The sequence below is a fragment of the Odontesthes bonariensis genome, chromosome 21, assembly GCF_027942865.1.
Source record: "Odontesthes bonariensis isolate fOdoBon6 chromosome 21, fOdoBon6.hap1, whole genome shotgun sequence".
Taxonomy (NCBI): domain Eukaryota; kingdom Metazoa; phylum Chordata; class Actinopteri; order Atheriniformes; family Atherinopsidae; genus Odontesthes; species Odontesthes bonariensis.
In genome coordinates this window covers 8,235,048-8,523,405 of record NC_134526.1, presented here as the reverse complement: position 1 = coordinate 8,523,405, position 288,358 = coordinate 8,235,048, and the positions used below count along the sequence as shown (strand labels likewise).

At 40.9% G+C, this 288,358-nt stretch overlaps 10 protein-coding genes, 1 long non-coding RNA gene and 3 other non-coding genes across 26 annotated transcripts; 5 read left to right on the top strand and 9 right to left on the bottom strand.

Moving 5' to 3' along the window:
* Window positions 1-4,973: 4,973 nt before the first annotated feature.
* Window positions 4,974-45,702, bottom strand: lrrc4ba (leucine rich repeat containing 4Ba). 2 transcript variants are annotated; one of them, XM_075454061.1, is made up of 5 exons: window positions 45,599-45,702; window positions 43,763-43,972; window positions 38,498-38,589; window positions 17,100-17,637; window positions 4,974-10,995 (listed from the first exon to the last, which is right to left on the bottom strand). In XM_075454061.1, the coding sequence occupies exons 4-5, from the start codon at window positions 17,343-17,345 to the stop codon at window positions 9,040-9,042; spliced, it is 2,202 nt and encodes a 733-aa protein (XP_075310176.1). In that variant the 5' UTR covers window positions 17,346-17,637; window positions 38,498-38,589; window positions 43,763-43,972; window positions 45,599-45,702; the 3' UTR covers window positions 4,974-9,039. The 2 variants fall into 2 exon arrangements, with proteins under 2 accessions (XP_075310176.1, XP_075310177.1); XM_075454062.1 differs by lacking the exon at window positions 38,498-38,589.
* A 5,329-nt stretch (window positions 45,703-51,031) lies between these two features.
* med25 (mediator complex subunit 25) lies at window positions 51,032-69,161 on the bottom strand. Of its 4 annotated transcripts, none has more exons than XM_075453685.1 (20): window positions 69,028-69,161; window positions 67,785-67,919; window positions 67,646-67,691; window positions 66,959-67,083; window positions 66,747-66,845; window positions 66,290-66,410; window positions 65,990-66,146; window positions 63,275-63,399; window positions 63,052-63,127; window positions 62,504-62,748; window positions 60,669-60,770; window positions 58,215-58,300; window positions 58,064-58,121; window positions 57,839-57,946; window positions 57,113-57,289; window positions 54,221-54,331; window positions 53,947-54,018; window positions 53,045-53,215; window positions 52,782-52,902; window positions 51,032-51,563 (listed from the first exon to the last, which is right to left on the bottom strand). In XM_075453685.1, exons 2-20 carry the CDS (start codon window positions 67,907-67,909, stop codon window positions 51,460-51,462), a joined length of 2,229 nt encoding a protein of 742 aa, XP_075309800.1. In that variant the 5' UTR covers window positions 67,910-67,919; window positions 69,028-69,161; the 3' UTR covers window positions 51,032-51,459. The 4 variants fall into 4 exon arrangements, with proteins under 4 accessions (XP_075309800.1, XP_075309801.1, XP_075309802.1 ...); XM_075453686.1 differs by having other exon boundaries at window positions 58,215-58,297; XM_075453687.1 differs by lacking the exon at window positions 53,947-54,018.
* A 5,085-nt stretch (window positions 69,162-74,246) lies between these two features.
* Window positions 74,247-106,586, bottom strand: syt3 (synaptotagmin III). The gene is made up of 13 exons (XM_075454357.1): window positions 106,164-106,586; window positions 101,057-101,426; window positions 97,425-97,846; window positions 93,022-93,414; window positions 91,894-92,002; window positions 91,170-91,346; window positions 86,426-86,552; window positions 83,597-83,815; window positions 81,362-81,482; window positions 79,741-79,912; window positions 78,958-79,087; window positions 76,978-77,071; window positions 74,247-76,519 (listed from the first exon to the last, which is right to left on the bottom strand). The coding sequence occupies exons 3-12, from the start codon at window positions 97,573-97,575 to the stop codon at window positions 76,982-76,984; spliced, it is 1,689 nt and encodes a 562-aa protein (XP_075310472.1). The 5' UTR covers window positions 97,576-97,846; window positions 101,057-101,426; window positions 106,164-106,586; the 3' UTR covers window positions 74,247-76,519; window positions 76,978-76,981.
* Window positions 106,587-122,101: 15,515 nt separating this feature from the next.
* LOC142371472 (protein kinase C and casein kinase substrate in neurons protein 3) lies at window positions 122,102-138,481 on the bottom strand. Of its 2 annotated transcripts, none has more exons than XM_075454147.1 (10): window positions 138,244-138,481; window positions 135,560-135,627; window positions 129,111-129,267; window positions 128,742-128,977; window positions 127,496-127,651; window positions 126,042-126,217; window positions 125,238-125,358; window positions 125,079-125,149; window positions 124,259-124,338; window positions 122,102-124,148 (listed from the first exon to the last, which is right to left on the bottom strand). In XM_075454147.1, the coding sequence occupies exons 2-10, from the start codon at window positions 135,617-135,619 to the stop codon at window positions 124,039-124,041; spliced, it is 1,167 nt and encodes a 388-aa protein (XP_075310262.1). In that variant the 5' UTR covers window positions 135,620-135,627; window positions 138,244-138,481; the 3' UTR covers window positions 122,102-124,038. The 2 variants fall into 2 exon arrangements, with proteins under 2 accessions (XP_075310262.1, XP_075310261.1); XM_075454146.1 differs by lacking the exon at window positions 138,244-138,481 and adding an exon at window positions 137,883-138,123.
* A 3,688-nt stretch (window positions 138,482-142,169) lies between these two features.
* LOC142371351 (uncharacterized) lies at window positions 142,170-143,847 on the top strand. Its single transcript, XR_012768016.1, has 4 exons — window positions 142,170-142,247; window positions 142,984-143,020; window positions 143,475-143,515; window positions 143,730-143,847. It is a non-coding gene; the product is annotated as an uncharacterized LOC142371351 (long non-coding RNA).
* LOC142372212 (small nucleolar RNA SNORD88) lies at window positions 142,823-142,914 on the top strand. Its single transcript, XR_012768205.1, has one exon. It is a non-coding gene; the product is annotated as a small nucleolar RNA SNORD88 (small nucleolar RNA).
* On the top strand, window positions 143,311-143,402 carry LOC142372210 (small nucleolar RNA SNORD88). Its single transcript, XR_012768203.1, has one exon. It is a non-coding gene; the product is annotated as a small nucleolar RNA SNORD88 (small nucleolar RNA).
* On the top strand, window positions 143,555-143,644 carry LOC142372213 (small nucleolar RNA SNORD88). Its single transcript, XR_012768206.1, has one exon. It is a non-coding gene; the product is annotated as a small nucleolar RNA SNORD88 (small nucleolar RNA).
* A 1,258-nt stretch (window positions 143,848-145,105) lies between the features above and the next one.
* shank1 (SH3 and multiple ankyrin repeat domains 1) lies at window positions 145,106-226,063 on the bottom strand. Of its 7 annotated transcripts, none has more exons than XM_075453317.1 (27): window positions 225,732-226,063; window positions 200,840-201,388; window positions 188,396-188,599; window positions 187,469-187,540; window positions 187,048-187,156; window positions 183,868-184,022; window positions 183,060-183,227; window positions 181,784-181,900; window positions 180,764-180,841; window positions 179,393-179,459; window positions 179,085-179,254; window positions 177,790-177,911; window positions 177,140-177,288; window positions 175,626-175,739; window positions 174,131-174,206; window positions 160,741-160,823; window positions 160,502-160,626; window positions 159,995-160,130; window positions 159,821-159,901; window positions 156,988-157,014; window positions 156,826-156,882; window positions 156,525-156,640; window positions 156,121-156,244; window positions 152,029-155,563; window positions 151,753-151,764; window positions 150,581-151,471; window positions 145,106-148,628 (listed from the first exon to the last, which is right to left on the bottom strand). In XM_075453317.1, exons 2-27 carry the CDS (start codon window positions 201,335-201,337, stop codon window positions 148,541-148,543), a joined length of 7,374 nt encoding a protein of 2,457 aa, XP_075309432.1. In that variant the 5' UTR covers window positions 201,338-201,388; window positions 225,732-226,063; the 3' UTR covers window positions 145,106-148,540. The 7 variants fall into 7 exon arrangements, with proteins under 7 accessions (XP_075309432.1, XP_075309435.1, XP_075309433.1 ...); XM_075453320.1 differs by having other exon boundaries at window positions 156,145-156,244; XM_075453318.1 differs by having other exon boundaries at window positions 156,121-156,241.
* Window positions 226,064-230,214: 4,151 nt separating this feature from the next.
* On the bottom strand, window positions 230,215-243,191 carry kmt5c (lysine methyltransferase 5C). 2 transcript variants are annotated; one of them, XM_075453391.1, is made up of 9 exons: window positions 242,814-243,191; window positions 242,230-242,362; window positions 240,555-240,720; window positions 240,356-240,465; window positions 240,077-240,240; window positions 238,989-239,008; window positions 238,618-238,754; window positions 238,311-238,483; window positions 230,215-237,102 (listed from the first exon to the last, which is right to left on the bottom strand). In XM_075453391.1, the coding sequence occupies exons 2-9, from the start codon at window positions 242,340-242,342 to the stop codon at window positions 231,794-231,796; spliced, it is 6,192 nt and encodes a 2,063-aa protein (XP_075309506.1). In that variant the 5' UTR covers window positions 242,343-242,362; window positions 242,814-243,191; the 3' UTR covers window positions 230,215-231,793. The 2 variants fall into 2 exon arrangements, with proteins under 2 accessions (XP_075309506.1, XP_075309505.1); XM_075453390.1 differs by having other exon boundaries at window positions 242,818-243,191.
* Window positions 243,192-248,324: 5,133 nt separating this feature from the next.
* Window positions 248,325-257,720, bottom strand: ppp1caa (protein phosphatase 1, catalytic subunit, alpha isozyme a). Its single transcript, XM_075454181.1, has 8 exons — window positions 257,555-257,720; window positions 257,160-257,270; window positions 252,534-252,665; window positions 252,042-252,272; window positions 251,854-251,958; window positions 251,545-251,768; window positions 249,841-249,975; window positions 248,325-249,264 (listed from the first exon to the last, which is right to left on the bottom strand). Exons 2-8 carry the CDS (start codon window positions 257,212-257,214, stop codon window positions 249,148-249,150), a joined length of 999 nt encoding a protein of 332 aa, XP_075310296.1. The 5' UTR covers window positions 257,215-257,270; window positions 257,555-257,720; the 3' UTR covers window positions 248,325-249,147.
* Window positions 257,721-260,157: 2,437 nt separating this feature from the next.
* Window positions 260,158-263,237, top strand: cldni (claudin i). Its single transcript, XM_075454182.1, has 3 exons — window positions 260,158-260,303; window positions 261,613-261,745; window positions 262,138-263,237. Exons 2-3 carry the CDS (start codon window positions 261,614-261,616, stop codon window positions 262,639-262,641), a joined length of 636 nt encoding a protein of 211 aa, XP_075310297.1. The 5' UTR covers window positions 260,158-260,303; window position 261,613; the 3' UTR covers window positions 262,642-263,237.
* Window positions 263,238-263,282: 45 nt separating this feature from the next.
* Window positions 263,283-271,847, bottom strand: coro1a (coronin, actin binding protein, 1A). The gene is made up of 11 exons (XM_075454180.1): window positions 271,745-271,847; window positions 270,395-270,598; window positions 268,962-269,084; window positions 268,755-268,884; window positions 267,889-268,070; window positions 267,289-267,408; window positions 265,475-265,579; window positions 265,246-265,391; window positions 264,405-264,462; window positions 264,113-264,325; window positions 263,283-263,616 (listed from the first exon to the last, which is right to left on the bottom strand). Exons 2-11 carry the CDS (start codon window positions 270,590-270,592, stop codon window positions 263,524-263,526), a joined length of 1,368 nt encoding a protein of 455 aa, XP_075310295.1. The 5' UTR covers window positions 270,593-270,598; window positions 271,745-271,847; the 3' UTR covers window positions 263,283-263,523.
* A 5,008-nt stretch (window positions 271,848-276,855) lies between these two features.
* Window positions 276,856-287,703, bottom strand: paqr4a (progestin and adipoQ receptor family member IVa). Its single transcript, XM_075454322.1, has 3 exons — window positions 286,649-287,703; window positions 283,746-283,964; window positions 276,856-281,991 (listed from the first exon to the last, which is right to left on the bottom strand). The coding sequence occupies exons 1-3, from the start codon at window positions 286,920-286,922 to the stop codon at window positions 281,558-281,560; spliced, it is 927 nt and encodes a 308-aa protein (XP_075310437.1). The 5' UTR covers window positions 286,923-287,703; the 3' UTR covers window positions 276,856-281,557.
* Between the last annotated feature and the right edge of the window lie 655 nt (window positions 287,704-288,358).

Sequence of the window (288,358 nt, the reverse complement as noted above, 5' to 3'; positions counted from 1 at the left end):
AGTCCATTCTCACAGCATTTCAGGCCTAACAGGTCAAAAATCTATTAGCCATCTCTGACAGTTAATCATTGATTGGATTGATTTCAGATTACATTAATAAACATGGGTTCCGCCTGGATGTTTGCAGTACTGCAGTCTGGCCCAGTAAGGACACTGAGCTCTTTTTGTGAGGGTGTACACCCAAATAGTGTGCATTTTCTATCACAGTTGCGCTCAGCCATCAGCATGTTTGCAGCTATGTTTAGATATATGTTTGGAAAAGGCACTTCACTGAAAGAACATCTATCACCTTCAGAGCTTAGTGCCTTGTTGTCAATCAACAGGCACATAATCACCAGAGCTATGATATCAATATAGTTTCATGTAATAACATAATCCTCCAATTTTAGATGAGAACCAGTGTTAAGAGAGAGATGATCTGTATTAACACATCCCTACAACCATCCCTGCACCTCTGCATATAAACACACTCACATACACACACACACACACACACACACACACACACACACACACACACACACACACACACACACACATATATATATATATATATATATATATATATATATATATATATATTAAAACCATTCAGAAGCTGACCTCTTGGCAAACCCCCAGCCAGCACGAGCTAAGTTTTCACTGCAGGCTAAACAACATCCCACAGAACAACACAGACATTCACCCACTTAAATAAAAAAAATACACATGGGCATACATAGGGCGCAGGCGTAGGTCAGCGGCTTGGGTCATTATACACATCCTGCAGCCAGCCGGTCCACATCCTCAGTGGTAACGCACACAATCCCTTCAAAATACAAACAGAAACACGCATCCTGCAACAGTCTTGCAGCCCAACGAAAAAGGTGACTGAGGAAAGAGGACAGACACACAAATAAACATGGAAGAACACGTCAAGAATACATTTCGATTCACTACACACATAGACGGTAACCTGCAGCTGTTTGCAGTTTGTAATTTGCAATCAAAAATAAGCAACACAATCTCACTTTAACATTTGTGAAAAAACGTTATTTTTATTTCATAAATTTCTCAGTATGGCACATGAACAGAGATTGAATGTTCTGAAAAAGATTTGGCACAGAACCTCGAAGCAGAACAAATCCTCCCTCCTTCAGACATACAAACAGAAACACACCCCTTTGACATGTTCCTCCAGTGTTGTTTTGCACATTTGTGGTTTATAACAGGCTAAAACACAGTCTTAAAAAACAATCACAAAAACAACCATAGTCAATTTTGCTGGAAAAAAAGCTGAAGCATAACAAAGAAGCAGATGGAGGCCATGTTTAATTGAACAGAGGGAAGGAAATATCTGAGGCCTTGGTTTGTTGTGGGTTTGTTTTCAGTTTTCCTGAGAGGATCACAGTGGTGCAGGGGGCTAACAGGAACATGGGGGGGGGGGGTGTCTATGTGTGTGTTTATGGGGATGAGAACCATAACGTGACATCTAGCTGCAGGGGGTAAAAGATGGCAGAAGGAGGACGTGGGAGGGGTTAAACAGGAAGCATGAGGTAGATAGAGAAGAGTGGAGGACGAGAGCAGAAGGGGATGCAAGGTGCGGGATGAGGAAAGAGGGATAATACAAGACATACTCCTGGGAGCAAGAGAGCATTAGAGTATGCACGTGTGTGACTAAGACAGAAAGGGAGAGGCCGTGACTGATGATCTCGCTACATTTTTGAGAGCGAGGGTGAGAAAAAGGCAGAGAAGCAGGAGTAGTCAGCTGTGCCCCATCTCTGCCTCCCGTGGGTCGGGGACAGAGAGGAGTCATTTCCCCTCTGGCGCTGGGTGACATATAAGCACTATGGCGGCCATTCCTCCTTCATGTCTTTATCTCTGCTGCACTCAGTTACACAAACATACCATGCACGCAAGTCGGACACATGTAAATATGCATACTTATGGCACTCATGCAGATACTACACAAACACCAAAAGGACTCGCACATCCTGGACCTTTGTTTGTGTTTCACCCAAGTACACAAACTCATATGTAAAGAAAAATCTCTAAAGATACCACATGGTGTCTTTCAGTTCCGTCTTTTCTTTCTCCTGTCATCCTTGTCTCTTTTCAGTCTCTCTTCTTTCTCTTTCTCAATTTCTGTCTGCCCTGTCCTCCCTTGTCACTCTATTTCCTCTGGGCTCAGAGGGTGGGGAAGCCTGAGGCGACAGAAGCTGTTGCATGGTAAGCAGGCTCTAGCGCCTGGTAAATGTGGCACAGCCATGTTGGGCCACAGTAAAACACTGCAGCTTGGGCACGACGGAGAGCCTGTGCCTGAGCCTGTGCCTGCCGACTGACGCTTGTGGCAGTTCATAAGCATTTAGGGTAAGACTATATCTTGTGAGGCTGGTGTCACATAGATTCCGAGCAGAACTGAGAGCAGACACGAAATGAGGGTACCAAGGGCCAGACCGGATAAATAAATCAGAACCAAAGAGAAAAGGAGCATGCCTCAATAACTGACACGCGGGGGTGGAGACAAAAAAGAGTCAAGAAAAATCTATATCGCCAGTAAAATTTTATTTCATATTGATGACTGTTTACAACTCTTTTCTGCTTTTTAAAAACTTGCTTGAGTGAGACGAGGCTGCAGCTCTGATTCAGAGCTCTGCTGGGGAGGCTTATCTGGGTCAGGGCTGATTTCTGCTCCAGTTTCACCTTTCTGAGACTAGACGGTTTCTGACCCATGTAGTTGGTGGTTAGCAGGGGTTTGAACACATGTCCTTTGAGGGGTCCGCTACCTTAACAGGCAGATTAGTTAGACAGCTCCATTACCAAACCACTAGTTTCTATACATTATACATAGTTGTCTCTACCTCCTCACTCTCCTTCATTCTGCTCTCATGAATTTACACTTCAAAGCACTGAAAGGTGCAGCCCCTGCCCAGCTTCAAACAAACATTAGACATTGCAAAGAATGATTACGATGCAGAGCCAAAAAACAATAAACAGTATGAATGAATAGCAGGGAATGTGGAAACTTAACAGTGAGCCTGTCCTCTGAGAGAAGCAAAGCTGCTGGGTCAGCACATCCTTTAATAGTTAAGGCTGGTTCAGTACATTCCAGTACAAGTCCCAGAGTCCATACATTTTACAAAACTGAAGGGGAAGCTTTCTGCAGCTCCTGGGCATGAAGTCACTGCAAAAGTATGTTTGCAAATCCCAACATGAGTTGCAACATAAGCTGCAACATCCCAGATTGTTTCTGAAACCCAAATCTCTTTATGAAAGTTCAATATGGTTGCTGTCAGGTGTAAACCATGTACAGCCCCAAATGTCTGCATTTCAGAATCTAAGGAAAAACAGGCTTTTTTAAAAACTTTTTTTTCTTTTTTACCCCGTGGAGTACAAGATTTTTCACATGGCTACTATGATATTCCCCTTCATAAAGCATTCATGAGAAGCTCTATGATAAGCAGCGCTCTGGCTTCACGACCCCCATTAAGCAGTATTTTACAATTACATGGGCTGTAAGCGTGTCCCATTTTACTATTTCAGTGACTGTGGATTTTTCCTCTTTTCTTCTGAGCTGCTGCTCAGAGGCCTTCTGACCCACAGCTGAGTGACACAGAACAGATACTCATCGAGGATGAAGCACCACTCATCACTCTCACGTCACAGCCCACACATAATGAACAGCCCTTCCTGTCTCCACATCTCTACGTCAGTCAAAGCTCATCAGGTGACCAAAATTGACATCTTGTGGCCAGAGACATGGTTTCCAAGGCAACAAGGAAATAAGCCATGTGCTAATGTCCCGGCCATTCTCAAATTAAGGACACCTTCACAGGATATAAAGCACGCGCGCATGGACTGAAGCACAATGGCAGCGGCTGAGAGTTTGCATTAACCTCCACTGCACCCAGCTGCAAACTGTTGAAAACAAGCTCCTCCTCAATCAATAAATCACTCAGTCATTCAGCGGCAGCGTAAGTGTGTGTGTGTACAGCTCTTACATGTACACATACGATAGTTTGTGGTCAGGTTTGATCTGTGGCTTCAGGAAAGGGTTTTTACTTTCACAGCGATGACACAGAAAATGTCTGTGCGCATCTGACAAACAGGAGTTCTTCATTTCCACATAATATGACTGAACAGGATGACTGGGGCATAAAAAAAACAACTGGTGTCATCAATTCCACCTTAGACTAGCATGAGGTTGATAAAAGCAGCCCCTGAATGCCAAACATCCCAGAGCTGAGGCATAATGAAGCACCGTAAGGGAGAACTGCTGTTGCTGGTGCTGCTGTGTGGGGAGGAGGGGGGGCTTGGTGACACAGTGGCACACAAAACACCGCTGCACTTAACAGAATCCCAACAGCCGTCATGTGAGAACACAAGCTGCAACATTTGGCTCTCATGGGCAGTCCCATGTGAAAAATAATAGCGATAACGATGCACATGAATTACAACCAGTTTGAAGTTCTTGGCCTCTGCAATGTGAAGAAAATTAGCACTGGTGCTTTGGCACATGCATCATTGACACCATATGTATCAATAATGCATTAAGCCCTGCTATTGCTTCAATGCTATTTTTAAAAAGGAGGTGACAGTAAAAAAAATTAAGCAGTGTAGAGCTCACACAGGGCTCGTGGTGCTGAGGTTAACATCTGTGCACTTCTGCCTTCAGGGACTGGTGTGAATGTGGCCGTGGTTTTTAACACCACAGGCCACAATGAGCAGCAGATTGAGCCGGGAACATTCTCATATCTGAGGCTGCACAAGCCTCTCTCACCATAAGTAAGAAGCCCTAAATCGTTTCATGTGCATCGTTATAACTAAAAGTCACATCACCGTCAAGGCGATTAACCACAAATACGGCCATTGAAAAAGCGCATTAAAAATCACTTAAGCTTCACCAAAAGGTGCTGCTCTCTTATACAGATGAGTGTGTGTGTGTGTGTGTGGGGGGGAGGGGGGGAGGGGGGGGGGGGGGGGGGGGGGGGTGGGCAATGAGAATGCTAACCTTGAATAACCTGCAGAAGGTGAGAGGTAAAGAAATGCAACCACTAGACTTGACCCTCGACCCTGAGTTTGATGTGGCAGAGGGCTAAAAGGGGTTCAAATTGTTTTGTGAAAAGCTGAGATTTGTCTGACTGAACAGACCTTCCTTCAGTTGGGTTTATCCCAATATGCAGAGAAGGAGAGCGAAAGGGGGAGCTGCTTAAGCGGAAAAAAAATAAAAATGTTTTTACTTAAAGTCTCAGTGAGAGGATCATAAAAGTAGCCCGTAGCTGAGGAAGACAGACAGAGCTGGTTTAAACAGGGGATTTAAAATGGAGGTCTGACCACCCCTCCTCCGTCTCACCCACCTTACACAACCAGGCTTGCAGAAGCCCACCTGAACACAGACATGAATTGTATCAACAACAAGGGAACATTTTTTTGCCATAAACAGTTTCATAAGTTCTGATTTCTTTGCCTTATACAACAGTACAACGGGCCTTTAAAAAAAAAAATAATCCAAAGCTGTATATGCAATAAAAGATCCAAACAGACACTCACTCTCACACACACACACCCATATTCTGGTGATTTTTCACCTACTCCCTGAATGGGTGAATGAGTGGGTCCCTTCCTGCACAGTAAACACAGCATTTCCATTAGATTGTTGGGAGCGTGTTCACTACTCTGTGACTCAGAGACTGCAGCACTGTGACTGTGTGTCTCCAGCTCAACCGCTGCTCTCACTTACACCAAGCCTCAATAACATGGCCTCTGGTTTGTGCCACTTCTCAGGTGCCATAGGGGCTACGCATTCCGAAGTGATGAGCTACTACAGGCAGCGGGCAGGGTGTGCAGTGTCTGAGGAGTTAGGGGTAAATAGCTTTTGTAACAGTCCTTGCTTTCAGCCAGTGATGTACACAAAACTGACACACAGCCACATACACACACATTGCACTCTTACCCACAAGCATGCCCACATGACAATTTCTGTTATTTGCACACACAGAGGCAGATGAATATGTAAATAACTTGTGAGGGGAATATGGATCCCTTGTGCTGGGAGAGAAATATGTTAATGAGTGACGCAGGGTATGAGTGTTAATCACAAGCGTAAGGTACATAAATATGTTAAGTGATGGTGTGGGGTCTATGCAAATGAGGTAAATTGGGGATAGTGGCATGTAAATGGCGTGATTCACTGACAGAAAGTCAGTCAAGTGAGAAATATAGCCGCTGATATAAAAAAAAAAAAAAAAAAAAAAAAAAAAACGGGACCATTAGGGGGGAAAATTACCTGACAAAATGGGAAAAATCATAGATGAAGTTGCATATGTTCTGCTCTTGTCTGTTTAGCATTCAAAACCCAAATCAAGACGCTGTGATAAGGGCTGTCGCAGCAGCAACAGTTGCCAAGGAAACCTGATGGCAGGATGCTGTGGGTTGGGGAGGTGGAGGAGGGTGGAGTTTTATGTGAGGACATGGTTACAATGCTTAGGTTGATTTGCTACCACTGAAGGAACATCGGCCCACTCCTTGAGATACGGCACCTCAGAGGAACACGACTGACAGGGGGCAGAGGGGTGCCAGAGTCCATACAGAGAGGCGCTGATGGTGACGCCGCTTGGTGCATTAGTCTGAGTGTGTAGTCATGGCAACGAGGCGTTGACATAGCGCAATCGCACTCTGAGCACTGTGATGGTGATGACATTCACAAAAGTACACCGCAAGTGTGAGTGAGCTAGTAAACAAGAGCAGGGCCCTTCCTGTCCCCCTGTGCAGAAAAAAAGACCCGATGCAGACCATTTCACATTCGCTACGTCTCGTCTCAAGAGGAGCCAAAGGGATACAAACAGTGATACTACAATTAAAATTGATCATAACATAATGGGGGGAAAAAAAAAATAACCACCAAATTTCACAGACTTCAACTGCCATTATATGTGCCAGGTTTTTTTTTAAATTTTCAAAATGACCTCTGCTAACAGAACATCTCTCATAATTATAACCAGTGTAATTAGCTAATTATAATAACAATAACAATATTACAATAAAGATAACACGTGATTTAAAAAAAATTAAAAATCAAACTAGATAAAAACCAAAAATGAAAAACACTTATCATAATAGTTTGTTTTTTTTAAAAGAGATCTAGGTTCTATATTTTTTCATTTAAATGTCTTTTTTCTTTAAAAAACAAAAGTCACCCACCAGTGTCTGCTGTACTATATGCCACCTTCTTCCTCACCGAACAAGCATTGCTTACCTTTAAAAATGCTCGGCAATGCCGGTCGTCCCTTTAGCTCCCTGCTGCCATGAAATCCACTCATACACGATAACACCGAGATACAGTTGTGAAATAATCCTCTGCAAAGGTGCAGTCTTCATCAAAGGTTCATGTCCTGTCTTTAATGCCTGATAACACAAGGGTCCCTGACTGCTTGAGACATCAGAGGAGTCAGTGAGGGCTGGACTTGAGGAAGCCATTTTGAGGGCCAGGTTATTTCCTGCTGATGCACGTGGAGTTCGTTTAGTAGAACCTTGAGTCTGTCCCACTGTTGTTTGTTAGTCTGATAGGATCAGTCTTAACTTTAGTGTCATATACAAATGAAAAAAAAAAAATCACTTTTCAGTTTTCTGTAGGCACTAGTAGTAACAATAATTGTCACATGAATGATAATAATGATAACACAATAACAATAATATGTCATATTATTATCAGTGAGATCTTAAATCATGAGTTGAGTCTGAATATTTCAGAAATGACTGATTTTAGAGACATGCTAAATTGGCATGTGCAACATTTTAATAAATTCAAATTCTTCTAACATACTGTTAATAATTCAATGACAGCCATGACAAATAAAGCTAAGCTTGTTATCATTATTACTATTATGAGAATAATTATTTATACTACAGTGCCACTGTTCCGAAAGACGAAAAGCTGTAGTCATAAGTCATATTTTCGCAGCAGAGCATGAAGATTGTCCCCCTCAAATGACCCTTTTTGAGTGAATGAGAGGGGAAAAAACTTTTTGTGGCTACAAAAAAGCTGAGACCAAAATAAATTTACCAAAACACGGGTCTGTGTTGTAGCTTCATGGGTGCCACTCTCCCGCATGTGTCCAGTCAGGGTGGCTATTATGTTCCGAGATGGGAAACGTTGTCGTGGAAAGGGCCACCAAAACAGCTGCGCATGTGTGTTGTGTGTGTGTGTGTGTTTTTTTCAATATATTCTTCAGACTTTGTAGTTTTTAGTCAGAAGCTTGATAAAGATTTTTTATAATTTATTTCTTTGAATGAAAATATATTTACGATATATATAATATGCATGTTCAGTCCTTTTTTAATCTCTCTTTGTCCTTTATGCCTCAGGATTTTGCTTCTCCCCATGATAACCCACTCTGTTGCTTTCGTCCATTGAAGAAGACACTAGCTCGTGTGAGAGGGAAAAAAGTGAGAAAGTGTATCACAAAACAATTTTTGTGGTTGTGATATTCTGAACAGCTTTGCTGCACTGCTCTTATTTCCCTTTTGCTATGTTTGAGTGCTTCCTGGAAATCATCAGTTGTTAGTCCCTTCCATTGCCGAGTACTAATCTGACGAGTTTGCGGCCAATATTATGTCTCCCTCTAAATATATACACCGAATGCATCTGAGAATATATGAAGCAATCTGCATACAACCTAGAGGGACTCACTGCACATGTGTTTTGTTCACTTTTGTCCACTGAGTGAAAACAGTTAGCTTGATGTTGAGCTTCAGCAAAGACCATCGCAGGTTGCAAACAATGGATGACTTTGATGTTTCTGGTTTAAAGTCGACTTTGTGCAGATGTTATTGGTGAGACTAGTGTACTGTCTCCTACAGTATTCCAATATGCTCTTCTCTGTCAACAGGTTGACATCACAAAACATTGGCTATGTGAAATTTAGTCTTCTCTGAAATCTGTCCACAAGGACAGTTGGCCACAGTCAGTCTCATATGCTCAGCTTCACAGGAACTTTCTGTACCACTGTCTCTATGTACTATCCCCTTCTTCTTACCTTATACTTAGATCTTTAGCTTTACTCAGATTTGAGTCTCTTGCACATTTTCCTTTGAACCACTCTTAAAAAGGAGTGGCTCATTCTGGCCTTTTCCCTTTAGGCCTTTCAGAGAACTGTGGAGGCCCAGCTGGGGCAGGGGTACAGGGGAGGGCAGGGTGCCACCTGTGGACATTCCCCCACAGGAAGTAGTTGAAACTTGGGAGCAGGATATGGTCTGTGATTGAGAGCATGGGGAGGGGTTGTTGTTGTTGTTGAGGCCCATACCTGAACCTGTGCCCATGCCCAGGGTCATCATGTTGTTGCTGAAGTGATGAGTTTTGTAGTAGTGGTTGAGGTGTTCTGATCGAGCCAGGTTTGGTAAGTTGACTATCTCTGGGTGGTGCAGCCTTAGGCTCTGGCCCCCTCCTATTCCACTGCTTCCGCTCTGTGTCACCGTTGAACCTCCAGAGATGCCACTACCCCGACCACCCGCCCCAGGGCCCAGCTCATCCTCCACATTTATGATCTCGATGGCACGAGCAGGACCGTGATGTTTATGCAGCTGGTGCTGCTTCCTCAGCTTGTAAAACACCACCAGCATCACTGCTGCCATGAAAGTGATGGCTACAAAGCAGCCAATGATGATCTTGGTGGTCTTCATCACATCGTCCAGACCTGAGAAGCCTGGCTCAGTTATTGGCACAGTGAACGTGGGTCGAGTGGCTCGGGGAGAGGAGGAGGACCATCCAGCAGGTAGAGAGGAGTCTGTGGTAGGAACCCCATCTGGCCACAGGTCAGAGGGAGTAGGGCCAGGATGAACCCGAATGAAGGTCTCATTTATGGCAACTAATGCATACTCGTTACCTACTCCAGCTTCGACTGTTTCCACAGTAACTGTTGTAAAATAGGTGTAGTTGACACTGGCATCAGCAGCAGTAACATTGAGAACAGCAGTAGCAGTGGTATTGCCAGCAGCATTTGTGACCATGCATGTGTACTGGCCAGTGTCTCGTAGGGTGACATTTGTGAAATTGAGTGTGCCATCATGCAGGACGGAGATACGCACCCGGTAAGATCCATGGGTCATTAGCGTGCCGTTGGGGGTGATCCAGTTGACAGACGTTGTGGACGTGCTTGTGCGACACTTCAACTCAGCAGCCATACCTTCAGTGACATTAAGATCAGTGGGTGGCTCCACAATGACAGGCGCAAAGCAGGTGAAGTGCCTCTGGTCAAGCTCTCCGATGTACTTGCCTTTTAGGACTGGGGGAGCATGGCAGCGGGCACAACAGGTGGTGTTGCTGGGCACTGTCTCTTTCAACCACCAACTAAGCCAAAGTACATCACAGTTGCAGACCCAAGGGTTGTGGTTGAGGTGCACCCTCTCCAGCTGGTGAAGGGGTGTGAAGAGATCATGGGGCAAAGAGTGCAGGGAATTGTGGGAGAGGTTGAGCTCTTCCAGGTTTTTCAGGTCATCAAAGGCATTGCGCTCAATGACAGACACCTGTGAGTGCATTAGCCACAACTTGCGAAGAGAGGCCAGTCCCTGAAAGGAACCGGGACGAATGATCTCCAGACGATTTCCTGAAAGCTCCAGTTCTTCCAAACGTACAAGGGCTGTAAGCTTAGGAATGTCTTTCAGCCCACACATGCCCAGGTTCAGGTACCGTAGATTGATGAGGCCCACAAAGGCTGCATCAGAGATGAAATCCAACTTCTTGAGCTCACCCAGGTCCAGTCGACGTAACGAGGGCACACGGTGGAAGGCATAGCCTGGCAAAGTCTCAATGGGGTTGTTGCGCAGCCACAGCTCCCGCAGCTTGCTGAGGTACTCAAAGGCATGTGATGGCACCAGTGTGAGGCCATTGTCGAAGAGTTCCAGTGTGTTGAGGTTGGGGAGGCCATTGAATGCTCCAACTTCAATCTGATTTATCTTATTCTTGGAGAGCTGGAGGATTTCAAGGTGCCTCAAGTGCTTGAAAGTGTCTGACTTGATCACCTGCAGGAACAGAAAATGACAAAATTACTGCACAATAAGTAGAAACATAAATTTAGTTTTTAGACAGAGTTTTGTGGTTATTTACACTGTAAGGGCTTTTTGCATGTTTCTACGAATCACAGACACATTGCATTATGCGTGTGCATTTGAGCCACAGACGTTCACAAACACTTCCTACGTTCCCTACGGCAGATTGTTGGTTTGTTGTATAAGAGCTCTTAAACAACATCTGTCTTTCTTGTTTTTTCGGTGTGAAACACACCACCGACTTTGTTAGACTCTGTCGAAACAATTCGTTACCTTAAATTGCAGCTAGGTCAGGCAGTGATAGCGATCACTCGGATCATCTGTTCAGTCATGAAAGAACTCAGAAGTACGTTTTTCTGATGCATGATGAATTTCTGATCCATTAAGCTTAAATGATTGATAAAAGCACAAGTACAAAACAATCCTTTTTGATTTATTAGTGTAAACTGAAGCAGGTTTTTTGAGTCGAAATACGCTGAAAAAAACTATAACTTAGCAATAATGACCTGACTTTATATAACATTGTTTCGTTTACATTTTTAACTTACTAAATAATTTAAAGAGTCCTGCTGTATTCGGTTCTATCTTGCACAGACATACATTGTATGCTGGAGTTAGCAGTTGAAGGTTGTCTCTGCGGTGTGTTCAAGTAGTTTTTTCCCCAACGCTACTAATGTGAGAAGACACAACAGGGGGTTCTGCTCTGCCATCGTCGCTCATCTTGATGTCGGTTCGGTGTATAAGAGCCCTACAACACTGACTTCTCATAAGCACTTCACAAAACACCACTTAAAAAAATAAAGCATATTTCAGGTATGGGTGTGATGGGCCAAGTCCCACACTGGGAAAACCATCTCAACACACTCATCTCACCTTTGTTTTTTCAGTTACAGCAGTTGTCTTACTTTCTGTTGGAGTATAAGCTGGAGTCGAGCATTTGAGGACCGTTAAATCCAGGAGCTGGTGCATCAGCTTATATCATATGCAACTTTGGTGTGGGGGGGTTTAGGTTTGGTTAGTTTGTGTGTTATTCATGACTGATTTATTTGTTTCCCCTTTTTGTGTTGTTTGGTTTGGCCAAAGCACAAAATAGTTAGGTTGAGTTTCTTCAGTCAACTATTTTTCCACATAAAGTTATGTTTAGTTGACCAAAAGTTTAGTAAGAATTTCCTGTGTCCTCTCTGCCAAACTACATAGTACCTAACAGTCAGTGGTGTTGCAGTGTCTCGAAAAGTGAATATACTATACACTTTCTTTTTTTCAAAGCATGTAGCATGAATCATCTGCTGTTTCACATCAGGGAGTAAGGATCAGTATCGGTAGTCATTGCCTCAACTTATCAACATATTCAATAAAGGTAGCTCCTAATAGCCAGAAAGAACCAGGGCAAGGCAGGTTGCCTTCCTATAAAAAGTAAAAAGTGACTTGCATCCCACTACTAACTGTGATGCACATCAGATGGAATTTGGAAGTTGATATACTCCACTATACTACACGAAAAATGTGGGCACACTGTATGCTTGCGAATACCAGCACTCACCACTGATAACAATAGAATACGTAAAATGGCTTCAATATCAATCTGTTAAAGCAACAACAACCTGTTGTATTTATCTGAAAAGCCAAATTTACACCTGTGCGTGTCTGTCTGTTAATGTGAATTCACGAAATATGAATGTGCTGTGTTGAAAGTAATGAATATTACTATAAAAACTGATTCCCATTCAGACATGAAATGAACTTGTTCAGCTTCTGTCTGAATAATGAAGAGGGATACATGTCTGAAAGAGCATTTAGTTCCAACACTTTTGTAAGTACCACATGAAAATGGATGGATGTTGTTGTCTTTCTCCCCTCGTATTTGTTGTGGTTCTCGACACTAAAATCACTGCTCGGCTTCAGATGGACTGTGGTGTGGTTTGAAATACAGCTTTTCACAACAATGCACTTTGACATGTTGACAAAGTGTCAGTATCTGATGAGTTAGGAATAAGACCATACTCTTTTGGTTCAGAGACTTTGAGAATATTAGTATTCTTGGTTTGCTGAAACGTAAAATGTTTACATGTTATGCTGGTAATTGGGCTGATTTCAATACATAAACTACACATATTCTGAAGTTGCCTGTGGTCTAGTTTCTGTTACAATAATAATCAAAATACATTTTGAAATTTTAATTTGCCTTTCATACATTAATACTTAATAGGGATTAGGATCACACACAGCTTTCCTAACGGTTTTGATTACTCTGATTTTTCATTTATTATAGCATACTGGATGGCATATAACCATGAAAGACATGCACTTGTAGTGCTAACATGCCTTTTTTTATTTAGAGATGGAATAATTAGCAAAACATTGTGAATCCATGTGAGGAAGATACAAAACTTTGAATAAATGATTCATAGGAACCAATATAATTGAGTCCATGTTCAATAATAATAATAATAATAACAGCTGACCCTTCCACCTCACTGACCATCACGCATCAGCTTTTGAAATGTACGAACCCTGAACAGCAACATGAACCATGAAACTGTGGCCTCCATGTTGAACTTTAATCCACTCATGAAGATATAGTGATTGAATTGATCCAGGATTGAAGTCAGTGAGCTACATTTAATTTCTTTAATTACGTATTTCAATGGCTTTCTGGTAGTTTAACAACATTTACCTTTGTATCGGAATTCAGAACCTATTTTACTTTTTTTTGTGTGACTATTGAAGCAACAAACAGCTTTGTGCCCTCTAAGGAGGGGAATTAGCTTTCCTCCTATGTTATCATTGCCTCTCTACTGTAATTGAACCCCCGTTGACCGTTTTCATCCTGAATGCTGTGAAGGCATGCCCAGGCAATGCGTTCATCAGGCAGTCGTACCACACACTAACTTGACCTTTGTGTTGTGCATGTGCAAAAGGGCAGGCTTTGCTCAGTGCTCACACAGCAACAACGTCATCATGGATAAACCTCAGCTTCAGCCCGATGAGAGTCACCATGGCCATACTTAAGCAGATATTGAACACTGACTTACTTACTGATGAAACCTGTCACTTTAATTGTGATTTATTCAAGAAGAGAGTAGGTGACTCTGCTCAACAATTTCTAAGACATTATATATGCACATTCACATGAATAATGGAGTAATTATATTTAACATGTGAATAACTCAATAAACTTAAGAAGCATTTGGTACTTTGTCAGTGTTGAAGTCATTTTTCAAAGTAGTTTTAGATAAGATTTCTTTCTCAGGTTGCTTTGTTGTACTTCAACTTTTTCCCGTGTGAAGGTATTTGTACTACAGGTAAGCTTTTTTTTCTTTTTTTCTTAAGTAGCTTCCCCAGCATTGATAAATAGAGGTGGTGCAGTAAAGCACAAATCAATAACCTTCTCCTGCTCAAGAGCACAGTTCCCTTGTTTTAAAGCTTACAATCAGATTGTTTCATCACAAGCATTTTTGACACAGAATGTACTAGAACACCACAAAGAGGATGCCATTGTGTACTTTGAAATAACATGCCTATGTCAGGGAGGTGATGACAGACGCATCAACTCTCCCTTAAAGAGAAACTTGTCTGCATGACAGCAGTAACCACTTGCTAAAGATCAATCAAAGAGGCAGCGATTAATTATGGAAAAAAAATCTTATCTTGCGTGACCCCCTGCGGCTAACCAGTCGCATAGTGTGAACCCACAAAGACTTAAAATTTCCTTATCATAAGAAAAACATGTAGTGTGGTGTGTACAATACAACCATCTGACAACACTGAAGATAGTGTAGTCTGAAATTGGCTTTACACACACGTTGATTTAGCTTTGTGACAACGATAAAAGCCAAAAGTTTGGACACGTCGGATCAGTCTAAATGAATGGGTTGGTGTGTCTAAACTTTTTCCTCCACTGTTGGCTCAGAAGCAGATTCATTTTGAACCCTGCATTCAGCTTCCATACGTTGCAAACAGGATGAGTTGCACTAAAGAGTCAACAGTTCCACCTTGAGCATACAGTATGGAAGGGCAAATAACACAAAGGGACAAAACTACTCAGTGGCAAAAATAAAGTTTCGAGGACTTAAAAGTTATCACATCTAGTTTGTGTTTTAATGCTCACAATTTATTCAACAAACAGTCACATGATAAAAATCAGGCCTATTAGGACCACTTTTAAAAGATCTTGAATCCACTGAGACCAATTTCTGACTTTATCGCATCGCTCAGAACACTGAAGTTCTTTTTATCTCGGTATTTCTGTGAAACTCAGGGGTTTAATACCAGCTCATTCTAATCTCTTGCTAATAAGCCGATAATCAGTATTGAGCTATTTACATAAAGTGTTGCCACAAATCATTTCAGAAGACAAATCTATGAAACAAAATCAATTCACTGTTTAAAGGGTGTCAGCACAGAGTGGAGCACAAATTAACAACCGGAAGACATGCTTTTCTGCAGGAAGACATGATTCTGAAAATCATGGGTGCCACGGCCCTGGACAGCACTCACCGGTATTTGGTGTGATCCAACTAGAGCTCATTTGGCGGGAAGTCAAAGGCGCACAGCAAGTGAGCGCAACTAAAGGCCTCTTAAAACTCTGAATGTTTGAGATATGTGTGGCCAAAGCACTCTGTGAGATGCACAGAGACTCCTGGAGTCAGGCCATTGCTTCCTCTGTATGTAGAGCAAGAGTGGGGGGAGAGGAAGGATGGGTGATAGGCACAGAGGGGGGCAGAGAGAGAGAAGAGGAAGGGATGAGGATGTTAAGAGGGGGTGGGAGCTGTCAAGGCTTTACTCTCAGGGTACTCAGTGGAGGAAAAAATAAGCCAGAGAATCTAGGATGCCTTCAGGTGTTAAAACATTTTTAGATTTTTAATCATTTCAAGTGGAGCTGCAGGATACAACAAACCAAATCAAAATCTGTGGGCTGAGAACGAAACGCAACAAATACTGTTATTACATCTTTAATTTTTCTTTCATGTTAACGGCCTCTCTAAAAACCCCACATACTAAATCAAGATGCATGATGTCCCATTTATGCTCCATGAACATCACATAATGTTTAATAAGATGTTTTCTCCAAAGAATAGGCTGCTGTGTCCAACATGCAGAGCACATTATAAAAGATGTACTGAAAAATTTTAACAGTGTTTAGGATGCCCCGTGCTATTCATTACAAAAGATGAAATGTGGTGGAAATTAATTTAAAGCCACAGAAGAACAGAGCACTGTCAGCAACATGAGGATGGATCCAATTACATCAAATGCTGCGGCAAAGAGTAAAATCAACCCAATCCGTTTACAAATTTAGACATTCTTGGGCTTTGTATCGATGGTTTGTGGTTAAACGATCTTCCCCTGCAGCTGAGAAGCCACAAATGCCGTCTAGGGACTCTCGATAAATTGGTAATGCATACAAAAGCCAGCATGGTGTCTTGGAAATATGTCTTTCTTTCAATTCATGAAATATTCCCTCAGTTCGGCAGAGGCTTAAGTGCCTTTTTCTATCATTCTAAATGCTTACTCTCTTGTCTTTCCTTAGAAATAAAGTTTCAAAGAAAAACCTGCCTCAACAAATTAATCATAAAATCCACAACTGCCTCTGATAATGCATGCATATCAACATCTGTATGAAGTGATTTACATGTATGTGTGCGTTCTGAAAGGAAAATCTTCCATCTGGTGTGTCAGTGTGCTTTCAAAGTTAACACTGAAAACTGTCATGTTAAGAATTACACACTTGCCACTTGCTCAGGGATTTCTGCTGTGGTGTGATTGTGAATAAAATTACTGCAAACCACACAGCAACCATCATTATACAAGAAACAACCAGCAGTCGAAGGAAATCAATAATATTTTCTGAACACTTAAACTTAATTGCAACTAACAAAATAAGTTAGCGTGAATGTATTTCTTTATAGCAATAAAGGGAGGGATTTTATTGTCATCGAGACAGTCTCAAATCATCCTTATGTGTGTGTTTATGAGTCATATTTGAATAAGTTTTAATAAACACAAATGCACACTTTAAATTACACTGGCATGTAATCATTTGGCCTGACTTGCAGCTTTCTCTAGCCATTATTCACCTGTATGGAGTTCTCCTGCAGGTTGAGGTATCTTGTGTTGACTGATATGCTTTCGGGCACTTCCTCCAGATTTTGCCTGGTGCAGATGACTCGGCTGGCCTGGTTGGAACAGGTGCAGGGGGAAGGGCAGGAGGAGGCGGCTCCCACTAACTCCGGCCCAGGGAGGAGGAGCCGCAGTAGCAGCTGGGCCAATAGAAAGAGGAGGGGGGAAGGGCCGGGAAGGCAGGTCAGCGTGGCGATGCGCATGGCACCTGGGACATGACCCTGCTCTTTAATCCGAAGGTACAGGTGAGGTGGCTCCACGCCTGTGGACTTGTGAGAAATGGTTTACTTTCCTTTTGGTCCTCCAGTGGCAATTTGTTCTTTCTAATTCCACATCCTCTGAGATGTTTTTGTCCTCCGTCGATCTCTGTGCTTTCCTCCCTTGTTTTTTGAACATAGAAATATGCAGATGAACAGCTGTTATTCCTTTTTTTTCCTTGCGTTGCTGGGGGATTTGAGTGAGTCTTTTTGAGAAGCGAGAAGAACCCAGGAGTTACTGTGAAGAATAAAGACAAGAAAGACAGAGAGAGAAAGAGAGCGGTTATTATAGACAGAGCACAAACGGTATTTTTGAGTCTTCACCAACACACACTGAATAGAACAAACTATAGATGACTGTATAGTTTAGCATGGGAGGGATTGTCTGAGGAAAAAAAATAACAGAAGCATCAGAACTTCTGTGTCACTGCACAAATCAAATCCACACATGCAGGGTTGGTGGAAGATGGTTTCTGTGATTAATCGTTCGAAGCCGAGGGGCTAAAACATGAAAGGTGTGATTTTGACTTTACATAACTGCACTCAACATAGAAAAATTACTTTTGGACAACTGGTTATATAATTTGCATCCCACTGAAACAGTTAAAACAGAGTTTAATATTCATTCTGTGATAATGTTTTGGTGACAGATGTTGCTTCACTGAAACATTACTATTCAATACAAATCGGGCATGGAGATGATTTTGTGGCTATGATGCAATTAAATTTCGGTTCAAACTTTTTTGAGAGTGCAGGTTGTGCATGTTGTTCACAGAAATAAATACAACTGCACATGAAAATGCAACTTTAGGCCCTTTGGCAGCTCTAATTCCTTTTCTGGAAAGCCAAGTTTGAATTTTCAAGTTAAACAATAATTTTGGAGAAAAAAACAGACCAAAAAAAGAAGATGGCTGCTCTGCATTTAAAAATAAGTGGTGAAAGCTGTAGTAAGACATTGTTAAATGCCACTTATCCTCATTTGTGTCTCAATGAATTAATTGTACACACAAATCTGCCCAACCTCTATCTTTGAACGTATCATTACAGATCATTACAGTGTATGTGCAGAATACTGAATAATGTGTTTTTAGCAACTGCTTTAGCTGGGTCCTCTATTCATTTCAACTAAAAAATTAGAAAATAATATAATACCAAGAGGCATTATAATTTTATCCTCTAGTAAGGATGCCATCATGACATAACAAATAGTCTCTTGCTGCTATTAAAAAATTTAAAACATAGTATGTTTAACCTTTAAGGACACAATGCCAGGGAGGTCAATTCATAAGTGAACTTAAGAAAATAAGAGAATGTAGGAAGAAATTCAATGAATGTCAACAAGTAAAACCAAATGACCATAAAAATCAATAATTAGATAATGCTTTTTTGATACATATGAAAATATTCTCATATTTTCATATAAAATCATTACCATATAAGAAAGGAAGACATGTGAGATTGTCCTCCCAAAAAAGACGTATGCAATGCTGCATGAAAGTTTCCTATTCCAACCCAAACTCTGATTGTTTTTGTGCCTAAACAGAGGCCCAAGTGGGAGGATTTTGAGTAAAAGGGGTATGAAAATGTACTCTAAATGCCATGCTTTTGATATTAACAGTGATTAAATAAAGTAAAGATTTTAAATATTAACCAACCGTACTTCATTTTAAGTATCAATCAAGTCAAATTTCATTGTGCAAAACAAAACTAGATTTTAGAGAAAATCTGTTGTTTCAGAGCAAAAGAAACAAAAACAATTATTATGCCACCATCAACATCTTTGAATCAAAAAAGCTAGATCTACTCTATGGCAGGAAGCAACAGGGTTTCTGGGACATTTGGTCTTAATTCTGATAGTCATTAATAACACCACCCGTGTGAGGTAGAGGCTTCCAGATATCTCTGCCAGGGTCTCATTTGTTAACACTAATTATACCAAGGTATAACAATTAACATGACAATGATTTATTGATGTTTGAACATGCTACGCTCAACACCTGTAATTAAACTCACACTTATTAAAGGTCCAAACCCTGAAAACAATGAGCAGCTGAAACCAGTAAGCAGGGGCATTTTTTTTTGCGGCAGCATGGGCACAGAGGTGGGACTGAAATGCTAATTCCATTCTTGTGCGAGTATAGTGCTGTAAGCTCCAGGGGCTGTAGAATGGTGGCGAATGGTGCAGTCGACATTAGCACTAATAGATGGCCGGTCAAATCAGACTTCACCAGCATGCAGAGGCAGAGAGCCTCTGTTACCCTCTGCAGGTTATTTAGACATGAATAACCTTAAATAAGGGCATCCGGCAATCTAGATACGGTTATTAATGATGATAGTTGTAATGATGGGACTTTGACACGCAAACTCATTTGACACGCTGAGCATCCTCACTTGGCACACAGTTTTTTTTGGAGGGGAGGGATAGGGGGTTGTAGTGAATGAGAAGGAGAGAAGGATTATTAATCTGATAGATGACTGTATGGCTGCAGGCAGTGAAGGGAATTATCAACACTACAGTAATAGATGAATACTGAACAGCTGCGGAGAGAGGGCCGGAGAAAGAGAGGCAGGCAGGAAGAAAGAGATAGAGATGGAGACAGATGGAGGGAAATCTGAGTGAAAGGGATAAAGACCTAGAGAGGTATAAATAGTGGGAAGAGCAGAAAAGAGATCAGTTGAAGAAAAAAGATGAGATAAAGAAGTGAAAGAGGGAAATAGGGAGGGAGAAAAGAAGAGACATTAATATTAATAATCTCTCACTCCATAAGAGAGAAAGAGGAGAGGAGAACAGCCTCAATAGAGAGATGAATATAAAGCAGACAGAGATGGAGGGAGGGGGATGACAACACAGAGGTGCATATAAAATGGAGAGATGGAGGTAAAAGACAATACAGAGGGATGAGTATGAAACAGACAGAGAAAAAGAGAGGAATAGAGGGAGGTTTCCATGTGTGGGAGGAGAGGTGGGTTTGGATTGGTCGGGCAAGATTGATCAATAATGCGTACGCTGAAGTTCAATGACATTAAAACACACAAGGACACCGCGATAAATCATGCTGGCGGTATACCCTGGACAGGAAGAAGAGGACGGCAGCAACGCCGGCTCCTGCAGCCCCTCAGCTGCTCATCATCTGTATCCTGACATGCAGCCTTGCCAGCAATGATGGAGGAAGAGCTACTACGTGTTATTTTTGGTGCTGCTGTCACCTTTTTAGGTATTTTAATTTCCAGCCACCTTTAGGCTCTTACCAGTGAGGTGTACGTGCCAGAGCTATTTCAGGTAGAGACATCCGAGTGGAGTTGAAAGGTGTAAAAAAAAGAAAGAAAAAAGACAGCTGGTGGAAGCTAAGGTTAAGATGGTAGCTCTGATGTTGGGTGAGAAGTTACGAGACTAAGTAGATGAGACTGAGACTAGTTGGAGCTGACAGCTAGTTAGAGGCCGGTTGATTGTGTTCTGCCTCACCGCTGCCACATGTTACAACGCCTGAAACTTTTCCTCCGTGTCCTCTCTTTTCTGCCTTTATCTCCCTGACATCTTCCACTTCCCATCTCCTTCTATAAAAGTGAGGACACATAGTCTTCCCTTCTGTGAACTCTTTTGCAAACTCAACCCCACACCTTTCCAGCTGCCTCGCATATTTTTTCCTCGATACTACAGTGTATATCCTGAGAATGGAGCTCCCCCGGTTTGGATTGCTACAGTGTCCAGTGTTGGGGGGGGGGGGTAAACGCTGACATTGTAGTTTGATGAAAGATTAACCTGCTACAGAGGTCCATATTAACCCTTAACCCTGACTTTTCCTCTGTCCACGGAACACAAAACACTGCAAATACATCCCTCCGTCCTCCACAGACTCCCCCACTTTTGCTCTCTCATTCCTGCCTCTGCATTCAAATCTTAGCCAACAGAGTTACCATGGTTACCTATTCACCACAGTCCCCCACTCTGTCCAGCTGTATCCCACCAATTCCACATCCACCCCTGTCCTTCCCCCCGTCCTCATTCATTAGCACCCTATACACACACTCGTATACAAGTGGCCTAACCTAAAGTGTGAATGACATCAACACTTCAAAAGCCACGAGGCAGCGCAAACCAAGATCAAGATTTTCTAGTGATGATGTTCATGCTAGGATGATGACAGTACAGTTTTATTCATCCAGAAAAGTGACAAGCAGCTACAAATCACAGGTGCAGAACTCAGGGTAATTTTTCCAGAGTGTTCCAAAGTACATGGAATGACAAAACACTTGATTATCATGAAAAATATAATATAGTCGTCAGTGTGTCTTCAACTATTCAAGGCACGGATAGCCTATAATCTTAACCAGCATCCTTCTCATTTTGCTTAAAACATGTTTCTCTCTGACAGTCAACATAAAGATTTTTGGGTAGTTTGACTTTTTGACTTTAATTGAAAAAAGAAGCTTTTAATCACAATTTTAACTTTGCTCTTGTTGCTTTTGGTCAAAAATACTTAAAGCCCTTGAAAAACAACAAACAGATTCCCATCCAATTTAATGTTGTCAAGCTGCCAGCTTAGCTGCATTTCTACCGTAGGGCAGCAGTGTACCAATGTTAGTCTGAAAAACACGGACTCAGACAGGCGGGGTCTCACATGTAAGAAGCATTTGCACACTTGCAAGGTGCGACTTGTCAGGAACAAGGTTTATTTGACATAATCAACACATTATCAGCTGTTTGTTAAACCAGAGAGGTGAGAGTGTTTAGGCAGTCAGTGGTGAGCAGCTGCTGCACCGTGAGAGTTAGACATAAAGGAGGATGGATTTTGCTTATTCACAGACATATATATTAAATTAGGCAAAAATTAGGAATTACATCTGAGCAGTTTGAAGGAATGAGGTTTTATCTTTATTCTAAAAAATGCTAAGTGCCAGATATCAATAAATAGAAATCTTCATGACAATCATAATTATTGTGGTTCTTTCAGCTCATTGTTTCAGCTTTGCTGATTTTTTAATTCTTTGCTGGTTCTGTTTTATGGCTTCCCCCCTACGGATATAAGACAGCCAGTGTTTTCTAATTACAGGACAGAAGCATAGTTCTATTTTACTCAATATACGTGATGCATTTTTTTAGATTTACATCATTAGGGAGACATATGTTATTAATTTTCCACGTGAAATTTTTTAAGCCTTCTTTTGGAGAGAATTAGGCAGCTCAGATGCTACATACATTATCACAAACTATTATCAGCAGTAGTGGGTTGTGCTACTGAAAAGCATAAAGTTAGTACAGACCAGGAAAATAATTTAAATAACTTTTATCTAAACTGTATACCACTATAAGTCATAGTTGAATTAAATATTTTATCGTCTATTGTGTCTTTATTTGGAATATTAAAATCCTAAAACTTATTAAAAGCTGCATCAAATGAAAAAACATAGGTGTCTCGTGCATTATTTTACACATTTCTCTCCTAGTAATTACATATTTGATTTATTTAGAATCTTGACCAGAATATAAAATCAAGTCTTGTGCGTCAAAGCAATGCTTGGCTGCCCACAATACATTTTTAATGCTTGACTTGCCAAAGGCTTCTTAAGATTAGACTCCTTGCAATAATGTATGCTGTAAATCTTATTCCATAAAGATAAGCTTTCAATTTTAGGTCACTAAGTTTGTGTAATTTACCCCTTTTTTTCAATCGCCTTTGTAGAAGCAGAATAAGGAGTGTATGGTTTGGCTTTTTTCACAGTTAAAAGCAACTAGTCATCAGTTGGGTTTTCTGTGCATGAAAGGATTGTGCAGCAGATGGCTGGATGGAAATTATTACAACTTACACAAGAAGCGAGAAGCAAGATAAGACACAACTAGAGTAGGCAGTCAAACAAGCAGTGAGTGGAACAGACAGGAGCACACTCTTTCTCTCCAGTATCCCGTCTGCACATCAGCATGGAGGCCCATCAATAATGACTCGGCAAACACCAAGATGGCAGCTCATGCAGCCTCAAGAAAAAAAAAAAGAGAGAAAAAAGGAAAGCTCATCATGTCGGTTGTGTGCGGTGAGAATGGAGCCGTGACCTTTCTTGATCGTAGTGACATCTACAACATTCAGGGTCGTGCCTGTGAGGCTTCCAGACAGCAGAAAATCTGCTCTCACACACCTCAATTTCTGTGACAAGGAAGTAATTTAAAATAATGTCCTAAAACTGATTTTACATGGAGCAGCAGAATGCACCTATATTTACTGTTCCACAGCTGCTAATAGTGATGCTGCACCAGGGACAGTTTCAATAAATTGACTGAATCAGCAGCTGTCGTTGCACAATCTCCCTAATCAGTTTACATTGAATTATAATTCAGTTAGCTGTGCTCCATCTATAGAGAAATATCATAAGGTTTTACTGATCAAAATCAGTATTGATCAATAACACCGTCTGAAACTCTTAATCTTAATTGTATTTAATGATCATATTCACTGGAAAGCAGTTTCATGTTATCCCATGTTTTAGAGTGGATTTTTAGAGCCCAGTGCTGTAGTATAACAGCTGCTTCAGAGCCTTAAAAACCCTGAAAAAATTCTAAAGTAAAATTGGCTCCTTCTTTCAAAGCAACATCAATATTGGCCGTAACAGTTCACATAACACATAGCAATAAAAAACGATTCAGAAACAATCTTGCAGAATTTGCAGCTCACAGGTTGTCTGTAAACAGAAATAATGCTTGTGGTCTAATTGCCTACAACAGGCAGTGAGTTAGTGTAGTGGGGTGATGAAGAGGGCAAGAGCGAGAACTCGGAGCCAACTCCTGTCTTGTTTCCTCCAACCTTTCTATCTCCAGCTTCAGTATAAATGCCAACAGCACAAAGTGGATGTATCCTCAATAACTGACATAGTCTTTGCACCTTGAGAAATAGCCAGTGGGTGAAGTCTCAGGGGAAAAATCCTGGTGTCGAACAGTGGGTCACCCCATTTCCCCTTTTTTATAGCACATATGCTTGGTGCTTACACCACTGGTCAATTCATGGGCTCTCTTCCTGTGTTTGCTCCTAATATTTTTTTTCAGATCACATTTATTATTACGAATGTAGGGGTTCAACAGGAAATATCTTATTATGAACCAGCATAAAGAATACTTTGCTCACATATAACATGAGCTGCATAGTGGATTTTACACTACAAGTGCATCCACGCTGACCATTTTCTTTACCAAGATTTGGATTAAATAAAAGCCAATAGTATGAACCTGTTCATACTCAAGCAGAATATCAATTGGGGTTTTCGTCAACTCAATTTTGCAAAGAAATCCTGGTGTGAATTATGACCAGACATCCAGACTTTTAGTTGTTCAGGCTTTGCTTCTAGAATTTTCCCAGCCTACAAAAGAGGACCTATAAATATCAGAAATACTCATTTTAGCCAAGATTTTAACGTCTGTTAGTCCACAAACGCTTTGTTGGTCACAAAGATCCTTGTTAAGACCAATAACCTTGAATTTAAAATGATATTCACTCCTGTTCCAATAACTGATGGTGGGAATCACGTATGTTTTTGCAACTTAGGGAGGTGTTTGTTGTCTAGATGAAGCAGTGACAAAGATACATGCTTTCTATAGAGGCCACATGGAGCAAGATGCATGCCTGCTATTTTTCTCTTTCGTATGCACATTTTTTAACTACTTAGATTTTTCAATCAATTAAATGAAAAATTGTGGATCATCATGCTGTTTTTAACATTTTGTTGTACTGGAGTGACTTAACATCTGTTGCCGTTTGGTTTAACAATTCAGAACCACTTTGAATTAGTCCTGAATGCCTCTACATTTGGTATACATGCACATAAATCCCAATGAAAGCCAGGCTTAGTGCAGAAGGGTTTTAGCCAATCACATTCTTAATGTGTTTTATATCATTTCATATTCAATATAGTTCAAAAAGTGTTAAGTGTAATATGACAGCTTGGCAAGCGAGTTGGTTCTTAGCCTGTTCGCTTAAACTTTAATCCAATTTTTTGGCATGTACCGTAGTCTCTGTCCAAAAAAACACTCCAAAAGTGAAAGAAATATATCAAAAATCTAACTGAGATGAAAAATATGGAAGGCAAAGTTTTGCAAACCTAATCTGAATTAATGGATTTTTGGTTGTCAAACACACACAGCAGCAAATAATCAGACATCTTTATGTGCTCAATTTCAAATGGAAAAAGATTGTGTCTTATTTCATTGTCCTATGTCTTATGTTAGATAGAAGTGGGGCTGCTGGCAAACCTTTGGCTGATCCACTTAAGCTTCTGTCTCTTTAAAATGGGATGTTTCTTAAATCAGTTTGCTCAAAATGTTTTCTGAAATCAATTTTAATGTTTCATAAACAGCGATGAAGGGATTACTGTCTAGGATTCAGCAATTTCAGTAATGCTCTGTTACGCTGACATATTTTCATGCCAGTTAATGCAAAATGACAGGCTGGCTGCCCAGTTTGAATTGGATAAAAAGGGTATGATAGCTGCGCAATGATGGTCAGTAAACTCCTCTAAAACACGAATGGGAACTTTAGTTGAGGAAAATTGAGGAACAGAGGTGTAAAAACAGGTTAACTCAATCAAAAGATCAAATTTCAGCCTAAAAGCTGCACTTTCTAACCTATTAAAATGATGTTTTTATGTCAATAGTGACGGGGAAATGCTCGTTTTCAGGAAGATGTGTTTGGTCCTGAAGTTGATATAAAAATGTTGATTATTTCCATCTGAAGCATCCAAAGTACTATTAAAGTACTTAAGATGCAGACTCCTAACTTTTCTGAAGTGTTTGCAAGCAATAACCCTCTATCCACTTAGAAGACATGGCAGCTTCCTCATCATTCACAAATAAACTGATCAGCAGACAAATATCCTGTGAATATCAGCACAAACCTAATTGTGTAAAGTGATTCAGATTTACACGGGTATATGCCCTTCCAGTGATCTGCATTTGAACAAAAATTGCCAAACCATATCAATCTCATCTAACTGCTTCTTCTTAGAAATAAATATGACAGACCAAAGTACAATCAAGTAGTGCTGGGCGGTATACCGGTTCACACCGAATAGCAGTTTATAATTTCATTATGATATGAATTTTTAATATACCGCCATACCGGTGTATTTGATTACACAACGGGGGAACGCTGCGTCGCGCGACATAATTTGAGACGGGACCCTTTTCAGTGTTGCGCTTCTAAACACGCATGTTTACTGTCTATTCTTAACGCTGTTTAAAAAATACTCGTATTCGTTAAGCTGCATTTCCTTTCCCTGCTCTCCCTCCGTCTCTGTCAGTCATGCGTCTCTCTCACATAGCCTACTCACACACACACAGCCCCTTCCCTCCGTGCACACCGCGCGTGTCTCCATCAGCGAGATCATCCCTGGAAGCGTGGAAGCTTGCTAGCTTCAGTGTCGCGTTAGATTAGCTCAACCGAAAGAAGACGGCTGGCTAAATTCACAAAAGGTTGGTATCACGTGCAACTTTATAAAATCACACATTAAAAAGTCCTATAAAAATATTTTATATTTTTAATACAATGTTGTCCCGTCCCGTCCCGACCCATAGCAAACAAGCGATTACGCCTTCTTTATAAAGTTAACTAGTCGCAAGTTTGCCGTAAAAAAAAAAAAATGTAGTTGGGTTGTCGAGGTCAAAACACTAGCAGCTGTGAATCAAATGAAGTAGGTTTTTTAAACTCTTACACTGAATATTTGCTGCTTCAATCCAGATGAGTATTGAAAAATATTTTCCGCGATTGAAAAAGAGACGTGCGTGTTGAGGATGAGGACCAGCCTGACGCTAGGCGTCCATTGTTTCGTCAACGCAAGCCGTATCCAACGCATTCAGTTCATTTTCAATGAAATCCGGCCGATCGTTGTCGCTGTGCTCGCAAAGCATGCTGGGATTCTGGCACAGCGAGCAGGGGACCTCCGGCACGTCAAAAAGTTGGGCTCGCTCGAAGTTTATGCAAATTTGCCACAGCAGACGGAGTGTGTTACCCAATGACAGTAGATCATGTAGGCGTGTCATGATAGGTTTGTCGTGAAGAAAGCATCGCGGAGAAAAAAAAAAAAAGATGGAGGAGTGTTTCATTACTGCGGTTAGCGGATTCCCCGTTTTATTTGACCTATCCCTGCCGTCATACAGGGATACCAACATTAAAGACGAGGCGTGGAGGAAGGTGGCGGAGATTGTGGGTGTCCCTGGTGGGTTGACATCTGTGTGAACTGTACAAAATTACATGAACACCTTGCAAACATCATGGCCAGTAATGTATGCTAATGTAAATGGCTAGGTCATTCCCCTGGTTGTCTTCGTGGTGATGAGCTAGATATGTTATATTATGTATAGTAAAATAATGAATTAAATAAATGAAGGGCATCACTCAGTTTTTTTCCCTTTGTTTATTCACCCCTGAACGTTTCGGGTATTGCTCATGTCATTGCTATTGCTGGCAAAATGAACAACAACAGTGGCCAGAATGGCTGTGCTAAAACGATTGTAGGCGAATAAACACCCCTAAAACATCAGGCAATTGTGTGAGCATCTCCACTTTTGCAGTAAAGTAATGACCGTCAAGGAATAGAGATTCAATCCAGTGCATTAAATTCTTTTTTAGAGGGAGAAACTTCGGTTGGTTAAAATCACAAGTTACTTTCCCCCGGAGCCATTCTACCGTATGTTCTATCCACAACTTCGTATACACGCCCCTCTGTAGTAGCAACACGGCGACACTAGGCATCCAATCCGGCGAGATAAGTTGACGTGACGGAACAATGGACGCCTAGCGTGAACCGTAGGTCAGTCTGAAACAGAGCTGAACAGTCCGACCAGTGTAATTAATGTTATTAATTTGTTTACAATGAAGATGTGAATATTAATACAATAAAGTTCTGTGTGACCAATTATTAACAAAGGAATTGTTTTTGAAGAATTTTTATTTTTATTTTTAATTCTGTTCTCAATCTGTAGAAAATGCTGTGAACACCTAAATATGCATGAAAAAAAAATACCGTGATGTACCGTGAAACCGTGTACCGTGAAAAAATACCGTGATATGTATTTTTGGTCATACCGCCCAGCACTACAATCAAGTAAGGGGCTGCAGTGAGGTTTTTCACTTTCCTGGACATTCATTTCTCCCGGCCTTCTCAGCCCAAAGCAGAGCTGGTGTGGTATCCTTACCAGGCCTAACAAACATCCTGCCACCTAAGCTGAAAAAGGTTACCAAACTTACAAAAGAAATATAAGGAAATACATCTAATTTGTCTCAGTATTCTTTAATAGTCATGTCAAATTATAATCCTGCCATAGAGACAGTTTAATCCATAATCAGCCCTTTATCCCATCCAGGCCTTCCACAGTGTGCTATAACAGCTTTCATTTTTAGCCCAGTCTGTTCATCTAGCCTCATTTTATCCCTCACTCTCAGCCCCATTCTGGTCCCAGGATAGTCTATCCCACTTAAAGCTTACACTCTTCACAGGCACTTATACACATTTAAAGCATTTGACTAACTGCCAGGCAAAATTGACTTTCGGATGAAAAACCAGGGGACTTTTAAAAAAATTAAAAGGAAATTTCAGCATCAGGACATAGAAGCCCTGATCGAATCAAATCAAATAATAAAAAAAAGTAAATATACATACAGACATATATGTTCTGCACCAAGGGTTTTCTGTTTTTAATGGCCGTGGAAGGGAGTTGGACATGGGAATATGGATTTGTGACAGTGGGCGCTTGTTAGTGGTTGTTGGTGGGCACCAGTTTTAGGGAGGTGCTGCTGTGTGGTTTTGTGCTGGATAAGAGAGAGGGAGCCCCGCACTCCACAACTTCCTTCCCTGTGTTAATCCTCATCACCACCAGCACTGAGAGAAAGCTGGACGAGCACTGGCCTTGCTTATGAATGGAGGCCTGACGTCACTTGCCCACACATATACATACACAAACACTCACTGTGAGCAGTGTGACTAATGTCAGACAAACACCTTTTTTTTGTTGCTTCAGTTATACCTGATTCATGTCTGGCTCCCAGGGGAAGGAGTCCCCCAGGTGATTGAAATATTCAGACATGTAAGATGTTAGTGCAGCTGAATCAATGATACCAGTCAATAACTCCCCCCTCAGGAAGGATTTAAGGACAGGGGTGTGTTACAGCAGCACACAACCACATTCAGATGAAGACCCCCTATTGTACTCACTATTGATTTTTCTTCTCCCTAATATTGCATGCAGTAATGTCATCAACAAGTAAAAGGTTCAGGTAGAGAAATATTTGAGTTTGCCTAACTGTTGACTCAATCTGTGTCTGATAGCTGATATCATTAAGTGGCTTGCACGCTGTATTGCAAGAGAAAGGGGAGGGGATGAAGAATTTCAAGTGCGTGTCCTTCTTATTGCAGATGAAATATGCCTGGAGCATGATGAAGGAGAAATATGTATCTTCGCAGATAATCATGGCACTGCTTTCATTTGCATCTTGAGATACTGTATGTTTCACTCTAACGCTGATCACAGATATGCAGTCTCATCGATCCATATGAGGTAAAAATAATTCATCTCGAATGAATTCTCTGAAGTCAGAAGCAAATAATTTCCCTCACCGTTCTAACTTTTCTTGATAGCCACAATGTATTTTGATTTAACTATAACCTGACAATAGGTGGGCAGTATTCAGGAGCCCCCTTTCTTTCATATTTGGGATGTCTTGGTATACAACAACACAACTCAACAATTTTTTTGATTTTGAAACAAATATTTGGGGAGAGAAATTAAGAAGATGGGAAACCCTCCCAGAAATGTGTCTGTCCATTTCTTTTAGTTTCAACTTGACTAACTGTCAACTAGTGATAATAAACTCTTAAAGGGCAGGTGATTTTTGGACTACGTACAAGACAGGAACATGATTAATTAAAGCCTTAATAAAAGCCTGCTGATGGTTTACAAATCCCAGAACGGTTTAGGCCCAAAATACATCTGTGATATGTTCAGAGAATATAAACCCAGCAGAGCTCTTAGATCCAAGGACTCAGGTCAGCTGGTCCAGTCCAGAGTCCAGACTAAACATGGAGAAGCAGCATTTAGCTGTTATGCTGCAAACAAGTGGAACAAACTGCCAGTGGAGATTAAACTTTCACCAAATGTAGACATTTTTAATTCCAGGTTAAATACATTTCTTTTCTCATGTGTCTATGCATGAAATATCTTTTAACTTATCTAGACTGTTGCCTGTTTTTAAATTCATTTAAATGATTTTATTTGTTTCTCTTTATGTTCTTTTATGTATTTTTAATGCTTCTTGCACTCCCTGCTGCAATGCTTTTATTTTATGTAAAGCACTTTGAACTGTTTGTACATGAATTGTGCTATACAAATAAATTTGATTTGATTTGATTTGAATAATAGAAGTTATTTAATTAATTTGAAATATCTTCATTTACCTTTTTATTTGTTCAGTTTTTTTTTTGCTACCAAAATAAAATGTTACTTTTAAGAGCTAATGGCTCATGAACTGCTCCTAACTTATTGAAATCTGTTTTTATGAGTCTGATTTGTATGCTCAATCTGTGTCCTTAATTCTAAATTTGTTTGTAATTTGCCTAATATTGGAACTCTGTCTCACCAGTAGACATACTGGGTGCATTTATCCACATCTCCAAAACATAGAAGTATCACAATCCACAGTTAGAAATGTTTTAGAGGGCACCTAATGATTGATTTTAACCCATTTTGTATTTCTAACTCAAAACCCCTCATTTACGGGTGAGAGAGAAGCTGAGAAATGAAAAGGACAACAGAAAATACTGTGTGGGATCTCCAGTACTGGAGTCAGCAGAAAGAAAGCCTCAGATCATTCGTCTTCATAAGTGTTTGTAGCCAAGTTAGTAGTGTTTAACATTTACATCACCATGCAGCAAGATGTCAAATGTCAATGTCTTCATGGAGAAACTGTGACACTGAATAAGAGCATCATTATGTAGCAAGACATTGAACGCTCACATCATCCAGAAAAGAGAAGTAAGCTATATGTCTGTAGGGAGATAAACATAAAAAGCATAATCATTGTAACATTTCTGAGCCCTTACTTTAAAACTGCAACATTATTTTTGATAATGGCCCATGGCGTCAGTTTTAAGTGCATGAGAAAGACCTTTAGCATCACCTTCCGACACACAGGGATCTGCTCTACAGCTACATACTGTTATCCTGTGGAGCGGTTTGTTATGGGGGAATAAAGCTGCCAAAACTCTCTAAATACAAAAATATAGAAATGCCTCCATAAAAGCAATGTAAATACATTACACATTATTATCATTTTACAATGCGTTTTTAAAGTAAATGGTTGTTTTGATTTACAGCTTGCATTTACATCTCTATTATTTCCTCTTCACATTTACCACCCTATCTTTTTCCCCTAGTGCAATTATTTCCATGTCTCAATTTTACATTTCTTTCTCTTCGTTCTTACATTCCTGCATGAATTTCTGGTGCATTATGCAAATGAGTTGGGATATTTTTTAGTGGCTGTTTTCAGGAGATGTTCAGGACAATGTGTGGACAGTTTGGTCCGGACATTTCCCCCGGTTGCTGTTCAAATGAGCACGTCATAGCAGGAAACTTTCTGCTGAAGATGTGCTCTCCCAGCTCGAGATGCGAGTAAGGAGGTGCGGGGGCACAGCTGTCTAAAGCATGCAGCAGGCAGCATGAGATGCAGAAATTACACCGTGGAAATTGCTTTGTTTTCTTTAAAACATGTCGAGAACAGCAGATAAGCTCCTTATTATGTTGATATGAGTGCTGCGTGTATCTGTATCTCACCACAATAACAGGGAGCAAACAAAAAGCAGCATACAGTTCAGCAGAGAGGACAAACTCTCACCAGCACTCACACACTCACTCATTGTTTCACCCGTTGAGAATACAGAAATTTTACTTGGGTGGAAAATCTCTGCAAGAAGTCTGAAGCAAATATTGCAAAATTGTGTTCTGACAAACCACAGCTCTGGAACATTACCAAACTCTGTTGCATTTGTCAAAATGGCTGGAGTGTTTAAGGGACTCTGTTTCTCGCCCATTGGTTGATCATCGAGATGCAAAAAATCCTATTTTACAAAATGGCACAAAAAACAGAAGGAACATAAATGGTAGATCCTGTCAGGCACAATATAGTTCAAAGGACTGTGACAGGGTATGTTCACAGTCACTCATTGATCGGCCTGAATCACGGCACTATCACTGCTCATTATCATGTTGGAACACACAGCTACAGTGTACAGTTTTCACCGCTTTCAGGCCATTGCTGTGACTGCATGTTAAGCGAGCTGCTAGGTTTGTTGGCTCTCTCCACTTCTGGCCTCTCTGGCTATGCTGTGAAACAAGCCACCCATGACACACTCATCTAGAAAATCAACAGTGGAACTCAAGGCGGTGTTTAACCAGCACTTGGTTGAGGCTTCCCAAGTGTGGTTCTGCTGGAGGTTTCTTTCTGTTAGAAGGAGTTTTCTTCTCCACTGCCACCTTGTGTATGCTCAGTACAGGGGATTGAGCTGAAGATTCGATGGATCTGTTGGTTTCCTTTGCTAGCACGAATTGGCATTATATGACTTGGTCTAATTTGTATTGTATCATGAATTGGATTGAGTTTATCTGCCTTGAGATCATTTGTTTTGAATTATTTTGAATACATAGATAAAAATTAGTCAAAGTAAGAGCATTTCCACATGAACAATTTAAGGAGAACTCAAAAAATTGGGATTAAAAAGCTGTGTAGCCTTTAAAAAAATGCTTATCTGTGAGGCTGATAAAAAAAAAGGCTTTAAACTTGAGCTAATTAAAAAAAAAGGCCATGTGGTCTGATAAGTCCACATTTCCTCTGTTTCACAGTGATGGGTGCTTCAGGATAAGAGGAGCAGCGGATGAAGTGCTCCACTCATGGGGGCAGTGTTCTGATCTGGGGTTGCTTCAGTTGATCAGGCCCATTTCAGCAAGTTATGTGCCCAAAAAGTTGGGTTAGCCGACTGCCTGAATAGATTGAATGACAAGGTTTTTAAATCTCTTTTCTGACATATGGGGCGTATTCCAAGATTGGCTCAAATTGTGAAAGACTGGGTCAGGGTGCATGCAGCATTATTTCTCTTAAATTGCTTTTTTTTGGCCAGGCAGTATAGTTTATTTAAGGTTAGGTATGAAAACGCTTGGAAAACATCATGCTGAGGCAATAAAACACATTTTATTGCAGGAAGTTTCACCAACATTTTCCTCATTGCATTGGTGACATGTCCCCTGAACTGTTACATTACCAGCTCGGGAAACTTTGTATGTCCAAATGTAATGCTTTTTACTCTGTGAGATTAAAACCGACAAAGCGTGGTCCTGACCAAGAATCAGTATGTGACGAGTTGGAAGTGAGAATAGGTTGAATCGCGACAGATTATGTCTTAACCTGATGATTTGCCTGGATACTTCAGAACTTCCTTCAAATCCTGTTTGACAGCCACATTTGATCAAAATATCCCAGTTTCAGTATATGCATGAAATCTGCACGCTATCTTTTAACTTATCTAGACTGTTGCTTGTTTTTAAATTCATTTAAATTATTTTATTTGTTTCTCTTTATATTCTTTTATGTATTTTAATGCTTCTTCCACTCCCTGCTGCAATGCTTTTATTTTATGTAAAGCACTTTGAATTATTTGTACATGAAATGTGCTATACAAATAAATTTGATTTGATTTGATTTGATTTATATTTGAAATGTGTTAAATCACACATATAAATTGATGCCACTGCCCAAAACTCAAAATCATTACACTAAAATCTAAGTATACTCATTAATATGTCCTTTTTTTCAAATTAATTTGACTGTATTCAAAACAATGCCACTGGAAAGTTTCATTTTATGATGTTTTTGGAGGCTTGGGAGATATTAATTAGAACGAAACTCCTCCTCATTTACTCCGAACTTAGTTGTTAAGCCTCTTAATGTGATCTCATGGCAGGTCACACAGTCTGTGATCATCTTACACTCCTACATTTCTGTATGTTTTGCCACAACAAATGGTTTAATTTGGTTATTGCACCAGTATTACAATACGCACTTATTTTAGGAAAACAGCAGAACAGCCTGATTAGGGTTTTTTTTAAACTGGATAATTCGGGGTTCCACATTTTAATCAAAGCTCATCCTTGTCAAATAGGATATACTGCATACCCCTTTCCATGGTCTCTTACTTTGCCTGCCCACTCAAACTGTCCAAAGACACACGGCGTTGCTCTCATTAGGATGCAAGATGCAGAGAGAAGCCCTGATCTATTCAGAATTGCTCCTACAAGAGCCAGGACCTCCTCCCTTTCAGAGGAGGCTGAGAGCTGCAGATTAAAAGTCACTGTGTTCATCAACCTGCTAAAGCACTCACATTAACAGACATTACATTACCTCTAGTCCACATGGTCAAATCCCTAACTGGGGGCTCCATAGCACTTGTCATTACGTGCTGGGATGAAAGTCTTTTTAATGTTAACATCTTAACATTCACAAAGCTAGCTCTCCACTTCAAATGAAATCCAGTTCTTAATGTCCGTTCGGTGGCGCTGCTGGTCATGATGCCGATTTTGTGAACAATTAATCCGTATGAAAAGTTGTGCAATGTTTTGATACACTCAATTTCTGCTTGCGGAGGGGGAAGCCGAAGCCAGCAGCTAATCAAAATGTCTCTCAGCCATTTACAGAGCAGCGTAAATTGCACAATTTTTAGGTTCCTGTAAAACCTTTTAGTGTTTCTGAGCTGAATGTTTGTTGCTCCCAGCAGTTTTGAAGGAGAAGGCTTGGTTCAGCATTTTACGGGTTTCATGCTGCCCTCAGGGTTCTTTTTTACTCATGAGAAAGTACCAGTGTGTGTGTGATTTCTCTCAGGAGGTCAAACTGTGGCATGTCAGCTCTGTGACTGGGATTTTTTGTGTATGTGACATTTCTGTGACGAGGTCCATCTATGCTGAATTCAGTGTATTTTTTTCTCTTTTTACTGAACCCAATGAATGAGTGAGAGAGGTTCAACTTCTTTTACATTTCAAATTGGTAGGACAATACAGTACAAAACATGAGTCCTTCAGGTTTGCATTAATGTTCAAAACTAAAGACAAATGAATGAAATGTGCAAAATATACCTGTTTTTTTAATCTGTTTGTCATGATTTAAATTATCATATGTAATTCTCAATCCATGTTAGTTGTGATTTTCTGAGGGGAAAAAAAATCCTTCATCCAAATATTTGCTTCTGTGGTTAATGCTGCATTTGTTATTACAAAAAACTATGTTTATATGGTTAAAACTGGAGATGAGTGTTTGTTTTTTCTCATTGGCGCTTCTTGGGATATTGATGCATTAAATAGATTGTTCTGCAATCACTGATGATAACAGTGAATTACAGCAGGAGCTGGCTGTCAGACTCACACTTGGCTCTTATCTGAATGTTTATGTGCATCATCTTGACAAAATACCGTTGCTTCTGAATGTATCATTCCCTGGTAAACTACATTTGACATTTCCGACTATTTCATCAGACAATGAAGGCATCATCATGTCCACCTATGTTTCAAAAGTGACTACGTTGGCAGCCACATCATAATAGAACAACAAGGTTATTTTCAGAAACATGAAAATGTTAAATTTACCGTAATGGATTAGCTTTAACACATTATGGGAATCTGTGCAAGCGTTTTTTTTTTTTTTATATAATCCTGAAATTCACGTAGAATGTTTTACAGTATGACAGAGCATCCGAGGCTTGTCAATTAGGGCAATTATAAATACTCCCACACAAATGTTGAAAAAACTAACATCCGGCACATTGTCAGTACTCCTGAAATTCCTGTGAGGCACAGCTTCAGACTGAATTTAAAATTCTGACACCTTCTGGAGGAAATCCAGATAGAATATCACCCTGTGCATTTGTATTCATCTCTATTTGTTTGACCCATACTGTAAAATTCACTACCTTTTAAATAAAAAATGTAAAAAAAGACAAAACAGTGTGCAGCTCATGCAATTCAACAAGCATGTCCTCTGATGGAAGTAGGAATATAATATTACTAATATAACTATTTTAGTAAGTAAGGGACTGTTTCTGATTTAATTTTGATCACTTGAAAGATCTAAAACTCATTCAAACCTGCTGCTTTTTTGCTTTCAAGTAAATGGCTGATTCAGAATGTTCTGATGGCATTCAAAATACAATGTTTTTTCCCTCAGTCCTTATTGTGGCTGATGAGTGTGACAGATTTATTGTGATTTATTATTTCCTCTGTTGGGGAGATTTAAGATTTGCACCATTTAGGTGATGCAAAGCCCTAGAATGTTATTGTTAAGTTTAGATCTAAGTTGGAGGCTGGCTTGATGCATATCCTCATACCAGGATGCAGCTTGCTGATTCTGTAATTTGAGTAGAGAAGTAACTGTGTTTCAACAAAGCTGAGCAGCAGCAGCACTTAGTAGTTGGTTGTCCTGTGATTGAGTGTGTGACACAAGGTTTTTTCTAGTTAGAATTATTATCATGATTTTTTTTTTCCTGCTCAAGGTCAAGGTCATCAGTAGATCATCTCACACATACGTAGTTGTCAACACTCAAGCTGCGGACAAATAAATGACAATGAAGGGTAATGGCAGGAAATGTTGAGGGCAGCAACAGTTAAGAATGATAATTAAATCAAGAAATAATCAGGGAAATGCTATACTAGAACATTATGATATACAACTATTTTTATTTGAATGACAATGTTGCATGAATGTTGCAACAGACAAGAACACTGTATTCTCAGTAGGGGAAATAATAATAAAGACATAGGGGGAGCAAAAGGAATATTTGCAGTGGAATTTTCTAACATCTCTGCTCATCCAGGGGCCTTCTGTCAATTTTATTTGGGACATTTTGGTTTATTTGTAGCTAAAGTTGAATTTTTTTTTCATTTTGGAAAAGAAAATGTAAACTCTTGGGGGTTGGGGGGGAGTTACTGTTTGTGCCTCTATCAGTTCCATTTAGTTTCACTTAGACTACTTGTCAGTTTTTGATAATAAGCTTCAGATAAAAGACCAGGCTGGGAATGGTAATTAAAACAGTTAAAAAAAAAAGAAATATTTTATTTGGGGTTTGTGATTTTTGGGCTGATCAGGAGACAAATGAATTGTTACCAATAAAAGTTATTTCAACACCAGAACCAAAGAATACAGCAAAAAAAAACTAACAGGAAATGTGGCACATGTGCGCAACATGTGGAGCAGAGGTGGAAACGCCTCTATTATATGTCCGTCAGTATCTCCAGTTCCACAACTGTACATAAGACCTTTGAGTTTTATGTATAAGAGCCTCTCTTTTTGCAAACAAACAGCTACGTGTGCATGCATGTGTGATAAGCAACACTCTTGGCCCCCATCCATTCAGGCCTCGCCCCGGCCCTCTCTATGAGTGACACACTGACTAACACACAGACAGATAAACACTCACAGTGACAAACACGATAAGGCTTTGCCCACAAAACACCGACATGGACTGACTGATGGACGTCTCCATGGAGACTAGTCACCAAGACTGACACAATGTCTCTCGCAGCAGAGCGCCGTGCCAACTAACTCAGAGAGGTAAGGGAGAGGAAAGAAAAGAAACTGCAAAAGAAGGAGAGATAAAGAGACGCAACACACTGCACAGCTCCAGACTGATTACAAAACAGTGTTGAAATATTCCACTGTGTGTGTGCATGGATGCAGTGCTGATCTGGTCTGATATGATCGTCTTCCCTGCCCTCTGATCTGCTCCTATCACACCTCAGTCTCACCCTCACCTCTCCATCAGTTTTCCTCCTTTACACCCCTTTTCTCTCAAAACATCGAATCCTCCTCTCTCCCCTGCATCTGCTCCTCACCTCACCACCTTTGCTCCCCTACACCTTAGGCGTGTTTTATTTCCATACCTCACCTCCTCTACTGATTTCTCCACCCTTCTTCCTCTGCGGGTTCTTCTCTCCACCCCTCTCTATCTCTCCCTCTTTCCCCCACGCTGTGCGAAATGGAAGCTCTCACAGAGACCTGAGGTTGCCATAGTAACCTGCCATAGTAACTACTCACCATCTTGCGTGTCTCCGTCACGTCAGCGGGGGCTCAGGGCATCCGTGGCCCTGATCTGCAGCTCCCAAAGAGGGGTGTCAGCTCACTAAACCCTGCAGTGTGACGGAAAAGTCCCTGGATTCAATCTGCTTTTGGCCTCACAAAACTTTCAAATTACTACATTTTAAAGTGAAAATTGAGTGATAACCGACAAAACAGTTGTTATATTATTAGACACAGGTCACCACAGGCACACAGGTAAGAGCAAAATTGGCTCTCGTTACTCCTGAGGTGCTCTTAAGGTTTGGAACGCTTTACATTTCAATAAAAGGATCAAATTAGGACTCACTTGGGGGTTAGATAGCACAAATACCTTTGCATGCCAATGATCAGCCACCGCTTTCAGTGCACATTTGGAAATGTGTATCTCAGTGCCCCACCACTGAAACACCCCACCCAAAAGCAGCCACAAGACAAATGTGCAGTTGAGGCAAAATGTATAAATAAACTGGTACTACTGAGTCAACACTCGACATGTAACGTGGAGAATCTGGGGACTTGAAAAACAAACAGTAGAGGCATATATAGGCTCATGTGATGGCACTGAGAGTAATCGTCCGAACCATACAGCCAAATCTATGATTTATCACACCGATGGCATGCAGCTTCTCTGACTGCCTCCTCTGAGGCCCTTTGAGGCCTCCTGGAACCACCACTGGCATGTCCCATCACCCTCCTCTGGAGCCACCGTCTCATCGTGACATCAGCGCCGCCCACCCACTGCTGCCCCTGAAAATACAACAACCTCCAACGAGATGCAAAAAGGACATTTGATTACGTGTCATCTTGTGCGACAGTGTGCTCACGCTTCTCTCCAGGCATCTCATTGTGATCTCCCAGAGTGCCGTGGAAACTAAACCTGTCTGTGTCAGGCTGAATCACACGAACTGAAAAAAAACAACAGCAGGAGGCAGGAAAAATAAATAAAACTGTTAAGCATCACACTTTGGTCATCAGGGTTATAATTTTATGTTTGCAGCTCTCCTTCTCTGTCTGTTTCTTGCCATGTACATCATCAATATTTATACTGTCATCATCATCAGCATCAATATGCCACTACTGCCTCCAGCCAGCACACTCAGTCAGAAAGGCAGACGAGGAAAGGCCCCAGCCTGACTCTGCAATGCTGTATTGAGCTCTTATGCCATCACTGACCCGAAACAAACTCCCTGAAGACTGTGCATAGATGCAGCCAAGACAGCTGCAGCCAGACCCCATGCAGTAGCTGCGGAGCAAGGTGGTCACTGAGGCTTGACCGCCTTCATTACCCATTCGCAGTTACTAATACTTAATGTAACCAGAGGAAGATAATATCTCTTCTCTTTGCCAAACTCAATATCAGTCAGCAGGGATAACTGCCCTCTCTGGCCAACTCATTTAAAATAACATAAACTAAAGCGTATCCTGAAAGTTTAAGATTCTTGAGTTAATAAAAACGAGGCAGTTCTGCCAGTCTATACTAAAGCTCGATGGTATATTTGGTTAAGTACTGCTGGACAGCTCTCGCTGTGCATCCACAAACTCATGTGAAGGAAGGAGTCGCGTCAGTTCATTCTTCTGACATCCGTCTCTACTTTAGGTCATGATGAGAATATATTCTCAGGGGAAATCTAACTGTTTCTAATTATGTCAATTCAATGGATTATAGCATTCATTTTTATGTCATTAACCATTGCCATTCTTCAAACTATTATTCAATAATTAATGCCCGGACAGTCATCATGATTCCCAGAGGGCTAACACCCAGGCTCAGACGGGAGACTCAGTCAAACCAATCATGCTTAATTATGCCCACCCCGCCACCATGAGCAGCTTAGCATCTCTGCTGCGATGGGGTCAGTGCTCAGGCAGTTCCCTGCCCCCTGGTTACTTCCATTCAAATTGCACCACGTCATGCACAAAAAGAGAATCTCAGATATCCACACATTTAGGTTTGGGCACAACCTGAACACATGGCGACTGGCGGCGCTACGTGTGAAATGAGGTCTCAGATAAGGGGCTCATCACGCTGCATTATTAAAGGACAGCCGGAGGTTGTTCCCACAATTTCTAGCCTCTCGTGGCCAATCAGTGACTTTCTCCTCACCCTTCAACCTGTGTACATCAGCATGTTGTGCAGCCATCAATCACTGACACCATCACTCTATGAAGAGATCAGCGACCAGCTTGCCCTGATTAGAGCAGTTTAAGTGCCATCTATAATATCCGTCTCTCTATTGCTCTCTGCTTCATACACATGAATTAGTGTATGTGCTGAAACAACATGCATACACAGACTCACAGAAATTTAGGGCAACAGTTACTCTCACTGCATTCTAATGCAGCAGCATGAATGTCCCACAGAATTAATGTAGTCCTTTGTTCTTTTACAGTAAAGGGACAAGGAAAAGCAAACTACGTTTGAACCAAATTGAAATCGTTGAGTCTTCGTTTTACAGATGCACAAATTGTTGACATTGGGCAGTCTCGTATGGGGTTATCATTTATATGCTGGACTCCTCTCACAACCTTTCTCACCTCATGTGTTTGTTTTGGGAGGATTTGCAGTGACTTTTTCCACACCTCCTCTGGAAATAATCTGTAATGGCTCCACAATTCCTACAGTGTTGGAGCAGTAGGAGGCTGAGCATTATCTCAAAGTCACACCCTCCCTCTATGCCAGGTGTGCAGGTGTAATTTACCATGTCCCAGTTAACCTGCTTGCTTGTTTTCATCAAGCTCATCGGCCATGCATAAGTGGTGTGCCTCAGAAATTAAAGAGCAGCCTGGCCTGATTCCTCAAATGACTCAAATCACTCGGCCAGTGCATAATTTGCTGCACAGAAAGGATTCAATGGGCATGTGTGACTGGAATCAATGGATGCCAGTTAAAAGGAGTAAGGTAACTACATACTATCTTTGCTTTTTTTTTTTTTTTGGAGTAGCCAGTTGGGTAGTCAAAAAAAAAAAAATCAGCCTAGCCTTCTTTTGTTTTTTTTTCTTTCAGCTTCTGAAGAATCTGTTTTAGAGAAATGGATCAGCTGTATTAAATCCTAAAGATGTTGAATTGTTCGAGCTCTCATGAAAAACAAACATATTAGGATGTGTAGACTGTTACTTGGTTTTTACTTTGGTTCCCACAAAAAGGAGTTTGAAGTGTCCAACTATGAAGTCTGTTACAGGGAATGTTCTTGAAGGAAGAATAAACTGATTCAAATATTCCACCTGTATCCCTTCAGCTAATCTATCGTCACCATTCTTTGTGAACCACGACGCTGTTCAGTTTTAATTACTTACATAATAAGTCAAGAATTATCACGCTTTTGCACCTTCACAGCATAAAAGGAGATTTGATGTAAGTAGTGCAATATTCGCTCTACCTTTAGGTCTTTACTAATTCAATCCAGGATGTTCCAGAATTTCTCTGTCACCAACTTCCCAAGAATGAGAGTTGTTCAAATCCACAGCCATCCTTCCATTAAACCATATCACAGACACTAAATTGAAAGCTTTTTTGTTTTCAGAAGAGTTTCTGAACTCTCATAAATGGCTGCCTTTTAGTAACCTGGCCCACTTTTAGTTAATTTCATCTTAGGTAACTCTTTGATTTGGGGAGTGGAGGACGAGGGCAGCTGCAAAGTTCAAGATGAACAAATTCCAGTGACATTTTAGTCTCGCTTTGCAGCAGAGAGATGTCTTGATATTTTAAAGCACTGCCCCTGAGCAAGAGAACCTTGCCTTTAAAAATGATATTATGTGACAAGCTTCTAATGAAACTGCAGCTTTGTAGTGACTGGTGCTGTTTTACTGTTCATTATCGTCACACAAAGAAGTCGACTCCCTCACAATTGAGCATAAAGCGCCACAAAAACATGCATGCTTTTACAGGCAGCACAAAAACTTACCATCCTCTTAAAGTTTTACATCTTTGGTGCTCATAGCAAGGATAGTGAAGTCAGGGATCATAAATGGTATTTTTCATGGTCATTCACTTAATGGTAGAGTCACAATGGTGTTTAAGTTTACAGGTATAGCAAGTTGTACATTTAGTATGGGTGCATGAATAAAAAAATGTTGGATGTAAAAAAATGCAGGCTTCTAATCATTGGTGTTTAATCTGTCTGGGAATGGCAAATATCAAATATAGCACCAGCTATCTTCCAATAATGTGTCAAACCAAAATCCCTTACTGCACATCTTCAGAATTGACTTTAATCTACCTCTTTCATGACGTTAATCTGCTAAAACTTCAAATGTTGAGGGGCTTCACCTCCCCATCCCTGTTCATTAAAGCTCCACATCCCCTTTCCAAAACCTTTGTCTTGTCTAATCCTGCCCCAGTGCCCCGTTTCACCTTCCAACAACACATTAATAACTCATCCTCTCAATCATAGAACTCAGGAGATCATCCAGCTGGACATGGGCATGGGCACGCGCACGGCCACCAGTCTCCCCACCAGTCCCAGTCCGCTCGGATTTCTCTGAAACACTCCCCATTAGCATTTAAATCCCCTCATAACCGTATCATTGTTTTGCAGATAGAGGCAGCATATTCATTCATCGGGCCTCATCTATCTGTTCCTTGTTCTCAGCCGGAGGGGCCCCGGGCTCTGACTCAAAGCTTAACCCACTGCGCGTAAGCCGCAAGGTGCCTGCGCATTTCCCCCCAAAATCTGGGGTCATCAGTGGGGGCCAGTGAGGGCAAGTGAGCCCAGATTGGATTGGCAGAACCCAAACACATATCGTAGCAATAGCCTGGTCCGATTAGGGAGGTTTACTTGAGTATATTTCGGCGAAATCTGCGCGTTAACCGGATCAAATATTAAGCCCTGTCAACAGCTTGCGCGACAGCGGATGCTCTTCTTATCGCCAAGGTTAGATGAACTTGTTCTGACAAACATGCACAGCAAAAGCTATAAGTGGAAGAAAAGTTTTAATCGTGTATAGTAAATCTTATCAAATAATTCAATTAATTTGAGCATTTTTCTCTCTCTTGCGGCTGTTTCATCTCACATCTAATTCCTAGATATCAGCCTCCTTTAAGACCGACACCAGATTGCACGAGGACAGTTCGCACATTGTCCCAGCATATGGATGCGGATATCAATTCCAAGCAGTTTGTTGCGCGTGGAGGAAACGCACTTAACTATCCGCAAGAAGCGCGCGCACAAACACACACATACACCCAGCCAGAATCATAAGCACATCAATGTGCGTGTCAACTCTGTGAAAGTCATCGAGTCTTACCTTTAATTTGCAGATGCCACGATCAAGTCCTGAAACGCATCTTGCTCAACACGGTCAGTACTCCGAAAGCTGCCACCTTCCCTCAGATACCAGCGTATTCCACTGCAGAGCCGCCGCCGACGCTGTCTTCTCTTCCTCCTCTGTCTCCCTCACCGTTTCTCCTCTCTCTCTTAGATTGATCCAGCCTTTCCGAGTGCTGCGCTGCCACCGCTGGTATAATGAGAATTGTCTCAGAAATCTTCAGGTGGATGGAACCACTGGCCGACGGGGAGGGGATTCTGGACTATACTGCCGCGCTGAATACAGAACTTTACTCATTCATTTAGCTAAATTTCATTTTTATATTTCCCGCAAAAAAATTAAATATATATGTATATAATATATACATATTTATTATAACCGATGCATACAATCGGCAGATACGTCGCCCTGCGCTCTACACACGACTCCAAACACCTTTTGGCAAAGGCTCAAATATCAATAATCCAAAATAAAATAGGGGAACATTATAAGCAGATGCATACATCGATATTGGTTCATAATTGCTGGTCATTTTAACTAATTCTGAACTCACATTTCTATAGACCCACACAATGTCATATTTCACTCTTCATCTGCACATTTAGTACATTAGTCATGCCATGGTACATGGTCATCCAGTATTATATCTAAAATATGATGATGGTTGGTTGTGTTTACTGCTTGTTACGAGGAACAAATGGTGTTTGGCCGGTTCCCTTGGCAACACTTGCACACACAGTACTTCATTGCTTCATTGGATTTGAGTCCTGCTGCCACTGCAGATCCCATCAAATACATGGTATATACAGTTCTTATGCAGGTGTATTGATTGACATGCTGCGATGGTGGAAAAGAGGGGGGGGGGGGGGGGGGGGGAGCCTTTGTGAGTTTATTTTCAGAAACTACATTTTCCCTTTAAAGAATATAAACAGTTATGTGACTGATCTCATGTGATAACGGTTTATCAAAGACTCCCCGGGGATAACGCAGAGGGGAACACAAGGTCAGGTTAAGGGTAGAGGTCTGCTCTGGATTGAGTTGTCAATCACCTCAGCAAGATATTAACAGGAGGAGGTATGCCAGAGAGTGGGTGGGTGGTGGAGTGTGTCCATCAGATATAGCAGAGAGGAAGAGAGAGGGAGGTGGGAAGATGGGTGAGTGTTTGAGGGGGCTGGGGGGGTGTTCAGACGGGTGATTAGTGCTGGACTGATAACGTTCTATATTGAGAGTCGGAGGATCGCTCTTTCACAGTTCTCCATCACAGACACGTGCCCTCACATAAACACCCCGCACACACACGTGTTTTCCTTCTCGTGCCGTCCGTCTTACATGCACACAGCAGGTAGGATTTAGATTGGAATCAGGGTAATGTGTGACCCCTATATATCTGGACTGGATGGAGCAACAGGGTGGCCAACCTGTTTCTCTCTTAGTGGGCCTCTTCATGGCCTCCTCTGCCTTTTTTCCACTTTATGCACAATATGTTCTTGCTTACATGACTCCTTCTCACATCCCCGGCCCCACACTCTGCAGTGAGGATGGAGCAGCATCCACAGCCTGTCCCACTCCCCTGTAATTCCAACAACAGCTCTCGCTCAGTGCTTTTGCATTGCGTCTCTCCTTCCTCCCTTTCTCCTCTCCCCTCCCATGCTGCCTTCCTGCCTCCCTCCCTTGCTCGCTCTATTAAATTTCCAGTCACACAACAGTGCAGTGGATATCCCTCCCTCTTGCTAACTCTCACACACTCTCCTCCGCCAACTCTCTCCTCACCTCCCCTCCTGTCCTTCTCCCCCTTCCTCGCTCACACATACATACCTCAGTAGTCTGTAGAGATGTTGTCGTTGTCCTGGATCTCTTGATATTGACTGTTCTCTCCCTTCTTTTACTTTGAACCTCTCTATCTCACTGCTCTCTTTTCACCTCCAGTTGTCTCACCTCCCCCTCTCACCCTTTCTCCTCCCTCCTTGGCTCATTATTTAAAAGAGCCCCCCTCACATTTCCTCCTCTTCCTCCCCAACCCACTCTGTTTGTCTCTCTACTGCAGTGTCTGCTCAGGCTATATGGAGTGGAGTGTAACCTCCCCGCCTCTCTCCTCCCTCACTGTGGTAGGTTTGCAGCGTTCGCTCCATCAGGCCAGCCTTTAACTGACTGATTGAGTGGACACCACAGGCCAATAAATGAATAAAGATGGGAGCCACTGTGAGGATTAATGTGCCTCATCTGAAGACAAAAAGCTTGCCATGAAGTATTTCTGCTTCTGCTCTCTGGAAGAGAGAACTCTCTCCTCCCGCGTTCTGTGTTGTGTTTTTATGTGTTATGCTGTGCTGGCATATTGGTTGAGCGAAGTGAAGGGGTTCTCTTGGCCCTGGGTTATGCTCGGGTCCTGAGGCCTCGGCAGCAGTTGCTACTCTGGTGTGAAACCTCTGCCTTTGCCATACTGTGTTGGAATGTCGTGGTGAGAGGAAGTGGGGCAGATAGGCCGGTGGTGTTGAGAACAGGCCGCCTGCCTTTCTCCTCCTGCTGCTTTGGCTTCTCCGCCTCTTTCCTCACATGCTGTCTCAAGACTGAACTCTTCATAGCCTCCGAGGCCTTAACTGAGCCCTGATCCGTATCTGATGGTGAAACAGCACGCCACCGGCTGCAGGGATTCCAACCTGTGTGATACCAAATTGAACATTCAGGCTGTCGTGACTAGCACGCAAGGGTTGAACGCTCTGACGCCTATGCTTGTGTACACTCTGAAACGCAGTGTTTTCACCTACAGAGAAAGAAAAAGCTCTTTTAAACAGAGTTAACCAACCTTGCATCTCCACCAATATAGCCAATACCCCTCCCCTCCCCAAAACAGTCCTATCTGGTAAACGCATCCATTAGAGCTCAAGCAATCCACCCACATGAGACCAAGTCAACCTCAACCGACAGGCCCCTGAAGACATAAAGACAGTCCAGTGTTAGGTCTTATATTATGCTGCTGTGACCCTCCTCTTGCTCTTTCTCATTTCTGTATGTGCAGACTCACCCACTGCCAGGACCATCCCAACACATTTGACCTGCGCTTGTGAGGCTTAAAAGTAAGACAGTCTGTCCTGCTCCTCCATCGCTTGCTCCTGTCAACACCTCCTCCGGCAGGGCATAAAACAAACTCTGGCCCCAGGCCTATAAACCCCATTATGCTGAGCAGCACTTCTGCCACCAGGCTGTATAATCTTCATCACTAGCGCTTAGCCTCCCAAAACTGGCCCTTAAATCGGTCCATTGCTTCGCTAATGGCAAAAACCGACAAAGACAACAAGCAGAATGCCCCCAAAAATTTGCATATTAATTTCAGGCCACTGTTATGTTTGACCCAGACAGCTTCATAATAAAAATCTGTCAAACTGCACAAACCTAAGTTGTTTAAAAGGTTCAAGGGTAAGTGTGTTTAATGTGGTTAATAAGATATTTAATGCAAATGCCACGAATGTATAGGAGGCATATTCAAGAAAATATTCTTATTCAAATGCTTTATAATAGGAAAGTTAGATTATCGAAGGACTTATTTAATGATTAACATAATATTCTTCTGTTTTGTTAGTTTAGGAAACTCAGATTTAGATATTTTGTCATGTGGCCATCCTTGAAAGTAGACATTATGAGAGGCAAGGCAAGCAACGGTTTTTCTTACCTTGCGAAAAAAATTTGAATACCTAAACCAAAAGTGATTTATGTGCCTAAACCTAACCAGTAAAGTAATGAAAATTCAAGATAATATGAGTGAAAGTTTAAAGCAAAAATAAAGTTTGAAATGTATCCGTCCTGATGGGAGATTAACTCAAGTCTCGTAGATACCAGCCCTTGGAGTCAGATCTCCACCAGTCTTCAAATGTAGACGCATGCATTTATATCTTAGTGTCCACATTAAATAAATAAATGAAAGAAGTCATATCTAAGAAAACAAGTCGATGGATTTTGTTTCATGTCAGTAACACAAACTGCTTTGAGCGACAGTTTTGATTCATGTGTAGGTGTGTTTAATGGGGGTTGACAACTCATACAATAGTCTGGGAATCTAGATCTAATGTACTAGGAGGAGCTGGAGGACATGGTTGAGTGGGTGGTACATGGGCTGCCTTGTCCATAATTAAGAAACACATTTTTCTTCATTATGCTACGATTAGAAAATTTTAAGTCAATGCGATGAGGCAACAGCCGCTGTGCAATGAGAATATTACACTTTGGAAAGAAATTTACAAATTTGCACCGTGCATAATCAAAAAAAAAAAATAGTCATGTTCTGTTTGGCTAGTATTAACTGATGGAAATTTATATGAGCCGATATGTTTTTATTTTGTGCAGACTACATTTGGCCATTGTTTCTTTTTCAGTGCATATTACCGTAAGTTAGAGTTATTATCGTGAGAAGTTATTCCTCTTGTTCATTCAGTTGCATGTATTTATTTTTAAAAGACCTACACCACCATGCCAGTGGTTGGGTTTCTTGAAATTCAGCTAATGCACATCCCATTAGACTAGATAATCCTTAAGATGTTTCTACCATTTGATACGTTTAGGTAAACTCATTTGATTGGATAAGTTTCAACTGCAAAGAACTAAAATATGACATGATGAGAATAAAGGCCAACTCTAGAAGTTGGAGGAACAGCCTGTAAAGGCAGAAGTGTGTTGAGGGGGTAATTGATCTAGGGACATGACACATAAAAGCTTGCTTGACATTTGTAAACAAAAGAAAAAGATAGAAAGCTTTGATCTAAATTTAGGGTTGCGTACCTTAGAAAACCCAGTAACACCCATCACCAGCCCAGTACCATCCTAATGTTTAGGCATGGCAGTGGGATCATCATGTTGTGGGTTTCCTTCCAACTGCAGCTGGTGAAAGATTAAACTTGCACCAGAATGCTGATGATCACAGACTGTGCCGGTTATTCGCCACCTTCTGACAGGGTATTAACTGGGTTTCCTTGACATGCATTCGTAAAGGTTAATGAAAACGAGAAATATGTAAAAACTATGAAAAGCTGAGGTGGTTTTTGCTTTTTCTAAAAGGTAGAAACACCTTTTAAGAATGGATCACGACACAGAAAACAATTCACATGATTGGCTTTTTCCAAGAAGAATTGTGTCCAATGGCAAATATTCACTCAATTATTTGTGTATACAGCTAAAGCGACTGAGTTCGATTGTCATCCTAAACGTTTTGGGGCTTTATGTCTGTTTATTGCAGAAATAAGTGACCTAGCCTAAGCTGCCACCTTCTGATGCCACTCAGTCTGCTGGCAAATCGTAAAAAAGTTTAAAAAAAAAAAAAAAATATTAGCATATTTCAAGTTTTGTGACACTTTTGGTCTCAGTGGGAGGTTTCTTTTAACACTTGCATGAAAAGACTGAAAACAGTGGAGTGGAGACACAATGAAGTGTAAAAAGTACGATATCCAACAAAAAAAAAACTCAGTTGTGCCCCATTGGAGTGGGTTGGCACCACATCCTGAGTGTGAGAATGCATTCCCATGTCATACCTACTTATCGATGTACCAGGAAATCGATCAACAGATTGTTTTGTATCTGACAATGCTATGCAACCCTGTTTAAGTCAGCTTCCTGACCTGAACCTCTCCTGAGAAACCTGAAAATAGCTATCCACAGCTGGTCACCATCCAACCTAACTGAGCTTGAAAGGATCTGCAGAGAAAAATGGCAGAAAATCCCCAGATCCATGTACGTGTCATACCCAAGAAGACACGAGGCTGTAATCACTGCCACAGGTGCCTCAACTAAGCCCTGAGTAAAGGCTCTGAATGCTCATGTCAATGTGATGTTTCAGCTTTTTGTTTAGAATAAATTCCTCACATTTCAGAAGTGTACTTTTGCTTGTCATTAAGGAATACAAAGAGGAGATTTATCAGGGGGGAAATGTACTCAAACAACACTAGCATGTGGCCGCAATGTAAAAGAGTTGAAGGCGTCTGAATATTTCCTGATATAGTGCAGAACTTTGTATTTTATTACATTAAGGATTTTTACCAGTTTAAGGAAAATCTCATTACTTCTTTAATGTGAATTTATGCAGCAAGGCACTTAAAGCCTTATTGCATCATGTTTATTTAATAGAACCAGTTTATTTATTCTGGGGTGCATTTACCAAAACTTACTCTGCACAAAAATGTCAAACTATTCCCATCTACCTTTCCACCATGATGACATAATGACCATGTCAGTAACCGTGCGCGAGCATAATGAAACCAACCAGAGCCAGATGTAATGAGGCTTTAAAGTATGAAGATAAAACAAGGGAATGTATTTTCTTTGACTTGATTCCTTTGAATTAGTCAATTTGATGTGCACCAAATGACGGTCATGATTGGAGGTCAACTTAGTCCCCATTTTATTTACCTCCGTTGTTCATTATATGGACATTTTTGCCTTTAATAAAAGAGATACTGAAAAACTTATGAGCTCAGGCAGGCGCTAATAGCTCGCAAGTGAGATAGAGGCTGATAGATGGAGATGGGGAGAGTGAGAGAGGGAGAGGAAGCTAAAGAGAGGCTAAGCTGGGCTCCGAGGGCCGGCCAGTGATTAAGGAATGGGAGGGATGAACACCAGCCACTGAGGGACTAGTGTCTATCTGTGTGAGTCCATGCGAAAGCAGGGCTGAGCAAAAAGCTCAGAAACAAGAACCCACTGTCACGGTATCTTAGCAACCATCTCCGTCTCCCAGGTGACAGGGTCTGACATCACTTCCTGTTGGTGAGTGTGCATGTGTACACAGTGTGTCCAAGTCCGAGAAATGCGAACACGTCGTGAGCGCTTGGTGAAAGTTCACGTGCTTTTCCCTCCGCCTGCTCTGCAGCTCCAGCAGCCGGGTCTCCATCAGGTACATGCCGGTGTGAGAGATTGAAACCGAATGCATCATGCTTACATGTGAGGGCGAGTTGTCAAAGCAGTCTGAGAGCACATATATGGAGTCGGTGCCATGCGCACATGCAGCCAGCCTGATTGTAGTTTATGCCAATGGAAACATGGCCAACTGATACCATCTGGTAGGACTACTTGGCACAGGGAGGCCCTCTATGGTTCCATGACATATTGGAGTAGTTAAAATTAACACTGTGACACTATTTGGCAGGAAAAGACACTGAACTATCTATTACTGTGTCTATTTCAGTGTCTCTCTCGCTGCAGTAACAAAGGCTGTGAAAACTTTGGCTGATCAATATCAGCACAACATCCCTGTGCGATAAACCACTTCTTCAATCATCTGCACTCCTTGAGTTTATTTTATTCTCATAAAATTTGATGAATAACTAAAAAAAAATAAACGATAGGAAAAGGTAAATCTATATTTAAAAAAAAAAAAAAAAAAGCACTTTCAGTCAGTGATAAAATGTGAAACTTATAGAGGAGGAGTAGAACTGACTCTTACCACAGGCTCAATCCAGTGTGGAGCATGAGGGATGAGCAAGCCCACGGTTTGACCATTTACATGAAAAACTAATGCTTGCATTGTCTGCCCCTAATTAACTTCAGCTGCTCAGTCCCGTTTAAAAGAAAAGAAAAAAAAAAAAAGAAAAAGAAACTACTCATGATTAGTTTCTTAATTATGTTGAACATTTGTAGCAAAAGAGAAACAGCAGATGTGTATGTCCGAGCTGGAAGAAGGTTCCTGAGTCCATAACGCTGGATCAGATAAGATCCATGATGATTTCATCCTCCATCACACTGGAGACTTGAGGCATGCCAGGCTGGGGCACAGCTCCTCTCTGACCTCCAGGCATCAGCATCTGACCTGCACAGAGAAGGACGAAAGGTTCTTCAAACTTTCTCAGAAGTTAAAAATCGGGATTTGTTTCTCCTCATAAAGAGGGCAACGTGCAGCACTTCACCTCCAGATATGGAGATTTTAAATAATTACACGGCGCACTAAAACAAATTCAGAATTTTTAAGTCTCCTATTGAACTGTATGGATTTCTGCTCTTCCCCCCCCCCCAAGTAAAATCCAACCTGACTGAAAATGAGCAATTTTGCAGCTACAGCAGCCTCTCTACTGGGGATAGGTGTTAGGCCCTATTCACATGTTCTGCTTAAAATAGCACATCTAATTACATTACATGAGGCAGGATAGACCCACACACACTCACACAGCAAACTTACACAAGAAAACAGTTACTTCTAGCACTTTGAGTGTAGACACAGTTGCACTGATCCTCAGGTGATCATAGATTCTGAAAACAACTAAAAGACCTGCATCCGATGACTTGAGAGCCCTGATTGCGGTTTACTCAAGTCAAGCAGGTCAGAGATGTACAGGGGGACCAAATCATTAAGTGACTCACAGGATTTTAAAGGTGGTTCTGTGTTGAACAGGTAGTCAGTGGAGGAACTTTAGAACTGCTTCACATCAGAACTCTGGCTGCTGTGTGAGTTGAAGCAGTCCAACTCAATGCTTGGATAAAAGCCACTGATCAGATTTTAGACTGGGGAAACTTTGGAGGATGCCAAATAAATCCCATTTTCAAACCATAAAGAGCAACCAACCCAGCTACTGAAAAGATCTCAATCTGGGATTTTTAAATCAATATGTAAACAAACCAGAACATCTGCAGACTTTTTTAGTCAACATGCACAGAAAACGGGACATTTGGACAATGTGCAAAGTAGATTCCAACTCAAACAAATATCTAAAAATATATTTATATTGGATACAGATGGCTGCATTCGATGGCTTTAAACTCTAACAGAAGAGTCTGCTGTGCTGTGAAATCTCACACGCAGAGAGAGGAACTTGAACAAAACATCTAAAACAAAGGATCTCTCCGTCTTTCAACATGCTTCCGATGTTTAGCGGAACAAAAACAAACAAAAAAAAAGGGTCCAGTTTGAGAAATGTGACCTTTTGATTTCTTATTCTAGATGTACAGCAACAGACAGATAAAATACATTTTGATGTCCAGCTGAATCAAATACTTCCGACTCTCTCCGACTCCGTATAGGATGTTTTCTGACCTGGCAAGGGTTGCCTCCACTGGCCTTGCATTTGAGCCCCCCCTCCTGGTGTCGGGTGGACCAACTGCTGTCCTAAACCTTGGTGAGACATCATTCCTGGCATGTGAGACACCCCGCTCTGCTGCAAGGACACCGAGACAGAACAGGGACATGAATTTCTGCAAAGTCTCAGGCTTCTGGAGGAGTTGTTACGTTTACCTGACAGACTGTCAGACATTTACGATGAGCCAGTTGATTCAAAGAGCCATTTGTTGAACTCTTACTGGCTGCTGTTGGCTGAGAAGAAGACTGCGAAGCTGTGGATTGGCTCCTGGGTTTGAGAGGCGCAGTATGGGACCCTGAGGCTGGGCTTGCCCGCTCTGTGCAACCTGGTTGGGTGGAGCTCCACTGACTGCTGGTTGTTGATTGGTTGGTCCAGTCGCTCTCATTGCCATCTGAGGGAATGCCACGCAGTTTATAGTCACATCTTTGATATCACAGCAGTCACAGTGAGTAAACTTTAAGTCTACAAAGAGAAAAGTTTCCTTAGATCAGCTGAGCACACCCACCTGGTCTAAGCTGAAATAAAGAGAACCTTTAAACCACCAACAAACAAGAACGGAAAGAAATGGTAGGAAATGTACTTTAAAAATCTATCTTTAAGTAAAAAAGATTTTGGTGGAAAGTTATCAGCTTTTCCACATTGGAGGTGACCTCAACATTAACAAATTAATTGAACTACAAATAAAATTGGCGCTTACCATTTTGAAGCAATTCATGACAATAATAAGCGACATCACACCTTCTGACAAGCTTCATCATATACTCAAGTTCCCATCCCATAAAATATATAAACTTGCACATGCATGTAATTAATTGAATATGTAGTTTGTTAAAAGGAAGTGCTGCATCAGGCACATTCGAGAGACATGCGTTGAGGAAACCGACGCCCTGCGGCCTGACGCTCAGCCATGAGATGTGAGGTACTGCAAGTCTGACTTTTTATGTTCACCTTAACACAGCATTCACTGTGAGAAATAAAAGGATGCCTGCTTAATCTGAGAACAATGAGAATGGTTTTAGCATAATCCAAAATAATAACAGTAAAATAAGTAAATAAGCACAAGTCTTCATGGAATCCTTGAACACATGTTGCTTGTATATTAAGAGCTTATTTGATTCTCACCATGTTGTTCTGCCTCTGCTGCTCCTCCATAATGGAGACCTGACTAACAGGGGGCATACCCACCACCACAGACTGGATGCAGAACAGATAAGAGAGAAGAGGGTGGGGGGGGGGGGGGGGGGGGGCAAACAAAGAGATGACAGTGGAGGAAAGAGTTACCGTGAGGCATGCGGAAGTCAGCAGGCACATAGGCCGCCCAAGGTGCCAACAACAGGCAGAGCGAGATGTGGAAAGACACGCAAACGACATGCAAACGCGGAGCGGGTTTATTTACCTGCTGTTGGACGTTACCATGGGAAACAGGAATAGGACCGGGAGGCCTGTTGAGAAAGTTCTGATTGGGGGGAACTTGACCAGGCTGCATTGGAGCTCCCGCTCCACCCAACTGTTGCACAAGCAAAAGGAAGAAGAAATCAGTAATTATAGGTATATTTTTCTTTCTAACACAGTATCCCATCTATGAGTTCATATGCTCTGCTTTATCTGAATTACAGCAATAAAAGGTGGAAAAAGATGCTGTGTACATTCAAAAAATGTTTTTAAAAAAAGTCAGATCCTAAACGCACGCTAGTTTAAAGCTGCAGTCTGCAGGATTTGTTGTTGTCTTACGTAAAGTCCTAATTTTTGGCATTTTAAGAGTTTACATGATCTATCAGAACGCTTGAAGTTGAAAACGGTGACCTCCGTAGTCGCAAAATGCAAGAAATGCTTATTTTTTAACCGAAAAATAAAAAGTTATTCAACTTCCTGTCCCGCCCCATCAAAACACATGAGAACTCGTGCACGTAGACGTGCACGCCAGATGCGCCTACACGACTCCTCATTCATCAACTCACCTGTCATTTGCGATCATGGAAGACACAGTAAGTAGACTAGCCCGTAATGAAGTTCAATAGTCCAGATAAATAAGCGTGGGGACGAGCCTACCTTGTATCGCGCGTGCACAATCGGTGATTGACAGGCAGCAGAGCCCAGCTCGTAAACCTGATTGGTTACCTTTTACCGGTCCGGTCTGCAATTTTGTGAACAAACCTGCTGGCTTTGGAGGGACCTAGCGGGACATATAGGGGACCTAGAGAACTCATTTTTTTTTGTATTGGGGTATTTAATGTACTACTTTCAGAATCCCCGGACAGTTCCAGGCATTATGCTTGAAAAAGAGTTGCAGACTGCAGCTTTAAGGTTTAAAATGTTGGTGACAGTCAAATTAAATAAAATGAAACATACATATTATTTCTGTCTATGCTAAATGTAAGAATACACATTTAAGGCTGACAGTTGGCCATTTTGATAGAGTGTCTGCATCTATAATCTATATTCACAGTACACATATTTGCTATATGAAAATTAAGTTTACTGTGTGAACAATGCTGAAAGTGTGAGCCTGCATTTCCACTTTGTTGGTGAGAGAGCAGCTTGAAAGTGAAAACAATCTCAGAGCACGAGTGAGATTCAACTTCAGACACCACCTGGCGAGGAGTTTGCCTTTTCAGATTTCATGGTTTAAAACAAACCAAAGCTTGATTGCTAAACCCGTCGGCATAATCTGGAAAGGGAAAAGTCCCATACATCATCCACACGCAGCTGAACAAGAAACAGTTTCAGCAACAAGAAAGAAGGCAAGCTGCTGTTGTTGTTGTTTTACCAGGCAACAGAAAGACCGTATTATTCACAAATACAGCACTTCAATCTGCGATGATACACCAACTACTTTGCATTTCATCTGCACGGTGTTGTACTTTTAAATAAATCAGTCGAGACGGGAACTGCTCCCAAGTTTTACTGCAGTGTACGTTTCCACACTGGGGGAAAGATCAGAAGAAATGAGGCGTTTCCTCTCCAAAACAGATTCAGTTCGTCTCACTGAATCTGAACAAATAAGCGTAGGACTGACCCAACACATGCCATCTTCTCTGAGCACCAACAGCAGTGGCTACATAACACATGGCTTCAGGTCTGTGTCTGTGCTGAATCTCCTGTCTTCGTCACAGTTACCTGTACCACCTTGGATCACTTTGAAGGGAACAATGTTCATTTCTGACTTGTTGTAAAAGGGACGAGTTGAGATCGTGTTCCTGCAGAATGCCACTTTGCAGAGCGAAGTCTTAACTAATGGTCCAAATTGCAATTTTAATTATGTTAAGATTGCTGTAGCACTTCTTTATTTGCAATGCAGCGCTGAATATGTGATAATACACAAGAGGCAGAAAAGAAATTAGAATTTCATGTCTTCTTCCTTCTCTAAATGCCCTCATGCGCAGTCAAACATGGCTTATGAGTCGCATATAGGGCTGATGTGCTCTCACGAAGACACGAAATTAGCAGGATGAGTAAACAAGCGCTAACGTTGCTGATGAGCGCAGAGTATGAAGAGAAGCGTAATCAAACTCATGTAAACTTGACAACAAGCTTTCTTTTTCAGGAGAAACATGCTGCTTCTCCGGCTGGATGCTGCACGGTTTAACGGTCGTACAGCACCTGTCCTCCCTGAGGGAAATAAGTGGGAGTTCATTTGTGTGGTGGAAAAGACACAGAATTCATTTAAAAAAAAAAAACCTGTCTGTGGGGTTGAAGATGAGCAGAGATAGAAAGTTACGTTTTCATGTTATGTGATCAAGGCAGCAGAGCTTTTAACCTGTAACAAGAACAGGTCTACCTTTACTAAAATGAGGGGCTTGATCCTGTCCTTTAAAACTGTGAAACACCACTACTTCACATAAAATTAACATCTTGACATCCTGCGAAATTAATGTTTATCCGACACTCAAAGCTGAATTTCACAACTTTACACTTCTCAAAATAAGCGTCTGCGAAGACGGCGGAGCAACAAGTGTGAACGTCTAAAGTTATCTGCATTATGCAGTGAAAGAAGACAAGTTGCTTTCATGCTAATCGTTTGATAATCGTTTTAAACTGATAAACAGAAATAAAATGATCTAAGGAAGGTTTGCATCACATCAGCAGGCTTCTGGCTCCCAGCTAATGTAGCCCGATTAGCCTTAAACAAATTGGCTGCAATATAGATGTTGGCTTGAAAAATGGTCAATAACAAAGCAACTTAACGCCTGAAGCAAAGCTGCTCAATGTGCTGACGCACTTCTGTAATGCCCACACCGAAGCCTTCCTCTCCTCCCATCGGCTCCCATCGGCTCCCGTCACCACTCACCGCTCTGTGCTGCTGGACCTGCTTGTGGTTGGTGATGACTTGCCGGATGCCATTGACGAATCCACTCTGATCGTTGGGGATGAGGCCCATGAATATTTTCTTCTTGGAAGAATAGAGCAACATCAGCACCCGCACTTCACACGGTGAAGTGGTGTGGGGGAAGTGGACGCAGCCCGCCTGCAGAGAGGGTCACAGGGCAGATTAGGACCCTGACATGGGGCCTGGCTGTAATTAAGTGATGGCCTCAGGCTTGGGGACAGAACCTACTTCTGAGCTCCTCTGCCCAATCAAACATATTGGTTTTATAAATTGAATGCAAATGGCATTAACTTAATTCATACTGTGCTCGCGTTGGGCCATAAATCGAATTCACCAAAGAGGCAGAGCTCAATTTGACTGAATTCTATTAATGCATGCCCCATTTCTCAATGTATTTCCTGATTAATATTGACCACATTGACACAATTTTTACAATGATGGTATCCTTCTGCAAATCCAAGCTTTTTATCCAAGATGGCAATCATATTCAAAATATATTAGAGGTTAAAAATAATAAATTGCATGGCCAAGAACCCCCTCTAGAGTCTTTACCACAAAACTACAACATGGTTTCATGTTCAGTTCATCTAGTGAACAGAGGTGAGACGTGCACTCAGTTTCCACTTATAGAAAACAAAGAATTATACTAAATGATGGACAAGATTGAGAGGAAGCCCGTAAACTCACAAAACCATTGGCCATAATGCGGTACAAGCCTCTCAATGCCTCCAGGTCTTTGTTGGTGAAGAGAAACTGGACCATTCGAGAGTTTCTGAAGAGGGGCCCTAAGGTCGTCTACAGAAAGAGCAGGCAAGAGATGACTTAGTGACGCAGCATTCAGAAAAACGTGGCTGACGTGAACAAGAATGAGTCAGCTTAACAAGTTAGTGAGCTGAAACAAAAGAACCTCACCAGTAACTGTTGTGGAATCAGCTGCATTATGAGCTTCTGTGGCCACTGGTCTGTGTTGCTGTTAAAAAGAGACAAAATGAAAAAGCGTGTGCGTGTTGAACAGTTCACGGCTCATACAGATAAGATCGACAATGCTTCCTTTCCAACTCACAGATTCTCTCCTTGGTTGACATGGACTTGGCATGGCAGAGAACGCGTGAGTTTGGTGGCTGAATCCATCGACGAGGCTTTCGGCTTCTGGAGGGATGGAGAGTGAAAAGAACACCCAGAAGAAACAAATTTCAAACATTACTTTTACGTTTTTCTACCAAAGTGCTTCCAGTGCTGGTTTAGAGTCAGAGCCCAACTTGGAATAACTTGCATTTCAAATTCCAAAGCACTGATTTCAGCCCCAAACGCTTGCTTTTAGGCCAGAGAGAGAAGCACTGATGTCGGGGGCAGGGTTACAAACAGCAGTTAAAGTTTTATTACAGTCATGATTAAAAAAATCCATTGTGGTCTGAAGAGGATCTGGGACTTCAACTTAAGCCTTGGACAAGCAGTTTGTCCTGCTCATTCCTTTTGATTGACCCCAATCAGTACAAGCAATTTAAAGAAATAAATAAAGAAATCCATCGGGAGAATTGCCAGCACTCATCTTCAGAACATCAATACTGGATAAATGATTAATCAATCACACATTAGTCAGGTCTACTGTACTCAATTACAGATTTATTGCATTGCTGACAAACAGGTTATTTATTTCTAGTGCTTGCTAAAGCTGGAAAGGAACGGAGCCAAAGACAGATAGTAACAAAACAATCCAATCTGCCTTAAATCAAAGGTGGATGTAAAAGTGCGTTTGTTGAACTGACAGTGGAGCTGCCCCCTCCTTTTAGACCAGAAAAGACTTCAGGAAATGTGCTGCCATTACAGAACATACCATAACGATAATACGATGCTCAGTGTAAACTCCAGCCAATTGCATTGGCATCCCTTTGTATTATCAACAACCATTTTCTCCAAATGAGCTTTAGATTCTGTAGCGTAATTCTTCCCAACATTACAAACTGCTTCAGCGGATAATCAATTCCAGCACTGAAAGCTGGATGCTGGAGATTAAGAGCAATGTCTCATTTTGTTCTCCAATTTGTTCAGTCAGGTTCTTTGTGACTGCACGTTCTCGTAGATCCACAGTTTCTTACTCTTTATTCTATCCACTTAACAGATGAGGGAGGACGACACTATAATTGATAGAGGGAATTGATCCAAACTTGGCGACCAAACACAAACACATGAAGACCTCATGAGTGTCACATAAATATCATCAACATCCATTTTCTTGGCTCAGCAATGCAACTGTACACTTGATTGATTTGACCTTGTGCCAAGCCAATAAAAGGAGGAGAGTGAAAAGATGTGTAATTAATCATAATGTACAGTAAGCAATAACAGGTGGCGATAAAGCCGTACCACCGTTATGTTTCAGTAGGGATGAGCTCAACTAAAGCCATCTTCATTCTTATCTAAAGCTGGAGTCAGTATGAGGTGGAAGCCGAATAATTCAGACCATTTCAGAGCGTGTTCAGTATGAGAGAGATTATTTTGTTGGTCATCGTCAACTTTCTCAATCATCTGTAAATAAAAGTATTACTTTAAAACAAATACAGAAGTAGCTGTAAAACAGTATTGGCGGGTGCCGAGCATAGTGGAGGGCCTCTTTAACGACGCCTTGAAAATAAAAGTAATATTTAGAGAGTTTGTCTCGGAGGCCTCCACGGAGCTCAGCAAGCGAAGCACGGTCCCCCCCGTGGGGTCGTTTACGCTCAACCTACATAGCGGATTACTTCTTTCTTTTAAGATTCAGCACCTTTTTTGTGATGAGATCTCTAAATAAAGACCATTTCTTTTTTCTCTTCTTCATTGACGAGTGTCAAACTGTCTTTAATGTGGCTTTTATGATCACTATCAACATCCCATCGTGGCTAAAAATGGGAGAGGAGATCAGGCCTGTGCACGTGCCTACAGTATCATGTTGATTGATGCATATGCATGATTAGAAATCTGGCAAAAACAATGCATTTGCATATATTTGCAGCTTTAGTGATGAACCTAAATGCAGTTTTAAGCATCTGGCCCCCTTTTAAACTGATAATACACCTCCACATAGATTTAAATCAACTTAACATGTCAACAACCTTCACCATGATGCAGATTCTGTTACCTTTTAAGGAGAGCCAGTTCGGCAGTTTTCCTAGGTTTTTAGATATCTTTGCAAAGCTACGCTAATTAGCTGCAGATTGTAGCTTTGTATAACTGCACAAACGAACAAGCATTGTCTATATTCTTGACAAAAAGGCGTTTGCAGTTAGTTTCAGGTGCAGGAACGTGCATAGCAAAGGTTGGTGTAGTCCAAAACGAGTCAGAAGCACATCATCTCGAGGTTCACAAAGTTTTCTTTGACTGACTTTACTCTCAGAGTTTGGGGGACTTGCAAAACTTTCTATTATCGTTTCCTTCATAGCTTTAGTTTCAAAGCACACAACTGTAAAAACAGGATGTCTTTTTTTTTCCCTTCTTTTTGTCATCCAATCAGAAACTGAAGAATAACATTTCTTTGCATTACCTCTTGCCATTCCAGAACGCCAGTCCATGCCAATATCTTATTTGCTACACTTTGAGGTTGTCCAATTGGATTTGCATTGCCTTGACCTCCAGGGACTACAGCCTATAAAGAGAGAAAGAAGCCCGTCAGTGCATTTTGAAACCAGAGCAGCTCCTCTGACTGCAACAAAATCCACCTTTTAATTCAAAAGAAAAAACACAAACAAATATAAGACTGAAACGGTGAATAAAGTGGAACATTATCAACAGTTTCTATTTCAATGAATATTTTCTTTCCAAAATCTGAGACAGAAACCGTGCTGTAGCCATGTTCAACCCGTGTCTGTCCAAAAGAGTCGGAGCTGTATTTACACGCATCCAACCCAGATACACCAGCATTAAATCTTAAAATACTTATCTAACATCCGTTATTCTCAGCACAAGGAGAAGACAAAACCTGCAGAGTAGTTTTCACAACATGTGGTGGAAATACACACTAGTTTATTTACACAAAACAGGCAAAGAAACTATTTTGCCCCTTTGTGGTCTACAGGAAAACTGTAGCTACAACAGGGACAGGTTATCGTTATAATAATTTATTCATTTATTATCAAAACAGAGTGCAAGTCTGTGTGGAAAGGCTGGTCCAAAAATAGCAAGCACTTAAAAGATTTATCAGACTGATAGAAAATTCTAAAGGAGGCTCTGATTCTTCCATGTAGGAAACTGACAGCTAATAAAAAGTCCACACAAGGAAGTGTTTACTTCATCTAAAAGTGTCCCTTTCATACTAATTAACCTGAGTTCTTATGATGGAAGAATGCAACATCAGCAAATCTTGGAAGTGACTCACTTTCTTTATTTCCTTTTTTTCTTTCTTTTCTTTTGCACATAAAAAAAAACAACAGAAAGTGTGAATGTGTTCTGGCCTTGTTTCAGTTTGGTTATAACATCTGAATTAAGCCATTAACACCCTCAAACTGCCACAAATCCTTCATCCAACTGCTCAACAAGGAGAGTATCACTGTCCTCAAAAACTCTCATTATTGAGGCTAAAATGCATGGTGGGATGCTTAGTGCAAATCAGCATCATTACTGAGTGAATTCATCTCATGTGTTCATCGGATCAGAGCTCATTGTCACGGCACATGTCCACATCTATAAAATTAGTTTTCTTAAGTTCTTAAGAGGACGATCAAAGATGTTGGAGGGGTTGCAGGACTGATATGAGCAACACCTCTCAGCATAATCAATGTGTCTGTAGTTGTTCATGGAGAAACAACATCGAGCACGAGTGTTTGTGTGCATCTCAGCGTTACCAGGATCCTCGGCTCAACATACACCGCGCGGCCAAAACCAAATCACCTGGATGCAAATAATCAAATGATATGGGGTTGCTTGAGTTGGTCAGGTGTAGCAATGTCAGGAGCCCAAAAAGGTGGGTCAGCTCACTACAACACGATACTTGATAACCAGTTTCTTTCACCAGCAGATGAACAGGTATGTTTCAACATAACAATGCAGGGCTACATTGGGCTGAAATTATAAGAGGTTCAGGGAGCACATGGACAGAATCTTTGGGATGTGCTGGGAAAGATTATGCAGCGGTCCAACCCTCTCATCATCAGCACAAGTGAGAAACTAATGCAACTCTGGACAGGAATATATGTCGGAAAAAGCTTATCAAACATGACGCCATGGCGAATGTGAATCATAGAGCTAAAAGTGGTCCAACAAAATATTACGCCATGTGGGTCAGCAGAGACCCCCCTCCCTGTAGTAAAAACAAGAGCTGAAACTTATTTGAAGCGTATTGGTGAGATATTTGTTCATTTTGATCATCACAGCATAGCTTACCATGTTGGGCTGGACTGAGGGCACCGTGGGCTGCTGCTGAGGCTGAGCCTGGGGTTGCTGATTGGGTGCTGGCTGTCCTGTGGGTGGGACTGGCTGCTGCGGATTGGTAGGAACTTGTTGCTGTATCATTGGCTGGTTTGCTGTGGTTACTGTTGACATGTTGGGCTGACTGGGCTTCATTCCGGGGACTGATGGGATGGCTGGCTGAGGGGTGAACTGAGGACCTTGGCTGACCATCCCTGGGACTAGGAGAAGGACAGAGAAACAAACCAATTTGTTGTGAGGAGTGTGACAAAACTATAACAGGCACAAAGCAAACAACAATTGTTTTTATCTTTATTAACACAAAGACCAATTTACACCTAATTTTGGCTGCATTCAAGGCTCTGCTAGTGTAGAAAGCTCAGTAAGGGCTGTAAAATTGTATTAGTTTTATTATTAAACACCAAGAAATTATCACACAGATTCTGAAAACACAAGCAGAATTGTAGTTAAAACTTGGCAAAAATAAGTTTTCCTCAAAGGCCAACAGCCTACTGTTAACTTACAGCGATTCTTCTGGTTCTTGGCTTCGTCCATGACCATCTGTGCCGCCAGATGAGCAGGAGTCATGGGGGCCGGATTCTGACAGTAAGCAGATTAAAGGAAGACAATGCTGGGTTAAACGTTTTACAGAAGGAACATGAACACAACGTGTTGAAACGGAGCCAAAAGCCGGTGGCGGGAATTAGCCTCCAGGGAGTCTTATGTTGGTGGCTGCTTGCCCATTACCTGATAAGGGTGGTTTGGGTTAATGGGTGGAAGGGCCTGCGAAGTGCCAACAACAGGATGGCTGCCAGGCAGCGGCTGAGGAGGGAGTACAGGTTTGAGTGGCCCGGGTCCTCCGCCTGAGGAAACTAAAGACAGACAGAAGAAAAAGCTTTTCTGTAAAAACTGAAGGATGCTTGCATATCTGTCACATCTATGTGGGAGTGACCTTTAATAACAGCTCTCTCTTTATCTTAGTGTGCTAAAACATCTGAAAATTAAAGGATAACAGAACTGTTTATGAACATATGAAAGTCAACAATAACCATATAAGTCAAGACATCTCCAACTGAAAGTGTCCAAAATGAAGATTAAAAAAAAGAAAAGAAATCAATAAAACAGCTGGAGCACAATGTAAATCTCAAGCAATAAAACTCACAGTCAAGAAATAAACTACATTAGTGCAAGTCTTAGTGTCGTCATTAGCAGTACCAAGAAACCCAAAACTGTGTAACATCCCATGCAAAGTGTGTCTGGAGATAAGAAGCTTAAAAGAAGCTGCCATGACTGATAATCCACAAAACTACACTATTCAGCACGTCTCTACAGATAATGCATAGAAATACCACTGTGTGATTATTCCAAAAGCCTCTACCGGTCTCACAGAGCCTCCACCTGTCTAACAGAGCCTCCGCCCGTCTCATAGAGCCTCCGCCTGTCTCACAGAGCCTCCGCCTGTCTCACAGAGCCTCTACCTGTCTCATAGAGCCTCCGCCCGTCTCACAGAACCTCTATCTGTCTCATAGAGCCTCCGCCTGTCTCACAGAGCCTCCGCCCGTCTCACAGAGCCTCTACCTGTCTCATAGAGCCTCTACCTGTCTCATAGAGCCTCCGCCCGTCTCATAGAACCTCTATCTGTCTCAGAGAGCCTCTACCTGTCTCACAGAGCCTCTACCTGTCTCACAGAGCCTCCGCCTGTCTCACAGAGCCTCCGCCTGTCTCACAGAGCCTCTACCTGTCTCATAGAGCCTCCGCCCGTCTCACAGAACCTCTATCTGTCTCATAGAGCCTCCGCCTGTCTCACAGAGCCTCCGCCCGTCTCACAGAGCCTCTACCTGTCTCATAGAGCCTCCGCCCGTCTCACAGAGCCTCTACCTGTCTCATAGAGCCTCCGCCCGTCTCATAGAACCTCTATCTGTCTCAGAGAGCCTCTACCTGTCTCACAGAGCCTCTATCTGTCTCACAGAGCCTCCGCCTGTCTCACAGAGCCTCCGCCTGTCTCACAGAACCTCTATTTGTCTCAGAGAGCCTCTACCTGTCTCACAGAGCCTTCGCCTGTCTCACAGAGCCTCTACCTGTCTCATAGAGCCTCCGCCCGTCTCACAGAGCCTCCGCCCGTCTCACAGAGCCTCTATCTGTCTCACAGAGCCTCCGCCTGTCTCACAGAACCTCTATTTGTCTCAGAGAGCCTCTACCTGTCTCACAGAGCCTCTACCTGTCTCACAGAGCCTCTACCTGTCTCATAGAGCCTCCGCCCGTCTCACAGAGCCTCCGCCCGTCTCACAGAGCCTCTGGACGTCTTACAGAGCGTATGCCTGTCTTACAGAGCCTCCGCCCGTTTCACAGAGCCTCCGCCCGCCTCACAGAGCCTCTGGACATCTTACAGAGCGTATGCCTGTCTTACAGAGCCTCCGCCCGTTTCACAGAGCCTCCGCCCGCCTCACAGAGCCTCTGGACATCTTACAGAGCGTATGCCTGTCTTACAGAGCCTCCGCCCGTTTCACAGAGCCTCCGCCCGCCTCACAGAGCCTCTGGACATCTTACAGAGCGTATGCCTGTCTTACAGAGCCTCCGCCCATCTCACAGAGCCTCTGCACGTCTCACAGAGCCTCTGCACGTCTTACAGAGCGTATGCCTGCCTGTCTTCACACAGGAAGTAAATAAAAATGTCTTCAAATAGCACTTTACAAAATACAAATTGCCTTGTGCTTCATGACTTTTTTTTCTGTTCCATAACCACGTAATCCTAACCAAAATAAGATAAGTACTGTAGCTGTAAGAGATAGCATAATAGATATCACATTGTTTATAAAGATTATAATCAAAAATAGCTTCTGCACTATGGTTGACAGCTGTGGTGTATACAGAGACAGCAGCATCTCTTTAAAGCCATTTTCACACACAAACAGAGATTTAAAAGGAGAAAGTGTGGACAGTCTGATATGTACTCTTTGCTTTACACAGCAGGCGGCTTTGCACTCTCACAACTGGAAATGCGATGGAGGGGGCGTGGGGGAACATTTGTCTATAAGCTGTGGACAAGCTGTGGAAACCGCTGTGCGTTCCACACAGCACGTTAAGAATGGCAGGTGAGGCGCCTTGGAGTGTTGATAGAAATGAAAATGGAGCAACTCTTACCAGCAGGCACACATGATAAGTCATCAGCTTAAAAAAAACAATAAGTCACACACAGCTGTTCAGTTGTGCTCATCAACTAGTCACAAAATTTGTCCCATTTGTTTAATAGCTTTAAAATTTACATTTGCTCAATGTGTCAAGGGCTTATTGACTGAGAGAAGGCCTCATCATAGTGAAACTCCTTCATAAAGAATATATTAAACACAGACAATAATCATACGAGAGCCTTGTGTGCCATTTGAGTGTTGAAATTAATTGAATAGACAAGTCAGACTGACCCGCCTCTTACACACAAAATACATCTTAAAGGGTTTCTCTCACCAGGTAGCGAGATGCCTCTGACAAGAACCATGTGGAAGGGATCCTGACTGTAGTCAGGAACGGGTTCGACTGCCCCTCCGACCGGAGACGCCCGCTCAAACAAAGCCCTTAGAGCCGGCAACTTCCGAGGAGCCACCACAGAGAAGTGAATTCCTCTCTACAGAAATACATTCAATTAAGACATCATCAGCTTCCTCTTTAAAATTTAAAATGCAACTTTGTACATAAACTACACACTTAAATGAAAAATACATATCTGTGATTCAAGAACCCAACAGAGACAAAGTCATTTGTACTCACATCTCTGATGATTTTGACTAAGTTGTCTGCTGTGCAGCCGGTGTAACTGACGCTCTCCACAGCAGGGAGCAGGTACGGAGGGGAGTTACAAAGCAGCACACACACCTTGTGGGTTTGACCTCTGCAACGGCACATGGACAGAAAGACAGGAACTGACATTTTCATCACCACCGAGTATACTCCAACAAAACACTGTATTAACAATTTTCAAGCTAAACTTTACCCTAGGCTGCTTCTAGTGGGTCGTAGAGGAGCTGATGGTTGTCATCACTTATTTGTAGTATTTACAACTCACTAAAGCCAAAGTTTTTATTTCTGTCAAAAAGTGGAACATCTCACGGTCTGTCAGATGTTTAATATCGACTTCTAGTTTGGCTGAACTAAGAAAAAACAATCCAAGAACTTTGTATATCAGAAAAATTTGGTAATCGATATGAAAACAAAGACAATGATTTACATTTGCTCTCTCATCTTTTTAAAGTCATCAAAAAGCTGCAAGGCCACAGAAAGTCCCTCTGCGATCAGACTGCAGCTCTCTGCTCCGCCTCCCATAAATCTGTGCAAAAACACATGCAAAACGCATCATTATCAAACTATTTCTGCTAAATAAAGGAAAATATTAGACAAGATGAGCATAAACTTTGTAATAACAACTCAACAACAACTTACTGGATACTGTCGATCCACGAGACAAACTCAAAGGCAGAGCTCGTCGGTGCGTGACACTGCACATATGACTCAGGAGCACAGTCCACTGTGTTGAACACCACAAGACCATACTGCGTTCCTCCATACTACAAAAAACAAAGAGCACGGGGATAGTTTTGTCAGCAAAATTCCTTTGGAATATTAAAAATCGTACATATGGAATAATAAAAATGCTGACAATGTTAAAGCAATACTATGTAACATTTCTACCTTAAAATAACAGCTTGAAAAAATTTGTGTGGCTAGAATGAGTTTTAATATTACGATTGGCCTGTCTCCTATGCCCTTCGGGGGTCTGAGTTGGAAAAACTGCGCTATGTAACTTTGCTGGAGCGGCCCGGTAGCGGCCAGGGAGCTGAGCGGAAGTACTTCGACTTGCTTTCTGGCACACCTACCGCAAAAACAAATAGACCCCTCTCACGCTCCCAGGTACATTTGATTACTCTTACCTTCTTGGTCGACATTGCTTGCACCTTCTAACTCCTCGCCGGTTCGTCAACAAAAGTGAAAGTGAAAGGGTGTTGTATTTACGACAGTGTAACCGTACATTACCTCCAAGCCTGTAGGGGGAGCTCCAGAGTGGGCTTTTTGAGAAGTTACATTGTATCGCTTTAACTGGAATATGTAAAACAAGTATAAGACACTAACATCACCACCAAAATCTGTTTCTGCTGGGGGCCCTCCGTTGAAATATCTATGGTAGGTATGACAAAATGAAAGTATTAACTCATGACAACAGAAAGGAATAAAATAGTAAACAGAGAGTATTTACTCACTGAGTACTTACTCTATAGCTGGAAGTATATAGTTTTTCCTTAGAGATTCAAAGTATGGTCCAAGGTTTGCCGTTCCTTCGATGACAAATACCACATCAGCCACCTGGTTGGAGCCAGGTTTACTGGAGGGCTCCATGTGCGACAATCTGGATTTGAGGAAGGAGGAGAACTTCCATTTACATGCAAGTTTTGCAGAAATGCTGTAAACATTCCTTTAGATCCTGTCTCAGGTCCTTACTAGATGTATTCCTATTTGTTTAGCTCGTCTCTTTCAGATACTGTTAATCTGCTGTAGGATGTTGCTTATTTTGCCCTCCACATATCCAGTTTCCAATTCAATTCCATCTAAGAACACTCTAAACACTACTCTACAATGCCAAGATGTACTAATCACCATGTTGGTGCAAAAGTACTAATTTTTTGTCTGTCAAACTGTTATCTTCTGCATTCCTTGTAGATGCCACTAAAGAAATGGGATCAAATTAATAAAAATTGCAACAAATACCTAAAGATTGAATTTAAAATTGGTTCTTTGTACAGTGTCTTGATAGATAAACAAACAAGCAGTTAGGTATAAGTTTTGGACTAAATATATGAATGAGAAATCATCCAAAAAAGACCTCTAACCCTGGAGAACTAATGAGGTACTAATGAGAAGAGGGAATCAGAAACTTCCCATGTCCTTTGGTTAAAGACACCAAAGCTAGGTTCCTTAATTAGACATAAACTGGCACACAAACAAGCCAGACTTCCTGCATCATTTAAACTTTAAACAACCCAAAACCGAATAATGATTTCATGACCATCTTACAGCAAAACTCGGAAGTAACGATACTCAGAAAGCAGAAAGCAGATGTGAGCCGACAAGCTTTATACTTGAAGTAAAGTTCAACCTGTTCAGTTTTGTCACCGCTTATTTCCATGGTCTTAATCTAATCCAGCGGCAGATTGGCTAACGGTTTATTGAAGGCGTGCATTGATCAAACTGCTGTTTGTTAGGTTGGGTCCCTGGAAAGTTACCCAGACAGAGTTACTTTGCACTGCTTAACCCATGATGAATATTACTATTTTATTTCAGTTACGCGCTTAAGTAAAATGCAAATGAAAGACAGCAAAAGTCAAAACAACAACAGCCAAACTGAACAGAGCTTTATAGTTAGCATTAGCTTCTGTGAAATATATCAGAGTGATTTAAGCTAACACCGTTCAAACAGCTTTGCTCTACCACCATGCTGGAAATAGCTGTGGACTGACCTGATAGCGTACGTCAGCCAGCTAGCGTTGTATCTTTTAAACCTAAATGTAACGTAAAATCAATTCCAATGAAAACTGAAAAGGCTGCATAGCATAATATGCATTTGTTCTATGTTTAAGGGAAATGACGTAACGACCCGCCCACTAATGTGAAATTCTTCTTCTTCTTCTTCGCTTTTAATGTGCAGACATGACGACTCAGGGCGCAGTGCTGCCACCAGACAGTCCATGCCTGCCACAAAGATTTAATCAAACATTACAAAAGTCGAAGCTGATAAACACACACGATGAAGATAAAAGAAAGCTGAATTATAAAAGAAACATGTTTTAGGAAGTAATTTATTTTTTTCAACTGTTTGATTGTTTCTGTCTCTCCAGCCTTACCATTCACACTTGGTGCTCATGAAGTAAAACACTTTTTCTATTCTGAAATTAACCATTCTTTCATTTATACATTCATCAATTATATATTTCCCCAACTGCCGTAGCTGCAACCCCCTCCTAATCAACTAACTTAGATGTAACCCCCCTCTAACCCTCTCCACGAGACCTTTTTGAGACTTTTATAGCCATTATCGATTGTCCAACCCCCTACCTCATCATATGAATAGGACAGTGGCTACTCACAGAACATCCTCATTAGAGGGGCGGCTACCCTCGTGTCATTTATTTTTTCTATTCTGAAAATACCCAACTAACTTAGACACAACCTCCCCTAACCCCTCCCCTCTACACTACTTAACATACTAGGTCAACTAGAAGTCACCTGTCAAAAATTTGATTCATTGCATTGCAAGCAATCAATCAAATTTTGACATAAGGGTGTACCTTATAAAATATTACCATGTCTGAAGGCACAACACGTGGATCTTTGAAGAAGATGGGCTACAGCAGCAGAGGACCACACCGGGTGCCGCTCTGTCTCCTGCTGGAGACAAAAGCATGCGCACATTTTCAAACAAAAGTCAAGCCAGGAATCTGAGAGAGAAATTCAAAGGCAAAATTTCCCCTACATTATACTGTAGTGCATCGTATTCTATGTTGTGGAGGACAAATTAGTCCCACAACTCATGGAGAACCAAAGTGATGCTTGTTTAGATTAAACAGTCCCAAAACATCAGAAATATAGTCTGAATGCCTTCTTCTATTGTAGCAGAGCTCTTAGAATGAAAGCTGATCATTTCTGGGTGCTGTCGATCCAGATCTCCAGAAGATGTCAGCAAATATCTACAGCAAGTACAAGTGCTTCATCCCTAACAGAGAGAAAAGCCAACTTACTGTACTTAAAAAGCCGAATTCTACACTTAGTGTAAAATGATTTTTTATTCAGAAAGAAAAATTACCCTCTGATATTGGTGATATTGAAATAATCGTAATATGTGAAATTAGATTTTTAATACTTGTCAGAGTGCACCTATATATCAAAGTTTATTAGATTTTAGGCTTTCGTTATTTAGATTTTCCATTAATAGATTGCTTCATCCCTCTTCAAACATAACTGCTTTAAAGCAGAGCAAAATTACTTCAGATAGATTTCATTTTGGCATTTTTCAAGTAAACGTCCACGGTCTGCTTGGCCTCATACAAACACGCAGGTTACAGACTTTTAACACAAAACATCATGGAAAACATCCATCTACGATGCCTACACATTTATGCATACGTACATTAATTGATAGTAAAGATCAGAGCCTACACCACCGGCAAAATCTGTGTTTTTAACACATTGGCACACTTTTCTATGTTGGTCCAATGGTGTCTACTCCCCTGTGGCAATGCCAGCCAGCCAGACAGCTTAGTGCAGCGTGCAGCAGAGGTTTCAGGGCTCATCAAACTCAAAACCTCCCACAGAAACAATTCTGTGGATTAATTTAACCCAAATTCCACAGAAAAAAAATATCTGTGGGCTCACGCAGCTTGTGGGTGCCTGTGTGGGTTTCGGGCAGCAAGGCAGCTTTTGGCTGCTTAAGAAAAGTTCTGATAGAGGCTCTGTGCCCAGGGCTTCCCTCTGTATGTAAACATTAAAGCCCCCATTACTGACTGAGGAAAATGGCCAAAATAAACTGCCAGGATGGATCCCGAACGCTTGCATGCGTGTGTGAATGTGCTGGTATGCGTAGGCCCTTTACTGTTGCTGTTCAGATGCTTTCTGCTGCTTGGAGATATGCTGTGTGTTTCGCTGCTTTGAACTTCAACACACACAATGCAAGCAGTTGCCAAGCAATTACAGAGAGTCTGCTCCCTGGGTGTGCCTTTGGAAAGCCAGACGATGTTCTCATTTTTCCAGTTGTTGTTTTTTTTTGTTTTTTTTTTTGTTCGGTCAGAGAATGACATAATAAAATATGAATGAGAAGCATGGTGCCTCAAGGTGTCTGCAAGGTCCAGGTGGTATGGTGAAAAACAATCCATCCCTTGACCATTTTACCCAGCTGGGATACCAAGGGCCAGATGGTCTTCCCACAACAGGTTATCACAGCCAGCATACTGATACACTTAGGTCCACATAAATGGGTTACCAAAACTGCGCTGTGTTTGAAATAGTGTGATGGCAGCCTCCCCTGCCACTTTCTGGGGGCTGTTATATCAAGTCTGGCACTGGTGCTAAACAGTAGAAAAAGAAATTTATGAGAAAGGTTTCCTAGAATGTGGAAATTGTTTTTTTATCCATCATTTTGTTAAAAATGTCACTCCTAAATAGTAGCGGTGTGATGTCAAAGGAAGTTTTTCTGAACCTTTTGTTTCTTCTTGATCCTCCTTGACACCAGTTTATAGAGAAGTTCAGATCCCAGCTCAGCTCTTGAATTAATGCACAGTTCTGCTGCAAAGGCGAGCTACTTTAATACCTTAACTGGTTGAAATTTCTGCTCACATGCTTTCATTGAATTCATTACTTTGGAAGGTTTTAGATATTATTTATAATGATGGCAAAGCAAGTTGTTTCATAAAACTGTTGGTAGTCATTTACAGAAGTTAGAGGTCCAGTCCCTGAAGGTTTCCAGCATTTCGAGGGTTCAAATTTAATGTCAAGACATAAAGCATATTTCAACATGTTATATAAAGACATAGATCTGGCTACATGTAGATGCTGTAACACCAGAGCATCACCCAAAGCTATTGCATTCATCTTTAATGATGCAAGGGAAGTCATTATGTATAATAATCTTATATATTAGCAATAAAAGTTAATGTATCGCTGTCAGCGTTTGGATACCTTTAGATAAATGCCTCCGGTGTGGTACAAACAGCTCTATAGTGCACACACCACCCCCAGTGTCTAGGTTTCTCCCCCCTCCCTTTCACTCTGCCTCTTTCAGCTCACTGAACTGAGTGAAATGTCTTTCCGACTAAATGATTTTTTTTCTTTCTTTTTTTTTGCACGGTGGGAAAGTTGCCATGGAGACAGCAGTTCCCCCCCCCACACCCCTCCTCTCATTTTTCTTGCTCAGTCTACAGCATTAAAGCCGTGTTAACTGGCACGTTGTCACGTGTGTTTGTGTGTGTGTGTGTGTGTGTGTGTGTGTGTCAGATTATGATGTGTGTATGTTTCACTTCTCTTGAATTGTTAACACTGTTGGTATGCTGCAGGTGCCCCATGATGACAGAGTCTATATACAGAGCCATCCTCCTCCACCTCCTGTCTCCACTTCTACACACATTCACACACATCCAGCATGCAGCTATCTCCTCTCTGCTCCAGGTTTTCCCATTTGTGCTCTCCTCCTCCTCCGCGCTGGCATTCTCCCGCTCTTCATCCTCTTTCATTTGTTTAATCCTCTCCTACTCCTCCTTCTCTGTCATTCCCCTGCACATCTGAGCTCGGTCCTCCTCCTCAGTCTGTTTTCTGCTGAAACACTGGAGTTACAAAATTGCTACTGGTGGGTTTTATCGTTCGAACAGGGCATAATATCCACATGACAAATTACGCGAGTAATTTAAGAATAAAGGGACAGAAAGCAGCACGAAGGCAGATGTAGGAGAGCAAAGAAGGTAAGCAGTCGTGCTCAGATTCGCATTTAGACAAAATGCGGCCACAATAAAGAATTCATGACAAAGTGGCTGAATAATTACACACGACTTAATGCACAGCAGAAACTCAGAGAGGCTGGTGCTCAAAAGATGAAAAAGAAAAGTTGGGTTCAGGCAGCCTCTGTCCAGGCAGAGCCTGTTCCCTTCCATGCCTGAGTCAAATTTAGACTGTGTACATCTGAAATGTCCAGGGCTTTACATTTTATATAAAGCACACTGCCTGGTCTGTGTGACAGTATAGCTCCATCACCTTTTCTGCCTCCCAACCCAATTAAAAGAAGTCAGAAAGACGAAGCTGGATGATACATATCCTTTATTTCCTTTATTGTTGCTTCAGCCACACTGTTACTACACATTCGCCGACATTCTGTGACCTGGTACAGCTGTTCTGACTGAAACAATCGCCCTGACTGAACCCCTCACTCAAATTCTCATTTTTAACAAATAAAAAAGTAAACCTCTTGAATAAATTATATATAAAAAAACAATTGAAAATCAAGAAGAATACCAATTTGAGAAAGATAAATACAGCATAAACAATGTTATTTCATCATCGTTGTTTTTGACCACAGAGATAAAGAATTGCTTACTCTCATTTAGTCGTCATTAGTAGTATTAGTATCAAGTTCATTGTCAGATTTTGCGTAAAGCATCACTTATATAATTTTCATTGCATCAAGTTGACATCATTCATGTTAATATAAGCATGCAAACATGTTTTCCCCATGACCATTCAGGACTGCACAAACAAAAGAAGACAGTGAAAGAGAAAAGAGACTGGAGGCGGGAAAGGGGGTTTGTCGTTCAAAGAAAGAAAGAAAGAAAGGAAGGAAAATATGAAGGGAAAGGAGCTGGGAGGATGGGGTGAGGGGCAGAAAAAAAACAGTGGGAAAAAGGTAAGGGAGAGGCAAAGAACTGGGGCGAGAGGAAAGGTAAGGATTGCTGGAGGAGAGAACGAGAGAATGAGTAATCAGGCAGTAATCAGAAAGACGGGAGGAGAAAGAGGCTAAGGGTGGGCTAGCTGACAGAAGAGGGAGGACGAGAATAAGGGAATGTGCTGGTTCAACGATGAGCTTTTTAATCTATCACAAGGCAGTAACACAAGGGCTAAATAGGGTAGACACAAGCAGGGAGAGAAAGGCTGGGAGAGAGGGAGAATTATGGGGCCTTTGGACCAATGGATCAATACTATATCTACTTATCTAAGCTGATCAATAATCCCCCATCTGGCTTAAACACTGGGAACACAGAGGATGTGACCTCACTTATACCTGCTTTCTATGATCCAGACGTAAAGAGAAAAAAATACTATACCCCCCCTCCCCCCCAAAAAAAGTAACACTCCCCCGTAAAAGTATGTTAGTGTGTGAGAGGATTCAGGGAAAATGGCAACAATACAAGTAGCTGTAGTGAGGTGTTGTACTGTTTTGCTGAGGTTACAGTAGTAGTAGCAGTGACAGACATGGCTTTATAAGTCTGTATCGGTTTATGCAGGAAGTGCAGAAATTTCAGGCGCTCGTTTTCTCTTTCAGGGGATCCAAATTTGGCGTTGGCCATAACGGACGAGCCTCAGATGTTTTTCTTTTTTTCTTTTTTACTTAATATATATATATATTTTTTTGCGTTCCTTTGAATAAATATCAAAACACAAAATTTTTATTTTCAATCCCTATGCCAACTGATTTTTCCCTCGGACATACAGTACACAAATTACAGAAAGAAGTACACAATCAACACAGTTACTTACATCAGGCAAAAGGTTCGGGAGGAGAGGAGGGCTGAGTGACTGGCAGCTGATTTCAGAGACAACATAGACAATACAAACTAATGTCTATGAAAGACAGTGTTTCCCCACCTAGTGCAATGAGGCACGAGTAGTACACCCACGCATTCTCACACACATGCACACACGCACACACCCACTACATGGCTCCTTTTAAAGACACAAGACAGAAGACACATTTGGCTCCAAGACAAGCTTTTCAAGTCTGTGGATGCCAGGGTTTGGGGGGTGAAGACGAAAAAATGACAAGGGAGGTGGTGAGCACAGATACGTGTCACACACACAAGGTCACAGTGACACACAGGCACCCCCCTCCAAACACAGACACACACACGCACACACATACGCACACACACATACAAATACAAAACAAACACACCCACAAACACAGAAACACTCACTAATAAAAGCAACACGGACGTGTGTGTCCTTCTTAAGTCTTCTCAGGGACATGATGTGGACTTGTAGACAAAAAAATTATCAGTCGAAGCGTGATGAGGATTTTTTTTAAGAGGACAAAACATTAAGTCCTGGAATGATAAAAAAATAACAGAGTGGTGATATCCTTCCCTGTGGGATACATCCTCTGGCGAGCGCACTCCAAATAGATGCTGGTCCAATCCCAAACATAGCTTTTTGTTGAACCTGTTCGTTCCTACTTCAGGAAAAGTCTGCCGGTTCGGCCTGAAAGCCAAGAATGATCTCACAGTCCGTGTCTCTCAGAAGCTCACTCCATCTCGTCCTTGGTGGACTGTAAAAATGGCATGAATAAACTCCATTCCTGATGGATGAATCAGTATTATTTCACACATAAAAAAAGAAAAAAAAAATTTATTTTAATGAGTACCATGGGGACTGAGACAAAGAGCATGAGGAAGAGGGACACATTTCAAGATTGTGTAACATGCTTAGGCCAATGAGTGTGTCCTCATTTTTCACTTCTCTGACATCAATAATGACCACTGGACGCTTCATAGTTTTTCCTCTGGGGAAAATAAGCGAGTTAACTCTGAAACCAGAGGGTAAAAACCCTGGAGAAGGCACCCAAAATGGCCTGGAGAATCCACCATGGATGTTTTGTCCTGCTAGGTACTACGCGAGATGTTTTTCCTATACATTATGGCATATACTATACACCAATGATGCAAAGAAAAACTCTTAACATAGAATTTGTTCTTTTAGAGTCTGTACAAGGGTGTGAACCTTTGGTCCTGGTTGAAATGACCATTCTATGATGGCTTTCTTTTTTTTCAAGAGAGAAAAGTTTTTCACATCACACTCCTTCTAGATGAAAAACTACACTAACCTGAAGAGCACATGAACTACGCACATACTACAAACTCTGTGTATTTGTGTGTGTGTGAGAAGAGTGTGTGCATCTCCTTGCTAAACCCTAACGTTACACCTGCTATCAGTCCTACAGTATTGTTTAATGTTCACATGTGTTGGTAATATGTAGTCTGATGCTCAAAGTGTAGCTTGTGATGGATTGTTTTTTTTTTCTGCCCCCTCTGGCTCAGTAAGGGCAGCACAGGAGTTGGAGTATTCATTAGCAGGAGCAAAACAGCACGAGCAGTTGGACACGAGCAGTGTCTCTGCGTCTCTCTCTTTCTTTGATGGAGAGAATTATTCACAGATGAGAGGGGGAAAAAGAAAGTCTGGAGCTGTAGAGATGATGATGACCTGAGGAAAGAGGGAATAAGGCAGAAGAGGCAGATTAAGCAAGCATGAGACAGTGGGGGGGCAAGAGAATATATAAACAGCATGCAGTACTGTAAGTCTGTAGGGAAGAGGGGGAGATGCATTACATAACCCATAACATCAAGATTATACAGATGCTACTGCCTTAGAGCTCCTACATCTGACAACTTTACAGCCTCCACTTTATCACACGCTCACAGTTTGGTCATGCTTTTTAAGACTTGACTAGATTTCCTGTGTTATCTTATTGGAGAGCATCTGCCACACAGTACGTGGATGTGTGCTGTGCTCAAAGAGTCCACAAGAGCGCATCCATTTTACAAGCCAAAACACAAGGAGGTTTAACTGCTTGTGGAATGGTGGCACATATTGCAATGAACTAATGACTTGAGTGATGCTTAAGAAAAGGTGCTGGAAGAACAAAGTCCGAGGACACTTACAGTTTTAATCAGAGTGGGGACTGTCCACCACGATGTGCGGCTTTGGGGAGGGTGTTGTGGCACTCTTTGACACAAAAGTCCCAATTGCTTTTTCCTGCAAGGAAGAAGACGTTAATTCAGTTTTTAATATCATACAATATACTTTAACCAATGCTATTGCAAATATCTAAGCTAGATTATCACCAGTATTACTACTACTGTTACTTCCATACCAACTGAAAGGTGGATGATCTCATCTTGATCTCATCTTAAATAAAGGGATACTTCATATTCAGATTCTAAATGGGGCGTAAATGAATAAACGGATTCTAATCAAGTGGCTTAACATTGAGACTGATTACGGGGAAGAGTTTAGTTAAGGCAAGGCAAGGCAAGTTTATTTGTATAGCACAATTCAACAACAAGGTGATTCAAAGTGCTTTACAGATACATTAAAACAGTAGAAATAAAAAGCACGATTTAAATTTTAAACAAAAAATAAATAAATAAGAACAATAGATAAAATCAGATAGAATCAGTAGTTAAAATATGATTAAGTTTTTAAACTCAAGCTTCAGATTTGGAGCTTTATTCAAATGCAGCTGAAAATAGGAGCGTTAAACTAGTAGTAGAAAGAATACAAAATCAATTGCTTGACTTTATAAGCTTATCTATCTGTTTATACTTACACATTTAAATATTAATCTCATGCAAGAAAGCGTGAAGAAGATAAGCTATTGTTTTATATTTAGCTATGCTGACAAGTTGCCAAAGCTTTATGTTAAAGACAAAAGAATAGATATGAATCTCTTCATCTCTCTTAAAAAAGCAAAACTAACAAATCTTTAATATTTTACATTACGACTGTGGACTGTTGTATTTTGCCTGCTATAGTAACGCAGTCTCACACATAAATTTGGAATAGTCTTAAATGATCAATTTCACATGACTGTGATAGGAGGAGGCACTGCTTGGAACGAGGAGTGTGTGACCAATGGGGGAGAATTTCAAAATTGATGCTCATTTATTTGGAATTGCAGAGAAAGACAATTTTTTTTAAAATATATTGATTGTCAAGACACGCTGTAGGTAATTTTCCTGGAGGAAATGATAACCCGGAACCCTCAACTTTAATAATCCTAACCTGACTACGGTAGTACTGCTAATGAAAACAGCAACAACAACTGCGACAGTAATAATAGTGATAACAATAATGATAAGCGTTTAGATAAGTTCAATGTATTTTCTCTATCCTTTCAACACATGGGGCTTAAAAAGATTCAATAATCCCCTCACTCCTGTCTGCTGTCTGTAAAACTGTAAAAAAAACAAAGAGATTTGAAGGCAGTTTAGCTTAAGATTGAAGTCTGACAACACATTTGTGAACAGAAGGAGTTTATCTAATGAACTAGGCCAAATAAACTGGCCAGTAAGCCACTTAACCAGTTAACAAACTGGTTAATAAGGGTAATCAGTAAATTACTCATGCTGATTATCAACAAGTGCGCTTTTTGTGACCCCTAATGACCCCCTAATTTGCACCGATTGTGGTAGATTGCAGTGGACTTTGATCAAATGTTTGCAGATGCCTTGCAAAACTAAACTCTCATCTGCAATTTTCCTTCATTATAACCTCATGTTAATTTGTCCTGCTTCAAAAAACTGTCCTACTGCAGCTACATGGGACTTTTTCCCAGAATATTTAAGTTTCTTCATCACTGCTTTAACGTAAGGAAACCATCCCTGCCATCTTTTCTTTTGTTACTGTACTATTGCTTTTAAATACCTACCACTCTAAGTACTGCTCAGGTATTACTGCTGCTGCTACTTAAGCCACTGCATCGAATGATTAATGATCATCATTTGACAAAAAACTATTTTTTCTCATCTTCAGCTCCAATGGAAAATTGGAGCAGCATAATGTGGTCATATTCAGGACGCATGAGTACACACACATATTCATACTAACCATCATCCACACAAACGAGATCATGTGCTTACCTCAACAAGCTGATGCCAGTGCTCTATTGGTTTACGTGGATTGGCCAGCATGGCTGCCCAGTGCTCCCTCCCAGGTCCTTCAGCAGCGCTGCCCACACGACACATTCCTATAACCTCGTTATGACCGATGCTGACACGCAGCGAGGGATGCAGGCAAGGCAGCAAAGATAAAAGGGACGGAGATCCAAAAAAGAAAGGGGGTGGAAAGAGGGATATGAGAAAGCGGACACAGAGAAGGAGACAGGGCTGGTAAGAAACAGAGACTCATTTATCAACCTCGAGCTCTGGGAAAAGAGTACAGCAGTGGAGGAAGAATACTGAAAAGCAGCTCACAAATACACATGGCTCTGGATAAAAACTTGATGTCAGTGGGGACGCAGGCTGACATACAAAAGTACACACCTTTAGAGATGCCAAATGGTCGGTAAACTACATAATAGCGAGGCGGTGCATTTATATACAAACACATAAACCAGCCAAGTGATGCTGCAAGCGGCAGTGAGATAAATATTGGCAGGGTTGACACATCTTCCTTCACCATTAGCATAAATCATGCTTATTCATGAGGTGCCCATTGATGTAAAACAGAGATCATCCACCAGGAGGCTGACTCTTAAGGGGGCCCTCATCATGCTTAACACAGCCACAACAGCCCAAAATCAACATCATACTGTATGTGCAAAACAAGCATTAGAAACAAAACATCTATTTCACAGTAATGATCCGTTTGTTCTTAAAGTGCCAGGAGCGTGCTAAAATATAATAACTTCTCAGCTTGCTCACCAGTCATAATCCATCACTGCAATGATGATAGATACACTTTCGATATTTTCATTGGGAATGTCAAACACCAGCGCCTCATTGTATGTAGGATTCAGTGTGTTCTTCTTAATGGAGGTCTTCCTCTTTTTTAGCCTTCGCCCGTCGCATATCAGAGAGGCTTTCACATATGGGTCTGGAGCAGAGACAGCGAGACGGGAAGACAAAGAGAACGAGGGACAAAATATATGGGAGATGGAGGGGAAAGCATGATGGTGAAAAATTGAGGGAAGCAGAGTAAGAGGCAGTGAAGAGGAGCGAGGAAGAAAAGGAAGGCAGAGAGAATATGAGTACGACAGAATAAGATAAGTGGGGAGTCCTGCAAAGGCTGTGGTATTATGTTCACAGGTATGCGCATCTGTAACACATAAAAAGCACGGATATCAAGTCACCTTAGCAAAGCTGGATTAAGAACACAAAGGCAGACTGAATCTCTTCAGTTGTGCATGCAACCTGTGCAGCTCAGTGTCAGCAGCCGAGAGAAATCACACACACCCACCACTCAAGTTTTCTGCTGCGTGGAAGCATCTCATAGGGCCTCAATCATGTTCATATCAGCGCAGCAATAATAGCAGCGTGTGGATATTAGCAGTTGATCTGATTATAAAAATGACTAAAGAGTAAAACATCTGTATTGTTTGTCTATCATGTATTTGTGTACCATTGCTAAAGCTCTGCTGCTTTTTCTTTCTTTCTGTAGATATCACTGGAACTACACCTGCAGCTGAGTTTGCTCGCATGAAAACACACTACAACTAAATTGTTGGGGTCTCTCAGCTTGTAACAAATTTGATACAGTTAGTTATAACATTCATAATTGATAACACCTCGTTCTGCTCCTTGAAGAACATTTTTCACACTTAGAAACAATCAGTCTGACAATGCTCAATATACCTCAAGAGTCACTCAGCATCTATTGAGAAGATCTTCCTTTAAAATGCATCATCAACCTTGAGAACACACTTTTCTTCTTACTGAGTAGAAGCAGTTTGCATACACTTAAATCCCAATAAACACATTTGGGGCAACAATTTGGTTTACTGTCTTTAACATGCTTTAACATGTGGACTGGAGAAGTTTGGGATGGAACCACTGACCTTCTGTTTAATGAACCGTAAACCAACCGATCTTCGATTTCAGTTCTCAAAATATAAAGTTTTGAGAAATTCCTTTCTGATGACATTTAGCATGTAAACCTGTTGGATTGATCTGTAAGCAGACTTAACAGCAGCTACTGTTGTTATTCAGCATACTGCATTGCTTTGCATTTCTGGTTCAGTGAGCCCAGTGAGCCTCTGCTTCTGAAAAAGGCTTAATGGCATTAGAATAATTATTTATTTAGCTGTACTTCTACCAGACTTTTAATTCTGTTTATGTATCGGAACAGTATTTCTACATGTTTCTTTTGCCATTGTACGCTTGAAATGTTACAGATCAAAATAACATATGAACCCTAAAAGGGAACGACGTACATAACTAACAGCTGCTTTTGGACAGCTGTGTCCTGTTATAATTTTCTGTAAATGACTTTCCAGTCAGCCTGCTAGCTGGAGGTCTTGCAGCAGCATATGTGTGAATCCTTTACCTGAGAAACCAGTCAAGTCCATGGCTTTGAGGTTGGTGGCCTTGATGATTGTTGCAGTGAGCCTGCCTGCAGTGGGCAGGTAACACAGCGAGAAATTAAGCTCCCCGAGATCAGCCTTCTCCTGCAGATCACCACATACACACAAACAGGGATCAGAAATGGAGCGGCAATGCTGACATCACACACATGACATCATAAACACACATGGCTTGCAAAAGCACTAAAAGACAGATATCCTCTGATATGATTGTCCACGGCCTGAAAAGAGCCAATCATGACTGATGGGGGATGACAGCAGGAATCTTAATGTGGAGAATCAGAGTGTTTAGGCAGAGGGCAAGTGCCGTCACTGCAAATGAATCATATGCCAATCTGTCGAAGTCCCCAAGTGGAGGAAAGTGTTAAGTATAGGCGACGGTTCCCCAGGCTTTTTATATCTCTCTCTGCATTCCCATCTACTGATCCTCTCGCTGCCTGTGGTCTCAGTGGCACCGGAGTAATGACACTGCTGGTATTCAGGTCACACTGTGGTGTGATGACTCCTTAGTGGCTTTGCGCTTCTAATCAATACTTCTTAAAGTGAAACGCTGAGATTCAACGAGATGCTGATGCATTAGACTTATTTGATAAATTAGACCCTCACGCCAAAAATTTTAAGGCTTTGCTCCATCTAATTTGCTAATAGCCCTCTCTGAATATTTCATATAAATCTACTTGGACATAGCCTAATATAATGTTTGAATGTGGCCAGCAGTGCCTTTCCAGTAATTTATCTGGACGCTGCTTAGCTGTTTTTTCACAATACCAGACTCAATCTACTTGCAAAACTCCAAAGCCTCTTCTCGATACAGGATGTTCCTTTGACGAGAGGTATGATCGTAATCATTTTAATGTTAGAGGAAAATAAAAATAGAAAAGAGCCATTAGAAGCATGGTTGAATATTTTCTGCTGTCTGAATGTTTGTGAAATAATCTCTTTTTACTGTCTGAATCTCCATACTTTGACAGAACTTGATTTTCTGGGTCCAGAAATACTCAGTTGAACTCCACATTAAAAATGTTTGAGTTTTCAATACATGAATTTGAATTTGAAGATTGAAATCTAGATCAAATCTGGTACTCAAATGAAAATAAAAAATGTGCTGAAAGTTTATAACATTTTGGAATTAGCTGTTTATAAGCATCAAATAAGGCTTCTCTGTGCGTCAGTCCTGTAACAAGGTTATGTGAGCAGGCTGTAAAACGTCTCACAGCAAAAACCTGGACTATGTAAAATCTTTTAAGAATTCATTTGAGCTTTTATGAACTAAATATAAATTATTTTATTAACAGAGTTCTGGATTTTGAGACATTCAAGGAGTGTGAGAATACATAAAATGATGCAATCTTTTTGGCTATTTCAGGAGATCCTTGTTCGTTAGATATTATCACAAGGAATGCCTGTAGTTGGCCACAAATTAATTCTACAGCTTGACAATGAACTGAAACAGCAGGCAGAATGATAAAGAACCGCCGTCAGCCTCCAGAGGAACAGGGAGTCCTGCAACAGATGGTCTAACCTCTGCGGAGCCATAATGCTTAACTCAAGGAGTCAGTCTGTGATTAGAGGAGGAGAAAGAAGCACCCGAGACACCTGAAACCACAGAGACACTGTGGCAAGCTCTTCAAGATGCAAGCAACAAGTCTGCAAACTCTAAGTGTAGCCATGAAAGATGCAGCAGTTTTACAGGTGGTCACACCAAATGTCATTTTTTTCCCCTGTTGTCTCCAACATTCACTTACAAATTTGAACTTTCATTGCATTATTTTTTAATGCATCTAACATCATTTTTAGTCCCTAAAACATATTCAGAACCCATAATTATTCAAATACATTTAGCATATTCTTACAGCACATGCTGTAAGAATATGCAATCTTTTAGATTTTCGTAACTTGTGAGTTTGATTACTTTCTTTCATTCTCTCATAAGATTTTTTGTGGACTTTCCTTTTCTTCCAGGCTGGAATTAGAATTCATTTTGGCATGCATCTCTTCTTGAAATCTCAAACTGAAACTTTGACTTCTGACATGTTTTTAACCACTACTGGTTCAGTTCTTTTCATCTCAGCTTTGGTAATTTGCAGGTACAAGTGCCCATCACAAAATCCTCACAGATATAATTTAAATTTCATATGATGATATCTACAATGAGCTTCTCCTCCAAACAAATGCAACAAAGTTGGGCTGTGGCTTACTGCTGTGCCCTCCACGATGTCTCTCCAGATAGGTTTTTCCCCGCTGCCCTCGCTGAAGTCCAGCAGGTTGTCTACCACGACCTGGCCTATCAAATCGTGTCTGGAGAAGCGGTCGAAGTCATACACAGAAAAATGCAGCTTCCTGGAATGTAGCTCGTTCAGAGGCACGCCAAACTGGAACGTCTCGTTGAACACTGGATTTAAGGTCTTTCTGTGGACCTGAGACAAAAAAGAGACAGAAAGAATGGTAACACTTTGGATTTTAGCTTGCAAATTACAATGTTACTGTTTTGTATACAGATTGTACCAATTAGATTCTTGATAGGTGGGATTTCTTTACAGAATTAAGGGGGGACTACATTTCACAGCTGTCCCTACCATCCTGTAATAAGGGCACAAACTATTTTGATTCAACTTAAAACAACTCGTCACAGTATTTCTTACACTTAATATTGTCCAATATACATGAAAACAGATTTATGAGTGAAAACATGAGTGTTTTGGGCTGCATAGATGTTTAGGACCTGGTGATTTGACAACACATTAAGGCCTAAATATTTCCGTAAAATTAGTTTTGATCATCTGACAGCCTTTATACTGATTAATGTGTCATCATTATATAAGTACATGCACGCAACATCTTAATTGCTATAGATGAAGAGGTATTCCTTTCCCCTGACATTCAGCAAATGATTTGCCCTTGGGACAAAAAAAACCCAAAAGATATCAAGGTTCTAAAATGTCTCTTTTTCTTTTATTTACTTTTTACTGAGATCATCAAATATGCACTTGATAGAGTAAAAGAGAGGTATTTAAACCCTGCATGCCTTGTAGTTTCATATTGTACTTTGTCACTGGCAATTTGCCCAATAAGTACATTCTATTTTCTTCTATTTCTTCTATTTTATCTGTGATATGTACCTAAGAATCAATTGTCCCATATTATGTAAAAAACACACTTACTTTTGGGGTGCTAATTAGAGCAATGTCTGGTTGAAAGATGTTTCTTTGAAAGCAGCAAGTGTTTTAAGCAGCTTTTTTGGCACGGAGCCCTTATTGCTGTGGTGTTTCTTGTTCTGAATCCTTTTAGTTGGATTTTAGATTTGGCAGGTGGTGTATTTTCTCTTTCTCCTTTATTTCTTTTCCTCTTTGCCTGTGGCAACCCCCCCACCCTGCCCGTTTTATCCAAAACAAACTGAAAACATGAAAGGTATTAGTTCCTGTGAACCAAAGAGCTACCAGAGACTTCTTAAAAATTTGAAAGCTTTGACTAACAGCTTGCAGGGTGAATCACACAGAGCTTGAACGGCAAAGCAGACATTATTACAGGGAAAGAGTTCTCTTTTAAATTGATCTATAAAAAAAACAAACAAGAGGTATCAGAAACCAGAGTAATATCGAAGGGGAGTTTTATTATTAGATTGGCATAAGTGCTGAAATGTCCTTGGGCAACATAATTAACCTTTAAAGCAAGGGCTAACCCTGTCCTTCTGCCAGAGGGAGAAAAGCAGATTTCACATTTTCTTCGGGGATGAAAGATCGAATAGAACTTGCGGAAATCAAATCAAGTAAAACTGAATTTAAAAAATCGTCCCCCAAAACACACAAGGTGAGGGTTGTTTATGTTTAAAGGTGGGATTTATTGCATTTATCCACAGCTCTCTCTCCTGTTGTGTGTCAAACCTGATGCACAATTTTAAACTGAAGAATACAGTCTGATGAAAAGGGAGCGGCTACAACTTCCTGCTTGTCACATTCAAGCACATTGTGGATGTCATATGTAAATGTGTCTTGAATCTCATCTCCAACCCAGAATTATAAGAAAAAAAATTAATTCAATGGTTGGATTAGTTTTCTATGAAAGCCTTTTCTATGAATGCTGTCAAACAATAAAGCATGCCATAATTGGCTCGTGACACACTCCAGATTTTCTGACAACTTTTGTCACTGCTTGAGTGCGTCTGTCAATCCAGTTTATTAGCACTTAATGATTACGTGTTAGCATGGATGAAATATGCATCTGAAAGAGACACTGCAGGTTTTGAAATCCAAAACGTCTTAACATCTGCTTGTGGGTGATGTCTGTTTTTCTTTGAAAATTAACTCAAGGGATAAAAGTGGTGCAAAATATAAAAGGTGTAAAAGTTCAATGTTAATGAGGATGTGATTGAAATGAAACAATCACCTACACTCCAAACAAAAGGGGGAGCCACATTATGCAAATGACTGAAGCATTCGTGCTTTTCAAAGGCTGAAGGGGCTTTTGTTACATGCAAGAGACAGTCACACAAAAGAGAGAAAACCAGAAGGCAGAATTTTTGCTATAGTGCTACAACTTCACTACTTTTCACTGTGCTCAGTTTAAATGCTTTTAAGTTGCAGAATTTCACTGTTTCAACCCAGTACTGTTCAAAACTACAAGTCATCTTTGTGAGGGCATTGAATACATAAGTCTCGAGGTTCTCCACAGAGAATAAATTAGATGAGAGGAGGATTTTTTTAGAACTTAAAGTATATTTCCTGGTACGGGATGTCCTGAAATGTTATTCTCAAATATTGATCCAGCTGTCCTCAAACACTAGAATAACACACAGGAATTTAGTAGCAGTGCCAGTATAGTCTGAAGAACATTATCTTGAATAAATAATGTCCCAGATTAGATTAGATTACATGAGTGATCCTGTAATGATTCTCCATGAGGAGGCTGGATCATCAGAGAAGGAAGGAAAGAATAACATGCTGATTCTATAAATTTTCTTTGTTTCGACATTATTACAAAGTCAACGTGCAACTCAGGATAGAGGTGAGTGTGAAATGAGTGGGAGGCACCTTTGTCTGGAATTTCTTCTTCCTGTCTGGCAGTAGGTAAATCTTCACATATGGGTCAGAGAAGCCGTTGGCGTCCTTCGCTGGCAGGTCCAAAGCTTTCAGTATTTTCACAACCAACTGCTCCGTGCTGAAACGGGCACAGGAACATTAAAAAAAAATCTGTTTTGGTTCATTCAACATTGTTACACAAAGAGCTTTAAAGCGAGGGGTCGCATGACTTTACACAAACACTCCATAAGAGGATTAGCCCACACACTCACAAACACCTGTGCAGAACTGTACGGATATTGGCGTAGGAAGTTCTGTGTCACTGGGGCAAAGAGTACCAAGAATGGCGTGTGTGTGTGTGTGTGTGTGTGTGTGTGTGTGTGTGTGTGTGTGTGCGCGTGTGTGTGTCATCTCTGCAACTGTATCACGGTTGCACTGTCAGCAATGTTAAATTTAAGCTCTGTGAGCACAGATGACTGAGACAGATTCTGTCGAGATCTGAGCTCATTAATTATCTTTAACAGAGCATGCTTTAGTCTGTAGTCATATGGGTCATATTATGTACAGTGCTGTTGGTACTGTAAACAAGAACAAAACATGTTATTTGTAGATCAAAAGATTACAGCAATTGGAACATTCTTGTGTCACAAAATAGCATTTTGCATGTCTTTGTTTTTGGACTTTTGGTTTAAAAAACACACACTTTGAGGGTTTGCAAAACTGGGCTCTTTTCATGACTTGTTTGACTTATACGATCTTATACGATAGACAGTTTATTAAGACAGTAATTGAAGGGAAGAATATTAAAAAGTGAAGGCAGCAGCTTAACAATAAATACACACAAAAAAAGCTTAAATGTCAACAATAAAAAGATCTTTTTTGTCCACATTTTCCTGAAACATTTAATTAATACTACACCAGTGGTTATCACACTGGGGGTAAGATTTATTTCCACCAACAAAGAACTGGTCCTGTTCTGGAACCATAGCACCAATCGGTCTGTACAAAACCGATAAGCACCGGCTCCTCGCTTCAGTCTGGCGGGCAGCAGTGATACACCTGCCAGGCAGCGCAGTTTTTCTCCACATTGTTTTTTGTTGTCACAGCCAAACAAGGTAGCACCATCATTTCTGCTCACATCCAACATGCACTTTTTTAAGAAAAAGAAGGAGAAGAAATGGTAAAAATAACAATAAAAGATATTACTGAAACAGTTCAAATTTGGGCTATCCATCTAAATTTGATGAAAATTAAGAAAATATGTATTTAACTATCAAGGACTAAGATTATGGGAGGAAGATAATCAGCAACCCGTTTTGATAGATCAAGTAGATTTGGCTATTTGTTGCAGAGTTTTGAGGGTTTGAGATCCACTGATCTTACTAAATGCCCTTGTTACAACATTTTAAACCTACTTCAGGTACAGCACAAACAATAAATGCTTAATTTCTTTATCATCCTCACTAATTTCTTGTCCAGGTTTGCACATGCTCACTCCCTACAAAACTGCTTGTCACTCTCAGACCAATAGCCTCGTATTTTAATACAACAAAATCCAAGAATTGATGCCACTGAAAATCTGTGTAAATAAGTTTTGCTAATAAACAGTATTCATTCATTCATTCATGGTAAAAATTTTCTTCACAAACTGATTGTAGATACTTTTCATGATATTTTTGACGTGTAAATGAAGCAAATAGTTTCACTCACGTCTTGTTTGTTCCACAAACTACATCAAATATATATATATATATATATATATATATATATTTTTTTTTTTTACCTTATCAATTAATCTATAATGTTCTATGATATATTAGAATAATTTATTCAATGTATTTCTAAAACTCATAGCGTTATTTCACCCGAAAGAGAAAAAAATGCTAAGAATATTACATGGCACCTGAATAGGTTGTTCAACAGGTTTAAAGGCTGCAACATGAGTGGAAAATTAAACTAGTAGCAGCTTTAGTTTAAAAATAGCACGAGTGGCCTTTTCTGTATATAACAAACGAAGCAGATATAAACCCACAAATGCGTGTATAAGTTATGTAGCAGGGCTGTAATAATTTCTTTATGACGCAAACAAACATGCAAGCATGCAACACACATGAACAGACGGATGCTCATGCGTCTGAATGCTCCATGGCACAGTCATGGCTGCGTCTCTCGTGCGATTTATTATGTATTTAATTACCAGATGAAGATGAAGACGGCTCGGAGGCCTTTAATCAGACCTCGTTAGACTGTGTCTCCCTGTGTTAACCAGTGTGTCAGCACTTCATTAGCAGCTTTAGGAGAACAGACTGAACTTTGTGGCTCAGGATGGATCAGCAGGGTAAACGCCAACAGTGACCCCAGCAGCTATAACGTACACTGTCCATGTGTGCCAATCACAAATAGGATACGCATGTTGACATTACAACCATGGCAAATCTGGACACGTGTTTACCTCTGACTCACATCTAATTAATACAATCAGATAAACAAGCCTACTCTGCAATCACATTAAATCAGGTCAGTATAGGGGAAATCGCTGCAGGACATTGTGCTTTCGGTCAGATGAATATCTTAACAAGAAAACTCTGACCAATTTAAATAGGTTTCCAATAATCTTTTAATCCAGTGTGGTTTTGTCACATACTGGTGGTCTGTGGTCACTGTGCAGTTCAGTGAGGTTCACAGCAATGCTCAGATGTGCAATCATTGAAAATGAGCTTGTACAAAAAACAAACAAAAACAGAAATACCTCTCCCTGATCCTTGTGCATTTTCCTGTAATTGTTATTTGATAGCATAAAATGGTGGCAGCTTTTCCTGCACTCACTTCTCCTTTTACAGAACACAACACGAGCCTGAACCAAACCGTTTTTGTACTATTCAAGAGGCATGCCGCAGAGAATACACCTATTACTTCCTGAACAGAGACTGAATTTCACAACCTTATTCCTGGCAGACAATGCTGAAAGCTAACTGTTATTCCCCCAGTGAACATGTGTCAACATTTAATGGGATTGTCAATAGAAATGCCTTCCCCAGCAGACCCAAGCAAGATTGACATTGTTGTTGTGACTGTTATAGTCCAGACAGCAGGGTCTCACACATTAACATGTGAGTCTTATCACCTCTACACCAGTGTATTTAGAGACATGCTCACAGTGATTTTGCTACATCGCCCACCTTTCTTTTTTACCCCTGAGTGCCTTCCTCTTATTCATCTTGCTGAAACAATTTTCCCTCAGTGTAATAACAGGCAACTACAGAACAACATAAATGATCTTGTGACTTTATAAATGAGAAAAAGGGACACATGAATAGCTTCCATCACTATTCTCCCTCTCCATCAACCTCCCCTGCTAATTCTCTGTACGTTGACAATAACACCGTCTGGTGTTATTATGTGTTGACAGGGGTGGCTGTTAAAAATGGCTCACTATATATAATTCATGACTGAACGGCCTTCTTGCTCCTTTCTTTTCTGACCATCAGCACTTTCAGCCGTTGCAATGTTTCCATACATCAGTGCAGGCAGAAATGAGGACCGGGACACAGCGAGTCACGCAGAACTCCCCACATCCCACCAGCATCCTGACACTGAGACACTGAGATTCACACACACACACACACACACACTCTCATCACCTGATGGACACAACATGGCAGCAGGTATGCATTTAAACTGAAATTTAACAGCAGGAGACTTAAAATTAAGCTGATTAAGCCCGGAAATCTGTGCCACACAGACTATAAAAGATGCAGATGTTGTTGTGTTATGTATAATGGCACCACTTCCGTTTTAACATAGGTTAACACTGTTTAGTTATTATGAGGATATAAGATGCCCCTCTCACTGCCCTGTGCCTTAAAGAAATTCAGCAAATCAGAGTCTGCCTGCTTTAGAAGAACCTCATTGCCATTTTTAAAGCGTTCTGAAGACCCATCAACATCCACCATAGATGTGCTTTTAACTTCAGTCCGGTTGTTCCAACAAACATTACATTCTGCAAATAAAGTTGAGGTCTTGTTTTAAGTGTTGGTTAAACAAAGGAGGTACTTTGCACGTCTATTTATGGAAACAGATGTCTAAGAGAAGGATGAACAAATCCAAGACTGCGGAACGAACTCCTGCACCCTGCCCAACATGTGTTTGCAACATTTTTGTATGAGACCTTTATCAGGCAAACCATTTTCCATCAATCAGAAGCCATATTAAATAGGAAGTGGCCGTGAATGTCCAAACAACCGTATTCTCCAAATGTCACAGAGATATGTCTACAGTGCATCTAACAATAGGATAAAAAGAAATATGCCAGTTTTGAGAAATTGAAATCACTTTAGAGAAAACGATCAAGAATGTGGCGATATTAACAAGCATAAGACTTTGAGAATAACTACACAAGGAAATTAAAGAAAATGAAAAACACTAAGAACAAATCCCCACATAATAAAATGAGAACAGGTTAAATACCAATCTACAAACTTCAGTTGCATTAAAATCTTTTTAAGTAACACTATCTATAATCCACCAGTGTTTTAGATTTTAAAAAATCTCTGGAGGACACCTAACACCTAGCAAATCAATAAGGACTGTACATAGATAGATGCAGCACATTTAGGCTAACTTGGTGATATAATGGCCTCATTCTTTATAGTTAAACTTAATCATTTAAATGATTTATTCATGTAAAATTTTCCAATTTCACCTGAGGATATTGACAGAATGAGTAGGCTGTTTTGGTTTACATTTGCTGACTTACTTGAAGGCGTAGCGCAGGAGGAAGCTGATCTTGCCACAGTTGTCTCCCTGTTTTCCCTCTCCCATGTCGCCTTTGGGTCTGTAGAGCTCTGGCTTGATCTGCCCAATGCAGGTTACCTGCTCCTTCTCCTCACCATGAAAATCAGGGCTGGAGAGCTGGTGAGTCATGGGCTTGGGGCTAAACAGACACATAAGAGCTTAGAGGGTGAATATTAAGCGCATCACACACAACACGCAAATGCACATATGAAATAAATAAATAGAAGAATAAAAACAACGTTACGATTCAGAAGCTTAATCAAACGAAAGATGCAGCGGTAAGTAAGCTATTGAAATGGAGTTTACTCATCGTATTTATATGACTCCGTTTCCACACCCATTTTCATACATGCATGCATCGTAATTACTTTTAAGATTGAGGCTTGTGTAACGATGACTGGTTTTCCCCAACTCTTTTTTTTTGTGTTTGAGCTTCACAAATACATTATCAGACATTTTGTGCCATTTTCAACACGATAAAAAGTCATGTCTTTCAAAATGTATCTTCATCTTCAACTGTTACAGATCTCAATGTGTTGATTTGAGGAAAGAAAGCTTAAAGACAATACACGCTTACTAATACAAAGCAACATTTACAAAGCTGACTCCTACCATCATTAATGTTTCTACTTTAATGATCACAGGCTCTGGATTTAGCAGAATGAACACATAAATTCTGCACTGACCGTGGCGTGACCTGCTGCTGGGAATGAGCGTTGGGTAGATCTTTATGTGGTTGAGCACCACCCTCTGCGTTGGGCACATCTGGAGACGTCTGACTCAGCTTCAGAGTTCCTTCCAAAGTGCAAAAATAGACAAAACAATCACGCTCCTCCTTGTTTTTACTGTAATGATGTCAGTGGTAACAGTAGCACTGAAGACCAGCCTGTTTGTCAGCATCATTGATTGCATTGATTTCATTACTTTGATTTAACAGGCTGTGATTTATCAGCAAAGGGAAGGGGATGAATGAGCAGACATATTTACAATAGCACAACATGAGCAAGCATAAAAGGTATACAGAGATGTGAAAAGAGTACTTGCAATTGAAATAAAGGGTGGCAGAAATATTTCACTGTGAATAATGACAAACATTCTACACCCGTGCTGATAGCCAGTGGAAACCAAACTCCACACTGAAAAATCATGGCTGTTAAGCAAACTTGTGTCATAAAATCGGGTGTAAAATATATTCCTGATATCAATTTTGATCTCAGCTTCTTATTCTAATGCTGATTATTTAGATTTAAGATCAATGCCGATTCATGAAATAGCCAATTCCAAACACTTTTTGCAAACAAACTATGATGAAAGTTTAGCAGCCAAACTTTTTTCAAAGTTTCCAGAGACCAATATAAGACTAATGGAAAATTCAGTATTCAACAAGTGGTTTGAATCAGGGCAATGTTGTCTTCAGGTTGTGAACATTTATCTCTGCACGTTATCGCCAAGAAAGAAATAATGGAAAAATGTAGCCTATGTTAATTAGGATTTAACCTTGAGGTAAAGACACCATGTGCCATGTCCTGAAACTCTATCTGTATTGTTTAACATCTGTAATAAGAACAGGGCTAGAATGATTAAAAAGCAATATTCATTGAACATAGCAAAGATACCCCATTTATATTTAAGATAATGGTCAGCGTTTGTCATGCTGGTGCAGCCCAGACATATTATCTTTATAGACTGTAGGTTAATGTATTAAATTCTGTTAATATATTGAAAGGAGAAGTTATTGACTGGGATATTGCATTACTCTTAAAGTCATGTCAGGATTAAGAATGTCTAACGTCAGAGAGCTTGCTTTCCCTCACCAGCGTTGTTGGGGTAGGAGTCCATGTCCAGGTAGGAGTGCTCCTGGGTCTCATGTGGTCCCCCAACCACCGCCCCGACTTCCCCCCTCTCCAGCCCTACCAATTCAGAGAAATGGGGGTGGTGTTGGCCCTGCTGGCCCAGGGAGGGGTAGAGTGAGGAAGAGGACTGGCCCTCTTTCCTCTGCAGCGAGGGTAAGATTGACGACCCCGCAGCACCTCCGAGGTTTCCGACACCGGCGCTTCCGGGCAGCAACGCCGATGTCAGACTCAGACCTCCACCCTCCTTGTCCCGCCATGGCAGCCAACAGAGCTTCCAGGAGACGAAGAGGGAGACGGAGAGAAGGACGATGCCACAGAATGTCACAATGACCGACAGCAGGCTGACGGAGATCTCTACAGGGGAACAGAGGAAGAAACTGAGTTGTGAAAGAGAGTGAAAACAGAATATTCAACAGGATACTCAATATTCAGATGGAAGTCATGAAAGGATTTTTGAAAAGAATGTAGCTTTTAAAAAGAAAAGAAACTGGAGACAATGCTAATTATTATGGCAAGTACTGCTAAGGTTTAGTTTTTTCATAAACTAAAAAGCTAAAAATAAAATTAAAACTCTTAAACCAAAAGACATGTCAAGGAGTCACAATGGTCACAACTCACCCTGAAAGCCAATGTAAAAAAAAAATATATATAAACTGGATTCAAGATTCACATATTTGAATCACATTTCAGCCAAGCAGCTGCTCTGTCTGACAGATCTACAATGCCATCATAGTTGGGTTTTTTTTGCCACCAGCATGAATAAAATCAACAACCTCATTTGTATGACTGGTAATTACTCATTAACACATTATACATATGCCTAACAACTCAACAGTAAACCACTGCACGATCAACAATCCCTACACCCCCTTCACACACAGGCAACATCACCACAGTATCTACAAATCACACATCATGGAGCAGGAGAGACAACCTGCTGTAAGCATAAATTGCAATTTGCAGCCATTCCCTGAAGTCTTAACCGCACATTTCAAACCTGATTTTAAAATAGGGGTAAACATTGGCAGAGTGGATGTTCCTTAAGAAGAAGAGAAGACAAGGTGGAAGGAGGCAGCGAGGCAAGCAATTAATAAAATTATAGTAAAAAAAATAACACAGCCGCAGTGATGTCTCTATGTCAACCTACATTTCCTCGAGGCTTTTTAATCTTTGTCAGTTTAAGGATTGTGTCTGAGAAGGGAGAGTGTTTGGCGGGGTAGTGGGTATGTGGGGGTGAGGATGTGGATGTTGGGGAGTGTGGAGAATGACTCATCCAAATGAGAAAGTGTACAGACTAAAAGAAAAGCGCAGTTTCAGCACCAGACTGCCGGACAGCTCCAGCAACAGCCTCCTGTTAAAGAGAGCATAAATGAAAGTGAGCCAGCATGAGCAGGTGGATCTTTGGAACTTTTGTAGATGTTGGAACATCTGCACGTGTCGGAGCCTACATACGTATTGTATGAATATTTATAGATAAATAAGCTAAATATACGATGAATATTTATTATTATCCTGGGCCATTTGAAGTATCTTTATAAATAGGATATTTTGGTCTGATGACTGTCTTGCCAAAAAGGACCAATCAGAACCCACATTGAATTAAGTCCCAGAGCCCTGAACATGAATATTCATGGTTTGTAAGTAGATCGAGAAGACTCATTATGATACTGTGTGCAGATTTTGCCGACTGTACTCTTTTCCACCTCCAGGCTTCTAAGTGAAAATTGTGTCTTTTGCCCTCTTGGGCCCCTTCCAGGCCACACGGCCACCAATTAAGAATGCTTTCTTTTTGCAGACAGGGCAGTCATCACCTTTACATGGAATTGCATTGTGTTACTGTTACATAAAAAAAAAAATGTTTTCCAAAACCCTCATACAAAGGTATCCCTTTCTTTAACCTCATTTTCCCTTAACTGATTTCAATTTAAATATCCTAAAGAGGATGACAAAGACAATAAGTGCTGCCAAATCACTTAATCTGTAGGATGTCTCCAAGACAAAAGTAGCCAGTCCCCTACATCTCCCGAAATTTGGTTAGCCTTTTGTTTCCCTTCCCATCTCCTCAAACACCCGTCATTCATCCCGAGCTGTCATTTTTTCTCCCATGCTGGTCCCCCCTGTACATGCTTCTCAGCATCTGTCTCTGTGTTCGTCACCCCTACCTTTTCTCCGTCTACCCCCTGCTCTGCCTCTGCTTCCTCGTTCTCTCTCTTTGGTGAATTATTCATCAGTCTGTGTATGTCATTAATCAGCACTTGTTCAAGAGATATGATTGGGGGACCATGAAGGTGGGGGATGGGCGAGGGTACATCGATCTGTCTTGGCAGAGAACAAGATGTGGCATGAAGTGAGAAACAAGAGATGAAAATAGAAAGAAAAGGCAAGGCGAGGGAGAACATGAGGATGGAGATCAGGAGACAGGAAGGGAAAAGTGATGCAGGGGAGGGAAAGGGAAAGATGGAAAGAGAAAAAGGCAGTGGTGATGGAGTAGAACGAAGAGAAAAAAAATTCAAACAGAATGGACTGCAGGGCTGTGAAAGACAGAGTCAGATGGTTGAAAACAGATTGGTGCACAAGTTGACAGACATATAAGCTGACTGGGTGCATTTCATTGAAAGAGCAGAGCAGGAAGGGAAGAGGGCTCATGAAGTCAATACAACTCCCATGCCATGTGAGAAAGAGTAGAAACCAAAGAGGCAATGATAAAGAGAGAAAGAAGGAAGACCAGCTGACAATGATTTAGAGCAAAACATAAAGAGGGGAGGAGCTTCACGATGTGAGAGGTTAATGCACTGATCTGTAGGGGAAAAACAAAGCAAGGAGGCTGAGGAGTAGGTTGTGTCTGGTTGGCAGATCAGGAAGCGCTGATAAAACACTGTTGTGATCAAACGTGTACAGCAACTGTCGGGGGCCAAACCACTTTCCTCCATTTGTCTGTCTTTAGGGCAGTCGGTGTATCTTTGCAAGCACTGATCCTGCCAAAGATCCATCATTAATCCACAAAGCATAAAAAGCAAGTCAGCAGGCGGGTAGGTGGGAGGGTAGCAGGCCTCTGAAGTGCGCCATGAAGAGGGACTGAGACTCCCTGTCAATCAGAGCCTGATGCAACCCCGCTGGGAGTCGCACATTGCGCCACATCAAACACATCTCCGCTGCTTACACAAGCCATTCGCTGACAGCTTTCGGCAATCGCCGTCCTCTGAGGGATCAGAGTTTTCCACCAGCAAACACAGAAAAATCACAGCTGGTAAAGTGAGGGGACCAACGCCTAAAACCGTGGCATGACATTTCTTCACAGAGCCATCCAAGTCTCTGGAGGTAATACGCAGCCAATCCAGGCTAATCTACACTGGGCCACAGATCCATACTAATCTGCATAGCATTTCCAAGCCTCATGAGAACTTACACGCCACAGTTTATTTACATACATCTCTGTATTTTTCTGTGTATACATACATATATATATATATATACATGTATTTGTAATTCAACTTTGAAATTACAGTTGCAGAATCCTTCTGAGACTCTTTGGGTATCTTAAACTCTTAAAAGAATTAAAAGACTTGTACCAAAGCCATTTCCATTTAGCTTGTGAATATTTCATTGTTTGTTGTTCTGAGTGCACAGTGCCTCAAACAATCCTTAAACATGAGAGCTCCTCTTAACCTCAGTCATGTCGTGTTGCGTTGTGATGTGTTGATAATGAAAATGCTCTTTCGAAGCTAACACTTTTTTGACAAACCTTAAAATGGAGGAAGAAATCACAAGATTTACAAGAAAGCTGGTGATCAGTTCCTTACATTCTCTCCCAGTTGGCTTGAAAGTTGTCCGTTAAGCTAATATTATCATACGTAACGGAGCAATTCAGCTGTGGCCCTACTGAAGACATTTAACTGAAAATCAAATCTAGTTTCAGTTGTTTTCATAAAGAGGAAAATGTGTGTGTTTACAAAGCTGATATTTAAAGTTTTTGTGGTTTTTTTTGTATATCATGCAGATTTAGGGACACTCTTTGTCTGGAACATACTGATCATATGCATGGAAAGTAGAGGAGTTATTTAATCTTCACAAGAAATGGTTAAGAAGTTTTAACACATTCTTCAAGGGAAAGCTTGTTATTTCTGTAATACACTTGAACAGAACATGACCAAGCTGACCACAGCTCTTGTAATGTGGCCAGAGGGTGAATACCAACTTTGAGAAGCCACCTTCAAATGCAAGAGAGAGTCTTTAATTGTGCAATTGCAAAGTCTTATGTTTCATAGTGGTTTTTTATTCAGAGATGAATTTACAATAAATATTCAATCTCAACACATCACTATATTGCAAAATGATTTATTAGAACCACCAGGTGTCGAACTTACCTGCGTCCAGCTGTCTGTTTTGACCCCTCAGCAGGTAACTGAACTCCTGGCAGCGTTCACTTTGGCTGTAAGTCCTTGGAGAATTGAAACACAGCTCCTCCACCAACATCAGCGCCTTCTTACACAGGTCTTCATCCCAGTCCCCCGACATGCTCCAATCCGCATTGCACTCTCACCAGCAGTCAGCCAATGACCGTGCAGCCCTCGCCGCCCTCACCTATTGGACGGCGCCTGGGGAAGTATAGTGTTGCGTCCACCTTTTACGAGGTGTGAACTGAGAAAAGCAAGGCAGGGGAAGCTGAGGGAGCAGCGGAAATGCAGGAAGAACAGGCGTTGCTCTGCTAGGTGTCTTGGTCTGGATCACAGAGACCAGACTGGCATGCCTGGGTATGACTGAGTGACACCCTCCCCTCTTACTTTCCCTGAAAGAGATAAAGAGAGATACAGTAAAGTGAATCTAAGGACATAAAAGTGTACAAATCAGGTTTCTGGCAGACTGGTCACCTTAGTCATTAAGTGAGAACATGGATGCCAGAACCATCAGTGAGTATCCTATTGATCACTGGCTCCAGTACCTTAGCATACACTCTACAGGAAACTGGCCTTATACAAAAAGTTATTTTTTTTAATCTTATAGCCAGCAGAATTAATGCCAAAAATCCTGATATGTGATGAAAAAGCATTCTCCCATTTATCTAGATTTAAGTCATGCATGAAGATGAGCTTTCTGTCACCACAGGGCACATTGTAATTTTCACAATTTCGCATTTGGTATCAAACATTTGCCTACAAAAACTGATAACATCTATGTCTGTGAATTATCTTGGAAGTTCTTTAAGCAGGGCACACTGCTTTTGAGACAATTTGTCCAATTACCTCTATAAGTGAGGCTGCAGGATGCTTTAGGGCAAATAAAGGTGCCATGCAGCTTATGTATGGCCTGAAGAATTAAAACGATGAGTAATGAGCATTAAGTAACTGGTGAGGATAAAAACAAAGTATTCTGATGTGGTATCAATCAATTATCAGCTGCAGAGGATGATACAATGTGTTCAGCGCAAAAAAAATACTATTTCACATTACATTTAACAGAATTCTGCTTTACAAGGTACATTTTGATTTAAAGGAAGTAAATAATTGAAAACATCATTCAAATATTAAGGAGCATAAATTGTGTATCTTGTAGCGTACTAATGACAAAGATCATACCGAGGCAAGATGTCAAATCCACAGCTAATTGATGTATATACAGTACTATATATATATGTGTGTGTGTGTGTGTGTGTGTGTGTGTGTATGTATGGGTATACTATATATCAAAAACATGAACCTTCTTGTTCTAAACAAAGCCAGATTATTAACCCAACAATGTGCACACTTGTACAGAACCATCAGTAAGTATCTCCCGTAGATAAAATAATTGTTTTGGTGTCTAAAACTGATCAGCACCTCCATCATTTTTAAACTTTATGTAATATTTCAGACGAACACACATTTTTAATTGTGATTACAGAGTAATTAAGATAATAATGAGTTATACTGCTTTGAGTCTCTAAAACACGGAATAAAACCAAAAACATTTTAAGAATTCATAATTGTAATTTTTCTCTGTGAATCTCTTGACATGTCATGTGTCATGTGAAAAAGAGAGTTCACCTTGTTTCAGTTCCAAGGTTTCATTCATCAGGAAATGAAACAAAGTGATCTGGTCCTCACCAGGTCTTAACATTTGGTAAATACAACCACAGATGAACAACAACACGTGAGATATTACACCACATCATTATTCATTTGACAAAACAAATCCAAAATCCAGATGTATTGTGTAAAAAGAAACAGCTTATGGAACCACCTTTATCAGCAATAAATGGAGCAACCTGCGATAGTTCTGGCAGACCACGTAGTCAACGCGCCCTTTGCCTATTGGCTGACGCCGACCCAACCCTTATGGCTGTCCACAAACCAACTGCGCTCATGGTTAATCAGCTGCTGCTCGCAATTGGATGCTGGCATTTGGGGCGCTTCATTTAAACTACCAAATTGGTTTTACTGTCACTGCTCTTTTTGCTTTCTGCTTGCACCCACCACCTCCCCTGCTCCACCGACTTCTCATTGCCAAACAATGTCATACTGTTGTCATTGTTGCTTGCTCTGTTCTAGGGGGTATGTTTCCTTTACAGCAAATGGAAGGCACTCCACCTGAGGATGCTGCTGTTCCCTGTCTTGGCTTCCATGGAGCTCATGGAAAAGTCCGGAACTTCCTCCAAACAGAGCCTACCACCAAACACAAATTGTATGCATTCAGAATAAAGCTTCTGAATTTATTTCTGTTTCTCGTCTCGTTTTTGACTAGAGTGGTTCTGACAGAACTTAATGTAATCGTTTTCTGTGTGACTTTGTGAGTCTCTCACACTGTTGTGGAGGTATTTTGGCTTACTATTTGATATAAAATTGGTTCAGATCATTGAATTTGTGGACATTTGTTTATGCACAGCTCTTTTAAGGTCCCACCACAGCATTTCAGTCAGGTTGAGGTCTGGACTTTCACTGGACCATTGCAACACCTTGCTTCTTTCCTTTTTCAGACATTCTGCTGTAGATCTGCTGCTGTGTTTGGGATCATTGTCCTGTTGATGAGCCAGTTTCAGCCAAGCTTTAGCTGTCAGACAGATGGCCTCATATCTGACTCTAGAGCACTTTGGTATCCAGAGGAGGTCATGGTGGACTCAATGACTGCAAGGTGCCCAGGTCCTGTGGCTGTAGAACAAGCCCAGATCATCAGCCCTCCACCACCGTGCTTGACAGATGGTGTGAGGTGTTTCTGCTGATATGCTGTGTTTGGTTTCCTCCAAACATGCTGCTGTGCATTATGAGCAAACATCTCCACTTTGGGCTCAACTGTCCAAAGGACATTGTTCCAGAAGTCTTGTAGTTTGCTTAGATGCAATTGTGCAAAACTAAGCTGTGCTACAAAGTATTTTTACAGAGAAGAGACTTCTTCTTTGCTCGTGCAATCCTTCCAAACAAATCGTACTTCTTTCATTTTTTTCTAATTGTGCTGACTGTCTGAGATGTAGCTCTTGGACTTTTTTGCAGTTTCTCTGAGAATTGCACAGTCTGTTCTTGGGGTGAACTTGCTGGAACGTCCTCAGAAGATTGACAGCTATCATGAATGATTTCCACTTGAGAATAATCTTTCTCTCTCTAGAATGATGGAATCCAAATAGTTTGGAAATGGCCTTATAACCCTTCCCAGACTGGGCAGGAATAGTTGCTTCTTTTTGATCATTGCTGATGTCTTTCCTCCTTGGCATTGTGCTAACACAAACCTGAATGCTCCAGACCGGCAAACTGACAAAACTTCCTGTTTTGAATGTTGTTCAGCTGAGGTTGCATTGATCTAATTCCTAGACGTGTAAAAGACCAGATTATTTCTATTATGTCATGAGGTTGTATGTACGTAAATTAGAGACATGGTGAAGACTATGGGATTTTTCAATATGTCCTCACATATCAATCCTTTTTCATATGACTGAACCTTGGATTTTTATCCATAGCACGAGCAGAAAAACATCAATTAAAGCATATTGCTATCTTAGATCAAGTAGTAAAGATATGGATTACGTGTTTACCTTTACTAAACTCAACTCTGGACGTTTGATGGCATGTTGAATTTGCAATCCAGCGCAGACACTCTTCATGTAAGATGTTCCTTGCAAATGGATTTGACTAAGGAACACAGCGTTATCCCAGCAGTGCATACATAACCTTTAGCCTGTTATTTTCCTTATGGTTCTAGGATCAGAAATGGAAGCCTGCAGATGGGTGTTTTTTTCCTTTCTTTCTTCACTGCAAGCTGGAAGCAGAGTTGAATTCTTAGTCATATAGCTCCAACAGGAACTGGTGGAATGCATCAGTGTGGCTGGTGTCTCCTACGCATCACCATGGACCGGAAGCAACTGTCAGACTTGTGGAGATTCTGTAAAAGCTCTCTAAACACACCTGAAAAACAATGCAAATCAATAAATTGATAAAAGGCAAACAACAAATACAGCAAGCACAAGCAGTTGCAAGGATGTCTACACCACTGTGCAGAAGACTACTGACACATATAGGAGTGAGATAGAGTTAAAGATGTTAAGTCTGACTCCCATATGTGAGTTTTTCTTGTTCTTTCATCCAGAAGAAACTAACTTTCTTCAGTTCACTGTCTTTATTTGTGATCCCATTCTGTCAAAATAAAAAGAGGTCATTGCCCAAACTCTAGTTTCTCACAGTCTGTCAGTCTCCAGGGGCTCTGACAGAAGAAAATGTACACATAGTTATGTCTAATAATACAGATCTGCAGCAAAACCTCAAGTATTGAATGTGTCTTGCCAAAAACCTTGAACAAGTGGTGTGGTTGGAAAATAAATCATTGGCAATGCACAATGTTCTCGGTGAGAGGTCAGCTCACTTTTCCACTCAGCTGTTATGACCTTGTAAAGCTACGAGCCTATTTCTCAAGCAAGATGCCACGTCAAACAGGGCAAGGACTATTGATCATCTGATGTATGTTGTGAGAAATGTCAGCGTCAGTCTTCGTGCACTGAGTGGCACCTTCCTTACAAAGTGCTCTTTATATGTCCATCTGTCTCCCAGCCATCCGTCAATCACCGCATTAGGCAAAGACATACTTCACTCCCAACATGATCCGAAACAAGAAGTGCTTCGACTCAATTTCTAGTTTTTCTCTCCTACGTGTTTCCTCTCTTGTTTGGACTCTTATTGTCACATCTGGAAAATCTGTCTGTCAAATACAGAGTCCATTTATCTGTCCATCTCAGTCCATTGCAGAAATGATTAAAAAGAGTGAAAACTTAGAGAATCAAAATGTCATCCAAACCCAACATGCTGGACCAACCCTCCCCCCTTTCACTTTGACTCTCTCCTTTTATGATCGCAAATCTGTTTGAGTGACTCAAATCCTACGATATCTCAATCTGAGGAATGGCCATTTGGCACAAAACTGGCTACCACGAATGCCAGCGACAGCATCAAGAGGGAGAGGCAAAAAATTAATTGATGAAAGACAGACAGATAGAGCGATTGTATGGCAAGAGATGGAGGAAGGGAGACTGAGAGCAAGGCATAAGAGAGACATTAAATTGAAGGCGAGACAGATAAAGCGGGAGGGGAAAAACTGGAGCAGAGAAGGGCAGAGAAAAAAAATTATAGGAAGCTGGCGACGAGGGTGACACAGCAACAATGGTAATCAAGATTTTGGAGATGCAATTTACTGCATGCTAAATATTTATAGATAATGTTTATTGACAGATGAACATGCTTTCAGAAAAATGTTGACAAATCATTCCACTTATGTAGCACCATTCCCAGTAACATATGTTCCTACTGTAGATTACAGTGCGACACTAAAACTCCATTGACTGCTGCTCTGCCAGGGATCAATACTCTCAGGGTACAATAATGCCACAACACAGACCAGTCAAGCAGAAGGGTCACTGTCCGGCTGAGCAGAGGAGACAGGACGGCGTGCAAGGTCACAGTCTAACCACACTACGGACGAAGTGGAATCGCTCCTGTCCAATCACATAACAGAAAGAAGATGAGAACTGGATGAGATCAGTCTGCAATCCCGAAAGAAGCAAGCCAATCAGATCATGAGCTAAATCTGGCCAGAAGAAAAGGCCGGTTGCACCAGACAAAAGGAGCAGACAGCCATTAGTAGATATAATCCAAGTACATATCAGTGAGAAAAAGGCTGCAAGTTCAAACCTATACATGTGTCCTTGAGAAAGATACTGAACCCCTTGTTGGCCATTCCTGTTAATCTCTTAAAATAAGAGTATTAGCTCAATGACTCATTTTTAAATCTCAGCCCAGCCGTTATTTCCACGGCCTAGCTTACAGGTGATAAAGCAGCTGAAACATTTGTGGTTGTATCCCCTTTTTAATGACCGGATCATTCCAGTATTTGCAAAGAGGGGACGGGTTTGCAGCAGCGCTCAGGTGTGCAGAGAGCTGAGATATAAAATGTCCAAACCCTCAGACTATCATACTCCTGTTTCTTATTGCTGAGGCATACACTGATATACCAATATTTAATGTACTCCCTCATTTGTTTTTATGAACTGAATTTCTTGTTTTTCCCTCACACTGGAATCCTTGTAATTTTCCTCCTGACTCACCTGCAAATGTTTTATCTGATAAAAAAAAAATAAGCACAGGGGACAGGTTTTTCAGTGAGATGCATCATGTCAGATAACGTGACAGAAATCTCTAATCTGGATGTGGAATCTGTCTCTGAGGGAAGAATCACACACCTCGGGTGAGTTTGGGAATGACAGTGATAAGACATTTGAAACGCTGCTGTCAGCTGCACGTGAACGAGAATTCATCCAGTTGCTAACCACACATCTGTGATTCAGCCGCTCCACATCATCAGTTGGCTTTTCATTTTCTGGTCAAATTACAGTACATGTTTGTCTTTAAGCTACAGTGAGTAAAACAAATCCCACAGTGTGTAACCCTTTTAGTTTCTTCATCCATTCAGTCTTACTTTGAGGTCTTCCTGAATTGAATCTTAGAGTTCACCGCACAATCAGGGATGTTTAAGATCATATCCTATTTTGCTGTTCATAAAAAAAAATTCAGCCGCCTCTTGTTAACCTCCTCTTTCTTTAGTGGGCTTTGACTAATGGGAATTAACATTTATTGCTATAATGTCTAACTATTTTAGGGGAGAAACTGGGCACCTTTGTAATTAGAAAACTGAGAACAGTCAGACGCCTTTTTTCTGTGAACATAATGCATGTGTAGACAAAGGAGACTAATCCATTGGTTATACTTAATAGGATGTTTCAGGCAGATCTCATTGAACCTGCTTTCAAGTCTTCCTATCTGTTGCCATGCTTTTTCTTTTGTTTTCATCTGTACCTGGAAGTCATATTTAACTGAACCTCTTATTGTTGCCCTGGATGTTTTAAGCTGTTTTTTGTTGCATTTTTCTCTCTATTTATTGTGGTCTGCAAATCAGCTTACTTGTTTAAGCGCATTTCACACTTCCCATTTTTTCACCTGCATGGCAGTTTTACCATTAACAGCATTCCCTGTAAACAGGTGTCATTTCCAGTGTGCGGAACTGTGGATTGGTAACCTGGCCCTGTGACCTCTTTCTCTCTGCTCTTGAGGTTGATGTTGTCTGCTTTGCTGTAACCTGCTGGGCAGTATCATGTTGTGTGCCACCTCAAATCGATGTACTCATGTACCCTAGATCATCTGCTATTCGTCAGGACTATCACCATTTCAAAGGGGTCATGACCTGTCTTCGCCAGTGCTGGCATATTCTCATTTCTTGTCTTGCATCACTTCCTTTCGAGGCCACAGCGTTGTCTGCCTGAGACAATGCTATCATCGTTCCTTGCTGCTCATTCGGCTGTGACAGACTGATGCACAGCGGTAAACAGAAAGGGCTACTCCAACACATCATTTTGGTTACTCCACTGGAGCAGCACTGTCTTTTGGAGGGGCAAAGACGACACTGTTTGAGGCCAAGATTGAGCATGGGGATATTAATGTCTATTGACCAGAGGTAATAGCTTTGGTGAGGCTCAGTCTTGAGGTTGTTCCAATTCAGTCTCTCCTATAATAGGTCTTGGATACCATCTCAGTGAATAAATGACATGAGGTGGGTGAGAGTGAGCGTTAATATCTGCTTAAGGCCATATATCTTTTTATAAACATGCAATCAAAAACCCCATTGCATTCAAAAAGACACTGTTGCCTTTTATCTCTACCTATTTCTATCCCACGTTCACAGATATCAAAGGTTGCTGTTGGAGCTTTCACAGCTTACCACTCAGTGCCGGTTGGAGCTGAAAGTGTCTAAATTATCTATAACATGGGACAGGAAATAGAAAGCAAGTGGCCAGCCAGGAACCCCCATCGATGCTGGTGCTGCTCTTCCTGTGTCTTGCACAGCAAGTGAAGCTGCTGAGTGGGACCTATTTACAGACAGGGAGTGTAATGTCACATACACAGAGACGACGGGCCGCCCTCACTTCATTTTTCACCTGCAGCTATGCCAGAGTCGGCGAGTCGGTGTGTCTTAGTTTTGTTTTTGCTTTATTTTTTCTGACTGTCTCATAAACAAGGTTCTCTCCAGTGGGACGCCAGAGCAACTGTGGTTTTGATGATGGGGTGGAGGCCGAGGGGGTGTGGATGGAGGGGGAATTACGCACGTCTTACGCACGTCAACCTGTCTTCTGTGTGTTTCCTGCGTGCTCGTGCGCGCACCCCACTGTCTGTTCGTCTTATAGGCTATCATTCGCTTGAAAAAAAAAGTAAAATCATTGCCACCAGTGTGGATAGCTGTCATTTTAACACCTGTAATACAAATACGAGTCTCTTATCTGTTGTGAAGGCTAGTATAACCTACATTACCTTATAGACTGCCTGCCTCCACACATCATGCATACCACTATATGCTTGGGAAATACAGGCTACCAAGCAATGGCAGAATGCAATATAGAAGATCCAGGGTGGTGCACATATAATAGGCTTTACATTAAATATTTATAGAAAACAGCCACATGGTGCTAGATTTAGGGCATATTCAGCATAGCCCAGTGCGGGATGCAGGATCAAAGAAGATATGATGCGAATAATACACACATCGCTGATATCACAAACCCGAAAGTACGCTGTTTAACGGGAGCAACAAAGCGAAAATCTGCCTACCTTGGCGTTGCAGAAACCACTGTTTCCCTCTGTGACCAGTTTTCAATTTACGAGCTTCCTCGCTGTTTTAGTCAGATGCGACGCTTGTAAAGGGCCATTCCGCCCTCTTTCACTCTGTCCACCGCCTCCTCTCTATCCTCTCTCCAAGACGCACCGAGCATTAAACCTCGCGACCGGGATGGCAGGCTGACAGGGAGAAAAGAACAATATGATATGTCTCTCCTCCCCTCTTCTACCTCCTGTTCTCTGTGTTCTTCTCTTATATTATCCTCCCTCCTTGTGTTTTTTCCTCCTCTCTCTTTCACTATCCCCTCCCTCTTACTCTCCCTCGTTTGCTCGTTCGCTACCTCTCCTTCTTTTTCTCCCTGTGCTCTGAATACTAATACTATGTCTCTCCTCTCTCTGCCTGCACAGACCGGCCAGTGCTGAAGACATACTGATGTATGTGGGGCGTGTATAGGAAGGGAGCGGGAGGTGGTTTGTGTGAGCTTGTGTGTCTTTTAGTGGGAAGCAGGGATTGGTTGGTGGGGAGGGGGTTCCAGGTGATGATAATGGTCTCTCTGAGCCTGCAGGATACATGGGTAGGTCAGAAGGGCTGGTTCTTGGTTGGTCTTATTAGAGAAGTGATTAGATAATAATAGTCTTGCAGAAGCTCCCGGAGGGGTTATAGTGGTGTTGGTAGTGGGTAGGTTGGGGGAGCACGTAAAAATGTTACGTTTTTTATGGCAGCATCAGTGGGATGAGAGGAGGAGGAGGGGGCAGAACAGTGTGAGGAGGAGGTGATGCTCGGTTGTCAGGTGGTTGAGAGCAGTGATGAGATGGAGGGTCAGTGCTGTTCGGCTTTGAGCCAAAAGAGAAACATGGCTCTCAGCTTGTTTGTACGTGTGTTGGTGGGAGCTTGTTTTAAGGTGTGCATGCACCATGGAAACCTCAACGAGATGTGCAGCTGAAGTACACTGAGGCCATGATCTTGTTAGAATAAGACACAGTTTTATTGGAGTCATGATTAGATTATGATATTCCTCCAGGTCTTGTGTAAACAGAGAGGGGACATATAAAAAAATGCTCTTCTGTTTTATGGTAACATCTCCAGCAGCAAAACGATAAACCACGACTGTTGATTGAGAAAAGGTTTAAGGTTTTGCATCCCTGCTGTAGTTTTTTAAAGTGGAGTCCCTCAGGGAATACAAAAGAAATTGGGGGAACTAAATTTGCAAATCAAACAATACGAGAATGTAAGAGAAATCTAGTTTTGATATCTGCATCAAACCAGATCCCTCAACAAAAATCTAAATATATCAGAAAAGAATACTAGAGGGAGGTCTCTGGCTTCATGAAAATACATTAATTTGGCTTCAGTTCAAATATGTGAACCCCTAGATTACGGATTCAACTATTTACAGCTGTGACAGTACCAACTTCAACAATTATATAAGGGAAGTAAGCCCCTTTGTCCCTAAAGACAACCACTGCAATCACCTGCTGCTCCATTAAGTAAACATGGTGAGCAATGTGTACTCTTTAGCCTTGTTCTTTATAAGATATGAGTTTTTCAAAAATGTCAATCACTGCTAGCTCTACAGTGTGCATTTGTTTGTTACATTTTCTATACTTAATGTGACTGTTATCCCTGAAATTCCTGTGTGTAGATTGATTTCTCTATAAAGCAAAATTAACTCTTAGTCATGTTTTTAGGGAACAATCACGTTCTGAATAAATTCTTTTTTCAAAAAAGAAAGTTCTTCTTCTGAGTTCTGTTGTCAAAACTAAAGAAAGCACCTTCATTTTTAAATACAACAATGTGTCCGAACAACATCTAATGGGCTGCACAGCACTGGGAACATCAAGGCCTTGTTAGAAAGTTTGGTATGGAAATTCTAGGGTTATTTGGCTTCAAAATCTATTCTAAATGAATGTTTTTTGTTAATGTAACACAGATCAAACTGTTATTTATTCATAAAAATGCAAATCATGGTCTTTGGATGGGCTTGGTAGGAGGAGGGGTCATTTAAATTACCCTAGCTTAAGTCTAGTTTAAGTGAGTCAAAATTTGATCTTGTGCTTTTTATTATGATAATGGGTAGCAAAGTGCTCGACAAATATTCAGAAAAACATTCAAAAGGTTTTGCATTCATGGTGCATTCAAAATGACTGCTCCTGCTGAACATTTAGCGACCTCCATCCCAGACTGTAAAACAACATCAAGACAATAAGATCTTGTTACTCCTCATCTTTCAATTTTCCAAATGGACAAAACAATCTCCCATGACTCCTTTTGGGAAATTATTTCTTAGACTGAGCAACAATGACACACAGTATTCCCTGCCACATCACCAATGACCCGACACTGACAAAAATAATATCTTGTCAGCCACCATGTACTCTGAGATAAATCAAGAAGGACTGGACTTGACATTGTGCAGGAAATAATAATAAATGGGAAATTTGTACTTTGAACTTTAATTAATTAACATCTCATAGTTATATATCTTCATGATTATGCTGGAAACACTGAAGGTAAAAGAGAGATGAATGATGGAAAAATAGCTGTGTTTGGAACCCTGCAGCAGGCAATGATTGACTGATAAATGAGAGTAAACAGTGACCTCTGTTAGCTGTCACATCAGAGCACAGAGCGAGGCTGAGATATACAACAGAGGAGGACACGAATGTGTAGAGGAAACCAGGATAGAGTCGGAGGAGAGGAGAGCACAGGAGGGGGGAGGAAGAGTTGAACGAATGGGACTGAGAAAGGAAAAACCAAAAGGCTCTGGCAGTAGTCACTACCAGACCAGAAACATTAAGAGGGTATGGGAATATACCTCACATCTGGGACAAATTTCCTCTCTTGTGCACGCAAAACACACTTATGCCTTTATTTCACACATGTACATGCACACATTTTAAGGCACTCAGTGTACATGCATGTAATCACACATGCATACATAGAAAGTAGACCACAAGACGCCGGAGGGTAAAAGAGCCCACAAAGAGAGATTAACGGTGGGAAAAAAAATTACTGGTATCAACCCAGTATAAGGCAAAATAGGTCCAAATTCAAATATGTTTACACAATGTGCCTGACCTAAAAAAAAGAATAATGAAAAAGAAAGCACTTAATCACAAAGCTGAGTGTTTTTGTTGCATTGAATTGGAACTCATAATGGACTGAAGATATGAAGAAGTGATGTAATTTGTTAACTGTGATGAAACGAGGATCAGATTTTTATGTTAAATGATGATCCTCAGCTGAAAGCTGGTGGTTGATGGTAGCTACAGCTGTTGGAAAAGCAGAAGAGGCCACATAGCTGTCTACATCAATGCTTCAATGTTTATCTTTCTTTAAATTACATATATGAAATAAGACAAACTGTGCCTCTCTGTTTTAAAATATACAGATTCAACCTTTTAACAGTCCCAGAGATGAATGGTATGATCAATTATTTTCTTTTCTTTACAGAAGCTAAAAACGCTATTGCATGTTGATGGGCTAAAAGTATAGGCACTCCTAAACATTACACCAAACTGGGTTTCATATGTTATATCCATGCTAAAGACAATTCAAGGGCTTTTCCACCAAATTCGTTGAACTTTTTACTATGCTGTTGGTATGACAGAACAGATCATTTGCAGGTTCAATAAGTTGTCTGTAAAGAAAATTAACTGGGCTTGTCCTTTAGCTACAGTTTGATAAAGTCTGTGGAAAACATCTTATCAATAAAAAAATGTTTCTCATCATTTATCCATCCATCGATTTTCTATACGGTCACGGGGGGGCTGGAGCCTATCCCAGCCGTCATTGGGTGAGAGGCAGGGTACACCCTAGACAGGTCCCATCATTTATCATATATTTATTCATTTACACACATTCATACATACATATGTATTTATTCAATAGATTTAATTTGTGAATGATGCAAAGTTGCAATGTTGTCTCTATGTTCCTCCTCAACTCTATCTAATGGCAAAACATAATAGCTACAATGGTCAACACAGTGCTGGTAAGCAGTAGTAAACTACCAATATTGTACAATAAGGATTAAAAAATAATGCTGCATGATGTCATTTAACTGCAATGTCTCGCTACATGTTAACAAAAAGCTGCACATTGTTGATCTTAAGAATGGGACCCATATGAGACATTTCAAACAGTCCTTTGAATTTTCTACTTTGCTCTTATGGTTAGCGTTAGGAGTTAAAAGCACATGGCTGGGGTTAGAATTCATTTTAAAAGTTTGTCCTACAGAAAGGTGGCAGCTGTAGCTCGAGAATTAGCCGACATATTGAAGTTCCCTTGGAGAAGACGCTGAGCCCTGCGATGGCCCAAGTATCTTCCTAACTTGTAAGTCGCTTTGGATAAATACCTCTGACAAACCTAATGTAAGGCTTAAATGTCTTTATATTTATGCATTGGGCTTACAACAATGTCACTTGGACTCTACAGTCTCCACATATGTTCCCAATTTCATGATTTTCAACCCGACATTGTGACTCTAGTTCATTTTGGACATGTTTTCTTTTGAGACTGGGCTGGCCTCCTTATCTCTGCAGAGTTGGCAGCAAGTTATCAGCTCCGAGCTACAGTTAAGACTTCCTACAGTTCGGGGGCAGCATTTCTGGAAAAATGACAATACTTAGCATCGTCAAGTTTTTGCAACACAACTGTTGATTTTTCCTGGAGTTTGAATTGTTGTCTTTTTTTAACCGTCATGTCACAAAGCATCTTGCTCAAAAAGAGGCAGCTACCATTGGCACTTTCAGCCAGTGACTTGCCTAGCAGCTGCTGCCCTCTGTGGCAGCCGCATTTTCTCTGGTGAAAGCTAAATTCACTGATTCAAAGAGTATCGAACAAAAGAAACAAAAAACTCTGATTGCTATAATTCCACAATAAAAGGGAATTTCATTTGTAAACCCATTAAGACAGACTGTTAAGTGAGGACAACCCAGGGCTGCCTGTAATTCGTTGCCCCCATCACCTGATCTAAACAGGCACAGTGAAAACTGTCTCTGTTCTTCCAGAATTTCTTGTGTGCTTTAGATTCTTTCTTTTTTTTGCCATCTTTAATCTCTGTAACTCTTAATTTTACTTTTAAATTGTAATTAAACAGCAAACATGAGTTACTGACATATGAGTCAGATTGTAGATTCTTCACTTAAATCCATGAGGATCTAATAGGGACAACGTCAGGTAAGATAAATCAGGCTTTAAAAACTTGATTTTTTAAAAGACATTTTTGTAATATGAACCCTGGCCAGTAAATTTCCCTCTTGGCCAACTTTCCAAGGTGCACATATTTGGAGTTATGGTCTATCCTTTTATCCCTTTGCAGGTACAGTGAGATTTCTTTTCTGTTGAGATATTTTGGAAAACATGCGCTATGCTTCAGCCTTTTCGAATCGAACCAGCACATCCTCTATCCAACTTTAATCCCCTGGAAGTTTATCAGACATTGTTATCTCCAGGAGCTGCTGATGTGCAGCACCATTGTTGCTGGAGAATAAATAACTTGTTGAGGGGTTGACTCTTTCCGAGACACTAATACTGTGCATCTAATTACTCCGACTACATTTCTCCAGTATTAGTTCCAACCTTTAAATCAGCCATATTTCAAGCATCAAGAACACAATGATTCATATCAGAAGAAGAGGAAGATTGTTATTCTTAGCGAGGTGGAGGAAAAAAGGCCGGATCTGACTGCTCTGCTCATGCTGTTGATAAAGAGGGGAAACAGCACGTTGCCCACAGCTTACTTACAAAAACACATATTTGTGCATGAATATATGAGTGGATCATTTTATATATTTGTAAATTGTCTTCTGCAGGTTGTAATTTATTTATTAATATATCTATTTTTTTATTTTTACAGATCAGCTGTAGTACCAACTGGGCAAACATCAGCAACAAAAAGGAGGGAAGTCACTAATGTAACCTAAACTACCTATTTACAGGAAGTGATGAACAAATGTGCAAAACTGTAAAAGTTGATATAACTAAAATCATATCAACATAATTTCTAAGAGACAAAGATGATGTTGGATGGGAATTTTTGCCAAATATTGCACGCTAAATCCCTCAGAGATTAGATTCAGTTAAGTTTCACGAAAAAAACGGTAAGTCACAACATAAAGTAATATTTTCTATAGTTAGGTCGAGATGTTACCTGTGGTGTTAAGAGCCAAATACAATATAAATTCAACTTGTCTGAAATTAGATAGTGAAGCAACACAGATAATCACCTCAACTATGGCTATTAAAGCTAAATTGCTCCTTGATTCAGCACCAATTTTTGAGTCTTAAGCAAGATGTTTTAGGGTAATGCATATTTCTGTTCTGTTTGCAAGATGCAAAGTCATTGTGAATGAGAGGAGCTGCAACACTGTTCACGACCTGTGACTCCACAGAAGACGTAATATTTTTGAGAAGAAAATTATAGCTGATTGCAAATGCAGTCATAGCATTCAGCAATAAAAGCTAGCACAGACAGCCCATTTGATTTATCAACCTGCCTTTAATTATTTAATATAAGAATGTTTCTCCTGAGGGTGGACTTGCTTCCCATTCCAGTGTAAATTAAATGGTTGTTTGTTTGATCGAATGTTTAAAATTTTGAATTTGTTTTCACTCCACATTGAACTTTATGACACGACAATTTCACACCGAATGTAATTACATGTATTCTGTATTTATTTGCACTTTCCTTCCAAAAGTCTTCTTTGATCATTCTCAACCTCATCATGATCACTTGTTACCATGACAACTCTCTCAAAAGACCAATCGCCCACCTTTTCCCTGTCTTCTCCGTCTTTCTCTCTTTTACTAGGTGTCTCTCTCTTTCTTCCACTGCTTTTCATTTTCTTTGTCGTGACACCCGCATTGCCATTACCCACTTTTAATTTCTCAACAGAGGAATCTAACTACTCCCTTTAACTAATTAAAAAAAAAACATGTTTAATTTATTTCTAAAATGCCATCTCATAAGTATCACACTCATGGCATCTGGCACAGAACCCCTCCAGCAAAGTCATCAAGGTCAGTCCAGTCTCTCGTCAGGCTCTGTAGAGGTTTTTCCAACCTCCCTGCCCTTAGCCTGGAGCAGTTTGGACATGCACAGTATGCAGTGTGTTCTAAGGTCAAGAACTTCAAAGTCCTCTGGTGAACCTCAGCGACATGAACTGGTGGTCAAGGCTTCAGCAAGAGTCTTACACAAGCGAAGGTTACAGGGACTGCTGTGTGCAGGAAAGTAAGACAGCTGGTGTCCAGCTGCTTTGTGGCTAGCACTTGGGTGATTTACCCGGAGCTAATAAAATCTGATGCCCCTGTGTGTTTTTCAAGTTGTCCTTGAGTCTTTTGGCTTTTCAGTGAGTATTGTACTGTAGGGACACTAAAACTGTTGAATTTAGTGTCAATCCCTTGCTTTTTCATATGGAATATTCTCTGTAGAAGCATTGAGTTCCTGTATTCCTTAAAATGTTGGAGACAAGGCAGAGTAAACACTGACAGGTTGCCAGTCCATCACATTAACACAACTGGACAGACAGTAGGTTGGAACCCAGAATCTTGCTGTGAAATGACAGCGCTAATCAGTGCACCACCATAAACTATTTTAACATTGAAAAGATGATTATTTTAGAACATCAACAGTATGTGACTATGCGTGAAAGCAGTCGCTTCTCGTTAGGTCTTCTACAGATTTGGCTAGTTCCTTCTTACCCGGCTCCAAAAAGAAAACGCAGTCAGTGACAGATGTGCGAGCCATTTTACTTTTCTGGAAACCAAGAATACACACGTTTATCAATAATGCATATGTAGATATTTCACCTATTCTATATGCTTCAAAGCTACTTGTTAAATAATATTTTTTTTTTAAACCTGGTCAAGTTTATGGCTAAAACAACTCCATATTGTGAAATTTCATCTATGAGCTTACTAGAAGCCATACTGCAAACGACATCAGGCAAACCTGGCAAGAACCTTATGTTGTGAATATGCCCACTGCTTTACTGCTAACATGAAAGCTTCAACCTCTTTCTATTTCCACCATGCTGACTCTGTCTTGGTGCAGTCATGGTATGAGATGCAGGACTCATAATGCAGACGGGGCTTCTGCTGCCACAACTCAACCAGATTTGCTCCTTTGTTTGAATTCCACAATTTGATCTGGCTTTGCCCTGAGATGGACTGGCGACCCATCCAGGGTGTACCCTGCCTCTCGCTCAATGACTGCTGGGATGGTCTCCAGACCCCCCACAATACTAAATTGGATTAATGGGGTATAGAAAATGGATGGATGGATGGATGGATGGATGGATGGATGGATGGATGGATGGATGGATGGATGGATGGATGGATGGATGGATGGATGGATGGATGGATGGATGCATGGATGCATCTTGCTTTGGTTTTTACACAACACTGCCACTGTTTATTTGATCAACACAACTCTCACAATGTGATGTAGGACTACCATCATTTAGCCACAGTCACAAATGTCACCATGACTCATTCACTTTGGTCATCTTTCATTTGGAACAGTCAAACATTGCACAGTGCATATTTAGGGGGCTTAAGGGAAGATACTTGGCTCGGTAATAAATACCAGATAACTAGCCAAGAAATGAGGCCCACAGACACTGTGTGCATGCCTTTAGAAATCTTAAAACACCTATTTCCAGAAACATGAAATAACACGTGTTTTCTTAGTGACTGGGCTAAAGGGTGAACTTGTGGAGGAGTTGAAAGTGAGAAAACAGAGTTAAAAGAGAATGAACATTGGACTTTTTGGCAAGATATATAGCCAAATGAATGCTAAAATTGTTCCTTAACCCCTTAACACCTGAATTTATATAGCTGTGTATAAAAAAAATGTTTTGTGTGTATTTTTGCCTTTAAGTAGATGGTAAATAATGCTGAGATTATTAATTTCACTTTTGCACAAAAAATTATTAGAATTTTTGGTATGTTGCAAATTTGCGACAACAGGCATCCTGGTCAATTTGGAGTCAACGGTTACTCCGGCTACGGTTTGTAGCATTTATGCGACAATAGGCGTTATGGGGATATATGTGCAACAATTTGCTAACAAGTTTTTCTTGCTGTCATTAGCGCCTCCTGCTCTGACTTCTGACCTCATTTAGTTGCATTAAATTTGGTAGACCTGCAGATGACCATACTAAGGCTACGGCTACACGAAAACGAAACGAGGGTTTTTTTGAAAACAGGTACGAAAATTATTGCGACCACACGGGGACGCTTCTGTGTCCTAATGGAAACGATCAAAACGATGCAGTACACACGAAACACCTCTAGGTGCGCTGTAAGCCACGCCCACCGGTTACACCAGAACAATAGAAGAAGCAATGCGCAAGCGTGTACGCCCCTACATCTACCAGCGCGAAGCTCACGTTGTTCCTTCAACAATGCCGCTGTAGTTAGCAGTGTCTGCAGCAGTGCTGTTATCAATGTTGTGGGGTCCATGATGATCGCTGTCTGTCCTTGTTGTGTTGTTTTCTTCTTCCGGATTTTGAATGGAAGCCGCTATTTGTTCTGGTCACTGGCGTATGTGTATACGTCACTGCGTTAGCCATGTGGCTATGACGCAGAAACTAATCCGTTTTCGCTGTAACAATGGAAACGAAACGACCCCGTTCTCAAAACTTCCCACTCTGGAACCTTATTTATTTAAAACATTACAACAATACATGCCCAGTAATATTGTTGTAATGTTTTAAATACTTGAACGCAGTTTTTCTAGAGAAAATAATTGCTTTGTATATGGGATTATCGTCCATTGACTCTTTTGGGCTTTCACATGCACGAGCATACTGACAACCGGTAAGTGACATGCTGTTTATAAAGTTGTTTTGTAACGTCCCCATGCCAGTAATGTGAGAACCATGCATATGGTTTTGATGGTAAGGCTTGTGACTTTATTGTCGGATGGTTTATAAAGTGGTGTGACGTTTCTGCAGTGTGCAAGTTGTTGTTTTACGTGGAAGGTTTAGCACTTGCCCCTTAGCCACCACGTATTTGGCTAGCATGACAGGCTGCGCAAACAGCGCAATCGCCGCACAGGGAGCGCTGATTTGCACCAGTCTGTGTCCTACTGTCAGTATTTGACAACCTCTAGCAATGGGATTGCACTTCAAATGCCCCGGAGTTCCCCTTTAAGTTTTCAAAATATGGCATCGAGTTTAAGTGGTAAAACTTATAAGACATCGGGGGGGTTTGTGGTCAATTGGAGGCAGCAGAAAAAGTTTTTCTCAAATTATTGTCATATGGCAAACAAAACATGTAACGTCAGACAGAAAGCATCTTTGCCTGGTGAAAATAAGCTTGATATTAATCATATTTGAACTTTTTTCACGACCTTTTCAGTCTTAATTAACTCCAACTGGAAAATCGTGGCTCTATTGATGCTAGTAAACACCGAGATGAAACTCGCTGTAATGTCCTATAGAGCTGAAGGGAGCTGCTGAGTCAGGGGATAATTCTCTTTAGGTTCATGACTCAGAGATCTCTTAACATTGTGTCATTGTATTCACCTTGTCCCTTGATGTATTGTTATTGTTGAAAATATTGACTATAGCTGCTTTAAATGGCATGAGTTTGCTGCCCTGGTTTGAATTTACTTTGTCTGTCAAGCTTTCATCCGCTTGTAAATCACCTCAACTGTACCACACTTAGCAAAAGGTCTTCCACTGCTTAATTTAACTGATGATTAGATTGGCAGACCTTGTGGTACATATAGAGCTCTGCATGAATCTCCTCCTCTGGCTGGACAACGTTCATTTCTGTCTCTCATAAATATTTGGTGGCTGCAAATGTCAGTTCTCTTGGAGTGAGAAAAGGGTCTGACTCACTCTAGGTTATGCTAAAGGTTGGTGCAGTTGTTGGCAATATTCTGAGAAAAACACATTTTTTTTCCCCCTCCTGTGCTTTCTCTGTTTTCTCTGGTATTTGTATCCCTGATGTCAGTAATGAATCATCTCATCCTCTCCCTACAGGAGCCAGAAGGCCAGGTGACTGATCTAATGATTTAGGGCTCGCTCTTTTTAGTGTGAGATAATTTCTAGGCATTTTACAATGTATTTGTGTGGATTAACTAGGCTGCAGTGTCTGTCTGTATATGAGCATTCCACCTGACTCTTTCCAATGTTTTGTCCACAACCCCAGAGGACAGCAGCAATCCTAGATCTTTTTTTTGTTCTTGTTCAACAGCGGCACACTTTGGTGCATATTTCATGTCACTTTGACTAAACTGCTCCGCTGTTGAGATGTCCACATTAAAGCTTGATGCACTCCTTGTGTATGGATTTGGCTGCCATGCCAGCAGAGCACTTTGCCTTGAGAGAGAAATTAAACCCCTGAGGTTATTCTAAGATAGATTAAATAGGGAGGGGAGCTGAGAAAGCTGGGCTCTTGGGAGGGGCGCTACCCAAATATAGAGATCCTGCCAAATCCCAGCAGGGTGTGGGCGAAGAGGCTGGCCTTTCTGATGTGTCTGTCTGTTAATGTGGGTGGGTGTTTGCATGCGTTATGAGGATTTCTAGGATGTGTGTAAGATTATACACATGAGTTTGTCTTCACTTGTTGTATGTGTACAGAAAGCAGAGAAAGAGCAAGAAAATTGCACAGCAACACCGAGCAGCAACGAAGGCCCCATGAAGAAAACTGGCATGGAAAGAATTTTACCTTGTAAATTTCTATCATCATTTGAAAATGATGTGTTTGTTTTGTGTGGCACTGAACTCATTACTCATTAGTCTGTCATACATTTTTGAGTTCAGAGTAAGAAAAGCAACAAATAGCAAAGGCAGGTGATACACAGAATGCCTTCTGAAAAGGGATGAAGAGGACTCGGAAGGGGAATTACAAAAACACAGAGCGGAGCAGAGCGAGGGAAATGGTTGTTTGCTACGTTTCACATGTTTGGTTACTCTAGCTAATGAGCAGCAATTAGACAGCAGCCAATTAACTCTGGCCATCAGACTGAAACCGAGGGAAATAAGAAGAGGAGGAGCGAGGAAGGGAGAGAAGGGAAAAGAGTTTGGGGCTGTGGGGAATGGGGGGATGGTTAAATGACCTGGGAATTACAGGCAGTGTTATCTTCAAGGGATGTTCAAGTGTGTGTTCGCATGCAAATTAGGTATATGTGTGCGTGTGTGTGTATGTGTTCCAGTAGAGGGAGCTGTGTAGGCCCATGTCACTGTAAGTGCTCTACATGACCATCTGGCTCTCACTGTCAGACTGGATGCTGAACCTACAGTTAACCCACTCACTGCCAGCATCTCCTCCACATACATATGATAAAAATAAACCCATGAACAGGTGACATTTTGACTGGCTCAGGACTGACAAGGATAAGGGCATTTTTGTCTAATATTATCATCCAAAGTGAATAACTAAACATTTTTTTCTTCAGAATTACAGATATGAAGGATTAATGATACATTGATGGAGACGCTGTGCGACTCTGAATCTCTGGCAGCCGGTTCGCTGACCAGATTGTGTATATGCTTCAGGCTGTGGAGGGGAAGAAAGCAAATGGTTAATTCCTCATTCTGAGTGCTGATGCAGTGTTCCAGCTGAAGCCCTTCGAGAGTCTCTTGCTCTCTCCCTAACTCATATATTCACACACACACCTACAAATACACACTGTACTGTAGAGCCTGTCATTCTTCTGAGTAGCCCGCTGCCCTCTCTTTAATTAGGCTAATTGAAATTTGAGAATAACCATTTTCTTGATTGCTCATTATTTTGGGGTAGTTTTAAATGAAAAGCATGCTGATCCATGCAGGAGCCAGGAGAGGTGGTTCTGCATCTCTCCTTGTTTGACCCTGTTGCTTGATGCGGATGTGTTCGACCGCTGCCGGCAGGATCTTGCTGGTTATCCCTGGACTCTAATGATACCCTGAAACTTTAAGTGGCAGAAAGTCTTCTGCTTACTGTGTCCTGCTCTGAACAGAGTGACTCTTTGCACCTTTGGCATTCTATCTGCAACCTTCCCTCTGCATTTCCAAGGGGAACGTCCACCGCCTGTAGCCTTCGTGTTGTTAAGCAAGAGAGTCAAGTGGGATTTTCCAGACATCCTTGAGACAAATTGTAAGAGACTCTTTGCGCTCAAGTGCTTTTGGCAGGTCTACAGGTGGTTTTGCGGCTTTTCCTGTGTTGTGGGCCTTTCTGGAAACCCCTGAGCAGGCCCATAGTCGGACTTTAACTGTGACAGGAGCCTCCCCAGGGCAGCCTGAGCTTATAGAGAGCAATGGGAAAGAAACAGGGAGAAAGAGAGTGGGTCTGAGGGAGAAGAACAAGAGATGCCAGTACACATGGGATCAAAAAAACGTGTGCTTGATCGACATCTTGAGAAAATGTTCAAATGTGTAGTGTGTCTCATGCAATGAGATAAGTCATTCCTTCATCAGAAACATTGTAATAAACATATCTATGGTCTCATATAGGCTAAATGCACAGATTCAGTTCTTGACAAGACTCCATATTGGCATATGCTCATCATTAGCTTTACAACAGCTGCAGCAGCATACAGCGCTCTTAACCTCACGATGTGATTTCAAGCAATTGTCATACGTACATATTATACGCATATGGAGTCATTTGCCTTTGAGGATCTATGTGATTTCCTCATTAACTTCTCAAAGCTTAGTGAGTCATTAAACCAAGTAGTGTGGTTCTGTTAATTAAAGCCCATTTCACTTGTGCTCTCCATGGCAACCTAAAGTTCTGCCTGTCACCACATGAGAGATGAAGGAATAAAGACATTTTCCCATTATGCTGCCAACCGAGTGAGCATTTTTCTCCCCAAGACATGCCCGCTCAAGTTTGTGCTGCTGATCTTTTAGCTCCCTCTGCTGAGAAAAACAAGAATATCAAATGAGTATCCCTCACCGAAATGCAGAAAACGTGCCTTATTTCAAGCGTTATCCGTTCGTAATAGATTCACCGATGATTGAGCAACATGAACAGTAATGTATCTGAGTTAATAAACAACCTGAATTATAAATGAGGTCAGGGCTCAGGGGTCAGCCATCCAGCACTGAGAGTGGGTGTTCAAATGTTGAACTCAGTGAAATCAATAGCTGACACCGTGGAGCATTTTGTATTTTGAGAGCTCATCAACATCTCATTGAATATCATGAGGCTATTAGCATGAAAATGAGGTGTTTCCACTTGTTTCCACCGTTTCATTTCTTCTGATAAAGAAGTGAATGTTAAAGGCTGTGTGTTTGCGTTGCACCTCCAGTATGAAAGGATCGAGAGCTAATGAATTGGAATGGGCAGAGTTCAACAGGAGATCTGGTTGGAGGTGAGCAGTTTGTTCTGAAAAGTGTGACAGATGAAGTGGATTGTTTAGAGAGAATTTTAGACTAAAAGAAGTTGGATACATGATATAAACTGCAGAAGTGTGTTCCTTTCAGCAATCTGTTACCATTCTTACTGTTCCCATGTTAAACAGCTGAAGCATAGAAACAACATGCCACCCTTCAGCTCTCTCTGATGTGATGGAAAAAGAGACTGAACCCTGGGTTCAGATCAAGTTTCAGCATCACCAATTAAGAGCTTCTGTGTTGTGTTCAAAGGGGCCCACCCATGAAGATCTGGTGGGAGCCCATGACGCACATATTATTTGTCTCCTCTCATTATGGATGTCATGATACTTTTACGTTAATCAAATGAACAAACATGAACACAGGTCAGTTCCATCATAAGAGGCTCAACTAAAAACTAGCAAAGCAATACTTCTTTGAAGATGAGTGTGATCACTGAACAAGGTAGTTTGAATTTATTGCAAATAAAAATTACATTTAGAAAACACTTCTGTGGACCAGAGCCAAGACTTCTTTGTAACAGAGCTGGCGAACACTTTGCTGTGCAAAACAAGCACTCAGGTCATGGACTGGGGTGTCATTTCCCATAAATGTTTTCTTTTGCTTGTTTTAAACAAGATAAAGGATGACTCACCACAAAGTGACTTTAACACACTTGCTAGTCGGCCAGTGCCTGTGGCCCTTGTGTCGTGTCTCTCACTTCAGTGCGTTCCTGTATTTAATTAATTGATGAACTTCTTCTTGACATATTGTTTTGAGAGAAACCACCTATTAGTCTCATTTCAGCCATGATTCAATTTCTGAAAGACTGACTGTAGTTATTGAGTTAAAGTGAAATATCCCCCACTTTAGAATTTTAGTTTGGTGATGTTTGCACCACACACAGTAGTCCAGCATCAAGCCTCAGGCATGACAAGGATTTCTATGATAAGATACAATAATACAATATTGTACTAAATGCCAGTCTAACCAAAATATTGTGTACTTTTCCAGAAAAAGAAATAGACATAAGCTCTTTTCAGGATAGGCTACTTGATCGTTTTCATGAAATGCTACAAGCAGCTGAGGGAAGAGGGTCAGAGCTCAACAGAAACTGTCTGCTACAAGCAACAAAACCATCATCAGGTGTGGAAATTCCTTCCAGGGTGAAATCATCATCTCCATTGCCTCTATGCAAACAGACATCCCTGCATTCCCTTCTGCTTGAATTCATGACAACACAGTGCTTTTTGTGTGTGTGTGTGTGTGTGCAATGTTTATCTCTACTTTACTTCTCTCTATCAGCATCCTTAAATACTGTATAAACATTGCTGTGAGCAGGTTGCTGGGATGATCGCCATGTGCTGATGTCAGTGCACATCTGACTCTGTGGTGGAGTCATCAAGATAAAGAAAAACATTTGCCCTGAGCACAAACCTCTAGACACAAACATGTGGCTTTTAAGTGACTGTTGTATGAGTGCTGGCCAACAGCTCTGCTCTCTGGGAATCCAGAGTACGATGACATGGTGATTCACAAACTAGATTACACACACTCACACAATGACAATGTCTCTTTCTGCATACACACTCCCATGATTCACATGTTAAATTCAGTTATTTTTCTCTGATTTGTGAGCTTCAATTTTTATTTCAAAAAGACAGAGTTTGCAAATTCATAGTTTTTTTTACATTGCAAATAAAATCATAAAGCAGACAGAATATTGAAGCTATGAACAAGACAAACAGCCTTTCCTAGAAGGTGTTCTCTCACTTTGGTAAAGATGCTTTTGTATCACACATACGGTCTATCATCACATGGTTAGATAATAGAGGAAGACAAACCATTTGCTCCCTCGGTCTTATCTTGACGGAACAGGATGACAAGTTGAGCAACATGACAAAGGATCTGATGCAGACTAGTCTTATCCATTTAATCTCAAACAGTGAGTACAGAGATAGCATTTCATCTCTGACTTGTTTCCCCCTGCTCGTATGATTCAAACTGTAAAATAAATATCATCTTCAGCCACTCTGCATCAGACTATTGTGAGAACAGAAAGCAGGAAAAAAACTCGCCAATCCATCAAAATGTAAAAATTAGAAACACTTTTTTGGCACTTTCACAGACAAAGAGCTTTAAAATTGGCCAATTACTTAATCATTTGGACTTGATGGTTGTACAGCAATAGCCTGGCCATCAGGAGCAATTTTGATGTTCATTGTGAGCCACTAAGTAAATCACCAACTGTGCGATTAAAGGATATTCTGCTTCTTCTCTTGAGCCTCAATTAGCCTCAGAGTATATATTCTAAAAACTGCAAATCTGTCCTGTTTGTGTGTTACTTAAGTGGCAGTATACTCATTTAAACCCTGTAAAAAATACCATGCTTCATTAAGTCCCATTATTGTGTAATTAAGCACATGAATGATAATATGATGGCCCTACAAAGACAGCAGGAGAAAATGGTTCCGTCTTCATCCAAGATTGCAATCAAGCACAATTAAATGATTTTATAATTACCAGCAGATCAATATACATGTTAAGTGCATTTCATTTGGGGTACCTCATATATAAACATTATTTAGAAGACACCTGACAGTCAGTCGGTGTCTTCTGTGGCTACGTGGCATATCTTTTCAGGAGAAAACTTATGTACAGGGGTGTCCTGAATTTGGTTTTCACAGTATGCTTGAAGATGTTTTTAAGCTATGCTGGAAAAGAAGAGCTGCAATGAAGCTCAATAAAGAAACTTCAGAGTTGAGAGTTGATTCTCTCTGGTTTTACCACGACACAAGTAGACAAGTGGAAAATTTAAAATTGGAAGTATTGGTGAAAATCATTTTAAATAATAACAAGATTGAGACTAAAAGTGTGCTAGAGTTCCACGGACATGTGTTGATGCTGCTATGTTAGCAGTTTCCCCTATTTTATCGGTCTGTTCCTCAATCTGAAGGCTTTACCATGAACTGAAACCTTCCTCGTGACTTTAGCCTATTCCTTTTAGCCTCATAAACAGAAGGCAAGTGCGGATGATGCAACTCTCCATATCTACATCGCAGATTTTTTTTGTACGGCTGCTTCAAATTAATTCTAATCACCATCACCTCTTTCACACACTGCGAGGCTTTGTAAGCATTTAACAGCAATGTGTTGTGGTGACAAAAAAACAAAAGAAAGCTCAAAGAAAATAGCAATCCTCTACTGTACTTTTCAGCACCAAATGCATAAATGTACCTTTAGATTCCAGCATATTTTTTCTTACATTAAAGCACTGTATACATGTGGCTTTGATACAAGTGGTATGCATATTGTATATATTAAAACATTTGAATAAATCCTTCCAAAGATTACAAACCCGGGTAGTTTTTTAACATCCTGGCAAGCAAAAGTATCACCAAAGTGTGATCATACTCTTATCTTTGGCTAACAGCTACTTGGTGTTGATTCTTACAGCACTGCTTTATGTTTCTGACATTTAGACATTCAATCAGGCTGCAAAATGAAGAACATGATGTATCAATATTTTTCATATTCAGTCTTCATACAGTAACTATACCACCTCAACATAGTTGGCAGGGTAAAGCCCCTCCCTCCCACCATCCTTCATCCCGCGACACCAGCCTTGGTCATCCTCATCCTCGATCTTCAAAAACTCCTCACCTGCAGGGAGGAAGAGACATTTCACCTTTGAAAGGGACATTTTATGCAATGATACGCATAATGCTTAATGCTACAAACAGCTATGTGATGTAGTTTTACTGTGTGTTTACCTGCTTTAAAGGACAACTCGTCTGTCTCCTGGCCTACATAATCATACAAAGCTCTTACTCTCACTCCTCCAATCATCACACTGGAGGCCAAAACAAAAAGATGGAAAGAAGAGATGGATAGTTTAACATCAGACTTACAGTTACACAGCCTCTAATCTCTTGACATCTTTTGAATTTAACCATTTCAATCAACCTTTTCTCAAGCAAAACTTCAAATTGAGCATAAAAATATTTCCATGGAAACATGACCACTGGCTGTAAGTGCCTACATTCATTTCTTTGCTTGCACGGACACACATCCACATGTCCTCTCCTTACATCCTAAGTTTAGCTTGTTTACAGTAGCCTGTAGGTACCTATCTGTGTCAATCCTGCCCTCCGCAGAGAGAAAGATTTTGGGGATCAGCTAGATGAACAGTTGCATAGCATGAACTTAGATCATCAAGAACAGTGTTCAGGTCTTTCGTCCCTTCCACTCTTGGTTTGAGTGGAGAAACTTTGGGAAAGATATGAGGACGGAGGAGCTGAGGTAACGGGCACTTATCTCACAAAATGAGACATCCATACTTTGAAATTCTGATTTTTACATTTTTAGCACTTGTGATTCCTCTATAATTCCTCTGGCATGCCACCTCATTCCTCTCCTCCAAAACAGGACCTTAAATATTCCTAAGGATGTTTTGTTAAGATCCATTTCAAGCTTACAGGAGGTGGATGAGGAGAGGAGCTTTAAGTCAAAAGGTTCCCAGGTTGCACAGCATTGCACCGGTGAAAAAGTTTAGTCCACATTAGCGGTTTCCTTTATGAAACATGCATTCACCTTTTCTCTATTGCTCCTTTCTTTTCCACTTCTTTCTTCCCTTTCTTAGTTTTCTTTTCAGGTGTCCATTCCTGACAACCACAGGAGTACAATCATGTTTAAATGCTCAAAATCAAATCCAAATTTAAACATTAATATAGAAATGAAAAAAAACAATACCTGGAAGTGAGGCCAGTCAGTTGGCATGCCGGGCCCGTGAGTGTTTTTCCACCAGCGAAGGTCCTCTTGCTCATCGATGGCCATCAGTGTGTTGTGGAGCTCACTGTACACAGCCATCACACTAAAGGAGAAGTGAGGAATAAAAATCAGATCTCAATTTGCTTTCCGTTCTCTCCTTCTCAAGAAATGTATATATATATAATACATCACAATGACAATAATATGATGAACAAAATGAGCAGAAATAGATGTTTAATTTTTGTTTCTTTGTGAGTTTTATGTTATTTCATGTTGTGCGTGTTTTTTTTCCCTTATAAATAAAGCTTGAATTGAACATGTGACAACTGGATGATCCTAGCGCAATAAAAGTTCATTTATATTTCTAATAGACAAAAAATCCACTTGGACAGCCATCCAGGAAATTTTGAGTCAAGTGTTACTCCAAAATTAAGCAGTTTAATAGTGCATATAATTCCTCTCATATAGCCTTTTCCCCGCTGTAGCTTCTATGAAGTAATTAAGCCACCGCCTTATCTATTATTTCCCTTATTAGAGAAGTTGTGACTCACTGAGAAACACTCATGTGCTAATATGTAGCGAATGACTTTTAATTAGGATTGAATTAAGTGAGATTATTGATTTCAGCTCACTTAAATAAACTACACAGCCAGGCACAGGCTCAGGAGATCCCAAATAAAAGAGATCGTTTCTACCCGTTTAACCATAAATTGATCTTCTAATCAGCAGAGACAGCAACACCTGTTTTTATTGGTCACCACATACATGCTGTGTGCTGCAGTTCACCTCTCATTGTTGGTAACATCTAGGTGTTTGTGGATGGAGAGGAAGGCCTGTTTCAGGAATACGATCCTCTTGCGCTCCTCATCCTGTGACTGGTCGAAGATTGACTCCATCTCCTCCATATAGCGAGGAGCATAGCGGTTCACCTCCTCCAGGACCTTCTCATAGCGGACACGAACCTGTAAACATTTCAAACCAGAATAACAGACATGCATAGAGAATTAATCTGAGTTTTAAAAATCAAACAAAGTGTTTTATTTTCTTCTTTAAGTGAGAAGATTACTATTCCTGACACTTGCTTTAAATCTCAAATAAATTCATTCGAATTCATTCGAAGTCCTTCTTTACAAAAGAAGCTCAGAATATCTAAAACCCAAAATTAAGATCATCTTTACCAGTTTTGGATTATAGGCTAAAGCTTAAAGGAACCATGGGTAAAAATTCTAGTGGTTAAGATGGAGATAGCAACCATCTGAAATGTCATCCACTCACTATTTTTGTAGTCAAAATGCATCTATTTTTCAGCTGAGAAAAGCTACACTAATATTTATCCATGTTTACTGTCTTTGCTGATCCTTCACAAGCTTCACATCTTAAAGCTTTTACCTCTTTAACACGGTTGATTCATGCCTGTTTGTTTATTACATGAAAAGTAACGAAACCTCAAACTTCTCACAAAATAGTATCGATATCAACTATTTTTCCATGTTTTACTTATGAGCAATACTCTTCTTCTATTGCCCTTTTCTGGCAATAATGTGGCCATTCCCGTTTAGAAAGACCAACTGAGCAAATTAATAAAAATGGTGCATTCTAACATACTTAAATCATATTTGATTAAGCAAAGCAATTAGATACTAATAGAAAAATCATTTTCAGAAATATAATATTTTTTTCTCATAAATCTTTGTTATTGTTACACATTAAGTTTAAAAGACTGAAAGCAGGGGCAAATAAATAATCTAATCACGTCCCATCAAAGTGGAAAAATGAGAAATGGACTTCACTTTTAGAAGTGAAAGAGCTTTACAATTTGCCTCTTACTCAGCCATTTATGCTTGATGGTGATGGAGCACTGGCCTGGCCATCAGGAACAATTTGGATGTCCTACTGTGAGCCACTGATTGAACCACCAGTTGTGCAATTAATGGCTCACTTGATGTATCTATTGAGCGTTATTCACCCCCAAAGTATATTTTCCAAGAACCACAAAGCTGTTTTGTTCATATACTATTTAAGTGATGATATACTTAGTTTATACAATATTCATGAAAATATTGTGTTTGAAGTAGGATTTCTATTGTATCCCGCTGTTTGTGTAAGCTTCACAGAATATCTTTAACCCCAAATAAAACTTAATCAACATATAAACCGATGAAACAGATTGAGATCAATATCACTTTAACAGCCAGGAAAAACCAATGAAAGAAAGAGAAACGGTGACATGCTAAACTCACCTTCTCAGCCTCCTGTTCAGCCACCTCTCTCTCCTCCTGGATCTTCTTCTGTTTGTCGATGGCCACGTCGGGGTTTCCCTGAGCGTGTGTCTCTCGCTCCCTGGCTACCTGCTCCTTGCGGCTCACTTTATGGTATGCCCTTCTGGCTTTGTCCAGCTGTGAACAAAGCAGAAAATATGTTGACAATCTAATAATTGTACTCAAAGTCGAATATGCTGTAACAGGAAAAGTATCAATCTACTCAAAAGAGCTTCAAAATAATCTAAATAAAGTTGGAAATACATTAGGTTCCCATTTTTAGCATATATGACATACTGATTATCCGAAGGGCTTGTAAATAATTGGAATATGTAGTTATGTCTCAGGTGGATATCCACAGTTGTTCTCAGTCCAGTGGTTGGAGTAACTCTCTTGACTCCAGTGACTCATCATTTTAAATGCTAATGAGAAATTCTGGAGAACTGAGTGGCTTAGAGGTCTCTGTTCAGGTCTCTAAAGCTTTACACAAGATGAGAAAATGTTTGCTGGGAATGTGGCAGAGAAATGCTCCCAAAAGCAAACAATAAATGTCATGTCTACAAAACTAGTAGTACTTGGTGGCTGTGTGGGAGAATGTTAATGTGAATCACTAATAATGAGACCACTCTAACAAGGACCACTCAAATATGTGTCCGACGGGAGTTACCCCATTTTGGATGACATCTGAGGGCAAAAAGCCAATAATTTAGTACAAAAAACTGATAAATAAAGGATGATACAGATTAAGAGAAACCTTGCATTTTTACTCATAGGACCAGTTCTGACGTGTTAGTACTGAGTTACAAAGACCAAGCTCGTAACTACAATCTAAAGGCCTCAAGATTGATAGCCGTAATTTTCATTGTGCACATAAAAGGTTGTGCTCAGTTAAGTTGATGTTAATTAAGAAGTTAATAAGAAAAGTTAGGAACAGCTTAATTCAGGCAATTAATACATTTCCAACTTGTCTGTTTCTTGAACAATATTCCAGCGGAGTGGTTATGAAAAATAAAAATAAAAAAGGATCACAATAGAGAAACTTTACCTTGCGTATAGATGGAGAAAAGAGCATAATAAAAATGCATACTTTAAGACATGAAAGCAGCAGAGTATAAAATGACAGAACGCATTATGAGTGCAATATTTGATGCAAACAGTCTGCACTGAACTAAGTCTAACAGTATGCTTTGTATCGGTAAATGTAGCCTTTCCATCTGAAAACTCTAACCTTTTTAAGTCGTTTGGCCCATGGCTTTTGAGCACGTGCAAACCCTGTCTCGATGTCCTGTGACTCCTTGAAACCTCCAAATAATTTCTTATGGAAGGTGTCCTTCTGCCAGGTCCTGACCCGGTCTCCGTCTTCCGATACCAGGGAGCGACAGATGGAGGCGTGTAAGGAGGCCAGACGGTCAGCGGAGGACAGAAAACACTGCCAAGCCTTCAGAAGAGATCCATATAAAGGACCTGAGGGAGGAAGAGGCACAGGAGGCATATTTTAAAATCTATTTTGTATTTTGGAAAGAAGTTTGCATTTGGAAACATTTTTTGTCACCATCATTTTCATGTTTATCAATGGTGTTACAGTTATCGCACTTACTAGAGTCCACAACTGGTTTCCACTTGTTGCTCCACTCGCTGAGCTGCTGAGCGTACTGCCTCTCCACACGAGCTCTCTCTTGGAAACATGCCACTATGTCATTACAGGCCTGGAAAGCATCCTCGGTGCGCTTCACAGTGCCCTGATAGTTCCCAGGCTGCCAGGACAACAAAGAGAGAGGAGGAGGGATGAGAATAAACTCACGGGTGACGAGGGAGGTCAAATGAACTCAAATTCTCTTTTAACTTTCAGCTTGTGCAAGTCAAAAAATGCCAACAGTGTTTTCTAGTATCCAGCTCGGTGTTTTGTTTTCTATTTAGTGTCATCATTACAGTGCCAGACAATACAAAAGAGTACGTGTTTACACTTCATTTCTTGTAAACTGAATTAGACAAGCTAATTAAAATGAACAAAAAAGTGTTTATTCCTCTGTTATGACCGAATCTTTTAGAACTTAAGATTTTCACAGTAATGCTAGCATGAGAAGTTCTACTAATAGAATTACTATTGACATTAACTACTACTACTAAGCTTCCACTGCTGCTGCGCACTGCAGTTTCCTCTTAGTTTTAAAACAAGACAAACCCCTTTTACCAGGACAATAACTGTAATATGAATTGTTCTATAGACACACCTATTTTCAGCTGCATTTGAATAAAGCTCCAAATCTGAAGCTTGAGTTTAAAAAATTAATCACATTTTAATTACTGATTTTATCTGATTTTATCTATTGTTCTTATTTCTTTCTTTTTTGTTTAAAATTTAAATCATGCTTTTTATTTCTACTGTTTTAATGTATCTGTAAAGCCCTTTGCCCTGTAGTTGAATTGTGCTATACAAATAAACTTGCCTTGCCTTGCCTATGGTTGCTTTAGTGAGTTTACAATATGGAGCACGACAAAAGAGAAAAGATATTGACTCATTGAATATAGACAAAATTGAAAATGAAACCTTGATATTTTGCACCAGCAAGAAAGTATGCACAAATTAGCAAGTTATTTAAATAAAATTTGGCTTGATTCACAAACCATATTCCAATAAGCAATACCAACTTTTTAAAACTATTACAACAGCTGGAACCCAGTGTACTCTTAACAATACCCACAATAAACTCTGTTTGAGCATGCAGATGGACACAAATAGTAGATTTATTGTGTAAACAGTAAGTATAACTTTCAAATCATTGATATTGGAAGTTTGATTGTGCCCGCGCCACAACTTTACTTGCTTTTCTATTTTGAAAGAGGCAGAAGTTTTCACATATAAAGAATAAGCTTTCTTATGCATTGCAGACCTGGTGACAGAGCACCTGGTGTTGTTTAGGCCTGTCAGGCATCTCCCACAGTAAAGTCGCTACGATGTGATTAACCACCATAACCATTCACACAGATGCTTGAGGTAGTAGGTGTCGCTACTGACTGAACTTAAGCTGTGTGAGAAGTACAATATGAAACCCAAATGCAGCTACAGATTCACTACACCTTTTAGATGTTTTACTAACATTATAATAATAATGGTTGTAGTTTCTTAGGTTTTGATTGGTTATTCAGATGCCTGTAGACACTGACATGTTCACACTCTCTTCTCTGCAGCTCTTCCTGTGTTTCAAACACACCTCTCATGAAGTGCATACCAGGTTGCAAAAAGCAGGAGGTGTCTGATTAGGAGTAGGAGGCAAGGTTCACATGAATGCAATGTGTCAACACTCAATGGTGGGCCTGGGGAATGGAATTGTAGCAACAATTAACCATTAGATCAGACAAATGACTTGCAAGGTGGCTTAATTAGCAGATGCCTCCACTGCTGCTTGAGAAAGTTAAACTTTTCTCAACTTTCCACCACAAGCTACTTCAGCAAAAAGCAACAATTCAATTCAGTAAATCAAGACGTGACCCCATTCAAAGTGAATAAGAAGCACAACCTCTTGACACCTGAAACACATACTATGAATCCAACCTGAAAGGAACATAACCTTGTTGCATGTTGCACTATGGAGAGCAGCAAGGAGAAGTGTGCATGCACGTTTGTCTCTAAATGCATCAGAATGACCCATCAAAACCCAAAAAGGCACAAATATTCTAAATGTTTTAAAAACTGTTTCAAAGTGAAACAGAAAAGTTTAGATTATATAGTTACCTTTGTGTACACATATTGTACTTCCTGTATGAATTCTTGCTATTCCTGCGGTGTAGAGTACTACTGTTTAGGAAGAAGACCTAAGAGAGCCCAATGTGCCTGAATCCTTGGGGAACTCATTAGAAAATGTCATCGGGATAAGGAAAGTTCATAGGAGAGGTTGATGAGTACTCAGGAAAGGAGAACCGCACTCCAATGAGAATCCAATCAGAGAAACTTACAAGAAGCTGTGTGGGGTTCTGCTGCACTGAAACTACAAATACTCAATAAAAAATGTTTTGGATACTTAGTTTTTTGCAATATTATCACATTTCGTCAAAGAAAATCTTAAAGGGAACATAACATTGGAGGTTAGAAAAGTTCCTAAGTAAAACAGGCTGTTCATCCAGACCCCGAGTGAACTGTATGTGCTGTGTTTACAGAATAATTTGCTTATGGAATGATCAATGCAGTTGGCATACTCACAGCCTAACCAACCACACAGCAAGTGACAACCAAATAAAACAACGAATAAAAGTAAAAGTGAAGTGTTAAACTAAGGTCCCAAATATGGCACAAAGCCCATTACCCTGGGTAAAAGACCATCCAAATATCTGATGTGAGCCATTGCTCTTCTTTAGGAACACTTTTATTTATGCATCTATGCATACACATGAAAACAGGAAAACTTAAGAATATAGTACAAACATCTATGAGACTCATTTCATGCTTTGAAATTTGCGGTTCAGTCAACATTAGGGCTCACTGTCCTGACACTTCAACACCTGAGCAGCAAAAGTTAGTTAGCCAACCACAAGCCTTAAATGAACGGGCTGCTCAGTCTACTGCTGAACCACAGCCACACTACTCCGAATTCTACCACCACTCAGTTATTGCAGTTATTCACAATATTTGCAACTCAAAACTGATATTTAACAAATATATCGTAGCAAATAAGTGAGAAAGAGATTCATTCATTCAAGAGATCATTATCATGACTGTTAAACAATACTTTGTTGTCAGCATCTGGGAACATTTGACCGAGGACTGTTCATAGGTAACTTAACCTAACTTAACCTATCTGCCAGCACTGTTAAGGTACACTGGTTAACACATCTCATTTGTTTAATCCATACAAAGATCAAAGTGTAAAATGCTTATTTGTTCTTATGGATATAGGACAGAACTTTTCTTGGCCAGGAACCAGAACTTTAGAGGTCGCATGACTGCTCCCAGTTTCAGTCATTGCACTATGTCAAGCTAAGCTAACCAGCAGCTGGCGCCAGCCACTTTTGTCTCAGATAGTGATCAATTTCCATCTAATTCGGCAAGAAAGAGATTTCGTAATTCCTAAAATTTCAAACTATTCCATTACTGACTGCTGTGCAGCTATTGAATTCACAGTTAACCTTGCCAGAGAGCAACACACAGTACTTAGAGCTGGAACTTACTGAGCTAAATGGAACGCAGTCATTATTTTGTTTGTCATTTTGAGGTGTCCACTATGTGAATTGTTATTTGTCCTGCTACTTATCCTAATACCCCCTACCCACTACGCTTCTGCCCCTTCATCTTTTCACAGTTAGTATCAGCCCCTCCTCTTCACACAGCTGTGATAGTGCTGCCGCAGTCTCAGCTCAACGCTCGTGTCCCACAAGCATTAAGTTTCCTTTGGTAAACTCATTGACCAGCAGCAGCACGGTGGGGTGTGGTCAGCTGACATGACCAACAACTATGAATGCCAGACAGAGAGTGAAGACAAGAGGGCAGCAGAGGCAAGGCCCTGAGTGTAATAACATATTCCAAGCAAGTGTGTTGTTTGTGGATGTGGAATTTGGAAATCTCTGCAATTTTCCTGGCAGCTGCCATCAGCTCCTGCTCCGCACTAACTCCGACCCTCTTCACTTTCTGTCAGATCCGTTAGTCACTGACATGTGTAGACAGCTGGTCAAAAGACACCACACACTGTGTCTTGTCATGCTTTGTTAAATCACTTGAAGCAGTGTACTTCATGTAAAGCCCACTGAGCAGTGAGTGAGGAACTCCTCAAAGCTGACCTTTTTAAATTTTTAATCTGTGAGACAGACTCAGTAACATCAAAGATGGAGCTCAAGTTAACTGAGCAACACATGCTGATATATGGACTAGATTAAAGCTCTCAATAGAAATCATATGAGACAGCACTTTTATCTATGTCATGTTAATGATAATGATACTGTCTGCATATTTGTTACATGAGAGCCAGAACACAGCTTTTCTGATTTGTTTTACCCCTCTTGACAATGTAAACCACAAAACTCAAATTTTTTCTTTTGCTGTTTTTTTTTTTGGTGTTTTTGTGAGACTGTCTGTGAGATGATATGTTATTTTTCTGAGTAACAAGTGCTTATTCTTAATTGTAAGCAGACATTTGTTCCTCTTTTAATCTTGGATCCTAATGGGACTCATGATTAGTGGTTCATTAAACACATGCACAGCAGATTATAACAGAAAAACCTACTTTCTGCAACATGTTTTAGACAAATCAATATCTTGGGCATCTTTAATAGAACATTTCTAATATTTCTCAGATCAATCATTGTATTCTTACATGTTTTCATTGTCATCGAGTGTAAATTATTTTTTCTAACTTGTCACACTTATTTTAAAGACACTGTAGACTGAAGTTAAGCTACAACGTGTATAAAATGTGCACCAAGACTGTAAAAGTAATTTATTGTCAAACTATTACAGCCTTTGTAAAGCAATCTCAGCAACCATGAATGTATTTGATGTAACACTAACTTTCTAAAGCTTTAATCAGAATCAGTTGGGTTGCTTCACACCAGTGCCCTACTTGTTTCCCCCTCTCTTTCCTCCTTTCTTTCTCTCTGCCTCTGTTGTGGTTTGCACTGACTCTCTTTTCTCGTCTGCGAATTAAGCAGAAACAGCTGAGGAATCCAGTTTGAGGCCAGCGGCAACGCTGCAAAGACCCAGTTGGCCAATCTCTGAGGCAGATGAAAACCCGATACTAGACAATCTGTACAGCAGCAACTAGTAGTATCAAAAACCTGGAAAACCTCATTACACATGTTGTATAGATTTCATATAGTGTATACAATTCAAAATTAAAACCACATGTGTAGGATGTCAGCAGAGTGAAAGAGCGCTGGGAATCACAAGTAAACAGTCTCCTCTTTGTCACATTGCTCAGGATGAGTCAGCTGATGATCAGTTTTCCTAATAATACTGGTGAGGGAATCCTGTTCTAACAAAAATACAAGTTTCTGTGTATTTGGAGGTGGGGCTGCTGCAAAACCCCCTGTAGTACAAGGTCAAAGCATGTCTGTTTCATGAAGAATAGTACAGCAAAAAATGAATAACTGAGTGAGAACATGAAATATTTATTTTATTCTGATATGTTAGGATCACCGTCATGAAAACACAGTGATTCATTTTTAAACCATTGAAAGGATCTCTATTAGTTCTCATATGGTGAGTAAACTCTAAAACAATGCAATAATAGTAAGTATTGGCTGTGAAAAGTGGAGATGAAACCTTGAAAAAGGAATGTGTCTAAAGTGTGATAGCAGCATGAACAAAAAGCCCATGTATGAACACTGCAGACAGCTCCCAACCTTTTTAACATGTGATGACTGTGCAAATAAAAAACAGAAGAGCCTAAGTTTGCAGTTTAATGACAGACAGCCCTTGAGCATGACAGCAGGATGACACAGACAGGAACTGGCCTGGAAACACATCAACACTACAGGAGGCTTCCGAAATTACAGGAGGGGAGAGATGAAAGTGGGGCAGCTCATCGAGGCCAACAAGAGACAAAGCCGCTGTTAAAGCGATAGCACACTTAAATTAGACTGCAGAGTACTCTGGGTTTGCATAATGGAAGTTTTTTTTTGTCACGTTACGACAGAAACAGGTTTAAAAGAGAAGAAAACAGCCACCAATGAGGTGATAATGTAGCCCTGCTGCAGCTTAACAAGTTTAAGGATGTTTTGGAGAAAAGTAGAAATGGAACTAAATTTTATCCCAAGAGAACAGACTCCAGCTAGTTTGTCAAACGAATATAGTTAAATCAAACACCCAGTGAGCCAAACACTATTACAACAATCCATGTGGAAGGCAGTCATGTCCAAGCAAAGCAGTTCAGAGAGGACAATAGTTACTGCTCATGCTTGAAAATGAAAGCACGGTCTTGTTTAAAAAAGACCCGTAGCCTGAAAGACAAAACTATTTGGTCTGTTTTGACTGGAAGGCCACTCAGACTTGAGATACTCAGTCTTGACATACCTCCCCGTCCCATCAGAATGACACACACACACATATAGTGCACATACCATCCAGAAGCTGCGGTTGTTGACATCCTCGGGGCTGTTTTCAGATGACAGCGTCGACATTTCGTCCTCTGAGAAAATAGAGCATTCATGATTAGTTCTGACCAAGGTATTGCTCTGCCTGGTAATCTGCATACTAACCTTTGCGTTCACTTTATCTCCATACATATTCAGTACTAAATCAATGTAGCTATGTGGGGTTATGTTAGAAATTTGAACTGTTAATGTTCAAATAAGTTTGCATTTTTGCTCTTATAAAAACAGATGTTGCACAAATGAGCCATTTCTCTATTGCCAACTCTGCGTCTATCACTCTTGGACATATAACTTTTTAATGCCTTTTTCAGTTGCTACTCCACTGTAACTCCACTTCCTGTGGGGCATGGGACTCATTAATGTGCTTCTGTCTCAGGCTCTATGATATGAGAGCCAGTCTCAGATAACTGCAGCTCACTCTTGTCAGGACTTATGTCGAAAAACACGGCAGCTGTGACACATGTCCGTGGATGAACTGTATAATGAGGCTCTGTGTACCCATGAAAGAGCTGGACTTCTTTTGGAATTTGACTTGGAGAGTAAATTTGAAGCAGCAGACGTACTGTACATTAAACGGAGGTTGCTAATCATGAACTCTGACAACACCAGAAGGCATGAGCTGTACTCTCCCAGCATTCCCAGCTTTGCAACATGAGCTTTCTTAAAATAAACAGGGGCAATGGGTCAACACATCCTCTCATCCAAATTCACTTATTTCCCATGCTGGTGGCTTTCTGAGCTTTGAAAAAAAAAAAGAGAAAAAAGGCATACTTTTTATTCTTACTTCACTTCTACTTTACTCTTATTTACTTGGACTAGATGGTCTTGGAGCACATAATGGAAAAGATGGTGAGTTTAGTTAACTCTAAACACAGTCAATGTCTGTTGTTCTTAAGCTTTGCCTCCAAAGCCCCCTCCTGCAGAGGAGGCTGTTATTAACACACAGGCGAGTATCAAATGCAACTGTGGGAGTTCCAGAGACCTCCTGAATGCTTGTTGTTTACTGTGGATTCTTCATAATCCATTTCTTTAAGGAAAAATGGGTCTGGGTTCTTATGGGCCAATTTCAATCAAATGGACTAGAAAGAACCAGAGGAACCTGACTGTCTCTCTCATGTTGTCAGCATGGCAACAGATTCAGCATATATGACAACAGAGTTATTTCTGCTTTCATTCCAACAACAGACATGTACACATGACGACAGGTTACAAGGACACCTGAAGGCTTTAATCTGCTCAAAGGGAAGTGATCCACTCACAGTGTTGTGATTTCTGAGTGTTACCTAATGCTCATGTGGCTCCAGTTTAGGGAAAAAAAGAAACTTTTCCAGTTAAATATTTAAGCACACAGCAGTTTTGCCCTCTGGTGTTTCACACAATTGATGCACTTGCAGTTGAACTTCACCCCGACAGAGTCTTCATTTCTTGTCTGTTTTCTTCCTTACAACCAAGTCTCACAAATGCCCCCTGAAGGCACACAATTAGATTCAATGATTTTCCTCCACATCCTGCTGTTCACGGGGTGTCACATGCTCTGCCAAGAGAATAATGTCAAGGCTCTCCAGGCCTGAGTCTTCCTCGGCCTCGCAGCGTTCATGCCTCTGCCACTGAGGTCTTGTAGTAGATTATGCAACCAAGACATCTGCACTGGGTCGCAAATATAATGAATCTCCTCCCTTTTAACCCTTGACCTTTACTTCCCAAATCCTGTCCCCCTGCTGGCTGGCTTTCCTCAGGGTATGACTGAGTTTTTAGAGGAATGTTGGGGAGGGGGAGCTCTGCTGTCTGCAACTGATATTAAATAATGTGGCGTTCCCTTTGCAATACATACTGTAACCTTTAATTAGGGTTACAACCAAATGATTTGTGTTAAATCAGTGCTACCGTATGCACAGTTAATCTCATACTAGTTGACAGCAAAGTAAAAACTTTGGCCCTCCACTACCTCTCACATATGGTTTTTTGGACTTTACAAGAATTATGCTTCAGTCGTTGAGAAATGCATCATCTGGAATCAATTTCTTAGCCACACAGACCTTTCAAAAAGGCTTTCGTAGCTTTTATAATCAAGTTAAACATCCTCTAAGAGGGTGGGATTGACCCAGATTCCACTCCCTACACTCATGTTAATGTTATTTTAGAAAGTCAAATGAAGTGAAAATAGAAAAACCTGCGTGTGCTTTTTGGTTATCATATATTTTGCCTACTAACCCCACATTTCTTCACTTATTATAAATTAGCCACAGAAACTGAAACTTGTCCTTTAAGTACAACAGAAAGTAAGACTTACCGTCTACAAAAACAGATCAATATCCACCATGCGTCATCCAGACTTTCTGCTATATATCTACATATCAAATGAGAAATTTCTCATTTCTCAGTCCACTATCTATCGAAAAGTTTACACTTGAAAAACAACCAACTAAAGCTGGTGCTCATTGAAGTTTCAATAATCCATCTGGAGTTCCAGCAAACCAAACTCTTTCACCCTTGAATCCTGTACACACTCCCTCCTCCCTCTGCCCCCATTTCATCTGTCACACATAACTCAGCACACAGAGGAAATATATAGCAACATACGGACAGAGAAGCAGAAATAGATCTCTTTGAAATGCAACCATTCAGCCAATGCAAGTAAACAAGTTTCTTACCTCTGAGTGTTGGAGCCCCTCCTGATCCACTTTTTATTTCTTTTGTCTGGCTATTTAAAACTTTCTTCCTCCTCTCCCGTCTCTCAGCCTCGTCTCCTCTCTGCCGTGTCTTCTTTCCACTCCTCCTCGCCCTCTGCAACTTTGATTTTCCACTCGTTCGGGACAGTGCAGCTCCTGCTCTTCCCCTTTCTTTGGCCCACTGTTTGTGTCAGATGAGTTGGCTCCTTTTTTTTTTCCTCCCCAGTTTTCTCCCTCCCTTCAAAATCTATCTCCTCCTCTCTCACCAACACAGCTGCAGGAAAGTTATTCTCTTGTTCTTTGTACGTCACCACTTGTTGAAGATTGTCTCTTCTTTCTTTTATTTACTTCATCTCCCCCAGAGTGGTGTAAATGATGTGTTTAATATAGTGGATGTTTGAATGTTTGAGTGTGTGTGCGTTTCTTTGTGAGTCAAATGATAGCTGAGTCACCGAACTAGAGTCCGTTTAAGTATAGCATGTGTCTGCATGAATGACTGCTAAGCAACTTTTGTTGCTTAGCAGTCAAAAGTTTAGAAGAAGAACAAGGAAAATTCCCAGATAAGAGAAGGTCCATACCTCTGTGCTTGTCTTTAACCCCCTTTTCTACTCCCCTCAACATTCAACCAAGATATTTTGTGAGGCCTGCCTCCACTGCTGGAGGATACATCCGGTGTGTGTGTGTTAAACCCAGAGCTGCTTTAAAATCAAAGGCCCCCGAAGAATGGTTCACACTAACCTCGTGCAACACTCAACTTGTGAAACTTATCCTTGTCAGAACATGCCATGTAAATAACGAGACAGTTGTGCATTGCAGTGCTTCCACACAGCTGCTACCTGAGTTAATAATCCTATAATCAAATCTGGAAGAATGGTAGACAGATATCGAGACAACAGTGTGAGATCCTGTAATTAGAATGATAACAGAGACAGAGAATGTCAACACGTGAAATATGAGGTCTGAGTAAAGTCGTAGCTATAAATAACTTTACTATGAATTAGTACACTTCAGACTTCCTATGGGAGATTTACAGCAATAACGTAACATTAAGCCTTTTCACAACACATCACTGAATACCTTGATGGTTTTAGAGTGCATTGGGTAGAAGATTGGTGTTGTTAAAACAACCAAACTCCTGTTTCCCCTCCAATTTTGTTCTTTGTACAACCTTGTCTACAAAATAGTCATGAGACCATTAAAAATAAAAACCAAAATAGAATAGATCCATTTTCTACACCCGCTTAATCCAATTCAGGGGCGCCGGGGGTTAGAGCCTATCCCAGCTGCCATTGGACAGGTTGCAAGGGGCATCTGGGACGGGGCATCAGTCCATCATCGGGCCAACACAGAGACAAACATCCATGCACACTCACACTAAGTCAGAGGGTCAATTTAGAGTCACAAATCAACCAAGCATGCATGTCTTTGGATGTGGGAGGAAGCCAGAGTACCCAGCACCTAAGATACATTGGGGAGCACATGCAAACTCCACAGAGAAAGACTCCAGCGGGGATTTGAACCAGGAACTCTTTTGCTGTGAGACAACAGTGCAAACCACCACACCCGTGCGCAGCAGAAAAATCAAGATACAACGATTTTTAAATGATTTAAAACTATGTTGAAAGGAAAATAGTACAAGAACGTTAGAATTAGACAAGGATAAAAAAAAATAAAAATAAAGAAGATGGAAAAGTTGTGTGATGCTGAAAAAACATCTCACGACTAATGACGGCTGGCCGGTTTTCTCTCAGTGGTAAAGATGGGGGAGGGTTCCCCTCTCTGTGAAGAACTGTGTTGGCAGATAGTTCCAACAGACCTCTCTCAGGGAAGACATTCCTTATTTCAGCAGGACAAACCATATTCTGTACCTGTTATAGCAGCATGGCTCCAGTAAAAAAAAACTCCAGATAGTAAACCGACCTGTCTGCAGTCCAGACCAGTCACCACTAAAAACATTTCGTGCATAACTCAGTGAAAAATACTACAAACTAGTTCAGGAGTTTTGGAACAACATTACACTTTAGTTTGTTTTCTAATGCTTACAGAGTGTTAACAGCAATAATACAATAAATAACTCAAATATATAGCCCCAAGACAAGCTCATTTATTCTACTCTTCAGGTCAAGTTTTGATGATAATAAAGCACATATTGAGTTAGACTTTGAAACTAAATTCAAAATCTTAAAAACATTAAAACTACATAAAGCAGTTATCAAATTCAAATGAATTAATGTTTTGAGACATTTGGAACAAGAGATCAATTAAAAACTCAGGAAAAAAAATGCATTTAGATGACCCACAGTTTAAACCCAACAATTTACTTCAAATAGTCTATTCTCTGTTTTTTGTAACGTTTCTCTTGGCTGCGCTGCCTCCCGTACATGTCTGTGGATTATCATAAAGAGAGGAGGATGGATTTTGTCTATAAATAAATAATCAGGAACTATTGTGAGTATTATATATTTTATTTACATGTAAATATTAAATTCTAAATATAAATGATGAGTCGCTCTTAATACGCAAAATGCCTCTCATAATTCATTATTAGTAGGCTAATTGATGAACATCCTGCCACTGAATATGTGTTAAAAAAAATAAGTCAGAAGGAAACCTGCAGAAGAAAGTCTTCTAACGTCTGTCTCTCTGTGTTTATTTGCATTTAGTAGTAACATTGATACATTAAGTACCAATTGTTGTTCAGATGTTGTACATTTTGCTACTGCATTTGCCTTTTATTTTGATCTACAAATATTCGACCTTGTACTGCATAGATAATTTCCCTGCATTTGTCTATCTGTCTGAGAGGCTGGTAATCGTCATAGTTAAGTGTTATTCATAGTTAATTCCTGGTTTTAGGTAGACTGTACACTGATCTCTGGTGGTAACTCGTGGTAACTACAACTCCATCCATCCATCTAATGATTGGACTACAGGTGTAAGAGTCAACAAAGCAACTGATGATGATCAAATGACTACTTTTCAAACTTTTTTATACAGCTGTGACAGTCATCCTGCTTTACAGTTATGAGAGTAACTGACCTCTAGTGGTTACAGTCGGCAACTACACCTTAACTCCGCAAGCATTGAGGTAGAAGATCCAATGAGGTGGTGTCAGTCATGCGCTTTGAGCACCAAGGGGCACTCACAGTAAATACTCTCAGGTCATCAGGTCTATATAGACTCGTGACTATTTCTGTCCTAATCTTGCTTTTTGCTCTGTAAAACTTTTGCTGGAAGAAGGGGATTCATTTCTAATTTAACAAAATTGTAGTTTAAGTCAATGTAATGCAGTGAGTAAAGGTAGTTTGTGTCTTTTCCTCTCTCTAGTGGTAACAATGAGGCATAGCATCTCACAGTGAATTAGATTTTTACAGTCAAACATGATATGATGGTAAAACTTCTGGTTTATGCTTTCAAAAATAAATTATGTGATCTGATGATATAGGTGCGCCATTTGGCCATCAGAGGGTAGAAATTATCACGATTAAGAGCTGTGTTGTGCACATATACAAGAGCTGTTTCTTTCTTACTAAAAAGAGGAAATGTTGTAAAAATAGTCCAATTGTCTGAGTGTTCATCTTTTATCTAAAGCAATGTCACTGCAAACACTTGTTAGTTGTATTTCTTTACCTGCCTTCGTCAGTATCAGACTCAGAGTCATTTGCATGTAAAATGGATGTTTTGCTTCGATTACCATACGACGTATGTTGAGTTTGAAGCAATACACCGCCCACCTCTTACTATACTGAATATGTTTTATTCTGAAATTACCAGACACGTTCAACTTTACTTTACGCCTTTTAAAGTATGGATCTGCAGTAAGCCCTGATGTATGGCATAAATGCCATGCGCGACTCCCCTCCTATCCACTAGGTGGCGGTAATGAGCCCACACCATAGCTGCCAGCCGTTAAAATAGACCAGGCGGTCGAAGCTGCATGCCACACATGTGCTGGTAGCAAAGCCGACGAACTCGTGGTGTGACTGGTAAGAGAAAACGACCAATTTCACAAATGCACAGCTTCTTCTTAGATGAGAATTATTTTTGAGCACTTACGCGTTAAGTACCACAATGAGACAAGGCTGTAAATAAGTTAGTGGTCGCGTGCTTCTTACTCCGATCCACGTTAAATAATGGTTACTTAAACTACTGTCGGTGAAAGCTTGTTTAATTTTATTGTGAGATGCTTTTAGTTGCCGAAAAGCATGCAGAACTAAACACGTTAAGATGTGGCTACAACTCTTAGCATGTGCTAGCTCACAGGAACTCTTGTTATGTGGAGTTGAATAAATCCAAATTGATTTGAATACTTTTTTAAACGTAGATTCTGTTGTCACCAAAATTGTTATGCTGAATATTGGTTCCTCTGTACGATTATTCTTAAATCACAGTGGGCCTACCTCCACGTGGTAAATGGTTACTGCTAGCATGATGGCTAACAGTCAACTGCAATCACATATCATTAATTGGCTTTTTTTTCCATATAGCCTTGAGAGCTTAAACGTAACTTTTACGTGGTCGTGTCATAAATAATTTAATCTCTGAAGTGGTTTAAGTTGTCCTTCTCCCCTGATGACTTGCACTGGGCTCTGAGTCCGCGTGAAGAGGAACGTGCATCTTTGGCCCTGACAAGCTGAAGTCCCTGAGGAGAAAATGAACCAGATGTAGGTTAAACCTGATGAAATATCATCGTTTTAACTCATTTCTTTCTTGTCCTTGCAGGTTGCTGAACAAACTGTTTGAGCTGGGCTCCAAAGAGGTGAGTTAGAAAATGTTAGCTTCACATTTGAGCCAGTTTATCAGCTGGAAAAACATTCAGTCTTTGAATAATTAGATTAGATGCAGGTGAAGCCTACCTGACCATGTGGAGAGTGGACAAACTAAGTCAGTTTTAAAAGAATGATATATATATATACGAATACCTTAATGAATCACAAATGGTGATCACAGTTGTTGAAGCAGTAAAGTATCTCCCACTTGCTCACGGCAGTTACTGTGACTCGTTGCCTTTTTTAGTATGTTTGATTAGTGCAGCTGTAGGTTGGTGTCCTTCTCCCCTGATGACTTGCACTGGGCTCTGAGTCTTTATGAAGAGAAACGTGCATCTTTGGCCCTGACAAGCCAAAGTTTCTGAGGAGAAAATAAACTCATGGTGATTGAATAATGGTTACGAAAATTAACTAACCCTCTTTTCTTTTTCTTTTTTTAATAAGCTGGCGTAATCGAGTCAGAATGCAGACTGGACCCAAATCAGGTTTGTGTCACACAACACTTGAACAATGCTGTGAATGTTCATCTCTTGTGATGTGTTGCACTGGGCTCAGAAAATCAGTGGTGAGAGAAGTGCGGCTCTGCCCCTGACAAGGCAGAGTCTGAGGAGATAGTGGTCAGAAATATTTTTACTGTTTAGGACCATGATGAAGCTCTTTAATTGCCTAACAGATTTTTATTTTTTGTTTAATTTCCAGGTATTGATCTTCCTGCAGAGAGTCTTCCTCATATCAAAGTTGCAGCATAGTTTTCCTCTTTATTTTTTTCCAGTTATTGATCTACAATTTTCTACTTTAAATTGCTTTGATTACTCAAATAAAAGTTATAAAAAAAAAACGATGTTGCATTTTCAGTTTGTTTTAATTTTATCCCCACATATACATGGACTTGGTAACCTTTCAGACACTCCTTGGGTCTTCACTATGACTCGGGTGCAGTAGTTATATATGTGCTACAGTTGCTTTGCTTTAGACCAGGGATGTCGACAAACCTGATTCAGATTAAATGGATCTCTTCAAAAGATTGTTAAATCCTGCACAAACCAGCGAATGAGGCATCGATCTGATTCAGGTGTGTTGAAGCCGGAAACATCTAAAAGATAGTGGCCCTCGATGACTGGAGTTAGTCTCCGATTTAGACTCGTTAAGAACCTGATTCTTGAACATTGGAAATGATAAACGGAAGGTGTAAAAAGCTTTTATTTTGTGTGTGTGTGTTTCACAAAATAAATGCTGATCGTGTCAGAATAAGTAAGAAACTGGTCTAATTTATATGTACTGTATAAAAGTAAGCTATATTCAGTTGGTGCATTTTGAAACTAAAGTCTTAACTTTGGATGCTACTCTTTTAAAGTCTTACTGGTTGCCAGAAAACACCTGTAGTCAAGACTTGCAACAAGGTTTTCTACAGTAGCGTGTGATCTCGGATAAAACGTGAAAAATGACTGCCTTTTTAACCTGACAGCATTCAGATTGAGTTGATGTGAAAAAAAAAAAGACTCAATTCTCAGCCACAATGTAGAGATACTGTGGTTATAAGTGAGTTATCTTAGATGTGGTCTACTTACATGACAGGTGATTAAATAATTAGTTGGACTTAAGTATGTTTTGAGAATTTATACCCTCTGTTAAATCTATAAAAAGACAAAAGTAACCGAAGAGCTTTTGAAGGTCACGAAATAAAAAATACTTTGCAAGAGTCGACCTGCAGAAGCTGCATTTCTAATGCTGGAGACCACACTCGGATGACTGAGGATAGCTGCAGTGAAAGTCTGGCAGAGGAAAAAGACGAGCTCTGGTCTTAAACCAAATGAACATTTAAAAAAGTCTAATTTAGATATGATTACTCTAAAACCCAACAATCTCCATATAAAGCTCATTTAATTACTGTTTTGGGTTCTTTTTTTGGTTATCAACTCAGTTTAAGTCAAACATTTCTGGACTCACCTGCATTTACAAAAGTGTGATCTGTAAAGTAAAAGCATCGATTTGCTTCACTGGACATAACCAGTGTTCAGATAGAAAAGAACATTCAAGACTTCACAAACCATGAGTTGGAACTTAGTTTCTGTATCTTTATTATAATTCTAACAATTTATTATCTCTTAAAACATTTGAAATTCATATACATTTATATGAATGTGTATATGCATATCACATATACATATATATTCTGTAAGTTATCTTTCATCAGTTCATATTCTCTTTTTTTTTTTAAAGATCTCTTAAAAGGAAAATAAATGCTTTCTATAGAGTCAGACCAATTCCCTCTGATAGTAACATTTTCTTATGACAGCATCTGTGAGTGCTAATACAGTTACAACTACTGAATGCAAAGAAAAGGAAAAGACTCAAAACTGTATCTCACCAGTCACTTCATGAGAGGATCATTGTATCAGCAAGAGATGTGTTCAAAATTATGTATACATCATTTCTATTTGGCCCTATTTACACTAGCAAACTTTTTACAGACCTGATAGAAACATACAGAATATGCTGTTAGAATAAGTTTGGATCAGTAGCCACAGTCTGCTTGTTTTTTTTTCTTTTGGATGCAAATTACTTCAACACCTCTGAAGGGAAATGTAAAAAGTCACAGTTGGTAATGACAATAGGGTCATTGCATAATATGCTGGTTACAAACGATGAGCTGTGAGCACACTGGCACATGTTAGCGATCGCAGGAGGTGCTTTGTACAAAAGAGTGAACCGAGTGAAGCTCAGATCAGCGACTGGAAGGGGCAGATGCAGAGAACAGGTCAAACTGTATAGAAAGCAGAACAGTTAAATAAATACATTTTACCTTTTTTATGTTAAACATTATTTGGAAGACAGAGATTCTTTAGAACTTTTGAGACTTTTTTTTTTTTTACACCTTAAACCATAGTTAGATGACCATTATTTTCATCGTCCTTATTGCTATTTCCCTTCCAGTCAATTTGAATCTATTCTTGACCATCAGTACATAGCAAATATGAAAACAAACCCATTTAATGACCTTTGTGATTCACATTAATAACCAGTGTGTATGTGCACTTTGAGAAAAAAGATGGCATGAAAACTCTTCATCTTTCGACTGAGGATATCAGAGCCGAGAGGAGAAAAACCCCCACATGGATGCCCTGATGTAAAATGCACATTTGACACATGATGTGTTGTTCGTGGACTCAAAAAGCAGCAGGAGAGGTGAAGCGTTGTTCAAGGTAGAGAAGTCATGAAAGAGCCCTTATTTTTGATATCAGCAAAGGTAAGACAACAAGGAGTCGGGTAATAATGAGACAGAAACGTTTCACTAAAATCCAAAGATTTCAGAGCACTATGACATGCGCACAGACACCCAAACACAGAGGAATTAAATTGGTGTATGGGCTGGCTGTTGTGTAGGATTATGAGATATTCTAACTTATAGAAAGTGTTGAAATGGAAAAAAGAAACTGTCATGACTGTGTCATGTGCAGCTGCTACATGTTTACAGCATCTGCACAACACTGAGTGGTAACTAATGTTTATAAGAGTGAGAAAATGAGATTTTGAGGCCTTCAAACCTAACATGTATTTTTAAAGCTTCACAGTCTGAAAACAGAAACAAAATACTTTGAAATGTGCTTCACATTTAGTTGCAATACTTCTTGTCACATAGAAGCAATGTTCAGGGAACAATGCACCAAATAATACAGTCTGTCAATTCAAAAATACCTTCATATACATTTATTTATATTTATATATATATAATACCATGGTGATTATCTTCAGTATGCAGTCAGAACATAAGCTGACTGAACTAAAGAGCCATCTGAGTTCTCAATGGCAGAAACCAGGACTTTTCTGAGGCTATAATAACAATAAGGACGATGATAGTAATGACGAATAGTAACAATAAATCTCTTCATATCAATATCAGTATTCCAGTGTTCCCATTTAAAGTTTAAAAACTGTAAGAACAATCATAGTAATAAAACTCGATATAAGCATTTCTCTTGGATCCCTCAGCCGTGCGGCTGCTTGTTTCCTCCAGGATTTTGTCAAAGGAGAAAGGCCACTCCTGGAAGGAGCAGGGGGGATTGGGTGGGAAAGAACAAGAGAATGGCAGTTTTTACTCTTCCCCTCCCCTCTCCTTTCCAGTCTCCCTCGTATAGAAGGTCTGAAAGAGTGTACAGCATCTGCCCTGACGCTGAAGGAGTCTTTCTCTGTAAATATAATCCTTTGGGAGATTTCTCTTCACATTGTCATAAATCCCATCTAACAGTTGAAAGCACAGTCTGTCTCCTTTATGTATAAGTACATCTTGGATCCAAACATGAAGTGTGTGTCTCTCTTTCTATATATATATATATATTTATATATATATATAAGATGTCCCATAAATTCCTACACAAACACTGGTAAGTGCTTGTGATTATGTGTGTATACATGTTGGTGTATGCATGCAGGCATGGATAGTAGTAACTTGGGTGCCTGTGTGTGCATATAAGTGTTTTTTGTATATTTATATCTTTTATGTTGTTGGTCTGGGCACTTATTTTTGCTACAAATTTGTGATACAGTGACCAGTCTGTATATATGTCGTTACAAGACTTAAGATGATAAAGAGCTATAGAGAAACATACGTGATCCTGATCACAGGACCCGCGACGAGGACAGAGCCCTACCAGCGATGAGGTAAAAACAAGACGCGACCAATCAAAGCCAAACACACAGCAAGCCTCCTTGGCCGGAACCAAGGACACAAGTCGTCCATCTGCTCTCTCATCACCTCTAAAAGACGTGGAAGCTGTCAAGATATGTGGCTTCGTCCTGTGTTCACCATACACACAAACAAAGTCTTAGTCTTTCACACATTCATCACAACTCACCCTCAGATACTCCTCCTCCCTGATACTCAGGCATGTTTTAAAATGAACATCTTTTCACATGATGGGACTGTTAATGATTGCAGTCTGAATATTTTCTCATTCTTTGCCCTGAAGAAATAGAAGAAACCCGCCAGCTGAAGTGTAAAGGGACCATTCAACAAGATGACCTACCAACATCCTTACATTCTCGTGATCGCCAACAATACACCTGCTTCTCAATTTCTTTCAAATCTAATTGGCTTGTGATAGTTTTTCTCAAGTATTTGCTTTCAGTTTCCTCACTTCATCTCTTCTAATCTCTGCTGCAGCCATGGAGTCTTCATATGCTTTTGGACGAGAGGGTGTTTGCGTTACTTGTGTTGATTGATGTGGCCATGCATGCATGTAGGAAATGTACTTGTGTAACTAAGCCTGCCACAAGAGGAGAGCGCCAGCCGATGTTTTTATGGATCGTCAGCCCTTCCTCCATCCTTGTGTTTCCATCTCTCTCTTTGGGACTTGACTCTTTCTTTGTGTTGCTCTCTGTGTGAAATCTGTTCGAAGCCTCATTTGTTGTGTGAATCCACCATGGACAGCAGCAGTTGTGGCTTCCTCCCTCATTGACTTCAACCCCTCCTTCTTCTCTGTGCCTCTCTTTCTGTGTCTCCATTTGCAACCTCAGCTTCGACTGCCATCGTCCCTCCTTCTCTCAGTCTGTCCATCCCGAGGTGAGAGGACAGAAATGGGAAACGGGCTGCTGGACAGCCTGAAAACAAAATAACAAACACAGGACAAAAGATATGTTGGATGCTTTTTGTGAAGTGTGTTTGTGGCCTTGCCTACTTTAAAATGGAGAGGATAATTTGGTCATTACGAATTTAAAGCGGCTCATGTACTGGTGACGCACAACATGACTAATGAAGCAGAAACACACGATACCTGACCATTGTGATGAAGTATTTTTCAGCCCACAAATTAATCATAACAATGATCACCATAAACTAAGGAGTCTGTCATTAAAGAATTTGCTTTTCCTCTAACTGAGTGTGGTGAAAACTGGAAGGCTTTACACCATTAAACAGGAAGAGGGTGCTGTTTGTTTGTGAAAATTAAACGGATGTTTTTTAAGGAGTTACCCATTCATTTTTATGTTTAAACAGTAAAAAAAACAAAAAAAACAAACAAACCATTACTATGAGGAATTAATTTACGGTTAATTCCTTTTGATCCTAATATTTTCATTAATATTGGTTACATTCTTTACGGGAACTATTGTCATGTGATCTGAATCTATGAAAAAAGGAAAACAGGTGTTAATGCAGATTTTAATGATAGATGAATGCAATCTACAACCCCATACCTGAAAAAGTTGGATGTGAGTGATGCATATCTTAATAAAGATTTACAATTCATTTGAATCCTGTGTTTATCTAAAATATGTCACAAAGACAACATTTGACAATTTCATACAACAACTGATTTCATACACTGAAGAATCATTTTGAAGCTGATACTGGCAACAGAGGCAAGAAAAACTTCAATTGTTGTGCAGTGCTTGATTGAATCACTTTGAACACCTCACAACAGTGAACCCTATGTCCAGAAAAGTTGGAAAGTTTTCTTGAATGCAACAAAAACTTGAATTATTTTCAGCGTCTTCACCAGTCTCACCACCAACTTGACCAGCGTAGTGCATTGTATTTAGAAAATATAAACAAATTAGGAACTCGATGCCAGCAACACACTTAAAAGATTGGGAAAGAAGCTATGAGACATTCTTGAGGAATCTCCAATCAGCAGATTAAGTGGTGCCCAGTGAGGGTGTCAGGGTTGGGTATAAAAGAAGCAGCCATCAGAGGACGAGTCTTTCTAAGCAAGGGTGAATCTTGGCTCACTACTTTGTGTCAAACGCATCAGAAAATCATTGATCGGTTCAAAAATATTCTTTTCTAATGTAAAATTGCAAAGACATTTGGTCTTTAAAGGAGACATGCCCTTATCCAAGTATAAATGGTAAAAAAAAATATAAATAAAAAAAGATCTTCAGTATCATAGTGTGAGCAGATTCAATGTACAGAAAGCACTAATTAACCCCAGGGGTAAATACTTTAAGTGAAGGTGTGAATGAGGCTTAAAGGTAGGGTAGGAGATCCTGGATTTTGAGTCCAGCGAAGCTGCATTTTAAAAATACACAGGTAAAAAGTCCCAACCCTTTTCTTCACTTTTCCCCCGAAGGCACGCCTCTAGAGTACATGAACGAGCACGAAGGTGCACGAGCGCTGTTCTGACAGCAAGCATCGATCGTTGCCGTATTTAGTATTTAGTTTATGCTAACTATACGTTTAATAATGCTAGGTGCTAGCCAAGCTGGCTCTAGTTTAGCTTCCTGCCAAGCTTCTGGACGTTCACGGAGCAGGGTACGCGCACAGGGAGAAGGAGGGGGAGGGAGGAGCAGATTGCAGTTTGATAGAAGGCATCAGTATCCAATCATTGTGAACGGTCCGTTCACAATGATTGGATACTGTTTTTTCTATTTGTGTCAAAACTTTTAATTAAATGGTTGCAATGGGGGTGTGAAGAGTATTTCAAGCAATATGTAAATAAATGTTCCAGAAAAAGATCCCCTACCCCGCCTTTAATGGATCAACAAGAATGACCCCTGTTGTGACTTCTCTAATCTAATTAATAAGCAGCTAACATGTCTATCTGCAGCCTTACCTGTCAACTACAGTCCTCAGGGCTCGTTCTATATTCATGCGGTGGCCTACTCGTGTCACACCCAAATCCAGGTAGTCTTCCTTAGTCAAAGAGGGTAAATGCGTGCCATCAATCTCATTGTCCAGGAAGCGCTCTCTGTGCTCTCCCAGGTTCAGGTATCCCAGCCAGTCTGCAACATCAAACTTGGTCCAATAGGGCAATGGCTTGGAGGCAAAAGGTTTTGTAGGGGGTGGGGGTGGTAAATGAGGGTAACTCAGGCAAGTAGGTGGAGGGAGAGGGTGCAAGGGTGGAGAAGATGTCCCTGACAAGAAATGAGTCGGAGAAAGGGATCGAGAGACGACTAGGGTGGAATTTGGAGGCGGAGGTGCACCAGATGGGGCAAAAAGAGGAGGGGATGGTGAGAAGTAAGGATCTCCAAGTGGGTTTCCAGGTGATGGTGGGGTGACTGAACCACGAAGGTCATAGATAGCACTGTATAGAGGTGTGGTTGGGAGAAGTGGAAGTGATGAAGGACGTGGTGGACCAACCTTGGGCCTCTCTGATGGGGAAATAAGTGGGCTCGGAGCTCGTCTGCGCTGCAGTATATGTGATTCTGCTTTACGGGACTCACGACTGGGGATAAACTGGAATTCCAGGGCTTTGGTCCTATAGACGGGTCTGTGCTTCGGGGACGTGGGGTAAGGGGAATAAGATGTTGGGGACAGTGGGGAATGTGAACGTGGAGGCTGAGAGGCTGCTGGAGGCTGAGGTGATGGGGATCGTCCCCAGTTTGGGTACTGGGAAACAGGTGTGGGGGATGGGGATAACGATGGCTGTGATAATGAGATTGGTGATGGTGACTGGGATCGAGCTGAAGGGGGGCTCAAAGCTGAGGCAGAGTCTTCTGAAAATCTGCGAATAGAAAGAAAGAGAAATTAATGGAAAACCATGACAATTATTAAAGAACGGCGAGGTGAAAGACATGCACACACGCAAAGGAGAACTTTGTCAAGCCACTGTTTTTTATTGCCAATATTTTGATTGTGTAGAATGAGCAGTTTTTAGTTTGCTGTGGTTTCCTCTTCTACTTCACTGTGTCATAACAGACTGTAAATTCAAGCAGGTCAGAGTCAAGCTAAAAGTTTATGTTCTTCCAGACAGAAAGAAAAATACTGTGGAGGCGACTCTGTTACCTGTTTCTGCTTCTGTGAGAAACACATGGAAAAAGCCAGAGAAATAAAAGAGAGGTTTACACATTGAACTCACAAGACTTACAAGACAAACTTACAAAGACAGACAATACAAAATTCATTATAGAAGGCTTGAACATCAATTGGGGGGTAAAGAGCTCACCAGTGTTTTCACAAAGGTGAAACATTGATACAAAGATCATGTCAACAAAAACAAAAAATGTTGTTCATGCGGTGACATGGGCAACTTGATAGAATCAAGTATTTGCAAATGTGTACCTGTGTCTGCCCAGTGGCCTCTGGCTGCTCCAGCTGTCCTTGCTTCTTTGCTGCAGTTTGCTGCTCAGCTCATTAATGATGCTAGGCTTCATACTGGATGCAGGAGGGTAAATCTTCCTTCCTTCTAAAAGTGCCCCTGACTGGCTGCCTCCTTCACCGCTCATCTGGCCATCTCCCCACAGAGGCTTCATCTCAGGAGTGCGTGGTCGATCAAAATATGGTGAAGTGGGGCGACCCAAATTCTGCATATCCCTAACACCATATCCATCCTGGCCACTTTCATCCTCTCCCACTCCCTCCTCGATATCGTCCTCTTCTTGCTCATCTCTTCGTCTGTGGGAGTGAAACGATGCAGGAGCAGTGCTGGTCTGTCTTTGTAGATCCCCGGCACGACCTCCCTCTCTGAACCTGCTGGATTTTGGGTAGGTGGAGGCTGCTGCTGTTGCATTCTGCATCTCAAAAGTTTGTCCATCAAGGTAGCTCATGTAAGACTCAAGAAAATCCCCAGCTCTTTCTGTTTCCCCTCTTCCCTCCATTCGTCCTCCAGCTCCTACTCCCACTCTTTCACCTCGGTCTACTCTGTCTCCCCGGACACCAGCTCCACTTAGAGCCAGGATGCTGTCCAGATGATGGTCACTGCTGCTGCGGCTATCCAGTTCTTCAATCCCAGAGTCCACCACTGTCTCCTGGGACTCTCCTTTTTTGGTAGCAGCAGCAGAACGATGGTGCTCCCCTGCCCTGCGACTGCCTGTGATAATGGTGGAGGATGTTGCATGTGTAGCGTGTGAACGCTGTGTATACTGCATGGAGGTGCTTGTTGTGGTGGCAGCAGTGGTGGTTGTAGAAGCACAGCTAGCGGTCATGGCATGGGACATAGTGCCCCTGTGTTGGACAGTGGTGGCAGTGGCGGAGGAAGAAGCTGGAGGACCACGGTAGGCTGGGGGAGGCGCAACTGTGTGTGGGGGAGGCGTGGGTGAAGACCGTCCGGAAGTGTGAGTGCTGTTGTAAAGGTGATGAGACATAGAGAACGGTCTGTGGTAGGATCCAGGAGGAGGTGGAGGTGAGACGGGTGGGGGAGGTGGGGGGCCCATGGTTGACTGCAGGGTCGAGGGTGAGGGAGGGGGTTGGGGATTGGGCGACGTCTGGCAAGGTGAAGGAGCAGACTGAGTCAGGTTTGCCACTTCACTGTCATAAGATGTGAGGCTGGAGGCAGTGGAGTCCCCTGCCTGAGGCGAGGGCAGGGGTGTGTGAGCAGGAAATCCACTTACAAATTGTTCTTTTTGGGAGGGTGGAGGAGGTGGGGGTGGTGGTGGGGGTGGAGGAGGCGGAGCAGGTGGGACCTGCTGTTGGCGATGGGCCAGGTTATTGGAGAGCATCCCATGTTTTGAGTATCCCGATATTCCCCTGTCAAAACTGTTAGCAAACTCTAAAGGTGGTGGGAGGGGGTCTGCGTAGACAAACTCATCGTCTGCATCAACTGAAGGGGCAGGGGGAGGAAGAACCATCAGGCCTTTCCCAGTGCTCCCAGTAGGGTTTACTCCCTGCTGAGTATTTGTTTGTGAAGGAGCGGGAGGTGTGAGGGACAATATATAGGCATCAGCTTGACTTTCCATCCTGAGAAAAGAAGGCCTCCGAGGCTGCTGAGACTGAGATGCATGCTGAGCAGCGCTATCAGCAGCCGCTGCATTAGCAGCAGCCTGCTCTGCCCTCCTAATGTAACCTTCTCTCTCTTTGTCCCTTTCCCTTTCTCTTGACAACTCTCTCTCCCGTTCCCTTGACCTCTCCCGCTCTCTTTCTTTGTAAGATGGCTGATATGCCTGAGACTGATAGTGGTGTGTGTGGACAGTTTTGTCCTCAGAGAAACGAACTCTAAGCCCCTCACGAGCCCCTCCTCCTTCCCGCTCCCTCTCCCCTCCACCACCCTCCTCACCCCACACACTCCCAACTCCTCTGAGGATTCTTGGTGAGGGTGGGCGACCAACTGTGGGCGTGGTTGCCGCCAAAGAGGAAGAAGTGACCAGATAAGAGCTTGAGGACTGTGCAGAGGATGACACTGGCTGAGAGGTGACAGTGGATGAAGGAAACGCTGCACTCGACATCTGACGGGTAAAGTGGTGCTCTGTTCCCCTCCTTAACCTACTGTCATCTCTAAGAGCCCGTTCTCTGGCTGCCAAGGCGAGGCCTAGTGGTGATGTGGGATCAAGCGCCTTCCCTGTTAGAGGGTGAATGAAGGTGGTGTTGATAGAGGATGCTGGTTGTCTGCCTGCTGCTGTGTACAAATCCGTAGGCACAGACTTGGGTTGATAGTCCAGGGCAGATGAGGAGTACTCAGGTAGGCCAAAGGCTGGAGGCATACTCCGTGTGTGATGGATAAAGGTATCCCCCGAGAACATCCCCTCATCGATGGACTTGGAGGGACGTAGTCGTGTTGATGAACTTTCAGCCTGTGTATTAAGCTGTTGCTGTGACACCTGAGTCCTTGTTACCCCTCCAATCCCGTCACTCACTCCCCCAAGGCTCACATCCTCCTCTGCAGACATGAACAAGGAGGCACTCTTTCGGCGGGCTTCATGAAATCGCTCCCTGTCTCTGCGAGCTGCACCAACAATGGCAGCCCCAAACTGGCTGGTAAAATCCAGATTTTCCTGGGCTCGAATAGAAGGCAAGGATGGAGGCGGGGGTGCTGGGATGGATGGTGGAGCAGGGGGCTGAGGAGCAGGAGTGGAGGGAGGAGGACCATGGGGTGTTTTTGTTTCACCTGCCTCCCCTGATGCAGGAACATCAGCCTCCACACTGCTGCCCTGGCTGCTTCGTCCACTGCTGCTGGTTGAAGGGGCCTTGACAATAATGGTGGGGATAGGAATGGAGCTTTTCTCCACTGGGTCTTTGCCCCCCAGTGTACCCTGGCCTATGCGTAGGTCCTCTACTTTAGACTGCTTTACTAGGGGGCCCTTACCTCTCCTAGCCCCACCTTTAGGACCACCTGCTGCAGCTGCACTGCGTTCCGCACGCTGGGGTTGACTCTGGGTAGTCTGTTGTTGCTGAGGTATTACAGTGGCAATGCTGGATGGGGGGACGGCTGAGCTATAGCCTCTTCTAAGACCTGCTGACTTAGCCCCCGGACCAACCCCTATCCCAGTTCCAACAGGCTCCCCAGTATAGGCAACCTTCCGTGAAGCAGTCCTGCTTTGAGCAGTATGAGCAGCTGCATGAACATATGAAGTTGTGTTGTCTGAGATTCCACCACTAGGGGCTGCGCTGGTACCACCTGCCCTCTCCCTGCCACCATGGGTGAAGTGCACTGACTGGGAGTAGGGCTGGTAGTGCGCAGAGGTGGATGTGGACTGGGATACGGAGACAGAGGGCTGCTGGGATGACTTGGCTCTCCAACCAAGGGGCGGAGCAGAGGAGAATGGAGGATCTGGTGGAGCTGTAGTGGGAGGAGGGGGGATGTCGTCTGGGCCAGGCACTGACAGACTCCGGGCAAACTTCATGGCTGGAGGGTGAAGGTACTGCTTCTCCTCCTCAGTCACACCTGCAGTACAGCATTTGCAAACAGAGAAAAACAAGGACATTGGAATTTATTATCAACAAGCGTGAACAAGAAAACAGAAACATTTGGGGGCAAAGAAAGTAATTTATGAGAGTGTCTGTCTAAATCTGCCTGCCCAAGAACCTGTAAGCAAGTCTGTCCTCGTTTCTGTTAATGTGTAAATCAGTTAGTGTTTCATATTTCATATACAAGTTACAATTGGACAGCATTACACAGCAGCATTTGTTTTGTTGCTCACCAGAGAACCCATAATCATTTATAGGGGGAAGTTTGCAAAACCTTAATAAGCAACAAACCAGACAAAAGTATGTGACAAATAGAAGTGGGGTAAATATAAGACAAACAAATCTTGTAGTGACTTGATGGGAGTTTCTACAGTGTACAGCCAGATACAGATAAAGACCACACATTTGCCAACAGACAAGAAATTATTGGCTTTAGACAAACAGATCAGTACAGTGTAGACCTATGCTGGCCCAGAGGACAGACAGAAATGCGAACGGAGGGGAGGGCAGACGGAAAAGAACAGACAGCCTCACCGATGGATTTCTGCCGCAGCATACCGTGCGGTGGGGCATGACCTGAGGTGAATTGTCCACGGTCGTAGCCCAGGCCCACCCCTGAAGTCATCATCCCCATCCCAGATTGATCCCCGTAGCTCTGCTGAAATTACATGTGAAATGTGTTTAACTCAAGAGGCCAGATGGTACTGACAGAAGTCAGCTGACACAAATATGCATACACAAATCTTCGGGTTTAAACTTTCAAGCTTTTGCTGTCGAAAAAACTGGATGCATCTGGTTTTACTTTCATAGTCTTTAAATTGATGTTCACTTCTGCAACTCTTGTTATTTTAGAGAAGCACAACCTGACAATAAAACTACTCCTCATAAGAGCACATAAATATTACAGGATTCACATAAATCTATCTTATGATACACACCTCATTGCCATAGAAACTTCTTCCCCTGTCTCGCTTTGGCCCCTGTCCCCGTGTCCCTGGTGCCTCATTGGTACTGATCGTCTGCTGAGCTGCTGCAAGAATTTCATCTAGTTTATCTGAGAGAAAAAAGGAATAAAGAGACAGACAGGAAGAAAGAGAGAGAGGGAGACATATGACAATGACACAGAAAAATGGACAGCAACAGAACAAGGAAAACTGTGTGGAAAGGGACACGCTTCATGGCGGTGAATGGGAAAAAGAGATGTAGAAAACATCCACTGACAGACATGAGGTTGCTTACTCAAAGCCATCTGATAGACTGTCCTCTTCTTCTCTGCAACTTGTGAGGATTCGAATTCTTAAAGAGAGGAAATAAGGCCAGTAAGAGACTGAGCGGTGAATGCCAAGTCATTTTGGACAGACATAAATACAATGCCTTTAACAGGAGTGCACTAGAGCATACCTGATTTTTTTTTCCAAGGGGTAGCAGCTGGAAGGAGGACAAAAGGAGACTTAAGTTTTGGCAGGAGTGAAAGTGTGATAGCGTTGTTACAGTGAATACTAATCATCTCCCCCAGAGCCCAACAAACTGAGTCACCCTGTCAGGCTTTTCGATCTTTTATATAAAAGAACACACATTCACACCAAAGTGTCACACAGCTGAGGTCTGCAAACTCATGTCACCGTAAATATGCTACACACACATATGCTGCTTACTGTTACTCTCTTTAAAAAACACACACATATGGGGAATTAGTCTGAAGCTCACTCCCACCTCTCTCCACTGATAAACGGTTGATATCCCGTCAGCGGTGTTGTTAGGACAAAAAAGACAAAGGAAAGGCAGCATTAGTGGATAGCCCAGTGAGCAGAGAAGTCCAGAAAGGAGTGAAGAGGAGCAGTTAAAGGTGACCCTTTGCATCCACTGGTGTGAATGAGTTTGCATGTAGAGAGCAGGGATGGGCTTATCTGCAATACTCAAGCCATTGTTTTTATATGTGCTTTATCGAGCTTTATGAATACATTTTAATGCACGGTAGTAGCTAAATAAACTATAAAGTGTTTCAGAATTTATGCCTATTTCATGTTTTACTGTTTATAGAAGCATGTGGCTAAAGATATCCAAACAACACTTTCAAACAAAACCACCTTAGTGTCCTTGTTTCTTGCAGCATGACTTCTTGGTGAACTGGGACATTGCACCAATCACAGGGGTGAGATAGTTTAACAGGCATCACAGCTAAATAAATTATAATGCATTAGAATAAACATATGGCTGTGGCTGGCATGGCTTCATCACGCATTGTGCTTCTTTCACCTCGATTCAGGGGGAGATAAGCAACAAAAAGCTCTGGTAAAAGTTGTATCACTGCAAATCAGGCAACAAGATGTGAGAAAAAATTATAAAAAGAATATAATATTTATTGCTACATGTACATTACCCCATATTACACTGTAATTATACAGTTTTTGTACAACCCAAATTTCTTTTTGCAACTAGTTTGGCATATAGAAGCAGAAATGCCTTCTGACTTACTGGCCAACATACACGCATACAAATAAATCTGCAGCAAGCTAAGACAAGATTTAGCACTAGTAGTGTGGCACTTTCAGGCCTACACAGTATATCATTGCTCAATTAATTTAGATTCTTTGACATAAAGATGATGAAGTAATTAGTCTTCACAATTTCAAATCAGCAACATGGTTACTGCTGTTTCCTTCTCAAATTAATGACCACTTTTTCTCCAAAAGTCAATGCTGTTGCAGAAAGGGTGTATGTAAAATTAATGTGATTATTGATTAATGTATGCCCCCTGTAGAACTTTTGTTGGTTAGACTGAAGCTGTACACATCAGATAATACATGCAGTATCACTCCATACATACACTGCAGCTGGTAAGATAGTGGAAAGTATAGTGAGTAATAGCGAGAACTGTGGCAGTGGAGAGGTGGGTTCGGGGGTTCAGGACACTGGAACCTGTGTGTCAGACTGGGTGCTCATGCTTTGTGCTGCTCAGGTGAGGTCACACCACAGAGAAGGCAGGTAAGGGGAGGAGAGAAGGGAAAGAGGAAGCAAAAGGTTGATATCAACACCTAGAATAAATGTTAATAATATCCTGACTTCTGGAAGCAGGACATGACTCACTGTAATTGTTTTTTTTACAGGGATGGGCAACTGTTTGCAAGAAAAAGTAACCAGAACTGAGACCAACTCACAAAAGTCTACTGATTCTCCTCCAGCAGCTCATCAGTTGCTCACTGAGCATGCTCAGAACCAGACAGCAGTAGCGACAAGCACCAGAAGTGTTAAAAGGATATAAGCCAATCACCAATAAAATACTGGCCAACGTTCTGATCTGCAAATGGGGGCGTTGACCCTCACCATGCACTCTCCTCCCACCATTTTGCCTCAAATAGCGATGGCATACACATGGCCACACATATTACTGTTACCATAGCAACAGACCTGGAACAAAGTTGTTTTTTTTCCTCAAAGATTACTCATCTCAATAAATTTATCCTTGGTATGATCTTCCAAAGAAATCAAAACATTTTCAATATGAGATGATGAAAAAAAAAGCTAATATTTTGCAACTTCCTTTCAAAAAAGTAGAAAAAGTAGTCCAGACACTTTGTTGTGATGTTTCTGGTACCCCAAAGTTCTTCCCAGGTGACACCCAATCCCCTAAAGTGTTTCCTTAAATAAACAAATACAAGTGTCAGTGTGTGTGTGTGTGTGTGTGTGTGTGTGTGTGTGTGTGCGTGTGTGTGTGATAGACTGCTCTGTGGGCACTGGAGTTACAGCTGCTGGTGGGCCAGGGAGGAGAAGGGGGTGCAGGGGAGTTAAAGGTAAAATAAGCGAGCAGTGAGACAGGGATCACAGGGAGGATAGCGACACTTTTGTCTGGGTGGGGTTACCTGTAGTGGGGGTGCTGGAAGTGACAGTGTGGAACCTCTGAAAGAACAGTGAAATGCATTGAGACCGTCATCCATGGCGGCAGCCAATCTTCTCTTTGTCTTGTATCTGTTTCTGAATAACTACACTATATTTTCTGTGCTTTCTTGCTGTCTAAATTTAGACCAAGCTCAAGTTCCCTTCACACTTTCAGAATCTTTAACAACCTCCAACACTGGTTTCACACTGCCTCTATCATTCCTCATCACATCTGACAGTTTCCAACTTGTAAAGCCCCTTCATTCTTTGTCTGCATCTCTCTAAAATTATGTCCCTTCACTCTTTGTAATCCCTCTAGTTTTATCCTCCAAAAAGTTAATTTAAGCACGTTTCTTACCCATCTCCTCCAGCTCTGAAGTCATTGATTTGGACCGTAGGGCAATAGCAGGAGTGCTCAGCCTCTTGCTCTGCTGTGGGACTGGAGTAGAGGGAGAAGAAAAAGGCAGCTGTCGTCAGTCAAGCTGTTCAAAAACAAGTTTCACTTACCAAAAGCAAGCAGAAAGGCTCTTACTTTTCTTCCTTGCGCCCTCCTCCATGTCAGGGTTGCGAGTTACCATTACAACCTTGACCATGAGGCTGTTGCCGCCCTGCCGGATCATGTTGACGACCTGCCGGTGACCAACCTTCACCACGTTCTGACCATTGACCTGGGACACAGACACAGTTTTAACAGAATATAAGAACAAACCATTTCATCCCAATGACAGTTTCATTCTGTGCCATCAGTTACTGTACGTCAGTAAAGCAGATGGTTTTGTAAACTACAAATGATTGCTTGTAGTTTATGGTTTCCAGACAATAATACTTTGATAGAACAAAGTGTTAGAAATAAGAGCAAACCTTATTGTTCTTGACCATTCTTCCATAGGTGACTGAAACAACTGTTGGTTAGTTTTAGTCTTGTCTGAAAACCTAACTTGCTAACAGACTATAATAAAGTTGAAACTTTTTTTTTTCCAAGACACTTTTGTTTTTTTCTTTGGGGAAAAACAAATTCCACACGAAAACGGGACAATACCTCTATGAGGAAATCCCCCATCCTGAGACCAGCTCTCCAAGCCACACCACCCTCGTCCACTGACTCCAAATACTGCAGGGCTGGGAAGGCCGGGGTGGGAGTAAACTCTTCGATGGGGGTCTGAGCTGGAGACACCGTGGAAATATGAGATGATATTAACACTGCATGTGACACAGGATGTGATGAAATCTAATTGCACTACAAGTGAGAAATAAAAGTGTACATTTCATGTTTCTTACCTTTGGCCCCTCTTAGCACAAATCCAAATCCCTCACTGTCTTTTTTCTGCAGAAGCACAGTCTTCTCCTTGATTATGTAGTCACTATCAGGGAGGAGACAGAGGTGTGGCAGAGAGTTAGACATAACTTAATAAAGTAGAGCGAGTAAGGAAGCTGTCAGTTCTCCACGCAGTGCGCCCGGCTTTGTGTCCCGACCTCTGGCCCTCTACTGTATGTCATCCTCCTCTCCAGCTTCTCGTGCCCCCCTTTGATTACATCAGTACATCAGTAAGGCTGTATGGTCCAACAGTAAAAAAAAAAAAAGCACCTCCTATGTCTTTTCTTAATTTAAAAAGGTTACAATTCATTTTGCACTATATTCACCATAAAAAAGCACTGATAATAACAAGCTCAAAAGACTTGTGGTTCAAAACTACCTCTAACGGATAGAATTACTTTTCGGGATGCACCATTAAACTGCAACATACCTTATCATTTCTACAGCACAATACTGAATCAAAACGTGGTTCTACTGCGCCTCACTTTCGTGTATGGTTTTGACAGTGCGCCCAGAGCCAGTTTCTAGCAGAACCCTCAGCATGAGATGCTATATACAGTATGATGGTGCTGCTTGTTGCCTCAGCAACAGCTAGAACTGGACACAAGGAAACTTGGGCAGGTCCACAGCAGAGCCAAGCAATGTAATGGTAAACTATTAGTCACTGACAGCAGAGAACAGGCGCTGCATGCTCACAGGTGGAACTCACAGTACACTTTCTCTTTCTGTGTTATGCCACAAACTGTTCGGGTTTGTAGATTTTTGTGGACTTTGGTTTGGTTTTGTCTTGGTTTTTCTGGGTTTTGTTTCTTTCCTGTTTGCTGTCTGGTCATGGGTTTTTATTACGTTTGATTCATGTCTATTCTTTTTTTGTGATTTTGTTCATCAGGTCGTTAGTCTAGTTTTCCTTTTATTCGTGTAGGTTCGTGTTCACTATCTGTTTATTAGTTCCACTCATTTCGCCTTGTTTCAATCATTTTCAGATCCTCCCTGTTGTCACATCATGTTTTTCTGTTCAGTCCTATTTCGTGGACTTTATCACAGTTATCACAGGTTTTTGTTATTTCTTTGGTTTTGTTTTTCACAAGTTTAGTTCTATGGTATTCTGGCTTGGCCACATTTTTTGTTAGGCTTTCTTTGATAAAACAAGTTAAGTTTTCCTTTTCCTCCAACCTGAACCATGTCTGCATTAGGGTCCTTCTCCTCTCCCCACCCTCTGCCCTGACACATTTAATAAATGCACATTTATTCATGTAGTGGTAAAGTCATTATTAGGTGCTTTACCCAAGTCATTCTATTTTCAGAGAAGACTTCCTGAAAATAGACAAAGCTCTGTCTGGCTTGGTTTTTGTTTAGTTTCAGAAGAGCATCATTTTGAGCATCTCAAATGAATGTGTAAGTAACTGTTTAAAGCTATTTAACAGTTAAGTCGAAGTTAAGCAAACATTAGAGTAGATTAAACTGGCACCAGGCCAGATCCTATGTCTGGGAACAATTTAATATAAACTGTATAAAAACGTGCTCCATCTTGTAGGTCTACCATGGTTATTTGACATTTGAGTGCATCTTTATTAGCAATACATCAGTCATTTGAGGAATCTAAACTTCTTCTAGACATCTTTTGAACTATTTTGCATCTTATATTTTAAATACTTGACTTCTTTGTAATTGACCATTTTTACATTGTTGCACAAATATTCAATTAAATGACACAATCTGAATGATCCCTTTGTCACTGTATAATACACTATTAATATAAAAATCCATCTGCGAGTCCATCAAGCAGGCTTGAGAAGGAATTTATTCAAAGATACATATTTGTGTTGCTTTCGACTCATATTAAGATGCTTTTTTTAAAGCTCAGACACATCACACTCATTACCTGGTGCTGAAACTTGGGTTTAAGGAATGGTTCCATCGCTATCACATATCAGGGATGCTTGTCTTGTTATGAATGGAAAAGCTATACAAACAGTCATTCAGTCGAGCGGTGAGTCAGATATATATATGTGTGTGTGTGTGTATATATATATATATATATATATATACATATGGTATCAGCTGTAACATACTGTAACCACATGCTGATAATCCCATTGCGCACCAAAATAGTCCCATCCCACTCCATCTGTTCATCCCTCTCTTTCTCTCTTTAATGGCTTTTCTTTTTTAAATGTTCCCCTCTTGATGGCTTCTCCACACCGCTCTCTTCACTGGCTTCTTCCGTCCCTGTGTGTCTTTCTGATCATACAGTAAGTTTCGTTTTTCTAATCACAGTTCCCCCTTGTGATCCTTTTCATTCACTCTATTAAGTGTGTGATTCTCTCCATAAGCTGTGAGAGCCTCTCTGTCTCAGTCACTTTGTTATTCTTGTACTCTTTTGTTCATTTCTGCTACGCAGCTCAGATCCTAAATGCTCTGAAGGACCAAGCGAACAAATGAACACACAGCACACTGTATGTACTCAGTAACTTACTCCACTGTTTTCCAAAAAAAGAGAATTGGCTGAATTTTTAGAGCCAATACTGGTAAGTGCAGATCCATATCACATTCCCTCTGTAGGTGTTCGCCTGCTGAGTTATAAGAATTACTTGATTTAATGAGCTGAACAACCATGAACCATGTTTGCACCAAACAAGCAAGGAAACTTAACCACTAACATCAAAAGGTTGCACTTTACCCTACTGATAGTGTTAGTTAGTTATAGGTGTTGAAAATAAAACCAGGGAAGTGTCTTTCAATTGAAAATGTATTATATCCATCAGTGGTGTAACTAATAGTCTCAGAAGTAATGACCTTGACTTTTTGGTATTTAAACAAAACGGTGCCCCAGCTCTGTTAATCCATAAGCATCATGTAACATTATGCATAATGATAGTAAAACAGTGAAAATGCAGCTTTTGCCTCACCTAACCTTTGAGCGTCACTGTTTACTCAATAGCCATCAATCAAAACCAACAGGGACTCTCACCAAGCAAAGTGCTCCATGGCTGGAACGAATCATTTAGGAAACAACTGTGAAATTTGTTCTGTGATGAGTTTGGAAGATATTGGATGTAGGAAGACCATGTTGCACTCATCCACTCACCCAAGTGTGCGTTTGTCTTAGCTGTAGTTGTCATATTATGGGGTTGTATTAGCAGTGTTTGTCTTCAGAGAGTAGGAATATACTATGTCAGAGTTAAGGGAATCTTTTTACAGTGTGTAAATTAGTAAGCCATCCATAAACAATTATTGTTAGCTGCCTGGTCATGTTGTTTTTTATACAGCTAAACAGAGCTGTCATTGTTTGTATAATGGGCTGGTTAAATGTGAGATACTACTTTATTTATTCATAAAACACATTACAGTTAATTCTCTTTAACACTTCCGTGTATGTCTGGAAACTGTTCTCACTTCAAGTCGACAGCCGTATTCCACAGTAGTTTTCACTCTCCGAGTGACTCTCATTTAGAGAGATCAAAAAGATTCAGGTCATCGAGTAAACTTTTGCGGACAACAATTTCAGATAATCCTGCCACTAACCTTGTACCGCCACTAAGCAGTGATACCGAAAAGCAACTGAAGTGTACAATGCAGGGCAGTGTACAGCGTGTCCCATACTGCATAAGTTGAAAGGCGAGGCGTTAAACAGGTCTAGCCAAGCAGTCTATAGGGGTGTCAAAAAGAAGCTGGAACTTGTCATGCATGTTGCATTGTTAAAACTCCCTCAGCATGCGCCGTTTCCTTTCTGTCGGCAGTACCCTTCTCTCTATCACTCACACGTACACACACGCTAGTAAACACACACACACATGCCACACATAAACTGGAAAATAAAACACATATCAACCAGCCATACCTTTTTGTTTTTGATGGACAGCAGCAAACACGCCATCTATCCATACACACACACACACAAACACACACTTTGGCATACATGCAGACAAACAAACACGCAATCAACCTGCACATCAGTGAGAGCAGCAAGCATCTCTTCTGCCAGCGCAGCATTGCTAGAGGACATTTGTTCAGAGTGCAAATCAAAGCAGGGGGAAAGAAAACGACACACTTTCACATGTTCATAGAGCGAAACACAGAACGACTGCACTGCTCATACACCGGGCTGTGCAGCAGCAGCTCTCGTCATCTTCACACGCATACATCATGCACGCACGCTGAATCAAACACATCTGTCGGCAAGCATGCTTTGCAACATCTGTCAAATCTATCTAATCGATCCCGCTCTGCCACCCATGATGTACACATGCATGCATCTGTCCCTCCACCACCTATTTCCCCCATCAACAGGAGGATGAGAGGGAGGAAGAGGAGGGAAGGGGGGTATAAAAAGCCATGGCAGGTACCTGTAAATGAACCAGACGCTCCTATTCACAGGGCCCAGCGATGGCCAGGAAGAAGAGAGGGAGAGGGAGAGGGAGAGATCCTCCTCGCTGCATGCCCCCATCGCCATTTCCTCCCCTCCCTCTCCTCCTCCTCCTTCTCCTGCTCCTTCTCCTTCTCGTCTTCCAGTGAGACAGCAGCGAGCGTGAGCCGCGAGAGAGGAGGAGAGGAGGAAGAGGAGGAGAGAGAGATGGAAGAAGGGAAAGGGAGAGGGCCGAGCTCTTCCAGCCCCTTCATACTTAAGACAGAGAGAAGGAGGAATGGGAGAGCGAGTGAGGGATTGAGATGGTTAGCTGTGACTGCGACACAGAGAGGAGAAGAGAGAGAGAAAATAGGAGGAGGAAGAGGGGGAGAAGAAGGGGAAGATGGTGGCTTAAAGAAGGAGGGAGAGAGTGAGAGGTGATTGAGTTTGTTCACATGGGGCTTCATGCACAAACGTACTATACAGTTCAGGCAAGCCAGCCGTCATGCAATCAATGCACACACATCTTCATCTTTCTCCCCCTGCCTGTATTCTGTCACTCTACTTTCTACAGCTTATATTTACACCAATCAGCCACAACACTGAAACCGTAAAACTGACAGGTAAGTGAGTAACAGTGCTCACTGTCTTACACTGCAGAGTACAGCCTGGAAAACCTGCATCCTGGCATTCACATGAATGTTGACACTTGTAACCTACATTTCTGCAGCAGTTAGCAGTTACTCCACCACAGTAGTAGCCTCCCTCAGCAGGACAGCAGCGGACCCATGAAAACTGCTTGGTTATGCGCTCAAAGAACATGACAAAGAGTCTGAGGCGCTCACTCCACTTCCACACTCTCCAAACTCTAATCTGATGGAGTCTGATGGAATCTATGGGGAGCAAGCCCGGTCCACAAAGACCCCTCCTCACAGTGCTCAAAGGATTTATTTCTAAGATAATGGAACCAGACAGTCACGGACATTCTTGGATGTTCTTCATTCACCCCCTGACTGGTTAGAACTCATTTGGCAGCATGTTGAAGATACACTCAATATCAGGCGGGTGGTCATAATGTTATGGCCAGTTGGTGTATGGATTAACTCCACTTTTTCAGTGCTATCGTGATTTCCCATTATTGACGATAGATGTCTGCTGTACAGTAATTCATATGGCGACACCGGGGGTTTTCAAGACACTGAAAAGACATATGATTTAAGCCCTTTTACTACTGAACAATAGCGTGGGAATTCCCATGCTGCTTTCCGCGCAATTTCATTCACACTGCAAAGGCAGCCTGGAAACCACCAGTTAGGTAACCAATCACAGAACGGGGGGGGGGGCAGCAAGACGATGACGACGTCTATGCGCGACACCGAAGCTTGTAGAGTGTTAATCCAACATGGCAGCGGACACAACATTACCGTTCGATGCAGCCTTAGAAAGTGTTTTAAGTAGCTTAGAACGCAAGTTTACTTTTAAAAAAGAGCCATCGTCTTCTCATACACAGTAAAGTGTCTTCTTCTTCCTCGTCAAATTTCTGTCGCTCTACATACGTCATCTGGTATAAGTGATACAATTGGCTATGAATCGCGCGCAAAGCAGCATGGGAAGAACCTGACGTCATTTGATAGACATTCGTAGCGCCCAATAAACAGCTCTAGGCATTCGTAAACCACGCCTCAAATACGAGAAAATGCACACCTAGTTCCCAGACCACCATCTCATTGAGATGTGGACGCGTCAGCCAGGCTAACTGAATAAAGCAACTGCTCAAACTTCTGAGTTGGATGGATGGCTGGATGGATGGATGGATGGATGGATGGATGGATGGATGGATGGATGGATGGATGGATGGATGGATGGAACAATGGATGATGGATGGATGGATGGATGGATGGATGGATTGAAGGAACGATGGATGGATGGATGGATGGATGGATGGATGGATGGATGGATGGATGGATGGATGGATGGATGGAGGGATTGAAGGATGGAAGGATGGATTGTAAATAAAATATATTATTATTATTATTATTATAAGGAACGATGGATGGATGGATGGATGGATGGAAGGAAGGATGGATGGAAGGAAGGATGGATGGAAGGAAGGACGATAGGTTCAAATGAGCTTTTCAGCTTGAGTCTGCAGTAGTTAAAGTGTACTTTGGCAGTTATACATCATCCAATAACTCTTGTATCAATCAAAGTTAGAAAATGTATATGAGTGAAAAATTAAAACAAAAATTGAAAAATCTAATAGTCAGGAATCAATTTGTCGTAAAAAGGGTATCAAAGAGGAAATATGCTTTTTGGGTGCATGTACTGTAAAAGGTCTGCAAAGCAGTCAACCCAAAGTCCACCTCAGAGGGAGCTATTCCCTCTAAAAGAATAAACCACGCCACACCAGCAGTCTAACCTTTTTAGCCCTTATTTCATGACTTCATGTAACATATCTGTAAATCGCTTGCCCAGAGCCTATTTGGCATGCTTCAAACACGAAATTTGCAGCTGCCTCTCACCCTGCCATTTTTCACCAATCAGTGAGTGCAGACAGGGCATTAAAGACAACCCATATCCCCTGCAACCTACGACTGGGGGAAGACAGGGTAAGAGAGGAAGGAAGAGGAGGGCAGCAGGGCTGTAAAAAGCCATGTCAGGCATCACAGAAAAAGACAATAAAAAAATGCCAACCTGTTCTAGTAGACCCCGAAAAATAAAATCAAAGAGCGTATCAGCATATGGGCTCTTAAATGTCAATGATAAATCCTGCCAAATGAAAATAATTATCATTTGTCAGAACTACTTGGTGTCAGGCAGACTACAAGTATTGTCTTTCAGTGTGAAGCCATGAAGCCTTGAAGCGTTGAAAACATCTACTTTAAGCCAAAACAAGATAAAAAGTTGAATGACTTATTGCACAATCACCTCCCCCACCTCATAGTGGAGACTGTGTTGCTTGATAATTGCACAGTATTTGCTTATGGTGTCAAATAATGCAGTCAGTTGTGACACAGCAACACGTTTCTCAGAGACACTGCCAGCTTCAACAAAACAGCAACACTCGACACCCTGAAAATAAGAACAGGTGAAGATCTAAGCGGAGGATCTTTGAGCTATTATTGACCCCATGCGCCTTTAAATCATGCCTAACATTATCTAAGCCATTTTTTTCCTCTCATCTTTCCAGCCTCTAACATGTGACACACAGACACATTGACGCATGCTCCATCCTCTCGTTTGCTGTAAACAAAGCATGAATGAGAGGGTAGAGCAATGGAGAGGGGGGGTGCAGACAGGATGAGAAGAGAGGACAGAGAAACAGCTGGCAGATGAGTGGCAGAAGGGGGAGGAGGACAGAGAGAGGGACAGAGAGAGAGAGAGAGAGAGAGAGAGAGAGAGAGAGAGAGAGAGAGAGCGACAAATTCTCTCAAAAAGGCACTCACATCATCTCTCAGTCAAAGCCTCCTTCAACGTATGTCGAAATTGTTCTCCGTCGACTGGCCCTCCCTCCCTCTTCCTTGCCTTTCTACACTCACTTTCTCTTTCTGTCATCCTCTCAAATCCCTCCTGCCTTCGAGAACGATCACAGCTCTTGTTCTCCCTCTTCTCTTATCTGTGCCTTTTTGTTTTCCTCCCTGCATGTCAGGCTACACCACTGTGATTGTGTGTGTACAGTATGTGTGTGCATGCTTGTGCGATGGCAGAGAGAGCTGAGCTGGGTGGAGCAAATGTTGACAGAAGGTCCACACGATCATGTGTTTATGTTTATCTGCGCCTTCGCCAAATGTGTCCTTCCTTTATGTGCATCGTTCAACAACCGAACCATAGACAAACCTGAACTTGCACTCAGATTAATGTGAGTTTCGTTTCTTGGAAATTTAAAACAAAAGTCAAGTTTAAAGTGGAACAAGTTGGGGAGACATGAAAGTTCAAATGGCTATGTTGTTAATAAATGCACAAGTGAAAGATGAATTAATATTTTTGATACACGATTGTACTTGGTGGTCCTGGGTTGGAGTGGTCTGTTGTTGGCTGGCAGAGGAGCAGCAGCACATCAGATCGTGTACAATTGCTCTGTGGCAATGACATCGATTGTGTATGTGTTTAATCTCTATTTGTAAGTATTTTTCAAACAAATGCTGCAGAAATACTCCATGAAATGTAGATATATTCCTCCAAAGAAGAGTACTTTACAGCTAAAGAGATAATGTACATTTAATTAGTATCAATAGTATAATCGCTCTGGCGATATTTGCTTTCCAGGAGACCAGCAATACATAATCTACCTGGAACTTCTTCATCACGGGTTAACACAAAGTTTTGCATTATTGAGAAATAATTGAGATTTTATACCCTTCATTAACAAGTTGGCACACTTTCCTGAGGTCTTTTTAAAACGTACGGGACATGCTTTGGTCAAAGTATCCCTTAGTTTAAGCACAACAGTGGTCTTCTCATCCCTATTGAAACAACACCCCAACGAGGCTGTTTTTAGGGGTGGGGAGAGGGCGAGTGAGCAGCCATTCACTCCACCTCTTTCTCGGCCCCCGTCTTTCCAGGGTCGTGCCTCTCTTAAGACAGACAGCTTCTCCTGATCATGCTTCAAACAGAACAGTGCAATCTTATCAGTTTCAACCGAAGTCAGACTCAGAACAAGAAGGAGCTCCTGAACAAGTTTGACCATTATGGCTTTAACGAGACATTGGTGAACGGTTAGTTTTTGCATGTACGTGTGTTGGCTAAGGACACACAGTCATGCTAGTTGTCATACAAGTGACAAGAATTGATATAATATTGTGCGTTTCAGTATGTTGCTTGTACACAAAACCTGGGCATCTTGTATGCAATTTAATGCAACAGAAACACAAGGATTGTATTGTATATTCCTCCAGTCACACTAATAACATCCAAGCTTTCTGTATATATGGTTATAGCTATTTTATTGATCCCACAAGGGAAACTGTTTAGCACTCTAGGCTGTAAGATATCGGTACTAGCAAGCAATGCTTTCTCATCAACTGTAATAAACCAAGCAGACGTACACATAACCTAATTTATTATAGCATTTTGTATATATTTCCACAAAAAGTTGGAACTGATCCCTGTTTAAGGCACAATTTCAAAGTGATTTCAGCATTGAACTGGCCCAGTTTGGTAAAATAGTCCACACTGGCACATACAGTCTTTTGCTAACTATTGCTGGAACATTACAATCAAATTTAATCCACTTGGCTTTTATCCCCCGAGGCTAGACATTGATGTAAGATGTATGTTGCTCAGTACAGCTGACAACAGGGTATTTCTGTGCAAAGCTGGATTCATCATTCTAACGGGTTTAATGCATGCAAGAAAATGAGGTCGAGGCCAAGCAGAGGAGGCAGGATGGACTTAACAAATTACATCATTTTACACTGAAAATCTGAAAGGGTCAGAAAATGAAATATATTCAAATGTAGAGAGCACAAAACAAAGTACAGAGTTTTTCATTTGGTAGTGACTTTAGACACCTAAATATGAGCTCTCAAAAACAGAAAAAGTGATTTTTGTACAATATTTTCCCTATAAATCTCCACACCAGTGATTTTTTTTAAATGGATGTGGGAAGGCCAAACAGCTTTGTGCACTGTAAGAGAACACAAGCAAAAATACAACAAAATATGCATCACTTAGAAAACACACAAAGAACAAGCACATTTACAAATCTAATGACACTCTGCAACATAATAACAGGCCGCAAATAAGAAAGCAAACAGAGGAAAACAGCAAGTCTCCTAAGACAAATGAACAAGAACACAAGAGTCACTAATAATTTGATTTGTTTGGTAATGTCTCCTGAAATATGAGTCACAGATATGTTTTGAAGTTTGATAGCATCCAAATATTCTACATTTCTCTTTTTAAATAGTTTTTTTTTTGGACACTTGTGGCTTTTATTCGACAGTGGATAGACAGGAAAGGGAGAGTGGGGGAAGACGTGCAGCGATGGGCCCAAAGCTGGGACTCTTAGGTGGTTCAGCTGCATCGAGGAACTACAGTCTCTGTATATGGGACACCTGCTCAACCAGTTGAGCTATACACCACCACAGATTTCTCATTTTACGGCCGACTGCGTGATCTTAATTGGGCCACAAAAGAACGTTATGCCACGGTAAGACCCAATGCAGGAAACAGAGCACATATGTTCATAATATGAGGCATTTATTCTAAAGAGATTAAAATATCAACCCAGCAATCACTCATTATAATCAGCCTCAGACATCCCTGCCAACAGAATGAAACCAGCTTTTAAGTGAGACTTTAAAACTGGAAAAACAATTATTTAATTCCTCTTTCAAATAATAAATTAAATTAATAGGCGATGGAACACCCTATTGCTTTTTTTAATATATTCAGAACTTTTGATCTTACTGATCCATTCATGGTCTGGTATGACCAACAGTTTAAAGGTGGCTGATAAAATGACGTTTGACCACTGGTGCTATTCCTTACACTCACTTTAAAGAACACCATAAGCAACACATCAAATTGTGAGAAAATATAATTGCTTAAAACTGCCTTTCTTCTACTGGCCACCTTGGTCCCCACTTTCTATGGTGTTGAAATGCCTAGCTATGGCAGAAATAAACACGTTTGCAGCCTGACATGGGCGTTGTATGTTGGGATATGTTATTATATAACTCACCCATTTAAACCATATACATGATTAAAGATATGAACGATTAAAGGGGAGCAAATTATTCTAGTTTTAACAAGATGTAAACCACCTATTTCTATGTCATATTTCATCAGAAGGGATCAAAATTATATTTAAAAAATCAGTGTCTGGTGTCAAACTAATTCAATATATTCAGATTATGTTTAATGATTTCATGTGTATAGAGTATAGAATTAGTATAGAATTTTTTAACTGTTCTCCTAAACCTTGATGCTGTTTTAGAGGCTTCTCCCACTCTAAGAAACACTTTGGAAGAGGAACATATTGTATCATTATCAACATATTCTACAAAATCATTACAGTGTCAATAAATCAGCCATGTTACTTTGGGAAAAAATGTCTGACGGCTGTTTTATCAGTAAATATCAGTATCCAACTACTTTTTAACCTGCTGAATACTTTCCAACCGTTTTCTGTTGCATGCTTATTTATGTCTATCTCTTCCATTCGCAAACACAGGCTGCCTTTATTTTTCCAAACCTCCTCTTCTTCTTGAGTGCCCTTCACTGTCTGACCTCCAGATGGAGACACCACAGGGAAGTGATGGTGACAGAAAGAAAATTAAAAAGTACAGGGGGTTCACAGTACAGTGATGAATAGAACGCGAGGGAGGGATGCAGAGATGGTTGAGAGATCTGACCAATTATAGAGGGACGAAAGGAGCAATAGGTGCGATATTACATGTAGTGATAAAGGCTGTGAAAGTGGGTCCATGTGAGGGCGGCTCTGAGTCAGCTGTGCCCACCTGCCTGGCCAAACAAACAGTCTCAGGCTCCATCTATACAGCAACATAGCTTTAATCATCAATCATGTGTGCGCTGCCATGTGAGTGAAAATATGTGTGTGAGTTGGTTAAGTGGGCCACTTGTATGAAACACAAGGCATCTAAAAAAAAGAGACTATATTAGTCTGAGTCCTTTAGGAGAAGTCCCACAACTAAAGTCAGCCGAGGGCTTGTGTGTTAATAGGGAAAAAAAAGGACTGTATTTGTATATTGGTAAGAAGCCAAAACATACTTCTACACATGTGGCCATGGAACTTAGTCTCCATAAAATCCAAAAACAATCAGGTAATCAGTACAGGCACAATGAAGGGAAGTCAAATAAACTTCATCCCATTTATCACCGATTATAAGCCTGTTAAAAATCAGTTGTCCTTTAAGAATAAATAGCTGTGTGAGACTGGATGCTGATTAAGTTGCAGTGGGTGGATGACTAGCTGTAAAAACCCAAAAAAAGACCCAATGATCTCAGCTGATATTCAGGGATTATTCGTGGCTGGTCCCAGGGCACAGCAGTATATGCATTGCCTTAGACTGCCTGGTCATTGAGGGCAGTAATGATCATCTGATGGTTTTCTAACACTGCTCGACACAAAGACACTTTATCATCAGTTACCTGAAAGAATCAACTTAGCTCACCCTTAAAAATACAACTGAGCAAAATGGTTCTATACCTTGGAGCCCAAAATAAAATCTATGACAAAAGGAATTTATTCTAAGATCCAAAACGACATAAATGCGCCTGTCAGCTCATTTTAAATTCAATGGGCCAGCTTGTCAAAACAAGGTTGAGAATGATTCCACGATAAAAGCAGGCAGATCAGCCTCTAAACTAAAGGTAGTGATCCCTCACTCTTCGTCATCGTGCTGTATGAATCACTCACAGCACATCACTTCACACAAATCAAAGTATCACTGGAACCAATGAATCATCATATCTGGTTAGATTTATACAGTATGTTACCATACAAACAAATCCCCTGCCAGCATATGCTGTATACTAACAATGAAGCACTGGGGTCAAAATGAAAACACTGTCTGTTTGGCTTCTATCTCCAGCAGGGAGGATGTACGAGTCACATCATCCTCTTTAGCAAAGTACATAAACCCTGATCTCATGAGAAGAACTGTTCAGCAACCCGATAGTCTGAACTCGTGGTAGCCATACTAAAATGGGCAAGAACAGTAAGCAGAATGAGATACATTATTCTGGTCCTCATATTACACTGAACATGTAGATTAAGTATCTAAATGCCACTTTGTCAGTGCCAAGTCCCCAAAAGTGCTTTTGTGTACAGCTCAATTACTCCTCTGGTATGTAAAGTACCACTGCCCTGTGGGCTTCTTCTTGTGAGCAGTCATTTGGTACCAGTGGTAGGGTTCACTCATGAGTCTGCTGCAATAAGAATGTGCACACACAACTGGATCTGCATGACATTTGCTCAGTGCACTGTTCAGTGACTGCTGACCTCACAGGTAAGTGGGGGATATTCAATTAGCTGCTCTTACCTGGGCGCATCAAAGCTGTCATAGGATCCCACAGTGTAATGGCGAAACAACCTTTTGGCTCGTTCTCCACGACTCTCTGAAAATCAAAAACACAGGTCAAACGTCAGCCTGCTCCCACAATCACCATTTAAATCCATTAATGCAATTACTGCCACCATAAGACTATCTCAACTCTACAAGTGACTCTTTTCCCTGGTCATCTGCAACTAAACGCTAATGCATATAATGGATAGCAGTTCTGGTCACGTTTTTTTGTCCATCCCCGGCTGCATAATGCTCATATGATCTGCCAGACAGAAATGATCACAACAAACAGAAAAAAGCCTGTTTCATCCCCCAGGTGACAAAGTCCTTTCCTTTATTGTTTTCTCCTTTGTCCACCTTGCACTAGCATAGAGCTACAGAGCTGCAGGCGCTCATTTTCATCAGGTCACCTTGTTATTCTGAAATGTCAAAAATCCTGTAAAAAAAAAAAAAATCAGGTCTTTTGTAATAACATGTCCATTGGTGCAAAACATATTCACAGTATCAGCGAACCGACACTGCTTTGACATAGAATTAAATAAATCACTTCAGTTACTTCCTCCAATATTCATAAATACCTCTCTCAGTCAATGTACAACACCGGCAGCACTCCATACGGCTACTTTTACAGACTCTGTTCTTATCAGCTAAGTTTCAGATTAGAACCAACTGAAATTACATAAATGCACTGCAGGTTGAAATATGCTGCATTTTGACTCAAATAACCCAAACAATTATGACTAGTTAAACTTCGGCTAATTTATTTTCTGCTGCTTTCATACCATCAAAACAACGAGGTCTCATTTGCTTTGAAATGTACATTCAGGCTCATAAATGTAGATGTAATTACAGTTAAAGTATATTTACTCACAGTCGTGGTGTTTACACAACTGTGACTCGCAGTATACAAAGGGCACCATGGATTGGTATTACTTGGGGGTACAACAAACTTTGTTTTTTCAGATTACAATGCCATTTAAGTCTGAAACAGTATGCAGCGTGATGAGCTCTGAGAGTTTTAGCATGAAGGGGCCCTGTCTTTTTTTAAATGTAATATCAAATTAATTAGACCCAAAGTGGAGGATACAGGCGCATTAGACATTGCTTATAGAAGTTTTTTTCCAGCTCTCTGAACAGTCACAGCACTCGTGGTGTTGTTGACAGCATTTGTAATTGTTATTGCAGCTTGAGTCACTTTTGGCTGAATTCTGAAGTGTTTTTGCAGCTGGTGTATTCAGGTGCGTATTTGACGGGACACTGTGGACAATGGTGTTGACACAAATGTTAAAAACTGTTATATAACCAGCAAAACAATAGAATACTATTAGTTGAGGACCTAATGCTTATCATGCTAAATCTATGTAAGCCCTCTATGAAATGAGAACTCAAGGGAGCATCAACTACTAAAAGGCTTGTTTTTCAGGATGAGCCTGCTGTGTGTGTGTGTGTGAAAAAGACAGGTAGTGATCACCTGATCGGTTGTCTTGGCTTCGAAGCATCACTTCCTCCACACAGTCAGAGGGGAACCAACCTGTGCGACCTCTGACTGTCCCCTCCCAGTAACCGCCTTCGCCAACACTCAACACTACAAGATAGGAGAAGGGAACAAAAGCACGTCAAGAAACGGAAACACAAACTGCACAAACACACTCACACATAGACACCAAAGAGAAATGAACCCAAGCAAAAAGACAACATTATAGAGACAGAAAAGAAATAATGTAGACACACGCACAAACATGCAAACCTCCTACATACTCACCAAGACATACATACCTGGCGACACCTTAGACTCACTCACAAACACACACATATTCATACCTGCAGACATTAAATACAAACATAAATGGAGACCTTACACTCATGTTAGGACACGACCATTTTACAAACATGTGATGACTGTTGGATCTGCGTCTGAGTCTGACTTCACTGACATTTTGTACATTTATTTCTGGTCCCTTGAGAATGAATCCTACAACTTGTGGTAAATATCAGATTACTCTCTAATGGCTTTAAACTCTTTGACCTGTTAAAGTCACTGCTTCCTCACAGGGTGATGAATAGCTAAACCGTTAGCCTCCAGAAGCCCATTCATCTGCAGTTTTGTTGGTAATGCTCAACACCTCCAAACTTAAATGAATATCCAAGTGCTGCCATTGTAGTACCCCTTCTGCTGCCTTGCACAGATTCTTAGCCACTTTAGCTCAATTATCACTCTGTTGGGTTGGCTTGCACAAAGCACACTGGCTGATTTTCACCACTGTCATCCCTCCAAGTAAGTTAGAGGCACAAAACAAACAAAGGAAAGCTGTCCAGAGATAAAATTAGCGTGAATATCGTTCTGAAAATAGCTTTTTGGGGAGGAATAAAATTTCAGTTGTATGCTGTGTACTTACTCAATTAGCCGCCATATGTTTAGTAAAGAAAACCTTGGTTAGTAAATGCAGATGTATGGTCACTGGATATTTGCCAGGGTATTAGCTGATGCTAGGCATATAACTAAATGTTATTAAAATGCAGCATCGGGCTTTCTGTCCATAATACTTTATCAGTTAGCTAAATGGTGTTACCTTGAAAGCTGTTAATTGAATCTCACCTCTGAAATCTTTAAATCTCTGCAGTCAGCAGCTGATACAAGGAACTGTTTGGGGCTATGCCAAACGCACAAACAGACACAGGTTGCAGCACGTGTAACCTAATCTCATATCAAATGTTGTATTGAATCTTATTTCACATTCAGGTCATTTCTACTTGTCAGATCTACCTGCTTGTATCATGTGGAACTCATTTCATTGTCACAAACACCTCTGGCTGTGGCCTGAGAGAGCAGCGCCTGACTATGTTGGTACAAGGTGAGGAAACAAAGTCACCAGCTCCTAACTAAACAGAGAGCCTGAATTCACATACAGACAAAATGCAGTTTATGATGCAGCGAACACACACATACACATGCGGTACTGTGGCATAAAATGCGTAGATACTCACCTTTGACCCTGTCTCCCTTATTAAAGCTTATTTCTCGCTCTCCCTGTGCCGAGTGTGCCCGAGTTGCTACAAAGACTCGTCCTGGGACGGCGCTGTATAGGCGTCTGCGCTGGCCTGCAGTTTGTATCGTGGTGCTGGCAGCGGCAGGCCTGGGAGAGGGCGGGGGGCACGGAAAAATCAAGTAGTTTGCTTCAGTATCAGTTTAATTAGTTATTCTCCCTCTTCCTGCCACTTCTCCTTCCCCACAGCTCGTCTTTCTTAAACCTTGTGGTTATTGTCTGATATATATGGTGAACCAGACGGAATCTGTCTTTAACAACATGTTTGCATAATTCTTTAAATGAAAAACAAACATTTACAGGTGGTAAGATTTGAAGAAGAAAAACGTTTGTGGATTTTGGAAAAAGTGGTAACTGAATGCGCTTTGTATTTGACCTACACAGACTTGAAAATGTGACTTCAGTTTTCAGCAAATAGATATTAGGTTGTGGACTTTGGATCCAGTAATCCATCTTAAAACATTTCAAGGACTGTTTTAGGATTAGCAGACTCAAAGCAGAAAGTCTCATTAGAACCTTGACTTGCTGAAATAAAGCCACTGTGCTCTTCAGAAGGGAAGAGTTTTTATGCTGTCAGCTTTCTCCATTTACCCCTGTCTCCGACTCTGCCTGCTCCGGTCCTCCTTGTCTCCAATCCTTCCTCGCGAAGGGGAGCGTGTCCTCGCTCCTCTGGGACTGCTGGAGCTCCGCAGGGTTCCTGTATGCTTGTAGCCCTGAAAGGAGGGAAAATAAACCGAATTTATCCACACCTACATCCACACATAATAATGTCTAATACTATTGTTGCAACATTCAATAGACTGCTCATGATATTGTACTGTATTGTAGTATTTTGAATACATTCATACTGATAAATAGTTGCACTAATTTCTGTGCTATTTAATTTTTCATCATCATAGCAATCATTTTTACAAGGTCTCTAACAGCAAAACAACAAATAGATGATTAATTATTACAAAAAAGAAAAGAATATTATACAGATTCCTTTTCATATGATAATTAGCTTCTAAAATCACACAAGTACATTTTGTAGGTGTAATATTTTTGTTTTATGGGCTATCAGCCTAAAGAAGATGACATAGAGATCTGATGACTTCTGTGAAGTTACTTTCCGTTATTGTACAAGTAATAACTAGAATGTCCAAGATTAGATGGGGATAAGAGGCTGCATTTAGAGAATGAAGCATACCTGCTCATTTATCCATCTATTCTCTATACCCGCTTTATCTTGTTTAAGGTAATGGGAGCTTTGAGTCCATTCCAGGTGACATTAGGTGAAAGGCACTAAAACACCCTGAGCAGGTCTCCAGTCCATCACAGGGATTACACAGAGAGAGGTGGGCAGTCATGCACACTCGCTCATACCTGTGTCCAATTCAGAATTGCCAATTAATCTAAAGTGCAAAGTCTTTGGACTGTGGGATAAAATCAAGAGCACTCTCAGCAAACCCTGCGGGTTAAAGGTAATCCATTACATTACACTATGTTTTTTCAATATTTGTGGGTTAGGGTGTTTTAAACAAAGCTGGTTTTCAACTTCTACTTCTTGTTAGAATTATCCCTTTATTGACTAGGCTACCCTTAAATCTTCTTTTTGTTCGATTATTGAAATCAAATATGAGGTTACACTGGCTAAACGTGGTGTTTTAAATGACATATCAGGTGGTGATGCCCTTTGACACTTAGTTTTGCAGCATATTTACTTAAAACCCTTTTAGTCCATCCCTGAGGCGAGGCCTTGTTTTACATCAGCTGTTGTCTCCAGTGTCAGTCATAAACTTTGATTGCCTGATCACAGGTATGTTGGACTGCAGTGAAAACATCCAGAATGGCTTTGAAGTTGACCTCTCTGACTGGTTTGATTCCAGTGTCAAAAACACAGATACCTGCACAGAGACGATGTTGGTGCTTGGGGCGTTGGGCACTGCCATCCAGTCTGGCAGATTCATGCTGCTGTCGCTATTGGCTCGAAGGAAAGGGTGAGGGTGGGGTATGGTCAGCGTCCGGGAGCTCTCCCGCCTCTGGGGGGCGTACTTTGGAGACTCCACAAAAGGAACTGGAAAGCAAGGGAGACAGGAGAAAAAAAAAACATTTTTATCTCATGGTGTGAATTTCTTTTTTTTTTTAACTCTTTGTTTTTGTCACATACAATGTGATCCGTGTTTACACTCAATACATGAGGTACAGCCCTTACCCACATCTGTATCCCGGTGGTTTTTTATAATTTCTCCCAGCTCAAAATGCCCAGACATCACAGCCACCTGATAAACAAACAAACAAAGAGACACACAGATGCGAAAAGTTGAGTCTGATGTTGAAATTAAGAATTTTAGGAGTTGAAACTGTTTTTTCTAATAATTCCATACTTTGCACGTCCTCAAATTGGCAATTTTACTCTTGATGAAAACAAGATTGTGTACTCAACCTAGAACTTAATTTAAATAAACCAATAGACCATTGCCTTGATGCAAAAAACAGCTATACCTGCTCAGAAAAGCTCAACAAAACAAAAATAAACATCCCTAAATTAATGAAGTAATGAACTTGTCTCATTTAAGATATTCATATTTCAGGAGAAAAATGTTGGGGACAGAGTAGCACAATGAGAATAAGAGGGATGTCATCGTCGCTCTGGCAACACAGCGTTCACAATTAGAGCATTAAACGTTTGATAGAAAAACTCTCACCAGTGGTTGGTAAAACATCAAACCCAGTTCCTGCACTCTTACCTCGTGTGCTCTCATTTTCTTTTGTCTTTACTTTATCAGATTATGTCACATCTGGTGTTGCCTCCTGGTCACAATGTTTTAATGTTAGACTATGACTGTCTGTGCTGTCAATTCAGCTTCTGTCGTGTGTTTTCTGTTTTATTTGTACTATATTGTTCCATATTTAATGACTTTTTTATTGATTGATTTTAATGGCTATTGGATTGTGGGCGTCTGGTCAAGAGAAAGAACATGAACCACTTGGCTAAAACTGATATGTTTACAGGGAAGTTGATTGATGTGGACTGTCGCTGTAAAAAAAAGAGATTAGATGAACATATCTAACGCTTTTTTGTTTAAATTTAGAATAATTCTAATTCAAAGTCAATACTTAACTACTACTCTGGGATGGCTCCAAGTTTTACAACTTAGATCCAATTAATTTGCTGTGTTCTCACAGGGAATGATACAGAAAAAAATTGTCAAAGTGCTCTCCTGTTTTCTACCATCTTTCCATTATTGCACAAATGCTTGTTTCTTCTTTTTTAATAAGCTACACAGGTCAATACACAATCCAGCCAACCTGATGCTGTGTCCATGTTGTTTCTTCTGTTGTTTGTGTGTATGTGAAAGAGAAAACAACAGATTATCTCAGCTGGCTTTTCCTGAATTGACAGGCTTAATGCATCCAGATTTAGGGGTCACATGCTACCTGGGACCTCTGTGTGCGTCGCAGCACAATCATGTTTTAAAGTGAAATTAGACCATGGAACTTTCTGCTACATTAACTTAATATAACACCAAACCATACAGCTTCCCGACATGCATGATTACCCAGCCAGGCCCTCAAGCCTTACCTGAAAAGGAGTCTGACCACTGTTATTCTTTGTGCCTTTATTTGCTCCACGGTAGAGCAGAATCCGTGAACAGCTTTCCTGCAGCAAACAGGATTGATTAATGTAAACCAGTATGTATTTAATCACATAATGCAAATTTGAGTAATTTGTTTATGTATTCCCGGTTTAAACTTTCCCCTGTACTTTTTATGTTATCATTACACAGAAAAAGTTTTAGGTTGTGAACAAATACAATATATATGTGGAGGAAACTTCTCATTTGATAAAATAGCTCATTGGTATTTTTCATATAGTAGTTGACAAAAAAGTGTGTTGGGACATTAATTATATAGAGGCTTAAACGAGCATCTTTAGGATCTTTAGCATCAAATCTTACACTGATAAAAGTGACTTTTTGGTGAAGTAAACTCTATTAGAGTTACTGTCATAATTTCTACCTTGTATTTTTAAGATTCAGTAAGAACAAGAGCTTCTTAAATAAAATTAAACATTTTATTAACGTAATACATGAATTATGGGGGAAGAGTAAGTTTTACTTAGGTTTCCTTATACAATTTAAATGTTTAATAGTTGTATGTACATAAACCTAGAAATACTACATGAACTTTACTCTGAAAGTGTATCGTTAAAAAAGTTACTTCATAACAGCAAATACTACAGATATATAAAATGTACTTAAAATTTTGAGTAAAATGATGTTCCTGCCTATGAAAAACAAGTAGAGTTTACTTAATTTGTTTAAATAAATATAACTTAAAATTAGATGTAATTAGGTAAATGTTACTTAATATCTTCAAAACTGTTATGTTTTATGGTAAGTAAAATTTACTTGATACTGGCAAGTGAGTGTTACTTGATATTGCAGCATTATTTATTACTTAAATCATTTGAGTGCAAATACTTACAAAGGTTTTTTTTAAGTAAATCTTATGAGTTGTTTTTTCAGTGTATGACACTACATGTGTTATACTGGAAATAGACTTTTTAAGACTGTGACTTGGTGTTTACACCATGAAATACCTTGTTGTATAAAGCACAGATGTGCAAGGCAGTGTTTCCAGAGGCATTCTGGGAGGAAGAATCTGCCCCGTAGAAGAGGAGGTGCTCCAGATGCTGCGAGTTACCATTCTGACAGGCCTGTGCATCAACATGGAGGAGGAGAGCAGAGGGATGCACCAAAAAAATGTGAGAGAGAAAATAAGATGTACCAAAAGCTCAAAAGAGGAAAGTTTCATGTGGCTGTTTCATAAAGAGAAGAAATAAACAAACAAAACAAAAGATAAAGAACAGACAGTGACACCGAGAGGCAAAAGGTGAGAGTTATAAAGGGACACCAGATTTAATTAACACCAACTCCAAACTCAAAGGGTGGGAAAAAAAGCGAGAAAACACAAGTGAGATCCAATAGTAATGAGAGCTAGAACAATACGAACCTTTGGTATATGGCCACACGTATCCAGCCGCATTATGATTTAATATCAAAACTGAACACAGTAGAACAGATTCTTTCTTTAAGTTTTCAGTTCAAGACATCCACAGCAAAAAGCTGTCTGAATGCATTGACACCTGCACAAAATAATTAAATGTCTGTGCAATCAAAACTGGTCCCACCCTAACAAAAAATAGATCACTTTAATAAAAAAAAAGGCACAACTTAAAAACAGGACAAGAAAATACACTATTTGCTGTTGTTGAGTCAAATCTGAAAATCTCTGTTTCATGACTAAACTTATAAGTCAGTTTATTCAACACACACGCACACAGATTATGCGATGGACCGTGACTGACAAATAAATCTGCAGAGACAGATGGTGATGAAGTGTGCGTGAACACACTTTTGGCTGGCTGATACCTTTATTTTTCCTCTTGGCCTTGCCTGTCCACCTCACAGCTGTGATATAAGGCCACAGAAGTGGGATGGGCGAGATGAAGGGTGACAGGTGGAGTGTTTCATGGCATGAATGGGTTTTTTGACGTAGACACACACTGGAACACAGAGTACGCTTAGAAGAAGTCATTCATCCACACTTGTCTAAGACAAAAGAAAAAGACATTTTTTGTCTGTTGTTTTCATATCACAAAGCCAAAATAGACTAACTAGACTAACACTAAACCCATTAGACTAAAACATTTTGCTTCAAAAATTAGAGCACAAGAAGATTGTGTGCATTGATATGTAAGTGATGAAATATGAAATATTGTCTTAGATTGTGTGAAAAATCCCTGAAAACCCCCTAAAAGACCCACTCAAGATTTCTTTGGAGTCGTAAACACGTGCTCACAAGCCCAGTCTTACGTGATGTGTTTCGTCCCAGCCGTTCTCATCCCTGATGCCCAGCTTAGCGCGGTGGTAAAGCAGTGTTTCACAGCAGGAGGTGTCGCCCCCTGTCAGCACAGTGTGGTAGAGTGGCGTCAGCCCTCGCCGGTCCCTGTAGTCTGGAGACGCACCCATAGACAGGAGGGCCTGCAGGATGAGGCGAGATTTCACCCAAAAAGAGATAATTAGGGAAACTGCATTGAAATGATGATTATTCAAATTTTTTACGAGCTGCTGGATACGAATAAGAAAATATCTTAAAGTAGTTTCCAGTTTCCACTCAAAGAATCAAATCAAGAGGGGAACATGTAGTCTTGTGTGTAGGGATGTATGTATTCATCTAGAGTCTGATCTAAACTCTGTGTTTCTTTCCTCTGTGGAATACCTGTGCGCTCCCTATGTTGCACACACAATTATCTCCTGCTGAATTAGCCTCTCCTCCACAGGTACTTGTGTTCTCTGCAATGTGGGAGCTGAAAATCTGGACAAACGTCTACAATGCAAATGTGCCACAGGCCTTTAAAACCAGGCAATTTGTTCTTTGTTCGTGTGCATTTTCTGTGTGGGTGGGTGTGGACTGCTGAGTGGGAAGGTCTATTTGTTCAGTCTTATGCTTGTTTACTTATGTGGTAACACAAAAAAAATGATAATACTGTATCAGTCTCGGGGCACATAGCCATATGCACAATGGTGTAGGTAGAATTTTCTACTTTTATAGTATGAGAAATGAAGAACAGTTGGATCACAGCATTTCTATGACAGGACACAAACGTGTTTGAGTGTTTACCAGCAGGGCTGTATGGTGGTGGCCCCGAACAGCCTTGTGTAGCGGTGTGAGTCCATCTTTGGCACGGAAGTCAATATGGGACCCTCCATCTACCAGGACCCGGATGGCCTCACCTCCACCTGGTTCACACTGCACTGCCAGGGACAGAGGAGTTTCTAAGGACAACACACAGAGACACAAACACAAAGTTTAATTAACAGAGGGGCCATTCAATAGTCTCATTATTTTATTGGCCACTGCTCAGTTTTTTGCTCTACGTGTGGAGTCTTTGAGAATAGCAGCTTTCTTACTGCAGATGAGACAGAAAATCATTTAAAATTAAAAACTGCTCATCTACTTTACGTTTTTTCTTTTTTGGTCAATTTATCAGGCATAAAAGTCACATTTTTCTTTTCAAATACAATAGAAATCTTTTCAAATTCATTTTATTTTGTACTGTTTTCTTCTAACTGTAAAAGCAGAGATCTGGATTTGACCCAGCAGGTAATTTGAGATAAAGAGCAGGAACAGGCAGTTAAAAAAAGTAAAAAGTTAGGAACTTTTATTTGATTGAGGTTTGTGGAAGTTAGGATCAACGGGCCTGATTGTGTCTCAGAAGAATCTGTAACCAAACTGAGAAGTTTAGCAATATAACCATGGTGCTGAAGCAGTAAATGGGCTTCTGATTGTGCTTTTTTTACTCAAATTTTAACCCCTCTGTTCATTTAGTTTTGGAAATATTAAATGATCTATTGTAGATAACATCAACTCTGAATCGTGCACTATATTGGGCCAAAATGCTCTCTCGCGTTACCATCATGAGCAAAGTGGCAAAAAGTAACATGTTGTGTTACTCTACAATATTCCTTACATGTGCTGTGATCATTTAGTTGCTGTTGAAAATACACCTCAGACCAACCCAGCTGCATACTAAAACACATAAGGGAACAGATAAAGAAAGATATACTGCTTTGAATTTGTGGTATATTCTGAGAGTGGAGCAGGTGGTGTCGTTTCTTTTTCATTTCTTCCAGAATGTTTCGGGGGGGGGGTTTCCCTGGAGACTAACTTTTGTATATTACTTCCATACTACAGTTAGCAATGTTTGTTTCCTGCCAGCGTTCTGGTACTTTACCATTTCACTGACGTTAAATGAAGCAACAAAATAAATTTGCAGCGCCACAACAGTCTTAACACAAATATAGCACATTTCTGCAAGAATGAACTTGCTCCATATATAAAAGATTTCCCAGCAAAAACACTGTGATGAGTGCTGGCTGCTATGGCAACAAGAGTTATTTTGTTTGTTTTTGGCAAAGAAGAAAACAACTGTGGGCTATTATCTTTGATAAGCTTCTGTAAATCTTAGGTTGAAATAATTTGCAAGGATGCTTTGACTGCACTTCTTTTGAAGTTACCATGACAGGATGCTCTCATGGGACAGTTAGAAAAAATATCCCCTCCTAGCAGGAACCTGGCAGAATTATTTAATGTGGTATAAAAGGCACTCACTGTGAGGCATCTGGAAAGCGTGGATAGAAGGTTTCAGGGGGACAGACAGATCAAATATAAAAAGTGTTACGAATGGTAACTCTGCAGAACGTACTTTTCTAAAGGTCTTTGATCACATCTTTTCCCTGCCGGCACGTTCTCATGCTACTTTAATTGTTCATGAACACCATTTTCTATACCCGCTTAATCCAAATCATGTTTCTGGGGGGGCCGGAGCCTATCCCAGCTGACATTGGGTAAAAGGGCCACACATAGACAAATGAGACAAACAACCATGCACACTCGCACTCACTCATTGGGTCAGTTTAAATCATGCCATAATGATGATTTATGAATGTATGTATTTTGTTTATTTAAAAACATATTGAGGAAGTTTGACAGCAGAGCTACAGCAGGTTCTGTTAATAAGATACCAAAACATTATAAATAAAGAAAATAAGTTTTTATATGGTGTGGTGGTATGGGGCCTTTCTGTGTGGGGTTCGCATGTTCTCCACGTGTATGTGTGGGTCTCTGCGGGTCCTCAGGCTTCCTCCCACTGTCCAAAAACATCCATATTAGGTTAAATGGTGTCTCTAAAAATTGTCCCTGGGAGTGTCCGGTTTGTCTCTGTGTGGCCCTGTGAAGGACTGGCGACCTGTCCAGGGTGTACCCCGCCTCTCGCCCAATAACAGCTGGGATAGGCTCCAGCTCCCCCGCGACCTGACTGACAGATAAAGTGGGTATAGAAAATGGATGGTTGGATGTTTTCATTTGGAAGGACAGACCCGAGGGTCTACTACCGAATCAACATTGTACAAAGCAGCTTGAGGACGAAAGTTTTGCATGCTCCAGCTCAGTATGCGTTTCTTTTCTATCTCTTTCAATCCTCTGAATAACAGAGAAATGCATGTGGAGCCGTGCAACACAGAGGTGCAACTCCAATTCTGTGAACATTTCATTCTCTATCCAGTGAAAAACACCTCACCACAATCCTTAGAGTGCAAGCACTGCATATCATAGAAACGCAAAGCACCCCAAGAGTAATTTCAGGGGGACACTCATTTCATCCTTTTTGACCACAGCGTGTTATTGAGGTGGGTTCGCCGGGGCTCTCTGTTGCCACCCAGTGTTTAGTAGTGGGAGTGTGTTTCACACCCCTGATTACAGGCTGTGTTCTGTGTTTTGACACTTGCTCCAAGAACAGCTGGAGTGACACAGAGCAACACCCCAAACTGTAAATGAGCCGTCTGCTGCACCCACTAATCATGAACAGAATCTGAGAAAAGCCACCAAATTGTGAACAGCACTGGCTCAGATCCTCCACAAAGTGTTAAGCCAACATACTGCAGAGCCGAGGAGAGAAAACAGAGGGGGAGGTTTTTGCTTTCACATAGTTTAGATATTAAGTTTAAACCACAGAGCCTCAGGTCACCTAACTGCTGTGACTCAGTGCTAATTTAGATGCATGGAGGCAGAAATGGAAACACACATTTGTTTGTATGTTTTGTGTCCTACAGTGACCTTCTGTATGACATCATATCACCGACCGTTTTCCCTTCATCTTATGGTTTGGTCTTGTGAAGCACATTGCGAATTGTGTTTTCGAAAAGCTGCTCATGTATAGGCAGTGATCACAGTGTCAAGTAGATAAATAAACCTTTGGAGAAAATAAGCGGTGATGATGTAAATGTCTGCAGCTTTTCTTACCACCGGTGTCAGCATCCTGATAGTTAGGATCAAGGCCCTTGTCTAAGAACTTGACCATCTTGTCCACCGTGCTGGTTTGAATGTAATCCATGAATTTCTTTAGACTGGCCTGCATGTGGAGAGAGAGTACAAGAACAGAGAGTGAGGCAGAACTTAAGAGTCAAGGAAAAGAAGAATAAATGTTCTTCAATTGTTAAGTAAACGAAAAGTCTAAATGTTTGAAGCACATAATTATTCAAAATGAATGGTTGGCTGGGTTCAAACTTGTGACGTAAGTGGTGTATACTACACATACATATATGACAAATCAGAGACATGCACAGTGTACAGTAGTGTTTCTCCTTCCCTCGGGCTGTGCCAGCACATTGGCATGAATGCAACACACATTTCATGTTAAAGGCTGTGAACATGGCTTGCATACCTTTGTGTGCAACTTGGCCAGTTGCTTCTCATCCAGATTGGTCTGTTTGTAAACCCTGGTTTTATACCGGAACTAAAACCGGAGACAGAAAAAAGAGAAGGGAAACAAGGAGTTAATCTCAGCACAGAGGGCCTTTGTCCTCAATTCTCTCAGCTTTTGGCCTAGATCCACAAAATGGGGCCTGCAGATTGTAGAGACAAGCTTTATCTGGCTTGCGACACAAGTTTTCTACTCTGCTCCACAAAAGGCAAGACATGTGAAAGAAGTTTAAAAATGGTTCAGAGCCTCCACTGAGTATGATGTAGCATGAAAAGAAAGTGACTGTACAGGCCGATAAGAGATTAACTGGTGTGGAATTTAAGAGATCAGGAAAACAACATAGTTCAGTGCTACTCCTCTAAGAAGTGTGTTTGAAATTCCATTGATAAAATGTGGATTTATATATCCTTATTTAAACAGCTCAATGGACAGTTGCAGTGGTTATATTCCAATATGTGATAATGAAATATTTCTGGATCTGAGCAGGAAATCCTGGACGCACAATGTGAGGCTACTAGCTTAGAACGCTCCTCTGTCAAAGAGAATCTTGTGCTAAAAGTAGACTGTCGCTCCTATTCTGGAAATCAGCAGCTGGTTGCAGACATCATTGAGGCTTATACATCAGTTAGTTATAAATAGTAAAACATTTGTTCAACATCCTCACAGATTGGTAAGTAGATATAAGGGCAAATGTTTTTCCTGACAGCTTCTCGACATACCGTGGATTTATTTCATGCTTCTTTCTGAGACACATCAGAGTCTGTCTTTGCTGTACAAAAAAATAACAGTGACATCTTGAGGACACACTGGCACACAGGCTACCTCACATTGTGCATAGTATTTCAAAAGTATTTTGTTGCTTGTGTCAATAGAAGACTGGAGCAGTACCTCTAAATATGGTACTCCTTTTTCAAAGGACTGTGGGTATTCTCTGAGCAGCCTCTCCTCCTCCAAGAACTTGGCATCATGGCCGTCTGTGGCAGGTTGGAACAGACCATAGTTCAGGACATCACGCAGAGATTCGGTCAGGGAGCACAGCACCTGTTGTTTGGCCTTCCACACTGTGGCATCTGGGTTAAAGCGCAAGCATTTCTGCAGGATACACAAAGGTAAATGAGGCTTTCTGCTTAACTGGGAAGTTTCAAATGTGAAGGAAGAAAAAAAAAAACATGAATTAATAAATATCTTAACATGTGGCGTCCTTTAAAAACTGTTGTGGTTTCCAGAAGATTAAAAAACAAACCGACTACATACAGTAAGCGATGGTTACGAAGTATGAAATACAAAAGGCAACAAATGTGGTGTCATAGATTATCATGTCATAAATTTTTAGTTATTCTACACAAAGAAGCAACACAAAGAAGTATGATCGGTAATATTCTGTGGGACCATCAGTGCTTTGAAATGAACTAATGCAAAGATGACAGAATTTTGGGTGTTATGAGCTTGTGCAGAAGATGGAAACAAGAGAAGGTAACAAACCAGTGAGCAGTAGATCAGTGGATTCCAACCGTTTTGTTTCGGTATCCCAAATGAAACGGGGAGTTACAGAGTGATTTATTTTCCTTCTGAACTTAATCATCTTAACCTATAACTTATCTAAATGTCACTGAGTCCTTCAGTTTTCAAAAGTAGATAATTTACCCAAGCTCTTCATTTTCTTCACCACAGATAATCATTTTCACATCCGGTTTCATTGATTTTTGCTATCAGTTGTTTGAAATCAAACGTACATGTTTGGCTTATGAATACAAGTTATCCCCACATGTTTCAGATATGTGAAACGTGGTAGCAAATGGGATTTTCTTTATGGTTTCAATAAAAATAACAGGGTCCAAATAAGCTTGAAGTCCAATAAACTCTGTAGACCTCTGCTATAAAATTGTGGTGCTGCACTGATCAAGTAAACGGTAAATGGACTGTACTTATATAGTGCTTTAGTAATCCAGTTGTCCACTCAAAGCGCTTACTCATACAGAACGTCTACAGAGTGCTTTTTTCCTCCATCAAACACTTTGACAGGCTAATGGACGCATCGGTAGGCAACGTGGGGTTCAGTGTCTTCTCTGACGACACTTCAACATGTCGTCCTTGGAAGTCAAACCACCGACCTTCTGATTAGCAGACGGCTGTTTCCCCTGAGCTACAGCCACTCAAACAAGGGGAGAGGTCGTGAAACAAGTGGCCTCAATAGTAGGATAATGGAAGAAGTCTGGAACCACCAGTGGTCTCTCAAAGAGGAGCAGATGGTTACTGCATGCACTGCATGTTATTTGCATTGCTCCACCGGGTACCTCTGTATCTGGGTCCCTCTATTCCAAACAGACAAAAAGTCAAAGTTTGTAACTGCATGAACTGAGTGAGTCAAATATATAGTACATGTGTCAGGATCAACCTTTGAAAAAGGTCAGATCAGACTTATTAGACAAAGAAGGGGGAAAAGAATGTTGTTTTGAGGTGTGCTATCCACAAAGTAAACACAGATGCATGGACAGCTTCTGACCCAAACAGTAGTATGTATCAAAGGAATATGATCAGTTTCCGTATGTGGACGCAGCTACCTTGGATTTGTCTTAAACGGTTGCCTGTCCAGCCTAAGTCAATAACTGTGCAAGCAGATCCCTGATCTCAACAGTGCGATGTTAGCAGGCCGTTATGGTAACAAAAACTGGACTGAAGTCACGCTTCACTCTTCGGCAGACTTTATTTAGACTCAATTATCTGTTGACACTTACCATCAGTACAGTGAAACCTGATGTTGGCCATGAGCTGAATCTCAGCAGCATGGACAGGAAGTCTGGTCAAAGTGGAGGGAAAAATCGGTACAGATAAATCCTGCTGCAGCAGAGACCTGAGACCAGGGTGACGGCTCATCTTTTAGCCCAAAATGACAAAGCAAAGAGTTAAGAACACACAGTCGTGTTCAGGTCATGTGTCAGACTGAGCTCGAGCACTTAAATCCTGCAGGACATTTGTAGAGAGGCCAGAAGATGGCAGTACATGCTGCATTCTTTCCATCAAACTTGATTAAGATTAGCATGGAATTGAACTTTTAAAGAAAATGTTGCATTTTTAAAGATGCTTCTGAAAGTATTGAGTCAAGATTTCGGTTTTGGCATAGGAACAAATGGAATTGTCTTTTAAAATTTATATTTTCACTTTATAATTGTTATAATTATAATTCTTATAATTGATGGAAAAGTTTTATTGTACTAGATAACGGTTCAGAATTACACAACTGTAACAAGTTCAAAAAATGTATATATATGAAAATGTGTCTTAGGATGACATTGGGAAAGTCCTGACCTCAAGCTTGGATTCACTCTGCTAAAGGCTGTTGCTCCCTTGAACCGGAGGGGGGAGACAACACCAGAGTAAAGTGGATGATTCCTGGGGGCCTTGGTCAGCAGAAAGGATGTGGACGTCAGTTTTGTGCAGCTTTCAGAGTTTCCAGTCGGGTCGGTCATGAATGGCCAAAATGTATAACGGCTTAGAGGCTCAGTCAGCAAAGTGGAGCATAACTCAGTACACAGATGGCTGACAGACGTTTTTTGGCAGTGCTCAACTCCAATCCATCTCTTCCTCTCTTTCCCTATTTCACTCTACTTGCCCAGAGTGTATTTGGGATGCTTTCTGACCTTGAGGCAGCAGCAGGATGACTGGCCCATGCAGAGTACAGCCAGCTGCAGGGATCACTGCCTCCGACTGCATTACTGCATGGGCTCTCATCTCTTGCCAACAGTCCTTTCTCACACATCATTCATTCTTTGTCCCTCATCTTAATCTCTTTACACACACACATGCACGCTCACTGACACACATTTACGTGTGTGCTGCATAGAAAGACATCTGCACAGAGGTTCTGTGCAGGGGAGTCACATTACATTTTCTCCATCTATTTTATTCAGAGACTCCGTCTGCGCACAGCCAACACGGTCACCATGGCAACCGGTTCATTAGTGGTGCAAGCTGCTTGTTGCCATAGAGACATCCCTGTGTTCCCTTGGAGATGGGGTATTGGGAGGGTGTGCATCTGTGTTCCACCGCGCGTTTATGTGTGTGTGCGTTACAGTAGCGTGTCGAAATAGAGCTGAGTAAATGGGAGGGCAATCTTTGAGATTTTGAGCACTGGAGAGCACAAGAGGATAAAGAGGTGGGCCTGTTTGTATTAGATTAGGATTCCCACAAACATATACACAAACACAGAGGCACACACAAGCTACATACTGCACTTACTGTACCATCAAAGGAATCAAGCAAACTCTCTGAAAATGAATCAGTGCCTCAGTGTCGTGCAGATAAATATTCCCACACTCAACCATTACAATATTGTATCAGAGTGTGGGAAAAAAAGTATTGATTCTGCCTTTGGTGTTAAATGTTTTGGAGTCTTGGGGATTTTACTGAGGTAGCAGTTATCTATCTGTTTAAGTCCAGGAAAATCACTGTTCTGCCAGCCTCTAACTTGCCAGACAGTTAGGACTCATCCCACTTTCAACATCGACATTCATCATCAAGCCTTCGAAATGAAGCTTGATTCTGTGAATGGAACATTTCTGATTTTGCTTCTCCTCACACAGACACTTTTGGAGTGTTAGTGAGAACATAGACAGCCTTGCAGCATCGTCCCTTGATCAGATCGTAGCAGTTGAGCGTTTGGAGCACCCTCTAGTGGGTATAGATTTGTGTGTGCACATTATTTATGTACAAGTACAATACTGTCCCTCCACTCATGTGAGAGCCAAAGCAGAGTTATGTCATGACTGTCATTTGTCGTTCTGGGTGCGCGCCACATGTATTACAGCTTTAAGTGCCAGCAGCTTTGAAGAGAGCATCACTGTCAGTGTACTCCATAGGTACATAAATATTAGCTAAAGCTTTTCAGAAGCAGAATGGTGCAGTAAAGCACCCTTTGGGTGTATTACAAACTACCTTATCATACTGTTAATGTTAAAGCATTGATGCACATCCAACACATTTAAACTGGACACTAAGTTTTGGCAAAATCAAACATTTCAAAAGGAAATGGTTTATTCTTTAGCAGAAAGTCCAATACTATCCTCGTAAATATGTAAGTGGAAAGCTTAGGTAAACAAATGCACGTCTTGATTCAGGCTGAGGTAAATCAGAGCTTCTTACTGAGAATGAACAGTTTGGTTTCTGACTGTTGGAACTTCTTTTTACTTCATATCTCTGTTGGATGTGGCTTCTCCATCTGACCATCAGTAATAGAAAATGAGATCAAACTGCAATCTGCGCTCTTCATTTCATCTTTGTCCCGATGAGATGTTTGCTGTGACTTTTATGTAATTCTGTTTGTTCCAGCTGGCCTGTTTAACGTTCTCAAGGGTTTATTCAGATGACAGAAATAGAAAGTAAAGCAAAACATAACTGAAATATCTCAAAACCTGATCATAACAGATTGTATTAGAGCATATAAATGCACTCAAGATCACATATTTTACATACCGTCACTTTCATATGACTTTCATTTTGACATCAAAATGTTAATACAACATCAAGCCCTTCTTTTTCCCTTTTGGTTTTATCATTTCTCAGAGGAAAATTTCTGTCTTGCCTCCTAAAGCTGTGATCACACTTTCCCACTCACATACACCCACTCATTCTGTCCATGCTGCTCTTTATCTTCCCATGCCTATCTCTGTCTTATTCTCCATCCTTCTTCCCTCTCCCTCCATCTTTCTGGAACAGCTCTGTCACTTATCTATGCAGAAATAAGAGTCTTTCCTCTCTCTGTCTCTAGCTCTCGCTATCTCAGCCCCTCTGGCCTTTTTCTGCAGGCCAAGTGCAGGGGGACTAGAAGCCTTTAATGAGATCTATGGGGAAATGAACTCCCACCAAACACACACACTCACACACATATTGCCATTTAACTTCATTCTTCTCCCTGGATCTCTTTCGATCTTATACTCATTTAAGCACTCACGCCAGCCCCTTTTCTCTCTAGTTCAGATGAAAAGTGAACACATTTCTTTCAAGCATTCCTGTCATCTCCTCTCTGTCCTGTCCTCTCCCTCCAATGTCTCCATTAGCTTACCCTCATTCTCACATGCTGTGCTCCTTCCTGCCCTCCTCCATACTCTCTTCTTTATTATCTCAGTCCCACTGCTGACCTATGGGACTCTTTCTTTTGTTAATTTACTACCTCTGCATTGCTTTAGCAAGGCCTGGTAAACTCTGTGTGTGTCCGGCAGTTCAAGTTGTTGGCAAATCTTACTGAGTAGCATTTCAAGTGAGTTTTTCTTTGTGTATATTTCACTTTTGAAATGTTTGTGAGGCTAAATCCTGCCTGAGGGTTACTGTTTGCAAGAATTCAGCTCAAGTCAAACAACAGAGAAAAACCCATTTTGTTTCATGCTGTTTAAAGCACTCGGCAGACATGTGCCAATTTCGCAACATGTGTATGAGTTTTACAAGTTAATAAACCTGCAACGAATATTGCCTTGACCTCCAGCTGTGAGGGAATCATATCAACAACTTGTGACACAGAGATAGGACTGTCGCTGTGCACAGAAGTGAGTTAATGGATCATTACTTTTTACATCTACAGACAGTTGCAGAGGAGGGATTACTGCTCGTATCAAGATCCACAAACTCAGCTAAGAGGGCTTGCACTTGTTATTGTTATCTGCCATAGATTCATTTCAAGAGAGGTGGTCTGCCTCTCTGCATCTGGTTTTGTAGTGGCAGTAAATGAGTCTTTGGGTGGTGCACAGACTTCAGATCTTATTTGGCTGGTCCAGTTAAGGTGTGGATTTAAGGTATGCCCGGTGAGGCCTGCATGAGGGTTTACCATTTCTCTCACTATGATATAAACTATGCTTTGGCAACCTCAATGAAAACAATATCATATCTGCAAGTTTTTGTCTGCAGGTCAAATATTTGCATTTAAAGATCCCATGAAATCAGCCTTCATTTTCAGTTGTTTTTATATTATATGACTTATAATATGTTCCATTTTGCCCAGCAATGGGCATAAAAAGTCTTTGTGTAGGTACACGTAGCAGTATGTTAGAGCTTATGATATTCTGGGAAATTTTAGAATATTGATGATTCGTCCTCCACTTGCAGGCATAAAAATGAATAAAGAATCTATTGAATTTTACATTTCTGCAGGGCTAATGGGAAATGGTGGCCAGTGCCTGTTGGCAAAAAGAGGATGTTTCATGATAGGCAGCTATATAAGATACTCCCCAAAAATTAAATAATAATAACCCGATCTTACTTGGCACTCTGAGGGTTGGATGGTTAGATATATATTTTTGATATGCCAGAGGGTCCTTGACCCTTATATACAGTATAAAATGACTGTCACAGTGCAAAATAATGTCTTTCATAACAATCACACCTGCCTGTCTTTTTCCAAAATGAGATGTCAGATAGATGATCCAGCTGGATCCCTCCTTCACCCACAGCAGCTAGGGTTTCATCTACATGTAGCAATGCATCAAATTCCCTCTTGACAAATACAGTAGACTAATAGATCTTCCACTCTCTCTGTCAGCACGAATGCACCAGCAATGCAATCTTTATTGGCAGTGAGCTTAGAGAGGTCTCCCCAGGTGGTTTGAGCAGTTTTATTTGCCAAGTTTTAAAGCAGTAAAGGTAAAGTGGTGGAGCTGGTCATATTCAAACATTTTTTTATCTGAGCACATTGTGGAAGTACTGGGAGTACAGATTATTTTAATGTGTCATACAGTACCCTGCTATCTATTCAAAACTGTTGGTAAAAACAGAAATGCATGCTCACTTTGATGCTGAGGCTAAAAGAGAAAACCAAGCTTGGAATCTTTGAAACATCAGCTGCCAGCATCTGTGTTTGCTATTAGTGCTCTGTAGATGCATGACACTGAAGCTTCCTGGAGATCATCTCGGTCACAGTTTCAGGAATTCTATCCCCCAAATTCAGGGTCGAAATGATATTTCTTCTGTCTGAAGCTTAAATGCAGGTTGACGTGCGCTAACCACACTGGGATGTTCACATAAATTGCCGTATCAGAGTCAATTTGCATAGATCCATCAGTAATCAAAATGCATGAAATGCATCATTTCTGAAATTATGTTGGTAAATTTCTGACATGTAGGTATATTTAAGACAAAATTAATAGAATAGTTGCTAGTTTGTTTATTTATGAACAGACAGCCTCTGAATTTCTGCATTTTCATGCGCTGTGTCATTCCACATTCTCTTCCCCCAATTCATAACATCTGCATTTGTGCACAACAGTCAATCCCTTATCTCATTACAACACAATTAAACAGCAATTAGAATTTATTGAGGGTGAATTAGCTGACATGTAGAACAGACCGAACACACTGGGAGTATGAAGGCATATCATCAAACCCTACAGAGAGAAACAGGGAAAGGAGGAAAATAACAGAAAGTAAGGGCTGAACCAGGGCTTCATACTGATATTACAGACTGAAGGCAAAATGAGAAAAATGGCATGAAAAGGTTGAGCCAAGTCAGGATGAGAGCAAAAGCCAGATAAAGAGTAAATGGCTGGGTTATAACTGCCATGATCTTAGGGAGTAAGAGGGTATGCAGAGTCAGTACAGCTTGACAGAAAGTCTATAAAGCCACAGTTTAGCTTGTTCATTTGTTTATGTCAGTCTGAGTGCATCAGTTCATCGGCAAAAATGTAAATTTAAGAAACTAGACCATCAAAACCGTGGACAGTTAGATGAAAACAGTATTTAATGTCATTATCACTGAAGACTTGCGTTTGAAGACACCATTGGGTTTTTTATGCCTGGTTATATCTTAAAATGAGTGGGGCAAGCTTGAAAAACTATGTATATAACTGGCAGACGTCCCGGGCCTCAAACAGAAATCATAACTTAAAACAAAACTCTAGCATTGTTACACCACCAGACCTTTTCAATTGTGTGAGATACAACCACCTGCACTAGTGTAGATTATTAAGACTGAGAATACCAGGAAAGAGTAAGACACGAAAGAAAAGTGATAAATCAGCACAAGAAATCCTAATGAGCAAAATATTACAAATCTATAAAATGAAGTCCCAAAACTGCTCAACTCGTGTTGTTATTTTGAATCTGAATACATTTCTTCAGATAGAGAAACATTGGGAATCCCTCTCCTCAAGTGTAAACTCATCCCTGCTTAACCATGCATTATTTTGCGTGGACAGACTTTGAAGGTTTTCGGTTAGCTTCAGCATCTGCTGCCTGTGCTTTAGTCCAGAAGTCTGTACTTATTCAGCAGATGTGCATTATTCTTGTGTACTTTTTGCAGAAATGTGTGTGTGCCAAAAACATTTTATAACCGAGGTGGTTGGGCTTTTCAGTCTGCTGCTCCTTCAACATTTGCTGATTGAATGTTGATAACTAAATCAATCTGGAAACAATGGTACGAATATTAGATGTAGTTACTTTATAGGGTGATAAATAATCATAAATTGACAATAAAGTTTCACAGCGATAAAGATAGAGCTTGATTCTGCACATGATCCATCAAATATTATCACTATTTTAGAGACCATCTTCACAAAGCATGTTTTAACTTTACAGACAAACAAACGAATAAACAAAAAAAACTAAAACGTGCCAAATAAATCAATTACTGTGGGAACAAATCGTATCATGGACATTCAGTGAAGCACATGGGCTTGAAATGATATTTGTTTCAGTCAAACACAGTCCCAGAAATGAATGAATAAATAAACAAAATACCCTGAATTAAACGATTTCTACACCTTCTGGGGTCCAAAACTGTTGCATGCCAATGCCTGGCTTTACTAACTGTAACATGCCTCTGTTTGCATTGCCCAAAACCTTCACAAAAGGATTATATGACAACTACAACATGCTCAAAATAGCTTATAGGGAGGTGGGAGAGGGGAGTAGGGTAGCGTTACATTATGGGCTGTTGCACCGCTGAACAAATCGCAGCCCCATCTGACTCAGAAATGTCCCTTTCAACAGTCAGCTGCGGTTGGTTGGGCTCTGGCAGATAAACTCCATGTGTGGGGTTTTTCATTAATAAATAAATAAACAGTGTAAGACATGAAACACATGGAATGGCTTAAATATCCGCAAACATGCAATTATGGGTTGGCATTACATCATGTGAATACTGGCATATACAAAACAACAGACAATGTGAAACATTTTCATTTCAATATTTCTGCGCCTTTACTGGAAGACAACGTGGACAAATGTGCCCATCGCGTATTTTCTCCTGACATTGGCCTGTTCTGTCTGTGCCCCCTCCTTGGCTAAAAGCATCCCTAAGTGTGTTTGACAGACTAATGCTGCACCGAATGTCTAAGAAGTCACACAATGACTTTCTTGACAGATCTTGAGAACAGCATTTTTGAGTGGACACAAATTGCTGATTTGAAATATACATAAAATACCACAACAAAATCCTTTTGAAGTGTCAAATTTCTTTCTCTGCTTCACTTTGTCAATTTGAACAACTCATAGTTCTACCTGCCTCTAAACTGTACCTTCCATCTTCTTTAATCTTCTTCTGTCTTTGTCTGCTTCCATCTAGGCAAGGCCATTTTATTTGTAGAGCACAATTCGTACACAAGGCAATTCAAAGTGCTTTTGATCTAACTTTATCTCCCTCTTCTTTATACTTTCATTTACTTTTTCTCCACCCTTTTTCAGTCTTTTTCACCTCTAATCTACCTCTATCTAACTCTGCGTCTGTTTGTATGAGACGGTTAAGCTCATTCCTGACCTCAGGCATGCGTGAGCGTTCTCCTCCTAAGCACTCCCATCGTTTTATGATTAAACTTTGATGCCGAATTGTTAGAATAGAGATTGGTAAATTATTCATGGTTGTATTTAAAAACACTGAATCAAGCACACTCACACACTGCTTGAAAAACACCCATGCACGGATCAATAATAAATCATACAGCAGCAAGAGGGAGGAAGAAGTGTTGAGTGAGGCATTTATAGTGCGCTCAGGTGGTAAATATGAAATAAATACATTTACACAGGCAGTCACAAATATGTTCGTTCTCATCACAGACACATAAAACACTTAGGTGTGTAAAAAGAAAAAGGACAGACCACTAATGTGTGGGGAACATGGCCTTCTGCTTGTCAAACACAAATATGGTCTGTCTCAACTTTTATCTAGTGATGAGCACGACTCTCTTCTCTTTCTCCACTTTTTTGCGAGCTTTTCTTTGTACCGGCAGCACATCATAACATTCTTAAATGCATCCTCCATCCCTTGCATTATTCTCTGCTCTTCATAACCTAATTATTAGTACAATAATGTTTATGACCAAGATTGATGGTAAAATATAACTTCTCAGAGAGACACGAGAGGTAAAAAAAAGAAGTAAAACGCCCGGGTGTCTGGCTGTGATGATTGCCTAATCTTTGCATGTTATTAAAGTGTAGGAGATGGATGTGTTTTACATGCAGGCAGCTGCATCTCTGACTCACGAAGCCCATTTAGACCCACTTTTGATGGAGGCTTTGTGCTGCCATGATGTGAGACCACATCTGGGAAAGTGAGTGATTGCAGATAGGTCAATCATGATTCTGGACGACCCTCTAAAACCCAGTCTCACAGAAAAGGACTTTTCACTACTTGCTTTATTGCACCATATAAAAGCTCTTTGGAAACATCATCCAAGTGGCTGTGCTTCTCTTTCCATCACCCTCCTCTCCTCGCTTCATCTTCCCTCTCTCTGACTCTCTCTGAGCCCTTTACCGCTCAGAGTGTCTTTAGAATCTAATTCTTCTCATCTGGATGGCTCTTGTATGCATTTTTGTTCTGCCTCTCACACTTCATCCCTCTTCCGCTTTGAAGTTAGGTCACCTTGAAAGTCTTTCTCTCAGACATGGAACTTTGCTGACAAGTATATGTGCTTTCCTTTGTTTTCTACTGCTGATGCAGTGAGAGAATGATACAATCAATCCTCTGAAACGTGTAGTGTTTCTACTGCACTGCACTGCACTTTACAATCTTAACTGGCCACATTTATGGTCATACACATAGGGATGATGACGAGAAGAATTAGTCTCATGACAAAGGCAGCATGGCTCACCACTAATCTTACACCACTTAGTAAAGTCTCAGGAACCATCCCATATAGAGTCAGTTCGGAGGCATAAATGTTGGACAGAAAACCAGAGGAAATCCTCTTTTCTTTTGAAGGTGGGTTGATGGCCACATATAAACCTTTCCTAAACTTCTTCTGGGACTTTCAGTTGCAAAACAGAAAGTTCATCCACCCACTTTATCTATTTTCTGTCTCCATTATTCGGGGGGCCCTGAGCTCTAAACGTGGAGAGTATTAGCTCTTTGATCAAGCAAGTGAATTGTGAAAAGGATTGTTTGCAAGTGTTTTCTGAGCTTTAGGGCTGGCATCAAAATGCTTCTTTCTTTCAAATCCCTCACCTTTAGAAACCAAACGATGTCTGTTTGCAGAGCTCACTTTAAGACAATCTTGATAATGTCTGGGTTACTTGGATGTGCTGGTGGTTGTAAAAACAAATGAGAAACAAGTAGGGTGGGATTGAGGCCCATCTTTTCTTAAGTCGAGACACTACAGGTGAATAGGGTAATATTTTAAAACAATAGATATCACCATGAAACGTCCTCAGTTGATTACTTATGCAAGTATGAAAAAAAATGTATTACAAGTTTTAGAAATTTGTATGGTTAATCATGCAAATTAGGCATTATCTCATTAAATATGCGCAAATTTGCATACATTTCCGGAAGATAGATCTGAACATATGACAAAGCCAGGTGCAAAATTCTTTTTTCATTTTGTTTACACACAAAATGAAAAGAAAATTACAGAGGGATTTCAGGATATCTGCTTTCATTTCCTAGGAAATCAAAATATACTGTACATAGCCTAAAAAACATTAATTTTTGCCATGTTTTTTATTATATTGTCACATAAATGAGGCCAGGAATGATTTATCAACAAATCCCTCAGTAAATATCTTCAGAATACTGCTAAGTGTATAACTGGAAAGTTTGGTGCTAGTAGGTGCTCCATAGGCTGAGATATTGATACTGGAAAAATACAAAAAACAGATTTTGAGAAAACGGCATTTAAAGATTTAAAGAGGGGGGGCGAAACGCACTGCCGCGAGTCAATAAAATGTGATGAAATAAACATTTTAATTTATGTTTTCTACGTTTTCTTTATGGCAGGTTGAAAGAACACATATTGAAGGAGTTGATTGGCCCAAAATCTAAAAATTGACCCCTGCATGAAAAATCACTGTTTTTGCCTGCCGTGTCTCGCCTTAACATGTCAGTGACTTTCTGAGGGTGTGAGTGATGACTACACTGACCGTTTGCTTTATGTCTGGGATGCCGATGCGGAACACCATCATGGCGATGTGGGTGTCTTCAGATGAGTTAGCACTGCGCTCCTTCAGCCTCCTCTGCTGCTGTTGCTGTATCTGATTGGCCGGTTGTTGGTGAGTCGGTCCAGGGTTGGACGAATAGGGATTTGAGGCATGACCAGGGTTCCCATGCCGAATATTTCGGTCCCCAGTGGGTCGTCCAGCCATTCTACCAGACTGCCTGTGTCCTTCACCCCTACCCATCCGAGATAAGCCTCCTCGCCTGACATCTTCTACCATCTCCTCTTCATCTTCCTCCTCCCCCTCCAGCTCACCGTTCTCCTCCTCCTCCCTGCCTTCATCGCGTTCATCATCTTCCATTTCTTCTTCCTCTTCTTCTTCTTCCTCTTCCTCGTCTTCTGCCCCAGGATAGAGATGTCTATTATTTCCCAGCATCCTTTGTTGCTCCTCGTCGCTGGACAGGGGGCTAAATGGCATCGTCATTGCGACAGAGAAGACGGTACCACTGGCAATGCCATCATTCCCAGAGAGACACTGCATGTGAAAAGAAGGAGACATAATTTAAAGATAAGAAAAAAATCTTTTAAGTTTAATTTCTTTAGCCGTTTCCAGGTGCCTGTACAAAACAGTTCTTATAAACTCTGGTCTCTGTGGGAACAGACTTTCACACTTTTAGATATGCAGTACTTATGACATGTAATTCACAATTCATGTGTACGTGAACCCACTTGTGCTGCTCATTTTTACCTTCCAGACTCTTACCAGATATGCAGAAGTATTTCCTGTGCTGGAGATCTGAACCTGAGACTGGCTTTTCATACATCTAAACCTAAAAGAATCTGCCTGTCTGTGTGACATCCGAGTAGGAATCAGAGAAGTGGTACTTAACAGACGACACTGACAATATCACTTTAGATACTGCTCTACTGCTCAGAGTGATAAGATAAGATAATCCTTTATGATAGATGACAGCATAATTTAGGTTGTACTTACACGATAACACAGAAAATAAAACCCTGAGAGAGAACATATTTCTCAGTTGTTGCAAAATGAACCAGACAGTTGATACTGATCGGCTTGTGACTATAGAAGGAAGATCTAAGATACCGAAACATAATGAAGACAACTGTTATCTCCGATTTGTGCAACCATCATGACAAAGAAACATCAAAACACGTTTGACATGGATTTGATTTAGAAAATACTTTTTTTCTATTTTTGGCATATTTTAAGTTCTTCTTGTTGTATCTCCTTCTAAAGAAAGCTCTTAAAACCTGAAATTCAGCTTGTATCTTTGAATAATTTAAATACAACAGACATTTATATGTATTGAATGCTTCATTTAGAATTAAATTAATTAAGATGAATGTTGTGAAAATATATTTACACTTCCATACAAATGTAATAATTCATTGAGTTGAGATGAGATACAAGTCTAACATCATACAAAGTAAATTTTAAGTTAATCTTACTCCACAAAGCAGACAATTTTCCTATGCATGTGTGCGGTACAGATACTAACAGCACTTCATTTAAAAACTGTACACTCTTGCTCTTGCTATCATCACTAATGGAGCCAAGAAGCCACTTCAGAACACCACTGACTAAGATTGCAGATCTGTCCCTGAGGGCCTTTGCTTGGCTCTGTGTGCTGTTTCGGGATTTTCTGCGCCACTACTTTCTGGACAGCTTTGCACAGAACCAAACAGCTGAATAACAGCAAGAGGGAGGACACCCCAATGGACCAAGGAGGACTGATCAATCGGCAGTAAGGGATGGCAAAATGATCAGCAGAACAACCAAGAAACACTCATTTAATCAAATTACACACATTTATTCAAGTAGCTGCACTTACAAATTCAGATTTTGCAGGCAGATGTGAGAATGTCTCTCACCATTGATCTGGAAACTAAGCAAGTACAAAACTGGTATTGTAAATTATGGTTTCTCATCTGAAATGAATTCATCTGGAGAAAAATCAAGTGCGGAGTAATGAGGAGGCTTTAAATTATAAATGGACTTCTGTTGTGTATGTGTGAGTCATGAGGCAACTGAGAGACACGAGGGGAAACACAGCCATGCTGTGATGAAAAAACGTGTTAGACATGTAATGTCAAGGCGTTCCTCATGGGAGTCCGAGTTCAAAACAGCAGCTGTCCAGCTTAACAAGAAACCGAGTGGAAGCATCAAATATGGGGTGGCACAAAGAAAATGAGAAGGAAGAAAGAATGACATTGCCATGCATATCAAAAGATACTCATATTAAGATGTTTACACTGGTATCAAGTCTCGCAATTTCATCCTTGGTGAAAGAAAAGCATGACTGTAATGTAAGCTGCTCCAAGAATTTTCTGAAGTCAGGTATCATTTATTTGATGCCAGTGGATAAATATCTACCTTGATCTGTGCTATTTGGAGGCAACACTTGGAATGACTGAAACTGCTTTGACGAAAGCTGCTGCAGTATTTCAGCTGATTTGATCAACAAAAAAAAAGATAAACAGTTTGTTAGCTTGATGTATTTCTGTCAGTACAGTATATTTACTTTATCCCAGTCTTCTCTTTCTTTTTATGCCTCCTCACACGTGAAACACTCAGTGCAGAGCTGACTGTAATGCACACAGGCACCTGTGAAAACAGTTCTGGCAGCAACTTTTGAAATCATATTAGCGACCAAACTTCTGTTGACAGTTCTGATGAAAGATAGAGATTGCAGACAAATGTGCAGCAAACCATAAAGCAAGATCCAGATTGAATCACCTACCTGTGCAAAGTATCATCAGTTTAGTTAAAACCATATATATATGTCTTATCTTATGGATCCAATCACATGTAAAATCATTGAATCTATAGTACTTGAGAAAATAACTATAAGAGTAAGATGATCAAGTATAAAGATTAGCACTTAAAACTCGAGCAAGCCTCAGCAGAGGTTTCTGTTTTTGTGTATTTTTGGATAAGCAAGGCACAGTAATTATATACCTCTGCCAAGGCAAGTGTGGAAGTATGCAAATCTAATCATCTGAAATAGCAACACTTGATTAACTGTAAACATCATTGAGTATCAACTTTGCTCTGGTTATAAAGCTAGAGTGGCTATATCATTTTTTTTTATTATTCTTAGGAAAGGTTAAAACGCCTGCTTTCAATGTTGATTATAATTAATGAGGCCTCTCGTACCAAGCTGTGCCTAAGGACCACCACAGGAATGAAAGAAAGGCAATGAAATCAAAGCAAACCTGAGAGACTAAATGGAAAGAGAAAGTAGGAGGAGAGATAAGAGGAGAGGAGAATGCAGCTGGAAACCAAAACATTTGAGGTTTGGAATGAATGAAAGAGACAAGAACAGACGGAGAAAGAAGGAGAGGGAGAGAGCAGCGAGGTTTCTGCAGAATAGCCAGACATTTTACCAACAGAGAAATATACCTACAGAAGATGATAAATGAAAGTGAACAATCCATATTTTGTGTTGGGGAATCAGAGATGAGGGAGGCTAGAGAGGGACGTTATGAGAGACAGAGAGTAAGCAGTAAAAAGAAAAAAAGAAAATAAGACCTGATCTCCATTTTTTGTCCTATCACTAAGCAACACTCCTTCGTTTTGTAGGTATCGGGTGGTGGTTCTTTTCTTTTGGGCATTAAGAGTCAGTGGTGATAGTCTAATGTCCCCCAAAAGCCCCAGTTGAAGACTAACTGACCACCATTCCTTGATTGCATGAGAAATGGGGCAACTTATCCTTGCAAAACGGAGGAGTCGTGCAAGGGCAGGAATTAGGATTAGGTTTAAGAGTGTGTGACCATGCAGGCAAATTGCAATAATTAGTAAACCCACCCAAAATGTGCACAACAAGCACACTAATTATGCATGTACAAGAGGAAAACTGCATTCCCCATTGTTGGCACTGTGCTCAGTATTAGGCAGACAGCACAAATTGAAAATAAATTTGTTTTACTGATATTACATCTCAAATTAAATATTTGGACAAATTAAACTCATTTCAATTTTAGTACTAAAACTATAATAGTGCCTCTTGAAGAACTTGTGAATTTAATTTTTCGATTTACAGGGAAATCGTTTCAGACATTATTTTCAATTATTGATGCTGGCACTTGAAAAAAGGAAAGGGGAATTATAAAAGTCAGTAATAATTCATCAGAGAGCCATTACTGTCTGCGCAACTTCATGCAGACCTTGGAAAAAGTCAGAGGATCACAAAAGTAATCTCTGAGTAATCTTTTAGCATTGCTAAAAATCTGGGGGGCCTAATTGAGGGTACGCAGGGCACATTGCAGAGTACAAAAAAGACACCTCAAATAGATGACATACATTAAATGAAGAAGACTAAAGTGGGAGAAAAGAAGTGAAGGTTACAAAATAACTGCTGCGATGCTGTATTAGAACAGAAGAACACTGAAGGAGAAAAGCAGAATGCGAAAACAGAAGTGAGAATTTGCAGGGCTGGATGGTTTCAGGCAGAGAGCATGAGGGTGGAGCTGAGTCATGAAACCTCTGCCAAAAATGATTGGATTAAATCTGCCAAGAGTATGAGTCAATACTGACATCCACTGCTTTATATCAGGCCTTTTTACCTCATTTTCCTGCCAGATAATCGATAGGAGTTCCCCCTTTGTGGAACTGCGTTATGTCAGAAAAGGTTTTTTAACAGTATTACGTAGACTAAACCAATGCTAAAGGGCTCCAAAAAGCAATAACACAAAGACCTTAAAGCAGAGAGCCTTTACTGTAGGTTTTCACAGCCTCATACCTTGAAGACGATGTGTAAAATTCCTCCAAACCACACAGTGATCATCAACACTCTGAAATAATACTCTGAATGTGAATGGCGTGACCGAAATATTCGTCACGCATGCTTCACTATTTATCCATATTTTCATAGAAGATATTAGAGTGCTCCCAAGGGATGGAGCAGAGAAAATGAAAGTGAGGCTAAAAGACTAAAACTAAACTTTTGAGTGAATCACTTATTGTCAATTAAGCTGGAACAGGTCAGAAGGATGGGAAATTATGAGAGAGAAAGTGATAATCAGGTCCCGAGAGAAAAGTCATGACTCACACATAAAAGACCTACATAATGAATGTTCTGCTCGTGAGACACTATGTGTGTCTATCTGAGTGATGATGAAGAGGGCGATGAACCGATTAGGTATTACCTAATGCCAACAAGTGATAACAATCTCCTCATCTTCATATCAGGCTGTAAGAATCTTTCCCTCTTCTTACTCTCCTTGGAGAGCTGTTTCAGTTTCAGGACAGATCATTAACCCTTTCAGTCAACTTAACAACTTAAAACTGCATTAACCCTGCTGACCCTCACCTCATTGAACAATCAGAGAGGTTAGCTTCACACGTGAACTAAGAGCACTGTGTGGTTCGGCTTCAGTGAAATTAAAGGTGGTGCACAAAGGAATACATGATGCTTTTTACACACAACACCAAAGGCAAGTTCATATTGTCACAACTCAATGTGAGATGAGTTTAGCAACTCATTTTATGGAGCTAGTTTTCCCTCCGTCTACTTTATCTGCTCAAGTGAGATGCTATAATGCTTTAAAACAGGGACAGAGCCTTGATTAATTCAGCTGTAAATTATGCTGAAATACTGTAATTAATGTGTCATTTTCAGGGCAGCATATTTAGCATGCTATATATTTAAAGAAAAATCTTGCATTTCAGAAACTAGACTGTCATTATTCACCTTTTTGCAGAGACAGCTTTGAAGATTAGTAAGGCTTTCATGTCATAAAAAGTTAGAGCAGCATTTTCTCACCTGGAAAAAAGAGAAACAAACTCTCTTTGACAACTGCTGATTGATTTTAGTGAAGCGGCAACGTGTAGTCAAAGAGACCAACCTTCACATGAAAAGAAGCTAATGCACATGGCCTTCAGCCTGAAAAAAAAACTAAACTTCAGCCCAAAATACCTCTTTTCTTTGTTCCTGTTTATCAATCCAGTGAGAAAATCCCAACTTTTAACATAAAGACACTTGTTCACAATACCTTTATTGTTAATTTTATCATTTAAAGTTCTATGTTAGACCAGAAATAATGTAGCCTCAAGTTCTCAGGTGGCACATGTTTCTGGTTATATGGTGGAGGAGATTCATTCCACAACTTTCAATAAGATCATTAATAAAATCCCTACTTCTTATGAAGCTTTATGCACTGAGCTCCACACACTTGTTTTTATGGCCGTTTATAATCGTCAATAAAGCACGATAAAGGAGATACTGCGTCTGTTATTACTATTATTAGCTATGTATTATTAGCTACGTAATGAGGTAGAGCCAGTATATTGAAAGGTAAATGCTGTCTGACAAAGAATTATAGACAACGGTATTTATATTTGAAATTGGAAGCATATCTAAATACTTTTTAAGAGCTGTATACTTGTAATCATTTCAGTTACGTATGCTAGTAACCTTGATTTATAGAGCGGAATTAATGAAACCCAGAAAGGATTTCTAGATCAGGTCTGATTGAGGGGCTGCACAGTGTGTGGTGGCCTCTCGCAGCGAGAGGGTTCCAGGTTCAACTCCCGGCTGGGGTCTCTAAATTGTCCCTAGGAGTGAGTGTGAGCGTGTGTGGTTGCTTGTCTCATTTGTCTCTGTGTGGCCCTGTGATGGACTGGCGACCTGTCCAGGGTGTACCCCGCCTCCCGCCCAATGACCGCTGGGATAGGCTCCATTAGTTAAACTGTTTCAATTCCTTTAATGTACTTAAAGAGTGCAGCCAGAGACTATGTGCTGTAAGAAAGATTAAAGTATCATACTGAAACCCTGTATTGGCAGATAATCAACCATAAATGACTCGGATCGGTATCTGTAACAAAAAGTCTTGATTGGGACAAGTACTCTGTGTTCCATTGTCTGTGCACTAGAAAAATAAAAAGCCTGGCTAAACCTGCAATCCACTTGGCAGAACATCTAAAATTCAGAAGCTAACATACTGTACATCCCTTTTATATCTATCCAAACAAATGAAGCATAAAAACAAAAAGTTGTGGGGTTTGCTGGCAGCTGTGTGACAGACTACTTGTGAGCATTTTCTGCTTGGGCCCAGATTTACTATGGCTTTGCAGGTGAAACATACCTTGTTTTGGCATGAAAAAATACTATAATTTTTTCTTAAAGAGCACCTAAAGCTCTAGGCATAGCATTTTTTGTGCCTGCACTTTTTGCATATGTATTTGCTTTTATCCCTTTCAGAGTGCAAATTTCGGAGAGGAGAGCGTGAATCAGGCAGACTGATCTGAAAGGCCTCTGGCTACACAATTCCCTTATAATTGCACCATCATTAAACACAAAAAATAAATGAGTATTGATTAAATTCTGAGCTACAATGGATGGAGAGAAGAAAGATACTTTGGATTCATTTACACCTTATTTGGAATGCCAAAAGAAGGCGTTATCAAAACACTCTGATTACCAAAGCACATTAATCTGCAGTGACCGCAGACAGTCTACAATTTCCTGAAATATTGAGCTGAAAGAAAATCATGCAACACGTGCTGCCCCAAAACTTTTTGTGTTTTGCTTTACTTATGTTTGTTTGTTTTCTTCCGTTTGAGGCACCATAACTTATCTTGGATGTCAGTGTCCAACTTTTCACCTGCACTGTCCCCGAGTGGAGAGAAATACAATCATATCAAACATTGAGGATGCAGAGGTACATCCATTTTCTGGAATAATACCTGTTTACAGATAACCCAGGGATGAACTGTCGGCTGCAGTGACAGCAGGCAGTTAGTTGAGTCCAAGCGGCTTTCCTTATCATTGTTTTTTGGCTACATGTTGGCTCTAATGACTTTTCCACAATTGTGTTTGCTTCCCAATCAAAATACTTTTTAATATGAGGAAAAGTGAGCATCTTAAAGTATTTCAAGTGAACCTGTAATCACGTCCATGCTCATTATGGACTGTGTTGCGGATACAAGCTGCACCCGTGTCATTGGTAAATTACAGGCTCCTGATTATCAACAGGTTTGCTTCTTTAGGGCTTAATTTGGTCATTGTTGAAATGCGCTGATTGTGCTTGTGGTTGCAGCTGAGTGCACAGTTGGAATCTCCTTTGCAAAAGTAGAAATTCCCATCAGCACTGTTTACAATTTGCAAACCCCACACTCATTTGCCTGTTTTATTAAATCTGACTCTTTGCAACTAGTCATCACCATGATAAGCAAACTATAACATTATTAATGAGCTTTAGAGGCTCTGGTAGGCAGACTTTAGCTTTTTGCCCTTTTTCCTGCTATGCTAAATTAGCTAGCTTCTGGCAGTAGCTCCATGTTTACTGTAAAGCCATGAGAGCAGGATCAATTCTCTAATCCAACTCTTGGCAAGAAACTGAATAAGCTTATCTCCTAAAATGTCATACTATTACTCTAAATGCAGTTGTTTAATTCTAAAATGTGCTCAGATCAATAAGTGCTGAACAGAAGTGTGTTGAGTAGACATACCTCACCTTAACATGCAAGTGAGTTTATGGACATTAAGGAATAGAAAATGTGCTTTTTCTGCTGGCCGTGTTTTCAGTGTAAGCCCCCATTTTTGACATCTTTCATTTTCATCTGTTGGCAGTGTCACTTTCAACAGTGTTTGCCATTGTCTCATATCATATTCAGTATGTTCAAACTGTCAGTCTTGTTTTTATGATGTACTGATTCATAGCTGTGTTGTGCTTGCAGTAAGAAATCTAATTACAGCTTTTTTTACATTGTATATTATGGAACATCGTTTTTGTCCGTTTGCATTTGCTCTTTAGGCTGCTTGATAAACTTGAAAAATGTGGTTCATAAGTGGTTAAATGGAAGATCTTCACTATCAGCAACATATTTATAAAATTAGGAGAAAAACCCTTAAATTTCATGACACCAAAATGTTTAGATCATGCTGGGCTGGAAATCTCTCATGTTGACATCTTGTCATTCATGTCTGAACCCTCTGTGAGAATCATGGGAGAAGAAAACTAGGAAGCAAGGGCACATTAGCGGGATTCTGTTGCAATCAGTATAACTTTCATTCCAGTCAAATGAAACAGGTGGCTGGCAGCTCTGGTAGTAACACACTTGTCAAAGATGAAAGTACTCAAATATCTGTGGATGGTGAACAAGTGTGATGAGCCAGATGTCTTTAAAAGACCAGGTGGAAGTGGCATGTTTAGTAGATCTATGTTTTGGCAAAAGAAAAATGGATTTTAGCTCTGTTTGCCGGCATACAATTACCAGGTGTAAATGTAATCCATGCTAATCCTGCCTCGATCATGCACAATCATTCACTTACCCTGCGCTTAAAATTTACATGGATTGATGAGAATGAAAAATTTGGGTTATGAGGCAGCATTTACTTTTCTGCTTGGGAGGTTTTTGTGCGCCAGAAGTGAGAGGTAACTTTGCTGACATCTTGCCAGAGTCTTGACCTGGTTCCGCTAAGCTTCAATCAGTCTACAGTCTGTGTGATGCCATCAAAAGACTGATATCCCACCAGCACAGAGACATTCAATCTTCCTCCCCCCTGTCTTTTTATCCCTCCCAAACACACGTATCTTCATATGCTCTGTCTCTCACTTCCTCTCTGTCTCTCTGGTTCACCCTCTCTTTTATGTAGGACATAGTGTGTATATAGATAGATATTTTCAGTGTCTCGGTCCCCAGGAAATTTCACTGGGAAACTTCCAAAGAACAGATCGCCCCACTTTCCTGCCACTAAACTGGAACGGCCAATTTTCCTCCCTCCTTGTTTGACATCTACACACAAAATGGACACAAATTGTCTGTGCAGCCTTTTCGGTTATTCATGTGAAATAAGGACTCAGAGTCACACTCACTACAGCAAGCTCTCGGGATGCTGCGAATACACATGAAGAACAGCAAATGTGTATGAACTTTGACCTTCTGGTCAACTGCCCCCATATGTTTTAATGCTCATCACATAAAGCACCTATCTTAACTGTGAGGACCCAAACGGAACCTGAATGAAAGAGAGTGAGGCTTCACATGTTCTGGTATAACCCTCCCTGGTGCTTTTAATCTAGAATAAGTGCAGCTGGAGGAACCTGGTTTGAGTTTTAAAGGAAAGGGGGGCAAAACAACAGCATCACCAGTACTGTCATTATGAAGAATTTACAGAAAATAGGTTCAGGACACCTCTGAAAGAACACAGGTTGGTGCCCCAGAATCTCCCTTCTGTGCTTAATATACTCACCGATCCCATTATAATCTACAGCCCCAACAGACTCAGCAGAGGCTCTGTGCATTACAGTTGTTAGAGTAAAAATGTTGCCATTTTACATTTATGGAAACCATGAGAACTTATAATCCCAACATTCCTCAGCATGTGTGCTGGCAACGTGCACGACATTGAGCATTATCGACCTGCAGAAAAGCCTTTTAGAGGTTGTTGTGAGATAAGTTTCTAGACTTTTGGCATCTAAACTTGGGTTCAACAATACATAAAAGATTAGCAAAGCCACTGGGACATCTCCTGCGAGTGTACAATGCATCATCTTAAGTTTTAATATTTTAGAGGGGAGTTATCAAGAAGTCTATCCATCATACAGATGTCATGTAGGGACCTAAGTCATGTTTTGTCTTATACTCTGAGAATATTTATTTCTGGGGGGCTGTGGCTCAGGCAAAGTGCTCGTTCTCTAATCAATTCCCAACCCCTCAAGATCTATGAGACTGACTCACTTTTGGAGACATCTTGGTTAGGCATATGAACCTAAGTGACTTCTTTTTGCTAAACTACTCTGCCAGAGTTAGGGAACAATCGTGGTTTGGTGTAAAATCCAGCCTTTCACACTGTGTGAAAAGGGATAACAAGCTCTTTTGGCTCAGTTTAGATTATCTGTGTCCATGTTTCTTTAGATGTAGAATGACAGTATTTTACTGGAGAGACTGGGCTGCAGAGGCCATATATGTTTAAAGTGGTACTTTGAGCTAAATACCTTGATAATAACATGGTGGAAAACAGATGTTTTTCATGCTCACCTTCATAGCCTCCCAAGCTGATATGTAGCCTTCTAATTTTCCCGAAACAACAGAATTCACTGACTAACTGGGAAACTTCATCAAATATACACCTTCGGTACAAGAGAAAATGGGAGAAGAACCATTAAAGTCCTTGTATTTATTCATTTGACATCAGAAAAAATGCCTCTCTCTAATGACTCTAGACAGTAATCTATTTGTCCTACTGGACTGGTGTGGGACCTACTAACAGATCAAAATCACAATCCCAAGAGCAACGCTGCTATGACCTGTCACTGGGAATCCTGTTTTCACATCCTGTATCCTGAAACTATAGTTTCATCAGCTCATCATGTAACATCAACTAAAGCCAAGACACTTCAGAGGACAGTAGCTACAGAGGACAATAGCCAAGACACCACAGAGGACAGTAGCCAAGACACCACAGATGACAGTAGCCAAGACACCACAGAGGACAGTAGCCAAGACACTTCAGAGGACAGTAGCCAAGACACTTCAGAGGACAGTAGCCAAGACACTTCAGAGGACAGTAGCCAAGACACTTCAGATGACAGTAGCCAAGACACTTCAGAGGACAGTAACCAAGACACTTCAGAGGACAGTAGCCAAGACACTTCAGAGGACAGCAGCCAAGACACTACAGAGGACAGTAGCCATGACACTACAGAGGACAGTAGCCCAGACACCACAGAGGACAGTAGCCAAGACTCTACATAGGACAGTAGCTACAGAGGACAGAAGCCAAGACACTTCAGATGACAGTAGCCAAGACTCTACAGAGGACAGTAGCCCAGACACTACAGAGGACAGTAGCCAAGACACTTCAGAGGACAGCAGCCAAGACACTACAGAGGACAGTAGCCAAGACTCTACACAGGACAGTAGCCAAGACACTACACAGGACAGTAGCCCAGACACTTCAGATGACAGTAGTCCAGACACTACAGAGGACAGTAGCTACAGAGGACAGTAGCCAAGACACTTCAGATGACAGTAGCCCAGACACTACAGAGGACAGTAGCTACAGAGGACAGAAGCCAAGACACTTCAGATGACAGTAGCCAAGACTCTACAGAGGACAGTAGCCCAGACACTACAGAGGACAGTAGCCAAGACACTTCAGAGGACAGTAGCCCAGACACTACAGAGGACAGTAGCCAAGACACTTCAGAGGACAGCAGCCAAGACACTACACAGGACAGTAGCCCAGACACTACAGAGGACAGTAGCTACAGAGGACAGAAGCCAAGACACTTCAGATGACAGTAGCCAAGACTCTACAGAGGACAGTAGCCCAGACACTACAGAGGACAGCAGCCAAGACACTACAGAGGACAGCAGCCAAGACACTACAGAGGACAGTAGCCAAGACACTACAGAGGACAGTAGCCCAGACACTACAGAGGACAGCAGCCAAGACACTACAGAGGACAGTGGCCCAGACACTACAGAGGACAGCAGCCAAGACACTACAGAGGACAGTAGCTACAGAGGACAGAAGCCAAGACACTTCAGATGACAGTAGCCAAGACTCTACAGAGGACAGTAGCCCAGACACTACAGAGGACAGCAGCCAAGACACTTCAGAGGACAGTAGCCAAGACACTTCAGAGGACAGCAGCCAAGACACTACAGAGGACAGTAGCCATGACACCACAGAGGACAGTAAACAAGACACCACAGAGGACAGTAGCCAAGACACTTCAGAGGACAGTAGCCAAGACTCTACAGAGGACAGTAGCCCAGACACTACAGAGGACAGTAGCCAAGACTCTACAGAGGACAGTAGCCAAGACACCACAGAGGACAGTAGCCAAGACTCTACAGAGGACAGTAGCCAAGACACTTCAGATGACAGTAGCCCAGACACTACAGAGGACAGTAGCTACAGAGGACAGAAGCCAAGACACTTCAGATGACAGTAGCCAAGACTCTACAGAGGACAGTAGCCCAGACACTACAGAGGACAGCAGCCAAGACACTACAGAGGACAGTAGCCAAGACACTTCAGAGGACAGCAGCCAAGACACCACAGAGGACAGTAGCCAAGACACTTCAGATGACAGTAGCCAAGACACTTCAGAAGACAGTAGCCAAGACACTTCAGAGGACAGCAGCCAAGACACTACAGAGGACAGTAGCCAAGACACTTCAGAGGACAGCAGCCAAGACACCACAGAGGACAGTAGCCAAGACACTTCAGAGGACAGCAGCCAAGACACCACAGAGGACAGTAGCCAAGACACTTCAGATGACAGTAGCCAAGACATCACAGAGGACAGTAGCCAAGACACTTCAGAAGACAGTAGCCAAGACACTTCAGAGGACAGCAGCCAAGACACTACAGAGGACAGTAGCCAAGACACTTCAGAGGACAGTAGCCAAGACATCACAGATGACAGTAGCCAAGACACTTCAGAAGACAGTAGCCAAGACACTTCAGAGGACAGCAGCCAAGACACTACAGAGGACAGTAGCCAAGACACTTCAGAGGACAGCAGCCAAGACACCACAGAGGACAGTAGCCAAGACACTTCAGAGGACAGCAGCCAAGACACCACAGAGGACAGTAGCCAAGACACTTCAGATGACAGTAGCCAAGACATCACAGAGGACAGTAGCCCAGACACTACAGAGGACAGCAGCCAAGACACTACAGTGGACAGTAGCCAAGACACTTCAGAGGACAGCAGCCAAGACACCACAGAGGACAGTAGCCAAGACACTTCAGATGACAGTAGCCAAGACATCACAGATGACAGTAGCCAAGACACTACAGAGGACAGTAGCCAAGACACTTCAGAGGACAGTAGTCAAGACACTTCAGAGGACAGTAGCCAAGACACTTCAGAGGACAGTAGCCAAGACACTTCAGAGGACAGTAGCCAAGACACTTCAGAGGACAGTAGCCAAGACACCACGGAGGACAGTAGCCAAGACACTTCAGATGACAGTAGCCAAGACACTTCAGAGGACAGTAGCCAAGACACTTCAGATGACAGTAGCCAAGACACTTTAGAGGACAGTAGCCAAGACACTTCAGATGACAGTAGCCAAGACACTTTAGAGGACAGTAGCCAAGACACTTCAGATGACAGTAGCCAAGACACTTCAGAGGACAGTAGCCAAGACACTTCATGTTAAAAAGAAATGAAAAATAAAAATAAAATTAAACTTTCAATGCAATAGAAACCTCTCTTTTTCTACATCAAAAGAAATTATTGCAGTACAGGAATAAAAATGTCAGGGAAAAGCAATAAGATAACCCCCTGAGGGCCTCTCGTATAGACTGCAGTCGTTTATAGTGAAGATATGAATGAGTGTGTGAAATTACAAAAAGACACAAGAAAGAAATTAACATACAAGTACCTCCATACATCTGTACCTCCCACAACTAAATCTAGTCTTTCAAAACTGTGACTTTTAAGATATTGTACAGTTTTTTAGATTAGCAACAAGCAAGGAAAGCCAAATCAGAGGTAAAAATTGTCGCAGTAGTTTATAACGACAGATGTCTTGTCTGAGGTTCAGCTGGTAGTCCCCTTGTGTAGACCCAGATGGTGAACTGTGGCATTGATCTGTTTGAAGATATTTCAACGACATTGCTGTTGTCTGATGAGCTACATGCTTCCCAATTTGTCTTCCTATTGATCACACTGATGTTGGGTTGTTTACTTGTCAAATCTTGACAGCTTATGAAGGTCAGACTCAAAGCTGCTCCCACTCTGGCTGCAGTTCTTTACCAGTGATATTATAACAAACTGCCTCGTGTTTAGTTTATTTCTATCATTAAGAGCTATCCCTAATCTTGGCTTTCACTGATAACCAGATATGATTCTGTTTAGTCTAAATAAGTTCAAATGTGGCACATTTCCTCCCCTTACCAGACTAACCAAGCTTTACATACTAAAAGTTGGGCTTCAGTTCTCTGTTTATGAAACAAAAAAAGTCCTAAAGTAGAGAAAAGGGAAAGTCCAAGGTCACATCTTGTCATGTTTTGTTTGTTCACACTTCAAAATCACATAACAGAAGCACAACAATAAGACTGTTGGTGTTATTGCTGTCTAAAGGACTTATTCTTTATAAAAACAGTAGATTTTTTGTTTGTTTGTTTTTTCGGACCAGCTTATTATTTCAGGTCTACTTAATAAAAAAAACGCTTTGTGTAAACACAAAGAGTATTCGTGTATATATAGGAATAAGGCCACAGTGTTTGTTAAAGCTTCTCTCAACAGAGGAGACGAGGAAAGTCAATCAGCTGGGGAGCCAGAGAGCTGAGATCACATTCAAATAGCCTGCTAATTAATTAGGTTTATTCATCATCGCCACTAAATCTCTGTGGGACTGCACAGAATCTCTTCTTGTGTTCTGCTAACAGCAATGTATGCCACCTATTTCAGAGAGCTGAGTAATATCGTAAATCACACAGACTCATCTCTGTTGTCTGGCGGAGGAGCTGAAGTGGTTGCTCCGCACTGAGCGGTAGGACCCACTTGCTGCTATTGAGAGTCTCTCTGAAGGCCAAGTTGGGGCTAATACTTGGCAGCACTGGGAAGATCATGAATAAATAAACCACAATGGGAGTAGCTGTAGGGGAGGAGACTGTCTGAACATATGACAAGCTGTAAAATATTAAAGATGGATGCTGCTCCACTGCTGCAGGCGCCAAATAAGAGGCTGACCATGTGCCTACCTCCAGGTCTCCACTTTCTGTTTTTTACAGGCCAAACTGAAAAAAAGAGATAGTAAAAAAATGACCCATCCAACTTCACATCTCTGTCAAATATACAACAGCCTGCTGGATTTCTGCTCTGCTTTTATTCTCAGAGCGGCTACCTTTGAAGCCTCGTCAGAATTTGCCAACTTCAGCAAAGTCAACGCAGGGATGGAGGTTTTGTTCTGACCCACTGGGAGTTGACCAAAGCTGGGGTTGTGATGAGCTTGCAGCGCTGAAAGAAATCTTCAAGGCAGGTTTTATAAAGTGAGTGCAATTCAACACCGTCTACCCGGAGACAGGACAGGAATGAGTCATACCCTCTCATACACACTCAAAATGAGACTGAACAAGCAAGAGGCCAAAAGTCTGACAGACCTGTCGCGGTTTGAATAAGTCCTGTCTGACCAGGTGAATGGAGCATTTTGCTCCCTGCGGTCCAGCAATACCTGAATCAGCACTTCCTCCACGGGGGGTCTGTGGTTTCACGTTTCAAGGCTTTTGAATGGAAAATCTATCTGCTTACAGGGTGAATCCTGCGTGGGAATATTACCTACATTACCTGCTTGTTGAGGTACAGGATTCCTCCATACAACTAAAGTAATGCCAGTAAAGTTGCATTATATCAACCTCAAATGCGCATTTTAGCCTTTATTAAAACAGCATTGATTCAATGATCACATGTTAGGGCAGATGTTTTCTGGAAATAACTGCATTTCTTTGCTTTTCTATGAAAAAAAAAGTCTGTTTTGTCGTCTATCAATACAACCATCTCATAACTAATCATGCTATTTGGTAACATGTCAGTGACATCACTGGCTGTGAAAAGAGCAGCTTATTAAGAGGTCTTTCAGAAAAAAAGATGGAATGTTCAACGCTCTGTCAAAGACTCTATGGTACTCATTTAGCATTTTAAGAACAATGTTTTTCATTTTTTCATCATCTATGGTGCATAATGTATTTAAAGTTAAGTCCAAAGAAATCTCTGTACACAAGGAACAAGATTGGATTCATCCCATCCATTTTCTATTCCTTTCTAGGATTGCGACAGCTGTTTTTCAGGGCAGGTTACACCTTGGAAAGGTGGTCAGACCATCACAGAGGAACAAGGTTCAAAATAAACATTGAAAGTTTCTGAGCTTCAGGCCCCCAGGCAGCAGAGGATTTAAAACACCCATTATTCTGTTTTGGAAATCAATGCATGGGCTCAGAAGCACTTAGAATTCATCACTGCACCTATAAATGCTAGTTAAAACTTTATGAAACTAAAGAATTACATCTATATAAGCAAGATCCAAACCCAGAGTTGCCTTCTCTGGGCCTGAGCTCATTTACGATAGAATGAGGCATAGAAGACCATTTCCCTGGAGTCAAAATTTTTAACTTCTTTTGGAAATAATAGATGTTGCCTCTTTCAGGCTCAAGAGGAGAGGTATAGAGGCATAAATTTAACAGTACAAGGGAATTACATCACTATTTTTGTGCATTAGCATCCACATACCATTATAGATGTTGGCATTGGTAACAAGCACATCTGTGACTCTACCATCAGTGCTTATTAACGAGCAACATATGTTGCCATTAAGATATCTTTTTTTTTAGATCATGCCAAACTGTATTCTTCATGAATTCCTATAGTACCGCTCGGTTTTAAAGGGTCTGGGTGCTAAACTGGGCTGCCCTCATGACCTGTCACCAACTGAAAAAAACACTTAGATATTTATGAAACAGAAATGATGTCAAAGGAGGCACGGACACTTTGAAAAGTTACTGTCTCGAACGGTAATGGAAAAGCATCACACTTCCCACACTAAAACAACTGGTTGTCCTCCACACTTTGCATGTAACTTTGTTCCTGTCCCAGCATTTCTGGGAAATATTTCCAATATCAAATTCAAAATTTGCACCCACAGATACATTTATTCAATAAAATGTTAACATAAACCAACAAGTTTTCCACATGCAAATCAAGTGAAAAGTTGTTATTTTCTCTTAAAGGGTGCAAAGTGGAGAAATCAGACTGCGAGTTCTCTGCATACAGATGTCTGTTTCAAAGCAAGGTTTCATTCTTTATGTTTCTACTGCAACAAACTTCGTCTCATTTTCCACTTTTTTGAGGAGCATTTCAAACAACAGATGTTGAATAAAACCAGTTTTCTTTGTGAAAAAAACAGCTTTTAGGGATGTTTTTATTCTCATCCAACAATATCTTTATTAGATTAAGGATTTTACAGATTTAGTCATAGAATAGTGTTTGAAATTTGCTCCTATGTGTCAAATCCATGGGGTTTTTGCCATGTTTGTCCTTGTTTAGTTTTTAGTTTTTATGATGTTTTAGTTCTTTCTCATGCCTTAGTTTTCTAGTCCAGTCCAGTATTTAGTTTTGCCATGTTTTCCCCCATAGTTTCTGTTGCTCTGCCATCACCTTCATTCACACCACCTGTGTTTTTCCCCTCACTCACCTATCACTCAGTCAGTATTTAGTTTACAGGTTTCCCCATTCACTTGGTCAGATCCTTACACCCTTCATCACTGTCACAGTAAGTTAAGCCAAGCCAAGCATGTCATGTAATGTCAAGTCTTTTGTTTTTTTCACAGTCTAGTTTTGGTATCCAGCTCAGCCGCACTTTGTGTTAACCTTGTTTTTTAAAAATAAATCAGTTTGCTTTTTTGAAGTCCGCATCCGTGTCCTTTTCACGCCTCGCACCCACCAACCCTGACACTATCAACTGTAAAGAAAAACTGCATCACTAACGATAATAATACAATATGGTGCTAATTATAATCATCCATCCATTTTCTATACCCACTGAATCCATTGGTCGGGTCGCAGGAGCCTATTCCAGCGGTCATCGGGCGAGAGGTGGGGAACACCCTGGACAGGCTGCCAGTCCATCACAGAGACAAACAACCACACACATGCTCACTCCTAGGGACAATTTTAGAGACACCAACTAATCTAACATGCATGTTTTTGGACAGTGGGAGGAAACTGGAGTACCTGGAGAGAACCCACACATACACAGGGAGAACATGCAAACTCCACACAGAAAGGCCCCAGCTGGGAGTTGAACCTGGAACTTTCTTGCTGTGAGGCGACGGTGCTAACCACCACACCACCGTGCAGCCCTAATTATCATCATAATTTAGCAAATCATAGCTCTCTGTTTTTACTTTACAAACCTCAGAAACACAGAGGAAGAACACTGTCACGTGTCTGTAATGTGGGCCAATCAATATGACATCACATCAAACAACTCCTATAGGCTTTATCTCCTTTGCTCCTGTCCCGGTGTGGGTGCTATTCCCCTCTGCTCTGTAAGCTCAGCACTGCCTACAACCAGGCAGCTCAGGCTGTCTAATGTCCAAGCCAGCCAGCAGAATGTACTGTATCTCATGTATCATCTCCCATTCATGCTGCCACAGCTCAACCTCCACTGTTGCTATAAATACTCCCAGCTGTGTTTCCATTATTAATGCAGTAAGACGCACAATTCTTCCCTGGCCCAAAACATCACCAATTCCTCATCTCTCATGAACTTTAAAACACCCACCGATGCCTACTGCTGGAGCAAACTGATACACATGTAGATAAGGATAAGGAGCGTGCGCACACACCAACACACACTTCTGTCCATGATGAGTTCACTGGCGCTGGAGGAGGCAAGTAAAAAAAGATAGTCCAAAAACCAAAAATACCACACTGCTTCTTGATAACATGAACAGTTACACTTTGAAAAAGATTTGAACACAATCAGGAAAAAGAGGGCCGGAACAAAGGAGGGAATTGAATAAGACTCCATTGTTTCATGCAGAGAAGCAGAAACAAACTAAGATACAACACAGTTGTTTAAAGAGGTTGCAGGAAGACAGGGAGGAAATAACTACCCTTTTTTCTGATGTCAAAGCTAATCATTGCATCGGAAAATGAGGAGTTAAAAGCCAGAAAACACGCACAGCTTCTTCAGTTACAGCCGTCTCCACAACAGGGTCACACTGTGACAGCAAGGTGACACAAGGTGATGCAGCTCCACATCCTTAAATCACAAGACACACTTCTGACACCATGTGAAGTTTGCACAAAGTGCCTCGTCACACACAGCAACAACATCAGCAGCCTTACAAAGGTCTTGGCCTGAGCTGAAAAGAAGCTGACATTAAATCCAGCATCTGGAAGTACTGATTGAAACATCATGGAATAAAAACTAAATCTTATTATTCAACTGATGATATAAAGTGACAAGTAAACAAGATGAACATCTAATCAATTTTGCTTTGACCTCTACGACAGGCATAATGTCTACACAATTGATTGGTTAAATCAAATAAGCCTCTCACTGATAAAAGAACACGAGACACCAGCTGCATTTATGCTTTGAACGATCCACAACATCCTTGTTTTGCACCGAAGGCCTTTTGGAATGAATGGTTTTAAAACATGGATGTTTTAACTCATTTTAAGATAAATAAATCATCCCAAATTTTTTTTTTTTCCCAGGAGATTTTGTATTAACCACAACATTTGTGTAACCGTAGCACAAATGTAAGAGGCACTTTGGAATTAATGTCAGCGCGACAAATTAACTTTTTCAGGGTCACTTGTTTTCACTTTCTAGACTGTTAAATTGAAAAGTAAAGATCCAAGACCGTTGCACTGAAAATAAATTGTTGGGTCCATTCATTTACTGTATTGTCGATGTAGTTGGCAATCACTCAAAGGCTATACAGAAGAGTGCTTTCAAGTTCCAAGCTCGTCTTTCCCACAGGACCCTAATGCAGCATTAGATCCTATTACGATGCTTATGCTGCTGGCTTCAGTTGGTGCTCAAATGCACAAACACACACACACAAATTACACCCCACCCGACCCTCTGATCATCATCCTGGGTCGGCACTGTTCCACTGCTGCCATGCATCTGCTGCTGCTAAAAATAGAAACCCCACTTTGATGATGCAGTGGTGACTGTTGGGAGATATTAAATGCTTCTCTGTATACCTCTCGATGGCACAATTAGTCTTAATAAACTGAGAAGGAATTCATAACAGAGAGTCTGACCAAAGTCTTCCACCCTCCAACTCTCCACCAGCCTCCCCTCTAATTACCAGCAATGGAGTTTGTGCAATGGGACAGAGGGGATTTGTTTGTGAAAAGACAAAGTAGAAATAAGAAAGAGAGAAAAAGCTAGTATTGTATAAGGGAGAGGGTGTGTACATTACCTGAAAAAACAGAAAACACACCAATCAGCCTTTCGATTTTGTCCAGTATCAAATCAAATGTTTATTTGTGAAGATACAAAAGTACAAAGGGACATGCAGATTCAATTTAGCATCGTTATTGGTAGCCTGTTAGCATGAAGATGTTTAACTCAAAGAACCACTGGGCAGCTACATAACACAGCTTCAGATTTATACTTTTTAGATTTCCACCTGCAGATACATACCCACATCAGTCAGCAACAACTCCAATCCTGTGGTGCCAAACGCTCAGCTCTATATCGACAAGTGTCTAATGACAGAACTCCTAAATATACCAAGTGTCCTTTTCTGCTAAATCAGACAGATAGTGAATTAAAACACCCAAGCAAAGGCTGGCTTTTACATTTCTGCCTATTTGATGCAACACTAATGCAGCACAACAAAGCTATACTCAATTAGAAACGCCTTTTTCCAAGGACCTCCAGATTGAAAAGGATTGCTAAAAATCCATATATCATATATATCCCAAAGGAGACATAAAAAAAGATATCTGAAATTAAAAGATAACCAGAAAAACATCCAAACCAGCAAGTGTGTAAAGGGAAAGGAACAAAGTTGTTTGCAAAGGGCTGCAAAGACACATAAATTGTGACATTAATGGGTGGAATAACTGAATTTAGGCCATAAAATTTGCAGAAGGAAATGTAAAACAATCAAAATGAGACAATAATTGACCAAACTAGGGCATAAAACAAACCATGAAGAGATGCAAAGTGACTACAAAGTTGTCCAAAAGAGGTATGAGACACATAAAACAAGCATGGAGGGTTGCAAAATAACCATTTACAGTAGTGATATAAAATTATGCAAAACGCCCATAAGATACCAATGCAACAGCCACAGATGACAATTGAATAGTTTATGGATGTTTTTGTGTCTCTTTCAGTCTGGGCCTCTATGTCACCTCTACGTACTAAGCCAGTAATAACCCATAATATTGCTGTGTCAATTGTAAAAGCTTTATGCTTTTATATAGATGGTATTCACACCTGATGAGTGATTTTCTACTTGTCTAACACGAAGCATTTCATCAAAAATTCTGAGGATACCCTTACTTCTGACCATCGCCTCTCTTCACATCAAAGTGGAGGTGTTTCATGACCGACAAGCTTCAATTTCTGCATCATGCCAGGTGGACAAAAACGTGCTGGAAGTAATGATAGCACCAATGTCTCCCGAACACCCTGGCAGCCGATTAACACAGGTTAGAACCATCACCCTGATACGATTAAAAGCTCACAGGCAGTGAAATTATTAATACAGACTGAAACAGAGTAAGTCACTGGAAGAAAGGTGGATAGAGGTAAATGGCAGAGGGAGAGAAATAAGAAGGGAGAGGACATGGCTGAAGTGGGACAAAACGCAGGGGAGACCTGTCTGTCCCAGATCAGCCATTTACCGCCGGCAAGAGATGGAGAAGGAAGGAGTGAGAAATAAAAAGAAGAGAGAAAGGAGTAAGAGAGTAAACGAGGTGGCTAAATCTGGAAATATGAACTACATCTTCCCCTGAGCAATGCAGCAAATAATGAAAAAAAGGTTGAGCTCCCCTCTTATGCATTTGAGCAAATAAACCAAGCGAGAAAGTTTTAGAGAAATAAGTCAATGTAAAAAGGAGCTCTACAAAAATGAATCAGAGGGATAATCAGTCCAAAGGGCATTGCAATTAGCCCCTTTCTGTCCTTCTAACACTGCTGTGGAAGAGGATTCTGAATAAACATGACATGAAATAATCAAATTAATCAAGATTCAAAGCTTGTTCTTCTCCGTGAGTCAGGTAAGCTCTGCCCCAGTGTACTGATAAAGCTGAGTTGAGTTGAATTTGTGTTGAGGTCCCCTGATCCCCAAAGTGGGATCTGCACGGGTGGAAATGTCAACAATGTGCTCTGTAAACACAGTGGAACTAAACGGTGCCGTTCCGTAAGTCTTTCTCTAAACAAGGTGGAATTATTGGCACTTCATTGCCATCATCAGCTCCATGTTAATTCAACTTGACGTGCAGCAATTCATGGCTGATTGCTGGACCTCGACTCTCTTTGTGCCAAACAATGTCTGAAGCAAAAACGACATGACAGTGCGCTCATCAGCACTTAGCTGTGGCTGCATTGGTGAGTGAACTACATCAGCTCGATTTTCAAAGTAACTGAGTTTCCAAGGAGTGAAGCTAAGGGCTGAACTGGACTAAACAAACTTACACTATGGAGACATTACAAGAAAGCTCATGGAACCGAGGCTAACCCAGACACGACGTTATGACTTCCACTCTCCATATAAAGACACGTCAGCCGTAAATCTGCCTTAGAAATTGTGAATCTGTCAGTTGAATTTGACACTGATTGCTTTAATCTAACACGTCCAATATCATACGTTTGGAAGATAAAGAGTTGCGACTTAGCATGACTAAGTGTGTAACGACAGCCTGACATCACAGAGTACCTGAGTGCCTCTGTTTAAGAACTCCTCGATCACCTCTGCACGCTGACTACAGCACTTCACTTTTACATCAAAACCACCAGCAATGAACTGATGGGGGTTCAAAGTTTCCGTACAAACTGAGCTCAGTGTTGGCTCTTAATTGATGAGCTGCTTCCCCATCATTACTCCCTTGTCCCCAAGGCAACACATCAGATACAGCGGGTAAGTGAAATATGCAAGTGTTGGTTACTATGACTGTGTGTGGGTAATGTCCCTGCTCATTGTCCTGAGAAAACAAAAACTGAACTCACGGTTACGTATCACGCTTTGAACGCCTCCGAGTTTTTCACAGTTTAAACTTCTGCAACATTATGCAGAAATCCACCTTGCTGCCCTGTACAACACTTTATAATACAGAAGCAGCTTGTGTGTAATTACATGTACCCAGTAAAGTGACCCGCTGTCGCCTTTATGTGGGGGGCTGTGTTCAGCAAAGACAAAGGCATCTATAGATAGACTCAACAGAGGCAGAGATAATGACAGAAGAAGTGCAAAGACATGTTCCCTACAGGAAGGGTGACCCTTTTCTTGTAGAAGAAGCCACTCAAGTAAGAGGACAACAGTTTGAACATCCATCATACTCAATGCATACCAAAACACCTACTATTTCTGCTTTGGATTTTTAATGCTAACGTGCATCTCAGTACATGTTCATTCATGCATACCCTGCCTTTACACACTACGCTCAATACGTGAGGGGAGCCAAAGTGGGATTATCTGGGTTATTTCATGCAGTGGTTAGCCTTTTAATGTGAACACTGAGCAGTGAGCTGCTCTGTGCACCAGATCATCAGCAATTCTTGACTGGCATGCAACTGCATGTGGGTGGGATCATCAGTTTAACACAGGGATGAATAAGGAGCAGACAAGAAACATATCTCCCACATCTACCTACTTGTGTTCATAACTGCTGTCATCAATATTTCCTTGTTTCCTTTTTTTTTCTTATGTTTTAACAAATCTGCGTCCCTTTACCACTGTTTAATTAAACCACTTTTTCTTTTGTGCCTTCTTCTTCCAAAGCTTGGAGAGATCCTTCATAGGCTTGAATGAAGGAGTAATTCACAGCCAAATATTGCTCAATTTCCCACCATTATGTCTGTGCCTCTCAGATCCTCACAAGGCTGTTAGGCTCATTTCATCTTTTCAGTATTTATGCAGCTGCTGCATTTTCATTTAAAGCTGGGATTTTTTTAATGCAATGACATCCATGTGACAGAGGAATTAATGTTTGACATCAATGCAGTAAACTTGAACATGCAAAGCCTCCTCCCACCTCCTGCTGCACACACATATACCCCCAACTGACTCCACCACTATCCCTCAACAAACATAAAATCACACTCTCTGCAGCTTTGCCCTGCACCTTCCTCCGTTTCCATGCATGTCAGGAAAGAAAAAAGAAAAAAAGACAGAAAACATTCTTACTGTCTTCTACAATCCCTGAAGAAATACAGAAATCCCTCCACTGGAAAAAGGGGACAGAAGTAGAAAAGAGAGGAGGGGGAGCCCAGCGGTTGTCAGTTGCAGAGGAATAAGGAGTGAGTAGGGACGAGCTGGAAGATGTAATGGAAAGGGGAAAAAAAGAAAAGACAATCACAGCAGCAACAGTGAAGACCCTCCTCCTTCACAACGGCTGCCACCACAAGAAATTACAAGGTGTCCGGCGTGCCACTCTATGCTGAGGGATGGAGCATTATCCTCGACTCCCAGACTGTCCTCCAACAGCAGTAGCTCTGTAGTAACACTTCTATCTCTTCGGTCCGGCAATCTCCCCATCCTTCGCTCGATGTCCTCCCCTCCTCCCTCCCTCCCTCCCTTCAGCTTGTTCAGAGTGCCCCCCTCTCTCTCCTTGTACTGGTTGGTTGGTTCTCTTTCTCACCCTCCTCCCTCACCTCTCCGTCTTCCTCTATCTCTCCCTCCTCTATCATTACCCAGATACAGGGCATACCCCTCCTTCCTTCTATCTGTCTAACCCTCTCTCCTCCTCTCCCTATGTCTTTGATGTTTTGGAGTTCGACTCTTAGCTGTGAAAAGAATCAGTTTTTTTTTTTTTGTCTTCTCACAGAGCTGAAAGCACCACAGAAACACAGAGGAATCCACCCAATGGTGCAGGGATACACACACCAAACAATCACCCAGACATACATATAAGATAACTAAGTAGTCACCGTGCGATATCAACGGCAAACCAAATTAATCAATTCGAGAAAGAATTCTTGTGTTTCAAAGATTTCTTCTACAATCCAAACAATTCAATCTAAATCCAGTGCAATCTGCAGCAGTAAGGACAACATGCATGTGTTCTAACACCCACAGAAATATGAATAAGGAATGAAAGCGATATGTAGAAGTGGATGAGGGGAGCCACTGCTGCAATGCTTATTTTCACAGGATGAAGGGGAGGACTGTGGGTGGAGGAGGAGCTTTCTACAAGCTGAATTGAATAGCAAGTAGAAATCAACTCCATTATACCAATCAGCAGTGAGTGAAGCATGTCAAACTCACTTTGATGAGCTAACAGCCCTTTAATAGTTTGGAGCTGGGGTGGGTGGGGGGATACAGTGGTTGTATACATAAGTGTACAGTAACAGTGATTGACAGATGTGATAAATTTGATAAACAGATGTTCTCCAGCAGTCAGGTCTCCTGAAGTCTGCAGCTCAATACACTTTTCTATCGTCATGGTTCTTCCAATGAGAGCCCATGATCAGCCCTCACCCCCAGAGGATCTTGCCTTCTTTACTGTGTATCCTGGATTGTTCGGCAGCTTATTTCTGATGTGCATTTCATTCTCACTAAATATTCTCCAGTCCTTTTAAATCCTGCAGGTCATCCTTGAAATGAGATACGACTTAACCTAACCTTTCCTTTTCCTCCCTTATTAAGAAACTTGGGAGTTTCTGGCTTATTAGTTTCTAGTTAAATCCCATATTATGGTGTTTTATCCTTCCATATTTTTCTGACAAGGGGAAACTTGAAAGCTGCGCAACTTTTTAACACATTCAGCTGATTTAACAGTCTGCTGCCTTATTCCTAACTGAATATGGAACACAAGTACAGCATACAAATGAGCATTGCATGCTGAAAAGAGTGAAGCCAACGCCATTGCATCATATCTCAGGCATGTTGAGGAAAACTGTGCTTATGCTCATAGATATACATTTCTTCAAAGTGAAATGAATAACATTAGCATTATATCTATGCACAGTGGGTGCTGTCCACCTCGTCACTTATGCAAAAGTAACTTAAATTAGAACTAGTGCACCCTCTGATCTGCTTTCCTTGTGCACTGAATCGGAAGCCTGCACTGCTCCTATGACTGATTGTGTCTGTATGTGTCAAAGTGTGCATTTAACACACTTCATCAAGCTCAAGCTGGACCGACATTAATTGGCTGAGAATAGGGAAAGCACTTGCAGTAAGCTAAAAAAAATTGCTGTACTTCATCAAAACGCCACAAGCAGGACTGTGGCTCGGACAAGCAGACAGCAGAGTTGCCTTAATAGCAGGGAGTCAGACTTAATAAAGAAAGATAGCCATAATAATGATAAGAGCAATATCCCATCCTGTGTAGCTGACGTTTTTATTCAGTCCCCTCTGTCAGACACACGGGGTTTTGTTGCTGTCATAATTTACACTAATGTACTGACACTTCAGCCAGTAGCCAGTGATTTGAAGCCTGTGCCACCTGTCACCTGGGAAATAATGTGAAATGTTAGAACACCTCTGGAAAGCTCGCTTTTCTCAGCATAAGCTGCTTCTGAGGGTTAGAAACCATTTGTGTTTCTATGTGCTGCTACCCCACTATGGATGATGATTGTGCCTCCAGTATGCTACACTCATAGAAAATCCTTCATCAACTTAACACAGTCAGCCATTTTGCAAGGCTACAGCTGCTTGGCAGGGCTCATATCCCACAACAGATTATAATCCCCAGACGTCTGAACAGAGGGAACATGGTGTCACGTGTCTGCATATGCACTGCGGCTGTGATGTACACAAGAGCGAGATGAGAGGCAATAAAGAAAGAAAAAAACCTTTTCGGGGTTAAAATGGTTGGGAAGTAATTGTGGCACAGTAAGAAATTCTGTTGCATTTCCTCTTAAAATAAGAAACAAAAGCAATAAATTACATTTGAATGAACAGTTGACCAGTTATGACTGACTTTACAGTTCTTTTTTTACAACATTAAAGAGGAAGAAAATGCTGTTTTTACTGCAGATTTCACATAATTTACATGTTAAAGATTATTCCATAAATAACGATACAAAGCTGTGTCTGACGGTTCATTTCCCCTGAAATATTATACGGTGGTTTCCTTTAACAAGTCCAAAAAGCTCTCATTTACCCACAAACTAAAGGGCAAGTACTGTATATTCAGTAGTGTTTATTTTCTCCTTGTACACACAGATGCATCAACATTAATCGTCAAATAATGTTACGCATAATGTCAGGCAAAAGACATTTTACCACGGAACCACCACCTTTTTTTTCAGTTTTTGCTGCTAACACTTTTGTGCTGGGTTTTTAATAGAGGAGCTATATTTGAGATGAATCATTTTTACTCTCTTAACAATCTGTCATTGTGTTTTGATCATTTGCCGCAGCCAAACTGGAGACACAGTTGAACAAATGGGTGTGCATATTTATGCAAAATCCCCCCGTGCACTCTGTGGTGACAAGTGGGAAACCGTTTTAAAATTAATATTTGTCATCACTTCTTTCTTCCCCAACAATTAAACTGTGCAATCTCCAAAACCCCCCATTCCGTCACTACTGTACCGGTTAATCTCCGTCTCTTTCCGTCCTCATTGGGAAAAATATGTTATACTTGGCAACAGAAATAGCTGCTTGGCTGGTAGTGAGAGCTCGAAAGAAAAGCAGAAGTGGGTCATATGCTGTAAGAGAGGAGAGGATTGAAGAGAAGAATGCTGGTTGTAAGATGAAAGAACAGGTGGAGAGAAAAGAGACTGAGCACTAAACCGGGGGGATGAACACATGCCCCGAGGTTTGAAATCAGCCAAATGAATACTTTACAGCATGAGGAGAACAAATACATGAACAAAGCAGAAAAAGAGACCGTACATATGAGACAACAATTTTCTTTGCACACGCTTGTGATTTAGGGATTATAACATCTTCTTCTGGCTGCTGTGGTGAGCGCCATCTAACATCTTAACAGTTCAGCTTCACGTCTACTTGACATTAATGAGAGTTGTCAGATATTTTACAGTATCACATGTCATAGTGTAGAACTGGCCTCAGGTTAAAGTCCCGGTTCTACTGTACCAAAAATATATCTAAAGTACTAATAGCAACGGCCCATTTCTGGAACACTTGATATAATTGGACCAAAACTAAATTTATATGGGTATTTCAGTGTTTAGACATCGCTTAAATGCTGCAGCTGGTGAGGTGGGTGAATGTTGGTGAATACTTGACTGATATTACAGTGCGATTCAGTATTTGACTGTGATACTAATGTGAATCTGCAAATTCAGTAATAAGTGGAAGAAAGTCTACAGTTTTTGCCTGTGATTTGTGACAAATGGATTTTCCGTTATGTTAGAGAAACCAACACCAAGCTTACGTGCACGAGCACATGAAAGAACTCTTTATTTCTTTGCCACAGCTTCTTGATCAGAAATCGCTTTCATAGCTGCTTCGTTTCAAACTCAAGATGTTGTCGTGTTGCAGCTTTGTAAATTACTGGATAAAACTAGCTGTTGTGGAATAATATCACATTGTAAAGCGTGTGACTGATAATTAGCAGTTTAAATACGAAGGAAATTAACTGACTGAAGATAATGGGGCCCCAAACTAAATTTAAAAAAAAAAAAGTATGAACAATTAAAAATTTGGTGGCAATTTGCACTCAAGTACTTCAAGAAAATAGGCAGAGACAAAATTACAAAAAAAGAATTGTGTCTTTAATGATATAAGCTACATTTGTACATTTCTACAGCAGATTTCCAGTAAGACTAACAGCCAATTAGAAAAAAGCAAGCTTCATCTGCAACAGTCAAAAAACTGGATAAGATGTCAAAGACTTTGAAATTAAATACTCAATGTAAATATTTTATCTTGTCCCATTAAATAATAATTAAAAAAAAAAAATCTAATAGTTTGAACAATCAATGTGAAATATAAATTACATCAAAGCACCTTTTCAAGAGTGAGGATATTAAAATAAATAATTGGCCTTTCCATAACAAGACAGTACATCTTCGTGGTAGTAATGTAAGGCTGTGCAGTATCACCGAACACTCCCGCCTCACGATGTCGGATGGGTTCAACAAACAGTACATCATGAAAAGAGCGGAATGCTCTCGTGACCTCCACAATCAACAGCAAATAACTCTGGTTACAATATAAAACACTTGCAAATGTGTAGCTCCATCAGCAACAACAACAACAAAAAAAAAAAAGAAACCTTTAACTACTGCAGACAATGCACAATGTATCCTTCTGTAATTTCCTTGGGAAAAAAATGAGTGAATGAGAACCGAGTTAACATGTGAGAAGATTGTCACATTGCGGATGCAACAAGGTAATATTGAACATTTTCTCTTCTCAGTCTGGCAGCTGAGAGACGTTGCAATACAAAGATCTCTTGATGTAGAATCCCTCAATTCATGAAGCACAACTGGCCTGAAAAAACATATATTGCCATTTCTCTCACCTACTGGTCCACTTAGGTGCTCCAAGAGCGCAGCTGTGGAAACGTGTTTGTCTAGTTAAAATGTACTAGAATATATAGTTTCAGGTCGAGAAGTCATTTAACTGTTCATGCACAAGCCTTTCATTTACGCGTCGATGAGTAATGGAAAAGCAACTGTCAAGTGAGCGGGTGTGACAACGCGCCATATTCTGATCCCCCAAGACGTGCCCGTGGAACGCATGCACACAGACAAAAGTGAAAAAAGAGCTTACTGTGAGTATAAAAAAAATGAGGGTAGACATTGTTTTAAACAGGAGCTTCAAAAAGTCACAAGAATATCAAAGACCGAGGCACAAAGCTGCCTTTTCAAACCCCACCAAAACAAGTACCAACAAAACAATGAGGGTGGCTTCTGTCTCTACTACCATACATGGTATAGAAAAATTCATACATCTATGTTACAGTACAGTAAGAGGGATTCTATGTTTGCAGACTAGGTTTTAAACTTCCCGTCACAAATATATTTAATGCTTTGTGTTCTGAATGCATCTGAAATTTGGTATTCTAAGCAAATTGTCGCAGATTTCATTTTTAGTAAGACAGTAATTAAAACACTGAAAAAAGCCTGCTCTACATAAAACCCTGTACAAGTTATTTGTACATCAACGTTTCATCAAAATAATGTTTAAAAAATTTAACTCACTGGGCTTTATTGACTAGTAGACTATGACCTGCAATCGTTTACAAAAAACTTTTTTTTGTAGCAGATACCGGATAATCACCACTGAACACAAACATCAGATCGAGTGACTTCTGCTCATACAAATCAATCCGAGTACTGAAGATCCAAGTCGACCGTACCGTCCGTCACCACTAACCTCACTCTCTTGGGTTTTGTGGCACCCATGGAGTGGGACGAAACTGGTCCGTAGTGGGATGTGCCCTGATGTTCCCCAGGCTGGCACTGTTGCTGCATGTCCTTCCTGCAGTGTTCGTCCTGACCTCTGAGCCCTGAAAATCCGCCCAAAGAAGCTGGGTTAGACAGTTGTGGTCCACAGGGCTCAAGGACCAGCCTTCCTTGAGTACCTGATGGTTCCATCAGGCAGTGGTAAGTGTAGTTTGCTGAGCCAAATCCTGAGTAACCTTCAGCGCCATCCCTGAGACCGAGAGTCAACGAATGGTCTCCACTGAAGTTCAGCACGTAGGGTGGACCTTGGTAGCCGTAAGGGAAAGAAGCCGAGGAGGTGGAGGACTGACTCTTGTTTGCTGGTGCTGTGGTACCTGGAGGTGTGCTGTGGGCCACTTGGGGGCTGCTGTGCTGAGACATTGGCGAAAGGGAGGAGCCAAAGCTGAAATCAAAAGGATCTTGTTGAGTGTAACACGGTTGGTGTTTTTCAGAAGCCGACAAAGGGGGTTTATCCAGTTTCATACTCTTATCTTGGGGTGATGAATAACCCTCCGGCCCTTTGCTGGGGAAAAAGAAGGGTCTTGGCAATGCAGAAAAGTTTTTGTACGCCATGGTGGTTTCAGCACTGTCTTGCTTATCAGACGACATCTTGTTTTTACTGAAAGATTGTGAAATGGCAGGATTAGGTTTGTTAAAATGAACGTTGGGCCTGATGGGATTGTTGGAGGAACCGAAGTGACCGACATCCTTTCCAAACCCATGAACAGAAATGTTGCTTTTGTCATGGTTGTCTGGATTAACAACAAATTTCTGAGTCTGTTGAGTCCTGTCAATACAACCGGACTTTGCACCGAATGTCCTGGACGTGACTGTTGGGCTGCCAGCAGCCATGGTGTCTTTACAAGGTGCACTATACAAGTTCTGACTCTGGTTTCCACCCTGAAACTTGAGAACCCTGTGAATAACCGTAGAGGGTTTCTCTTGAAAGTTGAATGCACTGTCTGGAGGATTGGGATTTTTCGCTGTAAAGAGCTGAGGAGAGAGGAATCTGTTCGACATTTGTGACGAGACTCCTCTAACCACGTTTGGCTGACTACTTGAAAACGACTGCGATTTACTTGGAATGGTCATGCGATGAAAGGGACCCTGGGTTTTGAGGTTAGCTTGGGTTTTTGACTGACTGGTGGTAGGCTTCATGTTGATGAAAGGTTGGGCTTGAGTAACAGGATTTTGGGAAGTAACAGAGGATGATGTTGCACCAAACAATCGAGGCTTGGTGGCAGACAAAGACTGAGATCTCAAGTCTTCTTTGGACAGCCTTGTTCCTAGATTTCTGCTTGCAATTCGATCCTTAGCCATCAAGTCGGAGTTTCCCACAGCCAGACATCCAAAACCGGGGTTGGGTGGGTTTCTGTCTTTTGGGGCATCCTTTGTTTCGCACTCCAGAGGAACAGAGTCACTTTTGGAAGAAATTAGGCCTGGGAAAAACTGCAGGTCCTCACTAGTGAAGTTGTTTCCTGGACTCGGAGGGCCAAGGTATGGTGTTTCGGTGGTCCAGGTATCAGATGGGCTGTGAGAGAGGGGGCTGCTGAAGGGGTCAGTGGGCGGATCCAAGGAACACAGATCGGATGGGGAAGATGGGAGTATGTTCTGTGGCTGATAATACCCCTCAAAGTTTAGACACTGGAAGTCCAGAATATCATCGCAGCAGTTTGTGAAGTTGGGCTCACCAGAAAGCATGTTATCTGCAGTTGTGAATGGAGGCGACTGAGATGGGGGCTGGATGACAGAATTAGCAGCACTGGAACAGGCTGCGGGCTTTTCCAATGTCTGAGATGAACACAAGCCCTCGGAGAGCCTCGAGAGACTGTTATCAATTTGTTGAAGTGTGTGACTAAGGCATGTGGTGGGTGTTTCCACAGGCCCACACTTGCGCGTTCTGTCCATTTTATGCCTCTGTTTCCTTCCTCCACCGGTCATCTCTAACCTTTCTGGGATTCTATCTGCAGCGGACGATATAACTTCAGCTTTATTATCGTTAAGAGGCGAAGACAGCGACAGTGGTGACAGAGACAACGAAAATGGCGGAGGCTCTTGCTTAAGAGGGGCCGAGTTGTTGTTCAGCCTCTGAGAGGATGAGCACTCTTTGAATGTGCTAAAATCGTTACATTCCTTCTTTTGTTTCCCTAAAACAGGACCCTTCATCTCTCTCTTAATATTGGGCTCTATTTTCAGTTCAGGCTGGAGGAGCTGCTCTTTGCTGTCCACCTCCCAGATATCCTCTGCCTTCCTCCGCAGCTTTATCACTGGTAATGGATGACCGTTTAAATCCAACTCTGGCTCCACTTTTTGTTGTGATCCACTTTCAAACAAGCAGCAGTTATTCAGAAAATGATCTTCAGTTTTTGTTTCCTGCCCTACAGCTGATAATTTCTCACTGGCACCATTTTGACTCTCTATTTTTTCTGTGAGTTGTTGGACTCCAAGCAGAAGCTGCCTGTCAACTTTCTCTTTAATTTCTGCTTTTCCACTAATGGACTCGCTTGGTCCGCATACACTTTCAGCATTTTCAGGGGATTTGTCGGATTTTATAACAGCAGTGGAAAGGACGGTTTGCTTTTCATTCAATCTTTCCCCTCGTCGCTTCAGACGATGCAATCTGCTCCTCGACTTCTTACTCGCATGAACATGGGCCTGAGCTGCCTCCATCTCCATGTTTAAAATGGATACAGAATCCATGATGGCTTTAAAAGGATCGCACGCCACCAAATCATCGCCCTTTTCTGTTTTTAATGCCAAACTTTCATTTTGCATTTCCCATACTTTCCCTCTTCTCCTCTTGAGACGGATCTTAAAATCAAGGCCTGACTTGGTCTCCTCTGAACCACTCTGTTCGGAAGTCAGAGCATCCACCTCGTCTTTCATCAGAGATTCATTTGGACGCGGGCTTTCAGCACTTTGCTGTTCGACACTATCCGGATCTTCGACTTGTTTGACCTCCACAGGTTCCTCGCTGTGTAGCGTCTGGAACTTGTTTTCCTCTTCATCTTGTCTCTCTATTTTACATTTCCTAGCTTTCCTCGATAGATGGCCTCGCTGAGCCTCATTAACTCTGGAGCGAAGCACTCTGCTCGAAAAGGTTTGTTTTGCCATCCTTTTGGGAGTCACCTTCTGGACTTCTGTTTTCACTCTGACTCTACTATCTCTCTTCATTTTGCCATTCTCCCCTGAACATGGGGTCAGGTCTTGCCTCGCTGCTGGGGTTGTATTAGACTCCGGAGCTTTTTTGGAAACCTGATCTGAAAAAGGGTTCTGACTTTGTTCAGAGTCCATTTCCACAGAACTGCGAAATGTACGTTTCTTCAGAGGTATGTTGGACTGCGTGTGCGCTTGAGGATTAGTGTCTGGGTGCAGATTAGCTGTAGTTTTTGCAGAGATCAGTGACTTATGAGGTAGTGGGTTGAGGCAGGTGGCAGGTGGGTCATTGTGCTTCTGTGAAGACTGAAGCTGCGAACTTTTCTCACTCATTTCTGGCTTAGGTAAAGCAGGAACGTCTTTGCTCAAGTGTCCCTTGGTGCTTTGCTTATTGTCGGCGTTTGTTGAATTCTTCCTCTCGCGTACTCTCAAAATCCTCCTCTGCACTGAAGGATGGCACCTGCCTCCATTTATTTCAGTCTCCTCCACTGCCCCCTCAGCACTCTGCATTTCTTTAGAGACTGCCGTACAAAACTCTCTGCCTACTAGATCTCCCTGCAATCTCTTATCTATCACAGATTTATCCTTTTTTAAAATATCAGACAGCAGAACTTTTGCCTGTTTTATAACGACATCTTCTTCCAGTCTACTTACTGGCTGTTTCCTCGAATCTCTTTTCATGTTTCCTGCCACTTTAGCAACTCCTTCGTGCGGACATGAATCTTTGACTGCGTTTTCAACACACTTGATGTTATTTGGTCCACTATTCTCGTCAATGGAAACCACTTTACAGTCAGACCCTTTCACGTCCGCAGTTCTATTACTTTTACATTCTACAGCGGTCGAAGCAGAATTTCTTTTCTCTTTCTGTCCTTGACTTTTGTCTTTTACGACATCCTGCTGCTCATTCTGCATGCAACGTTCCTCCTCTTCTGACAAACTTTGTATTTCAATAACCTTGTCGGCCCTCTTTTTCTCACAGTGGGACAAATCCCCCAGAATCTCAGTTGCAGGCTCCGTCCTTACATTTACTTTGTCTTTGGCCTTGAAAAACATTTCCCTAACTCCTCTGTTTCCTTCAGCTGTGATGGAGTCTGACCTGGACACTCGCTTTTCTGTCAGATTTGCTGGTTTAGGACAGGGTTTCGCCTTTCCTTTGACCACAACCTGCCCTTTCGAGTCTTCACAGAGCTTTCTGGCCTCTGAACTCTGTGCCACTGATAACCTCGTTAGACTAACTGTGATGTATTGCTTCAGGGATATTATTGGATTGTCCGCAGCCTTCTTCGATCCATCTGTGACTCTCTTACAAACCTCAACTGGGGTGGAAGCTCCAATAGTCTTGCACTCTCGGTGCTCTGCAGCTGGACTTTGAGCCGAGGCGGTTGTGCAGGATTCGACACTGCCACACTTGTTGCTTTGACTTGCTGTGATTGCTTGGTCTGTCTTCTCCTTTGTTATTGCACTGCAGATTGTGTCAACCTGAACAGGACGTCGAGCTGTTGTAGTGTTTGCTGATTCGGTTTTACCGGACTCCGTCTCTTTCTGTTGTGCGATGCTCTTTGTTCTTGAAGAGGTTCTGATGTGAACTCTTTCTACCACTTTGACAGGCTTTCCATCAGGACCTGCAGCTTTGCTTTTCTGATTAACTGACGTGGAGGAATTTAGTGTAAAAGGCTTCAAATTTACCGCACTGCCGTCATTTTCATCCGTCGACTCGACTTGCCCGAGTCTGCTGTGTTTTGGCTTCACCTCCTCCATCTGAAGCAGCAAGGCCCTCTCTTTGCTTTTGGGATTCTTACAGTTAAGTAAAAAGTCCACAGAGTGGCGCCGCAGGGTGATTCTCAGGTCCTTCAGACCAGCCAGGGACAAAAGTGGAAATGTTCTTTGCTGTTGGACTGTGGGGGAATTCAGCTGGTGCTTTCCGGATCGCCTTTGCTTCTGTCGTCTCCAGTTTTTTGTTTGACTCAATTTTCTGTTCTTCAAGGCATTTCTCCTCATCTGCTGGGTAAAGGAGTTCCTTGAGGGGATGGCTGTGAATGAAAGACAACAAACAAGCACTTCAAATTAATCTTTTCCACACAAAAGTATCTATTTCTGCTGATATGTTCAAGAAAGGGCCAAACATTTTTTTAAAAAAGCATCAAGTCTTTAACAGTAAGTAACTACGCACATCTACTGTGGAGAATACATACAGAAAATATTAAAAATGGTGAGACTCTTACATATCCATTTATCATTTGAGTCAGAGTGAAACATGAATTGTCAAACTTTGAATAATAGTCGGAGAAAAAAAAAAAGAGACAAACTCATTTAAAAATAGCCTTAAACTCTTTACAGAAGCTCATCAAACTGCTACACGTATGTGCAAATATACCGTCGCCATCCACTGGAATATATCAAAGTCTCCCTCCTGCACATTATCACACCTTTAGGTTAGCTCATGCAAAGCAGATGCAGCATCACATACAACCTGATCAAAACTGTGATTCTACGGTAATCATCTACATGCATTAATCGATCATTTTTAAAGGTATTACGATATTCTTATGAAGAGTTTTGACCCGTTTGTGAGCGGTCTAACATAATATTTCTGAAGATCCCTTTCCGTCCACAATCTAAAATCCCAACCAGTGATTTTTATGTTGCTGTGACGAGAAGATAAACATTTATTCCACTTTAAACCAAACTAATTAAAAACCAAAGAAGCTACAAGTGTTTCAGTGTTATTCACAAATAAGACACATAAATGGAGTTCAACTCCAACAGTATGTGCAGTAATCTTTTCACGAGGAAAAGACACATACTCTGGTTTTAGCACAGAAGTGCCAGCATTAGTTCATACTTTTTCTGCTCCATCATAGCACAAAAATGGTGTTCTGAACTTGAATTATTACTCTTTACCAAGAAATCCAAGTTTTAGGCCTCCTTAATTATTTCCAACTTATTTTTGATTGATTCTTTATGGGCATGAATGAACAGGTTTAGCTTTCAGCTAAATTACATCAAGCATTTAATGTCCACTGAACACTGTTAAACCTTCTCTATTACAACTTGCTGAATAACTGCACCAATTGTTATTCCTGGAAATGTTGTGCTGGCAGGGATTTTACAAAGCAAGCAAAGCGCATCCTGTGTTTGAATTTGGTGAAAGTCTAAATTCATTTTGACAATATTTGGCATTTAAATCAAAGCTTTTTAGTAGCTACTTTTTGAAGGACATCATTTTTGAACTGGTTACCTTGAAAGAGACCAGAGTGTATTCCTGGAGTTATTGGCCTCGCAGCAAAGTGACCTTTCTCTCTGTGATGACGAAGGTATCGCTCTCTCAGGCGATACTTTTGGCCCACAGAGTCCTTTGTCTCCTCACATTCAGGCTGTTTCCCTCTGTGTTTGAAGTGACCCTCTCCATTCCTGAAGAACAGTGAAAAGAACTGAATGAACTGCTGAAAATTGAAAAATGTTGGCAGGAAGATTTTTTTTCCAATATTTTAGCAACAAAACTGAATCTGCAATCAAGACAATGCCTGATGAAATGATGGACACACCTCTCACAGGTGCAGCATTCGCACATTTCATTGCCTTCCCCAAAAAAGCTGGCACCATAGTAACATGTGATCTCCTCCCCAGGTGATATGGGTCGAATCACCTCAACACAAGCAATGTTTTTCTCACCAGGGACAAACTGGGCAGGTGCAAAAGGTAAAAAAAAAAAAACAGCATTAGACAAAGGTTAGTTGACCCCTTGGGATGCAACAACAAAGCAGCTGGGAAACAGAAGAAGAGCGCAATTCTGCATAGAAACACAACTTTCAAGGTACATAATGTCACTAAATAATGTTAACAACGGGTATGCATTTACCAGAGAAACTCATTTTAATTTGGAAAATCTTTTTTTTAAGTGCACATTGCAGATTACCTTGCAGTTTGGCTTGCAGTCTTCAATCCAGAAAGGCAAGAAAAAGAAACAGAAACAAAAGATTTTAAAGTACTTAATTCAATCACAGCAACATACAATGGACTCATTTTTTTTGATTCGCTGTTTATAAATTTTTGCAAAAGCTCAGAGATTAAGCTGATTAACTCTAAGTAAAAAAAAAAAAAACTGGGTTTCTAATCAGTCTTTTGGAAAATCTGCAGCTCAGTTCAAACAGAACGGACCGGCAGACGTTCCCTGAACAACAATCGACGAGTTCTTCACTTTGGGCCGGTGTTGTGTTTATGACTGATAGAAAAATGGCTGAATTTGACTGACATTAAGAAGCAGTTTTAGGTACAACACACATTCACCTCTGCTTGAGTAGCTGCGTGTATTTTCACTGAGGTGAAAACAATGTATGTGTGCTTTCTGTGCACTTTTAACATTGAGCTCGTTCATTAGTCAAACTGACTAATGAACTCAACTTCATAGCCGAGTTCATCTGTCGATCGAATCTCTGACTGTAACACATGCTACACAGTAATGAAGGGGTGGCTATCTATGCATCTTTGAAAGGTCAAAGAAATGATCCTCCACTGGGGCAAAACACTTCTTGCATTCAAAATACATTACGGTACAGTAAAGTACCGCATTTGCACAGCATTAACCGTCAATAAGAGATGGACAGATTAGACAGAATTGTGCATTCCAGGTTTATCTGGACACAATGTGCCTATTATGTACAAAATGTTTCAACAAAGCTCATCTACAACTCCACAAAGTACACGGTGAGAACAGCAAGAAGCAGCTCCTGCCAGGCAAGCTTCCATTTACATGTGCACGGACAACAAATTCATTTCTCCTAAAGCTCCTCCATATTTGTTGACCCTGAAAACTAAAAACAGAGCATTAGTTTTTTTTTTTTCTGTATATTTTCTCTCACTCAATTTAAAACTGCCGGCAACCTAAAGTGTTCTGCTCATGAAACTCAACAACAAGCCACTCCAACTCGCCGTGGAAACTTTGCACTGGTGAATGCTTTTGTATGCTCTGAGAAAAACATTAATCATAAACGCAAACAAACTCACCGTGGTTGATGAAAGCTGCCGGCCCGAGCCAGAGCTGAGCGCAGCGCTTGCGTGTAGAATACATCACACTAAAGTCATTGACCCCTGCCCTGAGCACAGCACTGTCAGCTGGGCTCAGCTCTGCTATGCAGCCCAGCAAGACCTCCACTCGCTCTGCTACAAACCTGCAGAGCACCAATTCAAGCGTCACAGACACACAGTTTTAAACCAGTGGTGGAACAGCAACAGTTACTGTTAGTCCTGCCCAAATAATTCAAAGTAACAAGTGTGAGTGATTACCAGTGCCGCGTCGATGTTATCTTTGCTCCATTTGTCTCTGAGGAGTATCTGTCACAGGATTCTATCTTGATACCACTATCAAGCAGGAAGGCACTGAGGTAGCGATTAACCTGCATCCACATCATACAGCAAATAGGTTAGACTCTAGTGACAAATTAAAGAATCGTTGAATTCCTATTCTTAATAGTTTCCGGCCTACATGTTGTCTCAGCAGCTCCTGCCGATGGCTTCCCAGAGCATTGAAGTAGTCACCAGCTAGCTCTCCCACCGTCAGTGCCTCAAACGTAGCGTTGAAGTCGTGCGTACGTTGAAATCTTAACAAAGTCTCCTTGAGGTTGCCCCAACGCCGAACCTCTGGTGGGGGACTAAAACAGAGATAATGACACGTAAGCCATTGAGAAACAATGAACTAAAGTGTAAACACTGCCTGATAGGCTATTCTTTTTAAATTTATACATTTTAGATACAAAATCCTAGCCTGGCGACGCCATCCTACGTACTTCCGCCCAAAGATTTTGGCTCCGCACAAATCCCCCTACCTCGGTTCGCTCAGTGTTTTGCCAATCAGCAAACAGTTGCGAGTGGTGACGCAGAACTCACGCGCGGAGTCCATTGTAGTCCATATAATTGTAGTTCAACCGCAGCGGAAATAAACATGGCGACGGAAGAACGCTAGAAGCTATCCATGAAGTTGTCTCAACTCTGGAGAGCATTACACAATTAAAACGAGAGCAAGAGGAGAATGCCTCGTCAATTTTGTTAGTGGCAAGGATGTCGTAGCTCTCCTTCCAACTGGCTTTGGGAAAAGTTTGATTTATCAAATGGTACTGGTATAATGAAAGCGGATGTGGGAAGCGTGATTCGCGAGCTAGAGCCTCGCGAGAGTAAGCATGAACCTCGGCGCATAACCAACGTCATTTCTAAACATTATGATTGGTTAAGGGAACTCCGTTACTCCAATGAATTTAAGTTGCTGGGTAAGGTCCCGCCCTCCATGGAAACGGATTCCTCTTGGGTTTTCCCAGACTGTTTGACAGAGTCAACAGTCGGCTTTCGCCCAGGCTAACAAAATCCAACAGTGTTCTTTCGTGACCAAGAGAAGATTTTATAAATAAAGCACTCGCATTTTTCTCTATATTGCTTATCTGGCATGTAAAACCAGTGATTAGTTACACAAACAACCGACTACAGCTAAATTAGAACCACTAATGATGTTCCACATTTAGATCATGATAATTACTGCATCTTTACCGGAAAGACACTTATCCGAACCACTTTCTAATCTGAAAGATCAGCTGCACCAACCTCAGCATTTAATGTTACAAAACAGGGAATAAAACTATGATTATCATCACTTAAAAATGATCAAATGCTAAAAAAAATGAAATAAAAAAGAAATCTTTTTTTTTTTTTTTACATCAGTTCAAGTTGGTGAACAATAACAATGCAATGGAGTTACATGATTATAAGCACACTGAGCTGGTTTCTATAAAGAGAAGTTTGCATAAGCACTGGGGTCACTTTCCTTTAAGTTAAGTTGTTGACCTTGGCAATATTTTCCTTTACATCAAATAAAGTGTTCATCAGCTGAGCAGATTCAATAGATTCACGTGATTTGATTCAAAATGCTCAAATATTTTAAACAATCCAACATCTAGCTCGAGCTTCTGTGTGCAGCACGCTTTTCAGGGAGGCTTGGGTGTCGCGGCATGTGTACACATGTCCTCATAAGTATGCAACCAGCAGAAATTACAACAATAACATTGTCTGACTGTGAAAGCCAAACAGAAATTACTCACATCATTGGAATGTAATTGCGCTCGTCGATCGTGACATTATTTGACTGAGCTTTGCATGCACGAGTAACAGCTTACCTAATGTTCATTTTGTGGGTGCTGAAACCCAAAAGAGGGTCCAGCACCAAACTGGTGGCCAGGTCATCGGTCTCACACAGCTCCTTCACACTCATTCTAGTGCACCCGTCCATTGCCTCCCACCATCAGCATGCTGCAATCACACGGATCAAAGTAACGCTATTGACAGCAACAACAACAACAACAACAGTGAAGAGTTTTGGCATTTCTGCGCATCCAGCCTGCAACATGGCATCATATTTGTGTTACATTAGTTATTAGCTAACGCGCCAAAGTTAGCGCGCGCACTCACCTTGTGTTCATTTTTTTTTTTTTTAATCTACGTCTCACAATAACCAGACAATGATAACCTTATGTGAATGTGACTGGGTTCCAATTTGTTTCAATAGCACATTAGCTTAGCATTTCAGCTTGCTGGGGAAATATGTTGTTATCAGCTGAGGAGGGAGGAGGCTAAAACATCAATGTAGCAACAACGGCCTGCAGCTAGCGCAAAATACCTGCATCAAATCATTCATGGAAACTAGTATCTGAGGACATATCGGTGGAGCAGTGTGGTATCACAGTGATGCAAACTAACATACCTACCTGGGAGTCTTTTGTAGTCAACAAAAGTATCGTCAGGCAGACAATTTTACCGCAAGCTCCTTGCTTGCTTTGGCTCCGTAGCCTGGAAGGGAAAGTTAGCCTAGCAACGCAACCAGCTAGCTTTGCGCCGTCTTGGTGGCTAGCCCGATCAGCTGCATACGAAAATGGAGTCCCCCCGTCACTTCAGGTATTCGTCGATTTCCTGACAATTTTAAATCCCAGTCTGAATTCCGAAAGGTAGTAATACACCAAGCTGGATTGCAAATCAACAAAAAAAAAATTAAACGTTTCGTAGCTGCTAAGTAGCTTTGCAAAGATCCTCTAGTAGCAAAAGTTGATGAGCGACGTCCGGCTCAACCAAACTATTCTTGGCCACGCCCACACACTGCGCTATTCGCTGAGGTCAAGGGCAATTCCAGAAATTGAACCCAGTGCAGTGATTTGAGATCGTTGGTTGGTCAGATTTCTGATGGGTGGAGCCATCAATGCCGTTACGTTTACTATGCTGAGCAGAGGTGAGTATTTAATCTGGGATAGTGGCCGCTATTTAGCTGCTGGAGTGCATTTCACAGAATCACTCACACGAACAGCTAACCAAAACACGGCGAGGCAGCAATCATCAGGAGCAATACTGTAACCTGCTGGCTGGCATGGCATGAAAAGGCTCAATCTGATAGTTGTGTTGTGTAATTCAGAAGCCTGAGGCGGATTTTGCTATTTGCAGTTACTTGGTTAAAATTGTAATTAGTGAGTAACTCACTCCGTTTGATCAGTTTTATAAAGAGTTTAATTTCGGTAAGACAACTTGTTACAGTTTGCAGCCTGTAATTACAGAGCTTTTTTCTTTCTTTATTTTTTTTGTAATTAGGAATTCATGATGAATTTCTTTAATTGCAATGTTGTTCAAATTGAAGGACCAAGACGCAGTTAGTAAAAGCTTTACACAGTGTTGCAAAAAACTATGGTTTACAAACCTTTGCAGCATTAAAATGTGTCAAACTGGTTTAGTTACTATTATTAGGGTAGTGCTACTTGGAGAGTAAAACGAAATGCTTGTATTTCAAAATAGACCAATCTTGTTTTATTGAAGAACAGTTATGTATCTTTTTTAATATGGTGTTACATATAGAGCCTGCCAACCATTTCAGCTCATTTCCCTGAAATGTAATGTTTGAAAAATATTTTAAAAACTCTTTCAAGACATATTACAGCTTGCTCTGTTCTGGATTTTTGCCAAAGATCCATCTTGAGGGCTGAAATGCGCACCCTCCACCAATTATTCTGCCCCTCTGTGGACAGGTTTCAACTGGAAAACAATCAAAAGTAGTGCCACTGCATATTTTAAAGCACATCAAGCATTCAAGCTTCCACAGACGGCAAACTCCGAGGTCTTTGTCGTAGTAAACACACAAGTTAGTCTATCATCACATTGGCCAAGCTGAGGTATTTTATGTGGCTAAATTAATTCATTTGGTATGTAAGATTATGTAAAGTGTTCCTTCTAGCTTAGACTCAGCTTTTTATTTTTAGTTAGCTTTCAAAATACTGCATGCACAGCAGTTATTTATCCTTACTGATTATCGAGTCTGATTCATAAATCAGCAGGAGATTTGATGAGTTGACTGGCGTTGGCCTTTGTTGAACTCCAGTTGTTTTGGCTTATTGCTAATAAACCTTCATCAAAGCTGTTGTGGAATGGGTCACATTTGTATGTCAGCAAGTAAAGGAAAATAATCTTTAAAAGATAAGGAAAAGATAAAACACTGCAGCTGTAGTTTTTAAGATGGACATTAACCTCGGTTTTAAAACAGCGGAGGAGGAAAGCAGCGTGGACAGGGGAAAATAGCCAGTTCTGAGAACAGTACATGCTCAGTGGATAGAGCTTTTTTATGTAAAGTGTCGCATTTTTCTGTCTCAACCACGAAGCATCAAATAGATAAATAGGTAAATGCACACAGAGGTAACACCACCCATGCCAATGACTCATTTCAAATGTTCGACAGACAATACAGGCAGTCTGCACAGAATGAGAGAAAAAAGCAGACCCGAGGCAGGAGAAACGTGTTGAAATTACACGGCCAATCCCCTTATACAGATCTTTTCTAACATTTTTATGCTACTTTCTCTTTTCATGACAAAGTGATGTTAAAGATAAAAGGAAAACCAGACACAAATGTAAAAATTCTGTATTTTATTTCTACTTTGGAACAGAGACCATCTGATTGACTTGAAAACAAATGAAGTACAAATAAAAATACCATCGATTCCTGTTTATTTAATCGTAACAATCTTATGATTATCATGTCATATTTACCCAGCAACAGTGCATGGTGCAAAACATCCCTGGTTAAAGAAAATCCTACACTTATAAGCTTGCAGTTTCTAAGCTTAAATGTCAGTGAAAACAATGTGAAAACAAGTGATGAGCGAGCAGACGTGAAGAGGTGACATCCATAACTGGAGAAGCAGTCTGAGGAAAAGATCTACGCCGTCTACGTTTGTATAGCTCTGAAAATGAGTGAAAGCAGCTTTTATAGAACCATTTATTTAGGACACAGCAGATCTGCAAGTTTCATGAATGATCTGCAGGTTTCATACTTTTCTTTTTTTTTGCATTGTTGAAAATAATGTCTCAACATCGTTGATAGTCTTCACAACATAACTAGCTCAAGCTTTGTGTGACCTTTCCTTATTACCCATTAAACTTAAACGTTTCAGCACATTTTCTGTGAAAATCACCCACGTTTTATCCACAAAAAGGGGTCATTAACCAATCTAAATTAAATACCTACTAAACAACAGATCAGTTTGAACATTGGGCGCAACATTTTAAAGGTTAAGCTTTTATTCTAAAACATGAACACAAAATTCAAGTAGCCTGACTTGTTCTGCAGTAACGTTATTTAAACATTTATTTTCCTACGCATACGGATTATTACATTGCACTTAATTTGAATGTGTAAATTTAACTTCCTGAGTTTATCTTACTGGATGTGAATTGAACACGAGCACACAATGAAGTTTAATGATCCTCTTTTCTTTTTGTTGCACCAGTCCTCCGTCAATACGCCGCAACATTGTTGTATCAATATTGTTTAGAAAACCACACAAAATACCGAACAGCCTCAAACAAGAACGATTTGAAAAGAAGATTTATCTTGTGAAGTACTTTGTTAACAACCTCTGGCTGAGAAAATGGAAGGAGGAAAGCAGGGGGAGGATCATGGCTGAATTCCAGCTTTTCCACCCACTGCTGAAGTATGTGTTTACGCACTGCTCGCAAATGACCAGCACACAGTGGCTTTACAATCTAGAGAGCTGCATGTTTTTTTTACATTTAAACAGAGGCTTTGAGAATGAGGACACACAGTAGACAGCTAGAAATCGAGTTTTGTAACAGGAAAAAAAAATGTGTATTTAGGTTATAAGACGTGGGCAGTGACATACCCTGAAACATGGCAGAGAGAAGTATTATTCACCGGTTGCAACAGCCTGAACTGTAGCCTGCTTTCACCCTGTGTGCCTGCCACACATAATGCACAGTGGTACAAATGCAAAGTGGATCATTTGGGATGTTAAAAAGACTGTTTCCATTTGAAAAAAAAGGATAGAAATACCCAACATCATTTGGAGTACAGTTTCAGCCGCAGCCACTGTGTTTGTGGGGGGGGGTCACAGTTTTTTCACTTGAGTAATCGTATTGTATTAATTTAATTCAGTTTATGGCTCTTTCTCCCACAGCGAGCAGCTGAAAGAAAATCTGAACACTTAAAGTGATACTCCGGAGTAGATTCAACCTGGGGTCATTTGAACCGTGACATCCAGCCAAGTAGCCCACCCGAAGTTTTTTCGATATTGGCTGAACATCAGCTGAGTTACTGAGTTATCCCGAATAGCTTCGTACAAGAGTTAATGGATCCTGGCAGTATCTCCAAAATTACTACACTAAAATCACATGCCATGACACCAAACTTCTACAGTAGTACAAATATGGTCTGTACTCACAAAGCGATGCATTTGGAAGTTTGAAAATAGTCCAGGAGTTTATTATTATCAACACAAGCCTGATGGCTTCTCTGCAGCTAAAGCTGCGTCGACGTCACTTCAGGGAGCTGGGAGCTTCAAAGTAAGATGAGGGTTGATCTACTACTGTAGACAACAAAGTATATGCTATATTCTACATGTTTTTTTAATGAATTTTTTATGTTGTAGAGTTGTGAAATTATTTGATCAATGGAGAAATTGAGCAGCCTTGCTTTGTTGTCTACAGTAGTAGATCAACCCTCATCTTACTTTGAAGCTCCCAGCTCCCAGAAGTGACGTCGACGCAGCTTTAGCTGCAGAGAAGCTATCAGGCTTGTGTTGATAATAATAAACTCCTGGACTATTTTCAAACTTCCAAATGCATCGTTTGGTGAGTACAGACCATATTTGTACTACTGTAGAAGTTTGGTGTCATGGCATGTGATTTTAGTGTGGTAATTTTGGAGATACGGACCAGGATCCATTAACTCTTGTACGAAGCCATTCGGGATAACTCAGTAACTCAGCTGATGTTCAACCAATATCGAAAAAACTGCGGGTGGGCTACTTGGCTGGATGTCACGGTTCAAATGACCCCAGGTTGCATCTACTCTGGAGTATCACTTTGAAGCAGTTGAGAACGATCGCAGTTCCGTATATCTGCATAAATGCCAACATGTTTTACATAGCTTTGGAAATTATGCAGCAACCTAGACTTGAAGCTTGTTTCGATGGGAATATGCTGTACATGATTATCGTTTGTATTTTAATCAATCACGGAACAGTGATTTACCCATACACATACTTAAAGGTTTAAAAGCCAAATCTAATAAAAGAAAAAAATGTGATTCTACATCACTTCCACATGAACCCCTCACCTCATGCTAGCAGTTTAGATTAAATGAAGCCCATTTCACATGAGCTTTATGTTCAAATCAACCATCTTTTTAACCAGAAACAAATCATCTTAAAGCACTTCAAACTGAGAGTTAAAGCAGTGATTCACCATCTCATTTCCCTGATAGTTCTTACATTTGATCACAGCTGAATATTGTTCTCTCCCTTCACAGCGATCAATACAGATTCTGTATCAGAAAACTGTCTGGGCAGCATGAGGTGACGTTGGATTGCACAGAATATATCTGCCAAACAATTGTGAGGCGAGTGGGAGCCACCATCCTGACAGTGTTCAAGCTAAACTTCCATTAACTGCCGATGCCAACAATTAGAAAATATAAACATTTAGGGCCACTCCTTAGAAAAGCTGAGAACATTGGGTTCTGAACCCAGCACTGTGAGTCCTAAATTTCCTCTTGGCATTGTCTACATCCTACTGAAGCTCGAAATGACCGAGTTTTTAAAATTGATAAGAAATCTGAACCATCAGTTCAAAGAACAACGCTCACATACAACAAAGGAAGCCGCCGGGCGGTGGGTCACAGAAAAGCATGACAAACAGCAAACACAAAATAATGATGGCATACTCCAAATAAATGGTTACTTTTATTCATCTGTGAGTGAACTAAAAACAAAAGCAAGAGAAAAATTAAAAACAAAAATAAGACCATGACTGTTTTATGTATCTACAAAGAAAAGAAAAAAAAAAAAAAGAAAAAAAGAGCAGACTATATCACATCCATGAACGTGATCTCAGATCATTGGTTTTCAAGATGGAGACAATCAAGTCATTTAATCCAGAATCCATCTAATTAAAACGATTCACCTGCACACGTATCGTCCTGTGCACCCAGTGTGTGGTATGTGCCGTTACCGCTCGACTGTGCAACTTGATCCCAAAACCCCCCTCTACCCCCTCCCGACCCATCACAGACATACATGGACCTCTGAAACGCAATGTACAAAAGCTTGTGTTTAGCATTAAACAGTGCCTGGCCTTAACATAAACAGACATGGCTCCCCTCTTCCCTCCCCCCTTCTCCCTCCTCCCCTGCAGCCAGGCCTGAATTTACATGATGAATGGGCAGAACCCACTTCTATAAAATGACAGGAAAAAAATAAAATAGTAGGAAAAAGTACATACATACAGAATACAGCAAGTCCCTCTGTCTCATTCTCACTTTTGAGTAGATACTCAGACACAAAAAATACACTCAAATATCCAAACAAACAGTTAAAAGTAATTTCAAAGAGAAAAAGCATGACTGAACCCTGGACACTTGTTTACTTTGTTGCCGTTTTGTGACGAGGGAGAAACAAGTTGGGAGGTAGAGGAAAAAAAAAAAAGAAAAAGAAAGACTGTTGGGCCAACACAGGGTGGAAATTCATAGAAAGGGGACTCAGTGGGTGTTATTTCTTAGCCTTAGCAGCCTTGGCTGAATTTCTTGGAGGGGTGACCGGTCTTCCTGATCCCATTCCTCCCCCTCCACCATAAGGATACAATTTCTTATCTGCTGGCTTAAGAATCTGAAAGAAGGACACCAAAGTTCTCCATTAGACTCAAAGACATACATACTGGACTCTTCTAGTCGAAAGTAGCGATTAAAATACAACTTAATGTTCAATTTGTTCAGCTACAGTCGTGTGAAAAGGCAGTGCACCTTTCAATTTGAACGTTTTTATAAATCAAACGTACCTGATGAATTAAAGATTCACCCTTTCGTTTCACTGCTCAATTAAAGTTCTCCTAATACGCACCCGTCACATATTCAGGTGTGCAGAGCTTTTTATATTAATATATGAAGCATGACAAATCATCATCTGATCTTCAACAGGTCTTAAAATTAGATCAACAACAACACATGACTGATCACACCGTGCAATTACTCATTTGACAAAAAGAAAGCCAAATAAAGTGTGAAATATGTATTTTAAGGACAAGATGATTTCTCTGTGTGTAAAACCCCAGAACTGAGAGATGGTGCACTTCCTTTTTCACACAACTGTTTATTACTCAGCTTGAACAGAAGTGGTAAAAACATGTACACTAAATGTCATCACTACCAACCAGATTAATGAAGAAAAAGGTTGCGTTTTACACACCTGGAAGGAGCACATGAGTGTCTCATCCACACTCATCATGGCACCAGCATTGTCAAACTCTCCACAGTAGTTGGGAGCTGAGAACAGAGTGACGAGTTGCCTCTTTGCGAAAAACTCATAACCATCTTCAACCACCTGAGGACAGAAATGACAATGTCAAGGCAACAGAACACGAGTAAATGATGCATCAATTTCATCCAGATGGTTGTGAAAAGCACTGCAGAGGTTACTTTGACATACCATCGACTTCTATAAATACCAACTTCCCTTCTCTGTGGCTTTACCTGCCATTATTAAATGCAGCACTTAAAGGGATATGCCACCCCCAGGCCAAATTAAGTGTATCCCCGCATTCCCGAGACATAAATAAGTGTGTGGGAGCGTTTTCCTGGCGACCCAGGCATTGTCCGAATCTCACAGCACTGACCACTGCTTAGTTGGGCGTAATACCTCCATGCTAGCGTCGCCACTCGAAATATTTTGTCCAACGTGAATTAATTTACTTGATTTACCTTCTAATTACTGTGTGAGTGGTGTACTTTCACATCGAGTGCAAATGACTGTAAATCTACACAGAAGGCTTGGTTTGCTCATGTAGTTTTGGGAACTAGTTTCCAGTGCGGAAAACACAGCCGAAGCACACTCGCCGCTACGTCTTTGGGAATCCCCACCCCTGCTTTCTTCAAACAAACCAGCGTGAAGCAGCCGGGGGGGGATTCCCAATGACGTAGCGGCGAGTGTGCTTCGGCTGTGTTTTCCGCACTGGAAACTAGTTCCCAAAACGACATGAGCAAAACAAGCCTTCTGTGTAGATTTACACAGTCATTTGCACTCGATGTGAAAGTACACCACTCACACAGTAATTAGAAGGTAAATCAAGTAAATTAATTCACGTTGGGCAAAATATTTCGAGTGGCGACGCTGGCGACGCTAGCATTTATGTATTACGCGCAACCAAGCAGTGGTCAGTGCTGTGAGATTCAGACAATGCCTGGGTCGCCAGGAAAACACTCCCACACACTTATTTATGTATCGGGAATGCGGGGATACACTTAATTTGGCCTGGGGGGTGGCATATCCCTTTAAGGAAAGGCTAAGACTTTGCTGCCTCTCCTGCTTAGAAAACACAGCCAACCAAAGAGGCAGCTGGAGCCACAGTGAACCAGAGTTCAGTGACATATGAGGCTTTAGTTGACGACTACTTATCAGTAAAAGCTTTGCAGGAGCGGAAGCCAATAACAGCCACCTGTACAACAAGCTCGTATCACGGGGCCCAAGCAGAACTCTAAATGTCTTCCATCTACATCCTGCATCCTATTTTATTGAGTGTACTGCCAAAATAAGCAGGAACAGCAAATACTGCACATGCACTGTGGCTGTGTGTCACTGTGGTGGGTACAATCAACCAGTAAAGATGTGAGAAACTATGTAAAAGTGAGCCAGGTTTGAATGAATGAATGTAAACAGACTGATAAAACCGCTAATGTTATGTATCCTTTGTCTGAAAAGCTCTTTAGTGATCATAGATGGTGCACAGAATTCTAGAGCAGGATGAACTAAAGTATATTACAGTTGTAAAATCCTAGACATGAATTTTGTCCTTTAAAAAACAAAATAATAATAATTAGTTTAACTGAGGGTAAATATAGAGGAGGGGAAGGCCTTTAGGCTTTTGCTACATGCACAATAACCAGGGAACGTTACCTGATGTGCCCTGCATATTAGGTCCATGTCATGTTTGTGCAAAAATTTGGCCACCACATCTGCCCCAAATGTGAAGGAGACACCACGGTCATTTTCACCCCAGCCCAGCACGTCTTTGTCTGGATCAGCCCACAGCAAGTCACACAACAAACCCTGGTCAGGCACGTCTGTGGGTCGCATTACTCTGCGGATCTGCTCCATCGACTGAAGATCTGGTGAGAGGCCTGCAGCAAGGACATGTAGAGAAAACGCATCCAGTCTGGTTCTCAACATCAGACTTTATAAAAATCACATCTGGTCCACGCCTACCTCCATGACAGCAGAAGATTTTCTCATCTACAATGGCAGCCACAGGTAAACAATTGAAGCAGTCAGTGAAGGTTTTCCACAGCTTAATGTTATACCGTCGCTTACCTACACAACAAAAGGAAAAATAACAATTTAATGAAGGAATACAATTATTTTTCACTGTTTACACGTGTTTTTTTTGTACTTACACTCATCGTAAAAGCCGTAGATTCGATTAATAGAGGCGCACTCGTGGTTTCCACGCAGCAGGAAAAAGTTCTCTGGGTATTTGATCTTGTAGGCTAGAAGCAGGCAGATAGTCTCCAGTGACTGCTTTCCTCTGTCTACATAGTCACCCAGGAACAGGTAGTTGCTTTCTGGGGGGAAGCCTCCGTATTCAAAGAGTCGGAGAAGATCATAGTACTGACCATGGACATCACCTGTAGGGGGCAGCAGAGATGTACAATTTGAACACTTCGATTGCTTTATGCAGTTGCTTTTGTTGCAACATTTACTACCATCAGCTGAATAAACCCGAAAATTACAGATAAGCAAACTGTCCAGTACATCATATAAGATGCAAGTCTCGTTTACCAGAATCTGCCAAAGATTCAGCCTCTTGGGACTTATTTTTATATTATCTTGATGCTGTTGACTGTATTCAGTGAAACTCACTGACCCCCGAGTTCATTAAAACTCACCACAGATTTTTAAAGGAGCCTCGAGTTCAAGCAGGATTGGCTGGCTCAGGAAGATTTCACGGGACTTGAGGCAAAGGCCACGGATCTCATTCTCAGTTAGTTGAACATTCTTCCCTGGGCGAGACCCCTTGACTGGAAAAAAAAAACGAGATGGGACACATTTTATATGAGATGCCAAACCATAAAGAGAAACCTACACTCAGAGCAAGATTCAGAGAACGATTGACATAAAGGAATGAAATGATGTTTGAATTTTGAACCAGACCACCAGACGAGGCAGTTAACACCTCCCACCAGCCAAATGCTGTCAAAGTCTGTTAGCAGTTCAATCTAACAGCCAATTCAGCAGGTACTTCCATCATTTAGAGGTGATATTGTGCTTTACATGGTGGAAATCACAAGCAACATTTTAGAAAACCTAATCAGTGGAAACTAGCTTCAGGATGTCTGCCTGAAAAGTAGGTCTCTCTGTTATGATGGAAACTCAAACTGAGACTAAAAAGAAAGATAAAAAAAAAACCACTTCCCCTTTCAGTCACTGTTGCTGCAACCCGAATACGGCAAACATACCAGTAAGACTCTCTTAGCGTGCACGGTTAACAGACAACCAGCTATGACAGCACTTCCACAAATCAACAGAGGGAAGAAAACCTTATAAATCATATAAACTGCATTCACTGTGCAATCATGATTGCTCACATACTGTTTCAGATGCTTCACTTGTGCCATCTCAAGAATTCAGCAGGTTTGTCAAGTGTCTGCCCAAGTTATGCTTTCTCACTTTCCACTCACACTTTATGGAGTGGAAAAAGTATGACTTGAACACAGACCAATTTATCTTCCTGCCAAATAACTTCTCTTCGTAGCACATCATACCAAATGTATGCTGCCGTGGCTTTAATGAAAAAAAGAGTAGACTATCTCAGAGAACGAGTGTGCCCTTATGCAAGACTACTCCTGATGCAGTTTGGAACCAGGTTTGTTTGTATCACTGACAGAATCAATCACGCCTCCACTTGTACATGTGCTGCTTGAAGCCAAAGCAGATCCCAACAGAAACTGTCCAAGCCTACAGATGAGAAAGCCTCATTCCTAAAAATTCAACTCAGGCTACTGTACAATTCCTACACTCTGTACGCTACGGCTTCAACAAAACTGCCCCCCAGGCCATCCGACTGTGATCAACTTACACGATTTACTGAATCATAGAAAACTATCTACTTCTCACACAAACAAAACAATTGTATCCGATGGCTGCTTAGCCGATCGAAAGGTTACGATTAACGATACAATAAACAAGATGTTCCTGTTTAGAAACAGAAACCAAACACCATTTTCACAACTATGATACAAGTAACTCAAACTTTGTTGAAATATTTTAGAAATGTATCAGCAGCAAGCAGAAAACAAAAAAAAAAAGCAAGCCAACAAATGTTTAAATAGAATAATAAATAGCCATATTAATGACACTAGTTAAACACAGTTTTGTTGCACTTAAAAATAGTCTTGTGTGGCTTGAACAATTCCCCTTGAAATTAAAAAAAAAAAAAAAAAAAAAAAAAAAGGGATCTATCCATCAAACTAAACAGCATATCTCTGATTATATGGGCGACTTCCATCTATAACAACATTTTCTAATGAAATGTTGTTATCATTCCTCTTTTACAGCATACTGGGTGAAGCAGTTGACTTGACGTTGTGGAAGAGGTGTTTAAACACGGTGAGCACAGCCATCTCAGACATTTGCAGGATTATTCACTTAAATGCAAACCAGTTCACATTCAAGATATTGATAACTAGATCACAGATGATAGATCAGGTAAATTACTGCTGGAATATATAAGGAGACAGAAGTAAACATCCCACACACAAAGAAGAAACTGACACTTCAGTACGGTGAATTAAGCTTGTAAGGATGAAAGTAGGAATCACCAAAAGGTTGCAGAATAATGGCACTATTGTGAAGGGACGACAAAAGGCAGTGAAAAGTAGATGGAAATACTGCAGTGCTGCTTGTTGCTTTAAACCTGGATTACAGACAGTTAAGCCCTGACAGAGCTTACTCCAAAGTTAGCCTCATAGCCAGTGGGCAACAGCGAGCATGTCATGAGAGCTACAGACAAAAGGCTTCCCGTTACCCTGACCAGGAGGCCAAAAACAAAGAGCTGGACTGGCACAACACAAAAGCTGCCAGGGTGTCAGGAGCGCTGGAATCAACAGTAGATGTGGTTCAGCACTCCTGGCTCAAAGCTAGGTGTTCTGGTTGGGCTTAGGTGAGGTCACGTTCTCCAGACAGGCTATTAGCAACATGCTCGTTGAGTTCTCTTAGCTATTGATCTACGTAAGTAATCCAATTGAAACTGCTCATTATCCAAACACATTTAATTGGTTTGGTCTCAAAACACAGCCAGCAAGCGGGGCAGCTACCCTCCTGTTCACACAGGAGATTGAGATGGCATCGGTTCATTTTGCAAGCTTTTAACACAGTACCTGCACCAGCACATTTTATTTAAACACCTTTTCTTCTTTTGTCCTGAGCAGAGAAGAAGAATACTACAGTAAAAATATAAAAACTGATTAGTGACCACACCAAGCAATAAAACCAAAAAAAAAAAAAAAAAAAGTCAAGTAAGTTACATAACAGGATATAAATACTGCCACTATCAGGCTTGTTTGTCTTCTCCTGTGTTTGGCAGACAACCTTATCACAGCCCATATACAACAATCCAAAACACTACAGCATGTTCCACAGTCAAAGTCAAACTCCCTGGAGGGAAACTGACTGCACGTGCATATTCATGTATAATCCCAATCACCTCCACCAGCTCAGCTAAGGCTAATCATGCATAAGACGGTAAACAAACTGAAGGTTCGGGTTAAATCAACATTGGTTTTGGGGAAATTCTCTACATCAAACATCTATTTTACTGTTCAAAAAATAAAAACAGAAACTTTGAGCTTGTAGTTGCTCTCACTCACAATTTATATTAATTCACTGCTATAATCACGCATCCACATATTACAACCATTGTTTCAGTAATCTTATTTTGTAATTACATCATACTTCTATGCTTTTAATTGAAGTCGATTTGATTGTCTTAGTTTTAAAGTAGTTTTCACAGGAAATGCAAGAGGCCTGTCAGAGCCTACATGCATTTGCTGTTGAGCTGGAACAGATTTGACTTGTTCTGGTTCATTTTACGGTGTTTACGGCTGTCTTTTGGTTTAAGTCGTGGTGTTGTTTTTGGACTCTTAACCACATAAAATTTTACTTGACTTGGACAAACAGCTTTAAAAAGTCATTGGGGAGGAAAATTATTTAAAAGGTTTTTTTTTATTTCCTTTTTAAAATTCAAATTGGGACTAAAATTTAATTTTTCTAGATGCTACATCATAACAGGGATTTGTATAACCAACATACTTAATGTTGCTCCTGTGAAACACAAAGCTATTTTTAAACCAACACATCCACAGGGGAAACCGAGTACATGTGAACCAGACATTATTTTTCATGCTCCGGGCAATACTGACATTAAAACTTTAGTTCTAATGCTTATTAGATTAACTGTACAGTTGGGTCTGAGGAGATTTGTGAGTGTTTGTTGTCCTCAAGGCTCTCACAATACAATCGCAACATCAAGATTTTAAGACCTACTTATGCTCATACATTTCCAACCATTACAAATCCATCTTTATAATCTTTTCCTTTGGAATATGGTGGACGATACACATTTAAGGCCAATTAAGATGCAATTATACCACATCTGACAAAATAATGTCTTTAGCTTCTTGCAGTGACTTTATTTATAACATGACAAATTAATGCACAATCCATCTTACAGTCAAGACAAAGATCGGTTTTATAATTACTCCAATTCATGCATCTAAGAACATGTTTTTTCTTTTATACAAAAGCACATGACCATGCTTAGCAGTAAAAGTTTGTATTTGCTTCAAAAGCAGAAGTGGAGAGGCTCAACCAGTTCATCATAGTCATGCAAACATTTGCCAATAAAAGCATCTTTGTAAGCACACCTCATTAAGAAGTGACTAACCACCCAATTGTGCCAGGAGTTTAAGATTGAAAGGGGTGAACAAACCTGTTCTTAATATACACCGTTTGTTCACCCCTTTCAATCTTAAACTCAAACCCAACTTGCTCAAAGTTGAAAAGAAACAATCCAAACCCATACAGGTATGCATTAGAAGGCGTGATTTGCCAACGCAAGTGTGTAATCTTCCCGTTTGCTTTACTCAATCGATGTGTAACGTCACGTTTCATAACTTAATCTGTGGACAACACAACGATCTCCAATGCCAACAGATACAGAAAACTGACTATAACATAAAACACATGATTCCGATTGCCAAAGGACAAGTGTAAAAAAATCTTCAAAGAGCAGAGTTGATTTGGTAATAAGCTTCGATCCAAAAGAATTACGAACAAATTCAACAACTGAGCCTGCAAGCCGTGCAATCTTGAGTAGGCTACCATATCACACCGCAACCGCCTTTAACTTCAGCTGACCTACCTACCTGGCATATTGTAGACACATTTCACAAACATCTAGTATTTCATCAAGAAACTAAGCTGCTTTGGTGAACAGTGCATTTGGTTCTCCTTACCTTCCAAGAGACGTTGAATTATAGAGTCGATGTTTAATTTGTCCGGCTCCGCCATTTTCTTTATTTTCTGACGTTATCGGGAAGTAAAGACCTTGGTATTTCGTGTTGCACCTTGGAATTAAAGAACAGACAGAACAAAATAAGATACCAACTGTTACTAATAAAATACGTTATCAATTACACTGTTTAGCAAACGAATGTCTCGCACTGGTAAATCGGAACAATATGAACAATCAATGAGCTTATCCGAGCTTGAGCTAACGAAGCTAGCTGGGTTGCTAGTAGCCAAGTAGCATACGCTAAACTACACATACACATCAAACTAGCAGCGGCACAACTGGACCGCGGCTGGTTAGCTACTAAAAAACGATTTAGCGAATAAAATATGTCCAAACCTTGTCGTCGGGTTGTTAACTATATTCCTGATGTATAGAATATGAAAATATTTATTCGCTGAGTTTTATCTTGGCCCCTTTACCCCTGGACTGTCCAGGTCGCTCGCCTCTTCCCCCAGGAACTTTAAAATAGGGCCATTTCGTCGAAGTGTCTACGGTAACCCAGGAGGCTGAATCAAACCGAGTTTTCACGCGATTCTCAAGCGATGATTGGCCCGTTGTAAAATTCATCAGCCCAAACGTTGGTATCTGATTGGATTAAGGCGAAGTCTGTCTTCCAATCAAACCCCACCTACGGAAATTTATAACGGCTTCAATGAGAACTGAATAGAGTTCAAATCGCGCCACCCAGTATTTATATTTGGAACTGTACTTTAAAACCTTAAAAACATCCTTTCCAGTTTAATCTTACCTACGCATAGTAGGAGGACACAGGCTATCTTTTCAAGCTATTTGTATATATGTTTATGCACATATTTGAAATATACTACATGTAAATTAAAGTTGTGAAATTGTAAACCTTTTTTGGTGTTTGTGTACTTTTATTAAGTTCACCCCGGTGAAAAATAAATGTATACAGAATTTTAGCATGCTTAAGTGTACTTGCAGTCAGGCTCATCCTCAGTAAATGTAAAATGTAATAATGATTTTTTTAACTTGAAGTTTTCTATTTTCGGGGCAACTCTTTTTGTGCAAAGAATATTTCAGTTGTGGTTAAATCGCAGAGAAGCCAAATTTAAAGAGAAGCCAAAATTTTTTTTCTATGTACATTAATGTGCCAAAGTGGAACAACCTAAAGTATACTTAGTACATGGCTGTGTATGTTCTAATTTATATGCTTGATTAATAACAGTTTACGTACTTGATGTAAGAAGTATACAGAATATTTGTAGCAAAATTGCCACTAATATGAAGCCAGTATGCTCTTGATATGATCTTATTTTCTTAATCGTAAACTCAGTCATGTTAGTCACAGAAAAAAAACAGATTTAAGATATACTAAAGCTTCAGGGTATAAAAATGTGTATCAAAAAGTGTGGTTTCAGTGCTCAGTTGCATAATAATTCTGAGAAAACAATTTTAAACTGAACAAAAATACGTTGAACAAAAATTTGAAATAGCTACACTTCAGTAATTGCCAAAAATTTAACTTAACTTAAAAACTCATTTTCTTTTGATTTTTTCTAATAAAGTGTACTATAACACAAAAAGTTTTAACGTGCGTAAAAAGTGTTGTGAAAATAGTTCAAAGTGTGACATTAGCAAACATTTGATATTTTTAGACGGTACACTTTTTGTTTGGATTGGTAATGTACTGTTGAAAATGTGAGTGGATACTTTTAAATACAATTAAGTACACACACACAAGCACACACACATACATCTATATATACATGTACACAAATAAGGGAGCAGATGACACTAACCAACAAACATTTGCTCTACACAGCTGCAACTCTGACACGGCTTATCTAATTGCTTTGTTTCTCTACGTGAAGGCCACATTCCTTTTCATTTCCTCATTTTCTTTCCCGTGATCCACGAAACCCAGATTATGGTCTTGCGCAAAAAACCCACTCTATTTCATCCTGCAGAATTGGTCTCTTTGGATTCGTCACCATAGTTTCGACAAAGTCAGGCGGGAATTGGATGTGTGGGAGTTGAGTTTGGATGTGTAGTTTTGGAGTCATGAGTAATATTTGTTTGTACTAGGTGCACAGGTGGAAAAAAAGAGTCTCCAGATGACTCAGTCATGAATAAAATCTATCTTAAGACACACCTGTTGTTGTGTTCAATTATTTTTATAAGTCTGAGTACAAAATAAATTAATAGATAACTTGATTTTCGGATCTCGCTTCACATCAGACCAAAATATTTGAAATTTCATGAGATTGTGGTTGTCTTACAAACAAGGATGAGCGATGAAGAGTGAAATAGACGATAAGACAGATAAGATCTGGACACGGGGAATAGAGGAGACTATCAGATAAGTAGACTGATAAGTAGTTTCTTACCTATCAAAAACAGCTCTTGTCACACAGAACAGGACACATGTACCTGAGACCTGAGCTGATAAAATGTTTTAGTGTCAGAAACATACAATCGTATATGACTGTTAAGGTCAAGGCTTTCATTTCTTCTTTGTGTCTTGATCACGCTGCTGACAGTTAAACAGCGACCTAAGTTTGATGAGACTTCAGACTGTTGTGGTTTTCTTCAGTCTGATTTCATGCCTGAAAAACACTGGTGCAGCACATCTTAAACTCATTCTCCTCTTAAATAACTTGAAATGATCCAAAGATTTCTGGGCAAGGCAAAACCCTGAATGTTTCAAGATCCAGGATATAAACAATTAATTCAGTATAATCACTTTTATAACAGAAATCAGTTGCCGGGTTGTGCATAGTTATGATGAGAAATCACAATTTTATTTCCCAGAAACTGTTTTTTTTTCCCCTGAGACAAATCAACTTAGAGCATCTCAGCTCAGTAAGTTCAGATGTTAAAAGAGAGAGAAACACGCTTATAGACATGTTCATACTGGTTTTGAGGTCCTTACCTCCCCCTATATTACTCAGTTTAAGCCGCAGCTCCACCTACATCTTACATTCCTATACAAATACCCCATCCTATCACATAGTGTCTTCACAATATTTGTACATCAGAAAACCATCTCGAACGACACTCAGGCCGGAAAAAAGGAAGAACCTCAACAGTTATCTTTATTCATCAATTTGAAAAATAGAAGGTAAGCAACAATTCTTTTTAAATCTGTTTTTCTAACATGTTCAACCTGAACAGGATTTCAAAAATGTTTGATTGGACAAAGGATAAAAGGACTTGTTCAGTGCATTAAAACAGTTGTCACAACAACAACAAAAAGGCTCTATATTCTTTTTGTCTTTGTTTACTATTTTGTAAGGTTCTCATAATCCTTAACATATACCAACTCATTTAAATAATGTTTTTTTCTAAGTATAATAAAACAGAAAAAATAGTAACTTTGAGGACAAAATGAACTTTCAGGCACAGGAATAATTGAATGTAATGTCAAATCCACTGACTCACATCGGATTAGTTTGCAGGGTGAAATCGGACCTAAACATTTCTGTCTGCTGTGGGTCATGTTTGCTTTACACAGGATGTCATCTTCCTGGTCAGAATCCAGAAAAAGTTACACTGGTGTTCCAACCTTTACTGGATTGCCGCTCTGCTTTGTTATTTGATTTGAGACGTGAAGGCAGGGTTTAATGATTATCAACACAGACTGTCCAACTTAACGCATGTATACTTATACTGCATTTATCTAAATTAGAATTGTATGATTTGAAAGTCTCTCACTTGTGAGCAAAATTTAGTGAACCACTTTTTTTTCCTTTCCTTCCTCTGTTAACCACACATCCTGGTGTGTTTTATTTTTAGCATTACTTACTGTAACTTTAATTTACTTTTCTGAATAAATATGAATAATAAAGTCCTCGAAAATCAACGAGTAGAGCAAATATTTTGAAGTTAGAGAGCCTAAGGGAGTGGTTCAGTCAGTCTTGGGTGGAGATCCTGGAGGCCTGGGCCTGTCTGGACATGAGTTATAAAACAAGATGTGGCCCCAAGCTACAGTTCCTGTGAAGACCTGTATGTAGGAACCTGTGTTTGTATCTGTGTGTGTTCACCTTTGTGATTACCAAAGAAAGAAAAAGGGAGGGAAAAGCTCATAGATTAAGAGTAACACAAAAGTTAAAAAACATCAACAACTTTTCAATCCTGGATCAGAGGAAGAGCTTCAACAACTTTTCCTCATCATGTTACCCAACAATCATTTATGTAGAAACATCTAAATCATAATTCCAAGACACTAAAACAAACTTTTCCTCACCTGAGTTGAAAGATGGAGGAAATCTTCGGAAGGAAGAAGAACCGAAACTGAAAATTTCTGAAAAACAAAGTGTGAATATGACATCACCAAAGCCAGCAACAAAACGGAGCATAAAGTAGCAACAACTGCTTCAATCATCTCCTTCATGCTTTTGTCCCGTTTTCTTCCAACTTGTTTTTTCCAGAATGGGAAATTCTGCAGTTCAGATTGGATGTGTGTTCCTCGGAGTCCTTGGACTGATCGGTGTCATTGTGTGCTGCGCTGTTCCTCAATGGAAGGTGTCATCCTTCACAGGGTCCAACATTGTGACTGCACAGGTAATGAAAAAATCCATTCAGGAATCTACACATTTGAGTCAAATGATCCCAAAAGAATAACTTCTCTGGATTTAATACCATGAAAAAAACACAAATGATCAACAAAATGTACACTAATGCTATTGTACACTATTGTTTAGGATACTATTGGGTAGATTGTGTTAATATTTTTACAAAAGTTTATTACATGGACTTTTTTGTGATTTAAGTCTTGTAAAGTAACTAAAACTGTCAGAAAAAGCTGTACGATGTACTTGTCCTGATGTATTGTGGAGTATAGGAAGCATTATATAGAAGTGCTTTAGTATACGTATTATAAGTAGGAGCGTAAGATCCTCCACCAGACATGAATTATATATGAAACTACCCACACTGTTATTTTTCATGTGTAGAGCAATCAAGAGGGCCTGTGGACGGAGTGCGTGGTGCAGAGCACCGGGCAGCAACAGTGCAAGAACTACGACTCCCTGCTGGTGTTGCCCGCTTACCTGCAGGCTTCCCGAGCATTGACCATCATCAGCTGCATGCTCAGCAGCCTCAGCCTCCTCATCCTGTTCTGCGGTGCCAACTTCACCAACTGTGTGGAGAATGAAGACGTCAAGCCCAAGATCTGCCTGGTGGCTGGGGTGGGCCTGTTACTGGCCGGCCTCCTGGCAATCATCCCTGTCAGCTGGACTGCACATAATGTTGTGAGCGATTTCAACAATCCCTTAATTGCTCCTTCCATGAGAAGGGAGCTGGGAGCATGCATCTATATAGGCTGGGCAGCCGGTGTTCTGATGCTTTTGGGTGGAGGTCTGCTCTGCTGCTTCAGCAGGCCTAAATCAGGCAGTTCAGGAGGAACCGCCAAGTATCACAGTAACAGCGCTTCGGCCCCAAGCAAAAATTATGTGTAGTGGCTTTCTGAAAGGGCAGGGACAGGGGTTTGTTTGGTGAAAGACTGGGAAGCAATAAAGTGGATGACAACCGGTATTGATTTGAAAATAACATAATTGTGTAAATATTTAATGCTAATGATAACAGACTTCTAATTTCTTTGTCTTTCTATATTCTCAGCTAAGCTGGTGTTATTTTAAATTTGGTTTCTGGGTGGTATGATTTGAAAATAAAGGCTGTAAATTATAGTACTTTGTAATTGGGTTACTTCTTTGAGAGCAACAGCGAACAATTCTAGCTAGAAAAAAGTCTTCATAAGCAGAAAACTTACCAGCCATAGTAACCTCGAAACTCAGCGTTTAGAGATGAAAAATGGCTAAATGGCATTTAGCATGATTGATCTCTTATTTGTTTCATCTTTGACTTGTGGGCAGGAAAAGCTAAAAAATCATCTCAAACCAAATGCACCTCAATAGGCCTCAGGGAGTATTTGTGTGCAAATGTTTTTTCAGATGATACATTCTCAAGCATTTAAACTGTATTTCACATAAATGTATAAAACATTTGGTGTTACACATTTTGTATCATTAAAAATGAAATTATTCAAATTTGAAAATGTGTATTTCATGTGTTTTGTAAAAAAAAAAGAAAGTCAGAAAAGTACTTGGAAAATACAGAAGACTTTATTTCAAACAAAAAGCATATATTAAAACAAGTGAATTTTTTTAATTGGTCAGACAGACCAAATACACAAATTCAAGCTTCAAGCTAGAAAAAAAGTTTCATAACATCTGCTGTCTTAATTTCTCCCTTTTTCTAACTACAGCCAAAGTTAACAGCAGTTTTTGTCCATCGACCTCTGCTCTTAGTCTATTTTCTTCTTTCCGACAAACTTTTATCTTTTAATGCTTGCTCTCCAGCTCACTCACACGCTTGGTCAGCTCTTCAATTGTTGCTTTGAGGTCCTTCACCTCCTTCTTCAGGGACTGAACCTCCTGAGAGAAAGAGAGTCAAGATGTGATGGGGTGTTATTAGGTACTGCAGCACCAGTTTTCATAAGTTTATTGTCTCGATGCGGCTATAACACAAATTTTCAAGCCCATAATTTGATTGCTTGTGTCGGCGAGTATTTCCCTGAGCAAAAGCATCAAATTAAAGTAAAGTATGAATAAATAACAGCCTAAACATTTACAGCAGAAAAAGCAAAAGCAAAGAACAAATTAAAACTGTTAATCAGCATCAATGTCAACTTTCATGTACTTTTCTACCTTTATAGCAGCTCTTTGTTCCATTAAATGAACCATATTAAAGTCTTACTTTAAGTTGACCTTTGCTTGCAAAACATTATTAAGAAAATTAAAGCTGTGGAGTTAAAAGTTTAATATTTCTATTTGAAATGTCGAAAAAATTAAGCAGCTTTAAATGAAAATGGTCAAATAAAGTTGTTGATGATCAAATGTCAAACAGTAGTTTTATTTCTGAAATCCTCACCCCGCTGTCCTGTTGAGTGCCGCCAGAAGCAGATGTAGTCTTCAGGAGACTCTTGTGAACTTTGAACTCCTTGGCTTTGGTGGTTGCTGTGAACCCATCCTTTAGGGATATCATGTTTGGTGGAGCCTCTTTTCCTTCAAACCACTCATCAGCCTCAGCCGAGGGCTCAGGACCGACGGTGTCCGGGTACAGATCCTCCTGGAACAGATCCGACTGCACAGGCAGAGTTAGAAAGAGTCAATTCAAGAAATCATAGACAACCTACTCACAGAGATGCATTTTACAATCTTACCTTGCGTGGCACTGTCATGACTATAGGTTCACATTTTCTCTCATGTAGTTTGTAGAACCTGAAGGAAGAAATATTGGGTTTTATTTTGTGTTGTTTTGTTGGCATAGATCGAAGGGATAGATTTGGGCCTTGATATATCAAACATTTTTAACATAAACAGTATACAGCTGGGCTGGCAGTTCTAATGGCACAACAGTGCTTTAGGGAAAATGCTTCATGCTAACATGCCAGCAGTTAGTAATACAGAGACATAGAATAGAATAGAATAGAATAGAATAGAATAGAATAGAATAGAATAGAATAGAAAAATACTTTATTCATCCCCCAATGGGGGAAATTCAAATTAGTTAAGTAGCTCAAAAAATTATTAATATTTACAATGATTGTATATTAACAACAACAATAATAATATCAATTCTAATAAAAATACTACTACTAACTAATAATAATAATAAATGAATAAATAAATAATTTAAATATTAAATAAATAAATAAACAAAAATAAAACAGTCTCCACCTTTGCATGAAAATTTGCTTATCTTACTAAAAATCTTACTAAACACAGTACAACTTAGGCTAATGGGAGCGATAGGTGAAAAAAATGACTAAATCCATTGTGAGTGAGGCATTAATGTGTGACATATTTCACCTAATACTACCAATGCAAGGATTACTACAAACAGATGGGTGCATCATGCAGAAAATATGTGAAAACTTTCGTGGGGAATGCAGTTTCTGTCGGGCCAAAGCAATCACCTGACCCACAGACACATCTGGGTCAGCTTGGATGGCTAAAAATACTTTGCTCCTTTTGGTGTCAAGAATATGCACATGTTGCTACCTGGCAATTTCACATTTGTTGACCTCCAGGCCCCTCTTGGGCATGTATCCCATCCCCTTCTGGCTCTCCTTGCTGCTGTACATGGACAAGTAGTGAACATATGGAGCTTCATCAGTCACTTCAAAGTAACGGATACTGCTGTCTCCCTGTGACGAGCACATGATAAACAATGAGCCGCTTGTGTCTGTGTGGGCGAGAATGATACCTTATTTCAACATCTTAATCAAACCTTGCCACAGAGGTAGACGACGCCAGTGTCTGGGTCAAAAAACGGCAGGAGGACCCCGCTGCTGGTGTCGAGCTCCTGCAGGGTCAGCGGCTCTGCAAAGTTTTTCTGTTAAGAGAATAATGCACAAAAAGCCACACACATTTACTTACACTCAAAGGGATGTTGGTGTAAAACAACAAGGCCTGCCGCACCAGACTGTATGTAAGCCATGGATTTATTAACTCCAGACTGGTGTGTGTGTGTGGCAGAGCATCCACCCTCGGAGCTATAATCTGTCTGTTGTGAAACAGCGATGTTGTAAATATATGAAGTTACTCCCAAGTTACAAATAGTCCAACCATCAGGATTTCTAGGAAATATCTAATTTCAAAGTCTCCTGAACTCTAAATATTTTTTGTACACTGTATATTTGACATACAGTATGTTCAAAGTGTGTTTCCCTTTAAAGGACACATATGCCATTTTTTCACAAGCTGACACAATTTCCCGTGGTCTTGATGAAATGTGGCATGCTCTGATCAGAATAACACACAGAGACAGAGCAGAAGCTCTGTTTTCTTCGACTCATTTACACCTTCTTTGCAGCAGATCATTTTAGGATGTGGAGTGACCCACTTCGCTCCTTTCTTCCTCACGGTCTGCCTGTTTTGAGATCTGTAGTACCTCATAAGCCTTGGAGCACATTATTATGGTAGGAAAGAGCATGCAGTAAATAGCCTGATAGCTCAGACCACACACCAAACAAAATACTTGACAGGCAATTCAGTTCTCAAATACTTGGATTTTCCTAGCCTGCAGTTTCACCATGAACAGCTGGTAGGCTATAGATCCCTCTTTCTGACACAATGTCATCGCGAGTCACGTGTTGAACCGGCCTCAAGTTGTTAAAACAGACACCTGAGAACCTTATAGGCTATGGCTAGTTATTAATACTATTTAGAACTTGCATCATAATTCCTCTGTCACATATTGGCTCCATAAACTCTGTTCTTCACCGATGCTCCATTTCTGTGTTTTGTTGAAGTTTTTTGCTGCTATCATAAAGAACTGTCGCTTATTAGGCCAATATTTCATCTGTCTGTTTTTGTGTTGGAGGTTTGGGATGGTGCATTTAATGACAAATGGGAAGTTGGAATTTTAAGCTTCTAGTGGGTAAAAAAGTAAAGAGCACCAATTAGAAATCAGATTTTCTTTTCAGGATATAAAGCATTAAAAAAAAAGAACTGGTAGAGTACTATTAACTCACATATTTATAATGTTAAGTGAATTGTATAACTGACGGTGAGATCTGATTTTAATAGCAAAGCAGAAAGCAAGAGCAAAAGATTTTCAACTTCCCACTTCCGAGAGAGAAAAATAACACTGGTTTGAGTGGAGTGGCCTTAAGCTGAGATTATACTTCCCACACTGATCGAAATATGACATCAAGAGAACGCCATAACCATTTATAGCGGCGCTTCAGGTGCGCTGGACTCACTGCAGTTGTGTTCTCAAACAGTAGGCATCACTACTGAGAAAATGGCACCTCGACACCACAGGTGTAGCTTCAGAAAAAGTTGTACAGGAAGTACAACATGCGTACACTAACATACTGAAACAGTTCAAACTTAACTGTTTCACTTTTAGGTCAGTTTTGATGGCACCAGGTAACAAAAACTGAGAGATGAAGGTTACTACTTTTACATGGAAAGAAATGTCTAATAAACATTTCAGGGGGGTTTCAGATCAGTATCAGGGTCATAAATCTTGGTAACGTTGTGTTGAATACAGTTTTTAGTTTGAGACAACACAAACTGAGAGCTGCAAGCACTCACCGGATCCCACAGCGCCACCTGCCTCTCACTCATGCGACTGAAGCCAGTACTCAGGATCTTCCCGTTGGACACGAACACGGCCCTGACAGGCCTGGAGCCCTCATGAGACTTCTCCCTCTCCTGTTGGTGTGTTTGGAGGAGAAGAAGACAGAAGAAAGCTTTGGTTTAAATGTTTTGACAACCATCACTGTCAGTGTGGATGTAAAATACATTATGTAAGACAAGATTTTGCATATCTATAATACAAATAAAACGATTTTTATCTCATTCCTATCATTATGTGCAAGAGATGAAAATAAAAAATGAGAAGAAATTATACATTTCTGTGATATTGTTAGTTTAATGCTCAATAAATTTCTTAAGTAATTTTTTATGCATTAGTCTTAATGGCCAGACAAAACCACAGAATTTGCAGATGTGACATTGGGGATGTGATCATCATTGTTTTCTGATCAAATTGCACAAATGATTGATTGACCTGTGTGTGAAATATCACTCCAGAAGTTTAGGGAAAACTAAAATCTGATATCCAGCATTCAGTAAATAAAAAGTAGCAGTGGTGATGATTACTGGGAAGTTTGGTCAGACGAGGAAACGTACAATGAGGACGGTGCCCTTGCGTGGGTCCAGCACCCGCATGGTCTTGTCTTTGCAAGAGGTAAGAATCTGGGAGCCGTCCCTGTTCCAGCAGGCGCTGTAGATGAGGTCAGGATGTATGCTGTCCATCCTCACCACTGCTTCGCCCCGGGCCACGTTCCACAAGATCACAACATTATCGCAGCCTGCACGTCAGAAACAGGGAACACGCTCTGATTCAGGTCTTCTCACATCTTTATGTCTTTGCAGAGCTACAGTGTAATTTATTGGGAAGCTGCAAGGTTTACATTTCAACTGTCTTTGTTATAAACACAACAGAAAAGATAGTTGCTGTGGCAACAGGGAAAAAGGAACAAAGCACCATGTGCAGAGAGCAGAACTTCAAAAAAAAGATCAAGAGGAAAAGTCTTGAACACTTTGCTTGATGGACGAGTTAGTTCTGCATTGCAAAAATAACTGCTAAGTGGAAGCACTGAAAGATGAAACTAACATGATGTGTTACTGAGAGCATTTATCTGTGGTTTCAACGTAAGATTCAAAGATTAATTTGCTCTTAAATATAAGCTCAGATGTTTTTCTGTCAGTATGGATAACTTCAACATGTTCTTGACGACTTAAAATATACTGCCACGAAAAAACTTTAGGCCCAAGCGTCATTTTACTTCATATGAGGTGTCAGAGTGATGATGGTGGGCGGAGGCTGTGAGAACTTCCTGTTTAACAGAGGTGTGCCACATTTCGACAGAACACGTGTGAAATGAATTACATTCACCATAGTCTGGTACCGGAATACACATGAGGAATGTCTTTACATTTAAACTCAGGGACGTTAGAAGTCAACACTGTTGAGGGTTAAAGAAAAGTTTTACCTGCACTCATCAGCACATTATGGGCAGTGGGGTGCCAGCTAAGAATGCCAACACGTTTAGAGTGGCCCTCCAGCTTCACAACAGGCTCTGTGAGCGATGTGGTTAGCCCGCCCTCCGGGATCTCCCAAATCTATTTAGCAGACATTACATTTAATCTACACATGATATGTCATGTTATATTTACACACTTGTATTTTATTGTCTTACCATGACACTGCAGTCCTCAGAGCCACTAGCTATGATGTTGTCGTTGTGAGGACAGAACTCAATGTCCAGGACCGGACCCGTGTGGCCACACACAGTGGGGTAGGACATGTCAATACGCCCGGTCTGCAGAGAGAAACATTAACAAGGATGTAGGTGTCTACTCTATAAAAAAACAAGTCTTTTCATTCCATTTAGTATTGAGGTAGCCCCAAAAAGGTAGATATAAAGTGCAATACAACAAACATAACTTAGGAAGCGGGAGAAATTTAGTGCCAGCTGACACAAATTCCACAGCTTTCCCTTCAGTTACACCTAACGCCTGGTAACTGAGTTAGAGAGGAGATCAGGGCCACAAGGACAAAACCCCACTTGTTTTTCAGTCTCTCTGTCTGGGCAAACAACACATATGGGCGACAAAGCAAGTACATTTAAGACCAAATTTGCTAAAGTAACATTTGTCTACCATAATATATCAATAACATATGGCTCCAGTTTGGTAATGAATGTCTTTAAAGCAGGATGAGTCGAGCAGAGCTGCAATGAATGTATCTCGAAAAAGTTTCCCTCATTTTTCGACAGCACATTTCTCTGCAATTTTATGCCTACTGGTCCATTCACTTATTTTTGTCTTTTGTAAGTCCATAAATAGTGCTGTTTCTGGCTGTTAACCGCACATAGTATGACAGTATTATGGAAAATTAGTAGGTAAACTCTATCTCAAAATTATTACGCTTTCATAAAGACAGCAGGGAGTTCTCATAATATATTCAATTACATTAATAATTCAGATAAGTAGTAGAGTACGAATGATGAACTAACCAAAAAAGGGGATTGAAGTTAACTATAATTCTATTTTGCATATTATTAGACATTGGGTTTTTATACAACTTCCTGGAGCATAGTCTCAGTCTCAAATATGTTCCATCTGACGTTAAAATTTACAGCAGCAAGGTGAAAATACCAAGACTTTTCAATATATGCACAGGCCAGTAGACCAGAGAGACACCACTCTAAGTACACAGACTTTGACAAATTCTGATGATCCCCTATAAAACCACAAGGTTTGCAATTTTCTACTTTTTCAGAGATAAAGAAATGTAATAAATGAGTTGCAATGCACCAAACACACTCCATAAGTGACTGAGTAGAGGCCACATCCTGTCCTTCTGCACTGAGCTGGCAACAAACTCCTAATATGGTGAAAACTCAATAGCAGAGCAAGTGACGTGTGAATAGATTCAAAGACGGCAACAAACTTCCTTATTCACTTGAAAGTGTGAAGGTTACTGCTGTAGTCAAATTCTAAGGTTTAAGGGTGGTGTGAAAAAAAAAAAAACACTTGCATCCGACGTGGTCGGCACATTAAAAACTTAAGACCCAAGAAGCAGTCAATATAGCAGTTAATTATAAGCAGAGTTTCCTCTGGGACCCACCTTGCTCAAGGGCAGCACCATGAAGGCTCCTCCACCACTGGCATCCACAATCATGGCCACAAATTTAGGATTAACAGTGCAGAAGTTGCTGTCCCAGGTCATCTGGGAGATTCGAATGTCATCGTAGCATTGATCAGCCTTCAAACCCTGGCCAAAGACATGACGGAACTTACTGGTCCTCACAACCTTCCTGGACATGGTGAACTGAGAAAAAGCAAAGACCGGTTACAATGAAGGAAAGACAAGAATATATATTTATGTGTGCAACAAGTCTAAGGTCTGAAACACAGATCTTTTTCAAATATCATCTGTGGAATGCATGCAGCTGTGTAGTTTTGTGTCTTTATGGCTGGAAATAAAGAAAAAAACTGAAGCACACACAGCTGACGACACCATAGAAAGGAGACAGGAAAGCTAGAAAAAGGGGAAGCAAAAGCTTTCACAACTGCTTCCTCTCATCTGTCTGTGACTGATGCCTCTTCTTTCTAATTTGTCTCACAGAAATAATTGTGTGTAGAACAGACAAACATAGAAGACGACAGTTTAAAGATTAAACAAAAAACATGCTTTTACAATTAGTTTGAGCTCAATATGCAAGTAAGCAGAAAATGGTAAAGAAGGAGCCAAAGTGGCAGTTACACCGCATCCTTCAGCATGAGTAACAAAAACCACAAACCTCTCTCTCTTTCTCTAATTTGTCACAGACTCCTGCTTTCATTGATTTTTCTACAGGTATACTTACATCAAAATATCTTAAAATTAAGCTGAAATGTAGTGTTTAGTGAATGCATTTTTCAACAAAGCAAGAGTCAGTCTTACTGCCTTTTTACATTTGTACCAAACTGAAGATAATTCCGACTTTCAACCAGAATCAACTGAAAAATGAAAAACTCTTGCGTCATCATGCAATAGTTCAGCGAATAAAAACACTTAATACGTTTTGTTTTACCTCCATTTGTAGATTTTACTTCCTGAAATCTGCAGCCGCGCCTTAGCCCAGACACAGAATCCTACAACAGCTTTGCTGCATGTGCATCACAAGATCTCTGAGGCTGCCCTACACCTAATTTAATAACCCTTTGTAGAGTGAGCTGTAATTTTATCAGGAGCCTAAATGCATGTCAAAAATCTGCTTCTACCACTAGGCTGTGATGGAAAACAATGCAAAGTTCAAACTAGGTAACAATTCATTCCTGTGAAACAAAATAAACTACAACCATGTGGACTATCAGGAAGAAAGATTTCTGATTTAATATCAATTACATTCTCATGTTAACCTGCTATTGATCAATTTAGAGATGTTTGATAGGTGTACATACATGTGCGGAATGATAGCTGCCGCAGGCTTACCTGGGAGTCGTGTGGGGGCGATTGAGTTGAAGAAGTTTCAGCAGTGCACCAAACACCCTGCCACCAGAGTGAGGACTTAGAGGAGACAGTAGGTTAAAGTACATCACAAAATAACATAAAGGAAGTGAGAATTTCAAATGAAGGTGGAAGTGGGAGGTGTCTTGTTGCATTTTTGGGCTGACAAACTGTGAGGGCAACACAAAGAGAAAAACTGTGCAAGCTCGATGAGATCTTTCGTAAGATTATGACAATACTACCTTTCATTGTGTGGACTCAAGACTACATTTAAGTGACAAATTGCTGCAGATTTAAACCCTTATTTAGAATCCTCCTCATCACTGATATGTATGGTGACTAAAGAAATGGTTTGAAATAGCATTACCTGGTCACAAAAACACATAATCACTGTGATATATTGATTCAAATGTACGGCAAGGAGCAGAGGAGCAGTGTGCTATGAAACCTTTAGATCATAAATAGTTTAGATTTTACTGATTATTATTGCTTATTTATGCAGTAACTAATTACACGTAGGAGGTTTTACGTGAGAAAATTAAAATGCCTTCAGGAGTCGTCTTAACCTCTTTGATTTTACTGAACTTTGTCAAACTAAGCCGAATAAGCTGGTGACTCCACTGTTCATAATATGCAGCAGCATGTACTGTTTTCAGCTTGAATCTATCTTTGTGTGTATTGTCACACTGTATCAAAATGCATGACACCAACTGCAGCAGGGACAATCTCAAATGTGGTTTTGAGTACTCTGATAGACGCCTACAGATTTGTCTCTCTGAGGATAGGATTTGTCAACTTAATGTTGTAACTATGCAAGATACAGTCACAAAACTATAGGGATAAAGAAAAAAGTTGAGCATGAAAATATGTTTGGTCCAACCCAAAGGGCAGTACATTAAGAAGACATTTAGGCTATTGTCTCATCTTATTTTTAATTTCTTATTCATTTGTAACCACATATATTACATATCTGTGTCTGGTGCATCAATGTAAAGATATAATCAAAATCACCTGGTCCTCAATCAGTCTTATAATGAGGTAAATACAACCTCAGATGAGCAACAATGCGTGACATATTAAACTTGTCCCTATTTGAATAACAAAAACTAAGTCAAAATCCAGAAGCAGGACCTCACATTACACAATAACTTTTAGTAATGGTTTTCTGAACGACGTTATCAGTCTAAGGAAGATGGTTGCGGTAGACGTTTCCAATGTTGCTTCAGCTCATTGAGGTTTGCAGCATTGGTTTATGCACTGCTCTCTTAAGGTCCCAACACAGCATTTCAGTCAGGTTGAGGTCTGGACTTTGCCTGGACCATTGCAACAACTTGATTCTTTCCTTTTTCAGACATTCTGTTGTAGATCTGCTGCTGTGTTTGGGATCATTGTCCTGTTGATGTGCCAGTTTCAGCCAAGCTTTAGCATCGGATAGATGGCCTCACATCTGACTCTAGAATACTTTGGTTCATAGTGGACTCAAAGACTTGTAAGGTAGGCATCGAGGTCCTGTGGGTGCAAAATAAAGCCAGATCATCAGCCCTCCACCACCGTGCTTGACAGTTGGTATGAGGTGTTTGTGCTGATATGCTGTGTTTGTCACAGGGTCCAGGGTAAGTGGTTTAGAGAAGCCAAATGTGGAAGACAACAGTCCAGAGGCAATGTATGAAAACGGGTTCATTGAGAAACAAACTAAAAGTAAGCAAGAACTAAAACAAGAACTAAGCAACTGCGTAGGGAGTATAAGGAGTCCAGCTGATAACAGTATGGCGAGGTGTGGAGATGGAGCTGTGAACCAAAGGCTGGAAACTCAAAGAACGAGAAAAACAGAACACAAGAAAAACACAGATCATCACAGTGTTTGGTTTCCCTAAACGTGCTGCTGTGCATTATAACTAAACTGTCCAGGAAGGTAGAAATCTAAGGGTCCTGCCATCAACACAATCCATAACAGAATGAACTGGCTGAAAGGTTAAAATGGACCCTTCAAAGTTCAAGTCAGAAAAACCTCCACAGACCCAACAAGCTCTTTTCACTCAAGGACGCTTACTAGGACGCATGAATAAGTAGGACGTTCTCTGGTGGACACAAATCAATCTTTGTCTCAGTCAGTGTCACACCTAACCACTCGGGTCACTAATCTAACCAGTGAAATTAACTTCAGCTTCTTTGTCTTCCACAGCAACTTCTGATGAATCTTCCTGTCCATACACTTCGACCTTTTCTTAGAGACTTGGACAAATGCTGAGGCTTTCTGTTCCAGTGCACAATGGTCTTTCAGCAGAGACCCATAACAACCGTGCACAACCGGGGCAACACGTTTCCAAACGCTTACTTCACCCAAAAGATCTGGATCATCAGTAAATGATCCAGATCGAGGTGTCGACGAGCACGAAAATTCAGAACTCTGACTCCTGACTGCATTTGTTATCATCTGCTACTCTGTGTCATCAGCAAAACTTTCTCTTCCGGCGCTCATGGATTCCGGTACTGAAACCAACTTTGTTGAAAAAACCGTATCAAGTGTGATCTTCCTATTGAGTCTCTTGATAACCCCAGATAGTTAAAGCTTTAGATGGTCAGACCATGACTGAAGTTACTCATTTCACTGCCACTTTGTCTCTACTCCTTTCAGGTAATCATCTAGAGAGTATTAAGTTGTTCCTTTCGCCTAGTTCATCTCTGGTCTAGGGTTTTTCTTGGCTTAGTATACATTAATATTGAATGGCAGGCAGGCAGAGTGTTAGCCTGGAGTCAGTTTTGTTATTAATCCGGTCTGCGCTCAGCTTGTCCGACTTGTGTCACTCCTGCTTCAGTCACTTCTAGTCTCCTCACTTCCAGACATTTATTATGACCTAGGCGTAGTACTCAGTAAAGAGAAACCATTGTCTCTTCCTCTCCATCGGCCTTATGACTGTGCTATTGATTTGTCATCTGGTGCGTCTTTTCCCTCCAGGAGACTCTATAACTTCATCCATCCCGAGCAGGCTGCCATGGAAAAATCCAAGGCAGCAGACATAATTTGTCTGTCGTCTTCTCCTCTGGGGGCTGGCTTTTTTTGTAGATAAAAAGGATGGCATATACTACCAGGGTTTAATGACAAAACAGTAAAGAACAAGTACCCAATTGCCATGCTCAATCTGCCTCTGAGATTTTGGATGATGCCCAGATCTTTACAAAATTAGACCTCAGGTAAATTAATAAGTTAACCTCCACCAATGTCACTTTCTCTTGGACCGAAGAATCCGGTAAAGCTTTTCTCAAGCTCAAACGCGTTGGTCCTTATCCCTTGGCCGATTTGACTTTACCATTACTTACCATCCTGGGTCACGCAACATCAAACCAGATGTCTTGTCCCGTCTCTTTTGCTTGCTCTGGACCTGACACTATTCTTATTACCTACCTATCGAGTTTGTGGCCATGCTAACTTGTGAGATTGAAGATAAAATACGATTCGGGTGATGGTCCTCCCAACGAGTTATTTGTTCCCACATCCATGTGATCCCAGGTTCTTCAATGGAGTCCTTCTTCCTGCCTTACCTGTTAACCTGGTATCAAGCACACATTAGCTTTTCTTCAGATGTTTTTCTGGTGGCCCACCGTGGCAGCTGATGCCCAAGCTTCTGCAGTGTCATGTGCCAGTTATAACCGCTTTAAAGCATCCCATCAACATCTTGCCAGATGCCTTATGCCCCTTCCTGTTCCCAGCCGTCCTTGGTCTCCAATCGCCTGAGATTTTGTCACTGGTCTCACAACTGTCCGTCACAAGCTCCCCAGAACCATGAGGATTCATCCCACATCTCTCAGGTTAAACCTGTTCTTCTTCTGATCCAACCCTACACAGATCAATGTTTTCTCTAAGATCATTGCTGATGTCTTTCCTCCTTGGCATTCCGTTAACACACATCTGAATGCTCCAGACCGGCAAACTGACAACACTTCTGCTTTTATAGAGAAAGTCGAACATGATGATGATAAATTAAGCGAATTTGATCAGCAGTACCTGGCTTCTGTTGTGTTTACACTTTTAATTCCTCTGTAAGCAGAAAAGTGTACATCATTTTTCACACACTGCTTCTGTATTTTGTTAAATAATAACACGGTGTAACGTTTCATGTCCTGTTATTTATCTGAGGTTGTATTTATCTACTTTATCATGCCCTGATATGTAAAACCTTAAAACTGAAGGAAGGTTATTTTCTTAACTTGCCTGGACCACCAAGCCTGTGGACACAGCCATCTCTGAATGATAAGAAATGTAGGATCAGTAGGGATTTAATGTTCAGTACATCTTAATCTCTACTGCAGTACATTAAGTGCAATACCTAAACAGTGGAAGGCACTTTAGAGCACTTAATGATTAAGCAATTAACTCCAGCTTTACGGTGCTGATAACAGATTCTAAATCAGTCCTGGAAAAGCTAAGGCACAGCAATGTTACTGCGTTCTTGTTTTTCTTTTCACTGTGTAAAGACATGAAAACTCACATATTTCTGAACCTAACCCTTATATTACCTAACCCTTTGATTATTGTAGTTTTTATGAGAACTTTGTTTGTTCCGTAACACCTAATTTTGACAATGCCACTGAAAAATACTCAAATCTGAGGTTTCATCTGTCATTTTCTATTATATTAACAACCTCAAACCGAGTGTCCTTATTTTACAGGGTTTAATATCATCCAGGCAATATGCATTCCTAATTATACATGTGTAATTACACCTATGCTTGTGAGTAATAGCAAAATGCAGTCTCTTGCTCAGTTTTAAGCAAAGCAGCCCATTTAGACTCAAATCCACAACCATGATCACATTTCATAGTTGTGGGGTGGCTCTTTGTTCCTTGCTGGCACTTTTTCATATCTGATATGATGCGTAACCATGTATGTGGGAGCAGTCGATTGAGCTTTTCAAAGTCAAATTAATGCCTGGAATAAGATCAGATGAGTGAAATAAACTGAATTGAACATTTATACATCAAACCTTTTAAAGTGAAATGCAGTTAAATTATTAGAACTATGGTAACAGTTTTTACAACGTTTTTAATCAGTGAGCAAATATTAACGTGATAAGAAAAAAAACAAGGCTTGGCCCAGTTGTATTAAATGTAAATGACATATGGATATTACTTAAGTCTGTGCACATTGAGCCTGTGGTGGGTGTGCTTGTATGAAAGAGGAGGTCTGTGATTTGTAAAAGAGCAACTTTTTATGAGGGAAAACATGCCCAAATTATCACATGACGCTGAGAACATTCTCTGCTTGTGCAGCTAAATGTAAAACTGGGATGAAAACTTTGGAACAACTGACTGTGGCAGACTGTAAAGGGAAAGAATCATCAACCTATATGACCGTTTCAGTCGGTTGTTTAAAGATGACTTTACCCAAAACCTACTCCTAACTTTAACTCTTACACCACCCAGCGGAAGCTGCACCAGTCAGTCGCACTGGCCGTCAGTCTTAAAACTTCCTCAGACAGTCAGGCGCATACGTGAAAGTAAAATGACATCACCGACAGGATGAAAGACATGGCCTGTAGACAGGTTTAAAAATATAGATTTCAGTTTATTGCACAATCGTTGCTGGAGACTGAGGAGTGTGAGAGCCTGTCTGTTACACAGGGCGCTAATGTTAGACAGACACGTGGATAACAGCTCAGGAACAAACTGGGCGTCTGTGTTCGTGCCTATTAACTTTGCAAGCACACAGACTGGTAAATGAGGCACCGTGGGGATGCGAGCAGCATCCCATCAGTGCCTATCAGGAGAAATAAACTGGACAACAAACAGATTTCATGCTTGCATGGGTTCTGTGGAAGAGCTCGTTCACACTTATGTACATACATAGTATGGAAATGAAAATACACAACCCTGGAGGATAACTGCAGACCAGCCCTGACAGTACGACACATGTCAAGTTTCGTTGGGCAGCAGTCATGCCTGTGACAGTGGACATGAATTCCCACTAGATGGAGCCACACTCACTCTTTTGAAGACCAAGAAAATGCCGTGACACTGCAGATATGAAGAGACAATAACAGACAGACCCTCCAGAAAGCTCCTTTCATCTTAAAGGAAAGGGCTTGTCTCATTACCTGTACACGTAGACCAGTGTCATTATTAGAATCCACAGAATTACAGTAGTCATAATAATCAGTTTGTAACAATACAGATAATTCATTATAAACATGTTGTCAACAGGCTATCCGGCACCTGTGTTATTCAAAATAAAAAACAGACTTTTGTTTTGTTAGTGATGTTATCACACATCTTTTTTTTTCCCATTCAGCAAACAGACAAAAGGACAAACACCAATTTTCTGACCAGGTTCCACTCCTGCAACATGGTTTTCAGAGACATTTCCCTTTCCACCTTCCTTCTCCCTTGTGCACAGTCTGTCGAAAGTTTTAAAGAGTGAACAGACTGAACTACAGCTGGCAAGTGAAGGTAGACAGATATCTCACAGCCATGTTTCAGACAGCAGAAGTCAGGCCTCAGATGTTACAGCTACTGTTATGGCACCCTGAGAAGCGGGAGACCCAGGATGTTGAAGTGAGCCCTCCGTAACAGCGGATCAGAGAGCTGTTCGACAAACATAAATTGACTTCACTGTTGCGTATCCTTCGGCTGATAATGCATAGATTGACCAGTGGTAGTCACGAGGTATTCACATGCCCGCCCACGTTCCCCACTGTGGTCACAAATGTCTTTCTCACGTGTCTGAAAAAGCAGTTACATTTATATGATCAAGAGCATTCTTAGTAAGGGCCACAAAAGGTGAAACAACTCTACACGAGCACTGAAACAAATGTCAGTATTTTTTTGTTGTTCACATATTTATATATACATATATATGTATATATATATATATATATATATATATATATATATGGACGTAGCCAAGCAAAAACTCCACTGATATTGAAGTCTGAAGCACAGCAGTGAGCCGTGTCTGCTTCCCTCTCTCATGTTTCACTTTGGCTGTGAAAGAGAGCAGCAGCTTACATGTGGCAAAACATTAATCTCATCCCTTCTTATTTTCCTTTCTTAATTAATTGTAGGTTGAAGAAAAAAAAAATGAATCAGGGTATATTTCCGCACTGTATGTATATATAATCTACAAACATTTATTTACATTATCTCTATGAGCTTTGAATATGTTTCTGATGTTTATTTCACTCTAGTCCAAAGCCCTTTGGAGAACAATGAACAGTGCAGTTCATTTGATAGTGATGTTTGCCTCTGTTCTTAAATTCCTGTGGTGGCGACTCCACTCTCCAAACTCAAACCCCCCCCAAATGTCCATATCTAGAAGTGAGCGAATGACTCGTTGCTGGCTACATTGGACTTTAAACGATTAACTAACACTATGAGACGTCAGTTTCTGTTTCACAGCTACTTTCATGCAATTTTTTTCAGTCTCATTCAATGGCCCAAAAATACATTAGTTTTCTGCTTTTACATTGTACACTTTAGTTACAGCAGGTAATAATCACTCTCAGAGAGAGGACAGCAGACAAACAATATCAGACTCTCTATCGGGGAAGGGGGGTGGGTGTTGAAGTCTGAGGTTCGTGTGTGTTAATAAGATTGTGGGAGATCTTTCTTCCTCTATGAGTCAGTGTCAACACACAAAGCAGACGATGTGCAACACCTCACAAGTTGCTAATTTGGCAACACGAAAAGGGGCTGACAGGATTGGCAACTACTCAGTGGGAAAACTGAGACTGTTGGCATGGGAAATAAGTGCAAATGTCATCAATATGTCTGCAACTGGAGAGATTAAGAAGTTTCCAGACACTCGCCTTGAGCATGACAGAGCAGCACGACAACCTGTTTTACCGTAGAGGAGCGACCGAAATTGCAAAGCAGAAAACAGAGCAAATAACAACGATGAACAAACACACAGGGCTGCTGTACCTTTTACATGCTGTGAGGGTGTAGGGGTTCATTCCTGCTGACGGCACTCAGGCCGGCTTAATGTACAAACTGAATGCTATTCAAGTAAGAAGAAACAAAAAGTGCAAGTTGTGTTCTGTCACGGAACACAAACACAGCAGTAGTGCATTCAAATGATAAGAATTGACATGGCAACGATGCCCTCATTTAGTGCCAATGACAGACCATAAACATTTAAGGTCAATGTAAAAGTAAACACCAGGATACAGTAAAAACATATTCAAGGAAAACTGGCAAATACATTTAGAAGGCTGCATGACTCAACAGCCAGATTGCATGTCAGTCACTGGAAATGTTACATCAGCTGCAATGCATAGAGACAAATCTTCTAATGTCACCGTGTGAATGAAAAGTCACATATTTGTGTTGGGAGAAAATGTGGAATTAATCCTCAATAAACAGATTTCCTTTGACCTCTAATTCGATCGCTCACAGTGTTCCTGCAACCGTTTAAGCATTTACCTGCAAATAAATACAACTCATCTAAAAGAATAATAAATAGAATCGCTTTTGTTAAATACACAGCTCGGTGCATAATGCATCCATAGCACACCACAAGCTTTAAGCCAAAATAAGTTTAAAACGTAACAAATATTTTAGTGATTGTTGGCAATCATTGAGTGGCAACGTCTTACATTTCGGTGCATCCTGCTGCCGCGTCCACATATAAGTACAATGTGCAAATGGAGGCATTTCAGCGCTGAAAACTGAAAATATCATCTGAAGTTTCGTCATTTTACACTGCACATTAACGGCCCTTTATACCCAACATGTTCAACAACCTATCAATAGACTAAAGACTAAAGAGTGCAAAGAAACTTACTCAAAAAAAAACTTGAGAAAGGAAAACAGTGCTTACACTCTCCCTAAAAATGAAAGGTGATCATAAATATAAGAAGCTAAAATAAATAAACTTTGCCTGCGTGAGGATGCTATTCAGCAAGCGGTAACAATACAGTTTGTAAACGTGCGCGGTTTCTTTTCTCATTAACAATGACTGAATTTCGTTGGCACAGAGTTGTGGTGCAAATAAAGCTGATAACACTGCTCTGTGGCCCAGGCGACCTAAAGGGAGTAAACTGACCGCTAACATGCTGCTACACTCAGGAATGAACCCCTCACCCGCATTCGTCTCCTTCTGGTGACGGCGAGGACAACTCAGCGCAGCACGCGCATGTAGAGGCAGTGGCAGAAAACGAGGAATAAACAGTCCAGTAAAAAGTGAGTAATTCAGTGGACAAAGTGAAAACTATACTCTGCTTTGCACAGCACTTACAGTATGTACATGTTGTATAAAAATAGAGGTGTGAGGGAGTCTGAGTGTGTGCTGTGGATGTGATGTGGATGAGTCAAGATATGGATGTGCTGCATAGGTAGCAACAATGACATCTGAGAGTATGTGATATCATTTAGACAATCATTACCAACTACAACGACTAATGCTCAAGTTAACCTTCTAGTATTAAGTAAAGGCTTTAAACTCAGTAGTTGCCTTTTTTTAGAACTTTGAGCTCAAAATGTTTCGTGTATAATAAGCAGATAATAATTAGTTTGTTGTTTAAATATTTCCACTTTACTGAGTGTGTATGAGAGTGTGGTTTTGTATACACTGAGTATGTTGAACGTCGGGGAGGAATTGTGCCAGTTACTTCACATACTTTTACCTGCATCTGCACAAATTACCAGGATGGGCCAAGATATGAACATTCGGAATTTGGACATATGCGCTGCATCAGTTCCCCCTGATCTCCCCCCGTACCCTCTTCAGACACCCCAGCCCCCCAAAGGTTCTTCAACCTTATGTCCCAGTGCTTCTTTTCAGGGGGGGGGCCGTGGTGGGGGTCAGTCGGAGGGACAGTTGTAGCTGTTGATCCACAGCAGGTCGTCCAGGACGCCCCAGTGCAGATAAAGGATGGAGCCCACCACCAGTACATGCATGATCTGGTGGCTGTTGCACCAATAGTCAAAAAGTCCCGGCCGAAAGCGCTCCGGGATGCGTGTGATGTTGATGACCCCGCCCAGCACAGCCAACGCGTCCATCATGAGAAAGTGGCGGAGCGAGGTGGGACTGCCGCCGCCCACGCCCACCCAGCGCAGCAGGAAGAAGGAGAAGCGGAACACCGCCTGCCAGGCGAAGGAGCGCAACCGGCGCACGCTGCTCCGAGCCGTGACTGCGCAGTAGATGGCGTGGCTGGACAGCAGGATGTAGACCAGCAGGGCCACGGTGCGGATGAAGGGGTAGCACAACAGCGTGCTGTATACGATGGGCAGCGCTCCTGAGACAGGAAGACAAACAGAGGGGAGTCAGGACAGAGGCGAGGCTGTGCCACCCTGCTCAGCAGATATGCCTCACCTGTGCCTCACCTGCTGCGAGGTACAGCTGAGGCAGAGCTGTCTGAACCGGGTCTGATTGGGCTTTTTCAAAAGTGGGCTGGCTGGTGGTTAACTTAAATCTTCTGGCTCGTCATTGCCTGAGAGCTCAGCGAAGCTTTCCAGATGTCAATACAACAGTGGATTCTTAGAAAACTAGTGAAATCTAAAAAACAACTCAGTAGGGAGAGCGGCATGTTTGACTGAAGAGGATCATCATTAAAATGAAGCTTTCTTTCACTTCTGAAAATAAGTGTCGGTTTTAACCAGCCAGAAAGTCTGTCATGTTTTGCAGTTCTTTGCTCTTGTCACATCATCAGGAACAGATATTCTTCTCTGTTTAATCTAGATTTGTTTTCAGTTGGGTTGTTCTTTCAGAAAATACTTTTTGAGCAAAAATCCCTGAATGAGTCAAAATTTTGACTTTCAGTTTGACACCTCTGCGCTTGTGTTTGGACCGTACCATTTGTGCCCGATCAGGGGGAGGCGTTATTTTTTTACAGTCCAAATCTGTAAACCCCATAATCAAGTAAGCAGATAAATGTCAGCAGGTAATAAGCACCCAATAATATTTCCTTCTGAAATACTGTAGAGCTGAAGAGGAAGTGTAAAATCATTATATTCAAAAGAAGCACTTGTGCTCAAGAACAGGACTTTGGAGCCACTTTAACAAATGTGATTAGTTTCTTTATACAACTGCTAAATCATTTTATTTATCATTAATATATAGCTGAACAAGTTCCGGCTCCATGCTTCATGACTGTCCAAATCAGTGCACAAAACAGAAAAATAGATGGTCAAAATAATTCATTTTTTAAAATGTTGCTCAAAATCTCTCCTTTTGTAGCGACAAAACAAAAAAATAGGGAGGCTTTAAAGTTACGCCAAGACATTTTGACCATTTTCTTTCGCTCTGTGGCTCCCCCTAGAGTTGCAGGGATGTAACACCACTCTCATAAAAACAAATCCCAGCGTGAGCCCTGCACACGTCCAGCCGTACACATGAATTTGTTCTCATTTCCAAAACGGAAAACAGTGTGGCGCGGGGCTGGAAACCGAAGGTGCGAACTGTGGTATTTCAATTAGGCAGTTTCGGTACCAAAAGTCAGTGCGCCGTAAAAGGAGTCACAAACAAGGACTCAAGGTTCACAAACTTCTCTGGTGTTGCTTCAACGTTTTCAACTCTTTCAAATCAACAAATAGTTCAAACACAGTCCACAGACCTTTATTCTTTATGCTCACTGATCCTGAACAATAAAGTCGATCGATAAGTTGTGCCACCTCATCAAAATATTAATTATGACCGTTTTACTACTGGTCTATGCAAAAAAAGTTCAATTTATGCAGCTTGTTCGAAGCACACAGTACATAAAGTACATTTAAAACAATGCACGTCATGTTTTATTATGATAAGGTAATACAGACTAGTCATATCAGACCTTGGATGATTGCATCTATTGGCCCATTGCATAGTACCCTGTAGTGTAATGTGTTCTGACAAATCAATGCTGGTTCACCCTTGCACAGTAAGTCATTGGCAATCAATAATGAAAAACTAAACCTTCAAAGCAGACAGAGCAGCAATAAAAGAACGGCAGCTGACAATGAATCCAAACTGAGCAACTGATAATCGTCCTGCCGAGCTTCCCCGAGAGCTTACCCAGCGTGTTGATCATGCAGATTCCACACACGTCGAGCTTGAGGAGGGTGTGGTAGACCGGCTCTCCTCCCTCGTGGTTCATGAAGAGGTGGTAGAGCACAGAGCCCAGCTGGGGCGACAGGCAGGCCAGGAAGTGCACCACGCCCAGCCAGGTGACGCTGATCTGCGACCAGGGGATGTTGAGCGGCAGCAGCACCAGGAAGCAAACCAAGGGGATGCCTGGGAGACAGGCAGGCAGAGAAATAGAGAAAGCACTGGTTATCAAAGGAGGCTCTACCTTCACTTGGCTCACAGTTCAGCTCACCCCAAGCAAACTTCACACATCACAAGAAGTACAAACTTGAAAAGCGTGTTTTTTCCTCACATACATAACATACCTGGAAAAATTAAGTTCAAATCTGCAAGACAATTATTTCTCCACGAAAACAATCCGTTCCACGACTCTGAAGTAACACAGCGACCCAAAAAGATGGATAATCTGGCTCAAGTTGCATTTGAAACTGTACAAGAATGAGTAGCTGCGAGGGGCTTCCAACTGAGCTGAGTGTGTGAGCAGAGCAGAGACCCTCAGGACTGCCACAAACACATCAGTGTTCCTTATTTCCACTCAGCCCAGGGCCATACTGCTGAATGCATAGGATCTCTACTTGGCAAGGAGGTGATCACTGCGACAAGGGCAAACTCCAGACCTTGAAATTGAATCCACGGACAGTTGGTGTGATCATTTATAACTCTACAGCACCCATGCAGTATCGCACTTCCCCTCCTTTATATTTGTTCATGTTCCATTCCTAAAGTCAGGGCGTTTGTGTCTCAAACAGGTGATACAGTGAATGCCATCTACTGTAGCACGTCTATTTTAGGTGCGTTATCTGCGCTCCTCCCCCCCACTCGCCCGGAGCCAACCAGCTAACCCAGCAGCGCAGAGGACCTCCTCTGAAAGGGCTGAAGCATGAAAGTAAGTGCCTGAGACCTGAGCTGCCGGCAGGATGTCTAGAGTTCACATGCAAAAGCAGCCGGCTCAGGAAAGTTAGCTTCAATGTTACACAGTGAAAATGCTCCACCTGCACAGCTCTGCGTCGCTTCCTCACAAACATGGAAAACTAGACAAGAGCTCAAGGGATTAAACATCAAGCCTCATATGCACGTTGATGTTAAAGGGTGCAGCTGAGGTCAGCTGACGTAACTGAAGTGTAATAAAAGACTTCCAGTGCCAAATGCCTTGTGATCACCGCTGCGTTTTAAACTGGCTGCCGAAGCACCTTGGGTTGATGACCTTTAAAATGAGGAAGCTCTGAGATTCTAAGCCAGCGAGCAGTAATAAACGGTCCAGTGTCAGTTCTGATGGGGAAGAAAAAGAGGACAAAATAAACAACTGTTGCTAAAAAGACCCATGCGATTGGTGAACTCATCAAATGAGAAACAAAATGAGGCATCGGGTCTCATTTCTGGCCGCAGAGATTAACACATTACTGAAATTAATTTGGAGCTGCAACACATTAAAAAAAAAAGAATAGCATATTGTGTAACCGTGGCATTTAGGGCCTCATGAAGAGGCCACGCCAACACATTTCCAGCATTTGTGGTTCAGTTGAATGAACCTTTGTTCAACTTCTTGTAAAAAAAAGAAAATAATAACGTTAAAAAGTCCCCATGGAAGGTCTTCTACCATTACCTGGCCCATATATGACATAAAAAAAAGACATTTTAAAAGGTATTCTTGATGGTTTATGAAGTTTATTATTTCCTGGAAAATTATTACATAAAATACCTTTACATGCACTGCGATGGACTGGCCACCTGTCCAGGATTCAAATTAATTTATTGGATTAAACGGGTATAGAAAATGGATTGATGGAACTTTACACACAATAAAATCATTCATCAAATATATCCAGTTCAGCAGGGCAGATGATTGGTGGACACTGCCCGATCAGGCCACCGGAACTGACCAATGGGGTGCTCCCTCCAGCTATTGTTTCATGTAAATAGAGGATGCACATAGCACTGAACACTGTTTCAGAGATTTGTTACAGCTTTAAATGCCTTTGTACAGAAGCGGCACAGAAAGCTGCGGCAGCTTTAAAAACCCACCTCAGCCGTAACAGAAATGAACTAAAACCCATACATTAAAAACAGGTTTAAGCAGTATGTGAGCTCCTCTGAGTGTTACACTCTTATAATGCATTAATAATGGAAATGTATTATTAATGCATCCATGAGCGAGAAGCATTTAAAAAAGAACTTCGCCACATTTTCTGGTCAAACTGAAAGGGTTAATTAAATATAAAGGTTGATCAAAAATGAAAAATGTCTGAGAAATGAATCATTTTCATTTATGGGTTGATAGCTGAATGAAAGAGGACATTCACTAAACAAGAAAACTGATCAGTTGATAATCGTTAGTTGAAACTAATATAATTTCATCCCTGTGAGTTACAGTGCAGACACAACGATGGATCACTTTTTAAAGTGAAAGCTCAAAGTTGCTCTTATGTAAAACACTTGAAAAATAGTAATTAGCAAGGTTCACCCTTTAATGATGTGCTGAAATGTAAAACTTGTAACTACCGCTGCAGGATTAACTGACAGGAAGGATAAAACATAAAAAATTTAAACAGATATTAGTGTTTTTTATGCTTTTTGAACACTCCATAAATCAAAACAGGGCCTGTATAGTAGATGTTTTATACTGCTGGTCATACATAAAGAGCTTAAGTCATGTGTGCCTTTATTGAAGAGCCCACGGCTGTGTGGTGCTGGCTGTGGCTTGGCATCCTTCTGCAGGTTCAGTGTCTGACCTGATGAGGGTTAATGCTCAAAGTCACATCCAAAAGAAATCTCAGCTGCTGACTAAGCAGATCACTTTAATTTGATTTGATTTGATCTTTTTTCCAACTCACCGTGAGTGTATATGTTCCCAAGTTCATTGTGCAGGTAGAACAGGCTTCTGATGCAGTCCTGCACAGAGGAGATTGGCCGGTATCCTGTCAGGACGTATTTATTAAACTGAAGATGTGGAGGGGAACTCGCCCAGTCCAGCAGCCTGGGTCCATTTAAAAATGCCATAGCAAACAAGATCGTTAAAAGGACCCCGCCGAATAAGTAAAAAACAGACTGCACACCTATGTACACGTTAAGTAAGATTATTGCGGCTAAAACCTTATGGGATATCATTGGTGTTGGTGGTTATTGATATTCTTTATGCCGTGCCGTTAGCCGTCTAGCTCGGCGCTAGCCTCTCAGCGCTCCCCGGCAACGGTGCGTCCGCGCCGCCGCTCTTCGTTCTGAACCGCCGGTACCTGCGCGACCGTCATCCCCAAAGATGGAGACAGACACGGCCAGCCAACTGCATGCTGCGAGTTTGGGACGGTCATTACATTTGGCATCTATGAAATGTTTGTGCAGCACCTTCGGGCCCGAGGGACGAGACGTTTCTCGTCATGTTAAAGCCACTTTGTTCGCCAGTTAGCAGCGGAACGGACCGCGTCCCAGACTGTGATGCTGCGGCTGCCGCGCGTCCATCCGACTCCAGATGATGCTAGCTTGATCCCAGCGGTCAGATTTGGAATAGAGCACTGAAAGGTTAGACCGTTGCTTGCATGACAACCAACCGGAGACGCATACTGAGCTCAATCCGTCCGATGCTTTCTGGCTTTTCGTGAGCTTATTAAAAGCAGAGGAGATCCGTGATTTTGGAGCGGAGATTTTGAAGGACTACGGACTAGCAAACCGGGCAAGTCGGCTACCGACGTCCGGTGACTGAGGATGAGGAAGCTGATATTTGAGCCGGCTTACTCCAAACACACAACCTTTGTCCCGTTAAGCAAATATTAATCTTCTTCATCATTAGTTTGATCCGATTGCCGTGCAATATTATTTCCCTCTGGAGGTATTCCTTGAATAGCGGAGTCCTTTCTGGCGGCCTCGACTCCCCTTCATCGCCTCTATTGTCAAGTTACCTAACTAATAGCGACGACACTTCCGGTTTGGTTTTTAAAAATAAAACTCACACTGTGGAACATGCCAGATGGTTCAAATCTCTCAAACAGAGTAGATTTGCTTCATCTAATATTTTTCACGGCACCACTGTCATCTGCGGTGGAGGTTTAGCTCTTCATGAGGATTAAATATATGTAAGCAAGGGTCTTGCACGGGACTATTATTTAACTGTTTACGAGATGAGCGCCTCTGTTTGAAAAGACTGCTCATGTGTCTTGGTACAAAAAGAGTATCAAACAACCATAAAGAGACAGCATGCAAAATGACAGCAGACACAAAGAGATGCACAATAAAACTTCTTGTGATTTTATGTAGCTGTAAAGCACTTTGAATTTCCTTGTGTACGAATTGTGCTCTATAAATAAAATTGCCTTGCCTTGCCACAATATACCCACCAAGACATGCAAAGTGACAAAGACAACATTCAAACTGATCACAAAGAGACAAACCAGTGGCGCTGTGCAGGGTGTACTCAGGCATATGGAGTATACCCGCTTATTTTTCAATCATAATGGAGTCACTTCTAAATCTCCTCTTATCATGTTCATGTGCTGGCAAAGGCATGTCCTGCGTGTCTCTGCCTGTCACTGGATAATACTTGTTGTTTCCAT

Excerpts from the sequence above, each read along its gene's own strand:
- shank1 (XM_075453317.1), bottom strand. The coding sequence starts at position 201,337 with ATGACGATGCCATTTAGCCCCCTGTCCAGCGACGAGGAGCAACAAAGG. Across the intron at positions 160,131-160,501 it reads TGGGGGATTTCCTCATAGAG|GTCAATGGTCAGAACGTGGT; the intron begins GTATTGTCCCGT and ends TCTGTGTCCCAG. Across the intron at positions 156,641-156,825 it reads AGTCTATCAGATGGCTTTGA|ATAAACTAGATGAAATTCTT; the intron begins GTAAGCAACCTC and ends TTTTTCTCTCAG.
- ppp1caa (XM_075454181.1), bottom strand. The coding sequence starts at position 257,214 with ATGGCGGAGCCGGACAAATTAAACATCGACTCTATAATTCAACGTCTC. Across the intron at positions 251,959-252,041 it reads CTACGGCTTTTACGATGAGT|GTAAGCGACGGTATAACATT; the intron begins GTAAGTACAAAA and ends TTTGTTGTGTAG. Across the intron at positions 251,769-251,853 it reads AATCTTCTGCTGTCATGGAG|GCCTCTCACCAGATCTTCAG; the intron begins GTAGGCGTGGAC and ends TCCTTGCTGCAG.
- paqr4a (XM_075454322.1), bottom strand. The coding sequence starts at position 286,922 with ATGATATCCCATAAGGTTTTAGCCGCAATAATCTTACTTAACGTGTAC. Across the intron at positions 283,965-286,648 it reads TGGGAACATATACACTCACG|GCATCCCCTTGGTTTGCTTC; the intron begins GTGAGTTGGAAA and ends CCTGTCTCCCAG. Across the intron at positions 281,992-283,745 it reads CTGCATGATCAACACGCTGG|GAGCGCTGCCCATCGTATAC; the intron begins GTAAGCTCTCGG and ends TTCCTGTCTCAG.
- kmt5c (XM_075453391.1), bottom strand. The coding sequence starts at position 242,342 with ATGGACGGGTGCACTAGAATGAGTGTGAAGGAGCTGTGTGAGACCGAT. Across the intron at positions 238,755-238,988 it reads ACTGCAAGCCAAACTGCAAG|TTTGTCCCTGGTGAGAAAAA; the intron begins GTAATCTGCAAT and ends GCACCTGCCCAG. Across the intron at positions 237,103-238,310 it reads ACACTCTGGTCTCTTTCAAG|CCATCCCCTCAAGGAACTCC; the intron begins GTAACCAGTTCA and ends TTTCATTCACAG.
- cldni (XM_075454182.1), top strand. The coding sequence starts at position 261,614 with ATGGGAAATTCTGCAGTTCAGATTGGATGTGTGTTCCTCGGAGTCCTT. Across the intron at positions 261,746-262,137 it reads CCAACATTGTGACTGCACAG|AGCAATCAAGAGGGCCTGTG; the intron begins GTAATGAAAAAA and ends TTTCATGTGTAG.
- LOC142371472 (XM_075454147.1), bottom strand. The coding sequence starts at position 135,619 with ATGTCGACGCTGTCATCTGAAAACAGCCCCGAGGATGTCAACAACCGC. Across the intron at positions 125,359-126,041 it reads GATGTTACCAACAATGAGAG|TGTGATGGCTGTGTACAGTG; the intron begins GTGAACTGCAGC and ends CTTCTCCTTTAG. Across the intron at positions 124,339-125,078 it reads AAAGGAGCAATAGAGAAAAG|TGTGATGATTGGAGGAGTGA; the intron begins GTGAATGCATGT and ends TTTGGCCTCCAG.
- coro1a (XM_075454180.1), bottom strand. The coding sequence starts at position 270,592 with ATGTCCAGGAAGGTTGTGAGGACCAGTAAGTTCCGTCATGTCTTTGGC. Across the intron at positions 269,085-270,394 it reads TGGTGCTGCCCTTGAGCAAG|ACCGGGCGTATTGACATGTC; the intron begins GTGGGTCCCAGA and ends TTCTCTCTGCAG. Across the intron at positions 263,617-264,112 it reads GCACTCAACAGGACAGCGGG|GAGGTTCAGTCCCTGAAGAA; the intron begins GTGAGGATTTCA and ends TCTTTCTCTCAG.
- lrrc4ba (XM_075454061.1), bottom strand. The coding sequence starts at position 17,345 with ATGCGCATCGCCACGCTGACCTGCCTTCCCGGCCCTTCCCCCCTCCTC. Across the intron at positions 10,996-17,099 it reads TGCAGGAGAACTCCATACAG|GTGATCAAGTCAGACACTTT; the intron begins GTGAATAATGGC and ends CTGTTCCTGCAG.
- syt3 (XM_075454357.1), bottom strand. The coding sequence starts at position 97,575 with ATGTCGGGGGACTGGGATGAAGACCTGTGTAAGAAGGCGCTGATGTTG. Across the intron at positions 86,553-91,169 it reads CTCCTGCGCTACGCCTTCAA|CACGGAGCAGTTGGTTGTGA; the intron begins GTAAGTCAGCAA and ends TGCCCGTTTCAG. Across the intron at positions 81,483-83,596 it reads ACATCGTGGAGGGCACAGCA|GAGAAGGCTGATCTCGGGGA; the intron begins GTAAGCCACAGC and ends GGTGATCTGCAG.
- med25 (XM_075453685.1), bottom strand. The coding sequence starts at position 67,909 with ATGGAGCCCTCCAGTAAACCTGGCTCCAACCAGGTGGCTGATGTGGTA. Across the intron at positions 62,749-63,051 it reads CAAGAACCAGAAGAATCGCT|TCCCAGGGATGGTCAGCCAA; the intron begins GTAAGTTAACAG and ends TCCTTCTCCTAG. Across the intron at positions 51,564-52,781 it reads GTGGAGGCAACCCTTGCCAG|GTCAGATGCTGATGCCTGGA; the intron begins GTCAGAAAACAT and ends TTCTCTGTGCAG.